This window comes from Colletotrichum acutatum (genome assembly GCF_030867785.1).
Source record: "Colletotrichum acutatum strain CBS 112980 chromosome Unknown BDZ83scaffold_44, whole genome shotgun sequence".
Taxonomy (NCBI): Eukaryota; Fungi; Ascomycota; class Sordariomycetes; order Glomerellales; family Glomerellaceae; genus Colletotrichum; species Colletotrichum acutatum.
The window spans coordinates 1-258,022 of NW_026849038.1; the positions used below are offsets into that span (position 1 = coordinate 1).

The 258,022-nt window shown below is 51.7% G+C and overlaps 94 protein-coding genes and 3 non-coding genes across 97 annotated transcripts in view; 45 read left to right on the forward strand and 52 right to left on the reverse strand.

The window, feature by feature from the left end:
- The first annotated feature begins 2,779 nt into the window (after positions 1–2,779).
- On the forward strand, positions 2,780–4,948 carry BDZ83DRAFT_670751 (FAD binding domain-containing protein). The gene is made up of 7 exons (XM_060511121.1): positions 2,780–3,273; positions 3,345–3,631; positions 3,679–3,743; positions 3,811–3,889; positions 3,943–4,052; positions 4,126–4,350; positions 4,411–4,948. The coding sequence occupies exons 1-7, from the start codon at positions 2,869–2,871 to the stop codon at positions 4,623–4,625; spliced, it is 1,386 nt and encodes a 461-aa protein (XP_060365171.1). The 5' UTR covers positions 2,780–2,868; the 3' UTR covers positions 4,626–4,948.
- A 29-nt stretch (positions 4,949–4,977) lies between these two features.
- Positions 4,978–7,077, reverse strand: BDZ83DRAFT_777561 (uncharacterized protein; the record flags this gene model as incomplete). The annotated part of the gene is made up of 1 exon (XM_060515483.1): positions 4,978–7,077. One exon carries the CDS (start codon positions 7,075–7,077, stop codon positions 4,978–4,980), a length of 2,100 nt encoding a protein of 699 aa, XP_060365172.1.
- A 908-nt stretch (positions 7,078–7,985) lies between these two features.
- Positions 7,986–9,548, forward strand: BDZ83DRAFT_577168 (cytochrome P450; the record flags this gene model as incomplete). Its single annotated transcript, XM_060504991.1, has 1 exon — positions 7,986–9,548. One exon carries the CDS (start codon positions 7,986–7,988, stop codon positions 9,546–9,548), a length of 1,563 nt encoding a protein of 520 aa, XP_060365173.1.
- Positions 9,549–12,304: 2,756 nt separating this feature from the next.
- BDZ83DRAFT_730556 (general substrate transporter) lies at positions 12,305–14,226 on the forward strand (the record flags this gene model as incomplete). Its single annotated transcript, XM_060512847.1, has 5 exons — positions 12,305–12,497; positions 12,560–13,347; positions 13,393–13,687; positions 13,742–13,769; positions 13,828–14,226. The coding sequence occupies 5 exons, from the start codon at positions 12,305–12,307 to the stop codon at positions 14,183–14,185; spliced, it is 1,662 nt and encodes a 553-aa protein (XP_060365174.1). The 3' UTR covers positions 14,186–14,226.
- Positions 14,227–14,809: 583 nt separating this feature from the next.
- Positions 14,810–17,480, forward strand: BDZ83DRAFT_620522 (uncharacterized protein). Its single transcript, XM_060508194.1, has 6 exons — positions 14,810–14,961; positions 15,160–15,174; positions 15,280–15,432; positions 15,503–16,128; positions 16,206–16,518; positions 16,578–17,480. The coding sequence occupies exons 1-6, from the start codon at positions 14,910–14,912 to the stop codon at positions 17,453–17,455; spliced, it is 2,037 nt and encodes a 678-aa protein (XP_060365175.1). The 5' UTR covers positions 14,810–14,909; the 3' UTR covers positions 17,456–17,480.
- A 1-nt stretch (position 17,481) lies between these two features.
- BDZ83DRAFT_620525 (general substrate transporter) lies at positions 17,482–19,168 on the reverse strand. Its single transcript, XM_060508195.1, has one exon. It carries the CDS (start codon positions 19,059–19,061, stop codon positions 17,532–17,534), a length of 1,530 nt encoding a protein of 509 aa, XP_060365176.1. The 5' UTR covers positions 19,062–19,168; the 3' UTR covers positions 17,482–17,531.
- A 1,313-nt stretch (positions 19,169–20,481) lies between these two features.
- BDZ83DRAFT_577033 (uncharacterized protein) lies at positions 20,482–22,601 on the forward strand (the record flags this gene model as incomplete). The annotated part of the gene is made up of 4 exons (XM_060504976.1): positions 20,482–20,828; positions 20,876–21,570; positions 21,641–21,864; positions 21,915–22,601. 4 exons carry the CDS (start codon positions 20,482–20,484, stop codon positions 22,599–22,601), a joined length of 1,953 nt encoding a protein of 650 aa, XP_060365177.1.
- Positions 22,602–22,665: 64 nt separating this feature from the next.
- On the reverse strand, positions 22,666–23,670 carry BDZ83DRAFT_577209 (alpha-L-arabinofuranosidase II; the record flags this gene model as incomplete). The annotated part of the gene is made up of 1 exon (XM_060504996.1): positions 22,666–23,670. The coding sequence occupies one exon, from the start codon at positions 23,668–23,670 to the stop codon at positions 22,666–22,668; it is 1,005 nt and encodes a 334-aa protein (XP_060365178.1).
- A 328-nt stretch (positions 23,671–23,998) lies between these two features.
- Positions 23,999–26,585, reverse strand: BDZ83DRAFT_312812 (cytochrome P450). Its single transcript, XM_060502313.1, has 7 exons — positions 25,965–26,585; positions 25,833–25,914; positions 25,687–25,770; positions 24,994–25,605; positions 24,517–24,893; positions 24,312–24,434; positions 23,999–24,258 (listed from the first exon to the last, which is right to left on the reverse strand). Exons 1-6 carry the CDS (start codon positions 26,316–26,318, stop codon positions 24,381–24,383), a joined length of 1,563 nt encoding a protein of 520 aa, XP_060365179.1. The 5' UTR covers positions 26,319–26,585; the 3' UTR covers positions 23,999–24,258; positions 24,312–24,380.
- Positions 26,586–28,522: 1,937 nt separating this feature from the next.
- BDZ83DRAFT_577221 (transmembrane amino acid transporter) lies at positions 28,523–30,392 on the reverse strand (the record flags this gene model as incomplete). The annotated part of the gene is made up of 6 exons (XM_060504997.1): positions 28,523–28,797; positions 28,847–29,199; positions 29,254–29,684; positions 29,741–29,873; positions 29,931–30,022; positions 30,081–30,392. The coding sequence occupies 6 exons, from the start codon at positions 30,390–30,392 to the stop codon at positions 28,523–28,525; spliced, it is 1,596 nt and encodes a 531-aa protein (XP_060365180.1).
- A 2,753-nt stretch (positions 30,393–33,145) lies between these two features.
- On the reverse strand, positions 33,146–34,982 carry BDZ83DRAFT_312882 (meiotically up-regulated gene 113-domain-containing protein). The gene has a single exon (XM_060502314.1). The coding sequence runs from the start codon at positions 34,578–34,580 to the stop codon at positions 33,297–33,299; it is 1,284 nt and encodes a 427-aa protein (XP_060365181.1). The 5' UTR covers positions 34,581–34,982; the 3' UTR covers positions 33,146–33,296.
- A 927-nt stretch (positions 34,983–35,909) lies between these two features.
- On the forward strand, positions 35,910–37,075 carry BDZ83DRAFT_312947 (uncharacterized protein). The gene has a single exon (XM_060502316.1). It carries the CDS (start codon positions 36,132–36,134, stop codon positions 36,843–36,845), a length of 714 nt encoding a protein of 237 aa, XP_060365182.1. The 5' UTR covers positions 35,910–36,131; the 3' UTR covers positions 36,846–37,075.
- Positions 37,076–37,094: 19 nt separating this feature from the next.
- Positions 37,095–38,177, forward strand: BDZ83DRAFT_719374 (fatty acid hydroxylase superfamily protein; the record flags this gene model as incomplete). Its single annotated transcript, XM_060512166.1, has 3 exons — positions 37,095–37,105; positions 37,178–37,433; positions 37,530–38,177. 3 exons carry the CDS (start codon positions 37,095–37,097, stop codon positions 38,175–38,177), a joined length of 915 nt encoding a protein of 304 aa, XP_060365183.1.
- Positions 38,178–39,102: 925 nt separating this feature from the next.
- Positions 39,103–40,376, forward strand: BDZ83DRAFT_312896 (uncharacterized protein). Its single transcript, XM_060502315.1, has one exon. The coding sequence runs from the start codon at positions 39,384–39,386 to the stop codon at positions 40,143–40,145; it is 762 nt and encodes a 253-aa protein (XP_060365184.1). The 5' UTR covers positions 39,103–39,383; the 3' UTR covers positions 40,146–40,376.
- A 1,970-nt stretch (positions 40,377–42,346) lies between these two features.
- BDZ83DRAFT_620545 (uncharacterized protein) lies at positions 42,347–43,181 on the forward strand. The gene is made up of 3 exons (XM_060508196.1): positions 42,347–42,628; positions 42,683–42,999; positions 43,059–43,181. Exons 1-3 carry the CDS (start codon positions 42,445–42,447, stop codon positions 43,158–43,160), a joined length of 603 nt encoding a protein of 200 aa, XP_060365185.1. The 5' UTR covers positions 42,347–42,444; the 3' UTR covers positions 43,161–43,181.
- Positions 43,182–45,168: 1,987 nt separating this feature from the next.
- On the reverse strand, positions 45,169–47,292 carry BDZ83DRAFT_620550 (TfdA family taurine catabolism dioxygenase TauD). The gene is made up of 4 exons (XM_060508197.1): positions 46,784–47,292; positions 46,233–46,719; positions 45,851–46,156; positions 45,169–45,776 (listed from the first exon to the last, which is right to left on the reverse strand). The coding sequence occupies exons 1-4, from the start codon at positions 47,037–47,039 to the stop codon at positions 45,605–45,607; spliced, it is 1,221 nt and encodes a 406-aa protein (XP_060365186.1). The 5' UTR covers positions 47,040–47,292; the 3' UTR covers positions 45,169–45,604.
- A 270-nt stretch (positions 47,293–47,562) lies between these two features.
- Positions 47,563–49,435, reverse strand: BDZ83DRAFT_719377 (flavin-binding monooxygenase-like-domain-containing protein; the record flags this gene model as incomplete). Its single annotated transcript, XM_060512167.1, has 5 exons — positions 47,563–48,573; positions 48,638–48,883; positions 48,933–49,069; positions 49,132–49,162; positions 49,220–49,435. The coding sequence occupies 5 exons, from the start codon at positions 49,433–49,435 to the stop codon at positions 47,563–47,565; spliced, it is 1,641 nt and encodes a 546-aa protein (XP_060365187.1).
- Positions 49,436–50,484: 1,049 nt separating this feature from the next.
- Positions 50,485–51,993, forward strand: BDZ83DRAFT_620554 (uncharacterized protein). The gene is made up of 2 exons (XM_060508198.1): positions 50,485–51,208; positions 51,278–51,993. The coding sequence occupies exons 1-2, from the start codon at positions 50,613–50,615 to the stop codon at positions 51,777–51,779; spliced, it is 1,098 nt and encodes a 365-aa protein (XP_060365188.1). The 5' UTR covers positions 50,485–50,612; the 3' UTR covers positions 51,780–51,993.
- Positions 51,994–52,199: 206 nt separating this feature from the next.
- BDZ83DRAFT_751938 (uncharacterized protein) lies at positions 52,200–52,466 on the forward strand (the record flags this gene model as incomplete). Its single annotated transcript, XM_060514123.1, has 2 exons — positions 52,200–52,375; positions 52,439–52,466. The coding sequence occupies 2 exons, from the start codon at positions 52,200–52,202 to the stop codon at positions 52,464–52,466; spliced, it is 204 nt and encodes a 67-aa protein (XP_060365189.1).
- Positions 52,467–52,869: 403 nt separating this feature from the next.
- BDZ83DRAFT_620556 (major royal jelly protein-domain-containing protein) lies at positions 52,870–54,572 on the forward strand. The gene is made up of 3 exons (XM_060508199.1): positions 52,870–53,071; positions 53,125–54,089; positions 54,148–54,572. Exons 1-3 carry the CDS (start codon positions 52,933–52,935, stop codon positions 54,316–54,318), a joined length of 1,275 nt encoding a protein of 424 aa, XP_060365190.1. The 5' UTR covers positions 52,870–52,932; the 3' UTR covers positions 54,319–54,572.
- Positions 54,573–55,633: 1,061 nt separating this feature from the next.
- BDZ83DRAFT_620559 (uncharacterized protein) lies at positions 55,634–57,002 on the reverse strand. The gene has a single exon (XM_060508200.1). It carries the CDS (start codon positions 56,723–56,725, stop codon positions 55,856–55,858), a length of 870 nt encoding a protein of 289 aa, XP_060365191.1. The 5' UTR covers positions 56,726–57,002; the 3' UTR covers positions 55,634–55,855.
- A 2,335-nt stretch (positions 57,003–59,337) lies between these two features.
- On the reverse strand, positions 59,338–59,881 carry BDZ83DRAFT_577118 (uncharacterized protein; the record flags this gene model as incomplete). The annotated part of the gene is made up of 2 exons (XM_060504987.1): positions 59,338–59,578; positions 59,658–59,881. The coding sequence occupies 2 exons, from the start codon at positions 59,879–59,881 to the stop codon at positions 59,338–59,340; spliced, it is 465 nt and encodes a 154-aa protein (XP_060365192.1).
- An 824-nt stretch (positions 59,882–60,705) lies between these two features.
- BDZ83DRAFT_577129 (iron/manganese superoxide dismutase) lies at positions 60,706–61,518 on the forward strand (the record flags this gene model as incomplete). Its single annotated transcript, XM_060504989.1, has 4 exons — positions 60,706–60,753; positions 60,808–60,860; positions 60,929–61,331; positions 61,396–61,518. 4 exons carry the CDS (start codon positions 60,706–60,708, stop codon positions 61,516–61,518), a joined length of 627 nt encoding a protein of 208 aa, XP_060365193.1.
- On the forward strand, positions 61,181–62,365 carry BDZ83DRAFT_313263 (uncharacterized protein). Its single transcript, XM_060502317.1, has one exon. It carries the CDS (start codon positions 61,567–61,569, stop codon positions 62,230–62,232), a length of 666 nt encoding a protein of 221 aa, XP_060365194.1. The 5' UTR covers positions 61,181–61,566; the 3' UTR covers positions 62,233–62,365.
- Positions 62,366–64,688: 2,323 nt separating this feature from the next.
- Positions 64,689–65,759, forward strand: BDZ83DRAFT_620571 (uncharacterized protein). The gene has a single exon (XM_060508201.1). It carries the CDS (start codon positions 64,989–64,991, stop codon positions 65,541–65,543), a length of 555 nt encoding a protein of 184 aa, XP_060365195.1. The 5' UTR covers positions 64,689–64,988; the 3' UTR covers positions 65,544–65,759.
- A 2,498-nt stretch (positions 65,760–68,257) lies between these two features.
- Positions 68,258–69,760, forward strand: BDZ83DRAFT_620574 (uncharacterized protein). Its single transcript, XM_060508202.1, has 4 exons — positions 68,258–68,666; positions 68,726–68,953; positions 69,022–69,294; positions 69,366–69,760. Exons 1-4 carry the CDS (start codon positions 68,421–68,423, stop codon positions 69,675–69,677), a joined length of 1,059 nt encoding a protein of 352 aa, XP_060365196.1. The 5' UTR covers positions 68,258–68,420; the 3' UTR covers positions 69,678–69,760.
- A 26-nt stretch (positions 69,761–69,786) lies between these two features.
- On the reverse strand, positions 69,787–70,993 carry BDZ83DRAFT_313513 (uncharacterized protein). The gene is made up of 2 exons (XM_060502318.1): positions 70,426–70,993; positions 69,787–70,355 (listed from the first exon to the last, which is right to left on the reverse strand). The coding sequence occupies exons 1-2, from the start codon at positions 70,652–70,654 to the stop codon at positions 69,997–69,999; spliced, it is 588 nt and encodes a 195-aa protein (XP_060365197.1). The 5' UTR covers positions 70,655–70,993; the 3' UTR covers positions 69,787–69,996.
- Positions 70,994–72,497: 1,504 nt separating this feature from the next.
- Positions 72,498–73,074, reverse strand: BDZ83DRAFT_313530 (uncharacterized protein). The gene has a single exon (XM_060502319.1). It carries the CDS (start codon positions 72,952–72,954, stop codon positions 72,592–72,594), a length of 363 nt encoding a protein of 120 aa, XP_060365198.1. The 5' UTR covers positions 72,955–73,074; the 3' UTR covers positions 72,498–72,591.
- Positions 73,075–75,073: 1,999 nt separating this feature from the next.
- BDZ83DRAFT_740923 (permease for cytosine/purines, uracil, thiamine, allantoin-domain-containing protein) lies at positions 75,074–77,541 on the reverse strand (the record flags this gene model as incomplete). Its single annotated transcript, XM_060513075.1, has 5 exons — positions 75,074–75,956; positions 76,016–76,417; positions 76,475–76,642; positions 76,727–76,844; positions 77,475–77,541. The coding sequence occupies 5 exons, from the start codon at positions 77,539–77,541 to the stop codon at positions 75,251–75,253; spliced, it is 1,461 nt and encodes a 486-aa protein (XP_060365199.1). The 3' UTR covers positions 75,074–75,250.
- A 1,338-nt stretch (positions 77,542–78,879) lies between these two features.
- Positions 78,880–78,967, reverse strand: BDZ83DRAFT_t142. The gene has a single exon. It is a non-coding gene; the product is annotated as a tRNA-Glu (tRNA).
- Positions 78,968–79,375: 408 nt separating this feature from the next.
- Positions 79,376–81,291, reverse strand: BDZ83DRAFT_620580 (C6 zinc finger protein). The gene is made up of 2 exons (XM_060508203.1): positions 81,052–81,291; positions 79,376–80,949 (listed from the first exon to the last, which is right to left on the reverse strand). The coding sequence occupies exons 1-2, from the start codon at positions 81,192–81,194 to the stop codon at positions 79,467–79,469; spliced, it is 1,626 nt and encodes a 541-aa protein (XP_060365200.1). The 5' UTR covers positions 81,195–81,291; the 3' UTR covers positions 79,376–79,466.
- A 741-nt stretch (positions 81,292–82,032) lies between these two features.
- BDZ83DRAFT_792234 (major facilitator superfamily transporter) lies at positions 82,033–83,934 on the reverse strand (the record flags this gene model as incomplete). The annotated part of the gene is made up of 8 exons (XM_060515751.1): positions 82,033–82,311; positions 82,375–82,632; positions 82,700–83,242; positions 83,305–83,359; positions 83,416–83,458; positions 83,520–83,592; positions 83,649–83,678; positions 83,740–83,934. The coding sequence occupies 8 exons, from the start codon at positions 83,932–83,934 to the stop codon at positions 82,033–82,035; spliced, it is 1,476 nt and encodes a 491-aa protein (XP_060365201.1).
- Positions 83,935–88,417: 4,483 nt separating this feature from the next.
- Positions 88,418–91,138, reverse strand: BDZ83DRAFT_751948 (heterokaryon incompatibility protein-domain-containing protein; the record flags this gene model as incomplete). The annotated part of the gene is made up of 3 exons (XM_060514124.1): positions 88,418–88,466; positions 88,809–90,477; positions 90,538–91,138. 3 exons carry the CDS (start codon positions 91,136–91,138, stop codon positions 88,418–88,420), a joined length of 2,319 nt encoding a protein of 772 aa, XP_060365202.1.
- A 2,672-nt stretch (positions 91,139–93,810) lies between these two features.
- BDZ83DRAFT_740926 (uncharacterized protein) lies at positions 93,811–94,896 on the forward strand (the record flags this gene model as incomplete). Its single annotated transcript, XM_060513076.1, has 2 exons — positions 93,811–94,160; positions 94,254–94,896. The coding sequence occupies 2 exons, from the start codon at positions 93,811–93,813 to the stop codon at positions 94,894–94,896; spliced, it is 993 nt and encodes a 330-aa protein (XP_060365203.1).
- A 156-nt stretch (positions 94,897–95,052) lies between these two features.
- BDZ83DRAFT_730579 (uncharacterized protein) lies at positions 95,053–96,631 on the reverse strand (the record flags this gene model as incomplete). The annotated part of the gene is made up of 2 exons (XM_060512848.1): positions 95,053–96,061; positions 96,368–96,631. 2 exons carry the CDS (start codon positions 96,629–96,631, stop codon positions 95,498–95,500), a joined length of 828 nt encoding a protein of 275 aa, XP_060365204.1. The 3' UTR covers positions 95,053–95,497.
- Positions 96,632–97,870: 1,239 nt separating this feature from the next.
- BDZ83DRAFT_751951 (uncharacterized protein) lies at positions 97,871–98,131 on the reverse strand (the record flags this gene model as incomplete). The annotated part of the gene is made up of 2 exons (XM_060514125.1): positions 97,871–97,956; positions 98,011–98,131. 2 exons carry the CDS (start codon positions 98,129–98,131, stop codon positions 97,871–97,873), a joined length of 207 nt encoding a protein of 68 aa, XP_060365205.1.
- An 889-nt stretch (positions 98,132–99,020) lies between these two features.
- Positions 99,021–99,551, reverse strand: BDZ83DRAFT_577068 (uncharacterized protein; the record flags this gene model as incomplete). Its single annotated transcript, XM_060504981.1, has 1 exon — positions 99,021–99,551. One exon carries the CDS (start codon positions 99,549–99,551, stop codon positions 99,021–99,023), a length of 531 nt encoding a protein of 176 aa, XP_060365206.1.
- A 2,208-nt stretch (positions 99,552–101,759) lies between these two features.
- Positions 101,760–102,538, forward strand: BDZ83DRAFT_313789 (uncharacterized protein). The gene has a single exon (XM_060502320.1). It carries the CDS (start codon positions 101,881–101,883, stop codon positions 102,448–102,450), a length of 570 nt encoding a protein of 189 aa, XP_060365207.1. The 5' UTR covers positions 101,760–101,880; the 3' UTR covers positions 102,451–102,538.
- A 422-nt stretch (positions 102,539–102,960) lies between these two features.
- Positions 102,961–103,953, forward strand: BDZ83DRAFT_313791 (uncharacterized protein). The gene is made up of 2 exons (XM_060502321.1): positions 102,961–103,340; positions 103,393–103,953. The coding sequence occupies exons 1-2, from the start codon at positions 103,055–103,057 to the stop codon at positions 103,902–103,904; spliced, it is 798 nt and encodes a 265-aa protein (XP_060365208.1). The 5' UTR covers positions 102,961–103,054; the 3' UTR covers positions 103,905–103,953.
- Positions 103,954–104,068: 115 nt separating this feature from the next.
- BDZ83DRAFT_751955 (uncharacterized protein) lies at positions 104,069–105,765 on the reverse strand (the record flags this gene model as incomplete). Its single annotated transcript, XM_060514126.1, has 6 exons — positions 104,069–104,299; positions 104,353–105,202; positions 105,253–105,369; positions 105,425–105,555; positions 105,612–105,682; positions 105,759–105,765. 6 exons carry the CDS (start codon positions 105,763–105,765, stop codon positions 104,069–104,071), a joined length of 1,407 nt encoding a protein of 468 aa, XP_060365209.1.
- Positions 105,766–109,250: 3,485 nt separating this feature from the next.
- BDZ83DRAFT_620592 (uncharacterized protein) lies at positions 109,251–109,691 on the reverse strand (the record flags this gene model as incomplete). The annotated part of the gene is made up of 1 exon (XM_060508204.1): positions 109,251–109,691. A coding segment is annotated over one exon (230 nt), but the record flags the coding sequence as incomplete, so codon positions are not given.
- A 507-nt stretch (positions 109,692–110,198) lies between these two features.
- Positions 110,199–112,178, forward strand: BDZ83DRAFT_651543 (quinate permease; the record flags this gene model as incomplete). The annotated part of the gene is made up of 6 exons (XM_060510456.1): positions 110,199–110,343; positions 110,408–110,705; positions 110,765–111,280; positions 111,339–111,637; positions 111,706–111,815; positions 111,876–112,178. 6 exons carry the CDS (start codon positions 110,199–110,201, stop codon positions 112,176–112,178), a joined length of 1,671 nt encoding a protein of 556 aa, XP_060365211.1.
- A 375-nt stretch (positions 112,179–112,553) lies between these two features.
- Positions 112,554–114,859, reverse strand: BDZ83DRAFT_719390 (GMC oxidoreductase; the record flags this gene model as incomplete). Its single annotated transcript, XM_060512168.1, has 4 exons — positions 112,554–113,166; positions 113,228–114,133; positions 114,478–114,736; positions 114,799–114,859. 4 exons carry the CDS (start codon positions 114,857–114,859, stop codon positions 112,554–112,556), a joined length of 1,839 nt encoding a protein of 612 aa, XP_060365212.1.
- Positions 114,860–116,028: 1,169 nt separating this feature from the next.
- BDZ83DRAFT_792243 (fungal-specific transcription factor) lies at positions 116,029–118,675 on the reverse strand. The gene is made up of 3 exons (XM_060515752.1): positions 118,161–118,675; positions 118,078–118,105; positions 116,029–118,023 (listed from the first exon to the last, which is right to left on the reverse strand). Exons 1-3 carry the CDS (start codon positions 118,547–118,549, stop codon positions 116,464–116,466), a joined length of 1,977 nt encoding a protein of 658 aa, XP_060365213.1. The 5' UTR covers positions 118,550–118,675; the 3' UTR covers positions 116,029–116,463.
- An 818-nt stretch (positions 118,676–119,493) lies between these two features.
- Positions 119,494–121,109, forward strand: BDZ83DRAFT_719392 (major facilitator superfamily; the record flags this gene model as incomplete). The annotated part of the gene is made up of 4 exons (XM_060512169.1): positions 119,494–119,769; positions 119,828–120,163; positions 120,218–120,398; positions 120,454–121,109. The coding sequence occupies 4 exons, from the start codon at positions 119,494–119,496 to the stop codon at positions 121,107–121,109; spliced, it is 1,449 nt and encodes a 482-aa protein (XP_060365214.1).
- A 689-nt stretch (positions 121,110–121,798) lies between these two features.
- Positions 121,799–124,313, forward strand: BDZ83DRAFT_651547 (beta-glucosidase; the record flags this gene model as incomplete). Its single annotated transcript, XM_060510457.1, has 4 exons — positions 121,799–121,976; positions 122,030–122,122; positions 122,177–122,486; positions 122,537–124,313. 4 exons carry the CDS (start codon positions 121,799–121,801, stop codon positions 124,311–124,313), a joined length of 2,358 nt encoding a protein of 785 aa, XP_060365215.1.
- A 486-nt stretch (positions 124,314–124,799) lies between these two features.
- Positions 124,800–125,061, reverse strand: BDZ83DRAFT_751961 (uncharacterized protein; the record flags this gene model as incomplete). The annotated part of the gene is made up of 2 exons (XM_060514127.1): positions 124,800–124,815; positions 124,874–125,061. The coding sequence occupies 2 exons, from the start codon at positions 125,059–125,061 to the stop codon at positions 124,800–124,802; spliced, it is 204 nt and encodes a 67-aa protein (XP_060365216.1).
- Positions 125,062–125,748: 687 nt separating this feature from the next.
- BDZ83DRAFT_313901 (uncharacterized protein) lies at positions 125,749–127,948 on the reverse strand. Its single transcript, XM_060502322.1, has 2 exons — positions 127,770–127,948; positions 125,749–127,714 (listed from the first exon to the last, which is right to left on the reverse strand). The coding sequence occupies exons 1-2, from the start codon at positions 127,848–127,850 to the stop codon at positions 125,960–125,962; spliced, it is 1,836 nt and encodes a 611-aa protein (XP_060365217.1). The 5' UTR covers positions 127,851–127,948; the 3' UTR covers positions 125,749–125,959.
- A 419-nt stretch (positions 127,949–128,367) lies between these two features.
- On the reverse strand, positions 128,368–130,111 carry BDZ83DRAFT_740934 (extracellular sulfatase Sulf-2; the record flags this gene model as incomplete). The annotated part of the gene is made up of 2 exons (XM_060513077.1): positions 128,368–128,463; positions 128,585–130,111. The coding sequence occupies 2 exons, from the start codon at positions 130,109–130,111 to the stop codon at positions 128,368–128,370; spliced, it is 1,623 nt and encodes a 540-aa protein (XP_060365218.1).
- An 848-nt stretch (positions 130,112–130,959) lies between these two features.
- On the forward strand, positions 130,960–132,651 carry BDZ83DRAFT_777640 (general substrate transporter; the record flags this gene model as incomplete). Its single annotated transcript, XM_060515484.1, has 6 exons — positions 130,960–131,152; positions 131,217–131,715; positions 131,765–131,886; positions 131,940–131,975; positions 132,036–132,346; positions 132,400–132,651. The coding sequence occupies 6 exons, from the start codon at positions 130,960–130,962 to the stop codon at positions 132,649–132,651; spliced, it is 1,413 nt and encodes a 470-aa protein (XP_060365219.1).
- A 429-nt stretch (positions 132,652–133,080) lies between these two features.
- On the reverse strand, positions 133,081–134,262 carry BDZ83DRAFT_777643 (uncharacterized protein; the record flags this gene model as incomplete). The annotated part of the gene is made up of 1 exon (XM_060515485.1): positions 133,081–134,262. A coding segment is annotated over one exon (1,182 nt), but the record flags the coding sequence as incomplete, so codon positions are not given.
- A 1,060-nt stretch (positions 134,263–135,322) lies between these two features.
- On the forward strand, positions 135,323–137,488 carry BDZ83DRAFT_620605 (uncharacterized protein). Its single transcript, XM_060508205.1, has 2 exons — positions 135,323–136,423; positions 136,478–137,488. The coding sequence occupies exons 1-2, from the start codon at positions 135,626–135,628 to the stop codon at positions 137,153–137,155; spliced, it is 1,476 nt and encodes a 491-aa protein (XP_060365221.1). The 5' UTR covers positions 135,323–135,625; the 3' UTR covers positions 137,156–137,488.
- A 911-nt stretch (positions 137,489–138,399) lies between these two features.
- BDZ83DRAFT_751966 (carbon-nitrogen hydrolase) lies at positions 138,400–139,629 on the forward strand (the record flags this gene model as incomplete). The annotated part of the gene is made up of 3 exons (XM_060514128.1): positions 138,400–138,447; positions 138,500–138,593; positions 138,647–139,629. 3 exons carry the CDS (start codon positions 138,400–138,402, stop codon positions 139,627–139,629), a joined length of 1,125 nt encoding a protein of 374 aa, XP_060365222.1.
- Positions 139,630–140,192: 563 nt separating this feature from the next.
- BDZ83DRAFT_751967 (S-adenosyl-L-methionine-dependent methyltransferase) lies at positions 140,193–141,090 on the forward strand (the record flags this gene model as incomplete). The annotated part of the gene is made up of 2 exons (XM_060514129.1): positions 140,193–140,865; positions 140,921–141,090. 2 exons carry the CDS (start codon positions 140,193–140,195, stop codon positions 141,088–141,090), a joined length of 843 nt encoding a protein of 280 aa, XP_060365223.1.
- Positions 141,091–141,313: 223 nt separating this feature from the next.
- On the reverse strand, positions 141,314–142,312 carry BDZ83DRAFT_577047 (uncharacterized protein; the record flags this gene model as incomplete). The annotated part of the gene is made up of 1 exon (XM_060504979.1): positions 141,314–142,312. The coding sequence occupies one exon, from the start codon at positions 142,310–142,312 to the stop codon at positions 141,314–141,316; it is 999 nt and encodes a 332-aa protein (XP_060365224.1).
- Positions 142,313–143,321: 1,009 nt separating this feature from the next.
- BDZ83DRAFT_313947 (putative NADPH-dependent methylglyoxal reductase GRP2) lies at positions 143,322–144,766 on the reverse strand. Its single transcript, XM_060502323.1, has 5 exons — positions 144,594–144,766; positions 144,100–144,527; positions 143,819–144,021; positions 143,558–143,747; positions 143,322–143,501 (listed from the first exon to the last, which is right to left on the reverse strand). The coding sequence occupies exons 1-5, from the start codon at positions 144,665–144,667 to the stop codon at positions 143,377–143,379; spliced, it is 1,020 nt and encodes a 339-aa protein (XP_060365225.1). The 5' UTR covers positions 144,668–144,766; the 3' UTR covers positions 143,322–143,376.
- Positions 144,767–145,515: 749 nt separating this feature from the next.
- BDZ83DRAFT_777650 (Alpha/Beta hydrolase protein) lies at positions 145,516–147,645 on the forward strand. The gene is made up of 4 exons (XM_060515486.1): positions 145,516–145,828; positions 145,911–146,240; positions 146,318–146,635; positions 146,701–147,645. The coding sequence occupies exons 1-4, from the start codon at positions 145,685–145,687 to the stop codon at positions 147,571–147,573; spliced, it is 1,665 nt and encodes a 554-aa protein (XP_060365226.1). The 5' UTR covers positions 145,516–145,684; the 3' UTR covers positions 147,574–147,645.
- A 133-nt stretch (positions 147,646–147,778) lies between these two features.
- On the reverse strand, positions 147,779–149,108 carry BDZ83DRAFT_577042 (uncharacterized protein; the record flags this gene model as incomplete). Its single annotated transcript, XM_060504977.1, has 4 exons — positions 147,779–148,209; positions 148,266–148,707; positions 148,784–148,888; positions 148,944–149,108. The coding sequence occupies 4 exons, from the start codon at positions 149,106–149,108 to the stop codon at positions 147,779–147,781; spliced, it is 1,143 nt and encodes a 380-aa protein (XP_060365227.1).
- A 4,135-nt stretch (positions 149,109–153,243) lies between these two features.
- BDZ83DRAFT_313973 (Alpha/Beta hydrolase protein) lies at positions 153,244–154,519 on the forward strand. The gene has a single exon (XM_060502324.1). The coding sequence runs from the start codon at positions 153,408–153,410 to the stop codon at positions 154,428–154,430; it is 1,023 nt and encodes a 340-aa protein (XP_060365228.1). The 5' UTR covers positions 153,244–153,407; the 3' UTR covers positions 154,431–154,519.
- A 1,002-nt stretch (positions 154,520–155,521) lies between these two features.
- BDZ83DRAFT_314221 (uncharacterized protein) lies at positions 155,522–158,959 on the forward strand. Its single transcript, XM_060502327.1, has 2 exons — positions 155,522–155,787; positions 155,878–158,959. Exons 1-2 carry the CDS (start codon positions 155,604–155,606, stop codon positions 158,862–158,864), a joined length of 3,171 nt encoding a protein of 1,056 aa, XP_060365229.1. The 5' UTR covers positions 155,522–155,603; the 3' UTR covers positions 158,865–158,959.
- Positions 158,960–159,025: 66 nt separating this feature from the next.
- On the reverse strand, positions 159,026–159,705 carry BDZ83DRAFT_314011 (Swi5-domain-containing protein). The gene is made up of 2 exons (XM_060502325.1): positions 159,462–159,705; positions 159,026–159,359 (listed from the first exon to the last, which is right to left on the reverse strand). Exons 1-2 carry the CDS (start codon positions 159,608–159,610, stop codon positions 159,188–159,190), a joined length of 321 nt encoding a protein of 106 aa, XP_060365230.1. The 5' UTR covers positions 159,611–159,705; the 3' UTR covers positions 159,026–159,187.
- Positions 159,706–159,915: 210 nt separating this feature from the next.
- On the reverse strand, positions 159,916–159,987 carry BDZ83DRAFT_t141. The gene has a single exon. It is a non-coding gene; the product is annotated as a tRNA-Ala (tRNA).
- Positions 159,988–161,405: 1,418 nt separating this feature from the next.
- Positions 161,406–163,145, reverse strand: BDZ83DRAFT_314226 (ribosomal protein L13). The gene is made up of 6 exons (XM_060502328.1): positions 163,067–163,145; positions 162,688–162,901; positions 162,268–162,403; positions 162,069–162,122; positions 161,707–161,965; positions 161,406–161,651 (listed from the first exon to the last, which is right to left on the reverse strand). Exons 2-6 carry the CDS (start codon positions 162,706–162,708, stop codon positions 161,513–161,515), a joined length of 609 nt encoding a protein of 202 aa, XP_060365231.1. The 5' UTR covers positions 162,709–162,901; positions 163,067–163,145; the 3' UTR covers positions 161,406–161,512.
- A 765-nt stretch (positions 163,146–163,910) lies between these two features.
- Positions 163,911–166,800, reverse strand: BDZ83DRAFT_751975 (BAG domain-containing protein; the record flags this gene model as incomplete). The annotated part of the gene is made up of 2 exons (XM_060514130.1): positions 163,911–165,005; positions 166,726–166,800. 2 exons carry the CDS (start codon positions 166,798–166,800, stop codon positions 163,911–163,913), a joined length of 1,170 nt encoding a protein of 389 aa, XP_060365232.1.
- A 672-nt stretch (positions 166,801–167,472) lies between these two features.
- Positions 167,473–167,848, forward strand: BDZ83DRAFT_577174 (glutaredoxin; the record flags this gene model as incomplete). Its single annotated transcript, XM_060504993.1, has 2 exons — positions 167,473–167,623; positions 167,679–167,848. 2 exons carry the CDS (start codon positions 167,473–167,475, stop codon positions 167,846–167,848), a joined length of 321 nt encoding a protein of 106 aa, XP_060365233.1.
- Positions 167,849–168,215: 367 nt separating this feature from the next.
- On the reverse strand, positions 168,216–169,433 carry BDZ83DRAFT_577078 (chalcone-flavanone isomerase; the record flags this gene model as incomplete). The annotated part of the gene is made up of 1 exon (XM_060504984.1): positions 168,216–169,433. The coding sequence occupies one exon, from the start codon at positions 169,431–169,433 to the stop codon at positions 168,216–168,218; it is 1,218 nt and encodes a 405-aa protein (XP_060365234.1).
- A 1,281-nt stretch (positions 169,434–170,714) lies between these two features.
- On the forward strand, positions 170,715–171,170 carry BDZ83DRAFT_651563 (uncharacterized protein; the record flags this gene model as incomplete). Its single annotated transcript, XM_060510458.1, has 1 exon — positions 170,715–171,170. The coding sequence occupies one exon, from the start codon at positions 170,715–170,717 to the stop codon at positions 171,168–171,170; it is 456 nt and encodes a 151-aa protein (XP_060365235.1).
- Positions 171,171–175,409: 4,239 nt separating this feature from the next.
- On the forward strand, positions 175,410–178,008 carry BDZ83DRAFT_719410 (F-box domain-containing protein; the record flags this gene model as incomplete). Its single annotated transcript, XM_060512170.1, has 4 exons — positions 175,410–176,153; positions 176,292–177,008; positions 177,064–177,175; positions 177,233–178,008. 4 exons carry the CDS (start codon positions 175,410–175,412, stop codon positions 178,006–178,008), a joined length of 2,349 nt encoding a protein of 782 aa, XP_060365236.1.
- An 821-nt stretch (positions 178,009–178,829) lies between these two features.
- Positions 178,830–180,306, reverse strand: BDZ83DRAFT_719411 (uncharacterized protein; the record flags this gene model as incomplete). The annotated part of the gene is made up of 3 exons (XM_060512171.1): positions 178,830–179,762; positions 179,829–180,081; positions 180,113–180,306. The coding sequence occupies 3 exons, from the start codon at positions 180,304–180,306 to the stop codon at positions 178,830–178,832; spliced, it is 1,380 nt and encodes a 459-aa protein (XP_060365237.1).
- Positions 180,307–183,780: 3,474 nt separating this feature from the next.
- Positions 183,781–185,065, reverse strand: BDZ83DRAFT_620669 (uncharacterized protein). Its single transcript, XM_060508206.1, has one exon. The coding sequence runs from the start codon at positions 184,737–184,739 to the stop codon at positions 183,954–183,956; it is 786 nt and encodes a 261-aa protein (XP_060365238.1). The 5' UTR covers positions 184,740–185,065; the 3' UTR covers positions 183,781–183,953.
- Positions 185,066–185,281: 216 nt separating this feature from the next.
- On the reverse strand, positions 185,282–186,753 carry BDZ83DRAFT_620671 (geranylgeranyl pyrophosphate synthetase). The gene is made up of 2 exons (XM_060508207.1): positions 186,482–186,753; positions 185,282–186,431 (listed from the first exon to the last, which is right to left on the reverse strand). Exons 1-2 carry the CDS (start codon positions 186,711–186,713, stop codon positions 185,311–185,313), a joined length of 1,353 nt encoding a protein of 450 aa, XP_060365239.1. The 5' UTR covers positions 186,714–186,753; the 3' UTR covers positions 185,282–185,310.
- A 514-nt stretch (positions 186,754–187,267) lies between these two features.
- BDZ83DRAFT_577077 (ATPase) lies at positions 187,268–194,400 on the forward strand (the record flags this gene model as incomplete). The annotated part of the gene is made up of 6 exons (XM_060504983.1): positions 187,268–188,738; positions 188,816–190,273; positions 190,340–190,676; positions 190,748–191,444; positions 191,488–192,391; positions 192,446–194,400. The coding sequence occupies 6 exons, from the start codon at positions 187,268–187,270 to the stop codon at positions 194,398–194,400; spliced, it is 6,822 nt and encodes a 2,273-aa protein (XP_060365240.1).
- Positions 194,401–196,539: 2,139 nt separating this feature from the next.
- BDZ83DRAFT_577137 (hydrophobic surface binding protein A-domain-containing protein) lies at positions 196,540–197,216 on the reverse strand (the record flags this gene model as incomplete). The annotated part of the gene is made up of 2 exons (XM_060504990.1): positions 196,540–196,953; positions 197,076–197,216. 2 exons carry the CDS (start codon positions 197,214–197,216, stop codon positions 196,540–196,542), a joined length of 555 nt encoding a protein of 184 aa, XP_060365241.1.
- A 2,227-nt stretch (positions 197,217–199,443) lies between these two features.
- On the forward strand, positions 199,444–201,286 carry BDZ83DRAFT_620686 (O-methyltransferase). Its single transcript, XM_060508208.1, has 5 exons — positions 199,444–199,631; positions 199,689–200,111; positions 200,174–200,300; positions 200,355–200,818; positions 200,879–201,286. Exons 2-5 carry the CDS (start codon positions 199,820–199,822, stop codon positions 201,178–201,180), a joined length of 1,185 nt encoding a protein of 394 aa, XP_060365242.1. The 5' UTR covers positions 199,444–199,631; positions 199,689–199,819; the 3' UTR covers positions 201,181–201,286.
- Positions 201,287–201,403: 117 nt separating this feature from the next.
- Positions 201,404–203,869, reverse strand: BDZ83DRAFT_777708 (uncharacterized protein; the record flags this gene model as incomplete). Its single annotated transcript, XM_060515487.1, has 10 exons — positions 201,404–201,659; positions 201,725–201,957; positions 202,044–202,240; positions 202,300–202,418; positions 202,473–202,606; positions 202,700–202,945; positions 203,005–203,073; positions 203,140–203,215; positions 203,282–203,394; positions 203,476–203,869. The coding sequence occupies 10 exons, from the start codon at positions 203,867–203,869 to the stop codon at positions 201,636–201,638; spliced, it is 1,605 nt and encodes a 534-aa protein (XP_060365243.1). The 3' UTR covers positions 201,404–201,635.
- Positions 203,870–206,377: 2,508 nt separating this feature from the next.
- On the forward strand, positions 206,378–206,959 carry BDZ83DRAFT_577177 (uncharacterized protein; the record flags this gene model as incomplete). Its single annotated transcript, XM_060504994.1, has 2 exons — positions 206,378–206,733; positions 206,794–206,959. 2 exons carry the CDS (start codon positions 206,378–206,380, stop codon positions 206,957–206,959), a joined length of 522 nt encoding a protein of 173 aa, XP_060365244.1.
- A 259-nt stretch (positions 206,960–207,218) lies between these two features.
- On the reverse strand, positions 207,219–207,290 carry BDZ83DRAFT_t140. Its single transcript has one exon. It is a non-coding gene; the product is annotated as a tRNA-Arg (tRNA).
- Positions 207,291–208,105: 815 nt separating this feature from the next.
- BDZ83DRAFT_651573 (uncharacterized protein) lies at positions 208,106–208,738 on the reverse strand (the record flags this gene model as incomplete). Its single annotated transcript, XM_060510459.1, has 2 exons — positions 208,106–208,270; positions 208,556–208,738. 2 exons carry the CDS (start codon positions 208,736–208,738, stop codon positions 208,106–208,108), a joined length of 348 nt encoding a protein of 115 aa, XP_060365245.1.
- A 3,833-nt stretch (positions 208,739–212,571) lies between these two features.
- BDZ83DRAFT_620704 (uncharacterized protein) lies at positions 212,572–214,196 on the forward strand. Its single transcript, XM_060508209.1, has 4 exons — positions 212,572–212,689; positions 212,745–212,812; positions 212,865–213,238; positions 213,296–214,196. The coding sequence occupies exons 2-4, from the start codon at positions 212,807–212,809 to the stop codon at positions 213,951–213,953; spliced, it is 1,038 nt and encodes a 345-aa protein (XP_060365246.1). The 5' UTR covers positions 212,572–212,689; positions 212,745–212,806; the 3' UTR covers positions 213,954–214,196.
- Positions 214,197–214,204: 8 nt separating this feature from the next.
- Positions 214,205–216,631, reverse strand: BDZ83DRAFT_620707 (cytochrome P450). The gene is made up of 8 exons (XM_060508210.1): positions 216,529–216,631; positions 216,290–216,465; positions 216,078–216,228; positions 215,603–216,024; positions 215,455–215,541; positions 214,987–215,406; positions 214,756–214,922; positions 214,205–214,704 (listed from the first exon to the last, which is right to left on the reverse strand). The coding sequence occupies exons 2-8, from the start codon at positions 216,368–216,370 to the stop codon at positions 214,542–214,544; spliced, it is 1,491 nt and encodes a 496-aa protein (XP_060365247.1). The 5' UTR covers positions 216,371–216,465; positions 216,529–216,631; the 3' UTR covers positions 214,205–214,541.
- A 593-nt stretch (positions 216,632–217,224) lies between these two features.
- On the forward strand, positions 217,225–218,310 carry BDZ83DRAFT_314849 (uncharacterized protein). Its single transcript, XM_060502329.1, has 3 exons — positions 217,225–217,582; positions 217,641–218,059; positions 218,141–218,310. Exons 1-3 carry the CDS (start codon positions 217,327–217,329, stop codon positions 218,228–218,230), a joined length of 765 nt encoding a protein of 254 aa, XP_060365248.1. The 5' UTR covers positions 217,225–217,326; the 3' UTR covers positions 218,231–218,310.
- Positions 218,311–219,192: 882 nt separating this feature from the next.
- Positions 219,193–220,268, reverse strand: BDZ83DRAFT_651577 (Alpha/Beta hydrolase protein; the record flags this gene model as incomplete). The annotated part of the gene is given in 3 exon segments (XM_060510460.1): positions 219,193–219,816; positions 219,832–220,115; positions 220,166–220,268. The coding sequence occupies 3 exon segments, from the start codon at positions 220,266–220,268 to the stop codon at positions 219,193–219,195; spliced, it is 1,011 nt and encodes a 336-aa protein (XP_060365249.1).
- A 639-nt stretch (positions 220,269–220,907) lies between these two features.
- On the forward strand, positions 220,908–222,691 carry BDZ83DRAFT_577067 (carotenoid oxygenase; the record flags this gene model as incomplete). The annotated part of the gene is made up of 5 exons (XM_060504980.1): positions 220,908–221,403; positions 221,472–221,941; positions 221,995–222,361; positions 222,423–222,577; positions 222,641–222,691. The coding sequence occupies 5 exons, from the start codon at positions 220,908–220,910 to the stop codon at positions 222,689–222,691; spliced, it is 1,539 nt and encodes a 512-aa protein (XP_060365250.1).
- A 263-nt stretch (positions 222,692–222,954) lies between these two features.
- BDZ83DRAFT_577074 (Alpha/Beta hydrolase protein) lies at positions 222,955–224,071 on the reverse strand (the record flags this gene model as incomplete). The annotated part of the gene is made up of 2 exons (XM_060504982.1): positions 222,955–223,129; positions 223,179–224,071. 2 exons carry the CDS (start codon positions 224,069–224,071, stop codon positions 222,955–222,957), a joined length of 1,068 nt encoding a protein of 355 aa, XP_060365251.1.
- A 3,760-nt stretch (positions 224,072–227,831) lies between these two features.
- BDZ83DRAFT_777731 (pectate lyase) lies at positions 227,832–229,204 on the forward strand (the record flags this gene model as incomplete). Its single annotated transcript, XM_060515488.1, has 3 exons — positions 227,832–228,138; positions 228,208–228,452; positions 228,526–229,204. The coding sequence occupies 3 exons, from the start codon at positions 227,832–227,834 to the stop codon at positions 228,949–228,951; spliced, it is 978 nt and encodes a 325-aa protein (XP_060365252.1). The 3' UTR covers positions 228,952–229,204.
- Positions 229,205–229,330: 126 nt separating this feature from the next.
- On the reverse strand, positions 229,331–230,990 carry BDZ83DRAFT_577208 (major facilitator superfamily transporter; the record flags this gene model as incomplete). The annotated part of the gene is made up of 5 exons (XM_060504995.1): positions 229,331–229,851; positions 229,904–230,090; positions 230,149–230,550; positions 230,623–230,637; positions 230,700–230,990. The coding sequence occupies 5 exons, from the start codon at positions 230,988–230,990 to the stop codon at positions 229,331–229,333; spliced, it is 1,416 nt and encodes a 471-aa protein (XP_060365253.1).
- Positions 230,991–233,064: 2,074 nt separating this feature from the next.
- On the forward strand, positions 233,065–235,134 carry BDZ83DRAFT_719427 (major facilitator superfamily transporter; the record flags this gene model as incomplete). The annotated part of the gene is made up of 3 exons (XM_060512172.1): positions 233,065–233,100; positions 233,494–234,860; positions 234,921–235,134. 3 exons carry the CDS (start codon positions 233,065–233,067, stop codon positions 235,132–235,134), a joined length of 1,617 nt encoding a protein of 538 aa, XP_060365254.1.
- Positions 235,135–235,536: 402 nt separating this feature from the next.
- BDZ83DRAFT_620721 (uncharacterized protein) lies at positions 235,537–236,799 on the forward strand. The gene has a single exon (XM_060508211.1). It carries the CDS (start codon positions 235,718–235,720, stop codon positions 236,696–236,698), a length of 981 nt encoding a protein of 326 aa, XP_060365255.1. The 5' UTR covers positions 235,537–235,717; the 3' UTR covers positions 236,699–236,799.
- Positions 236,800–238,445, reverse strand: BDZ83DRAFT_620723 (uncharacterized protein). Its single transcript, XM_060508212.1, has 2 exons — positions 237,125–238,445; positions 236,800–237,072 (listed from the first exon to the last, which is right to left on the reverse strand). The coding sequence occupies exons 1-2, from the start codon at positions 237,950–237,952 to the stop codon at positions 237,025–237,027; spliced, it is 876 nt and encodes a 291-aa protein (XP_060365256.1). The 5' UTR covers positions 237,953–238,445; the 3' UTR covers positions 236,800–237,024.
- Positions 238,446–239,160: 715 nt separating this feature from the next.
- On the forward strand, positions 239,161–241,349 carry BDZ83DRAFT_577116 (major facilitator superfamily transporter; the record flags this gene model as incomplete). The annotated part of the gene is made up of 5 exons (XM_060504986.1): positions 239,161–239,700; positions 239,772–240,012; positions 240,075–240,143; positions 240,197–240,643; positions 240,745–241,349. The coding sequence occupies 5 exons, from the start codon at positions 239,161–239,163 to the stop codon at positions 241,347–241,349; spliced, it is 1,902 nt and encodes a 633-aa protein (XP_060365257.1).
- A 1,707-nt stretch (positions 241,350–243,056) lies between these two features.
- BDZ83DRAFT_719430 (uncharacterized protein) lies at positions 243,057–244,466 on the reverse strand (the record flags this gene model as incomplete). Its single annotated transcript, XM_060512173.1, has 6 exons — positions 243,057–243,269; positions 243,342–243,635; positions 243,688–243,876; positions 243,929–244,059; positions 244,159–244,360; positions 244,416–244,466. The coding sequence occupies 6 exons, from the start codon at positions 244,464–244,466 to the stop codon at positions 243,057–243,059; spliced, it is 1,080 nt and encodes a 359-aa protein (XP_060365258.1).
- Positions 244,467–245,040: 574 nt separating this feature from the next.
- Positions 245,041–245,508, forward strand: BDZ83DRAFT_577229 (uncharacterized protein; the record flags this gene model as incomplete). The annotated part of the gene is made up of 1 exon (XM_060504998.1): positions 245,041–245,508. The coding sequence occupies one exon, from the start codon at positions 245,041–245,043 to the stop codon at positions 245,506–245,508; it is 468 nt and encodes a 155-aa protein (XP_060365259.1).
- Positions 245,509–246,022: 514 nt separating this feature from the next.
- On the reverse strand, positions 246,023–247,142 carry BDZ83DRAFT_752000 (uncharacterized protein; the record flags this gene model as incomplete). Its single annotated transcript, XM_060514131.1, has 2 exons — positions 246,023–246,840; positions 246,911–247,142. 2 exons carry the CDS (start codon positions 247,140–247,142, stop codon positions 246,023–246,025), a joined length of 1,050 nt encoding a protein of 349 aa, XP_060365260.1.
- A 1,455-nt stretch (positions 247,143–248,597) lies between these two features.
- On the reverse strand, positions 248,598–248,988 carry BDZ83DRAFT_620725 (uncharacterized protein). The gene has a single exon (XM_060508213.1). The coding sequence runs from the start codon at positions 248,979–248,981 to the stop codon at positions 248,748–248,750; it is 234 nt and encodes a 77-aa protein (XP_060365261.1). The 5' UTR covers positions 248,982–248,988; the 3' UTR covers positions 248,598–248,747.
- A 494-nt stretch (positions 248,989–249,482) lies between these two features.
- Positions 249,483–250,462, reverse strand: BDZ83DRAFT_651591 (uncharacterized protein; the record flags this gene model as incomplete). The annotated part of the gene is made up of 2 exons (XM_060510461.1): positions 249,483–250,341; positions 250,365–250,462. The coding sequence occupies 2 exons, from the start codon at positions 250,460–250,462 to the stop codon at positions 249,483–249,485; spliced, it is 957 nt and encodes a 318-aa protein (XP_060365262.1).
- A 3,444-nt stretch (positions 250,463–253,906) lies between these two features.
- On the forward strand, positions 253,907–255,714 carry BDZ83DRAFT_719433 (amidase; the record flags this gene model as incomplete). Its single annotated transcript, XM_060512174.1, has 4 exons — positions 253,907–253,985; positions 254,039–254,592; positions 254,646–255,514; positions 255,567–255,714. 4 exons carry the CDS (start codon positions 253,907–253,909, stop codon positions 255,712–255,714), a joined length of 1,650 nt encoding a protein of 549 aa, XP_060365263.1.
- Positions 255,715–257,079: 1,365 nt separating this feature from the next.
- The window catches only part of BDZ83DRAFT_577046 (NupC family nucleoside transporter), a gene marked incomplete at both ends in the record, with an annotated part of 2,005 nt that continues 1,062 nt past the window's right edge, over positions 257,080–258,022 (forward strand). Inside the window, 2 exons of the mRNA XM_060504978.1 lie at positions 257,080–257,429; positions 257,521–258,022. The exon at positions 257,521–258,022 is cut by the window's right edge and continues 834 nt beyond it. Of these exons, the coding sequence (XP_060365264.1) occupies positions 257,080–257,429; positions 257,521–258,022 (852 nt within the window). The remainder of the gene's footprint in view (positions 257,430–257,520) is intronic.

Below are 258,022 nucleotides of genomic sequence, written 5' to 3' on the forward strand. Positions count from 1 at the left end.
TGACTTGCCAAGAGTGAGTCAACCGTTGAGGTAAGCCGGACATCTGCTGGTGGGCGATCCCCGCACCTCCTCCGTCGGCGTTCTCTTCCGAAGCCCTACTCCGCTTTCGGCGTTCCGGTGAGCCAAAAGGGCACTACATGTTATGGCTAAGGGCAGGCAATTTGGTCATTTGATGCGAACTCACCCTGGAAAAAATAAGTTTCTGGGTTGAGAAGAGCTTCTCAGACGGTTCCAAAGATTTTAAGGCTCGAGGACTTTGCATGAGGCATCCGTAATTGTGAGTTGACCCGGGAAGAGCTTCGTTCACCATGCTTGAATTCAACAACACTGCAATCTCTTGTAGGAATGAGAACGACTTGAGGAGCAACGGATGTTATTCGTCGATTGATAGGAGGCAGCAATATGCATCAACGACAGGCCTACATGTGGTGAGCCCTAACCCATAACCAGGTTACTCGTTCGCAGACACTGGATTCATTTCTTTTCAAAAGGAGCATCAACATGATTGTTGAAATCTTTCTTAGAATCGAAAAGAAAGGCAGAGGCTTGTAATCATAAGTCAGTAGGTAATTCCCCATGCCCTGATCTCGAGCTTGAAGTACATTCACCGACGGATGTAACAGCAACGAAACAAGTCGCCGAGATCTAGACATTTCTGAAGGCACAAGCGTACGTATCGAGAGGGGCATCAGCCGCCCGAGAGGAAACCTCATGACTAGCACTTTGAACCTTGGCGGTTGCGCTCTGATTGTGAGAATTGAGAGCCATGAAAATAGACAGAAGATAATCAGCTTCAAAACCTGATAGTTAGACTGCTTGGGCAATATTTGCGAACCTGTGGCTCATGCCCTTGTTGAAGAGAACAACGTAGGTGGAGATTCCACAAGTCCCACCAAGCGATTACGTGCTGGTTGTGAGACCGCTGGCGACTGATACCAGTTCAGGCTGAATGCTGAGCTGAGCTCCCGCGACAAGAGTCGTCAGAATCACGCCCAGAATCCCCAGACTGGATTGCTGATGCCACGGTTCATGATCGCGATGCATACGAAGAAAACCACGAACATCAGGAATGCCACAATGGTGATCTATCGTACTTGCTTCGTGGTCGTACGATACAACGAATCAGCAATTTTCTTGTTTTTTCACAATCACATCTATGCGGCTCTTTTTGGGGGGAGAACTACCTCAAGTAAGTAGTTGGGTAAAACCCTCAACAGTGCCAGGCAACATGGGTGGTTACAGATCACTAAACGTTAGAAGAGTGGTTAGTTGGTCTCAGAGCCTTGCTTGGTGCTCGTTTTTTACACCTCTTCTCCCGTTGATCTCTACTCATCAGACAGCACAGACTTCCTGAAATTTTCACCCAACTCGCGTTTGCAAGGATCGGCCCGCCATCCCTTGGCTGCCCGGAAGTCCCCGGCCGAGACGGCAAGGGTGCACGGCCACAACGTTATAAGGCGGATCTTGATCCATGTTGTGTCTCGGGCTCGGCCTCTGGATGAATGGGAGCCGAGGGGATGGTCTTCGTAATAATACCCAGCCACTCAGTAGTGTACTGCGTATGAGTTGTGCTACCACAAAAAGATTCACTTTGTGCTTGCAGGTGGCTGAACTAGGGTGCGGGCCGCCGACCGGCACGCAACATTCCTTCCAACGCTTCTCGGATGCTGCACTCCATTTCGTGTTTCCTGTAATCTCGGCCTCACTATCTTATCAAGTGTCTGGTTGCCATTTGAGTTTCCTAGTTTTGTCAATCAACCAAGGAACCTCAAATTGGATACGTCTTGGCGCTGGCGAGAATGCCGCTGTCAGATAATACCCGAACTGCCTATTGCTTTGCCGAAAAGATCAAACTGAAAACCGCTCACTCATTGGATATGAAACTGCCTCCCACATGGCCCTCTCAGTGAATCAAATTTTCTCCGACATGGGTTCGGCACAACGGTTTTCGACAAGGGCACTTGCAGGTGGACTCCATTCGCGATAGTCTGGTCCAATAGCGGACCAAGGGACGGACTCCGACGCGTTGCCACGGTGGGACTCATTTGACGGGCCCTGTCCTTCTCCGCGACGTTGGAGCTCACCTGTGGTAGCGCTCCGTTTGGCTCTATCTGTATAAAAATTCGGACAAGCGAGAACGAGTTGCCACAGCTTGTGAGTTTCTCAATATCATAGAATTACGGATAGAAAATTCGGTCTCGTTTTGGGTCACTGTGCCGAACTGTATCGGAATGTCGCCCCTTCGGAACAAATACATACTTAGTGAAGGGGGTAAGACTTGGAATACTCCGATACTAGTAGGTAGGTAAAGTTCAACCTAGGAGGTCAACGAAATTGGAGTTGCGTTCAGGCATGTCCTCAACTATTGTCCACCTTCTCCAAATTGCCAAGTGCGTTTCGAAAACCCCAAATGTACAAGATTACATATCAAGATATGCGAATCGAGACAACTGTTGTTTTCTCAATCGTCTCGCTCCCCCTTGGCACGGACCCCGGCAGTATCCTCAGGTTGATGGCGAAGACTCCTCTCTTTCGGTCACCGTCCAATAGCTTCGCATAGTGCCGCCGTTGAGTCCCGATCACAGGGTTATGTCTCCATCAAAGAGCGGGTTGCGCCGCAGATCGCGGTCCTCTTGGCGGAGTGAGGGCGGTCGTAACCCTACATGGTCCCTGTCAGATACAGGCGAACGCAACGGCTTCCTGGCCCCGTGTTGGTTCTCCTACTGAGGCCGAAGCCGACGGATTTCTTTCTTGGCTTCTTCCTCCGTCAACGTGACATCTTTCAGACGATATCAACGATTCTACAGCGAGACGTGATACCGAACACAAAAACGTGCCTTTCCTGTTCGTCTGAAAGCAACTAGTACCATGCTGGACGTAGTCATTGTCGGAGCAGGCGTCGCTGGCCTCTCGGCCGGCATCTCCCTGCGCCGTGCGGGCCACGTTGTGCGCATCTACGAGGGATCTGACACGGACAACGAGGTCGGCGCCGCCATCAATGTCCCTCCCAATGCGACGCGGTTTCTCACACGATGGGGTCTCGACCCCAAGGCTTCCGGCTTCGTCAAGGCTGGGCCTGTTCATTTCCAGGATCCCGTCACGATGGGGATCACGTCGACGCTATCACACGCCGACAACGAGGAGTTCTACGACGCCGATCTCTGGTACGCCCACCGCGTGGATCTGCACGATAGCCTCAAGAGGATAGCGACCGATCCTGCCGGCCCGGGCGTTCCCGTCACCATCCATCCCAACTCGTGGGTTGTGGGATACGTGAGTGCGGGGAAGATCCCTGTCACCATTTCCACCGCGATAGTTGCCTTTTTTTACTGATTAATCTACAGAATCCTGAGTTGCCAGCTGTGCACCTCCAAGATGGTGACGAGATTGAGTGCGACCTGGTCGTTGGTGCAGATGGAATTCATTCTATTGCGGCTGAGACTGTCCTCGGCCGCAAGAATCCTGCCGTGGCGCCTCTTCTCCACAACTGCTGCTACCGGTTCTTGATTCCCGCTGAAGTTCTTGAGGCAGACTCTGAAACCAAGTTTTGGAACGAGGACGCCGATGGACTCATTCGTCTTTTCCCCGACAACAAGACCAACAGGAGGCTAGTATCGTACCCATGCCGCAAGTAGGTGCATTGTGCCCTCGAGAGATGGACTCTATCTGACCTATTAGCAACACCATCCACAACTTTGTGGGTATCTTTTACGATGAAGACATGAAGGATGCTTCCAGTGAAGGTTTGTGCAAATAACACTCAAGGAACAGTGTCGGAATTGATGAAGCTTACTCGTACCATGACGTTAGATTACCAAGCCGATGTCGACAAAGCGCAAGTAATTGAAAAGTTCACTGGGTTCCATCCAAGCCTACTGGCTATTATCAAGTAGGTCGCGTCGAAGATAGGCGCCGATTACCCGTGGTTAACGTTACAATCAGCAAAGCAACTGAGATCAAGCGATGGCCACTGTTGTACCGTGCTCCGCTCCCGACCTGGCGGAAAGGGAAGATGGTCATAACCGGCGATGCGGCGCATCCAATGCTACCTCGTGAGTGCTACACCGTATGGACGGGTTTACCCTCGTTGACGTAGTCGCTGATAAATCGTCTGTGCGTACCTAGATCAAGGGCAAGGCGGTGCCATGGGTCTCGAAGATGGCTTGGCTCTGGGTGTCGTGTTTGCAGGTGTGTCTGATAACTCTGATCTCGAGAAGAGGTTAGAGCTATTTGAGAAGATCCGTCGAAACCGTGCCAGTGCCATTCAAATTCTCAGCAATGTCGGAACCGACCAGTCAAGTCTCGTCGAGAAGGACCTTTTGGAATTCGTCCCAGTAGATGAGATCCCGAGTATGTTACTGCTGTTACCTGTTAAGATGAAATAAGGACTTCGCCGCTAACATCTCGCAGAAAATCCCCAAGAAAACTTGGCTTTCAACTTTGGGTATGACGTCGTCAATGAGGCTATAAAGATCATGGAAGAATATGATCCGTCATCTCATCTTCCTCACGACTTCTTTGAGGATGATTCGTTCGACATGACTCATGTTAACGGAGAGTTGTCGAAAATGAGTGGGCTTGGTTTCATCAAGGTCGAAACATGCATCAACATCGACACTGAGTGAATCAGCATCTACTCGGGTTGATCATGAGAAAGGCCCTGATTAGCATCCACCATGGACTACAAGCTGTGTTTCTCAGCATACCACAAGGCGTGAGGGCTAGGGACAAGAAGTCAGGAAATTAAGCAGGACGACACAGAGTAACAGAGGACGAGCTTGCAAGCCGTCATTATTGTGCAACAGACCAGAATGCTACAGCACCAGTGTAAAAATTTCATTGCGAGACGGGAGAGCATAAGAAGACAAGTCACTATTCTTGAAGATCCCTCAGGCTGAAGTTCGACATCCTAATATTGACCAAGGGATAGCCAACACCCTTGAGCGAAGGGAACTATCTGCGAACCACTTCTCGGTCTTAACTCCAAACATCCTCAAACCATCTCTTTGACTTCTTCCTGTCCTGTCTCCAGCTTTCGACCTGATAGTCTTCCCAGCTATTCGTCTGTTTCACAACGCCCTGCACCGCCATGCCAACAGCTTTCGCCATGTTCGCCGCGCCGCAGATATAAAAAGCGGCATCGTCTTCCAATAGCATTCTCCCAACATCATCACCTCTGATTTCCACTTTGTCCTGGACGTAGCACTTGTCACTGCCTGCCCTTGAAAATGCTGTCACTACCTCCAATTTCTTGGCGAGGGACCCGGCCATCCACTCCGCAAACTCGCCACGGTAGAGGTAGTCGCTCTCATTCTGACATCCAAAGAACAGCATCATTCGGCCAACATCTTTGCCTACAGAAGCAAGTCTAGCACGCTCTTGGATGAATGCGCGGAAGGGGGCAACTCCAGTACCGGCTGCTACCATGACCAGAGGCACTGAGGAAAGGAACGGTAGCTTGAATGTTGAGCCACGAATCTGAGCATGAACATGGCATGAGTTCATCAATGCTGGTTCTGACGAAGATTGGTTCCTAGGTAGGAGTCCAGATAAATATGTGCTCGTGAGTCCAGGAATTGTGACATCTTGATTTCCGAGTAATTGCGACGGCTTGACTGACACAGTCAGACCCACACTCCGCGGCGACGTGATACGTGAAGTGGAGATAGAATAGAGACGTGGCTGCATGGCAGGCAGGAAGTCGATAATGAATGAGAGTGGTAAACCAGTCCATGTGACCGCAGGGTCGACGGCAACGGTGTGCTCGAGAAGTCGGGCCATGGTCAAATGGTTTGCTTCGAGAAACTTGGAGTAAACCTCCCTGTCCTTGCCGATTGTCATCAGCTCCGTCTTGACCTTTTGACTCGGTGCGAATTGAGCTAATGATAAAACTGTCTCGCGAGGAACTGCGGAACAGATGTCCAGATAGTGCCGGAACAAAGCCTGCACTGTTGTCGGGCTAGGAACCTTTGGCTCCTCGTCTGCCGACTGGAGGACAACGTAGATAGCTTTCAGTTGCTGGGATTGGAGTCCGAGACTGCGAATAAGAAGGCCGATTTCCTCATCTGGATTCACGGGCCAGATAGCGATGTGATCTCCAGTCTTGTACTTGATTTCGGGGTGAGCAGTGAGATCCACTTCGAGATCGATGCAACTACGGCCTTTCTCGTCGTATCTCACGACTTCTCGCTTAGCCTTAACGGGAAGGAAAGCAATAGGAGAGTGGAGTGTAGTTGCTTTTCTCGAGTGAGGTTTGTAGAACGGCTCGCCCTCGTGCAAGTCATTACTGTCGCAGTGAACAATGCCTACGCTGGGCTCGTATGCTACTTCATGCTCCTTGTAGTCGAAATTGGAGACCAGTGACTCAAAAAGACTCTCTTTCCAGTCCTTGAAGTCTTCTTCTGTCATCCGGGTAGCTTCATTGCCCTTGCCAGTGGGCAGAACCGCAGTGGCGCTGAACTTGGACAAGGCGACGACGACATCATCTATGACTTTGTTGTAGAAGCGGTAGTTGCTGTTGCCGCAGCCGAAAGCGGCATAGTTGAGGTGGGCGAGGGAGACACCGGTGGCTGCGTCAGCCCAGCTGACAAAATCTTGAGCATTGTCGCTTGGGTCGCCCTCACCATAGGTCGACATGATAAACACAGCCAACTTCGACCCCGGAATAAGAGAAATGGTCTCTGGGTCATAGTCGGACAGGTCCGCTACTAGAGCGTTGAGCTTGAATCTTTGGTGGAAATCTCGAGCAAGTCGGTGAGCAAAGGCCTCTGCGGTGCCGGACTGGGAGCCCCAAAAGATGACAATATCAGATTCGAGCTCTTCAATCTTTTTCGAGATGTTGCGTGTCTTCTTCTCAACAAGAAGATTTTGCGTTTGTTGCAGTTGTGGTTTCTCAAACCATTTGTAGCGATATGGGTCTCTTCTCGGCAGAAGGCTTCCTTTGTTGAAGACGTACAGGGAGCCCAAGACAACCAAAGGTAAGAGAAAGATGTCGTCATAGCTACTCCTCTTGGAGACAAGGTTGATAGCATCAGTTAAAAGGCGATTCTGGGTATTCAGTCTAGAGTAGGCCTCCATACTTGGCAATGAAACTGGATGAATTGGGGTGAAAAGAAGGGGGAAATGTCTGGTGTTGTGGATTGGCGCCCAAAAACCGAGTTTCTTATTGCATTTTAGATGATGATGATTTCCAACAAACAGTAGCCCAATGTCGAAAACGGAGTATAAGCATGTGTTTCCGAATACCGAAGACTGACGCTAAGGTGACCATCGCAAGAAACTCTGCTTGACTGGCTTCGAACATGTACTTCCTGATACAATGGGATAATTTCGCCGATTCTTTGGTTTACACACGTACCCCTTGTCATCCCTGAGCCCCCGACACCCGTCCAGCCCTGGAGATATTGAGATGATGTGTGCTCCCCCCCGGGGTGAAAGTGCAACCCCGCATGCGGGGAGGTTAGTGGCAAGGTGATACACTGACTAGGCCCTGCCAGTATTCAAATATGATCGTTGCACACCTAGATTAGGAAATGTTTCGCCGAAAGATATCTCGAGATGGTTTGATAATCCGCAACACCGAGTTTACGGCGATATCTTTCTCCTTCGAGAGATGGCACAACCCCTCATTCCAGAATATCTCTAACCTCCGCGCGTTCCACGCCTCGTATTCTGACATATGTCATTGCGGACTGAGTTGCCTTTGCATCATCCTCAGTAGTGTCTTGCTACTGCCGTTAATCTAGAGCCATGCATATCCCGCGGAAATAAATACTCCACTTGGCCGTCTTGTGACAACCGCGAGCCTGTGTAGCAACTGCAGACGATTTGGGTCAATTCTTGACCTCAAAGTCATCAAAGGTGGAATATAAAACGCTTCCTTAATATCCCACGAGGATTATTCGAGGTGATCAGAAACCACCAAACATCTCATCAGCGATTTCAGAGTAACAGCCTATACGTACACGCCTGGTCTGATTTTCACCATGCTCGGCCTTCTTGCGCTGGCAGGTGTTGCCTTTGCAGCCATTTCCTATCTCGTCATTCGACCTATCATCTTGTACTTTTACGACCCCAAGGGCCTTCGCAAATACTCCAACTACTCGCCCTTGTCACCATTGACGGACCTCAGGCACTGCTATCTCAGCGCCCAAGGGTTCAGATCTAAGGAACTGTACGAAACACACAAGAACACCGGCTTTCCTATCTTGAGAACAGGCCCCAACGCGCTGTCTTTTGGAGATACTAGAGCCATCAAAGATATATACGGTCATAGCACCAAGTGCGTCAAAGATAACAATTACGTTGTCTTGAGTGGGACGCATCGTAACCTCTTTGATGTAGTGGATAAGCCCGAACATGCCGGCAAACGCAAGCTGCTTTCTGCAGCATTTGCTATCAAAAACCTGGAGAAGTGGGAGTACAAGGTTGCTTACACGGCTGAAAGACTCTTCAAAGCTTTTGACGGAAAATGCACAGACCCTCTCAAGGGCACCATCCCGAGTCCTGAGGACCTCACTATCGACTTCAACCACTGGATCAACCTCTGGACCATCGAAGCAATCAACTACATCACTCTTTCGACTCATATGGACCTCTTAGATACCGGAACAGATGTTGTCACAGCTGAGAAGCGCGATGGCACTACATACAAAGCTCGATATCGTCACTCCATGAACCAAGGGGCCATCGCACAGGCGGTTTTTGTGTGGGACTACGATCTTTGGCCTTGGGTCGAGTGGTTTTCAAAGACAATCCCCAGCCGATGGCAGAAGATGTGGAAAGACTTCGAGCCATGGAACGATTGTTACTACCATGCCGCCGCTGAAAGACTGAGCAGATACCAAACCGGGGAACAGCTCGACGACTTCTTCACCTGCATGATGGAAGACAAGACGGGAAGCCCGAACAACCTCGATTGGGGTGAGATCGTGGCGGAAGTCGGCGGTATCATCAACGCTGGATCAGACACCACAGCTATCGCCTTGACGCACATCCTAGAGCTTTTGATCAAGCACCCAAACCAAATGAAGAAGCTTCGCAACGAAGTCGACAGCGTATTGGACTCTGACGAAGTCATAGCTCCTTATGATAAAGTCAAAGATCTTCCATTCCTGCGTGCTTGTATCGACGAAGCTCTTCGTATTATCCCGCCGACTTCCGCACCTCTTCCCCGCCGCACCCCACCGGAGGGTGCTCGGATTCTGGACGAGTGGATTCCTGGCGACATAAGTGTATCGATGACGATATACGGCGCTCATAGGGACCCCAAGATATTCCCAGACCCCGAGGTGTTCAAGCCCGAGAGATGGCTTGACCCCGAAGAGAGGAAGCGAATGGAGCCCTATTTCATCCCATTCTCAACTGGAGCCAGGGGTTGTTTAGGCAGGAATATCTCGTACCTAGAACAGATCATGGTTCTGGCTTCGCTTGTTCACAGGTATGAATTCGCTCTGCCCTCTCCTGAGTTTGTATTGCAGAGGCATGAGGCCTTCAACATCATCTGCGGGGCTTTACCGGTCAAGATCTGGCGGAGGAAGTTGGAGTGATTTCAGCTTGTTGTTTGGTTGGATGCAGCAGGTATATCAATATGACACTCTCTACCTTACATAGAAGACGGTTGAATACAAGTTACTCTACCACTTCTACAATCTTTTGGAATCTTTAGAGTCTGGAATGAATCCTCAATGCAGCCTTCTAACTGCACACCACGACAGATTTCCCGATTCTTCGCCGAGTCTCCACCGCCAGCTCACGCCCACGGCGAAACAAAGCCACTCATGTATCAAGCTTCCCTGAAGATCCCCCAAGAATCCCAACGAGTTGAGACATGTAGCGAATAATGGGTACAGTCTTCCCGCTGACTGCCCGGTGGCTGTCTGTTGAAAGTGGCGAAAAGAGGATGGTGATTATACCGCTATCAAGCGCCTCCCTAATGTCAGACCCTACAGAATCATTAACCATATAGGTCTCGCTTAGATAGTAGCCTAAAGCATCCATAGCAAGTTAGAAAATAACCTTATCTAGCTTATAGTAACCTGCTTCTTCTAAGGTGATTATATAGTCTACAAGGTTATGTACCCTAATAGCTTTTGCCTTCTCTATTTAGTCCTTTGCCTAGCTATTCGTAATTATAGCTAGACTAAAGCCTTTACTTCGTAGCCGTACAAGTATCTTAATACTTCTTACCGTTGCCCTTTGGCTATTGCGATAAGCTGGTCTATAGATGCCCCGGAATCCGGTAATACCTGCGTTATCTGGTACATCGAGACCTGACCCCTGAAAGAACAACCGAACCTTCCTATAATCGGCTTTATAATTTATTATGATTCCCCGGAGATACTCATAGTAGGCTAATTGAAGCGATGTGTTGTACTGATTGATGAGATCCGTCAGGTTGAAGCTCGCGAGGGCGGAATACCTTTAACGAATTGCTGAAATGCCGCAGCTTAGTGAGTGGTAGTGAGCGAACAAGGTGCTGTCAAGGTCGAAGAGAACCGTGATCTTGAATGGAGCTGAAGGCATATTGGGTTTCGGCATATTAGGTCTTACTCCTCGACATTTGCATTGGAAGAGGGGTCGGTGATGACAGTCAACAGGAGCAAAAAGTGTGACAGATGCAGCCGCAAATGGGGATGGGATGCGTTTGAAATCAAAGGAATGGATTTGACTGGAAAAATCGTTTAAAGGCCCCAGTCGAGCCTACAAAATGATGAAGCTTGGAGTCTTGGACATCGATGGGTCGCGGGTGGCGTCCAAGGTTTACGGACAGTGGCAACGGAATCAACTTGGATAACAGCTTCTTTTCATCATCCACCCGACTTTGTACATTTGCCTACAAATGACAGTATGACACCTATGGTATCAAAAATTACCGTAGAGTAGATGATTTTCGCAATTTTTTCGAAATGCCAAACTCCAAAATCTTTCCTGAACTTTGTTAGGCGACTTCCCTCAGCAACGATACATCTAAGGCCTTACTTTATCAACCGCCAACTCTCAACATTATTCATACAAGCTATCTCAGATGTGTCAAGGAGATATTTTTGGCAGTTCTTATTCAGCTCAAGAACGAAAACTTTGCCTAAAACGTTGCTCTCACAATCGTTTAAAGAGATTGCGAGGCGGATTCATGCTGGACTGCCCCGCCGCCTTCTGTTCATCTTCCATAATCGAATGGAGAATCCATGGAATCCCAATCATCGTGATGTAGACCTGATTCCATGCTTTCTTTTCATCAGGTAATTTTCGGCGCCCTTGTCGTTGGCTTCTACATGCAGTCATTCGCGGCGACGTGGCCGGTCAGACATCCCGATGGCCCGACCTGACCGATTATTATCGGAGACTGTAATACGTCTAAACTCAGCTAGAGAGTGTTATTATCTAGGCTTTCTTCCTTGTGATTTACTATAGTAGGCGACTTGATCCAACTGGGCCGTCATGAGCCTTGCTAGGTTAGATTCCATGGGATACCATTGGTGCCGCAGCTGCATGACAGGCCCCCGCATGCTGTACATCCGGATAATAAACAAACGTCAAGCCAGCTTACCTCCCTGCCGGATACGTTGTTGGATCCAACGTCTCAAGAAAGGTCAGAGCTGACGCCAGTGTCTTTAGTCTGGTGTTTAATGGCCTAGCACGGAGTGACAAGGTGGAGTTTGAATCTCAGTTGCGGAGCGGAGCAGTGGGGGCCCGGCCTTCAAATGTCCCAAAAAGGCAAGGTTTCGCCGGACTTCCGGCGAAAACCTACTTTATTCGGATGGCATCGTTGGTAGTCTCGACAGAGTCAGCCCGACTCAGGCCCATGCCGTTTCGGCGGGTCAACACATATCCTTTGCACGATGATGTACGGATATGCTCGTTGTCGCAAACCCAGCCAACCACGAGCTACATCATTCTTGGCATGCTAATCAACGAACTCCCGGGAATGGCTATGCCAAATCCAAAGAGTGACAGGGCTTCTTCCCCATGGGGGACATCGTTAGCTCTCGGGCATCTTTCCCCAGAACCTCGTGAGATGCTGCTCCCCGCACTCTGATTACATGCAAAATGATTGGGTAGGCCCGTGCCAAGGTTCGCGACGGTCTGGTATCTAGAAATCTTGGACGTGTTGAAAGTATAAAGAGTTCATCGGAGAATGTTTAGATGAGTTTATGCTTGAACAAGCCTCTTGCCAGCCTTCGAGTCGCGTCACCAATTTGGAAGCTGCTACTTCGGTCAAGATAGCTGTGACTTGGCTAATACTCTTGACTGTCTTTGTTTAACGTACTGAGCCCTTTTCCTCTCTCTCCACCACGCAACAGCCATGTCCGACCTGGAAAAGCGAACCTCTCGCAGCGGCTCTCAAAGCCAAGTTGAAGATGTGAACAACAACATCCTGGCCCAGGCCGATGCGCCTATCAACTACGACAGTGATGGCATCAAGGGTATCGTGCGATCTCCGTACGTTCTGGGTGCCGCGTTGCTCGCCTCTTTCGGTGGTTTCTCGTTTGGCTACGGTAAGACCCGGACTTTGACTCGAAACTGCGAGATCTCTGAGCGCGTTGCTGACGCCCACAAGACCAGGGTGTCATCTCCATCATCCTCGTAATGCCGCAGTTCCACGACTGGTTTCCCGAGACCGCTCCCGGTGGCCCCAGATATGGCTTCTACACCGGGTTCATGACCGGCATGCTCGAGTTCGGAGCCTTCATCGGCTGCCTTTTCCTCCCGTATCTCGCCGATAAGATCTCTCGCAAGTGGGCTCTGACTATCGCAACTTTCTTCTTCTGCGTCGGTGCCATTATCCAGACCGCTGCTCACAACTACGGAACGCTTGTGGCGGGCCGCACCATCGGTGGCGTGGGAGTGGGAACTCTGGCAATGGGTGCGCCGCTCTACATCTCAGAAATTGCGCCCCCAAACCTTCGCGGTTCCCTTCTCGTACTCGAGTCTATCAGCATCGTAATCGGTGCCATTATTGCTTATTGGATCACATTTGCAACAAGACACATGGATGGAGAATGGGCTTTCAGATTGCCTTTTGCTCTGCAAATGGCACCGGCCCTGATGGTCGGCCTTGGAATCCACTTCTTCCCCTTCTCGCCTCGATGGCTTGCCATGGTGGGTCGTGATGAAGACAGTCTGAGGTCTCTTACGAAGTTGCGCCGTGTTCCAACAACAGACGAGCGAGTCCAGGCCGAATGGAAGGGAATCCTGTCTGAAGTTCGCTTCCAGCAGGCCACGCTCGCTCGGGAACACCCGAGCTCCAATGCTTTCACGGCAGAGTTGAACCAGTGGGCAGACCTCTTCAAGCCCAGATACCTGAAGCGCACGACTATTGCCCTTGGCATTCCATTTTTCCAACAGGTAATGATCCATGATGGGCGCTGACTGATGTCATAATACTGACAGCCATTTCAGTTCAGTGGAATCAACGCGTTCGTGTACTACGCGCCAACGTTCTTTGCCGCCCTAGGACAAAAGGGTGACATGCCCCTTATTCTCTCCGGCATGGTCAACATCTGCCAGCTTGTTGCCGGTATCCCCACGTTCCTTTTCCTAGATCAAGTTGGTCGCAGAAAGCTCGCCATTGGTGGTGGTTTTGCGATGGCTGTTCCCCACCTGATCATGGCTGGGGTTGTCGGCAAGTTCAGCTCCTCGTGGGATGAGCACCCCGCAATGGGCTGGTTCGGTGTCGCCCTCATCTGTAAGTTGATCCGGGTTCTTGATTGCAAACGACAATTGCTGACACGTTCTGCAGATATCTACGTTCTCTGCTACGCGACTTCGTAAGTCGATAACAGCGTTTCGACATCATACCCACGTGCTGACTTGGTGCTCTCTTAGTTACGGCCCTCTTGCCTGGACGTTGCCTGCCGAGGTCTTTCCTAACTCCAAACGCGCCAAGGGTGTTGGTGCTGCGACTGCCATGATCTGGCTGGCTAATTTCATCATCGGCGTTTGCGTACCGGAGATGGTCATTAAGCTTGGATGGGGCACCTATCTGTTCTTCGGATTGTTCTGTGTTGCCGCAGGTGTCTTTTCCTTCTTCTTGGTGCCCGAGACTGCCCACAAGTCTCTCGAACAGATTTCTGAGCTGTTTGGTGATAACAGCGTGGTCGAGGAGCAGGATATCCGCCGCCGCATCATCGAAGAAGTCTGGACTGACCCCAAGTACAACTCGATTACTGTGTCCCGAGCTTGACTTGAGTTCAATCGAAAGAATTGTGATGTAGCGATTTGATGAGAAATATCTATTGAAATATAAGAAGACGCAGAGCATCCAGTGCACCTATCACAATCTGAAGTAATTGTCGTGTAATGTCGAGTGATCTTGCATCCGCACGCTCCCCCGGCTCCATCTTGTCCAAGGCATGGTTTCCGTAGCCACTGTCTCAAGGGCGTCGTTGTTCCACCTTTCCCCTCCACGAAACGAGAATTCGGGTGGCAGACAAAACATGGGCGCGCTGCGCATTACGGACATCCACGTATTCACCTCACTTTACGGATTTACGTATAGCCAGATGAATGTACTCTATCCAATCAGGCCTATTCAGCAGACTTTTACTGAAATGTAGAAGAGCGAAATCGACACTCATCCGTGGCGCCATGCACGGATACGGGCTGAGGGGAAACCCTAACAATTAACTTAGCACGCTTAGGTAGCAGAACATGAGAACAGCGTGAAGTAGGGCGAGTCAGAGCATGGATAGGCCGCTAGCTAAGCCACGGCTAGGCCACATGCCGCTACTTTCGCCGAGTAATGTCCCTCTTTATATGCCCTCTACCGCCCCATCTCACTGAGCAGTCCATCGGCGAAATGCTACCAACCTGGGCGCCATCCTCTGCATCCCATCTCCTCCTTCCCATCACTCTTCCCTCCTCCATCTTAGCCATGGTCTGATTGTCCTACTTCGGGACGGGAAGGGATGGCTCCACCACAGCGACGCGAGCGGATTGTGCCCTGCGTGAAATGCAGAGGTAAGTAGGATTGCGGGATTGCGAGTTCGATCATTGGTGATTTTTCCTTCTCTATTATCGGATATAATGCCGTCTTATACGCACCCCGAGTAAGCCGCGGGAAGCGCGGGCTGAAATCCTCAACATCACCCCTTGTTTTGATTTTGGTGATGTCAGTGGAACGTCGAGAACTGATTTCATCGATTTGCTGCAACACAGCAAAACATCTGAAATGTAAGACAATATCCATTCTCCCTGTCCTTCGGACCTTGTCCTGGGATGGGATTTCACGGTTGAAGTATCTATTGTCCGGTTGTTTTAACCTCTCCTGGACTCTAGGCGACGGCGACATCCCATGTTCTCACTGCAAGAAGTCGGAGTCCCGGTGTACGCGAGTGAACAACAAATTCAGGTTCAAAAGAGTAGTTACGACCGAGAAACGATTTTCCTTCGACGTCGATCAGCCTTGGTTACAGACGACCCCGGACACTTGTAAGACCGACCCTCTCCCTCTCCACTCGTTGACACATCTCAGCCCTAACACAAACATGGCAACGTTTAGTCCAGGCTCGACCTCTCGCTATTGTCGATGAATCCAGGAAACCATCAGGAGATACGCCCTCGAAACCAAAGCATGCATCAGCAGCACCGATTTCCGATATAATTTCTCAAAATGGAGAAGCAAATAACCAACACGATGACCAGATTCACGACCAAATAACTGTTGCGGCGGGACTGCTACAGTCTATCTCACAAATAGAACGCAGTAATCCATCCGAGTCCATCGGCACGTCGAGAGTCCCATCCCATCAATCTCGACTTCGAACGAATCAGTCGCCGCCAAGAGGAGAAACAACCCCTGACGATATTCCTCAAATAGCGTTTGAAGATGCCATTGATCCCAACCTCGCTGATACTCCAGCAGCCTCTTCCACAATAGACACTCCGTACTCTGGATTCTCAGCTCCCAGCCCGTCGGTCCCACAGTCGATACCAGATGGATGGGGTCGAAGGACTCCCGACACTGGAGGCAGCAGATTGAGCGTACTCTCCCAGCAATGGCAACTACCACTAGGAGATAACCGCGGACGATCATCTTCGTTATCGAGGAGCCTGGGTGGGGAGCTGCACGTTGGTCTCCAAGAGGGTTGTCTGATCCGTTGCTTCATAGAACATCTGGCTGCAGCTGTAAGTTGGACACTCGATGCTGGACGAAATTGGTCGGACACCTCCATCCTTCTCGACTTTGCTAACAGCTTCAATAGTTTGACACGTCCGATAGGGACCGACACTACATTACTGTAGTTCCGCAACGAGCCATGCATAATCCGTTGCTGATGAACGCAATCTGTACTGCATCGGCCAGGTTTCTCACACAGATCTGGTCAAAGAAGCCGTCAAATCAGGTTATAGAGTTTAATGGGATTCCTCTCCCGGATTTAGACAAAGAGTCGGCGATACATTATCACAGCAAGTCCATCTCCTATCTGATGGATACTTCGACTGATCCTGCGAACCCGTGTACGGACGATGCATTGACTGCTATTACGATTCTACGATATCATGAACAAGTAGACAGTACGAGATTTGATGTCCCTCTTAAGGCGAAACACTACTCACTGGTCTCAATATTACAGCGCACCTTACCGGAACCGATCACGAAACCTACATCAATGCTGTCCAAGCTGTCTTTCATGCTCAACAGGAGGAGACAATCGGACTCTTTAGCATTGTTTACCACCCTCCCCGCGGTCCCGACATCTATGCGCCGACCATGCCATCTCTTCGACATTCTGCAACACTAATTGCCCTCCGCCAAGAGATATGGTCTGTTCTTCTCTATCGAAGACCGTTTCGATTACCCCTCTACGGAACCGAGGACTGCTCCTTGTTCGACCACGATTCCGTTGCCGACGACTTTGACTGGGCCAATCGTATTCTGGTCTGGTGCGCATACGTCGTCAAGTTCTGCTTCGGCACGAGTTCCGAGGGCACTGTTGAAACTGAGGATCCAAAAATACGAGCCGATCAATTGAAAGCCATCGAGGCCTTTCAGCATAACTGGGACACGCACCAGCCACCTCACTTCAAGCCCCTTGCCTACCTAAGGCGAAACCCGGAGAAGGGGGAGTACTTTCCCACAGTATGGCATGCCAATGATTGTCAGGTGCTGGCGCTCCAGCACATCGAACTCATGCGAATTGTCTTGGCTGTGCACGGGGCCAAGAACCAACGGCTCGGCATTGGCGCGCAAGCTGCAAATCAGGTGTTGGAGGAAACCCTGAGGGATTCGACCAGGAAGATTTGCGGTTTAGCTATATCCAATCGCAAGGATCAACCATCAATGGTCACAGCTGGAGTTGGTGTGTCATTGTGTGGGGAGTACTTCCGTGACGAGGGGGAACAGAAGGCTGTCGTCGGCTTCATGGATATGCTTGAGACGATGCATGCCTGGCCTACGAGCTCAGTTGTAGATGCTTTGAGAACGGCCTGGAGCACGCACACCAAGGCTTAAGGCAGGAGAAGTAGACGATTGATACACCTGAATGTTACGGGCAAGTTCACATTAGCGTTCTACTTCTACACTCTTCCTACTTTGACTCGACATCACCTCTCCACTTCTTGAACTGCCGCGCGGGCAGCTTGATGTTGAACATGTGGTCAATCTCCATCACGCTTCGTCCCTTCATCTCTGGCAAGAAGAGCCAAGAAAGTAGGACTCCTAAAGCACACAACCCAACGTAGATAAAGCCCGTCTTCCCTCCCCAGTTTCCTGCGTCCGGATTGTAGGCCAGAGGGAGGAGGAAGTTGATCAACACAGAAGATCCTTGCTGAGCAACGCCACCAATACCCTGAGTCTTTGCTCGCAACCTCAACGAACTTGTTTCGCCCATGATCGCATAGCCAGCAGGCCACGCGCCCATACCGCAGACGATGATGATGGCGATGCACCCTCCGGCGGTGAAATACGCCACCGCTGGTCCTCTCCATATGCCAGAGATACCTACAGCAATCCAGAGGATAGTGGAGATTGACATCGAGATCAGCGTGACCTTTCTGCGTCCAACTCTCGACAGAACCCAGAGACCGACGCCGTTTGCGAATGTGCCAGCAACAATGCCGCCGATGAGAATCATGAGACTGGTGCTCGACTTCATACCAATGGTCTGCAAGAAGTAGCTTGACTTGGCAATAAGGTCAAGACCAAACATCGCTGGGAGCAGATTGGCCATGATGACAATCATTGTTCGTCGAGTGTTGACACCCTGGAAGCAGGTCAAGTACGTCGCTCCCGATGTAGCCTCCTTTTCCTGGGCAATGCTAGCCCGGACCTTCTCCAGGACCTTCGCGGCATCCACTTTAGGTGCGTAGAGCTTACGGGAAGACTCAAGAGCTCTATCGGACTGTCCGCGTTCCTCGAGATAAGCTGGACTTTCGGGGATGATGACCGAGAGAATGAAAGGAACGACTGCGAGAAGCCATTGAGAGCCAAACGCGACGAGGTATCCGGTCCTGTTAGGTGCTTTGTTGACGAGGAAGACGACAATCGATCCCAGCAGTTGACCCAACAAATTTCCCGTCGGCACCAAGCCCATGACCGAGGCACGCAGAGATGTCGGCGCTGTCTCAGAAATGAACGTCATTGCGGTGACTTTGAGTATCCCAATGGCAATCCCTTGCACGGTTTTGCCGGCAAAGAAGAGGGCTCGCATGGTCTCGATATTCGCGGGGAGGTAAGAGAAGAAGATGCCCGCGACACCAATAGCGCAAATTATCGCACCTGTCCGCAAGCTCCAAATACGCCCGACGCGATCCTGATACCATCCTGCAAAGACGGAGCCGATGGCCATGCCGAGGGGAATGGCAGCCGACCATAGCGACACCCAGAGTGATGGAATGATCCATTTGTCCTTGTACAATTCTCCATAATCGTGCTGGAAGGGCTCGACGGCGACGATGGAGCCGACAATGACCAACGCGTAACCCCATCCGATGACGACGATTGTCAGCGACAGGCAGTACGCTACGACCTTGGGGTACTGGCGAATGGCCTGGCCCAGAGGCAGGTCCTTTTCCTCCTCTGGCACATTGGTGACAGACGTGGTGCTGATTGACTTCATGAGAGGGTTCGTTGACTCGTCTCGGACGCGACTGGTTTCGTCTGGCGCAAGATCTCGTTCTCGTCCGCCCCTCGTCTCTGTTATGTAGGACGGAGAGGGCGACTCCGTCAACTCGATGTTGTTGGTCGTGATCGACCCCATGTCGCCAGGGCTGATCTTATCGGGAAAGGGGTTCATCGCTTAGCAAATATTTGCCAAAACTTTAAACGGGCGAATGGGGTGGACAGAATTAGGTATAGCTCCGCGCAGAGTAAGATGAGATTTGACAATAATTTGCTGTGTTTCCCCCCCGGCAGTTATTTGCGCAACCTTCTAGAGTGTGATTGTGCGTTGGTCGGCGAGAACAATGGTAAGAGATGGTGTGATGCTTTTCCATTCGGGATTCCAGTCTGGTGATTTGAACAGACCCGATGCTTTTAAAGAACCTCAACTTCTCTCTTGGCGTCAACTTGTCCATCTCCAACGAGTGCATTCTGATAAACCACTCCCAACAAACATTGCGGTGGCATTGCTGTGAAGGATTGAAGACTAGGAGATGCCAAGGCGCAGCAGCACGGGTCAGCGACAACGAAGTCCCCAACGGAATCACCTACGATCGCCAAGCTGGAGTTGACGACGCTCTTGACTCTACCAGCTAGCACGTAGAGACTCAGATCCTTCGACTGATAGTGATCCAGATATCCAAGTACGCCCATTCAGTCGTCGTCCCCATAAGAAAATAAGCATTGTGGCATTCTAAGACGATGCGGGGGCGTGCGACAGCGCGGCGCAGCAACTGGCGCGTTCCGCTGCCGCTGCCATGCTAGGCCGTTGCGCAATGTGCACTTCTTCCGACGGGTACGGGAACGGGAACGGACTAGAATCTTAGATCCAACTTCCAAGGTCCACATGTTTGCTAGCTGCCGTTATTCTTCGATCCTTCTAGGCTCGAGCCAACGGTATTACCTTGATTGGAAGCTCAGTATGCGCCAATCTGCACCACCAGCCCCTACGGACACGGATACGGGGGGCTCGTCTAAGCCACATACATATTGACTACGGTCCCAAACGTACGCGAACACACTTGATCAGAATGATGCATCAAGACGAATGCGTCGTAATCCTATCTTTTACTTACATGCCCGTAGGACACTGGATACGTCCCGCTGGCATTGACGGAGAATACCCATATTCCCGGATCACCGAAGGGTTAGAGGATTAGAACAGGATTCAACGCCTTGGTCGACGAGATTTCATGACTTTATTCGATCTAGATCTGATTTAAGAGCTGGTCTTAAGAATCATCAAGAATCGTTCTATTGTCTAAAAGAGAATATCCCGTATCAAAAACACGCATACATCTCAATACTTCAATTTTGTTGACGCACCGAGCAAACACCACACCCTCAGTATGAGTTCTGCTCTTCAAGAGTCTGCAAGCATGGGTCCACACCCTCTCTGCCACATCGTTACACCAGTTGGGTGCATGGGTTATGGCTTTGACGAGGATGCTTGTGGCAAGGAACTCGCACAGCTCGTTCCCAGCGGCATTCCAACGGCCATTATCTTAGACGCCGGGTCAACTGATAGTGGTCCCGAGAAGCTAGCCCTTGGCACCATGACTTGCCCTCGTTCAGCATACGTCAGAGACTTGACCAAGTTGCTGAAGCTCGTACACAACTTCCGGGTTCCATTAGTCTTCGGCTCCGCTGGGGGAGACGGCTCCGATGAACACGTGGAGTTGATGGAAGAGATCATTGAAGAGATTTGTGCAGAAGAGAGCAATTCGTAAGTCCTGTCCATCCTAAGCTACATTCCTTGGCTAATTGAACAAGGCAATACTCGTTCAAAACTGTCTCAATCTTTTCTGGCATCGACAAATCCGTTATTCTCGAGCGACTCAATCTTGGCGGGATCTCCGGTTGTGGTGTTTGCGTGCCTCCATTAACGCCTAAAGATGTTACAGATTCGACTCGCGTGGTTGCACAAATAGGCCCCGAGGCGTTTGTCGATGCTATGGAAGCCACACCTGACTTCGATATCATCATCGGCGGAAGGGCATACGATCCCGCTCCTTACGTTGCATACTCCATGTATCAGCTCAAACGGCAGCACCCGGGCATTACTCACGACCAAATCGAGTCAATACACGGCGGTTTCTTGCACATGGGCAAGATCATGGAGTGTGGCGGGCAATGCTCGACGCCCAAGTCCCACGGCGCTGTTGCCACCGTCTACGAAAGTGGCATGTTCGATGTCAGGCCAATCGCCCCCAGGTCACGCTGCACGCCGCTGTCAGTAGCCGCGCATTCACTGTATGAAAATACGAGGCCTGATATCCTGCGAGGGCCCGGAGGTGCCCTTCATCTCGATCAGGCACACTATGAGCAGCTCAGCGATCAGCGTACTGTCCGGGCGCGCGGGGCACATTTTGTCTCGTCCATCGCCGGTGGGAAGTCATATCAATTTAAGCTAGAAGCTGCGCGCGTTCTTGGATATCGGTCCATTGTTCTCGGGAGTATCAAAGATCGTAAGTTGTCGTTGGATCCAGAGGATTTATTACCCAAATTCAACAGACTTGCGAGACTGACAATGCGCAGATATACTTATTGAGCAGTTGGACGACTTGCTCCTTCTTGTCAAAGCCTACGTCAAGCAGCAGCATAAAAATGTGTCCGGTGACTGGGATATAGACTTCCACACTTATGGCAAAGGGCAGAGTACGCCCACCGGTCCTGGGGAGATATTCATCGTCGCGGAAGCAATTGCCCCTACACAAGAACTTGCGACAGGTCTTGTATCGACCGCAAGAATTGCATTGATTGTAAGGATGACTCTATCACACACTCCTGATACTTTCTAACTGCAACTTAGCATGGGCCATACGCGGGCCAAAAGGCTACATCTGGCAACTTCGCTTTCGGGATTGCCGGGAAACTAGAGATCGAGACCGGTCCATGTGCCCAATTCTCGATGTACCATCTCATCGATCTCAAGCCGGGTGAAGAAAGACTCTCAGTCACATCAGAGAGCCAGGGAAACAGAAGCCTGCTCCGCTCTTCAGTTGCCATATTTGGAAAGGGCGAGGAAATAAGAAGTAGCCAGCCTCTCCCAACGGACACTGAGTCTCAGTCGACAAATGGGCCGATGACAAATGGCAAGAAAGCCCACGCGAGCCCGCGGGATTCTCCTTCGAGCCCAAAGAGCATCGCAAGTCACCCAAGGACTCTTTCGGACATCTCCCGAGTCCTTCGTTCGAAGAATGCGGGGCCTTACGAGATCACAATGGACGTCATCTTCGAGACTGAGTGCATCTTCAGAGCGATTCGAGATTCAGAATTACTATCTCCTATCAATGTCGCCGAGGCTCTTGGTATTTCCGAGAGCGATATTGTTTGGATTGGATTCTTTGAGCCGGCTCTGGCATTCAAGGTAACAATACCTCGGTTCAGAGGGGGAAAGCAAGCTTCAGCCGGCAGCTTCATGGAGAATGATATTCATGGATCGCAACAACATTTGGGACTATCAGTCCTGAAGCTGCCGTCAGACTTCGCAGTCTAGGAGAACTGAATGGATGAACTAAAGGACGTGGAACAGATATTTTCTTGCATATAGACATAGAATACTAGGACATGATACATGAAGACTTATGCGGCCTATCGTGACCATGCTTCGGAATGTGACGTTCCAGCGAGCAGCATATTGAGTGAGCATGAGGCCCAAAGCACTCTGGCCCAAGGTCAATTACCCTCGCCTTCCGATTGGCCCATCCCTCACCATAATTCGCTGTCGCGTGGTAGATGCAGTAAACACGGTTTCGGTCATGTGGATTTGGCAAGAAACTTGCGTGCCCCGGCCCGTACGGACCTCCGCAGCGCTTGTGACTGACCATAAGCGGTGTCGATCGCTTAGCCCATGCGCCAGGATCCAGAGGGTTCTGTCCTACGAGCGGCAGGAGGCCGAGCTTGTAGTCGCTAGTCCAGCTTCCGTCGGCCGAATACACGATGCCTCTGAAGACGCCGGGGATATCGACCCATGTCGGGCCCTCATTAACGCCCCGACGGCCCTCATCGGGACGCTCCCACGTTAGCTCAGCCCTCGAGATACAAAGTAGTGTGTCTATGATGGCTTCTTCCGGGACACGAAGCTTAATCAAGAACAGGTCCTGCTGCGTGTCGGAATTATCCCCCAGAGGCCACCCCGACCAGCAGCAGTACAAATCATGCCCGTTGGGGCTGAAGACTGTGGCGTCGATAGACCAGTGATCCGGCATGCCCTTCAGCGGACCTAGAAACTCCCATGCGGAGGCGTCCATCGGATCCTGGGACGACGATCGGAGGACCGTTGTCCGATGGCCCGGGTTCCCGACTCCGGGCGGCGCGCCGCAGGTGTAGATATACCACCGGCTCTTGAGGTAGTGCAGCTCCGGTGCCCAAATGTTGACCGACCACGGAGTCCCCGGCGCCGGTTGCCAAACGACACTCTTGTGACAGTGGTGAAAATTCTCGAGGGTATTGGAGCACCATATTTCGATACGGTTGTCGAGGGTGAAAGTGAAGTAAAATTTGCCATTGCCGGCCACAACCCAGGGGTCCGGCGTGTCGACATCGCAAATGGTACGGTTGGACATGTTTTCGAGACTTTAGAATGGATTGCCAAGTTGATCAGGAAATTGTCTCAGGTGATGAGGTTCTTTGAGGTGTTTTCAAGCTTATTTGTGGCGTTTTCAAAGAAGTCAAACCCAACGGTTCAAGAGGCTGGAGTGTTGAAGACGCCTGGCGACGGTGCTTGGGCTGCGGGAACGTCACTTGCGTTTCAGCCAAAGTCATCTGATGTTGCGGCCTTGGAGTTGGAGATCTGCAGGGACAAGGCGAGTAATCCTAGTACTTGCGTCATTTCTCCGCATTATCTGCCCCGGGTTGATCAGCAAACTCAAGCAACCAGATGTTTGGAAAGCTCGGATGGGTTGAGCTCTAGTAGAGTTTGGATACTGTTCTATTTTGACATGTGCAAGTCACATAACGTTGAGAGCCTAGTTGTGTGCTGAAAGGAGCAAACTGCTCTGGTTTAGCAGAATCAGATCAGTGAGGGCATCTCATGGCAGGTCTTGGCACTTCCATGCACGAGTCATGACGGGAACGCTGCTTCCGGGCAAGTCGGATATGTCTGATTGCGGACTCAAAGGACATGTGTACTGGATTTTCTGTCTTTCTTTGTCCTGTGGGAGCTGTCACGATGCGTTCATAATTGCAGCAGAGAGTCAGTAGTTACCATTTCCTCAACCTCATAGACCATAGGCCCGTTGGTTTCCTCGGTGAGAAAGAGGGTTAGGTGCATCTTTCATTGCCGCATTCTCGGCTCGAGAATAATATGCTTGGTCGGGTTCGGTGAAATCTGAAACGTTGTCAGCGGTTTGAGAGAGAAGCCCAGAACTACCCAATTCCGGCATGGAAACGAATGGATGATAGGTACATACACATTGGCCAGAGTGGAAGTCCGGATATCTCTCGGTCTCCCCTTCCTCGGGACTGATCTGGTAATAAGCCAAGAGCTTGATGAGAAACATCTTGGCAATAGAGCACCCAGCCCAACGACCAGGACATGTATGTGTGGCATAACCAAAGTTTAGGTCGTCCTTTGTCGCTGAACCCCAATCATATCTATTGGCGCCGATTGACGTCGTCATTTTCTGCCGCAGGTCGTGGTACCGGCGTCCGTTCCAGCGTGAGGGATCTTCGAGTTTGGGGTTGGATAGGTGAGCAGCCGTCATTACCACCTCAAATATCGTGCCAGCTGGTAGGAACACCCCATTGGGAAGTGTCTGAGTCTTGTGGATCTTCTTCATCAGATTGGCTAGAATTATAGGATGAGAGTCAGTAAGCTGGTCGTCACCGCCCTGCTCTGAGCAAATCATTTGAGAAAAGCAGTGATGAATGGAAAGGGCCAGGCTCACAGGCTGCTGTTGGATGGTGTTTATGAGTCTCCTTGCAGAAGCTATCGAGCAAGGATAGGCTGTGAAGATTGTCTCGCGAGAAGCCCCAATGCTCAGGACGTTTTCCAAGTACATCGTATGCCTCCTTCAGCACGAGGTCAATATAGTCGGGGCGGAATGCGAACTCGTACACAACTTGCGTAGTCGATGGTCCAGGAGAGAAGACAAACGTAAAGGCGAAGCCAATCAAGATGTTGCTGAGGTACTTGTAGTCACGTCTCCTCTCAGCCGGCGCCATGCGGATCAGCTCCTCAAGCCACTCATTGTCTAAGGAGCTCTTTGCATGGCCCTGCTCTAGTGCCTGTGCACACTGTTCAAGAAGAGGTGCGAAGATTGCTAAGGCTCGCTCAAGTTGTGCCTTGACTTGGCGGACCTCCTTCGAGAAGGCGGCGGAAATTCGGGCCATCACGGGTCGTTGGGCCTTCAGTGCTTTCATCACGGGTATCAGTGTTGCGGAGTACGTTTCAAAGATATCGACCACCTCGGGCTTGAAACTATCACCTAAAATGACCCTCCATATGACGTGCGAGTAAATATGCAGGATTTGCGGCTGCATGATGACACGCTTAGGTGCTTTGGAAAACCAGCGTCAGCAAGGCTCTTGAGACGAGAGTCAAGAAGGGTGTGAACAGGACTTTCGATTGAGAAGCTTACCTCCTTTGGAAGTGTGAGGTGGCTGATCGAAAACACTGCATATACCCTCGTCCAACGCCGTGGATATCACATCGAGATAACGATCTTCAGTTGCAAGCCTTTGTTAGTTACAGCGACCGCAATCACGAGAGTAGCATGAGACGCACCAAAACCTGGCATGCGCGAGGCAAGATAGCGATAGAAGAAGGGTTCCTCGAATGGTGCGCCGTGCAAGTCGCACAAGAAGAACTGGCAAATTCAGCTACAAGCACTCGACGGTCGCGCCCTCATGAACATACCTCCTTACGAGCCGGCGCGACCTCCTCGTCCTTCTTGTTGCAGATCGCGAGCCAATGTTCTGGCGCAATCAGAACCAAATCGGAGCCATCGAGAGCCGTCACTCGAAATACACCGCTCTTCACCTGCTTGAAGCCTTTCTCGATGATTTCGACGCCATTGACGGCAAAGTCCTGCCTGCTGGCGAACCAGGACCTTGAGCTGCTGATTTTAGGTATCGGTATCCCCGTGGTGGCCCGGTCCATGACCATCGGGAGGATTGTGACGAGAACCACCACAACAGCCAATACCGAGTAAGGGGTCAGCAGGCTGGCTAGCTGCGGGAACCAGTGCAGTGGGAGAGCGGTGGAGTCCATGTCAACAAAGGCCTCCTCAATACGACGACTTGAAGAGTATTCGGAAAAGGGCTCAAGTGCTGACTGGTGTGATAGAAGAAGAAGAAATGTTGGAGCGAGGGGACAATTGCCGAGAGATGTTTTGGTCTGATTCTCACATGCCCGCGGAACACAAACAAAGATGTACACGGAAGTTAAATACACAAAAGCCCGGGCAATTAGCTTTGCCAATGCCTCCAGCTTGTTTACATTTCTCCACGGAGCTGCGAGTAGCCGAACGTGAGAGTGTGGGACGGGAAGTATGAGCATTTCAGGCAAAGTATGGCGGATCGTCCAATGTAAAATTCTATCCACCCTTGTGTGGCGGCTTATGCTCCCCGGATTCGTCGTAAACCTTGGTGCCCGTATCCGGGGCGGACCGTCCGACCGACCACGTTGATCTAATTCAGCCGAAGATTTTGGAGCTGGGGCTTGCAACAATTCCTGTTTGCTTCAAAAGACGACAGGAGCAGCTCGCGATAGTGGTGTATCACCGCAAACTGATCCATCTTAGTAACTTCCTGACTCCCTTGAGGCAAAACCCCGATCTTCAACCGTTGTTCTGAGCCATGCGGTGGGATTTCAGTCCTCCTGAACCGGTCTCCGCGGTCCCACAACATCCCAAAGATGCTTAGCGACTATGTCAAAAAGATGAACCAAAGATTTCTTCAGAATCATCGTATTGTTTCATGAGACCGGTACTTCGTAATGTGTTGTTGAGTCCCCCTTGCTTCGGTCCTGAATCGTGTGAACGATGAACAGCTTGAATCTTGCTATTCGTGAAACTGGGTCTGCAGATATAAAAGTTGTTTTCACCATGAGATCGTGTATGCTAATATGTCTTATTTGGAGCAAGGATTCGTGGCTACGTTCAAGTCATCCAGATTTCCATTCCCTAAACAACGACCATTGCCAAAATAGTTGCCTCAACGCTGAGCCCTACCTCGATCCAAAACCAAGAAGATGCAGAGTTCTCGTGGAATGGAATATCACACTCTCTTAGCACTCCCCTGGATGCAAAGTGCTGAATACTCCATCGAAGCTCAAGAGCAGCGTTCATAATTCATCAAGCAATTCGTCGTCTCGTCAGTGGGGTCATGTCCAATCAGTACCAAACTGGGCGTCCGCCTCCTTCACTTTGACAGCCTCTGAACCAATGATCTCTTGACAGCTCTGCTGAGTTGGAATCCCAGACTAAATGGGCTCAAGATCAGAGTGGGATCGGAGCCCATCGGGCTATTTGCGGGAACCTCAAAAGACCCTTTCAACCAAGATGATTCTTAGGTGGTCGTGTAGAGACTCATACGGCAATGACGAGGTCGCATCGACGGCGAGTTATGGGAGTTCTTCAAGAAGCACCTTCATGTCGAGGCAAAGTACGCCAACGCCGTTGTGTCCAAGATGGCCCCCAAGGACACCGTCGTCTTCCGGGTGTGAGCTCGCGCGGATTATAAGGTGCCTGGGTTCTCCGTTGACGAGGCGCTGCGGACGCCGGGAGCACGTGGTGGCCAAGAGAGGAGACGTCTCTGGGCACGGGTGTGATGTATCGGGTACCAATACGGCGATATACGCGCCTGAGAGGTGACTCGTCAGGTCTGAGGATGGCACAAAGAACAGTTTTAACTCGACGCGGGGTCGAATTATGGTTTTCAGCACGGGGCCTCGGGGATCTTACGGGAGAAAACTGCCGTATGTGCACTTTCGAACGCTCGTGGTGCTCGTGCTGTAGAATTTCCAGCTCGAAGACCTTCCGCAGGAACTCAACACGGCGGGGGCTTACGATCAGTTGACGAGGAAGCCGCATGATTGTTTCGTTCGTTTGACGGCTTTACCTTTATGAGTAATGACGGCATCACCGCTCGCATAGCAGTGAGGTACTTCCATGGCCTCGCAATAAGCAAGCAAGCATCTCGTATGGCATCTGTTGTTTGAAATGGATTATCTCATACTACATTTAGTGTTGAGGCGCCATGATTATCAACATCATTAGTGAGGGTTCGAAAGATGGATTATGGAATTGCGTCTTGGCCTATTCATAGCCAAAAGTACGTGTAAATAAACACTATGGTATCGTTGCTTTAGTTCTCCTCTACCTCCGATAATACTGATTACGAGCATGCAGCGACGCTCCAAGTCATGTGTCAATCTTTTACAACGGCACAAAAGCAACTGATGTTGGGCCCGGTTCAAAGTCCGTTGCTAGCGCAGCCAAAGGGCTTGCCGACGGTGCCCGCTCTAAACTCTTCAATGATGCCTTCAACACTGGCGTATGTGCCGGCAGTGAGGAACAAAAGACCGGTGAGAATAATGATGATGTTGAGACCCATCGTCGCAAGATCGGCAAGCTTTCCAGGCTTGGGGACGCCGGCGCGATTATCGGCGCCTCGCATGCGGAAGTAAGCAACGCCCCAGAAGATGAAGCCGAAGAATGAGTCGAACAGAGAGGACATGAGTGAAAGCACTGAGTCTAGTTAGCGAAGCACCTGTGTCGTTGATTCGATGAAACTCACGGGAAGAGAAGAAGGGGATAAGTTCGGCAATCAAGAATGCCAAAAGCCACAAGGCAAGGAGAATGGTGGCCCAAGAACCCCAGCCGACGATAGTGTGTTCGTGCAAGTGCTTGGTGCCCTTGAAGAGACGGAAGAAGAGAAATCTAGCCGAAACGCTGGCGTACAAGACGCCGAGGAAGACAAGAGTCGGGATCATGAAGGAGAAGGACACCTTCTTGTAGACCTCCTCGAGGGAGCCAAAGGCGGGTGCAGTCATGTATTGGTTTCCGACAAAGGCGTAGACAACAGCTCCGACAATGCTGAAGACGATGATCTCGCCAATAGTGACAGCCCAGAGGGCCTTGGGGAAGTCCCTAGACCTTGCTTAGCATACCTATATATTAACGACAGTACGGTACTAGACTTACCTCGGATCCTTCATCTCCGCAATGAAACTGGGCAACGTGATTTGGCCGATGAAAGTGTAGCTGATGTTCAGGAAGGCATTCATTCCGGAGACAAAGGTAGTGGCGGCAATGGGAATGGCCGTGACAATCGGGGCGCCTCCAGTCTTTGTTGTGCCAGTAGTCTCGTCGACATATGTTGATCGGGGGTCGTAGCCGGCGGGATGCGCCTGGATGCCAGCGAAGATGGTAGCCAGAAGCACCGAGATGAAGGTGAAGGCTGCGGATGCGGTTCCGGCTTTCGAAAGGGCGTCAAAGGTGCGAGGCAGCGAGCAGAGCCAGCAGATGATGGTGACGACAATGGAGAAGACGACAGTTCTACAGACGACGGGATCGGATTCGGTCATTGTGTTGAGGTACTTGGCGCCAACGAGGACGTGTAGAGCCTGAATGAACTGCGCACGGAGTGTTAGCAATGCGCCCATGTTGGCGACGAGAATAAGAGGCATACAGTGTTGTTCAGAATGAACATGACAGCCGTAGCGTACCATGCCCATGTCTTTCCCCAGAAGAGCATCTGGCCGATATCGCAGACGTCGCGAACTTCGGGGTGTCTCATGCAGAATTGCCAAAGGACCAAAGATCTACACGGGCAGTCAGTATTATGTCGAGGCGAGCTGGACGAGGGAGTCGGAACATACGTGTAGAGAACAACAAGCGCGATGACGGCAGTGAGGATCAATCCGGGCACCAGTCCAAGAATACTATACGACCATGGGAAACTCATGATGGCCTTTTGTCGGTCAGCACGATGCGCCACGCGATAAATAGCCACGAAAACCGAAACTCACTAGACAAATGTACTCGGAAAATAGCAGACCGGCCGTCTTTTGCCAGCTGCACGTCCTGTACTTGATCGCATGGCTATTCTCCTCCGCAAGCTGCTTGGTCAATATGGCATCGGCGCTGTCCTCGCTGTCGGAGCCCTCTCCGACGCCCTCCTTGCGAGGCGCAATCCGCGGGCCGACCTTTGTGTTGCGGCCGCCGAACCAGGCGCTGAAGCCAGAGGAGCCGCCCGTCTCGGCATCGGCGCGGGCGAAGGCGAGCTCGGAGGAGCCCTTGTCGTTGGACGTGGGCTCGGGTTGGCGAAGATCTTTATCCATGGCGCGCCAATTGAGTCGCGGCGATGCGCCGGGTGACACTGGGAAATGGAGGGGTAGAGGCGACGGAGTTCCGCGATGCGGGCGGGTGATGATATCGATGGCAATGGCGTAATGGGATACTGGTGTGACGATACGGTGGGACGGATCACGGACGCTCAAGTGGCAGGGCGGCGGATGGAGAAGAAGAGAAGAGACGGAGGTGTAGAAGAGGAGGAGGGACGAGGCGCAGGGACGAGGACAAGAGGGAGGTAGAGATCGGAACAGACTCCAGGCTCAGGATGACGGAGGGAATGCGCGAGCACGTGGGACGTGCGAGTTTAAGGGTACGAGGAGAGGCAAAGGAGGCAAAGAGCTACAGGCTATTTGTGAAGAGGAAAAAGATCAGCTTGGCCAGGCGTCAGCAGTATGATCCCGGCAGTTGGGAAGAGACATGCGACATGGCAAGGTGACATGGGAAGTTGGAAACGGCTGAAGAAGGGCTGGAGCCATGGACGCGGGCTCCTTGCGAACCAGGAGTGTAAACTGGGCCGGAGGGAGCGATGGGAACTCGTTGCATGCCACTTGCAGGAGACTGCAGTAGACCGAGAACATATCCGCAAAAAGCAGTAACTGAGAAGGGAGTGCGGAGGGTGTTATCTCTAGAGAGCGTGAGACTATGAGAGAGCAGAAGGATTCGCCTTGTCAAGGGATGATGGCGATACCTGAAGAGACACCACAAAGCAGGTGTATTGCCATGTCGCTTTTGCCCGTCTCTCGACTTGTTTCGAACATGGCAAAGTTGCTCGAAAACGTTCGCCAGAGATTGCGATACCCGCCGGCGGACATCTTCCAGTCAAAAACCAGCCAATGCAGACAGGAAACATGAAAGCATGCAGAGGGGAACAAGGGGAGGAGAAGGGTCTCCCCGGTGCGTGGGTGGAACTCGAGTTCCGCCCCGGTCAGAGATTTCAGAGCCTCTCAAAGCTCTTGAGAAGCAGAGGCATCGAGAGGGATCACAATCCGGCCCAGGCTCGCGGAGCACGTCATTGCAAGATATGGGGAAGACGCCCAACTATAGACGGCGCCTCTCTCCAAGGGGAACTGGATCGCGGATGGCTTCGCGGCTCGGGAAGACTGTTGGAGCCTTGGAGGTACCTAGCCGTGCTAGCTTTTTGCCTACCTTGCCAGTATCTGCAGTAGCGTATCCTTGAGGAGGCGAACTTGTTGCTGCTACCCCCATCAAAATGTCGTTCAAGAGATAGCATTGGATACTGCGAGACCACTCTAAACCCTCTAGCGGGCCGAGTAGAACGAACGTTTCTTACGACCGCGGCGCCCCCGGGCACCGGTTCAGTCCTTGCGAGGCTCGATGTCGTTGAAGAGCCAATTGAGTTCCCAGGGGCGACACCAGCGATCGACAAGAGACAAGCAAAGATTGCCAAAAGAGACAAGCAAAGACAAGCATCGGAAGATGCGCCACCAGAAAAGCTTGCTCAAGCTAGTGACGTCGTCCCCGGTCAGCCCCCGGTCAGCCACCCCCCAGTCCTGATGAAGTGACGCTGCCCCCGTCGACGGACTAACAGACTAGTAGGGCTCGTTGGTGGGTGCGTGTTTGCTCGGAGGATTTGTGCCAGCGCCAAGCAGCAGCGAGCATCTCTCTGAGTGGGAAAATAAAAAAGTCCAAGAGATGGTCAAGAGATGGCCAAGAGATGAGGCACTTTGCTCGGCACGCGAGAACACGAAGCTTGGCAGGGCGAGCAATGACGAGTGAAGACGGTTGTCTGGCTACTATCTGAGGTGTGAGACTCTCATCAATAGTTATCCTCCTGCTCGTTTTCTGTGAGACCCAAAACATTGAGCTCTGATCGAACGAACCTTCAACATCAACACTGAGCAACCAGTTGATGTTTACTCATTCGGTCCGAGTCAGAGCTTCGGGGCGTGGAGAGCACTGAGAGTTTGGCCTCGAAACTGGGGGACGCCCAGACGCTCACGCCTCAAGAGCAGAGTCCAAGGCTCCAACGGTGGTGTCCCCCGCCGTCCCTCTGGTTCTGCATTAGGCCGTCAGCATTCCCAGGATGCTGCATGCAACGAGCAGGGTGGGCGGGGAGGTGGTGGCACCTTCGGACCACATCCGTGCCGACCTTGACTTTTGCTGGACACCTGGAGCAACCTGTACATACTGTATCAGTCCATCTTCAGTGTGTGCTGCCTGTACTCTTGGCTATGAGACTCAAAGACCGTTACGCTGTATATATCCGTAAGTACAGTAATAATCAAAAGTCTACAAGAGTCAAACACTATCGGCAACTTGATAAAGAGCCAAAGAGCCCGCGTCTTCAAGCAAGGAGAGATACACAATGACACATGGAAACTGCAGCAGCGTGGGATGCTTGCAGTTTCTGTTCCTTTTCATCTTCCAGTCATCGTACAGTCCCCGTAATTGAACCTTGTCTTCAGCTGAGGTCGGGGTACGGCTGCCACCCGCCCAGGAACCGTGGAGGCTATGGGTCGAGATCCCAAATTGCGCCATCGGCTTTTGAAATTGCATCAACCTGCAGAGGAAACGTACAAGTAAAAACGTGAAACTCAAACGTCCAAGGAGTACTCCGTCTGTATTCATGAGTCTTTTCTTGGTGACCCGAACCAGCGGAATCCCGATCGGGCGAGGCCCGCGGACAGCTGCCGAAATGCAGGGTTCTGTTATTGCCCCGAAGTTTGGATGCCGTCTGCTATCTGCTATACTATCATGATGCTGATTGAAATGCTATACGAGGTCCGAATGCGATGAAAGATTCCCTTACGCCGTCCGCCATGCAATGAGTGCAAGTAAAAACACACAGGCCTAGCAGTTAATGGTCACTTGATCACCACTTAACAGGCACTCCAAACACAGTCCGAGCAAGCCTCATCAACTCGCCAGACTCAGACAGTCGTCTCGTCCCAGTCAACCCATCTCCGAATCACATCGTCCACCGCGCCAATGCCCTTCTTGGACGTCTGCACCTCAAACCACTCGCGGTGCACCGAAGTGCACCCGGCACACGTTATGGGCCCGGCATGCAATCCCATGCCCGACAGCTCAATGTGAATGAGCCGCTCGACGCGGTGCACATGCGGCGTCATGCGCGGTTGCTGTCCCGATGCCGCGCTCGCTCCCGGTATGTACGGGTAGTACCGCAGTACCTCGATCTCGTAGGAACACTGCTTTGTCCACTGTTGCATCCTGCGCTGGACGTTCTGTGCCCGTCCAATCTTGATGAGCATCTTGTTGTCGCCCGATGCGCCGCCGTTGGCATTCGCAAAGGCCGACACGACGTCGCTAGATCGTCGGTTGCGTCCCACGCCCCGGGCCGGTGAAGGCGGTGCGAGCAGCGATCTCGCCTCCTGCACAGGCGCCGCCTCCTTTTTAGAAGTCGGAGTGATCCAGAACATGTAGATGTAGCCCGCTTCTTCAGAGTTGCCGTACGGCCTCGCCAACTCCGCCATGAGCGCCGAGGCTGTCTGGGGGTCGGTCGATGGCGGGATAAGTGACAGGTACTGCGCTGTCTGGGACGTCGAGAGCGGTTGGGGAGACGCTTGCTGGGAGCTCTTCCGGGAGTGGCTCGACGTGCTCGGTCGCGGGCGCGAATTCGAAGGAGCCAGGAGCTGGCTCGAGGGCCGGGGCATGGCTGCGGAGCCGCCGTTCTGTACCGGTCGCGGCTGGGGCCGAGGGGCGGGCTGGGATTCCTGGACTTCGTCGATGGGGATGCTGAAGCAGCAGCAGAGGTGTAGTTCCTTGCGTTCCTTTTGCGGCGGTCGTGTATATGCCGACGGCGGCTTCGAGGCGTTCGTGGTTTGCATGCCACTACCGCCGCTGAGCCGCCCCCCCTGTGGTCGTTTCTGTTTCTTGGTTGGGTTGGATCCTACGTCCACCAGGCCTAGACGGTCTGCGAGGGTGTCGATGCTCGTCCGCTCTTCCAAGATGGGTCTGCCGGACAACCTAGGGCCGGGACTCGACTGTGCAGAGCGACTTGCGGCCTGGTCTTTGTGGTGGTGGCAGTAGAGCGACTCCTCCTTGACCGTTGGCGAAAGCATCTTGCCCCTCGCGGGCGTGACTGAGTTGCGGCATAGGTTTCCTGCGCCCGTGAGGCCCTTGCAGGTTGTCTTTGGATTCTTCGAGTCCGATCGCTCGAGGCGTTCCTCGGGTGTGTTTGCAATGTATCCCATTGTTTCCTCCCTCCCAAGTTGAACAGTGAAGTTGTTCGTCGTCGTTGTTTTCTTCTTAGTTCAAAGTTCGCGAGTGCCTTCGTCCTAGTAGCCGGAGGGCCAAGGAAGATGCAAAGGATGGAAAGTTCGAATACGATAGCGACAGCGGGCAAAGGTCGCGTCAAAAAGAAGGTAAAGATTTGCCAAGTGTCGCTCGGGAGAAAGGCAAGAAAAAGAAGAGCGTGACGACACTTTGGAGGGGATTCACGACGCTTGCTGTTATGCGTGTGCGTGAATCAGGGCCACATCCAAGATGGCCTCGCGAGTGACGACCTGCAGCCAGACCACAATCAAGAACAAGAACGAGAACTTGGATAAACAACGAAGACACCCTGGCCCGGCCGACGATGGGTCATCTTGACTGAGAGCCTCTGAGGTCACGAGGTGGGCGCGGACTTGAAGTGACTGGGGAGATGACTGGAGGAGGTTGGGTCTCGACGGGGTCTGGACGGGGTCAGAGACCAGGGCAGAGAACCTGCTGAGCCTCTTTTTTCCCTTGCCGCCGAGACGGACTGAGAGAGAGAGAGAGAGCTGCCTTGCGATGCGGTGTGTGGTGTGCGGGCGTGCTTCGCGTTGGTGCGTGTGGTGCGTGGGTGCGTGGTGCCAGTGGAGAGAGCTGCGGGAGCTTTGGGCGCGAATGTCGTCGCGTGGCTGGCGCTGAGTGGCTGATGTGCACCGCCTCAGTTGAGCCACAGTCGGAGCATTGGAACCGCCGAGGTCCTCAGCCACACTTGAACCTCTGAATTTCCACTCAACACCAAAAAATGCATCACCACAACACTTCTTCTGCCTCACCTTCGCTACGATTTCGGGGACCTCGATTCGGCTCCACAAAGACTGAAGGAGGCTTTTTTATTCTATATGTTCTTCACAATCCTCAAATTCCAATCTGTGGTCCAGGTCTAGCCTTCTCCCTCTACCCTGCGAGATGTCAAGAATGCCTTCCAAGTAGGACGGCTACCGACACATCAGCCGGTACAGCTTCCAGCCAAGCATTCTTTCAACATGAATCAATAACAACTTCCCGAGCTCTTCTCTCATTTGCTCAGAACTCCCAGGTCCGGTGACGTGACATCTCCAGACCTTCTGGCGTCACTAGCAGGGAGGATGGGCATGGCAAACGTGGAATCTTCGACGACGTTGATGACGAACCGGCGACAGCAAGACTTGAACCCGGACAGCAATTTGCGCACCCATGTTTATCCAAGTTCCAACACGCACTATCGCTAGCCAGGGTCAACATTGGCATCCGTATTCGGACATCTCCAAGGCCGGGATGAGCTATCATCTCCACACCGAAAGTTCCGTTCCTCACTTTTCTAGTTGCTCCGAGCAAGATACCATCAGACCCGAAGAGTGCCCACCTTCGGCCGTTGCAAGCAAGTTCGGGGCTGCTCCATCGCGAATCGAGTGACTGCCGCGTGTCTGTGGCCACATGGGGCAGAACGGCGAGCTGAAAACCGAACAATCGACGGCGGGCAGACCCATTAGTGCGCCGAAGACGTGCATGGTATGCCGGGCATCTCGCGTCCGACCCGGATGCACAATCATACCGAGCGGACGGCGACAAAGTTCACTGCCAGGCCTACCTTATCCGCACTCAAAAGACGCCTTGAACTTCATCAGCCCTACGGAGTATATGGATTGAGGTGCAATACTCGCCTTGCCCATCTGCTCAGTAGTGGTCGGTCATCACGCATATCACCCATCTGTCATGTTGCTCGGCCCCAACAACTGTCAGGAATGACCATGAACGAGAAATCACCCAATGCCCATCGCAACGTCAAATATCCTCATTGCCTTGTCTCGGTGCTTCAGAAGTCCATCCGCAAGCCCAGGACGGAGCAGAGCCAGGCGTCGATGCCCCTGAGGCCGGCAATCTCGGGGACTCAAGCGCGGTGGACAAAATCACACCACAAACAGACCATCGGGAAGTGGGTCGCCCGGGGATGGAGAATGGATCCTCTGTGCCTCTCTTCAGCTGGAAACACACGGCTCCGGGCCATTCATCAAGAGCAGGCGATGAGAAGCTGTCACCAGATTCGCCAATCTCATCAGCTTCACAATGAGCCAATGGCAATGGTCATGAGGCGTAACTCATCCAATTCGTATTCGGATCGGTGGATTCATGTTCAATGCCTCCATTTGTCTCCAAGAAGAACAGACCAAGAACAGGCACAGCAAAACATGCCAGTCATCGTACCACACCTGAGCGGATGCCGGTGAATTTTTATCGTCCCATCGGCGTCTGGACCCCTGCGCCCGCCCTTCGAGAAGAACCATCCATTTCCAAAGCCCGTTCAACGCCAACACGCGCAGTCTCCACCGAGTGCACAGGTTTATTAATTCAACTTGACCCCTTTCGCAACTCTGCCAGATTCCCCTCTCTGTTCTGGTTGCTGCCGTTGCATCTCGAGAGTTGCACATCGCCTTCTTTGAGTTTGCCTCTCCTGCATTTGGGGTGAGTCTGATACTATGGCGTCCTGGTAAGTTAACCGCAGCGTCTCGCCTAGATACCTTACAAGTTGACTATCCGCTTACACACAATGCTGTCATAGGAATTCGACCGTCGTGTTTCCCAACCAGACATCTACCACAACCTACCTCGGTGTACTCGACGATGTGAACAAGTACAATGTCCAACTCAACGCCATTGAGCGCTTATGGGCGGCGTGGTACCTGTGGATGCAGAACGACATCCTCGCCACTGGCATCATGACCTTTGTCATGCACGAAGTCGTCTACTTTGGTCGCAGTCTGCCATGGATCATTATTGACGCCATTCCCTACTTCCGCAGGTGGAAGATTCAACAGGCACGTCACTCCGCCCACATTTGCCATGTCCCATGCATTCAGCAGAATCCTACACGTGAAAGACGACCACCTGTATCAGTTGCTAACTTTGAACAGCAAAAAATCCCAACTTGGAGGGAGCAATTTGAATGCGGCGCTCTAGTTCTCTTCAGTCACTTCACCGTCGAGCTCCCGCAAATTTGGCTCTTCCATCCCATCGCCACCTGGTGCGGCCTTGACTACGGCGTGCCCTTCCCCGCCTGGTGGAAGATGGCCTACCAGATTGCAATCTTCTTCGTCCTCGAGGACACTTGGCACTACTGGATGCACCGCGGCGCCCACTGGCCTCCCCTGTACAAGGCCGTCCACAAGATGCACCACTACTACTCGGCCCCCTTTGGCATGACGGCCGAGTACGCCTCTCCGATTGAGGTCATGTTCCTTGGTCTCGGCACAGTTGGTTCCCCTGTTCTATGGGTCCTCATCACAAAGGACCTGCACCTCTTCACCATGTACATGTGGATCGTCCTCCGCCTGTTCCAAGCCATCGACTCGCATTCCGGTTACGACTTCCCCTGGTCTCTGAGGCACTTCCTCCCCTTCTGGGCCGGCGCCGAGCACCACGACGTGCACCACGAGAAATTCATCGGCAACTACGCGTCTAGCTTCCGGTGGTGGGACTACCTCATGGATACCGAGGCCGGCGCGGAAGCCCACCAGCGCAGACGGGAGAAGAAGTTGGACAAGGCTAAGAAGGCGCAGTAGAGGGATGAATCCAATCCTCTCGCAAAAGTGTTGCTTCCGACTTCCGTCTCTCCCTTGGAGGGGATCAACATTGGCTGGACTCCTGAAGTGACGGAGCCGTCGCGAAAGACTTCCCGGCTATGCATTCCTTTTCTCTTAACGGCCGACACGATGACTTCAGTATGATAAATTGTAATAACCTAGACTTACCAACTAATGCGACAATCGCTACTTGTTAATACACCAATCCTGTACATACAGAACACTATGCTCTTGATTTCTCTGAGTCTGTCATGTTAACTTGAAATTGCCGCCAGACAAGCCTGTGGGCTGTTCGATTGAGAGATGACTCAGATGAGTACGCAACAGCAACGGCCCCTCTGCCAATGATAAAGACAGAGCTACTTTAGATGACTCGATTGCTAAGTCGAGGTCGTGTCGTACAGGAGGGAGAACAATGCGGCAGTGTTTGATGGAAACAACGGCAAACTGCAGTGCTTTTGGTCTTGCAAGCAGGGGGCCGCATACGAGGATGGTCGCATGGCCGTCCTTGAGCAATCGCCTGAAAGACTTTGAGCTGTGCACAGATCTAGCCAGTGTTTCTTTGTTCGATCTTCCGGACAAGCTTGACCAATTCTATGACAGTGAACACGAAGATAGATAGCAGAACTAACATCTTCTCCTCCGCCACTTTCCGGGGTTCAATGAAATGACCCAACTGGCTGTGAGTATCAGCTCCAATTCTCTCGATGATGTTACGCCGCTGTTGGTTTTTCAGGCCGATACTAAACCATTGGCAAGAAAGTCTTTCTCAATCTTCCGGTGCCTGACAGACAACTTGGATTACTGCTCCTTGTATCTCCGTTATTGAATGCCAAGGACGTGAGCGCAGCAAGGGACTCGCTATTCCTTGTTTTCGAGTGCATAATCCCGAAAATAAATCAACTTTGTTCTCATATGCCTGACATGAACCATGGGATTGTTCAGAACCGCTGTTTTCACTCTCGGTCCTGTCCTCGTGTCACACGGCAAAAGAATGCCGGCAATGCAAGAAGTCGGCGTGCCTATGCAGCAAGCTGCAACCTCTTGAGGTCGTACCCAGGGGCTAGACGAGTCTGAGGTGATGAGGTTCCAGAAAGCTTGCCTGCTCGTCAAACATCCAAGACGCATGGGAACAATACGACTTCCCGAACCTCCTACACCATCAGAAATTCAAAAAGACCCGTTATGCCACCCAAATCTGACTCGGCGATCCATACCTCTCTCATCCTCGAGATCTTAGGTGTCTATCAGCAGTTATTGGCCATCACACTCGTTCACCAAAATCGATTTTCAAATTGCTGTTCAACTCCAATAGCAATAATGTCTCGCTACCTCCTCCCGATCCTGGCAGCTACAGCCGTCCTCGCCAAGACAGATCTCGCAGGCTGCGCCTCTCTCACATACACCTACCCAGGCCCCTCTGGCGTCTCCATCAAGACAGTCATCCACTACGTCCCCGAAACCCATGAAATCTGTACCCCGCTCGACTGTGGAGGTACCGACCCGGCGTCCGGCAAGAAAATCCCCGGATGCCCGGGCTACTCCGGCACCGAGACCATCACCATGAGCTTCCTCTCCAGTTGCGCAACCGTCAAACCACCCACCGTCACCATCACCCAAACCCTAGCAACCCCCGGGTCGAATAGCGGAGTCGGCAGCACAACGGTGACGGTTACGCCCCCTACCACGACGAGCACCATCATTAAAACCGTTACTACGTCGGTGACGTCGCCTTTGTCTTCGCTGACGCCGTCGGGAGTCACAACTAGGACGGGCGGCACGGGTAGCACCTTGATCACGTCGACGGAGGGTGAGGACGTGCCGACTGGGACTGGAAGCGGAGCGGAGCCTTCGTCAAGTACGGTTCCGGCGGGGGCGGGGTCGACGGCTCGGGCGGGGATGGCGGCAGTTCTCGGCGTCGCTGCGGCTGTCGTCGTGTTCGCTTGAGGGAGTTATTGATCGCCTCGCATACACTCAATCGCCTAGAGGGAAATCCGAGCTTGGCTTATTGGTTTGGCGGTCCTGAGGATTTCGACAATGATGGGATGGAAATGCAGTTTCCCTATGCTCAACGGAAACAGTTGAGGCTTCCTCAGCTGTCATGACATGTTGATTCACGTTTAGACCACCAGGTATTTAGACGATTCTTGTCAGCTGCCCTTGGTCAGTCTAGCCACAGATGACAAAATAGATTGGGTATTTGACTGCTTCGGAATGCCAAGCTCCCAACTTGAGATGTGTCCTCTTTTTTGACTGTCTGCAAAGTTTGTGCGATCTAGGATGAAAGGTCAGAATCAAATATTCCATGGGTAAGTACTTATTGCTGTGTACGATATCTCACGCTCTCTGGATATGAGAGTCAAGAAATGTGTTAGTTTCATACCTGATACGTAGCTTCTGATCCAACGATGAAAGAGTTGTGTATTTATAACAATCTATCTCTCTCTCTCTATCTCTTTCACACAAACTCGAGCGAAGTTCGGGATGAACGAAAGATGCATTCATTCCTTTGGCTAGTATATGATGATATGAGAATTGAACCCTTGGCCAGAGCTTGCTTCTGCACCAGATGGTAACAATAAATCCTCTCTTCGGGCTCGGCTTCTATACTTGAAACACGATAGAAGAAATGAATAACGCATCGGTCAGTCTTTGTGATGGCCAGGAGCGAGTCATTGAGCGATCTCACACCGCCACTTCAACTCGACCGGTAAAGCCATGTATTCGAAGCAGTGCATATGCATTGCTCCCAAGATCTAAATGTTGTTTGTAGGAATTCTTCAGTATCAAAGGGGAGCAAGGCTGCTTCACACGTTTACTTCTTAATTCGGTAACCTTCTTTTGCCCGAAACTCCGAACAACCTAGTCCATACCGTAAGCCAGGCCTCGGTCATTGCCCATCACGTAGATTTAGTGCCGAAGGAGAAGCACATGCATTAGAGGGACAAGAATAATACAAACTCGCTACCAAAATCATGCCATTAGCCTTGTATTTAGCCCGTGGACCATGTCCAAGTCCTTGCTGATCTTTGATGCAAAAGCTCGAAGTCATGACTTCACCCATCTAATTGTACCCGCATCTACGTTTTCACGCCAGCCTGAGACATTCAAACTTCCTCAGCAACATTGTAAGTATTGTAGAGTCTGAATATGAGCACGGGCTGCTTTGCTAATTCCCCGAATTATTGATATATCCCCGAAGGTTTGTACTTGTTCTGGAACGTTTCCCCATGTGTCAGACTCAGTCACAGCTCCCTGCTTCAATGTGCTTGTCCCTGCATTCTGCCAAGGTGTTTCCAGCTTCGTAGTACATGTCAATACGAGATGAACCCTCGGATTGAATACAGTCAAGCACTCGACTAGGAGTTTTCGCTCCTTGAAAGACCTTCCGCGTTCTGGCACTGCCTCGCGCAGCAAACGTATTTCGCCTGCGGTGATTTGACAGCTGTTACTTGCATGAGGTCCCCTTTTTGTTAGACCTGGCCTAGTCAAACTCATGTCCGCCGGGCTGCCGGCTTGAATTCATGCAGGCCTCCAAGCACGTTGCCGAGTGAATTAGACTTTCGGCTTGGTGGAGGGGGCATAAATCACGGATCAGACGAAAAACCGAGACCGTCTCGTCAAAGCCCGCCGGCCCGTCCTCCGCCGCCGTGGCAGCGACAGTACCCCACACTGGCCAGACCCCCGGTTCCCGGCTCCGCCTGAGTTTCACTTTCTGGGTTGAAGCATTCACGATACGGCATACACGCGGTTTATTCACCATGTAACTTACCTAGTGGGCACCGCCAATGAGCTGTTGGACCCTGAGAGCCGTCCCTAGTTGCCGGTGGTATCATCCGCGACGGGAGGGGGTTAGGCATCAGATGATCTGGGGTCGGTCGGCGACGTACTGGTGGCTCTCAGCTTTTGCCGGGGGCCTTCTAAGACGCAACTCGTCTGACGGCGCCTGGCTTCTGTCATGCCGCACCACCGGGATTTCCGGGTGCAAGTTGCGGTCCGTGTCGGGGTCAATGGTTGACTGACCACTGTCTTAATTCAGCAGGGTCTTTGAATCATGAATGAACCCCTTTCGAAAGCCATATAAACCTCGTGTTGCCCGCATCCATCACCGGACCTCTAGCCAACGCAGAATCGACATTTCATCGAAGCCAAAGCCAAGCACATCACTGTAGACCGCTTAGCGCCACAACATTTAACAAAAACAGTTCCATCGTCTCTACTAGCCCTGAACCTAAGAACAGCCAACATGCCTTTCCTCGTTGTCGTTACCCCCAACATTCCTGCCGACAAGAAGGATGAGTTCCTCGGGGCATGGCCGCAGGTCAAGGAAGACATCGCCAAGCAGCCAGGTGTCATTGGAGTAGCTGGTGGACATGTCATCAACGAGAACGGAACACCCGTGACGGACTTCAAGTTCCTTCAAACGATAAGTGAGGCTCTCATTTGAAGTCGAATCTCTCAGCAGCAGCTAAATTTTGTCGCAGCTTTCGAGTCCGCGGCAGATGACAAGGCTTTCGCCGAGTCGGCGTGGATCAAAGAGCGTGGAGATCAGTTCAAGGCCAGTCCTGGTGGCGAGCCACGAGTCAAGAAGTTCGAGACTGGTCCGCTTCCTGGTGAAAAGCCCAAGACATTCACTCAGTTCTGCTTCATTGATGTTGCAGACGAGAGTAAGCATGAGGAGGCGAAGCAGGCCTGGATGGACCTAGTCGCTGCCCTCGGCCAGACCGTCCACTTCGGGGGAAAGAGTGTTGATGGTGGTCAGTCAACTGGCCTGGGTATCTTGGGATGGGACAGCGATGAGGTAGGCATCCCATCCGACTACAACGGTTGCAGATTATTCGTTGCTAACATCTGGGGCAGGAAGCAAAGGCTGCTTGGACCAAGCCGGAGGCACAGGCGGCGCTGCAAAAGTACCAAGGTTTTGGAAAGAGCGTTGGCGTCATGGTCAAGCTCGATGTATAGACCAGGGATTTCTGATGTGTAGAATGAGTCATTAGATGTGCCTCAATCTCGTTCAAGACTCCATTGAATATGATACTTAAGTACATTTCTTATCCTTATCTCAATATACCAATTAGTGAAATAGTTGGCTCAAGGTCAGGTGAAATACCAAGTAAGTACTTGGTGGTGAGAGCTGTACATAAATTCACAGTCCTTGTAATCACAATTACTTAAAGCCCTTTTGCTACATAAAGTATTACGTAGTTATAATGAGGAATGAATTATCAGCCAGTCTCTTTCCCAGCAGACTCCAATAACTCAGCTCTCCAGTCTGGAAATGCTTCGTGGTAACCACTACATATGCGGTCCTCAACTTGCTCCGTAATTATTTGTCTCCAGTTCTCACCCATCTCCTACGCTTTGTTGCAAAACCCGGGCCGAAGGGGCCGACGGTCATGATTTGTGTCCCAGATCACCGTATCCAGGTAGGGGAATTTCCCATTTGCCACAGCCTTGGCCAATGACCTGAGATTCTCTTCTCCATAGTTCTCCCAGCCATCAATATGAAGCTGCTGTATGCATTGAGGCAAAAACTTTGGCAGAAGCTGCAAGTACGACTCCACTTTATCTATCGAGCTTCCATCTACCCGATATAGCTAGATCATGTAGCCATGAAGGTTGATGGATTTGAGAGCCTTGAAATTCGTAAGGGAGATTATTGAGTATGACCGGTTTGGGTCCGTTCGCGTATGGTCATTTGTAACACTCTTCCAAAACTGACTCATCACAGTGAGATGCTGGAGAATCTCCTAGTGATTGTGGAGGGGTCTTGGATCTCTCTGGGCGTGGGAGAGTGCGAGTTCCTGGTAAAGTAGCTGAAATGTGTGAGATAGGGTAGGCGATCCATCAACTTAGGCAACACTCCTTCCCAAGACCCTTTCATGTGGAGGTGCAGCCACCTGAGCAATGATAGCTTTGGAAGACTCTCTATCCCTCCAGCGGTATATGATAACACCTCAAGATTTGGTGCATTGTCTATGAGCAGACGTTCAACAGGACTAGGAGTGGTGTGATGAATACACCAATCTTCGTCATGGCCGTAAAAACACATGTCGTCGTCGTGGTTCTCAATCTCTAGCCCCATATGTCGGACCTGGCTCAGCAGTATCGTTGACTGATTCAGTTTAGGTATGCATCCATGTATCCATGTATCCATGTTTCTAACGGCTGAAAGGTCCACCGACGCGGAACGCACAGGCTTAGTTTCTGGAGATTTGGCGTCATAGTCAACAAGAATTGAACGAGAGTCTCAGGAAGAGTATCGCGACTTAAGTCGATGGGATTAATACAAAGACCTGTCCTTTCAGACAAGCGCGTATATGTAATCTGACTGCGCTCTTCCTGGGTTGCGCAATCTGCCAAAGGTGAACAGTGAACACATTCCTCTCCAAATGCTTTGATGTCGATGGACTTGATGCAGGAAGAAAGATGGGAGTCTTCGTCGATAGTTCTGAGTAACCGGAACAACCTAGATGTCAAGTTTGTTTCTTCGTTCGTGCAGTTCATGTTGCAGTGGTGTAAGAAAACGTGAGAAAAAATCGGTTCAGAAATTTTGCGTAGTGACCGTAATGCAAGGCATAGACGGCGTGGCCCAAGCCGCTCTCCGTAATCCTCGATCGACATCTTGGGGGCGCTCGGCTTGTCGAGCTTCATTTTGTGCTGTCGACAATGACAGCAAAGTGAGGTGCAGATCACGTCGAGAATCTCGACTGGTAGGTCTGTGAGGGCAATCATTGGAATGATTTTGATCTTCGCCGCGATGAAGTTGGTAATTAAGAAAATTGGAACAAGCGCACTGATGCTCGGGCTCGGCTTGATCTAGACCTTGATCTTGGAGCGGTGTCTTGGTTAATATACCTCCCACCACCGTCCAGACAGATTGGTGTGACTGATGTAATTACGAGAGTGCCATGACAATCTCCACCTACCTTAGGCAGATTTCGTTGTGGTTGGAAGTTTGGAAACTCTTGGCATGTTGGTGACTCATATATGATTGTTCAAATCAGGTATCCAACCCTTCTCGAAAAAGGCATTTTGGTTGAGCCAAGGTCCGCTTGAATTCCCTAGGTACTAACCCAATCTCTTTCAATGGTTATATCGATGTTTGTACTAATTATCAACGGCAGCTCCATCCCGTCTACCTTGCTCTTCCTGTCAACTTAACTGCAGAAAGTCGGTACGTGTATCAGCCCCTCGGCACTCCCTGAGCCCAAACCCAAACGAGTACTCGACTGGCCATGGTCATCCCAGCCTCATGGCTTAGGACGCACCTATAGAGATAGACTGTTCATTGGCTAGGCCGGTTTGTAAGAACGAATTTCATGAGCACATTGCCCAGACATGACCCCCAGAAGCCAAAACGTCATACATCTATGACATGCTAGACCGAGTTACAGATGACCAACTCATGACCTTCCTTTACTCTTGTTTCCTTCGCTACGGATGAATGGATCAAGAGGGAATATCTGAGCATCTGGAGTAACGCCTTCGTACAATTGAGCCCATCTTTCTTTCAATGGCTCTGGCGTCTCCCAGCCATACTCTGGGTCGCGCAACCACTGTCGTAGCAGATGGCGTCTATGGCGATTGAGAAACAGCTTGTTAATACGATGATGCTCTCGAAACCTATAGTATTTAAGGCATGAACTTACTGCTGCTCTTGAGTATCGGTGAACCCATCCCGAGCATGGAAGATACCCATGTTGTTGGCATACTGAATGTCACCTTTCTGGAAATCCAGGTTGACGGCAAACTTTTCACCGAGATAATGAAGAGTATCGAGTGCTTCCGCTTGTGCCTCGGAAATCGGTGGAATCTCTTCACTTCGTGGGAGCGCACCGTAACCGACAAAGTAGCGACGAGCGTATTGCACAGCTAAACGCTCAGGCGTCGTTGAAGTAGCAGGTTGGTAGTGCACCAAAGGTCGGGAAGTGAAGGACTTCTCGGGCTTGCCAAAACTAGCAATCAAACAAATCATTAGCCGATGCTCGTCTCGTTGCATCGATCCATTCGCGTTGGCATGCAGCTACTTACACCTCGAATTGCCAGTCTTGCGTGAGAGTATGGATGAGATCAGGACGCGTACTAGCAATCTCATTGTAAACCCTCGCAATGCTTGCCAATTTGCTCGTGCCGCCCTCCACAGCAGTGGAGAGAGCAAATAGGGAGACAATGTCTCCAGCATCCGTATGGAATACTTGCTTATCCGCGGTGTAAGCAGGACTGCCAATTTGGCCCTTGTCCTTCGTCAAAGTCAAATCTTTGATATGAGTAAGAACTACATCAGCTGGTTTCCCATCATATTGCCTGTCCTGGCGACCGCGTTGAGGTGCGATGTGCGAGGACAAGCCTGCGTAAATGATGATGTTGTCTTCTCTTGTGTGTTCATCCACACGGAGACCACGGATGACGAAGAATCCGTGCCCATTGTGCAACTCGTATGAGAGCTTTCGAAGCTCAGGATGAAGTTTGGGTAGGGGAAAGCTTTCCTGGTTGATGTGGCCGAGGGGCAGATTCAGCGCTTTGTGGGATAATCAGCTACCGGTTACCATCTTGCGGGTCACATGCAGGGCAATTCATCCTACCTCTAAAGTGAGCGAGCGCTGCGTCAAGTTCGTCAAGCTGTTCCGTTGTAAGGGCATACGTCCAATTGTACTCGTTGGCTAGTGTTGCTCCCTCCCAGACCATATCGCTCGTGAATTTCTGCGGAAGGCTCTTAGGCAGGCTTGTGGGAAGACCAGGCTCCTGAACTCGGCGCGCAGTCCGAGCCTGGAATTTTTGGTAGTTCGGGGCATACTGGATGTCCGGCTGTACTGGCCGGGTCAAAGTAGCGGTGGCCATAGTGATACACAAGGTGTGCTAGGTGTCTCCTGTGACAGTTAAAGCCCAAGAAGCCTATACTATCCGAAGATGCTGCTGATTTCCGACTAGTCGATGCCAAGTTAGCTCGTTGGCTCTGGTGAAGTTGAGTCTCTTATGTTTAGACAGCAGATATCAAGAGCGTTGTCTGTTCCGGTTTCGCTGTGGTGATGGCGACATTGCTCTCTTCGATGTCGTGCCGCGGAGAAAGTGGAGTATTGCTTGTTGAAATGGCTCACGAATAGCCGATCGTCTGATGACCACCACTATCACCCCTCACGTGAAAGTATAGGAACATTCGGGGTAATGGCTTTCTATTACCTTACTATCAAAGACGTGCAACACTCGTCATTAACCTAACACGTACAGTTGAAACCGGTCGTGAAGACCTAAAAATAGTATGCCTTGCCTTGGACTGATTACTGCTACCTATAATTGACAGTGCCTACTCCAACGTCATGAGAGGATTCGTTGTCAAATACGTAATACACAAAGGGCAGCAAGTTTACTTTGATTTTGCGCTGTTCTTCTTCCTCCACTCCTCGCCCATTTCCTTCACCTCCCTATTAGCCTTCAAAATTTGATCGCGGGCCCCCGGCCAAGCCTTCCGGCCCCGCCACGTCTCAAAAAGCCGGTAGACCGCCGGTGAATCGGCACCGTCCATGAGCAAGCTGTAGAATTTTCGGTCGCTCCACCAAAGCTTCCAGGCCTCCCTATTGAAACAGCCAACCCTCTCCGTCACTCCGGTTCCTGCAACCTTGTTCAACCACCTGTAAGTGTCGCTGCCGAACATCCTAAATCCTAGGTGGGGTAGCGGCCCGCGTCCGAGGGTATCCACAACGGTGTCGTAGTGTCTGTTTATGTCTTGTGTCATCACGTCGGCGGAGGGAAGAGAGACTTTTCCGCTCCAGAGACTAGCGAGCGCCATCGTGACGAGGTCATTGAACACAAATGGCGCCTTCAAGATGAAGAAGTGGCCGATGAACGCAAGTGATTCAGGATACTCCTCTGACAGAAACCCTCGATACAAGCGAGCGAATTGGACATGAGGGTCCTTGAATCGAGTTGCGTTGATGCGCTCAAAATGATCGGGCGCTTTCGCAGGGTCGGTAGGGTCACCTGGGCCTTTAATGACCGAGAAATCGTATTCGTATCCCGTGCAGATGATGATGGCATCAATATCGTCTAGAACTGTACCGTCTGTGAAAGTGACCGACTTGGGGCCAGTAACTTCCTTCACCCCAGGGACAGTACGAGTGATACCGTCCCTCAAGTTCTCAGCGAGGTCATTTGATAGAACCGGAATCCGATGCTCTGCGCTTGCGAGAACCCGGGGGGCCACGAACGACGGATGTTTGCTGAGCCAGGGATATGCTTTCCTTCGGGCGCTATCCAAAGCGTTTGTGAAGACCATGGCGCAAGCCCTGGGCCACCAGTCACCTAGACTTCGGAAGATTGTGAGGGCACGGCGCGTCATGCTGTGGTCAAAAGCGTTACCCTGGACCATTTTTGGGACCTGTGATCGCGTTAGAACCATATCCTTACAAGCTCGAACCACATTTGGAGGTCCGGCAACTTACCAGATAGAACTGCTGACGATGACTGATTGTGATCGAGCGAGCGTTTGCCTTCTTGAGAAAGGACTGCGTGTCAGCGCTTGTAGCCCCAATCCCAATAAGCAGGACATTTTTGCCCGTGTATTTGTATGGGTCCTTGAATTCAATTGAGTGCTTGGCCTCCCCCTCGAACTTTTCAATGCCTTTGATATCTGGCATCATTGGAGTGTTGACGATCCCAGTGGCCAGCACAACTCGATCGAACACATGCTTTTGAAGGCTAGTCTCCATGCCTGGGAGAGTATCGTGCGTATTTAACCCATTTCCCGTTGACGCTATCTCGTTCAACTTTGTTGACTTTAGTGGAGAACTTGATGTGAGGCAGAAGATCAAATTCCTTTGCGTAAGCTTCGAGATATCGTTCAATACTTTTCGCAGTGGGGTGTGTTGCATCATCTAATACCACATGGCAACGTTAGCAATGATCATACCCGTGCGGCGTAGGTGAAGTATTTTACCATCCGCGAAGGGGAAATCTGTGATGTGCGCCTGATATATGCATTAGTACCACATGTTGCTGATGAAAAGAACTCAAGTCTTGCTCACCATCTGTTTTGAGGTGTTGAAAGAAGTCATTGGAAGTGCGGTGACTTGATCTGGTCTGGGCGAGAAGTGCCATAGCCCACCAAGGTGATCATTTTGCTCAAACGCGGTTACTTTTAGGTCTTGCTCCTTGAGGTTCTTTATTGCAAGAAGTCCCAATGCGCCGGTGCCGACAACGCCGACATGGCAACCCACGGGCTTCGAGTCGTCGTCCGCCATGTAGAGGAGAGAAATGTCTTTGGTGATGCTGCTGTGGAAACGCGGAAATGTCTCCAATTGTGTTTCCCAAGTGCTCCCGACTTACAGAGTGCAGGTAGGAAGGGCACATCCTCTTATTAGGTTGAAATATCTCCTACCTTTGCAAGTTATCAGAGATACTTAATGCCACGCTAACCCGGCGGAGACATTTAGTCTGACATCAGCAGAGCTCGGTGAGATTTACTCATCGTTGATTGGGGATCTTCACCAAGGGCAGGATTGAGAAGGAATCCACCCACCTTGGGAGATCCCAATGCGGAAATCAGCTCTACTCCCTGGCCTGAGCTGCCCAACCGGAGCTACAAGGTGTAGGAAAGTGGTGGGACACCAGTGCGCCACGAGTTATTAGTGCAAGTAGGATTTCCATCCATTATCGTGTGGGTAGGGTGTGCCATGATCACAGGCGTTATGCCTAGAGCATCGGCAGAGCTTTGTTCAGATGGCGTCCAAAAAATGACCAAGTTCTAAAGTGGATCCGAGCCAGCTTGACGTTTGCTATGTTCCGCATACTTGCTGTTTCTCAGTATGTTTCAACAGTTGAACGGGACAGATTCTGCCAAACTGCATGTAGACACTTCACTGACGACTGATAAAGCCAGGCCCTTCACGACAGTGGTCAAATACTCGTCGACTTCAGTTCGGGCAGCGGACAAAATCAGAAGCATTTGGAAGATGCTTTCCTCTATCGACGTTATGACGAGAACTCTTTAGGGAGGCTTGTAGTCAGCCAATTGCAGCTTTGGCTGGCTGAGGTCGTGAAACTTTTTTTAGATGCACGTAATTACTTTATCACCACCAAAGTATCACCCAACATTTGTCAAAAGTCTTTGGCATTGATTTTCTAACCCTGGTTGACTTAAGTGCCTACAGCATTGGTATTAGGCACCAAGAAACCAACGCGGAGCTTATCCCGGGCAGTCGGATGTTGGGCCGAACTGACCAAAGCCCAGCAAAGGCTCAATTCCGCCGGTAGATCCACATTTGGTCGTTGGTTGGTGGTGACTCATAATTTACAGTATTAATGCACGGTTGGGGAAGTCTCTCTTAACTAATCAACTAGTGTGAACTCCGTACCTGTGTTGACGCAGAGGGGTCCGTCCCAGCCACATTCATCGCAGCATTTGCTACTCTGATTTTCATGCCTAAAAGTATTTCTCAAACACGGAATCCTAGCCAATTGAAAGCTATGGCATCTGCTATCATGGAACACCCCGTGGTGGGCTTGTTGAAGTCGCTCATGTCAATCGTGAGCACCAGCGAACTTGAAGAAAGCATTGGTGTCTTCCTAGAACATCATCTTCATTCCCTAGGATTCACCGTCGAGCGCATACCCATTTCACCAGACTCGTCTCGCCATAATGTCTACGCATACCTTGGCTCTTCACGCAAGACACGCGTACTTCTGACAGCCCATATGGACACTGTACCACCGCATATTCCGCTAACGATCGACGGGGATATCATCCGGGGAAGAGGCTCGTCCGATGACCTTGGCCCGTTGGCAGCCCAGATTTTAGCTGCCGAAGAACTGGGAAAGGAAGGCAAGGTACAGGAAGGAGACATTGCCCTGTTGTTTGTTGTCGGTGAAGAAAACGGCGGTAACGGCATGATCGCTGCGAATGACATGGGCTTAAAGTGGGAATCCGGCATCTTTGCTGAACCGACTGAGAGCAAACTTGCAAAGGGTCACAAGGGGCAGGTGGCATTTGAAGTGATCGCCAACGGCGTCGCATGGCAAGTCAACCCTTCTTGATCGCGAAGTGATTATAGTCATTCAAAAGCTCTACTAAAGCCAAGATGTAGTCACTCGGGATACCCCCATCTCGGCAAAAGCGCAACTTCTGCGTTGCTGGCGGTGTTGAACGACCTCTCCGCAGCAACTTGGCCCGAATCCGACCTCCTCGGCCCTTCCACATTCAACATCGGAACTATCGAGGGAGGCGAGAAACATAATATCGTCGCCCCGTCCGCCAAGGCACTATGCGAGGTTCGCATGGTTTCCGACCTGCCCGGCATCAAGACCAAGGTTGCCGAGATCGTTTCACGACATCCGGACGTGGAGTTGAAGTTTGTTTTTGAGTATCCCGAAGCGTTACTGCAATGGGAGATTGACGGCTTTGATGCGGCTCCCGTGGCTTTCGGGACAGACGTACCTCGACTCAAGGCGGAGTACTGCGACAACAGGGTGCTGTACGGACCAGGGTCGATCCTGGTAGCTCACGGGCCCGACGAGTTCATCCGTGTGCCGGAGTTGATTGAAAGCATAGAGGGATACAAAAAGTTGGTGCTTCATTTTCTCATGTAGGAAATCTCATGTAGGAAAATCCAAGGGCGAAACATTACTCCTGAGGCGTGTGGGGTAACGTGAGACAATGTTGTTGGTTAACTGTGGAACACAAGGGGGAAGGTTTGATACTCGCGATGTGCTCGTATTGACAGCCGAGTGGGATGTGACCGGGGTGTTCGTCTCAACTGTACCCTGGTATCGTCTCATCTCGACCAAAAGAATTGATCGCCCCTTTTAAGCTTGAATTGCCCAAAGTCATATTAAATCCGCGATGAACTCTCCATTTTTGAATCCCTATCTCGTCACTACCTGCAAGCAGGCTTTCCATTTCAAGAATAAAAACATTGAATCACTCCTGGCTGGCCAGATCTAAGCATACTACATCGCAACACACTCATTCAACTCGGTAATTCTTGAAGCTCTGCAACCACATTCAAGATGAAGTTCTCCATCATCATCGTCGCTCTCAGCAGCTTCGTGGCATCTGCCATTGCTGCACCGGCCAAAAGCGTTCCGGCCAAGGATAATAGCGGAGGCAGAGTCGTACTCGATGGTGCTCAGTGCAGTCCCGTTCAGGGACGTTTAGTGTGCGATGATGGTCTCGGCAATACATTGTAAGAACATCGACCCACTGGACCAATAGTGCCTTTGAACTTTCCTCTAACTATTTCCATCAGTTTCGCGGACGACCCTTTCTCGTCATAGTTCACATTAAGCAGGCAGCAAATATAATTGCCAACGGGCATTCATTACCTGCAATCCCAAAGGCACGCTCTTCACCCGCCGATTTAGGATACTAAATTCCTTGCTTCCCCGCAGGATGAGCTCATGGAGTGGTAGCGCCAACAATTAGTGCCACGGCAGTGGTGGTTAGCGACTAAATACAGGCATTTAAGCGAGTGTCCGCATGCGAACTCTGGAGAATTGCGAGTTGAGGAATGAGAAAATTGGCCACTCACGCTGAGTTTGGGCGCTTTGCAATCCTCAAAGTGATGTGAACAGACGTAGATGCATGCGTCATGGACCCAATGGAGCACGAACTCTCCGAGGTGATGGAGGGCATATAAGCAATAGTCCAAATGTCACTTTAATATACTGCCCCAAAAGACGTAGCGCTCCGTGAGCTCTCAATTAAGAACAGCAGCAAGTCTAGTTTAACCTTTCAGCAGTTATGATTTCTCTCAAGTTGACTTTGGTCGCAGCTCTGGCTGGTCTCCATCCAGCGAGGGCACAGAACCTCATCTTTGACTCTGGACGAAGTGGTCCGTCCCTCGAAGTCGTCCATCTATACAATGACCAGTGGCCCACGGGTAATGTTACCAAGTCAATGAAAATCGCGCATGACGCTCATCTGCTTGAATAGGCGTTGCCGTATCGTCAACTGGACGGAAATTCTCAAATTACCCTGGTGGTCTGGACCCAAATAACACAAATGATGGAACCAACGGCAAGTACACGGTTGCCGAGCTCTTTGATAACAATATCGAGAAGCCGTACCCGAGTGCCGAGTTCAATAATCCACCTGGCGGCGCGATCAACTTCACCACTACTCCTCCGGCGGGCGCGAACTACAAGAACTACTTGATTGGTGTTCAGAGCGTGGTCATTGACAGTGCGGATCGTCTTTGGATCTTGGATACTGGCAGAGTCTTGACACCTCAAGGCGTTCTCGTCCCTGCCAGTGTCGGTGGCGCAAAGCTAGTCGGCGTCAATCTGACCACAAATTCGGTCATCAAGACCATTGTCTTTCCCAATACTGTCGCATACCCGGATACATACCTGAACGACGTGCGATTTGACCTGGACCCTAGTCTAACCAGCAGCGGGGAAGGTGTTGCCTACATCACGGACTCTTCGAGCGAAGGCCGGACAGGCTTGATCGTCGTTGATCTCGGATCTGGTGAATCGTGGAGGCACCTTGACGGAAGTCCTTACGTGCAAGGCGACCGACAGTTTCTCGCATTTATCTGGGGCCGTGAGCTCTACGCGAATCAGGCAGGCAACCGAGCCGGTCATTTGACTTTTGGAGCTGATGGTATCGCTCTCGGCAAAGATGGCAAGACGTTGTACTTTGGTGGCGTTGGCAACCGATACCTGTACAGCATTCCCACGGAACGTCTACGAGACAATAGTCCAACATCAGAGATACAAGCTCAAGCAGCTGTTGTGACGGAGAGTCAGAGGGGCCTTTCTGACGGCTTTGAGACAGACACGAATGGATTCATTTACCACGGAAATTTCGAGCAAAACGCAATCAACTTCTTCAACCCCGAGAATGGGACTGATCAGGTATTCTTGCGAGATCCAAGAATTAACTGGGCTGACACAGTAAGTCTCGCCTGTTTTTACACATCATCATGGACGCCTTACTAAGGTGGGATTCAAGTTCTCTGTTGCCACGGATGGATTTATCTACTTCACAAACAATCAGCTGGCATTCGGTCCGGCAGTCTATCCCGGGACAGACTCAAGACAGCGTCCTTTTTCATTGCTGAGGGCTAGACTTCCAAACAACGGCACGAAGGTTGGATCTAAGATGAACATGACAATGGACTAGCTGTGTAAAGTGCGACTCAGAGCGAAGAACTTAATGTTAGTGTATTGAACCTGGTCTCGGGCATTCATCAAACTTCAACCTATTTAGTTGAGGCAAGGTGTCATGACCAAGTAGCAACATCGTCCACTTTTATGCGTCTTTCCCAATTTCAAGAAACTTCGACCTAGCCGTCGCTGTCGTGTCGTCGATGTACACATGACATGGCCGGCACCATTTGTGCAACGATATTACGTTGACTCATGATTCGGACATCTGAAGAGGAATCAAGAGTGTGCAATTAGCAGTGATTCACACGGACGTTATGCCGAGATCGCCGATGATTGTTTGGCATTCGCATAACCCCAGGAAAGTTGTCACTCACTATTCCGTGCTTCGTGACGTATCCAGATCAGGCCTTAGCTCAGATCAATGACTTTTATCCCAATACCTCTATGTCTCAGGCCGTCATTGCATTCAACATATCCCCCTGCAACCTCAGTGCCACGCCCAGATTATTGACAGTTCGCTCCTCCAGCGACGTTGTGACACTTCTGCCTGCCGCAGTCCATGTGCTAGAGAAAGAGTTAACCTCTGGTATTGACAATTTTTCGATAAGACTGCTCACATCGAAGACGTTGTTTCTTGCAAGGTTACAGAACTTGATCCTGTTGCCTTCACAAACTTGGAGCTCGTCGCCGACGCAGGACTCGGCGGATGCGATCGCAGCAAAGAGGAAGGAGATTGCCGTAAATAACTTCATGGTTGCGAAAGAGGCCGAATGCTGGTTTTCGATTGAGAGTCTGGGTATAATTCCGATAACGTCGTTTGTTGCAGATGTCTTGGGGCACTAGGGCGTTTGCGAAGTCGTTGCAACAGTTGGGTGCAATCAAGACAGATTGAATTTTCGGCGCCTCACTGGGCTTTTATCACGCTTCAATCTCCCCCTTTTCTACTCCTTAAACATATAATCCCTTGCGAAAGCTTCTTGACTCAGTATAATGAGTCTGCAGTCTCTGGTTCGATAAGCTGAAGGGGTTATGTACAAACGTCAAGTGGGTTACACACTCTATTAAGGTTTTCAAGCAAATCCAAAACATCCGCCGGCTATTTTTCACCACGGCGAGTCCGCGATCTCAATTGACACGTTTAAATGAGAAGAGGCAGATTCGCCATGTGCACGAAATTGTACCACAGAACGAGTCTAGACTATGAAAGCCAGTGTGGATCAAATCCAGTGATGGCATGCTTATGCTCGTGGGATACGAGGGGTAGAGCTGGGAATTTTATACAAATATCAGTCGAGGGCGATTATCAAGTCAATGAGGTCCAAAATAGGAGGGACATCAAGCGATAGAGTCTTTTGCAGGAGCAAATAATTAAGGATTGTGTATTTGTACATATATGATGTACAGGGAGTATTTAACATTATCATAATGAGTGTCTAGTTTGGGGTACCTTCTCCATGCTTCGTATCATATGCCTCGATGTTTCGTATCGTCAAATCAATGGTCGCTAAAATCAATGTATGCAATTTTGGAGTCGAATTCTGCAAAGCCGCTCAGTAGGTGTAAACCTGCTCAGGACCGAGGTTGCCGAACTGTCCAGAGCCAAAGGGGCTGGAAGGAGCAGTAGTGACAGGCTTGCCGTTGATGTCAGAGACACCAAACCAGGCAAGCTCCTTGCCGTTGACGACGGTGACGACGGCGAAAGCAGGGGCGGGGTTGGCAACGTAGCCCCACGAGACCTTGAAGTTGGAGCCGGAGGTGCAGGGCTGGTCGGACCAGCTCTCGGTGGCCGCGTTGGAGCCGGGCATGCGGATGACGGTGCAGCGCTCAGTCTTGCCATCAGCCTCGATGGCGAAGTTGTAGTCGCAGCCGTCGTTCTTCTCGCCGCAGTAACGGGTCATGTCCTTGATCGTCCAAGTCTTGCCCTCGACTGCCTTGGGGTTGGGGTAGGCGGGGGCGCTTCCGCCGGATCCGGAGGTGGGTGCGGGAGTAGGCACCGCGGTGGCAGTGAGGGTCGGGTAGGTGAAGTAGGACGAAGGGCAGGATCCGGGGTGAGCAGGGTTGCAGCCACCCGGGATTCCGGAGATGGAAGTGAAGGTTGGCGCGGGAGCGGCGGTGGCAGTGGCAGTGGTGTAGGTGAAGTATGAGGAGGGGCAAGATCCGGGATGAGCCGGGTTGCAGCCGCCGGGGATGCCGGTAGAGGTAGGCTTGGGAAGGTTGGCCGTCGCGGAGGCACAGTACTCGCGGTTGCGAGCGTTATCCTCACCGACGCAGGCGGTCAGAGTGCAGGAGCAAGCAACCTCTGGGGTACCGGCGGCAATGCAGGCCTTGTAGGCGTCCTGGCAGGCGTCCTGGCGGGCGTTGAGAGGAGCAGCAACGGCGGCGGAGGCCATGGCCAGAGCGAAGACGATCTTGTTCATCATGTTGTTTGGTGGTAAGATATATGTAATTGTTAAATGCCGGAGATGTTAAGTATGAAAAAGGATGACTGTCGATGAAATGTTTCTAAGGTTGCTGTTGTTGTTGTTGATGAAGCTGAGTGTGATGAAGAAGATTACAACATTTCAGCAGCGATGTTGCAATGATTATATACAGGTTATTCGAGACATCGTAAAACTCTCAAAGTCGATCTCTCCGCCTCTCTTTTGGCGAGAAACTTCATCATCTCGTGTTCGCCTGTGTGCGAGAGGCTCGTCTGTGGAGCCGAAAGGGCGGGAAAAATGTTCTAAGTTGTTCGTATTGACTAGCAACCCACCTCGCCTTAGCCGTTCGCCCCGGCAACTAACCCGTTAAGGTTGACAGCTCAATACCTCCACGGGCCTCATGATCTCATGGCTCAGCTAGCGTCTGGATGACCCCATATTTGTGGCAGGGGCTTAACAGACCATCGGGCTGTCTTTCACTTCCCAACCAGGCCGAACCTCTCCAGAACGGGAAGAGGCTCTTTGAAGACAGAGTTTGCTTGACGTCAGAAACATGCTGAAAATAGACCCTGACTTCCAGCTTGGGAGACAGCGAGGAAGCGTGCCAATCAGCCCGCCAGAGACCCTCTTGTCTTTGACCAAGACCGGGTTAGTCGGTTGCTGCCGAACGGCCGATCAATCCGGCTCCGCTGTCCGCCAACCTCTTGGCCCGGGTCATTGAACCGAGGGGAAGAAAATGCAAACCGTGGAGCTCTGCCCAACCATTGATTTTGCCTCCCCCACGAGTCAAGCCATGCTACGTTGCTCCCCGAGAACCAAGAATAGCAGAAACTAAACTTAGGGTTGGGACTACTCCGTAGCCACTTGCTGTTAAAGGCTGAATACCTTCGGCTTTGACTACACCCAACCAGAGACTCCGGGTCTCACATTAGCTCAGCAGTGCCGGATTGGCTTGGCAGAATCATCGAGGAAAATGTTTTTCGCCCATCACTACCTGGATTTCCATTCACATTCTTCGGCTTGAAGTGGAGACGCCAGAGGCCGGTGACAGGCAGACGCTATCATCGACTCTGGAGAAGCGTGCTCAACAATTCCATACACCTTTGATAACGAGATCGTTTGTGGCGAAGGCGAACTTTTTGTTCCGGTGGTTTGCCGAAAATTTTGCTAGGTGATGTATGAGGGGATTTTGCATCCCGTTTTCGTACCTCGTATTGATCGTCACCTCGCATCGTATTCGTTTCGACAGCTAAGTGTTAGCACGCGGATGTCGCAAGACCCTTTCGATGTCTCTTGCAATCTATCACTATTAGTTATTCCAAAATGATAAGTATGTCGCTTGGTAATTGGAGCATGTGGAATATGATTTGGCTTTGTCGCATGATGTCACATATCTCGCCAATACGTGCAGGTATCCATGGCCAGGGCTTTCCTCCAATAATCTTTTCTTAGTGATCCATGTTCACCACAGATGATGCATTCTGTCAGTAATATCACTTCAACTGGATATTGAATGCGTCGTCGGAGCCATTACCAATGCCGTCAGCAACACAGCGTAGGTCGTCCTGACTGCCGATAGTGAATGCAATTCCAAACTCTGGAGTATTCCTACTGGAGGATCTGGGGTATTTATATCCTTCCTAATTGTTTCAACATGTGAATTCCTGGTACGTACTCACTCATGTACCCATGGCCCTGAAAGGGCTTGAGTGCTTAGGAAGCTATCACCGAACGTCATAGTTTCTCGGGATTTCCTTCCACCGAAAATGGGAGAAGATTTGACATAATGCCTTTCCATCCAGTTCTTTGACACAGCTATTGGTTGCGAGGTCATGTTCTTCCACATACTATTGCATCTTGAAAACACGACGTCGGGGTTCTCTGGTCCCATGTGGATAAAGCATTAATGAGACTATGAATCATCATCATGAAGAGAGAGATCAAGCTGAATAGCACCTGAGTATGGCAAAAATTAGCTTGAAAAGGCCCCATGAAGATGTCGTGTGAACAAAGTTTAGGTAGAGCCTCAGAAGCAGTCTGGCCATTTCGTTATGACCGGTCTCATGGGATGGATTGCTCAAGTTATTTTGCCACATACGTCTCACGCTACAAGAATGCCGCTATCTTAATGTAGGAATAAATCAGTCGGCACTATTTTCAAAACTCGTTGGCAATGTCTAAAAGCTAAGACGGCCTCGGAGACTCGCGGGAGAGCTTTTCTGGTTGCACAATGCGTTGATCCTCATGATTCCTAGCTACAGTCACGTATGCACGCGCGAAGATGTTCCGTTGAAGGTGGGTTAGGTAGGCCCATGAAATTGAGAGAATTGAGGTGACCATGCGAGTAATTTTAAAACGCAGATAGGTCTGTCGTATGTCTCGTGAATCGATGTTTCTAGTCCAAGTGTCCTGAGAAAATAAGTGCATGGAGCTCAGCGATCAAATATGTCGATGCGCTCATTTTGCAAACGGACTCAGATTATCTTGCTCTAGATTCCAAGTCGAAGGTAGTCCGCGAACCAAAATATGAATAGATATCGAATGCCAATCTCGCTCAAACGCCCAATGCCATGCTAAAACACATTCCTCAAGTCAGATGCGATCTACTGCTTTCACAATGCGGTCACAAAGTTGAACCCAACGATGCCCTCGGCACATGCGTGATCCATCTCTGTCCCTGGAAAGACAGAAACTCTGCGGCCAATGATGCCATCATCGCCGACTTCCAGCGAGACTGGTCTTTTCAACGCCAACTCCAGTATAGAACCGTTCTCGAGGATCGAGGCACCGGAGAAGGCGAAGCGTTCGAACAAGCCGCAATCTTCAAGTTTACGAGTGAGATCGCCGGACTGACTGTTTAACAGAGCTTTGTCAATACCTGATGCTACCTTACTCAACCCCACCTAGCGGCGTTCAGGTCAGCATTACTTACTGTATCACGACAATCATTTCGGACAACGACTGCAAATCGCAACCTTCGCCGCCTGTGATTCTCGCATGGGTCGCGAAAGGGCATCCCGGTTGACCAGGCGTATGAAAAGCGAGATCTCCGCGAAGTCGCTGTTTCGGTGTTGTCGAGCTGTGCTGGCTGCAAGGTTGGTCGAGAACGGCCAAAGCGCCGCCCCGGGGCTTGGTGCAGTTATCTGGGCCGCACATGGTGAAATATGATCGATTTGTGAGTATGGCTAGCGGGTTAGTGTATGCTGTTGGAAGGCTGACTTGTGAGAACCCGAACAATCGTGAGGACTGATCGTTCCAAAGACGGAGCCTTCGCGATGCTTTAAACGTCTCGACCGACTGTAAGAACTCCCTCAAGGTGCTCAATCTGTCTCTCGATCCCTGTCATCCCAAAACGAGGGCGAACGGGTCGCGGACCGGGGCGTCACTAACAACGAGTTAGCCAATCATACCACATCGCTGACCCCAACTTCGGAGATGGAGGGCCCTGCACGGGTTTCCTGGTGAGCAAGTTAGAGCAATATTGATCATGTTTAAGCCGGTCTGCGCTACATACACATATCGCCGCGGCTTACAGACTGTTGGATTCTCTACAAAACATATCAAAGTTGACCGCAGTCCTCTCGAAGATGCATCTTGAAGAAGACTGAAACTCAAGGCATACGGGCGGGTGGAGATACCTGAATCGTCTGTGGGCGTTAGCACCATGACCCATGCAATGTCAGAATGGAGCCGGGCAATGAGACGGAGGCAGGGCAGCCATCAAGGTGTTTGTCACATCCTCGGCCTCAACGGACATGGAGAAGGCGAGTCTTGTTGCCGAGTTGATGAAATGTGCTCACTTCTACCCCTCATTTACCATTCATATGTCCTTGCCGGCGGGAGTGTCTCTGGATCCTAAGTCTTTACCCCTCGATACCTATTCCCATTCTCTCAACTTCATCTATACACAACTCCAAGACCTCAACACATTCACTACACAAACTAGCTCATTAGAATACACCCGGCATCAATATTCAACAATGGCCAGCGCGCAGTACACGCTACCTAAGCTCCCCTACGCTTACGATGTTCGTTCTCCATCACTGCTTGATAAAGCCACTATCTGCTAATCTCATCCCCAGGCTCTCGAGCCTCACATCTCGGCTCAAATCATGGAGCTACACCACAGCAAACAGTAAGCCGTATCGTGCCGGAGAGAAAGGGAACATGCGTCACCTATGTACTAATTGTTGAGCTAAACAGTCACCAAACATACGTCACGAACCTGAACAAAGCCATCGAGACCTACAACGCAAACCCTCTTCAAAGTCGATTCGCGGTCCTCGCAGCCCTCAACTTTCACGGTGGTGGCCACATCAACCACTCTCTCTTCTGGGAGAACCTCTCCCCAGCTTCAAGCCCGGATGCTTCGCCCGATGCGGCACCGAAGCTGATCGCCGAGATTACTCGTATCTGGGATGGCCTCGATCAATTCAAAGTGGCCTTTAATACCGCTCTTCTGGGTATCACCGGCAGCGGCTGGGGTTGGCTGGTCAAGGACGACGTCACCGGCCTCAGCATTGTTACCACCAAGGACCAGGACCCTGTCACCAAGGGTGTGCCCATCTTTGGTGTCGACATGTGGGAGCACGCGTACTACCTACAGGTTCGTCCTCACCAATGAGAACATGTGCTCGAAACTCTAGTAGACTAATCGAGGATGGCAATAGTACCTCAACGGCAAGGCGGCATATGTGGAGAATATTTGGAACGTCATCAACTGGAAGACCTCAGAGCTCAGGTTCTCGGGCAGTCGAGATGATGCCTTTAAGGCATTGAAGGCAGTACTCTGAGAAGAGCATGTTAGGATGGTAATCACATAGGGTTTAAGGTACGTGACTATGAATAGATTGCATATCTTTATCCCAAAGTTGTTTGCTCGGAGACGAAAAGGCGCAGGTACTCCCGTAGGGTGCAGTGCAAGACAGCCGCATCATGCGCTTGATCTTTCATTTATGCCAGCGGGACCTGCCACAATCAAATCAAGTGGCTGGGGAGGAATTAGACGTACACACAGGTGCCGCAATTGTGGCCACCTTACAACTCCTTACCCGGTCGTGTTACCTGCAACCGTGGACGAGCTTGGCAGTGATTCCTCTTCATATTGTGCAGAGCTTAAGACAGTTTCAGATACGTGTTTTTGCTCTGTATGTGAACATTACTCTGCTGTACGCAGAGTGCCAACTTGGTCGCATTGTGCGAGGATCAATGATTTAGGCCCCCCGTCCTCGATGATGTGGCGCACAACTATGACTTCGAACGCCTCTGACCACGCGTGCCACGCATCGAGACGGTACCGTCGTCCGGACAGGTCGGGGCAAGGTTTGGTCAAACAAAACATCTCGTGCAGAACAAGGTGTGTTGTAGAGGGACTCTACCCGAGTTCAGCCGCTCACCCAAATCTCCGAGTATCAACAAGGACAAACATCGACGGGTGTGAGACGGCCCACACAACCCGAGGCGAAGTGCACACAAGACGCGAAGCTCTGCTGGTCATTCCAAAGTGACAGAGATGACTCCCGCCTTCGGCCGATCAAGAAACTTCCGACTTTACTGCCGTAACGGAATCTTCTAGACAAAAGTGCCTCCTACCATTTCGCCGTGCCATTCGCACAGCCCTACTGTGTCTACTCCCGCAATCAACATGCGACAAACCTGTCAAGTCTACGTGATCTGACCGTACGTGTTGCTCATCTGCAGGATGCACCTCCCCGATAGAACTACCTCACAAGTAGCATGAGCTGTTTCTGTGAATGCCTACATGGAGCTTCTGCCTAGATGCATCCTCTAGTTCTGCAACCAAGGACACAGGCTGTAAACTGCATATTGTTATGAAGGGGACAGGTGTTGTCTGTTTGCCCCCCCTCCCCCCTGAAGGGTCGGAAACCGGCAGCTACGTCAATGCAGGCAGGCATGCATACACGTAACGCGTGCACTGGCGCCGGCGATGCACCATCTTGTCGGAAGCCAATGTGAAAGCAAAAACAAAGTCCCTCCCTGCGGTAGTATCTCATGTGTGATGGTAAGTACGGCATCTGTCGTGCTGGAGCATCCTTAGAGAATAGTAATTTCAGGCCTTTGAGATAGCTCGGAGCTTAAAACATTCCGCAATTCGGGGCGAAGAGGACGTCAGGTTCTCGTACATGTGCTCTCCAAAACACGCAGATCACAAAAACTTGTATTCCGATGCTCCAAACCTAAGCCCGGGGTAACGCAAATTTGTACTTCTTGCCTATTTTTCGCATATGATATTCTTCGACTATGCGGGTTGTCTGCCGGAGATTGTGTGGGACGGACACCCGCAGCCGCAACGAGGGCATCTGCAGCCGTGCTCATTAACACGACTCTGTTTTCTCGCCGCTCTTGTTTGCCTACAAAGATTTTCCGTCGACTCTAGAAGTCATGAGCATTGATTTTGTCTTCTGAACTCTACCAGCAAACGAATATTGCGTCCTGAAGAGCTAGCTCTGAGCGCCTGCGAGCTATGTAGCCGCAAACGTCGTAATTGTTATGTAGGAATGCTAAACTAGATGGCTTTTCTTACCCGCAGTCTCATCCATTTTCGGCTCAAGTCACCACTCGTGAAGCTCAAATGGTTGTGTCAAATCATCCTGAAAACCTAGCTCAGATGAGATCAGGTGTCCATCTCCTCGACCCGTGTGGCAACGACGCAATTCGAACGTTACGGTTTGTGCGATCTCGCTTCAAACAACCACGAAGGCAAGCCTCCGACTTCTATTTAGCTCGGGTATTCAATACAGAGACAATTAAATCGATTGCTGCGTTGTTGGCTCTCAGCGGCGCCCTGCATGAAAGGCCTCGCCGAAGGACGTTCTAGGCCGGGGTAACGGTTTCTGTGACGAGGATGTCTGCCGACCTTCCCGTCGGCGTTGCAATCGAGAATGCTCTGAGATAAATGCTGTGTCATCTGGCATTGGTGCACATCAGATGGTTTACTTGATATAAAGCTGTCCGGACGGACGTAAAGGTGTACTGGAGTTTTGCTTCTCATCTCGAACCAGCAAGCATCAGCTGTTGCGACACCACACTCGTTTAACATTCCGAAGTCTCTGCCCGTCATGGTCCCTGTCGCACTTTACTTGGTCCTGTTAGGTCTTGAGTAAGGCCTCAACCATGCCTTTCTCGACCATTGCTGACACGACTTTGCAGTGCCTCTCTGGTGAACGCCATCCCTCCCAACGCCAACAACTACCTCATCCCGCATCCTCCGGCGACGGTCACTGTCACTGCTTGTGGCTCTCAGTGTGCTAGTACCGTGACTCTAACGGAGACCTTGACTGTGACGCCTCCGTACATTCATACCTGCGAGCCTTCTAGTACGACCATTCCAGGAACCTTGAGTTCCAAGTCCTTGTCATCTAGCATTCTCCCTCCTCCGTCTACGTCCCTCGGTTACACCAGGTCATCCACCTCCGTTGGCTCTAGCACTACTTCTGAAGTCACTGGAGCAGTATCATCATGGACTCCAACTACGGGAGTCACAGTCTCCTCCCAACTGCCTAGTGCTGGCACCCCAAGCTCCTCTCTCTCCTGGGCCGTCAATACTACTTCGTAAGTTGACATTCTTTTCGCAGTTGCAATTGTTCTTAATTGACATCCCAGAACTCTCAGACTTTCCAGCTCTTACAGTCATGGTACTGGCAATGCCGGCACGAGTGTTACCACTGGCTCCTCCTCGAGCCTCTGGACAAACTCTACCCGCACTCATATCACTCGCACTGTCACCAAGACCATCCGCACCACCGACACAGACTCGTCCACTTCTTCGAAAATTACGACCCAAAGCATCCCAAGCATCCCCACGATCAGCATCCCTCCTCTGCCTTCTTTCTCCACACGATCCGAGTCGGGTACTGCCCCCCCAGCTTCCTATTCGTTGACCATTCTCACCACAACGTCAGTCTTCAACACTACTGTCTCGTCTCAGCATCCCGGAGCATCAACACCCTCTCTCTCCACTTCTCATACTACGAAGAGGACTACGGTTGTCGTCACCATCACGAACACCGTACCTCTCAGCACCGGGACTGCCTACTCGTCAACTAGTCGCGGTACAGGAGTCTCCAGTGGCGTTCCATCTGTTTCATCACCGACCTCTATTCGCCTTTCCACCACGCTCGGCTACCCTACTACCACTGCCCCCAGCTTGTCCAGCACTACTCCTACCTCCCTCGGAAGCAGCGCTGCCTCTACTGCATCCAAGAAACCTTGCAAAACTGAAGAGGAATCCACTTCCACGTCTATGTCGTTGTATCTTTCACTTCCTTCCACTTTTTCACCGGGATTTACAGTCTCCAGCGCTCTGCCCACTCTCGTCACGCCCACAGATACAGCGACTCTGAGCAGCGTTTCTGGCGGATACGACTACCCTCCCTCCACCCAGGAGTCTACCGCATCGCTGGGAACTACTGTAGGCAGCGCCAAGCCTACACTCGTCTCTAGCAGTACTTCGGATATCCCAGGAGGCTATGACACCGAATACCCAGCTCCAACCTCATCTCCGGGTACCATTGTCTCCAGTGCTCTTCCTACTCTGATTAGCTCAACTGCCAGCAGCATCCCTGGTGGTTACGACTATCCTCCCTCTTCATCTTCACAATCATCCCAGGAGTCGAGGTCGACCGAGTATCTCGACACCACCGTGGCCAGTGCTCGACCGTCCCTAGTGAGCCCCTCCATTTCAGAGATATCGCCTACCCCGACTACCTTTGAGACTCGCAAGTCTGATGGGTTCACTTCGGCGTCTACCATCTACGGTGGATATGAGTTCGGCCGTCGCCGGGCTTTGAGAATGTAGTTTCCGTCGTGTACAAATTTCCGACACTCCTGGTGTTAACGTCCAGTTTCATCTGGCCTGATAGACTGATATGAGGGGGCTTAGGGGGTTGGACTACAAAGTTGGTGTTTCTCTTCTTGACTTTCGTTTAGACTTCTTTCATGTAAGGGCATCTCAAGAAATTATGGCACAAGATGGAGAGCAAAAGAGGGATGGGGTCACTTACGTAATCACTTGGCTGATACTCAATATTAACTGTTTGGTGTACAACGAGCTGTGCTGAATGTGAGAATTGGGGTGAAACCAGTTTTGATTCTTGGAATAACGCGGCTGGCTTTGTGCTACAACTACGTCTGATCCGTCAACGATTCGCTTTTTAACACCACTTTCACGTTACTTTAGTGTACGTGAAGAGGATGAAGTAAGGTAGTTGGATAGGTGACGCAGACGTTATGGGACGTCGTAGGCACTATTCGAATGTTTCGCGTCACTTGACGTCTGTACATATGATTCAAGTGAACATTATTCACACGCGAACGGGCATGTGTACAAGTAGGTGCATGAGCTCCAGCGTTTCGGTCGGTCCTACCAGCTACCGCATATCTGTCTCGTCACCTTTGGGGACGCATGCTTACCCACAATTCCTTTCTTTAGTCGCCATCGCGGATTCTCATTGGTGTCTTTCATTTCTCAGCTCACTAAGATGTTTTCTACTCTCTCCTCCGGGCGCGGATCGTGGTGGAAATAAACCAATTTCTCGGTCTGAAATTCAGTCTATCCCAAAGCTCCAGTGTCTCATTCCTAGGGCTGAGCCGTGGCGGCAGTTATTGAGGCTAAGAAAATTAAACTCAAAGCTAAAGATGCGTTAAGAATGTGACTTGCCTGTCTGAAAGCGCAGCTGGTGTTATGCCTGGCAAAATCGTCACGGGGACCAAGAGAGGCCTCAGTGGTCTGCCTTGGCGCAAGTCTAGATTCTGGGATGGCTCTATAATTCGGTAGTAAGTATTGGAGTAGCATACGACTGCCGCAAACATCCAATACAGTCCTGAAGATTCGTGTGGGTGGATGCTGTGGCGCAACAGCGTCGATATGTGAATGAGAAAGGTGCATTCCACGCCTGACAGGATGGCTTCAAGTGTTTCTCGCCTGTAATGAAGCATTCAGCCAAAGTTTGCGGGATACACCTTGTTGAGACCGTCTCTGGCTACGTGGAATGAGGCAACACATTTGATAGCATTGAAACATTGATTACAACATATCCGCCCTCAACCACCATTTGCCGCTTCTGCTGAAATAGCCAGCAGCTTCGTGAAGTGAATTCAACACCATTGAAGCATTTACCCCAGGTGCTTCACGAAATAATAGCTGCGGGGAGCCTTTCACTAGATATCTCAAGACATTGGGCTCCATATGAGGAACTTGTTGAGTGAGCTTATCACAGCAGACGGCTTCGGAGATGGATCGAAGCACTGCGGCTGAACGACCGCCAACGTTTGTGGCTCAAAGAGACAAGCTTGGCAGAAGCTGTTCAGCTCGTTCAGCTGCCCAAGCTGCCAACTTTCCCCGCATGTGTGAATCAGAATACCGAATGCATCTAGCCTTACTCTGCTAGCAGCGAGCGTGGCGTATTCCAGCCATTTGGTTGAAGAAGCCCTCTTCAAACGGTTTTGGATAGCTCAAGCGAGTTCTGGCGATGATGGTCCACATGAAGCGTATAATAATTATCGGCGCGGTCTTCCCAATCTTGAGATGCCTCTGCCCGAATTTAATACTGACAACAACCATTGCAGTAAATTGGAGTTGACTTCAATATGAGATTACTTGCCTTCATCTGTCTCCTGTCTGGGCTATTATCCTGGGCGTCTGCCCAAAACTTCAGCAACCTGTCAACTTCTGATACCCCGGCATCTTCTATCGCCAGGCCACCAGTGCCAGTCAGCTCTCCAGGTCAGTACCTACGAATAGTGAAAAGCCCTTAAGGCGGACTCGCTGCTTTATATCTTGTTGTGCGAGACTTTGCTGACATGAGAGCATATAGAACCAGCCGCTCCTCAATCCGTAAGCACCAGACCCAACACACCGCCAGAGGCTTCTTCCGTAGTAAGACCACCCTCATCAGAAGCTGGTCCAAGTTCAGCGCCCCCTTCTATTCAAATCATCAAGCCCTCCTCCGCGAATGTAGAGGTTACATCTAAGGCTGCTTCTGCGTCATCTGCTGTGCCTCCCTCTCCAAATTCTCCGAAAGAAGCGGCGTCTTCGGTCCAAGTCAGCGTGTCTGGCCAAGCGGTTCCTTCGAGAGGGATCACAAACTCCAGGGAAGCTGCTTCATCTAGAGTAGTCGTACAAACCGGCGAAGCATCAGCAAGTATCCCAAACTCCAATCCAGCACAGCGCAGTTCTCAGGCGCTATCCGGAGGTCCCAAAGGTCCCGGTAGCTCTACGTTGATCCAGGTCCAGGGATCAGGAACCACTGCACCTGGTGCCCCTCAAGCGTCAGGCACACGGACAGTTGATGACCCGGGCAATGTTGTATCGACTCTAGTGTAAGTGCTTCTTAATACCTTGGTAATTCTTGCTAAATTGAAAAGGTCTCGAAGCGGCTCTCTTGGCGCCGGCCAGGCTACTTATACAGTCTCATCGCCAGAACTCGCTACTACGGCCTCCTTTGCCGCTCAACCATCTGACAGCTTCCAAGGTGTCAACGAGACAGCAATTCTGGCGGTCCCAGAGTCTCAAGTTGCCACACCTCCCGATAAATCAACGATTGAGCAGTTTCAAGCCGAGCTCAATGTCAACGTTCCGGCGAAGTCGATAAATAATAATAATGCTAGGGCGCTTGCGATCCTTGAGACGGCGTATTTCGAGTATTTTGCCAAAAGGGACCCTGCCCCTGTCGACATGGGTAAAATCTCTATCCCAGCCAATATTTCCGAGTGCCAAAATCTGTACTCTCAGAGATTGGCAAGGAGAAAGGCCTTTGTTGACGACGTATTCGACTGGATACCATTAGTATCACGGGACCTCCGAGGTTTTAGCAACTGCAAAGCAGTTGACTCTATGGAAGTTGGAGTGTATTTTCATTATATGAGAGCCTCTTCGACTGCCGATAGACCAAATGAGCTGGAGTCAAGGGTCAAAGAACAGGTAAGTTCTCACTGATCTATCATAGAGGTTACCATAGTATTGGGGCTAAAGGTGCGTAGATTGATGTCCTGAACGAGGCTTTGGGGGCAGTGAGGATCAACTTCCGCTTTATGGTACTCAATTGGTGGGAGCCAAAGGCAAACGAGGACTGGTCAAGAGTTACCAGACGCGAGGCTAAATTACTAGACTGGCAACGCCGGACACGCGCGCCTGGAAAGCTTACATTGACCGTTTGGATTGTCAATGGGTTGCGAAGCAGTGAAAAGGACGACCAAGAACTCAACAGCGTAAGAACATTTCAACCACCTGATCATGGAGGGAAAAGACCACTGACTCTGATTATCATAATGCATAGTATGTCACGTTTCCAAACCAGCCGCTTGATGAAGCAGACGGTATTGTAATTGAAGAGGCGCATGTTCAGGGAGGCGACGCCACAACACTTATTCACGATGTCGGTCATTGGTTCGGTCTCGGCCATACGTTTAATGAGATCGGACAGGAATGTGTCATTCAAGATGGATTGACAAACGCGACCCAGACCTCTGGTAATCGTGACGTAGTTTATCAATGCTCGCAGGTAACATGCGTCGGTGGTTCAGCGGTTGAGATAAATAACTACATGAGTGTAAGTGTCCTGCCACCGTCATCTTGGACTCAAAGAAGAGCACTAATGGATTGCTGTCGGTTGGAAAACAGTACTCCTCGTGCCGTGGCAAAATACCCCAGAACGGCTTCACCACTGATCAGAAGGCGCGGATGTTTGCCAATGCGCTCGAATTCAGGCGCGGGTACGAGGCGGGAGAGTGCATGCCGGACGGGAAGGCGGCCGTGGGGAAGAGGTCTAGCATGCAGGATCTTCTCGATGGGAAGTGCCCGGATGTCAGCAAACAGGCAAACATTCTCATGAACACCCCGCATAGCTCGGGGCCACCTATCGCTGGACCTCTAGCTGAGAAGATCTTGATGCCGATAACCTTAACATGGACAGTTGTGTTTTGGTTCCTCTAATGCGGCTCCAGGCCTGCTTAGGCAATTTAAAGGGAGCAGCATTGGACTTTTCTTTGGAGACAATAAAGTAAGACAGAGTAATGATATTAAAAAACTTGTATTGCTTTTAACTTGAACTACATGCCCGATGCCAAACACATGACTCCGGGCAATAAACCTCCATATGGTGGTGCAGGAATCTTTAATCATCCACCATCAACCATGAATCGTTTCATTCCGACTTTTCTCATGCATGTACAAAGAGTCCATCCGTCTGTCTTTACAGACAACTCCGGGCGAGCTCTACTTCCAAGAGCCATGTCTCCATTGGTCTGGTAGCTTAGATAGCAAGAGCACCGAGAACCAGCATGGCAAGACCGCCGATGGGGGCAAGGCCAGCAGCGCCAGCCTGGACGGCGGAGGTGGTAGCGGCAGCGGTACCGGAAGCGGTGCCAGAGGCAGAGGCGGTGCCGTTGCTGGCGCGGGTAGAGGTGACGACGACGCTGCTGGCGGAGGGAGAGGCAGTGACGGTCACGGCCGTGGTGGTGGCAACGGAGGGCATGCTGGCGGGGGGGACCGAGGAGGCAGCAGAGGCAGCCGAGGAGGCAGCGGCCGAGGAGGAGGCGGAAGCTGAGGCGGACATGCCAGAGCCGGCCGAAGCGGCGGCGCAAAGCTTGTCGGAGGCGGGAAGAACCTGGTCTGTAGAGAAGTGAGGTTAGCCTTCTGATGATATTACATTGATAGTACATAGGGATGGATGTAGACATACTCAGAGCAACGTCGGCACCGCAGGCTCCGACGACGCAGCCAGTGGCGGCGGCCTGGATAGCAGACTTGTTGGCGGGCTCGCAGGAACAGACGTAGTCGCCATCCTTGCAGCTGGTGGCCGAGGCAGTGGCGTCCAGCAAGCACTTGCGAGCGCACTCGGGGATGATGGTAGGGTCAACCTGGGCGGCGACGACAGCAGCCAGGGCAGCGAGAGCATACGCGTACTTCATTTTGGGTAACGGTGATGGTTGGTGGGTTTTAAGTGTACGGTGGTAGTGGATATCAGGTGTCGGTATGATAGACAAGCGAATGTGGATGAAGCAGAGAGAAGAGGAGAGAGCCTGAGAAAAGCTGAGGGAAGGAAGGATTTATGTAGATAGAAGTCGGAGCAAAGGGTACGTGTGGTTACACCCTGATGCCTTTCGGCTGTATGGGTATAGGCGGGATGTTCGGACTGGGATGACTTGGAGGTTCATAACGGAGAAAGAATTGCATGGACCTAGTTGGCGAACTTAATAACCAAGGTTCTCAGGGCTGGGACGGGGCAAACGACTAGAAGTGGGCTTCCATCCTGGAGAGCATGTAGGTACAAGCAGTTGTGTTGAGTCCAGTGACTACTGGCAAGCAACCGAGATAGTCACAGCAAACCCGGATGGAAGAGTACCTCCGTCAGTAGAGCTACCTACTGCGCAAGCAAAGCAAGAATCTGGGGGAAAGTGGATAGCTGAGAGATCCTGGTCGTGAGAAGTGGTTGCTAGGTCCAAATGGGGTCGGCATGTGCATGCGCGTTGCAACGATATGATGAAAAAAGAAGAGAGCGACAACAGGGCCTACCTCGTAGTCGAAAGTTCCCCGCGCATACCCGACCTTTGAGTGGTCTGCGGGCCTCAGGGCTGCGCCGGTGATCGTATGAAGCAGAGGCGAGGGTTGCAGAGGAGCAGGGGGTGTGGACGGGTGGGAATTCCGGATTGGATAGTGTCCTCCGTTAGGACGGGGATCTGCTTGGGTCAAGGCGAGGCCGGAGAAGTGGGCTTTTTGATCTCTATTGCCTCTTAGCTGAGTTCCGAATCCTGGCCATTGTGGCGCGTGGGCGCGTATTGGAGAAAAGTGGTGTCTGTGTGTGTGTGTGAAGGCCACAGGTTGTGCTCGGTACTCATCTCGCTGAACATGTGAAGAAGGAGATCGATTCCCCATAAGGGGAGTGGCATGATGCAGATGGACATGGGCGTTGCAGTGTTGGGAAGCTGGACTTTTGTATGCTGGGTCGGGCGTAATTTCGGAGCCAATTCGCTCATCTTAGTCGTTAGCTGACATGGCGCTGCGCTTCAATAAGCGTTGAATCTCAAGGACTGGTGAAATTGTGGATGGGATCTGGCGGACGTGCAACACTTGTGGTTACATGTGTTATTGATTCAATGATTCAATTGCGCTCGGAAATGGAGAGTTCTCCGTAGCTGGGATCCAATTCCCCTCCTCAATTTCACCTTCCAGGCCGAATCCGGGGTGACTGGGGACGACGGCGGGAGCATCTCTTGGCTGCTTGTCACGCTATTGATGGGGGAATCGAAAAATCGCCATTGGCCAAGCGTCTGAAGAGTATCAGAAGTAAGACGAGCCGAAGGCCGGAGCTGTCAGATGAACCTCTGGCCATGGTTCCTGGCGAAGTAAGTTTTGGGGGCTTTTGGAGTCTGCAAAGTTAATTGAGAAGATGACGATGGTTCCTGGCCTTGCTTGACCAAGGCCACAGTGAAACATGCGGGATGATATTGGGCTGTTTGTTGGGTAGCACAAGCGCCCCAGGAACCATAGTTCCCGTCTTTGCCCGTATTGAACTGTCTAGAACACCTTGATACCACTTTGTAAAGGCCATTGGTGACACCGTCCCAGTCGTGTCGCCTCTGCTTACGTAGAGGGATCTGGGCGACTTGGTGACTATGCGAACTTTGGTAATTTAGACTGCTAATGGCTTGCCAATCCATCCGGGTCTAGCGCCTTAAGGTTAAGAGAGAGATGGTGGCACCAGACATACAATCATATCTAGAACGACAGACAAGAAGGCAGACACAGACAGGCAGGACAAGGTGGGCAGATGCAGGAACGCACGGCAGCCACAAGCAACCACCATGATCCCTCTCTCCATGTATCCCATCTAGGTAATACCCGTGTGTCATGTCTGCCTTGATTGGGCCAATCTCACCGCACCCAAGCCAGGCTCTGCACTCTTCGCGTCCGTTTGACGACACGGACAAGGACAAATAGCTCGGAGGAGGCCCAGGAGGGGGAGGGCTACATCGCTGCTTGTCTGGGGAGATGCCAATTTCCCCCGCACGAAGCCATTCCCTTGTCGGAATGGTGCTGCCTGGGTGCCCCTGTCCCTGACTGCTGTAGCGCTGCTTAGATGCAAGCCTGCCGAGGTGAAGCTGCTTCCTTTTTCCATCTTTTTGCAGGAAGATATCGAAAATTGCAGCAAGCAGACGAACAAGAAAAAAAAAAGCATCTGATTAAGGCACATTTGTACCTTACGCTCCATAGATATAGCTGACGTTGGCGACGGATCAGGCCAGGCTCCATGCCATATTTGCTTCTGTCACATGTAGATACCTACATCATGACACTGACACTTGACATTGACACTGACGTTGACACTGACAAGACTGATAGAAAAACCAATCCATCATTTCCTTTCTTTCCGTGGATGGATCTGATCGCGGCTTGACCTGTGATGAAAGATCCTCGTCTCATCAACGACTGACCGCTTTGGATTTAACTCTAAACCAGAGCGAGCGGGAATAGACGACCATAACGAGGACCCCGATGCTGCCTTTGCCGGTTCTTTGGCTGGTTGGAGTTGGATAGGGCCCAGTCTGGTCCTTTTGCTGGGGCGGTACAGGGGTGCACCGGCGGATATGGCTCGAGGCGCGCCAGAGATCGGCCGAACAAGCCGGCTGCCCCCTTCCCCTCCCCTCCCGCCTCCAGACCTCCTCCCCTTCTATCCTCCTCTGACCGAGACCTGAGCCAAGTTGCTAGCGCGAGTTGGCCTCTTCCTCTCGTGAAGAGATGTTGATTGCCACCGACACGTATCTTGTAGTACAGTAGCTCATCGTGGTGTGGCGTCAAGTAGGTAGCTTGGGAAGAGCTTGAGGTTGTGTCACACTTCATCTTGCATCACACATGGCGCTCTGCCTCCAAGACGTTTATCCAGTATTCATCTAGCTAGCCACGAAGCTCCGCGCGCAACAGTGGATGCTTGAGGCCGTAGCTCTCTGAACGGCGCGTGTCGTACCTGAGCGTGCGTGCGTGCGTGCGTGCGTGCGAAGCCATCCGAGAAAGATCTACCTCATCTCGCCTCGCGGCACTGACGGCAGAACGGTCTGTGAACAGACGGTCGCTTCCTGGCCTGCCTAGTTCTGTGGGGATGAGACTTCGAACCACTGATATTCCCTCGCTGATATTGAAACGTCCCTACTCAATTCTCGCTGAGATTTCCCACGAGTCGACTTTATGGAAATTGGAAGGCGATGTGGTTCACAGCCAGTCACGAAGGTCTTGTGACGATGCAAATTTCAGCAAACAATGGCCTAGAGTATGGTATGGCGAATGGTGAACTTTCCCCTCGCGTTTGGCTTCTCCGCGCCGTTGTTGGTTGCCGAGTCTTTACCCCCCCCCCCCCAGCTAGCAAGCGTCGCACCAGGCGAGTTGGTGTGTTTCTGATGACCCGTCTAACAACGAGACTTGAGAGGGGATCGTCGACGTCCAAGAATTTCCGAGCTGAAGCCCCCGAGGCTGCTTGTGACCAGCGAGGCGACTCGACGTCCGCGCTTAGTGCCTTGTTTTTCGTATGGGAGGAGAGAGAGTGACTTCGGCTGCGACCCGAATGGTATCTCAGTCTCGCGACAGCCGTTCGGACGGCTTGATGCCGGCTCGCATTGATTATTGAGGTATTTTGGCCCTCTGTTCGTCCCTTTTCTTTTTTCCCTGAAAGCATCTCAGATTGATAGTGCCCCGATCTTGTGCATCCCATTGCTTTTCCATTTCAACGGCGGCCATCGGCCGGGGCCCAGGACATGGTCGGCACAATTCTCCGCAGAGTCGCAGCGGATTCCTGGGCCCGGATGCACTCTTTGCTTTCCCAAGAGGCCGGGCATTTTCCGACGCTTGACGTGGCACTTCTTATCCAATGCTCAGGACTTTATGTTCGGGCCGTTTGCTATCCGCATGATTCGAGAGCGCCTGATAGAATATTGCTTATTCTTGAAGTCATGCGTAGATATGCTCGCAGTCTTGTCGGCAACTGCAAAAGTCGCGAAATCGGCCAAAGTCGCACGCCGGAAATTAGTTAGGAACATCAACGCACCGCTTTGCGTCTGGGCTAGCTGTCATAAGAGGGCTAGGGGAGCCCAACCGACTTTCAATGCAAATATTGACAAGTTTATAAAGTTGTCTAATTGCAAAAGGAAAACTGGGTGGGCATGGCTCTTAAATGCAATTGAGGAGCCTTGAGCGCCTGATGTGAGCACGACATTCACTGGGTTGATGAGGTCAGCCATCCAAGCGACACGATACCTTGATGGTGTGCCACCCACTACGCAGAGGCTACTTCATTCAAATTACTACGTCAAAGTAATGTGGCAGACATCATGGAAGTTCATCGAGGGGATCCTGAGACCGCCTTTGGTGATGATGACGATACCACTCACTACCTCTGAACGGCGGCCTCCAATTTTGCGCTAGGGGCAGTGAAGCTGCATCTTTTTGAATTAGGAACCCAAACTGCTTCGAAAGCCCGCGATTAAGATAAGGGAGATGGCAAGTACCCGGGGCTCCTACTAAGATGATCTACCTCGACCTTTCCATTGTGATTCGACACCTCTCAGCACTATATATATCAGTGAAGTAAGAGCAATTCCCAATTGTATACCCATATCGCCGATCCGTACTGCAATGGGTCCAGTATACCACGCAGTGTCCATAGAAGGGACGATCAGTCCGAAAGAACAGCAGAGTGATGCCAAGGCCGCAAATCCAAGCGGGAGTGCCTTTGGATTATCCCAGTCAGAGACGTTGTCCGCAGAATACTGGCCCCGACGGAAATAGAAGTGCTCAGTAAGCGCGATGCTAGTGTACGAGGCCGTCCAGTAGCCAACGACGCTCAGGAAGTTCGATAGAGAGTTGTAAAAGTTGGAGCTAGCAACAGTTGAGATGGGCACAATGATTGCCACAATAACAAGCGAGTATAGGTATCGGGGAAGGCGACTGAGAAGCGGATGAAGAGACTGGAAGCTGATGGAGAGCGAATATAGAGTGCACGCTGTGAGACCAAGTACGGAGAACGCCAACAGGACCGAGACAAACTTTCCAAATCCTCCCAGAGGAGAGTTCATGGCATTGATGATACCACCGACGGAGTAGAGTCCGTAAGCCTCAGCCCAAGTCTCATTTGCCGGCACAGCGGCACCTACAGCGGCACCTAGAATGAGTAGCAGAATTGAAGGGACGCTATACCCTGCATATACGTATAAGAAGATCTTGATTCTATGGTAGATATGGCGTAAGCCTAGTCCAGTCTCAGTGATGCGCAAGTCACGACCTACCTTGGCGTGGATGGGTCGATATAGACGGCGAAGTCCGATACCAACGGAGCCCAACTAGTACACAGGCTTGCACATGCAGCAGCAAACGTCAAGACACTCCTTGGTGAAATTGCAACAGTCTCGGCACCAGTATTAGCAAGCGTCTTTCCACTGACGCCGGCAATAATGACGAGAGCAACAAAAGATGGAGCCCACAAGTATTGATCAATGTAATGCAGATACTTGTAGCCCAGGAAGGATATGGGCAGTGCGCCGACGACACTGATTGTGATACCCACAACCAAGCTGAGGTCGCCTCCAGAAACAGCCGTGAGAGTCTGCCCACTGACAATAGATGTCATAATGGTGTAACCGATCAACGTGGCGATTTGTAGCAGCGCAATGCCGATGGAAAGGTAGTAGCTAGTTTCCGAGTTAGCTACAATGGAAGACACATTCATCAAGCGTGAGATTGAGTACCCGAAGTAGTATCTTGTCTGAACCATTTGACGCATGCCAGTCTTTGGCCCCATCATGCCCATCCAGGCAACGGGAAGCATGAATAGGAGGGTGCTTAGAACAATGACTATTGAAGCAACAGCAAGATCTAGTCCAAAGACCAGGGTTCCGGATATGCCAGTGGTCATGCTTATGGTTCTCATCAGCTCGGAGAACTAGAGCAAGTCTTCGGCACGGAGGTGCAATAATTCAGGAAGAAATTATGAAACATACGGGAGGGTAGTGCAGTTTGCTGTGAGCCACAACGTGAATAGTTGTAAAGTATTCTTCTCGGTTTTCTCTTCAATCGGAACAGGCGCCACTCCTCGAGTCTCGGCAGAGCTCAACAAGGCTTTCCGCAACTTAGCAAGCCAGTTCCTTGATGGGGGGCTCTGAGAGCCTGTTCTCAAGGTCGACTGAATCGGGCTTTTCGTGTTTTGTGGTCATCGTCTTTACGCGTGCGAGGCAGGTGGGAATCTCAATTGAATGGGTCTGGTGGCAAAGCTGCTAGGAGCATATTGCTGGTTCTTCCCGCGAATAAGTCTCAGAGGTAAGGTGCGAACGCTTCTTTTAATGTCTACTATAGTTAAATGTCTCTCTATACTTTGTACATTATTGGGCGCGACATTTCAAGTTCCATTCTACACAGCAATGGGCACGTAAATCCAGTCGTTTTCGGACGATAACAGGAATTAGTACATCAACTTGCGCCAATCTATTGATCCTCCACCCCTACAGGATGTTCCACTCTCAAAGCGAAATACTGCTATTATCTTATCATTGCAATCATTTGGTTGCAGGTCGAACTTAGGTATTCTGTCAAGTAAAGACACGACGCACCATTGCGTAGACACTGAGTCGTGTATGGGTTTGGGATGAGAAGATGACCCCCACACCTTACCACGCGGAAGATGAATTCCGCAAGGTCAATCTCTTTCAAACCTGTCAGTCTCCAGCTCGAATCATCAACAGAGCTGATAACCTTCAAATAAGCCAGATAAGAAGGCCGGGTCGCAGATATTGGGTAGAGATAGGATAATCTCCAGCATTCTGCCGACTTGATGATTCTTAGATACCGATGCCGTTCTTTTAGATTACGATGTCACCACATCGCGCGATATGTTCAGGGAGTGTGAATGCGACTCGAGATCATTCCGACAGCGATGTGTCGTTTTATTTGATAAAGAGGCATGGCAGGCTTAGATAGTTCAGTGCCGTCGATCCGTGTGAGCAGAGATCTGACCGCGCAGAACGAGACCATAAGGCTCATCAAGACTAATATCCACCTGTCCGATGTTTAAAGTTCTCAAGCTTCCTGACCCACACATCAGGCTTCACAGCTGCCCCTTGTCTTTACCCAGGAGTTGACCGGCACTACATATCCTCAAGAACGTTCCTCATAATCGTCAGCCATATACTACTTCCAAGATTACGCGTAAGTGAACCGCAATACTAGGTAGAGGGGAACATCGCTTCTAGCCAGATAGTCCGCACTGGTGACCGACCGCCTTAGATGTGCCAGCCAAGGTATGAAGGAAACACAACCCACCCCACACTCCCTGCTCTGGGGAGCGATGCTTTTCGTCCATTAGCAGGCAGCTGAGACCCAGCATCCGGTGATGTCTCCAAAGAAATCACTGACAAGATTGATCGAGCTTTCAACGAACCGTGAAACTAAATCCGCAAGACGCTGGCATGGAGGGCTGGTCCCAGGTGTTTCCGATTGACTCGTACCACGTACCCATCAACAACGAGACATTAGCAGTTATTATTGGAAACTTCAGACAGCATATGCCAGATCACCAGCCTTTATCAACATGTGTTGAGCTTCATGCGTAGGCGAGGATGATCGAAGTCGGAGCTCACAATCCAGCATTCTTGGCATTGCAGTGGAGTGTTGCGAAAAAAGCCGAGGGGTCGTGAGATGTGAAGAGCCACACTCAGGTGGTACTCTAGCTCACCAAAATAAAAGACCTTATCATTGTTGTGGTTTGCATGTGGCCTGCGAGAGAATCGCGGATCGAGTGCCTTGGACGTAGACAAGTTCACTTTGCTTGCATATTGCACTGCGAGTGTAATCATGTATCGATTAAATGGCACTTCTACCATATATCGAAGAAATCGTGATATTCAGGTTGATTTCCACGGTTCAGTGCTGGGAGTCTCCTGCGAGTCAATCAGTCGTCGTGGGTGTAGCCTATTAATGCCCCTGAGGCATCTCATCAGCATCTCTGCTCAAGAGGCTTCGAAGTACCTCTTTTGTGCTGCATGGTTTGTCGAGGTTATCGTAGAGGTTAAGTGAGGTATACCAATGGTTTGTTTGTAGTTGGCTGGTAGACCACGGCCTCAAGAGTGCAAAAATGCTCCTCGATATTATCAAAGGCGTATTCCCACACCGAGGTTCGAACTCGGGTCTCTCCGGAGCGCTTTAAGGAGACTGAAAGCGGAGTATCCTGACCACTGGACTATATGGGATATTGTTGAGGTATCTTGATCAACTGAGATGATGGCGTGATTCAGTCATCGGATATTAGAAGCAGGGAGTGGGCGCGAGCTTTGTCCCTCTAGGGATTCAACGCTTGCGCGAGAATCGATTTCGATAAGAGGAAATGGATTTGTCGTTACGACTTCTAAAAGTGGTCCTCTTAACGTTCAAAGACGCTGGGTGTGCGTGACCTTAGCTGGTAGAGTTGGCAACTTCAAAGCTTGGCCTTTTTAACAGCTACGGTACATACCATGAAACCAACTCCAGAGAACGAAGACATCGCAGCCATGAAGCCTCTCTCAAGTTCCTCATTACCAGTGTCCATAAATACCTTTGACATGTCCTGTCAAAATACACAGTAGGCTCACTCTCTTCTGGTTAGCAACGTAGAGCTGTCAGGTAATTCAGTCACGACTTCTTTGAAGAATATCGACTGCCTTCATTTGTATTTAGAGTTGAGTGCCTAGCAATAACCGACAGTACATACAATCACTCCAAACCCACTGGTATCCTTTGCTCCTCCACGATCCGCCACTGGCCGTGTGCTAGCTCATACTTCCTCCTAAATACCTCATCCTTGTATAGAACAACCTCTTTATTGACCAGAACCGCACCAAAATGATCGTCGACGCTCCAGTCGTTTTCTGCGCGGAGGTCCTGACTCGTCTTTGAAATCGCGGCGAACAATCTTGTATCCCAAATGCCATCCCGGCGGGGAAAGTCTCTGAGCAAACGATGCGCCTCTTTTCTAACGTCTGCATCGACACAATATATGCTCGCAGAAAGAATGGCCCAGCTCGGGCTGGTATCCATAGTAAAAACCTCCCTGGACTGGTCCATACTTGATTGCCCCTCGAGAACAGTCTTACTCATAGCGAGTATTTCACGAAATTCCTTCGTGGACTCGACGAGTACTTCTGTGTTTGTGTATTGAGAACTCTTTACAGAAATGACGAGTGACTTGTATAAAAGCTGAAGGCTCAACGTTTGTAGGCGTGCTCGCTCATTGTGCGCTGTGTCTGATGGAGATTTTGTCGTTGATAGCGCCTCGAACCGGACGTGCCACCGATCGAGGATGCCCATGTATCTCTTCACCTGATGTTTAGGGATCTGGGTCAAGTTTGTAGGAGTCCTCAAGTCTTCAAAGTGCAATGCTGAATGCATCTGTGTTTGATATATGATGAAGTGTTGGATAACCTCCCACCACCGATGAGCCTCTGAAAGCGTTGCAAAGCTCTTTGGCAGCTCGTCGACTGCATAGCGACTTCTTCTTCCGCGGCAGCACCAAGGCACCCAGGTCCCAGTCTCGGTCGGGTGATATCCATTCATGGTCCATGATGACAAGGTGAAGCGCTGAAATCCCGAGATAACCTCATCAATCAGCTTTGGAGGGCATTCTCCACTCACACCCTGTTTCATCACTTGATCAAGCATACTACATCCATGATTTATATGGGTGAGCGCAGCTAGATGATTGCCCTGTATGGCTTCGAACGTGACGAAGAGAATGCAGGAGAGGAGAGCACGGGGGATGCTTCTCTTTGATGCTGCGCTGGATCGAATGATGCGGATGGCTCTTCCATAATGTTGCAAAGCATCCTTCATGAATGGACCCGCGCCACCGGTGCGTTGTAGGCGACTATCGCTGCCCAAAGTGGCTGCGCCAATGGCAAACGCTGCGTGTTTGATGGCCGGCTCTTCACGGGCAATTTGTGGAATGAGCTGCGTGATGAGATCCGACGGAAACAGAGTAAACTGCTTGCTGAATGTCGTCCAATACTCGAATTGATCTTTCTCGAGTTGTGCAGTGAACATGTACGTCTCGTAGTTGGGTCGAATGAGCAGTGGGCGATATTCCTGCAGTCTACATTCGTTTCCCGTGGACTTTGGCGCGTATCCTTCGCAAGTTCGCTTTGATTTGCCGCAATTCAGACAGGATGGCTTCCCCTCGTCGCACCGGATGCGTCGTTTTCTAATAACTACGTTAGCTCGCTGCATCAGAAGGATCGGTGAACATTGATCGGAACGCATATCTCAAAGGGGCTTGTTGTTTTTCATGTTGCTCGTAACTCACTTGCATGTGATACAGCCTGTCCGAGACTTCGGAGCTTGTCTCCGGTTTACCTTTGGCCGGTTACTGAGGGCAAAGCTGAGGATCTGGGGCGCCGAGACCGGAGCCACCGACGTGGTTGGCTTTTGAAGGGCTCTATCTGCCATGGAAAGTCGAGCTTCTGCTTTTCTGGTACAATTGTGCAGTCGATACTGGCGTTGCCGATGGCTTCACACTCTACGGCCCTGGAAGATTCAATGCAGAATTCAAAGCGGCGTTAAAGAGGAGCGCGGTAGGGCTGACATTTAAAGGTTGCCGCCACAATAGAGATACCTCCTGTCAAAATAAGCTAAGCAATTAATGGCGACCCCAACCGCCTCGCTTGTCCACCCACGTCCGTCGATCCCAGCGTAGGCAGCATAATTCGGCCTTATCCGATGTTCCTTCAACGGCATCAAAATTTGACCCTTGACATTGGCTGCCCTATTAGAGACGCGAACGCGAACTGATTGGAGCCATGTCGCGTCAGCTTACCACATCATCTCAGTATCATCTCCCAACGAGGAGCGAGGATTGGCAGCTAAACGCATTTTGCACTGAAAGAAATTCGAGCTATGGCAGCTTTATTGAGATAGCGCGTAGAAACATGCGGAACATCTTACCCATACTTGAACCGGTGCCAATCATATCTGCCCATGGCATTGAAGGGCTCAAGTGAACTCACCCATGCAAACACAATCAACGACCACACCAATCCTCATCAAATGAACTGCAATGGCACGAATTCGATATCAGAGGGAAGGCACGATGAGAAGATCAAGCTGAAGTTCGATTGATGTCGAGGTCAGAGATAAAACACGAATGTCATTACTCGAGTACGGTACTGCAGCATGTGTATGTCATCAGCTCCAAACACAGACGTAGCCGTAGTGATACTTCTAAATGAGTGTGTATGAGTGTGAATAAAAGCAGTCGCCTGCAAGAAAATCGCCTCAAAGTTTCCATTCAGTAGACATAAAAGACGGCGGTCTCATCAGGGGAAGCCCTGAGCTTCTCGTTGCGCTTCTTCAAGATGATCTTCCCAAGCCAAGCCAGCAAAGCAGTCGCAATGCTGAACGCGGCGCTGCTTGACATGGCGATGACATAGCGAGGCTCATCGCTGCTGGGCCAGAGGTATGGGGTCCAAATAAAGCTGACGTTCATGATCATGGTCACCATAGAGATGGCTACTGCTTTTTTCTCTTTTGTCTGACCGCAGACACTGCCGCACCAACCTAGGATCAACTGTTTCCGGAGTTAGCTGCGATGGAAAGTTTTGTAAGGAAGTTGAAGAGAGAATAATCGTACCGAGTTGACTCCGTACGTACCGATGGTGAAGATCACCATGGAGACGTATCGACCGGCCAAATTCATGGTGGCAGCGGCTGAAATGAAACCGACAACCGCGACGGCCTTGGAGGCGGTAATATGCCATGTGCGCTCATTGAACTTGCCAGACGACCAGGATACGGCAATGGTCACCGCGCCAGCAATGAGGTAGGGAGGACAGGTGAGTACGAGCGTGACAGTTGTATTGAAGCCGAGTGTCTTAACAACGCTTGGGAACTGTGAAAGGATGTGTTGTTAGTCGTCTCCCCCCTCACATGTCGATTCGAGGTCACAAAAGCCTTACAAAGTTCTTGAAACCATTGGCAGCCAGATGCATATGGGCCATCGCGCAGAAGATCCACACCATGGGGTCCTTGGCAGCTTGACGCAGGCCGTTCCAGGTGCTGGTCTCGCCCTTGTTGGCGACAGTGTCGAGTTCCATACGGTTGTAGGCGAGGTCGCGCTCTTCCTGTGTCAACCACTTGGTGGTCTGTGGGAAGTCGGGAAGCAGAAAGAAGCCGATGACTGCAATGACGAACGTAACGGCACCTTGGAGAATGAACAACCACTTCCAGCCTGCAATGCCCGCAAGGTCATCCATGCCGTGGAAGATCCCGGCTGCAATCAGACCAGCGAAAGCAGTGGCGAGAATATTTCCGGTATAGAGGATAGCAATGCGAGTGGCAACCTCTTTTCGGGTGTAGAAGATACTCAGCAAGTAGACAGCACCGGGATAGTATGGAGCTTCGGTGACTCCAAGAAAGAATCGAGTGAGGAGAAGTCCGGTAAAGTCCTTAGAAACCGCAGTGAGAGCGCTAACAACAGCCCAGAGCATCATCATAATTCCCTGGAGTCAAGCAACAGAGTCAGTATCTCCCTCCGTTCAGAGTCGAGGCTGTGAAGAGGTACCATGTAGCGGCTAGGCCGGGTTCGAGTAAGAAACATGTTCGAGGGGATCTGTCCACTAGTCGGATGGTGTCAGTTAAGTAAAACACAAGTTAACATCAACGAACATCTTACAGAATGTAACCGACGAAGAGAATCGAAACACAGGTCTGGTACTCTGTCGGATAGAGGCGTTAGTGACATCCTTAGGGACCACTAACAAATATTGTCAGACGTACGAGAACCAGTCAAATTTAGGTCTTCCTCGAGATCGTTGAGACGAGCCAAAGCAATGGCGTTGCGATCAAGGTACTGTTGTAAAAGTTGTTAGTGTCCGTTGGCGTAGGGGTACTAAAATGTGGACTTGCATTCAGCCAGTACATGGACCATAACATCGGCTTAAGGAAGGCATCAGTCAGTCTATGGTTACTCTGAGGAGGTTTCGGGAGTTTCAGGTACCATGATCCATCTGTCTAACTTCCTCACAAGGGCGATTTCCTTGGGGTCAGTCTTCTCCTGAGCACCAGAGTAGTCGATCCTGCCCGTGTTCCTTGGAATGGGCTTCTCTGGGTTCTCGTCCTCAAAGATCTGGGGCTCCATATCCTTGACTCTGTCGGCTTCATTATTAGCCGCGGTGTTGGTTTTGGAGGCCATGGTTCTGGCTTTTCCTTTGGCAGAGACTTCACGGAAGTCCAGACGAGCAACAAGGGAGGTGAGAAGGAAGATTAAGAGACTGATGTGAGCAATACTAAGCTAGTTGCACCCTGTCGAGCGAGGGTCATTTTCCATTTCCCCACGGGGTATGGAGCTCTTATGTATTCGCACAAGGCGGGGATGCCCAGACCTAACCCTCGTGAAATGACCTCCAGCCTCCGTCCACGTTGTGCTCCATGTCGTGCCCGCGATCGACTAGGGACATGGGCTCGGCGAGTCTTGGGTTGCTTACACCCACACATTTTCATCACGAAATCTCACTTATTTTGTTTCTGCCAAGTCACGTCCGACATGTTCCGAACACCAACGACCGCCCCCTAGTCATTTCCAAGAATGAGAAGACTTTGCCCAGGCGGGCGGCCAGCGATCCTGGAAGCGCGCAGAACTTGAGCAGTTGGTGTACCTCGCCTAGCTGGCTGCTATTATAAGCGTTAACAGGAGTCACGACGAATCACTTTGTGCTACAGAAGAAGGTTACCAGGAAATACCAAGCTTGGGGAATGTGACATTGCCTTCCTTCTACCCTTGGCTGCCCATGTGTCTTGGCAAGTAGTAGCGTGCCTCTTCTCAGTTGCCTCGTGTTGTTTTGTTTGCAAAGTGGTGACATAGACTGCCGGGCGAGGGATGAAAATCCCCGGAGGCATGGCTTTGAGGATGAATGTGGTGGGCCTGATTCTTGGCTCTGCGGCTTGATGACTCGTCCCGAGTTGATGACATTATGTTGCTCATATAGTGATACGGGCTAGAAGGGCGTCATAGGTAAGACGCCCATACCAGTGCCTCACCTCGACCGCCACATCCACTTAAGAGCGCCCGCACCCATTCGAGTCGGGGTGGGCTGTGCATGTGTCTCCGTCCGGGGAAGTGGGAGGTCGGTTTGTGACCTGGGGAAAAGCGGACACAATCAGTATCGCGCTAATCCAGCTTTCCCCGCGTTCCTCTTTACTGGACTGCTTCACTGCGGGTTGAGCATGGTGGCGTGAGTTCTTTGGGGGAGAGAAAAGGTTCCTGGGTCGAACGACGCAGCTCAAGGTTGGTTGTGGAAGGAGGTGGGCCACCCTGACGATGGTTCCCTGCGTTCTAGAATCCATACCTCCACCAACAAGCGCTGCCGAGAGCGAAATGCGCTCAGGGCCAGGGAGATGGCGCAGCGCCAAGTAAGGCCAACAAGTGCCAACCTTGTTTCAAGCCTAGTTGACGGAGCAGACGAGGTGTAATTCACTAATCATTGACTAGCCCAGGGCAGTTTCCGGGTGTTTATCTACGGTGGTGTGCTCGTGCACGCACGCGTTCTTGTATCTATGTTTGCGTTGATTTCCTCACAATGATAGGTCGTGTCAGACGTAGTTCAAGCCCTCATTCTTGGCGAAAGCAGGTATGTAGGTCGGCTGGTCATGATTTGGCTCGGCACTTGCGCGAGTGGAAAGCTTCGTCCTGGCGCAGCGCACTAGAACACCTTGATTCAGGCTAGAAGGTTGATTTAGTCGGTTCTTTGGTGGCCAGGGCGAACCATTTTGAACGAAGCCTTCCCTGCAGCGCTTCTGCGGCGTCTAGTGCGTTACGCTACGCTGGATACACAACAACTATCAGAATCAGAGCGGGCGTAGAAGCTTGCTAAGAAGCTCAAATCACGTAGTACATGAAAAATCCAAGGCCATATGCGTCTGGAATCAGAGTGACGGGGTAACACATCTATCCAGTGACGTTCGGGTGGAGGATGTTCAGCTTATGTGTGCAACACGTTGGAGTGACTGTTCCGCTGTACCAGTCGAGCAATGCCAAGAATTCTTGTCCGCCGTCTTCAGTGATACACCAATGAACCAACTCTCGGTCGCATCCATGCAGGATCGAGTTGCAAGCATAGCAACGTCCAATGCGGATGCAGAAGCGCGGGATCGCAGGTGACCATCCACGAAAAGTAGTCTGACCTGTCAACCCTTGCAGTGCGTCGAGCAACGAAGGAGGCCCTCGTCGCATTTGTGCGGTCTCAGCTCCATCGGGGTGGGGGCTTCGTAGTGAAATGCTGGAGACAAGATGAACGCTGTGGGGAAGATAGTCTCATTTGGACCTTCAAAGGGACAGTACCGGTGGCGCGTCCCCGGGATTGCCCAACACGAGATTGACACTTGACAAGCGACGCGGTGATGATTCCCCAGATCTCGAGCCCCATAAAGACCCTTACCAGACCCTCTGCTACTTACACAGTTGAAGTCGAGATAGACTGGAATAGTTGTTCGGCTTGTTCTGGCCGTCCGTCCATTCGGGATATCCAGGCGCATTTTCCCAGGGCTGCCAGCCCAGGCCTGATTTGGTGCTTGACCGGCGCGGCGTAGGAATGATTTGTCGGTGACTGCGTATGAGGCATATTCTCCCCCGGTGCCGTGCTGGTGCACCCAAGCCCAACCCAAGAACGATGAAATGGATCATCTATCGACAAGATTGTCTTGGCTGAAAAGTGAAAAGGCCATAAAATATGTGTAGCCAAGAGTACCCAGCGTCAGAAGGCGTAGCTGGGCATGCAGACGCTTGCTCTCGGTGTCTTGGCAAGAGGGGTGCAATCGACATCCTGCTATTCGTAATTACATGTAGTTGCACACCACAAAACCAAAGTCTCACGAGGGCAGATCAGAGTCAGTCAAGAATAGAGGGCCAAAGTAATCTACCAAATGAAGGTAGAAGCAGAGGGAAAAGGTTGAGGTTAATTATATCTCCAGATCTCCCACCCGCGGGCCAACCGAATGGAGAGACACGGTCAAAGCCTGCATGGCCATAAACATGACTTCATGCAGGATGGACCGGATCATTGCCGTCCTCCCAAGCGAGATACCCTTGGCTCTAGGAAAAGAAGAGGTCACGACTTCTCCGTTCAATCCCAGACGACATATACATCTTTGATATGCAGAACGTCAGGCTTGCCTGCAATTTGTGAAGGTAACCGCTTGCTAAGCTCTATCCATAGGTTGAGATCAGGGAATGAGTTGTCATGATTCCGCCCCCTCGCCTCCCCCGACTTTACCCCATTCCCACTCTTCCCCCTCTTTGTCCCCCTATAGTTGGCGCCAAATGGGGCCGCCAAGGAGATCCTATCCACAAGCGTCGGAAGAAATTAAGAATTGTTGACGCCGGAGTGAACGCCGTTGGTTGCTGCGGCTGGAATACCGGTCCAAGAAACGGCTTGGCTGCAGCGCGCCACCATAGTCCGCCGAATTTCTGTTGTATGTCAGCTAATACCATGAATCTGAATTGTTGAAGCTCCTCTCTGATATCCCCACGGGGGAAGTCGCACGGATTCTGGATCCTGGGGTGAACTGGAGAGAAACCGCTCGGGGGGGCATCGTTCAAGCGGGGGCGGGCGCGTTCGATGCGATATTTTGTGCCGACATCTAAACTGAACAGTTCGGACATCAAAAGTGCGAAGATTCGTTTGATCACTTTTCGGCCGTTCTGTTCTCGTTTGCTTTGTCCCAGGTGCACTCACTCTCAACCACGTGCTCCGTTGGATAACAACCCAGTGAGTCGGAATACCCTCTTGTCAGAGTCATCCTAGGACATCGCTGCTGGTCCTCCACGGTATATGCGCAATGTGTATGGTTAATGCACTGGATGTGGTGTATGGGCAGGCTATGAAATTCCACGAGGCGAGACAAGTTCAGACTTATTATGCTGCAGCCTTACATGCCCTCGAACAATGATGATTCGTACTGTTCAGAATCAGCAATGGGTGCTTGACCGACGTGCGAAGAGGGCATCTTGACCGAACATTCATCCAAGACCCCTAATGCAAAAATGAATACCGAAGCTTTGGGATTGGGCCGGTAAAGGTAAGATACCTGTATTCAGAGTATGAAGAGGGATTGTGTCGTTTCCTTTCCCTTCCCGAAATTTGACAGAAGCGTCCCCACGTTCGGACAGGCAGTTTGCGACCTCCTCAGGACACTCGACCGGGCTGGTGGCACTTTCTTGTTCAATGGTTCAAGAGAACTGTCCTGTTGGTAACAACGTCTCCGCGTCTGATAGCCTAAATACTTGATCAAATTCACGCGATTGCCAATGTATTGTAGTTCACTTGTGGGCTACCTTAGGCTGAGAGGTTACGATAGCAAAGGTATCTGTTTGGTTTCGCAAGCCCGCCAAGTCAATTAGCATCGGCCAAGAGTCTGCTAGCAAGGGCCTCGAACCTTGTGAGCGCCTCCAGTTTGGTCTGTTCCGAGTTCTTCCGTTTCAGAAGCTTATCATGAGATCCCTTGCCCCTGAGCTTGCGTATTGATGATCCAAGAGTCTTTAACCGCGCTCTAAGCGAACTCGAAGAAGAAGGCAGATCTACTATCTCAAATAGCAGAAACGGCTCCCGGCCTGCCTATGACTTCAGATTGAGAGCATTGTCCCGCAAGGAAGGAACGCCTTTGTCACTGAGAAGCCGGTATCAGTATGACAGGCGCAAGTCCATGCGACCATCACTTTGAGCAACCGTGCTGTTGAGTATCAATCTTGGTATTCGGGTGTTCTGGTCCAACTTTCAGGGCATTTCATCATGTTCACGATGCGGCGGAACCTAACCCATCCGATACAAGGCCGGTGAACGAGTGAGTGTATCATCACATGTTCAAGCAAAAGTTCATGAAAAGCTCTTCGTACAACATATGAAAGCCTAAGCTAATGACCAGCTATCAATACTCTGATCTGATTTCTTTTGACGAAAGAGAAAAGTGTCCGGTCAGACCAACTTCACCACGCAGTCTCTGCCATTTTGGACTACGTAATCCTCTGTCCCATCGTCATCGCAGGCCAATATCAATATCCCAATTCTTTCATACGTTCCGTCGCCTGAGCTCAATGGCGAATGGTCGTCCTTGATCTTGCCTTTTTTGCTTGAATCGCTGACGGCGAAAGTGTCTTCGTCTTTATCCACCTTTCGAAGAACGAGAGAAAATACTTTGGTCGGCATTTTCTTATAGCCTGTGCCGTTCTTGTTCCGAAGTTCGGGCTCTCTGCACAGGTGTAAGAGATAAATGGTGCTGCCAAGCGGCACACGATCTTTGCCCGGCGCCCAAAAGTTGTAGTCAGGAGCTATTTCAAACAACGTGCTGCCGTGTAGAGCGAAATAGGTCTGTACAGGAGCGTCCGCTTTGCTCTCCCCATCACACTCTAGGCGTGCTGTGATCATTGGGCCGAATAACACTATGTGGCCTGAGATGACCTCCATCGTTGGATCTGCTCCCGCAGACTCCGTTGAAGCTTCAATGACCACGGTCCTTTGCATTTTCGGGTCGGCTTCTTCCATAAACTTGTGTGCCAAGATCGTACGTAGGTTGGAATAGTTTATCCTTGATGTCACAGATGCCCATGACCACGTCGGAGCCGTCCAAGCGTCCGGTCGAGGAAGAACGCTTTGGGTAGCCTGCCAGGCGAGATCGTCGAGCAAGCTGTCTTCCCAGATCCCGGCTAGGTACTTGTCTTTCCTGTACCTCGACATATTCTTTACCACGCCTGCAATGGCCGGAAGGATGTCACTCTGATAAGTGAGCCTCGTCCTTTTGTAGTTCTCCACTGTACTGCGCCAATCCGGATACAGCTCTTTGGCCTCGATCGCAGATGACAAGTTTCGTACGTGAGCACCCTTGGTATGCGCCCATCTTGGTTCGGTGTCGTATATTGTGGTCTCTCCCATACACTCGCAGGCGCAGACCTCATTACACTCCCAAGCCATCTCTACATCACCAAGGTGTAGGATTCGGGGAGACAGGAGACGCTCCTGGAACACCCAACCACGGTTCAGCAAAGGGAAGTCGCCGAGGCTGTAGTTTGGTTCACCAGATGCGTCGGATGAGAAGAAGTGCGGAACGGTCCGCCGCACGTTTGCGTGCCATGTCTTCCCCTTGCCATCACGATGCTCTACCCTTTTTGCTTTGTATTTACTTTCGCTGTGGGTGAAGTAGCTCTGGTGAGGGTTCGAAGATTTTGTTCCTGAAATGGTGACATAAGCGCCTTGAAAGACCGATGCCATATGAGCTGCCTCTGCTCTCCAATCGTCCTTGTCGTCCTGAATGATACAGAGCGAGTCAATCCAGATGTAGCGGATTCCCAGCTTGCGAGTCAGTCTGATAGCATCGCGATACCCTTCAGGCAAAGATGACCAAGTGATCCGGTGCATGTAGGAACGATATCGATCCTTGGTCAAGCGGATATCTATGGTGCCTCCCCAGCAGTAGCTCAAGCAGACATATCTGTCGCAAGTACCTTGGGTCTCGTGAAGTCGAATGTCACTATCAGTTGTCTCTTGTGAACCCCCGGGGTGACCATCGAAAGCTCCTAGGTCCAGAACGCGGGTCGGCATTCGACTGCCGTTATCTGCTGCCCTACATAACGAGTGCTCTGAAATGCAGTGCCTGAGACGAGCTTGGAACCATTGAAAAGCTGCCTCGGAAGATGTGTCTCCGGATATGTGGTAAGCGACGCCGACGGAGTCCCACGATGCGGGGTCCTCTATTGCGTCGGCATCAGAAAGGCTCTGTAGATACATCCTACTCTGGAAACTTGACTTACCTTTAGTACCAAAGAAGTTAAGTTCGGCAACAACTTCGTCTTGTATATCCGTCGAGGGGACAAAGATATTGCTCAGGTCTAGATGGCCACTCCTGACAACGATGACACCGTACGCCCCTGCCATCGTCGCTGATCTCTTATTCGTTCGGATAAACTGGCGTCCAGCACATCCTGAGTTCCAGTTCTCCATCACAGAGACTTTTGAGCTGGTGGCAATGTGCCTTGGTAGACATGCTCGCACGCCAGCGTTGATGATGTTGCAAGACGGGCACCCAGCTATGGCCCCCTTCTCGATATCCGTGATTGGAGAGAAGAACCCTTTGTCCATACCTCCACAGGTCATGCAATTCCCGGTCTGGGGGTGACGGTGTATTTCAGCCTTTCGCATCCCTACCTTGGCGAGGAACGTGTCACATTTCTTCGTCAAGTTTAAGGCGACAGAGCTAGCTCGGATGAATGGGTTATTTGATTTGCTGTCGAAGAAATCATCGTCTGAATCCGAGTCACTGTCCGAGTCGGCCTGTTCCTGATATTGTAGCCAGTCGTTCTCCTCGCGGCTGACGTACTTATCGTCAGTGTCGACTTGTAGTGTTAATCCCATATTCAATCGATTTTGTTTTCAGGTGAGTGAAGAGATCGTACGGGTCTGACGTGCTGAAGATAGTATGAGAAATAGTGGGATCAATGTATATGACCGACGCGAAGCATCAGATAAGGGCAACCGAGAGCGAGAAGCTTTCTATTCAAGTCCCCCGAGTTTGCACTTCGTGGGACGTAACTTTGTGGGACACAGCGCCAAGACATCAGGCGCGCGCTTCACCCCTAGAACGGTGGTGGCTAAGCGCAAAATGTAAAAGCTGAGATGGCGATCGCTGATAATGTCGGTCGCTTCATGGGCCTCAAGTTCAGCTGGAAGGGCTTCGGCGAATCAGCAAAAGCCACCTTTCGCAGACGACTAGCGAGTCACGACACTAGCACGCAGTCAAGGGTTAATTTGACCTGGTTCTTACGTACCACATCCTTTCTGATGCAGAATCTCAAGGAATCCAATGCCGGCAGGACGATCTGATTTGACAGTACAATTGATGAAGACCAGCCAGCGAAGGATCAAGCGCTTCGTCCGAGGCGCGTTCAGTGCGAAGCAATCAGCATTGTGATTTCCCTACATCTAACTAAGGTAGGATCATGTTTGCCATCAAGTTTTCGAGCAACAGAAACATAAGACTGAGCTGTCATGGGTGGATTTTGCCTGTAGTCAAGAAGGGCATCAAGATGCTCTAACTGTATTTGCATATCAACAATGATTCTTTGTCGTTGTTGCTGCAAATGTGGTCTATAGCTTCAACCTCGACAGTGCGAAAGGCAAACAAGGGTCAGCCACATTGGGCGCATGCTCCGCTCATGAGCAAAATAAGATAACCCGGGATGACAAAGTAGGCATATAGATAAACGGCAAATCCTACTGAGTCTGGTCAAACGCTTGAGGCTAGACGCACTCCGCCATGTCACTCTCATGGACTGGCGAGCAACCACGTGCGGGCGATGGAATTCGAGTGAGCAAGTCGGGGCTTTACTGACATGGACTCCGGGCCTCTTGCCCGTCGCCGACCGTTGGACAAAGGTCCCAGACCGATCATCCGCGTTTCTTTTCGGGGCCAATCCCCACTCTGCGCTCCACACGCATCCATGTGCGGGCTGGTTGGGCCTTGGGGCCTGCGACGGCCTTGATCTGACTGCTGGGGTGCTTGAGAAGGGCTTGATGTGTGTTGCAACTTGCGACTCCAGTTGTGAAAGTGCGATAGTCTCGGAATTGCCCGCGGCAGAAAGGAAACCAGAATCGCAATGTCGCGTCTGATCGTCTCGTCGCCCATTGGATATGGTCCCGAGAGTTCGATCCGGTAGTCTCAAGTTGCGACTTGGAATGCAGCGACATGGTCCTTCAACCAGGTTCAGACATGCCAGTGATACCCGGACAACACGTGCTGTCCATTATATCATGCTCACTCGGCACTATAACAGGCACTATTTTAATATGCAAAATTCTCAGGTATGGTTACAGCATTGGTCGATGGACGAGTCAGGGTCACCACCTCGGTTTACCTATCCGGCTAGCAGCGCGACCTTGTGCTTCCTCTGTCGGTCCACGCGATAGGCTTGGACCAGGGGTTCGTTTCGAGGAGATGGAGAATTCGTCCCAAAGGAGACCCCTCGTCGGGAGCGAGTCATCTTCCCACGCAATGAGACAGCATATCTGTAGAGATATCCGCGTCGGATGGCGAGCTGGAGAAGAAACCATCAACAGAGCCTCCCCACACGGGGCTGATATTCCCTGCGTCTGCACTACATCTGCAGCTTCCGGTGGCGGGGGGATGCACGGAATTGCGAGACGGGGAGACGGCTGGGTACGCATCAAAAACGTGGTGTCCCCTCGTCTGAGCTTAAGGAAATCTCAAGAGACCGAAGAAGCTCGGCCCCTTACGCTTTGGTTTCTTGTGAAATCGCCATGTACGGATGACGTCGCGGCGCAAGTGACTGTCGTGATGGTATTCCAACTCCCGGCCGCTGTCGATGCCGAAGCTGTCGCGGTGATATGCTACTCCTTCATCTGCTTCTTCTCTAATGTTCTGCTGGGATGGCTTCTGTGGACGCACAATGACCGGACAAGTTGTAGGTTGCCGACCCTCTTCTCTCTCCAGTGAACTCGTTTCCTCGATTGTCGGGCGGTCAGGGGCAAATCATCTTACACGTTCTTTTAGATATTGCCTGCATCTCCTACGCTACTCTTATCATCACGACGACGAGTATTTGTCAACAGTTTTACGACTACGCCTACTGGCAAGACATTCTGACGGAACAATTCTACTATGCGAGACAAAACGCCGATAATGCGGAGGTGCAATACCACAAGGGATCCCAGGGCATCAAGCTCATCCTCAGCTACGTTCGTATGTGCATCCTCTTTTTGTCGGGGCACTTCTTAAGACAGCTCAAGAGCGACCTGTCGGCCTTGGTGACTGGAGCCGCTCACTGGACTGACCGGAACAACAGGCATCTTTGGATTCACCATTGCATCAACATTTGTCTTTTTCTTGTAGGCCCGATATCAAAGAAACCCCTCAACAAGAATTATTCCGTTTCTAACATTAAGAAAGTGCCTTATCCCTGGCCGCTAGTGTCTACGGATGGTTCGCGACAACGCCGAGGACAACACACACCATTTCCATTGTCGGAAGAGTCTTGCCCATCATCCTCACCAGTATCACCGTCGGCCTGATGCACTCTCCGCCGGCCCAGCAGTCGTTCTTGGTGTACATGTTTGTTGCCAATACACAATTCGTCCTAAGCCTTTTTGGAAGCGCTGTACTGCTGCTCATGATCCTGTTGAAATACGTCCACTCGCGACGGAACCTCACGAGTTGGAACGTGCTCTACGGGAACCCGGATATGAACTCTTCGCTACCAAGCAGCAATAACGGCGGTAGCAGCGTCAAGGCACGGTCCGTCTGGCTGGGCAGTGGCTCAAGCCGCGGTGGGCGAAGTCGAGCGTACAGCGGTGCTGGCACCAATAATACATATGACAGATGGTTGGTGATCCGACTGTCGATCGCCTTCGCGGTGCTCTGGTCAGTCACACCACATCCGGCCGGACGGCTGCGCACACGAATGTTCTAAGCTCACGCTAGGACAAATGCTAACCGTTGGACATGTATATGCAGTGTGTTTGAGTACACAAACGTGATACCGCGCATCGCCGCGGCAAGCCACACCATCGACACCGCCGACAACTTGGAGCCCGACCTCAGCGTGAGACGAGCACGTTCCAGTATCAGGGGATACGTTGCCGGCGTGACACCAAGCCTAGTCGCCTTTCTCGTCTTCGGGACGACCAAGACTTTTCAATGCAAAATTCACGACACCTTTATGCCAAAGGGATTCTCGAGGCGGAATAGGCAGAAACGGAACCTGTCCCTCTCTTTGAGAGACTCGGCCGCCGCGTCCCCGCCCCATCCACCAGCTCGGCGCCCGCAGCAAGTAGACGAGTTCTCCCTCACCGACATGAGCCCGAAGTTTCTTCAGAGCGACACCTACAACCCCCGGTTTCCGTCTGATGGCAGCGTTAGTCCGAGGCTACCGTACGGAAACCATGCAAGCCCTGGATCGAGTCTCGGCACGTCGAGGGGTGTGCTCCCGCCTAGGGCTCACATCAACCATGCTGGACAGTTTCTGAGCCAGGGAGTCGGTGCGCCCTATCCGCGGGCACCCAGCGCTAGTTCCAGTCCGAGTCTACAGTCAAAGTTTTCAGTGTACGGGCGCCCCGAAGCACGGGTCATGGCTCCTCCTCGGACACCATACGAGTAGGGGCTGGTTGCAGAGTTGGAGGGGCGGAGGGCGGTCAATCATCTTGAAGCTTTGTGGGCAGTGCGACGGAGTCACAGGCGTTGGGATAGGGACAACATCACACAGATACCAGGCAAAGCTTTGGCGGCTGAACTTCAGTAGCAAAGCAATTCATTTCTTCCGCTTTGTGACCGCATGTCCCTTATTGTAGATTTCTCCCAATCACGGAGCGCGCAAGGTACCTCATGAACCATACAACGTCTAACGTACATGTAGTCTGGTGAACCATCGGACTGGTTCGAGCCAAAGAGTCACCCAGCTAGTGGTGATACGAGGAGAATTATGGGAGGCTGTAGCCAGGTTCCTTAGTCTCTCGGAATAAAAAGCCTTTTGGGTCCCATACGGACCTGTCCATCCCGGCGGTAGTGACTTGAAGGCTGTGAGGCGAAGGTGTTTCCCTGTCAGATATAGGTCCCTGCATCATGCCGTGTGATATGTTAGGAATCACCTGGAAGTGCGCCAACTTCCCATTTTCGTGGACGTAATATGGGACACTAGATGGAATGTTTCTCACTATGGGCTAAGCGCAACTAGAATTACTTCTCATCTACTCCGTACCGGTCTAACTGCATCGGACTCTCAAGCAGCCGCGGGGCATACCCGCGTACGCTAACTCCACCGCTTCCGCGATCCAGACAGCGGCACGGTAGGATATTTGGTGTGCAGGCAGAGGATCGTCATCCTTTGGGGGCATGACGGGGTCTTTGAACTCAAATATGGTAGTTGTCTGGAAGACTGTCCGCCAAATATCAACGCGACGGTCCACGAAAAGCAGTGGGTTTTCCAGACAGTATGGGATTAAGCCCACGCCATGGCACTCTGCGTAGCCAACAGCCTTCCAATCTTCGTTCAACACTATCCGCCGAATTTCCATTCTGGCACCATGCGACAACGACTCGAGGAAACGAATGGCGACAGCGGCAGCCGAGTAGCGATGTTTGATTTTACTGATTTGGTACCCTGGACGATCAAAGCTCCAGCGACTATTGATACCTGACTTGAACCAGCGGTCCGAATTAGATATGGCAGCTTCCAACCACTCTCGGCTTGAAACTGCCCATGGGTTAGGTCGAGATTGACCAAACCCTCGAGGCCGATAGAGAACTTGAAGTCCGCTTAGTAGTTCCTAAGATCGCGCGACTGCTTTGTGTCGAGCTGTTGTCTGTGGGACAGGATTATCTGCAAAGGAGAGTGGAGGAAACTGCGAAAGACAGAGGGGGTTTCGCCGCAGCAACCATCCGGGCCTACATTGATATCAGCCCCGTCTCCTGGATAGCGGACTGCTGGTCTGTTTCTGAGAAGGGTCATGTATGGGGCGAATTTCGGATGGGCTTCCAGTAGCTCCGCCGAAACCTCATCTGAACCGATCTCGTTGTTGAGGCAGATGGCATCCAAATTACGGCCTCGCTGCCTTTTTAAGCTGTTCCTCAACCATCAGATTGAAACGACCGGCGGTGCTGCGATGCTCTTCCAAGTAGACGGTTGAAAAGGTGAGCGCATTCAGAGCCAGAGGCAGGCCGTCGAGATCACTCGCCGCCTTTTTACAAGTATGAATAAAGGCCAGATCAAGGGGCTCGTTTCCGGCGCCTCGGTTTGTGTCACTGGCAAAGTCGAGAATATAGCCGCCCTTGATGGTAACGTAATGATCGTATACGAAGTTGCGGACCTCCCGCGGAAAGTCGAAAAAGTGAACCATTGCAAGCAGAAATGGGGATGTGGCGAATGACAAGGCAGACGTCAACTGTGTGGTTGCAATGGAAGACGGGAGAGACGGATAGTGGTGAGCCTGTTGCACTGAGATAGGTTGTGATGGCCCAGTGATGGCGCAAGGCTTTTGGTCAGGTGGGTTGCTCACGACTTGCGATGAGATGTAGGGAAGGAGATTCGGAGTGAAGGCTGCCTTGGGGTATCACTACCTATATATCCATGTCCAGTGTGTAGCACCGTTGCTCGCACCTGTCATCGACAGCACAGAGTTCGCCGTCGCGAAGACACAAAACTTTGTAACAAGCCACTTTGTGCCGCTTTGTGGGAACTGGTGCCGTCAGGCCGTCAGGGTACATGACATGTAGTTGGTGGGTGTTTGTTGACTCGGGAGATGCAGTAGTTGTGCCGTCACAATGCGGGCATCGAATGTGAAATGGCAAATGTAGGCATGGCGGAATGAACCATCCACTTTGGGCATCAGTCCCACGAGAACAAATTGGGGTCCACCAATATTGTTGAGGGCCGAGGCGTTGACTCACCGCCGAAGAGCACACATATAACTTGGGCATACCTAAGATTTCGCAGCACAGGACGGGAGTTTGTTACAATACGGTCAGCACCAAGCAGACATGGACTGGTTGACTTCCTACATCACAGTTGAACAGCACTGGAAAGAGCCTGTTTTTTTGTTTTTGTTTTTTTGAGCTCTGCTAGAAGCTCCTTTGTGTAGTTTTTACTTAATTTTGTGCACTACGTGCGTAAATAAGCTCACCCTGTATAAGTTCATCTCTGTATATAACTTCCCTTTGATCGTGTATACTAGCAAGGTTTGGACTACAAGTGGCAGCTTTTCTCGGAATCTTGAGTTTGTATAGCTGAATATGTCTTCCAAGTCCCGAAAGTCTGGCTCAAGGGTTGACGTAGCCTCACCTCTTGCAAGTTAACATGGCACCACTAGGTATTTACACCATATCAAGGGAATCAACACAGCATAGAGATACATCATGTCGTCTGGGAAGATATACTAGATGCAGATGCAGCTTGACTGTATAACTACCCACTTGAACTAGGTTCCCTATCCTGACCTCTGCGATGAATCTAGCACCACATCAAGGGCACATCCTATTCTGTTGCTTCTGGCACCGTCTATGAAAGTCGACTTTGATACAGCTTTTCGCTCATGATAGCCATAAGATTCCTAGAGGCTTCCAGACATCGCCACCCGTACTTAGTCGCAGTCGTCGCAGAACGCGAGGCACGCAAATTGGCAGCTGGCCCGCTGAAGAGACTCCTGTCTGCCGGGTCCGTTGTATGCTAAACTTCGTCAGAAACATGCACATCTCAAGTCTTTCCCTGAGATGGACTCACTATCGTGGCACTCGACAACACAGTTGTTGCAGGTTCCCTGGAACGGTGCGCCGGTGCAGGCAGCGAGAACCGTGGGGGCCACCATGGCCGTAACGAAGAGGAGAGACTTGGTGAAGAGCATTTTTGGTGGTGACTTGATACTTTGAGATTTCTCGGTTGTGAAAAGGGAGATGAATCTGTTGAGTCTGGTGTTGATATAATGACAGAGTTTAGTGGAATTGAACCTCATATTTATACTCGCTCTATCCATCGACCCTTCACATTGATTATCCGAAGCCTGGCAAAAGAGCAGTCACATCACAATCAGTCCACGAGAGCAAGGTCTAGGGAATATCCCTCACTTCCAAGTTAAAGGATTACGTATATCTCTTGGCCCGCTCAATATTGCTCCTGAATTGGACGCCTCTTGGCGTAAGAGACACAGTCATCCCATAGTACTGCAAATCTCTGCTGTATTCGATCTCATAATATTCCCGACCCACCCCTTCAGCCTCGCGATAGCCACGCATCACAACTGATCATCAGATAAGATCACCACCCCGGTACTTTCAACTCGGAGCCCGGTATTCCATGTCCAGGACATCCAATCAGCAGAGTCTTTCAGGGGTCACGATTTTGCAGCCTAACTATGCGGCATATAGGCGTTCTTGGCGGCCGACCTTTAATATCTAGTTGCTATCCACTCTACCACTGCGAGCTAGACAAAAGATCAATCCTCCGACTTCAGCTGCACAAAAGGTCCAACTCAAACCTCCCGCCAAGAAGGACTACGGCCAAAGTTCCTTGGGGGTCCAATTAACCTGTTCTTAGAACATGAATGGGTCTCCAAGTACGTTGACAACATGGATTTCGAAGTCTCAAGCTATTGCAGTTCTACGAGCGCCGGACAACTTAGTCCCCTTTGATACTCTAGGAGTGATGGTCAAGTAACCCTGTGCAGCGTCCACACGTAATGTCCACCCTTAATGAACCCTTTCCCACATCATCAGCAAGTAGAGCGAATTTAAATGTCATGAATTATGAGACCACGAGTCGCTATTTCTCTCCCCTCCAGTCTGCCGATCCTCCCTCTTCGCCGCCAGACCACTCTCATAAGTCACCAACCAATCCCCAGCAAGCTCAAGCTCAGGCAGCTGAATCTTCGGATTCCGCCTATTAATCCCCCTCGCAAAAAGCACCCTCGCATACGCCGAATCAAACACAAACACCGTCTCCCCCGTCACGCTGTTTCTCACTTCCGCCGTCGCTTCAATCTCGTCGATAGCGATGACCTCCTCCGGCCCCACCACCACAGTCGCCCTCTCGATCTGCGTTTTTATGTGCTCTGCGACGTCGGAATCGAACCGGCTGTCGATGAAGTACAAGCTGTTTTTGCCCGCCGCTGCGACGTAGGGGGTATCCGGTGCCACGATCTGCGGGCCGTGCCAGGCTTCGATGAAGTTCGGGGCGTAGGTGCCGCGGTATTCTTCTTGAAAGGTTGGGATGCCCTCGCATGGTCGGAAGGGACTGAGGAGCATGCTTATGAGGTGTGCGCAGAGCATGCTTGGTTTGTATAGGGTGACTCGTGAGGTTTTGGGTGTCGGGACGTGGACGATATCAGAGAATGCGTGATATTCTTGACTATAGTCAGGCCCCATGCTGACAACCTTACATAAGGAACGGCGCGTCGTTATACGGCAGAGTCGGAAGATGGGCCGAATACGAAAAGTCGGTCGTTTCCCATCAGCCAACAACCAACAACCAACACACGTCTTCGGATCAAGCGGCAAAGCTAGCACCTTTCCATAACCTCCTTCCATCTTGGGCCGCCAACTGTGATCCAACTCTAGAGTACGTGTTAAGAGCAGATGACTTTAGACGGTGGTGAGTGATAACCCACATCATCAGAGGTCTCTCGCCGTACGCCGAGGCATGCATGACGCCGCCCTGCGGATATGGATCGGGCCTTTCTACCCTTCGTCACAGTGAGAGCATCGCGATTGCACTCTACGGTACCCCGAATCAGTGATGAATCCAAAGGGCGGAGGTATTCGCAGCCCGGTAATAGAGGTCCGGGAGGTGACTGCATCTCCGTCTCGGAGCTCACGTCGGGGACTGCGTAGGATCCTGCTAAGGTGTTGCTTACCCTAGGGCAGAGAACGTACGAATAGGTGCGTCCGTTTCATGCGATTCGGCCGTCGCGGAAGTGAGTCGCGGGGGTGGGGGCCGACCCGAGTCCTCCGTGTCGTAGGACTTTATGTTCCCATCTACATGATTGGAAAGCAGAAAGAAAAGGGTAGACATTGCCAGTTGTCCAAAATAATGCAACATCGAAATCATTTCTTTGAGGATAGCAGTTGGGCTTTGTCGTGGGATGTTTCTCTGTCGGGTACGCAGGGGCTCAGACGGGTCCGGCACGGCGTCGCGGTAGCCTCCGTCGCCAGACCTTGTCCTCAATTGCCTAGGTGATTATGACAGTGGCTGAAAAGCAGGAGAAACAAAATCGCCGCCTATGGACCAAAATCTAGGAATATTCGAGTAAGTATCCCCGAGATATCGCAGAGTCTCAAGCCTGGGCGGCGTGAACCTCCCGGCCCGAGTCAGCAGGAGACCGGACACATCCCACCGGCGAGACGGGGACATGGTAGCCGACGTCGTCAGGGTTCAAGTCCTCTCCTCATATGGGTCGTTTTAACAGTTGTAGAAAAGCAAAAAGGCCAAGGGTCTCCTATTTTCCCCAAATACATCTAGTTCAGTATCAATCTTCACAAATGAGCCGTGTTCTCTTCTCAGGGCGGCATTCCTGTCGGCGCGGATCGGCAGGAGATGGGCGGACCCGACACGGGAAAGCGGGGCCGGTCGGTGGATGGAGGCAGGCCGACCATCGGCTGGAATTCACGAATTAAAGATGACACGAGCCAAGCTCAACTAGTCCCAGCCTTTCAAATATTGGTTTATCCTAATCCTTCGAATTTCAGGCCGTGAGAGACTCATCACATCTTACACAGCACACGCACAGCTAGCCGTTCGACTCGCCAAGGACATTCACGACCCCTCCGAAGACGCCGCCGCCTCCCCGCCAGCCACCACTACGATGCTATCCGACGATGCACAGATCGACAAACTTTCGCAACGAACTGTACTGAGGCTTTGATACATTCGTCCAGCTGAATAATTCTTGGTAGCGCGATTCCTCTCGTAAAGAGTGAGCCTCCATTGAAAGCAACCCCCGTCACCATTGCAAGAGGAGCGATCTTCGCAAGAAACCTCGTCGCACGGCATCCTACATCTATCACAGTTCGATACGTGCGAAAGACAACCAACTAACGCGGAATTTATATCCGGCGTCACTCTCCTAACCCATATCTGTCCCAGTCAATGTTGTGATGCCACCCAAACTGGAAGTGTCATGCTAATCCTCCCTTCGGGGCACTGGCGCAACCGAGACACGAGGCTAACTCGCACCAGTCCAGCCAGTCCCCAAAGGCTCAGCCCATCCTTGCGGAGGAATGTTCGTGGAGACAACTCTACCCCGTATTCCCACTTGCTGGTGTCCCCGTACCCCAAAAGTGGCAGGTTGTCGTGGCGGTGGTGGTTGTCCCACCGCGGACTGGAATTCGGGATAGATGAGGCACCAAGACAACCCATCTGACCGCATTCCAGACGACAGCCATGTCAATTTCATACATCAACAACCAACGGTCCGCCGCTCTGCGAATTTAGAGGTCCCTTTCTTTCTGGCTGCTCACCCTTGGTTCTCCTAAGTTCTCAGCCCATCACCGTACACGCGTAGACTGTAGACAGCAGACGCCCATACTCGCAACTCTCGTCCACGATATCACGAGGAATACCACTCAAACCCTCATCAAGAGCCTCCTAAAAAGCCTCACGATGCGCATCAACACCCTCCTCGCCATCCTCGGCACAACAGTCCTCGCCGCCGCAGACGCACCAGCCGTAACACCCTTCCTCACACAACCAGGATCCCAACCAACAACTCTCGTCCCACAACCATCCTCCTCCTCCGCCGCCCCAGCAGTCCCCTTACCACCAGCATCCTCCGCAGGATCTCTCCTGTCTTCCTCGCCGCCATCTCCGCCGTCATCAAACTCCTCCTCCTCCTCCGCCGCTGGCGCAGCAACCCTCTCAACGACAACAACATCCCGCCCCGGCGGAACCCGCACAATCTCCCTCGCCCCCGTAAAGACAAACATCTACCAACAGTGCGGCGGCCTCCAACCCACGCCCAACCCGTGCCCCGCGAGCTTCGAGTGCATCGACGACCCCTTCCGCAAGGGTTGCGGCTTGGCGTGCGATCAGCCGGGTATCTGCGTCGTGCCCATCATGTGCGGCGGCATCGCGGCCATCAAGTGCCCCGCAGGCAAGTGGTGCGTGGATGATCCAAGGGATGACTGCCACCCGCTTCAGGGGGGTGCCGACTGTGCTGGCCTCTGTGTTTGATTTCATGGGGTCATGGAGGGACGAAGGGCGTAGACCGGGAAGTGAGAGACGAATACCTAATACTTGGAGAGATTGTTGAATTATTACCTGGACAGGCGTTGTTGGGAGGACTGCCCTTCCGGATGAAACGTTTCCTTTGTCATTGTTTGCTTATTATGAGGTAGTGGGTTATAATTCATACATACCTTTCACTACTGTCAGTATCCAGAGGTTCTCCTGAGGCAAGGTTGTTGCGGAAGGCTCGGTGAGCTCGACGAGGCCCGTGATGCTTTCCCACAGACCGTCGGTGAAGGCGAGAGGAAGTTGAGACCCAACAGGTTGTTCGAGACAAGCAGGAAACACCAAGGTCGATTGCCATCCCTCCAGGTCGTGTCACGGAAGCCACCATGTCTTCCAAGATTTCCTGCCGTTCCATGTCGACAGAGGTTCTCGCAGACCGTCCGTGGACCAAACTTTCCCCCTCGTCAAGAGCATCGAGTCATCTCCGTTACCCAACTCGCTGCCATATCTTTTCGCTCTTCATGTTCATTGCTCCCAACTGAGTTAACCATTAGCAACAACGCATCAACAGCATCCCACTTATACCACACTACCTATCGCCAACATGTGCATCAAGACAACATGTCACTACGCGTGCGGTCACACGAGCGACTTCACGCCAGTCTGCGAACGCGCCTTTGACGGCTGCCCGTTCGGAATCACCCCAACAAAGTGCGCAAACCCTACCCTTGTCGAAAAGACAGCCCAGAATGTCTGTTCTGCCATCGCGTGCAAGTACGAGCAATGGGACAGGCGATGGATCTGCCATGTGTGCGATATGGACAACGAGAACTCCATGACGTGCGAGGGTCAAGGCTGTGAACATGATTTCTGCGATGGATGTGTTCCTTGTGAGTATTTCTTGGAGGGAATATGGAGACGAGGGCTAACTTTGTTTGATAGGGGAGTCGTCCTTGGTGAATATTCCGCACAGAAATCCCGAGGAGATGAAACTGGCGGAGCTTCGAGCTATGGGACGAGAGCCAGACCAACAAACTCAGTCAACTCTTCAGTCCCCGTTGTCTGCTCCGTCTCAGTCAACTGTCGAGACTCTGTCAACCGTCCAGACTCAGTCAACTCAACTGACTACGCCGACTCAACTGACTGAGCCAACCCAACAGGCTGAGCCCGCTAAAGACCCCGAGAACATAAAACCGCCAAAGTTCCACTGCAAGGGTTGCTCCGTCTGTATAGTCCCGGACGCGCCATTGAGACCGCGACAACCCAAATCGACAGCGCCACAGCCCAAACCTCCCAAGGTTCCGGTCTACGACTCCGGAGCGGGAGGTTGGATCCGGCGGCCTGACAGAAGAGGTAGAGTAAGCCTTAAAAGGGAAGACACAAGTACCATGGGAGTCGGTGGGAGGCAGTCAAAGCTGTTGGAAATGGTCGAAGAATTGAATGGTCAAGACTGAATGGTCAAAGAAGGTAGATTAGACTAGGCTAGGCAAAAAGGCCAGCCTTTCTATTCGCGTCTGGGGGGTTTCTCTCAAAAGTCTATCGGTCATGGCTCTATAGCGGTAGTGAGGTAAATACGCAAAAGAAGAAAGAGAACACAAGTAATAACCAAGCAAACGGTTTATTTACCACCTGAGAAAGACACCACGGCCCACTTGCCGCTCCAAGCCCACTTCCTCGAGCCAGAGTCGCCGCCGCCGCCCTCGGTGGCGAGCAGCTTCTCGTCCTCGCCAGGCTGGAGGCCGACGACGACGTCGGCCTTGCAGGTGCGGAGAGCCAGAATGTTGAGGCCGGATCCGGGGCCGAGGTTCTTGAGGGCTTCCGTGAAGGGTGTGGCAGCATCCCAGTCGGCCTAGTTGTCATTAGCATCGTAGCCACTTTTGTTAAGTGGAACGTGGTACTCACATCACCAGTCAACTTGCGGTAGTTGAGATCGCCCTTGAAAATTACAACCTCGCTGGCCTTGAGGTCCTCGTACAGCTCCTTGGCCTCCTCGGGCAATTGCCAAAAGGGGCCGGGGTGCGTCCAGTAGCGGTTGGGACGGAGGATGAGCTGTCCCTCGGCGTGGAACTGGCTCCACTCCTGGAAGAGGAATGCGAGGCTCTCCGAGTCCGCAGCCGAAAGGGGCTCGGGTGTCTTGCCTTGAAGCTCCTCCTCTTCGGAGGGCGTCTCGTAGAAGCGCTTGGGGCTCGCAATGGCGCTGAGGAGCTGGGCAAAGTCGCCGGGGAGCACGTCGGACACGAACCACGGGATGGACTTGGGGTGCAGGACGACGTTGGTGGCCAGGCCGGCGGACAAAAGGTATCCGGCGAGGATGAGGTCGACATAGAGCTCGAACCCGGCGTTGTCGAGCACAATGTCGACGCGGCGCTCAGCCTTGCCCTCGGCCTTGGCCTTCTTCAGGAGCTCGTAGACGGCGGGGAGATCGTTGACGACAATGTTCTTTTCGGACGCCTTGCGTGCCTCGGAGCCCTGCAGCTTCTGGATGTCTTCGTAGGTCAAGCTCGTTAGGAGGGACAGGTCGGTGGCGTTACCCCAGAGGCAGATTTCGCACATTTCGGTGAAGAGCAGCTTCTCGGCGGCCTCGTCCTGGGCGGCGCCCTTGTTCTTGTGGAGCTGCTCGACAAGCTCCTTGTACTTTGATGCCAGCTCGACCACAGCGGGGCGGGAGGATCTGAATGTGCTCATCTTTTGGCGGGCAAAGACGTCGTAGTTCTTCCAGTGGGTGGACCGGGCAAAGTGCGTGCTGATGCGTCTGTTGCTGTCAGCCTGCATTCATTCCAGGGTGTGTGATCTTGCACTTACCTGAAGAGGTAGCACTCGGTGTAGAGCCACGGCACGTTCAGCCATGTGGGAGAGCCGAGCTTCTTGAGCTCCTCGTTGTAGATGCTGACGTCGGGGTATCCATCGTCCTCGATCGGTCTGGTATAGTATGGTCAGCAACAATGGCATTGGAGGTGTCCATGAAGAGCCATACGTCAATGCCCGGTCGTGCTGAACCTCGTATTTGACCTTGGCAATCTCCTCGATAATCTTCTTGCCCTCGGCTTCCTTCTCGGCGTCCTTGGTCTGGGTGACGGATCGGTAGAGGTCGTCGATGGCTTGGGTCTATAGGGTAGCTGTCAGCAAGACGCGAATTGTCAAGAAGGATGCCACAGGCGTACAATGATGACGGGCCAACGCTCGCGAGCAGTGACCCAGCCAAAGGAGGTCTTGTCGCCGGTCGAGTAGGGAGCTGTCAATTGCGTGGTGATTAGCTTGGTGCGAGGTTTGTGGTGAGGGCTGGAGACGCCAATGGCGGGGAACCATACCAGGCATCTTGGATCTGAATGAAGGATGGGTATCTAAAGAGTCGAGCAGAGGTTGACCGAAAACAAGATGCAATTCAGAAGGCCAAAGAGAGGAAAGCAGCGAGATTATCAGAGTATCTCGAGAAATTTGTTTGCGACGACGTGTCTCATCTTTTTTGGGTGCCAAAACGTCGCCCGCCCGAGTTTCTGTGACAAAACGGCAGCAGCTCCCCGCCATGGTGGGGCAGGGGCTGCGTGCACGGTTCTTTCCTTCCAGGTTAGCGCGGGGCACATCCCCGATACAGAAATATCGAGCGAAATGACGTAAGCCCCTGGTTTCTGATAAATGCATTCACCTATCCTTATCAGTCCTATCAGCCCGGGCAGTATGCTTATCTCATCACATCCAGCTTCTGTTCACTCATTCTCTTCCATTCTCATACCTCATCTCTCATCTCACAAATCTCACCGATATCACCGTTTGTTCATCACATTTGGCCAAGCAGTGCTATTTTTCTCACAGGATTGAGATTGAATAAAGCAAATTTCCTGTCCAAACTCAATCATCCGACAAACTCTCCCGAAAATAGACATGGCAGGTGCCACGGCACGTGCCGCCCCTCGGTTCGCCCCCGTCGAGAATTGTCGCGGCCGTTTCAGTCCTTGATTCCAGACTCTTCAAAATGGATCTTGTACGCGCCATCATCAAAGTTCAAGCATTTCTCAAAGTCGATTGATGATTCAGGTACAAGAAAACTCACTGTAGTCTGCATAGACGATCGATATGTCATGGCCCAAGATGTCGGCCTACTGTGAGTTGGTCTGATACCAACAAAATGCGGTAAGAGGCACCATCTGCATGATTTTGACTACCTGGACTAGGTAGAGATTCTTTGATATTCCCGATACTCAGATTGTATCGAATCACAAATCTTGACTTTGTAGTTGATTGCACTGAAGTAGCCAGGCCTAAGAGCCGAGCCTAGAGATAGGATTTCCAGTCAGTAACATCTCGGTGATGACAACTTTGCCATCGTCAAGAATATCATTTCGCCTATTATGAATTCTTCCTCTCACTGCGTTTACTTTCGCGCTGCCTGAATTCGCTTGTCACGGAAGAACATTAACCAAGCGTCATGAAACTCAAGTAATACAGCTAGTTGCGACTGCCTTTCGACATCTCAAGTTGTGAAAATAGCAGACCAAGTTTGCGGGGTGAACCACGGCGTCTAAAATCACTGGCTATGGCACCCAAAACCCGACCAGAAATAAAGCTACCAGAAAGACTCTTTCGTGGAATACTCATGTTCGCCAAACGCCATCATCGGTCGGCCGTAATGCTATGATATTGTCAACTAATCAATTAAACCAAACCCCACAGAACCCCAGAACCCCAGAATGTACCCCGGCCTCTCCGGACGTCTCTCCAGCCTCAGGAGGGAATATTGCCGGGGGTACACGCCTCGCACTCCCTTCCGCATGGGCTCTCTATTCATGCATGTCTATGCTGCATGTTGTGTCTAGAGCCAAGTCTTGTGTGGCCGTCCCCGCGGGACTACCCGCCTTTGGAGGTTACCTTGCATGAGCAATGTCCCGAACCATTTTCATCTCAACTGCCGTCGATGGGTCCTAGGAGTCACAAATACTCATCCTTAGGCTAGTGACCCAGCAGCGCGGTCCATCCACGTGCCAAACGCACTTCGGATGGCTTCCAATCTACACGTCCGCTTTGTCGTAACCGCGGGATCAAACATCGCCGATGATCGCTTCCCAGAGTGACGTTGAGATTAAGGAAAGGATAGTCCCCTACTGCATGTCTCGATTCTGGTCCCGTCAGTTCTGAACGATATTTGCATGAACATTAGGTCTAGTGCTCTTGAGTGAGAATACACAGACACTACACAATGTCGAGATCTTGTTTCCCCAGGTCGTTCGGATGTCACGATGTTGAACGACTTTCACACTTATTGATGGTCATTACGATGAACGTACCAAAGCCGCAGCCGCAGCCGCAGCCTCTTAGATCAACATTGGACCCCCGGTGCATGAAGATTCTGATCGAGTCTGCAACTCTCTATGCAGATCACCTTGTCCTCTAGTAGAGCTCTCCCCAACTTGTGCTGGCCTTACAGGGTGAACAGTACACAAGGCGCGAAGTCCTCCATCACCTGAGGTTGTGTTATGATGATCTATAAACGAACAACTAGCCGGAGTGTGATTTTGCAAAGTGAAACAGTCTCAAGTCCCCCCGATGGCGCGAATGCTGAGGGAATACACCTGGCAGGTTGCAACGCTTGGCGGCGCCATCGGTTCCATCTACACTTTCCGCAAGAGATTGCCGAGAACAAGATGCCTCGAGTCAGGGAACAAGCCATCAACTCCGCTATTGCTCTCGAGCATGTCCCAAAAGACTCGGAAACCGATATCGTGGGGCGCTCATTTTTGCTCTTCCGACTTCGCCCGCAGGTGAGAAATGGGTCCAATCGTGCTCCCCACCCGTAATACCGGGATCTCATGCGCGAACCGCGATGCATCGATGCCGATGTGAAGCGGTGACGAGTTGTTGGCAAGGGCAAATTTTGATGCCATCGTGGGATCATGAACAGACATTTGCCCAGTATCACAACTATGGATCTCACATAATTAGCGCCGGCAACAAAAGCCGACCACCCAAGCATCGACGGAGAGAACACCGAGCTTTCACTTTTCGCGATTCAATGACGCAAACCTCATCGGTCAAAGACATCAAAATCTCGAGCCTCTCGGCCGGGCCCTGCCGACACGAAAACCCAACTGGACGAGCGCATTGCAGAAGCGAATTGACCTGCAAAGGGTCGCCTGCAGAAAATTCTGCTTTTTGATTACAGGGACCAGTCAGAAACCAACCCCGCGGGCAACGAGGTCGAGCACACGCGAACTAGCCTGCTAGGTAACGTTGCTGTGGGACTTCTTAGTCAAGCAGCAGCATGGCGCCGGGGATGGCATGACTCCTGACGTACAAGAGCCCGGGCTCAATAACCATAAAGGCAAAGTCTGGAAGCGTCGAGGAGTGGGCGAGTTGAGTAATAGCGCGGTCCCGGCATCGCTGCCAAGGGTGCGGCTCAATTTGACTTTACTTTGGGGCTTCGACGAATATCCCGGTATGAGTTCCGGTATGAGGGATGTTTTCTCTTCCGGGAACCATCAAATTAACGTGGCGGCCATGTGGGCGGTCCATTTGAAACTTCAAAGACAATCAAAGTTCTGTCATTGTGGCCGGTATATCTGCAAGTCGATCGGTTGTTGTCGTCGCCTCAACGGCCTCTTCTCGGTGCTATTGCTGACAAGATGGGGGATTTTCCCCTCACAATCCTCAGTCGAGTCTGGGCCAGCGGGATCCCCAGAGAAGTCAAAACGTTCCCCACGGGAAAAACACCTTAGTCACGAACACTTCTGCCCTCTGAGCACTCTGCTGCCGGCGGTGGGGAAGTGGTAAAGATTTCTGCTTTGAATCCACCCAGAATCCCAGGCCAACTCGGCCAACTTCCGCTTCTGGCGTTAGCCCCGGGACTTTTCCCCGACGTTACACGCCTTGGCCTTTTCTTTTGCCGTAATTCTTTTTTACTGTGTATTTTTTTTTACGACTGTGAACCCGCTGCGGGGGTGGACCAAATCGTGTGATGTGCCAGACTTCTCTGTGTGCGGGTGGGCGGGGTATGAACTCCATGGTTCTGAACCAGGGGGTTCAAAGTGGAAACAAGACGGAGGACTCCGCTGCTTGGCCCGCCAGCTGCTTGAGCAGCCAGAGGATTTCTGAAGGTGTTGGAGCGTTGGAGATGCTTCGATTCCGGAAACCTTTGGGCGAATGCCGACGGATGCCAAACCCGGGGGAGGTGATCATCGGGCAAAGAGCAAGCGGTAGCAAAACGCGTATTTGGAGCCGATGTCCGGATCTGGGAACCATAAGCACCATGTCGATCAGTACTCAGATCCCACCACGCTGATGTATCTGACATACCCCGGATTTCCAGCAACTGAGAATCTCACATGTACACGCAGTCGAAGAAGCAACACATCTGGAACATGCCAGACGAGGCCTCACTGGGTTTAAACATGTCAGCGATGGACCCAAGGAGCTAGCAATAACATTGACACGACGGACGACCCAAGAACCTAGCCCATGGGACCCATCTCGTTCGACTCTGCGGGACGGTCTACACAGAGTCGCATCAAAAACTTGACACATCCTGTCCCCATCTGGCAAAAGTTGCCCCATTGCCAAAGGACGTCTCCCTGGTCGACCGCCCCCCAGGAAGGCAGTCCTTAGCGTCGGTGCTCCCAAGAATAAGTACAGACGATGGCCCGGCCTGTTGGGTGAGGTGATCGTCTTATTATTTCCCGGCTCCTGCTTCCCGTGATTGTCACTCGGTTGTCTTGCGTTACGGGATCAATTCTTTTGCTCGTCAATCGCCATTTGCAGTCATGGCCGTCCAAGCAGCCACTGCCGCCGAGGCGCGCACGCAGCTTGCCTACCAGAACAGATGGAAGTCACTGGCAAACAACCCCAAGATCCTCGTCATTGCCCTCTTTGCATCCTTTGGAGGTTTCGAGTATGGATACCAGCAGGGTATGTCTTGTACCTTTCGACCTCGGTGATGGCCGTTCCGTCGCTAACCTTACCGTCCTCCTAGGTGTCCTCGGACAATCCCTCGTCATGACGCGCTTCAAGGATAACTTCCCCTCCGTCGTCAACTCGTCCAGCGCGACGGGATGGCTGACATCCATCCTCCAACTCGGCGGTATCCTGGGTTCCGTCAGCGCCGGTGTCTTTGGCGAGGTCTTCTCCCGCAAGTACACCATGTTCTCCGCCTGTCTCTGGGTCGTCCTGGGAAGTTATCTCTACACCGGTGCAAGCTACCACAAGCCCGAGCTTCTCTACGCCGGCCGTTTCTTCACCGGTCTTGGTGTCGGAACCTTTAGTGGTGTCGGGTAAGCCTGCCATCTGTCTAAGAACTCGCACCGAGGACACAATGCTGATCAACTCTTAGTCCCCTGTACAACGCCGAGCTCGCCGCCCCCGAAATGAGAGGCTTCATCGTCTCCTTCTACCAATTTGCCACCATTCTCGGAATCATGCTTTCCTTCTGGATCGGATACGGCAGCAATTATATCGGCGGCATCGGCGAAGGCCAATCCGACCTTGCCTGGAGACTCCCCTCCTACATCCAGGGTGTCCCCGCCGCCCTCCTCGCTCTCGGCATCTGGTGGCTGCCCTTCTCTCCCCGCTGGCTCGTGAAGCAGGGCCGCGACGAGGAGGCCGTCAAGACCATCGCGTATCTCCGCAAGCTTCCCGAGGACAGCGAGCTCGTCCAGGTTGAGTTCAAGGAGATCAAGGCCGAGGCTCTCTTCGAGCAGCGCTCATTCCAGAAGGCGTTCCCTCAATTGGCCGAGAAGGAGAAGACGAGCGTTTGGATGCGTGAGGTTGCGCAGTACTGGCGTATCCTCCGCTCCTGGGACCACTTTAAGCGTGTTGCGTATGCTTGGTTGGTCATGTTCTGGCAACAGTGAGTCTACCATGAACTTCTTCGGTCTCCGCAACGGAACTAATTATTGTGTCTTTAGGTGGTCCGGTATCGACGCCATTATTTACTACGCCAGCAACGTCTTCCAGAGCCTCGGTCTCACCGGCGGCACGACTGCTCTCTTGGCCACTGGTGTTACCGGTGTCGTCTTCTTCATCAGCACTCTCCCCGCCATGGCAATCATCGACAAGGTCGGCAGAAAGCCCATCCTGATTGTTGGCTCCATCGTCATGTTGATCTCCATGGTCATCCCCGGTATCATTGTCGCCAAGTTCAGCCACGACTGGCCTGGCCACCCCGTTGAGGGATGGGTTGCCGTCGCCTTCATCTGGATTTACAGTACGTCGAGACTTTCCGTCTCTAGTCGAGATCTCTTCAGAACTCGGTTTGCTAACTTTACACCTTAGTCGCTGGTTTCGGAGCTTCATGGGGTCCCGTCTCATGGACCCTTGTTTCCGAGATCTTCCCCCTCTCTATTCGCGCCAAGGGTGCTTCCATCGGCGCGTCAAGCAACTGGGTATGTACCCTAACCCTCCTCTTTTTAGACATTGACATCAGGCTAACACGAAGCTACTAGCTCAACAACTTTGCCGTCGCCTTCTACGTCCCATCCATGCTCGAGAGCTGGAAGTGGGGAACCTACATCTTCTTCGCCGTTTTCCTCGGCGCCAGCATCATCTGGGTGCACTTCGCCCTGCCCGAGACCAAGGGCGCCACCCTCGAGGAGATGGACCGCGTCTTTGGCAGCAATGCGGGTGCCGAGGACAGCGTTCTCCTCGAGCAGGCCAGACGGGATGTCGGCCTGACTGAGGACTTGGAGGACAGCGCTATCCACGCTGAGAAGAAGGGGCTTCACGAGTCCCACCACGAGTCTGCTTGAAGACCTGCCATCTCATCCCAGAACTGTGCTCGCTGAAGAGCTTGATACCCACACTCCTCTAAGACTGCATGTTGTGCGGTCACGATATTAGTAATGAAATAAACGTTCCGGAAAGATTTGGATATACGCAAATTACATCACCTAGAACGAGACGTACTTCTCCAGTTCCTTGGATCTGCCGTGCTGTGTGGCAACTCTCCTAGTCAAGATTCCAGAGTGAAATCTGCCGTTACCCATTGCAATAGACATCAGGAACAACAATAGGGCCGAGAAGGGATTGTCCTTAGAACGGGCTAGTCTTCAATTGCTTCGCGCTCATTACATCTCGCTGATATGCAGTCTGCTAGATAGTCCATCTCTCATCCTGTCATCATCCTACAACTTTGGCGCGATGATAATGCCCAAATCCTTTGCAATAATATCCGCCGCCTTCTCACCAACGACGAATGCCGTATTATTCGTATTGGCACCAACATTCTCAGGCACGATACTCAAATCAACCACCTTCAGGCCCTCAACACCGTATACACTCAATGAAGAATCAACAACACCCCCATCATCCCGCGGCGCCATCTTGGTTGTTCCAAGCGAATGCCACGTCGTGTTAATGTTCTCCCTCAAGAACTGCTCAATCGCCTTGTCGTCCTCCTTGGAGTACTCAATCGGCTTGACATTCTTATACGCGTCCGCCGAGACCGACTCGACAAGCGCGGCCTTGGAGTCCGCGGCAAAGGCAGGGTGTCCGCCGGCGACTTCGCCGCGGTAGAGTGCTGTGCGGCGGGCGACCTCGCGAGAGTGCTTGTAGGCCCAGATCTGCTTCTTGAGGTCCAGGTCATCGGGGTCGCTGAAGAAGCCAGTTTCGAAGTCGAGAGGGTCTGTTAGGGCGGGGCCGGTGATGTGGATGCTGCCGCGGGAGTAGGGGTACGCCGTGTAGTTTGCGACTGTTGTGTATTGGCCTTGCGGGATGGCGGCGTGGTCACCCAGGAACCTGTACATGTCAGTTTCGTTATACTAGGAATAACAGAGAATGTGTGGCATGTTGTACATACCCGTGAAGGAAACCAGTAAGCATGACAGGTCTGTTGGGGTCGTTCTTGAAGTCCTTCTCCCATGCCTTTTCGAATTCGGGGCCGAGCTTTTTCACCTCTTCCTCGGTGGGCCGGATCTTGCTGACAACGTCTACTCCGTTCCATCCAAGCATCTTGTCCTTCTTGGCAATCGCATCCTCATGGCTTATGCGCCCGCTAAAGATGTTATCCAACGTCTCCTCCGGCTTCAACGCGGTCTTGTACGGCATCAGAACCAGGTTGTGGTCTTGATAGTTGCTTCCCACGCCGGGCAGGTCCGCTACAACGGGGACACCGACCTTGTCCAGGATCTTCTTACTACCGAGGCCAGAGCGCTCGAGAACGCCGGGGGTTCCGCAGGCGCCGCATGACACGACGACCATCTTCTTTGCCTTGACGCTCCGGACAGGCTGTTGTGTGGTGTTCAAAACGGCCTGGTAGTCTGAGTTGGGAGTGTACTCGACGCCGACGGCGCGCTTGTGGTCGTCAAAGAGGACGCGGATCACCTTTGACTCCACCAAGACGTGAAGGTTCGGGTGTTTTCCATCCTCGAGAAGTGGGTGTAGGAAAGTGTGTGCGGCATCCTGTCGTCTGCCATCGGGGGAGACGTATCTCATCCACCTTTCATAGCCGTTGTTGGCCTCTAGGTTCTGCAAGTCGCGGATCTCAGGGTAGCCAGTCTGCTTTGCGGCGGCCAGGATATCATCCTCTGCACTCTCAACACGGAAGCCTCCAGACGACACATGCACCGGGCCAGAAGAGCCGTGGTGCGCCGGGTCTCCGTTGCCGTGGTACGTCTCGAAGCGCTTCAGGTAAGGCCAAAGATCCGCCGAAGACCAGCCGGGCGTCGCCCATGAATCAAAGTCAGACTTTTGGGCACGGGTGTAGCTGGAAATAGCATGACTCGTTAGCTTGACTGGTGGAGGGGAGATCGATCGTCGTGAGAGAGTCAGAAGGGCTCATGTGTTCCGAGCTAGAATGGAGCTACCCCAACTTTTTCATTCCATCCCGGTGCTAACTGCCGCCCCCGCATCCGGGGTACGGGATGAAACGGTCCAGGCAGAATGGATCGTGCGGGAGCGGATATGGGGGGATGAAGCAGGCGAAGCTGGGGAAGTCTCATCGGATGCAGGGTTGAGGCTACGAACTTGAGGGGGCTAGAGATCCGAGAGAGATGAAGACGGAGGAGGGGGCATGGAGGGGAGGGGAGAGACAGAGATTCGGTAACATACAGCATAAAGTTAATCGAGGAACCGCCACCGAGGATTCCTCCAGCCGGGACAATGGGACCGCGGCCTGCCAGCTTGTCGGATACGTTGCCCTGGTAGAAGATTGCGGTCTTGCTCGTCGGGGCAAGGTGGTCGAGGAAGAAGGCCGGGTGGACGACATTGGGGACATCGCGATTGTTGGTGCCGCCTTCAATGACGAGAATGGATAACTGAGGATCGGCGGCCGCGAGACGACCAGCGAGGACGCAAGCTGCTGTCCCACCTGGAAACGAAGAGTCAACCCATGATTGAGGTTCATCGGGGAGTAGGAGTCGTGATGCGTACCTCCAGCAATGATCACGTCCACCTCTGTAACATCATCCGCCAGCTTGCTGTAGAGACCCATGGCTACGGTTTCGCGCAAAGTCAATGCGAACTCAATTGAGGGACGAAAGATTTCAGAAACACACGCGCGTGGGGGTGATTGAGTGTGTTGAACAGAAAGTCGAGATGAAGCAACCAGCACATGCGAATGGCTCGCGGACCGCGATGGTTACTCTACTTTATATATCCTTCTCCGCACGCCACGTCGCAGCGTTTGGAGACAAGTCCACAGGGCTGTTACGCACGCTCGGGCGGAATGCAAGCAGGGTGTATTCCGCCGAGATTCCGCGTTGCGCTGATCTATTTGACAAGAAAGAGACAAAGGCCTAGTGGAGGGGGCCCTTGAAGGCTTGGGGCTGCATTTCGAGAAGCTCGAGGGGCCACATGGCCGCACAGATGGCGGCGAACACGTCGCAGGTTGCGGACAGGCGGAGGGGCTACTGAAGGCTACGATGTGACCAGAACCCTGAAGGAGGAGCTAGTTATCGGGTGCGGGGATGGGATGGCAATGATACATAGACACATAGAGACGCACATGCAGTGATTGTGCAGACAAACCAGACACAACAGACTGAACAGAGTACGGATGTTGATGTTATGTTGCACTAGGCAGGACAACTATGGGGCGAAGTTGATACGGGGAAGCATGTCTGAGGTGTGGGCGCTTAGCCGAGCCAGCCAATTGAGGTTATTTGATTGACCAACTTGGCTAGATACAGCTCCAGGGTTCCCCAACACTATGAGAGACTAAGTGGGCTGCTCCAGTTCGCTCCATGTTTTCCGGATGGCGCAGCTGGCAGCTTTGAGTTCAGGGCTCGTGGGCTGGTCTCTTCTAGTGCCTTTTGGCAAGACAACTTCGGACTCGGGCGCGAATTCTCGAGTTGTATAGCGAGCCTAGGTCCTAGAGGCATTCATACGCCGCCATATGGAAGTCTTCTGACTCGTCGGGGAGTTAAGCGTTGAGGAGGGATGCATCTAGTGTGTCGGGATGGGGCTGTTGACGGACGATCATGGGGGAAAAGAGGGGACCAAAGATGATGCGGGGGAAGATCACTAAGAATAGTCTGGCGAGGGGACGCAAAACTCATAATGTCGATTGCCTGTGCCAGGGAGGAATACCTTAGGTTCGTAGAGCATCACAGAAGACAAGACATTGAGTGGTTCCCTCAGTGCCGCTGAAGAATCAAAGATGATCGTAGACTAGCAATGACAACGTCGTACTCGTGGACCGCGCAGAGATGTTGCTGACTAGATGCGTGCCGCGGCCCAACCTCTGGATGGGGAATATTCGGATGATGTGTTAGCAACTTTGTCTCTTCGTTCCCATCCTCCTAGGTCCACCGCAACTGTTGGCTCTCAGTCATGGAGCGCAAGGTTTGAAACGGGACTTTGGTGTTCCCATGCTACGATGTGCTTACTCACTACTACCTGAGCAGGGCGAAGGGGTCGTTAGCTTTGAGTACAAGGATGCGTTGACCCGCATTGGCGATGGAACGTGAACTCGAGCTAGAGTCACCGCAACTTCAACCACCAGACACCTCCAAGAGTTTTAATCTCCCGAGCAAACAATTGCATTTCAACACTCGAAATTTAGCCGATATTGGGATTGCCGTTGCGAGAACATAACTATAATCGCAAGAAATCATTCCAATAATCCCAATCCAGGTTTGCCGGATCAGTAAGTCCCAGCGGGTCAAGAGTCTGAAAGTCTGCCGCTGGCACGTGTGGAACTGGCGCAGGTTTCTGTTGCCTCTGTTCCCGAAGCAACTGAATATAGCGAGGCGCATTATCGGCTTCATGACTCCCCTGGACGTTGACCAACTCTCTCCTCCTGGCTTCCCAAGCTTCCAATGTCAGGTCCCCGAGAGCCACATAAAAGGAACTTTGCGTGTTCTCAATCAGTTCCGGATGATATCCGTAAAGACTCTCTATGAGCTTCCAAGCCAAGGTGACCCGCTCACCAGAGACTCTCTTGCGGAGATCACTGAGGATATAGATGTAGACATCCACGGTGAATTTTGTCGTCATATGCGCGATAAAGTGCGAAGAGAACTTGCTGCTCATAGCAATCTCCATCATTTCCAGCCAGGTCACACTCCAGTCAAAGACTAGGTCACCCTCCTCGCGCGTCATGAACACCTCTCCGTTGCTATTAGCCCGGCCACGCGGGCTGTGCACCTTGCACCGGAAGCGAGCCAGCGTGAGCCTCGTCATGGTATAAACTAGAGCGTGGAGAGGAATATTCCTATCCAGGTGTCGAATGAACTTTTCATGGTAAGTGGCCTCAATCTCGTTGATCGCGTCGTCTTCCAGCTTTGATGGGGGCTTGTCTTTCCCAGGACCGTGGATAATGACATCAAAGACCTTGACAGCTCTACTGGAAGATCTGATAATATTGAAGGTCTCAAACTTCATCAACACGCAGAGCATTTCCGTTGCGCCCGGGTGCTCCGGTGGTAGCTCCGTCATTTCCGGATGCAAGTCCGCGTCGTTGACGTTGAGTGGGAGGCGGATGTCGCCGAACTCACTCTCGGATGGTGGGAGTCGCATGCCCGCAATTTTGACGATTCTCACTCTAGAATCCAATCCGTTCAACTGCCACCATAGACGTATACGCATTTCAGTCTCGAACACCGATACTTTTGGATCCGGCTTTGGTCTGTTCAGACCCATCTTCTGGCTGATCCTAATGGCGGCACCAGTGAGGGTAGACGTCAACTCCGAGTCGGGGTCAGAGAAGAGAAAGAGAACAAAAGCTTGCAAGACCTCAAAGTCTCGCGTGGTGAGGAAGTCGGCTGCAATGAGAGCACGCAGAGCCGCTGTCCGATAGCGCAGTATCAGCGTGTTTCTGGCCTCGCCAAAGGTAGCCTGGCAGCCTTCAATGGACGTGGAGGTGACAGCCAGGGTGTAGATGGAGAACAGAATGGCTGTGAGCGGTTTTGAGGCGGCAGCCGGATTCCAACTTGCGTCAAGGATCTGCTGCTGTAGTGTCGGCACATGGATGATCTTCAGCAACGGGTTGACGGCCTCGACGAAGATCTGCCAAAATCGGTAAATGTGCCTTGGGTCCGGGTGCAACTGGGAAAGTTCGGGTTGAACTGTCGTCATAAGAACATGAAGCGATGGCGTTGGGATATGCAAAGGATCTTCCCTTCTGGTCAAACACTGGACGGGTGGGTAAATGAGCTGGTGATAGAAGTCAGATCCAAGCCGGTTTTTTCAGAGAATGGAGGCTCTTACCTCTGTCGGGAGAGTCGACCAAAGACAACTGAAAATTACTAATCAGCAAATAAGGCCATGTTCTACTCTGTCCTAACACTGACCGTTCTGTCGCCAAGGGAACATCCTTCGACACCTGAGTCGCTGAGCTCTGGTAATCAAGCGGAGATATTGCAGAAGGCATCGCCTCAGTTTTATCTTGCTTAATACGCCCTTGAGGCCCAGACGTAATCCAACCATGAGAACACGGCGCAAAGTCGACATTGTGCTTCCGCATCAAGTCCTCGTATGCGGCCAAGCGCGCCAGAAGCTCCTCATCAGCCGCTCTCTTGCGAGGTCGCGGTAGAGCTGGTACTTCGTAGAGACAGTGTGCCTGTGCCTTTGTGCAATTTGAACATGGCTCAGCTTTGTCGCATTTGATTTTTCTCTTTGCGCAGAGCGAGCATGCGTGCTTAGGCTGCCCTTGAAGAGCTGTCGGTTGCGGGGTCGCCATGGGCAGAAGTCTGAGAAATGAGAGACGAGTTGCTTGGAGCGAAACAAATATCCATGCACATTCGATTGATTGATTTTCATGAGATATTCGGACTCTTCCCGGACTTTTGGAAGATGTCCGGTACGGTTGTGAGGTTACTTGTGGTGAAGGATGCGCGTCGGGATGGCGCGAAGGAAGATGTCGGGGCTCTCGGGTCTCAAAGAAGTTTAGCGTTTTCTCTCGGCCTCCGTCTGATGAGTTGCTCCATTCTTACTATGAGACTCTGAGAATAGTCTAACTTCTTTTGGATCTTTCGGGCCCGAATAGTCTGGGAGGATCGACGGTCTAAACCAAAGATGCATCAACAATGGGCCTGCGATGGGTTGTTTTTGCCGTTTTCCGTCAACGGACTTTTCAAAAGTCAGTCCCTTGAAACAAATCACTTCTCCTGCACATGTATAAAGAAATGGCATCCCGAGGTCTTGGCTTCTCGTCTCTTCACCTCAATAGCCTCAACCTTACTTCAAGTCTCAATCACTTGGTCCACACAATATCTAATACTTTAATCTGATTAAAGTACTCTGCGTCTAGTACCAAGTCCGCCAAAACTCCGACCCCAGTATCCTAACACGTTTTAACGTCAACAAAACTTTCAAGATGGCAACTCCATCAAGCACACATCCCGAGCCAACACCATCCCAAGGCAACGAGTCAAGAGCTTCGACTATTGCGGAGCCATCGCTAAATAACGACGATACCAAGACCGAGAAGAACATCTCGGAGAAGCTCGAGGACGGAGGAAAGTCCGCAGATGACACAGAGTATCCGACAGGACTCAAGTTCGCTTGCATCATGTCGTCTGCCTTCATGTGCATGTTTTTAACTTCCTTGGTAAGTTAACTTTACACAACCACACTACGTATAACCAAGGACAAGAACCTGACGAGACCGTTTCACAGGATCGCATGATTATCACCACAGCCATCCCACAAATCACCGACGAGTTTCATTCTGTTACCGACATAGGCTGGTACGGATCGGCATATCTCCTTACCCAGTGCGCTTCACAGCTTCTTTTCGGCAAACTCTACACCTTCTTCAGCGTCAAGGGCACGTTCCTTACTTCCCTTTTCCTCTTCGAGGTTGGATCCGCAATCTGTGGCGCGGCACCAAACTCGGTGTCATTCATCATTGGAAGAGCCATTGCTGGACTTGGTGCAGCTGGTATTCTCAGCGGCGTGGTAAGTCTTGGATCTGATATCCCGCAGTCAAATCAGGGTCTAACCCGCATTTCTCCAGGTCGTCATCATCGTGCACGCCGTCCCGCTTCGCAAACGTCCCACATATCAAGGATTCTTCGGTGCCATCTTTGGCGTCTCTTCTGTTGTCGGGCCTTTACTTGGAGGCGTCTTCACCTCAAAGGTCACCTGGAGATGGTGCTTCTACATCAACCTCCCCTTGGGAGGCTTGGCAGGCATCATCATCTTCCTGATCCTTGCCATTCCTGACAGAGATACGACAAAGCTTGAATTGAAGTCTAAGCTAGCGCAGCTTGACTTCTTTGGTACCGCTCTACTTATCCCTGGATCAGTGTCGCTGATTCTGGCCATGGAATGGGGTGGCTCCACGTATGCTGTAAGTTTACATCTCCGGAAAACATGTGATTCCAATTCTGACCACGGGTCTTAGTGGAACAACTGGAGAATAATCCTTCTGCTGGTGCTCGCAGTCGTACTTCTCGCCGGGTTCGCCTTAGTCCAGGTCTTCATGCCCAAGACAGCCACACTCCCTGGCCGAATTTTCGAGCAGCGCAGCATTTTAGCAGGTGTCTATGCTACCATCTGCAACGGATCGCAACTGATGATATTCTGTAAGTTACACGAATAGCAAAGACCCTGCACGTTACTGAAACTAATGAAACTCAGCCTACTATCTCCCAATCTGGTTCCAGGCTATCAAAGGCGTCTCCGCTGTCGAGTCCGGAATCCGTCTCCTACCTCTCATGCTGTCAATGGTAGTAGCCACGCTTATGACGGGCGCCCTTGTTCGTCGCATCGGCTACTACACGCCATTCATGATCGGAGGTATCTGCCTTATGGCTGTCGGCGCTGGGTTGATTTATACCTTCGAAGTCAACACTGACAGCGGCAAATGGATTGGCTACCAAATCATCTACGGATTCGGCTTGGGCTTGTCAACACAAGCACCAAACCTCGCAGCTCAGACAGTCTTGCCAAAGAAGGATGTACCGGTGGGAATATCACTTATGTTCTTTGGTCAGCTCATTGGAGGAGCCATCTTCCTCGCCGTCGCTCAAAACATCCTCAACACTCAGCTGCTTGAGCGACTCTCTTCGGTTCCCGGGCTTGATGCACAGAAGGTTTTGGACAATGGTGTCACCTCTCTAACGAATCTTCCCGCCGCCGTCAAGACGACGGCTCTGATTGCGTATAACGAGGCAATTAGACATGTATTCCTGGTCGGCCTGGTCCTCGTGTGTCTTGCCATATTTGGTGCTTTGGCTTTGGAGTGGAGGAGCGTCAGGCAGCCTGAGAACATCAAAAGCGACAGCAAGGCATAGGGATGGTATCGATAGCTTTTGGATAGAAGCATAAATGATCAGAGCAATACACAACTCATTAAGACACTCTCAGCGTTTCCTGTACGCACACGAAGCTCCAATGACATCACGCGCATCGTTGGGAGGTCCATGCCAGCTTAGTTGCAATACGACACTCTCGTGATGTCAACAAAGATTCAAACATGAACCTCATAGTTCGAGGGGACTACTCTAACCACACCCTCAGGACGCCTGTTGAATGACCGCATCTACAGATGGGGCAACTGGTAGCATGGGACGGTAAGTAGCTGTCGCTGACCAATTCACATAGCCTCCCGCGCACGATGACTCTTCATGGATAGGATGATGCAATCCCTCACCGCGCGGCATCGATCGTGAATGATTGGATAGACTCCGGCCTAGTCTTTCCCCTTCGGGATTACCGACCGACATCCGAGCTGACACTCCGGAGCCCCGGCGAACCAAGTGGGGCACCGGACCCGGCCTCGCTTGCCGGAATCATGGGGTCATCTTCTTGAGTGGATTCTTGGCCCGAACTCTTGGTTGATGGTGGACCATTTAGCAATGGCGTGCTTTTTCAATGAAGATATAAGGTTTTCAAAGGGAAAGCGAAGAAACTGGGGACTGTGGTTGTTTACTTTCTAACTCCGCTCAGTCCTTCGCTCATCATTTTGGGCACTGTCGTCAAGATGGTCAAATCGGCAACTTTATTATTTCCCCTGGCCCTTTGCCAGCTTGTTTATATCAGTTGTGCTACAGCTGCATTGAAAGGATCGGTTTATCTCGACCCGACACGCTCTCCCGCAGAGCGAGCTGACGACCTCTTGCGTCTCATGACATGGGAGGAAAAGATTGGCCAGCTCGGAGGTAAGTCGGAAAGCTTGCGAGAGCCGGGCTGTGTTAGTAACCTGGACTCGTAGGAATAAGGCGACTTGCTGAGACCGTGAACGGCAAGGTGTCATACAACGAAACGCTGTTCGAGGAGATCCGCAAAACCCAGAATGGGCAAATTGGTGAGTAGAATTTGGTAGCACTACATCTCGGCGTCAATATTGAATATACTGCAGGATTCGGAGCGCCTCAGAATTACGCGCCTGATCTGTTGCCCATCGCCAACAAGGTCAGAGCCGAGCAGATCAATAACACTAGACTGGGCATTCCGTACATCACAATCGCAGACTCCGTCAGTGGTCTCATGATTTCCGGTGGCACGCTATTCCCCGGTGCCCTTTCCATGGGCTCAACCTGGAACATTCCCCTCTATGAGCAAGCCGTTGCTACTATTCGCGATGAAAACATAGCAATGGGTACTCGTTGGGTCTTATCACCAGAGGTTGACCTCGCTAAAGATCCCAGAAATGGCAGAAACGGCGAGATGTAAGTGCTTTAGAACTGCTGAATTACCTCTTTCTGATGCATATTGCTAGGTTCGGTGAGGATAGCTACCTCGTGGGAGAGTTTGCCACGCACTACATCAACACGATGCAGGAGAAAGATGAGAACGGCTTCGTCAAAGTCGCAACGACAATCAAGCACTGGGTTTACGGCTCCAGCAGCGGAGGTGTCAACACTGCAAGCATTCAGAGTGGCCTGAACTACATCCTCAATGACCTCGGAGCTCCCTACGTCAAGGCCTTCAGAGAGGCGAACCCCCTTTCACTGATGGTATCATATGCCAGCGTCGATCAGACCCCCATGTCCATGAACAAGTACCTGAACCGGAAGGTTCTTCGAGAAATGCTCGGATTCAAAGGTCTCATTATGTCTGACGCCGGTTCGATCCGCAACATGTACACTCAATCCAAAGTCGCCAAGTCGTTCGCAGACGCAGGATTGAAGGCTCTTCGGAGTGGATTGGAGCACGAGCTATCACCGAGACCCCCTTCGGTGTTCCCTACGCTCATCGAGTATTCGAACAATACCGAGGTCGTGAACCTTGTGGATAGTTCTGTCCGAGCGATTCTCGAGATCAAATTCGCCACCGGAACTTTTGATCTGCCTCTTCCCTCGGTCAAGACTTTGAACGCAACTCTTCGCAGCAAGAGGCATCTTGAGATCAACCGAAACATCTCGCGCGAGGCAATCGTGCTTCTTCAAAACGATGGCACTCTGCCGTTGCAACGAAGTCAAGTTTCTCAGATTGCCCTGCTGGGCCCTTATGCCGACATTCTCAATACCGGCCAATATGCCGCCAACAACGCCTCGGATTCCTCTTATGGCGACACCTTTCGTCGAAGTCTAGAGCGAAAAATTGGTGCGGAAAACGTCAAGTATGTTGCAGGAGTTGATATTTTGCGTACGGATGACAGCTCAGGCATCGAAGCTGCTGTCAACGCAGCTCAGGAAGCGGGTCTTGCCGTTGTGGTTCTGGGATCAGGCTGGGGATCTTTTGACAACTCTTACGAGTCCCTTCACCGAACCGACGGTGAGGGCTTCAGTCATCCGCACTTGGGCTTTCCCGGATTGCAACAGCAACTTCTCGATGCGGTGGTTGATGCCGGCGTGCCGACTGTGTTGGTACTCAGCGGGGGGCAGACGTTCCTACTGAATGAGTCGGCCAAGAAATCCAAGGCAATCGTTCACACTTGGCTTGCCGGAGAATTCACCGCTGAAGCCTTGATCGAAATCCTATTCGGAAGTGTCAACCCGAGTGGCAAGCTTTCAATCACGTTTCCTGAAGCCGACGGCGCGTTCCCCGTGGCCTACGACTACTTTCCGTCGGATGATCAGGGCGGATTCGGGACGGCGACCCAGTATGATTGGCACTTGCCAGAGCTCACACGTTATGCTCCTCTGAGATTTGGCTTCGGTTTGAGCTACACGACTTTTAACATTTCTTCCATCTCTCTCCAATGCCATTCACTCGGCAACAGCAGTACTGTCGGTCAGTGTGATAGGAACAGCCAAGTCACTGTGTCTGCCACAGTCACAAACACGGGGTCGTGTGATGGCCAGGAGGTAGTCCAGCTTTACTATCGTCCAGAGTACAGCCAGATCGAATTCCCGGTCATGAAGCTTATACGCTTCGAAAAGGTTGAAGTTGCAGCAGGCAGTTCCAGAAATGTCAGCTTGAATGTACCTTACGCGGAGCTGGGTTACTTCATTGACGGGGAGTGGCAAGTCGAAACAGGGTTGTACAATTTCTGGATCGGGAACAGTTCGAGGACCCAGGATTTGCAGAGTGTGAATGCAACTTTGGTGTAGAATAATCGTCAGATATCTTGTCGACAGTTTGAGATTATAGTCAAACAATCGAAAGCAGAAACGATCGATACAACTTATTCAAGTCGACCACCACGCCCGGAGGCATATGGTTTACTATACGATATGCATATCTCCAGGCCGTTGGATCATGTTGGAGGATTTTGAGTGTCAACCAATCAAAGACTAACTTTGTTGCCAGGATTGCAACGCCAGAAGCAACTCAACACTTAGGACTCGCATGTGGCACAGCACTTTAGACACATCCTTACAAAGCGGCACAGCTCACTCTATCATCCGAGAAGAGTTGGCAAAAAGAAATTGGCCAAATAATTGTATTGGGTAAGGTAGTTGAGACCAGGTTTCTATAGCTTTTGACCATTTGAACGGTGATTCTACCAAGTTCCCACCTGTCAGAGATATAGCAACCATGATGGGTATCCGAAGCACGCCGTCTACGTGATTGTTAGCTTGTGCATCATACCTCAATTAAAAATAATAATAGCTATGACATACACGTTGATATTTCAGTATTCAGTTGGAAGCCCGAGGAAGTCGTTTACTTCTTGCAGCAGCCGTCAAGCTCGCACTCGACATTGTTGTTGGGCTTGCCAGGGCAAAAGTTCAGTCTGTCGCAAGCCCCACAGTCAACACCACGGCGACCAGGCTGGCTGAGTGCAGGAGGGACATCGGTATCGAGAGCAACGGCGGCGACGGAAGCAACGAAGAGGATGACGGCGGAGAACTTCATTTTGCTGGACTTTAACCGGAAAGTCTGATTTATGTATTATGTGTGATAAACTTAAGTTGATGAAATCGTTGAGTGGATAGTAAGATGGTGTGCTGGAGATGATCTCTATTCCAATCATCTTGGCGGGCTTCTAAAGATATTTATCTCTTTCTGCTTGCCCGCCACCTTGAAATTCATGTTGTTCTTGACTTGTTTCTCTGAGCCATCAACGCGGTTGTCTTGTTGTTGAGTCATGTCAACAGGGGAAATGAGCCGGCGCCTGACATGTACGTTCTTGTCAACCCAGAGAACGGGAATGCCGTGAGGCCGGACTGAAACGCTGAGAGGTTACAGAGGAGAGGGGCCTTGACAGAACAACACATAATACTAGAGAATTGCTTAAGTGATCTGCGGAAGAAGATAAACTCTATTTCAGCTCCACGAACCGCCGTCTTGGTGGCTTGAATGTCGCTTTCCACTCTACTGGGTTCGATCATATTGCCCGCCTGGTATGAGCAAATATTGCGCGGGGCGTGTCACACCGTCCTCTTCGCTCTATGCGCAAGCGCAGGCTCCAACTTCCACAACTTCCTATTGGTTTCTTTTTCCCTGTGCCAAAGTTAAACACACCAAGCTCGACCTTGAAGAGAAACAGAGAGTTTTCATTTTCAGGAATGGTAACAGGAGCCACAAGTTCATACTCGGTTAACAATTTTGTCGCCAACACCAGCATACGAGTCCAAATGCATAGGTATACAGCTAGTCAGGCGTCTCGACCAGTTTCATCAGAACGGTGACTCGTCAGAAAGGCCGGCCGCAGCTATTCAAACTGCGGACGTAGAAACTCTGCTTCTTTGTGGGGGTACAAATCCTGAACCTGCTGCCGACACTGTCCGAGTCTAGAAGCTGCCTCCAGAGCCTATGGCGTTCGCCTCGTCATGATTGGGGACAACCCGGACACAGACATGGAAGAGGAGTAATCATCTCCCTCGTCCTCATCGGTAAAGTCGGCTTGTCTCAGCAGACTATGGATCGCCAGTCTCTGTCTCGCTTTTGCTACCTCTGAAAGTCGCTGTTCTAGATTCCGTCTTCCTTCTTGAAACTCTGGCGACGATAGCCCGCCTATTCCAGCTTCTTGTGGTGCATGACCCCGGGAAAGTCGCTCCATGTCGTCGATGATGGGCTTGACCAGTGCGGAAGAAGGGAAGAAGCGCTGAAGGGCAGCCAGACACAGAGCCGCACGGCTCAAGGCAAACTCTGGTGAGGGGCAGCCCGGCGTCCTTTGTGCTCGGGCTATGAAGAGCAAGAGTCTTGTCGCGTGGTAGGCGCAAATAGCCATGTCGAATTCGAGAAGTAAATGCTCTGTGCTGTGTTGGTTGAGACTGGTCAAGATCTGGATGATGGCGATGGCATGTTTGAGGCAGTTCTGTTCTGCCGCGGTGATGGAATCCATGTCGACCGCCTCGAGAACCACGCGAGGTGCTGCTTCGGGATATCCTGAAAGCAAGATCCGGTACAAGTCGCAATGGGCTTGGTGGAAGGAAATGTGCATAGATAGCCGCCTCCTCAGCCATCGGTTGCCGTTGAGGGCTTCGATGTTGATAGATGAGAATTCCCTTCCGTCTGGCATCAACGACCCAATTTCGCTCAAGTCGCTTTCGAAGTCGCCAATGAGTTTCGTCAAAGGCAAAAAAGGCTGATCGCAAAGAGTGACTCCTCTTGTCAACTTCATGATGTCCCTCCGAATTATCTCTAGTCTTACGTAGAGTCTATAGGAGCTCCCATCACCAGAGTCTCCATCGTTGGTGAAGTCATTCTCAGCCGAGGGGTATTGCAAGTATATCGTCTCGATTGGACACGCTTCAAACTCGGGCAAGCCAACCGAGAAGTACCTCTCAGTAATCTTCAGCGACCACATGATCCGACGGCGAATTTCCTGGGCGACAAAGTCGAGATCAGGTCTCTCGTGGTTCAGTCGCATAGCAGCGGCGAACCTAGCCGCGGTAGCCGTAAGCATGAACGCTCTCTGGAACTTTCCAGTCTCCATCTGATAATGGATGACGAGCAGCAGGGCCTGCAGACGCGGTATGGTAGGGCTCTCCAGGTGCTGCCATATCTTTTGCTCCGCCGTCTGAACCCACGACGTGGCTCTGTCGCGAGTCTGAAGATCCGAACCACAGTGAAGGGTCGCCAAAGCACAGATGGCGTGTGCCAGGGCCGAGTCAATCCTCCCCTCTCGACAACGCTCCCTGGTCGTCTCGGGGTGCAGAAACGCATGAGATGGAAGAGGGTAAACCTTCTCGAAGAAGCTTTCCACGGCACCGGAGAGGAATTGGCCGACTTCAACCCCGCAGGCTTCGTCTCCCTCGGTAGAGGTGCTCTGCGGGGAAGATGCCCTCGCACTTCGTACCGACGTCGGGTATGTGCACTCTCTAGCATGGCGCGCACAGTTTGCGCATCGCGGTGTTGTGCCAGAGCAGCGGACTTTCTTCTCTCGACAGGCTTTGCACGCCCGGGCGCCTCTGAGGCGTCGCGGCTTGGCGGATGTCAATCGTTGCTGACTCAAGTGAGAATCCGTTTGTCTTCCAAATTCGTCAATGGCGGCAAGAGAACAGTCGAGCCCGAGACGAGCACAGGTTCCGCAGCACAGTTCACTGCCACCTTCGCATTTGACCTGATCCAGGTCAGTTCACGGCCACAGACCAACGGTGAGATTCCAGCGTACTGACCTTGCGCCACCGGCATTGAGAACAAGTCTGACGCGTCGTGCTTGGGCCAGCTTGAAAGCAGCCAACGAAAGAGTCCATCATGTTGTTGTTGAAACTTTGGCATCCTGGCACTTCATTGTCGTCCTCGTCTCATGTTGCAGCGCCCTGCCGCAACTCAGCGTCGTTCGGTTCCGTGAGTTTACAATAGAAGTTGATAATAATTCTATGCCATGGAAGCTGGAGTTGGAGCAAGCATGATCTGTCTGAGGAGTCGTTTGAGCAAGCCGGCGGGATGGATTTTAGGGAGTGGATGCAGGATGGGACAAGTTTGGATTCCGCCTTCTCACTCGACGTCTGTTCCTTCGTCCTCGGGACCGGGTTTGCTGAATGATTCTCCGGATCTCTGTGCAGGAAAGTGCAAACATGAATACGGAGGGAGTCTACACTTTACCTACTCGAGCTAGACTACCATGACGCGAGGAGTGGATAGGGTAACGACATCCAGGAATGGATCTCGTTGAGCCAATTACGGGAGTTGACGAACTGTTCATCCTTGTTCACGCCAACGAACCCTTGCTCCAAGATCGAGTCTACCTATCCACCATGATTCTCCAAGATGTCACTGCGAGTCTGTGAGGTTCTTGATGATCGCTCCAAGGTAATTGACTATGAGTTCGACATAGAATTGAATTCTATCCGTGAATCTCCAGATACCCTACTATCATCAGCATGTTACCCCCGCTCTATCATCAAAGTCGACAACTCCCGCTCATTCGAAGTAGTATGTCCGTGTTCTGCTTCATAATTTACTGGCTAAACCCACCGACCCCACTAACATCACCACCTCTGGGATGAACTGGCTCGTCACCAATCTGTTCCATTTTCAACTCTAGCAATCTCCTCATATGCTTCACTGTCTCGGCATAAGCTGGGTCGTGGTAAACATTGAACAGCTCCAATGGATCTTTCTCGCAGTCGAACAACTCCCACTCCTTATCCTTTTCCCCACCCGGCCTGGCGCCACTAACCTCCAACGGCTCGTTGTACCAGTAGATGAGTTTGTATCGCTGATCTCTCACACCATAATGCGCGTAGGCGTGATGGATAATGTCATTGTGCATCCAGTACCGGTGGTATGCGATCTGTTGCCAATTTGCCGGTGTATTCCCCTGCAGCAACTGGCGGAAAGATTCGCCTTGCATGTAGCTCGGGATATGGAGGTTTGCGAAATCGAGAAAGGTGGGCGCAAAGTCGACATTGCAGATGATGTCGTCGCATACGGAGCCTTTGGCGATTCCCGCCGGGTATCGAATGAGGAAGGGCATCTGGAAAGATTCCTCGTACATGAATCGCTTGTCGAACCAGCCGTGTTCGCCGAGGAAGAAGCCCTGGTCTGAGGTGTAAATGACAATAGTGTTCTCCGCAAGCCCGTTGTCCTCGAGGTAGTCAAGCATTCGCCCAACGTTATCGTCAATAGACTGGATGGTACGCAAGTATCGCTGCATGTACCTCTGGAACTTGAAATGAGCCAGGTCGTCCTGGCTCTTGAAGGTGAATACCGTCCCGTCCTCCTTATCAATCAGTCTCTTGGCATCAACGGGAATCTTGCGCTGCGCAGAGCCCGCTTCCTGAACGACACGCTCGCCGATCTTGTTGCCACCGTCTGGCTGCACGAGACCCAGGTCCTGGTATGTCATGTCTTCAGCCACGCGCATCTTTGCAACCTTTGCAGCCTTTGCGCGGTTCTTGTAATCGTCATCGTATGTCTCGGGAACGCGTATCGGGTCTTTGTATAGGTCCTTGTGCTTCTCGTCGCACTCCCACGAGCGGTGCGGCGCCTTGTGGTGGCACATGAGAAAGAATGGCTTGTCGGTGTCTTTTGTCTTGGAGATCCAGTCGAGACACTTGTCAGTGATGATGTCTGTAACGTAGCCGTCTTCGACCTTTTCGCCCGCTGGCTCGATGAACTCGGGGTCCCAGTAATCCCCTTGCCCGGGGAGGACAGACCAGTAGTCGAAACCGGTGGGCTCATGTGGTCTGCCTTCACCCAAGTGCCACTTGCCGACCATTGCTGTTCTGTATCCTCCGGTGCGCATGTGCTTCGCAACGTTGGGCAAGTGCTTGTTGATGTTGTCGTTCAGCGTCATGACGCCGTTGACATGGTTGTGGGTGCCCGTGAGAATGGCCGCGCGGGACGGAGTGCAGATGGAGTTGGTGACATAGCAGTGGTTGAACTTCATTCCCTCCGCTGCGAGGCGGTCAATGTTTGGAGTGTGGTTGATGCCAGCTCCGTAAGCGCTGATGGCTTTGGAGGCATGGTCGTCAGCCATGATGAAGAGGATGTTGGGCCTTGCGTTCGTCATTTTCAATGTTTGCGGCAGCTGAATGAGCAACAAGAGAGGTTTGGAAAGTGGAAGATGCAGGTGAGACTTCAGTTGCTTGCAGGGTTTTAATGACAATGAGTGACTGAAAGGAGGGACATCCGATAAAGCTTGGGATGGCAACGACCCTGCAGCAAAGCCCCTCCAAAGCTGTGCCCCATAATCTTACCCATCGGCAATGAACCTCTTGAGCTGCTCAAGCGATGTGGAACACGTGTTGACGCGAATCGAACATGGCGTGTTACCCTGCCGAAGCATCTTCAGAAGGCATCTCTCGCAAAATCAACCGGGACGGAGGACCGGCACCCCTGCTCCTTGCCGGAGCTTACCCCACACGCTCTCCCGGAGGCTTCGGTAGTCGGTCCGGCATCCCAAACGGGTAGGTGGGGACACATCCGGCCTCAAGGCCATCCCAGATTGAGCGTCCCGGCCGACTACCGACATCCACATTCCCAGGGAAGAGAGGAAACACTGGGCCTCTTTCTGTTCGTCCATGGCTGACCCCTGCTTCTGGGAACAGGGGCCGTATGGCGTGCTGGAAGCACTCTGGAAATGGCCCGAGGAGTTTGTCTGTTTGATGCTGCGATAGTCAGCTATTGGGTGCTCTAGAATTGCGTGCTGAGCCGGCGACGACGAATTGGTTAGAGCTGTTTTCCCCTATGGTATTTTTTTCAGTCCTATCTCATTCGGGAGATGCAGAGTCTTGGGTTTGCTGTCTAGCATCTAGGATACGCCTCCGTACATAAGACAGCCTATGGCCATTCATGATCCCTCGACGACAGGCTGGTAAAACAAATCGAGTCTTGACCTTTGACAAATCGCCGTTGACAATGTCGAAACTCGGAACATTTCGAGCATTCTACCTCGTAGCTTTGTGCTGCGTAGGGTCTTTCTTGTTTGCATACGACACTGGTATCATTGGTGGTATCCTCACCTTTCAAGGTTTCCAAGAAGACTTTCGTTATGGACCGTCCCAGAAAGCCAACGTCGGGTCAAACTCGACAAGTCTGTTACAGGCGGGAGGTCTGTCACTTCTCAACTTGTCGTCAGTCAGAGGGCCTCTTCTAATGAAAGTCTAACCAACCAGCCTTCTTCTCCTGCTTCTTCATCTGGCCCTTCACCGCGAAATACGGTCGAAGGTGGTCAATCATTCTCGCCTCAGTAATATTTTGCGCCGGCGCAATCGTCCAAACAATCAACACCCACTCTCTCGCCGCCTTCTACGTCGCCCGAGTCGTCAGTGGCGTTGGTGTCGGCATGGCAACTGTCGTGATCCCCATGTACTCAGCAGAGATGGCCCCTAAGAACATCCGCGGAATGCTCGGCAGCATGTTCCAGTTCTTCTTCACGATGGGTGTCATGACGTCCTACTTTGTTGACTATGGTGTCAGCAAGCATGTCAAGTCTTCAACGAGGCAGTGGCAGATCCCTGTTGGCTTGCAACTCGTTCCTGGGGCGATTCTCGGACTGGGCATGTTGCTTTGCAAAGAGAGTACACGATGGCTGGCCAAGACTGGACGGAGGGAGGAAGCACTGCAGTCTCTGATCTGGGTCCGCGGAGGTGATGCGCCCGAAGTCCAAGAAGAGTGAGTTCTTCAGTTCCATGAAGTAACTTAATTGTTGACAAGACCACAGGTTTGCCGAGATCATTACTAGTATCGAAGAAGAGAGAAACCAAAAAGAGGGGCTCACATGGAGAGAGTTGATCCAGCCTGTCAACCGATACCGCATCTTCCTCATCATTGCTCTGCAAATCGGTACCACTCAAACCAACATACACTCCTTTGACCTGGGCTGACATATTCTCTAGGTGTTCAACTCACTGGCAATACATCTTTAGCTTACTGTGAGTCCCAAGTTACCATCCTCATCTTTCCTAACTTCTAGACCCTAACAATTTCCGTAGACGCCCCTCAAGTCTTTGCAGCCGTTGGTGCAGGCCAGAATAACCTCCTCATCACAGGCTTCTTCGGTCTGGTCAAGGTCGTGTCATGTCTCTTCTATCTTCTTTTCCTTGTCGAACGCATCGGACGCCGCGGCTCGCTGCTGGGTGGAGCATTACTGATGGGGACTTACATGCTCATCATCGCCTGCCTCACCGCAACCCACCCGCCCAAATCCGCAGACCAGGGCTTAACCTCGACAGCCATCGCCTCAATGACAATGATCTACCTCGAAGCTATGTCGTACAACATTTCGTGGGGTCCAGCACCATGGGTAAGTTTGAAAAGTTCCTGCACATCCAAAGTACGCCACTGACCGAGATTCAGGTCTACATGGGTGAGATCTTCCCATCTCGGATCCGCGAAGCTGGCATCGCTATCGGCACTTCAACGCAATGGCTCTTCAATTTTGTCTTCTCCCAAGCTACACCACACGCCGTTCAGAACCTCGGGTGGAAGACATTCTTGATGTTTTGCATCTTCAATTGGGCACTCGTCGTATTTGTCTGGTTCTTCATCAAGGAGACTAAGGGGAAGTCTCTTGAAGAGATGGACGCACGTCAGTTTCTCGCAACTTAACGTCTAGCAAAAGGCTAATATGGTTTCCCAGTATTTTCTAAAACTTCTATCAGGAACGGCTCAGAGACTTTCGTCGAAGAACACGGCGAAGAAAGGGAGCCCAATCCGGTTCTGGGGAACATCAGTGAGAAAATTGAGTGAGAGCAAGTGTCACATTCGGCATCATTCAAGGGCTACAATACTATGGAAGCGAAGAATGTTGGCTAAGACAGAGAGTTCAGTCAAAGATGCCAATATGAATTCCCAAAGCTGCGCGCTACCTACCAGTGTGTGTCTAACAAAATCATAAAACCGCAATGTTCGCTGTTGCACCCAGTCCCTCTACACCTTACAGACAGCACCGCTGATGCCAATATCCAACGATACCAAAAAGGCTCCCCAAAGCGTCGAGCATTCCATACTCCAAGATGCCATTCAGTCTCCATGTCACTACCACTTCATATTTCCTGCCGCGTATGCAGATTGTTTGTCTTCCTCCATCCCCTCCGTCATCACAGTGACTCCTAGCGGGCTTCTCGACCTGCCATACCGGGGGTATGGCATTGGCGAGCGCTGTCGATGGCGGGCTCGACTATTATCCAAGGGTTGTCGGAGCATTTTGCGAAGGTTCTCTCGATTCCACTCGTGCGCCTCTTCCCACTCGCAAAACTCTTGCAGCTCGTGATAATGGTGCCAGATGCCCTCCAAGAACTCAACCGAGATGGCGGAAGGTCTTTTCTCCATGCTGGAGTACTCTACTTGCTGTTGATCGTCTTTGTGTGTCATGGCAGATTCGGAAGAACCCTCGAGTTGTGCCGCTTCAAGCGATCCGTCGTCTTCTTTCCGCTCCAAGCCTCCCTCACTCTCAACATTCTCCACGTGTTCGATATAAACCCCTGGGGGAAACTTCTTTCCAGGATCTCCTTGACCCGTTGCCGATAGTGCGTCATTCATTGGTATGTCGGCTTCCGCCTCGAGTGGGTTCCCTGAGGCCGATGTTTCTGTAACTGATGTACCCTCTCGCTTGCAACTTTGAGCCCCTAGCTCGGCTGGCATGTCTGCCATCTCTGTATCGCGCTGCTCAAGGTCTTCGGCATCACCCATGGATACGTCTGAGCTGCTGCTGGGTTCCGTTTTTGGTGTGTTGCGGTTGACCTGATTGGATCCGATGTCTGTGGCTGCAAGTAACCATAGCAGAGTGTTCATATCTGAACGCTGGTCCGCCGGGTCATTCTCGTCGGGAGGTTGATAGACGAATGGTATACGTTCCTCGGGTTCCTTTCCTTTTCCGCTTTTCGAACCGTTTTCGGAATCTTGTACTGGTGATTCATCCCAAAACTCCATGTTCTCTTCTACACCCTCTTCCAGATCCCAGTCGAAATCATATGACACCTCCAGATTGGAGGCAGCAAACTCGGTTATCACTTCAGGGCTGGCCAGTTCCACCGCCCGTTCAAATGCATTTTCGAACATTTCGGCCTGTTTCCGGGCATCTCTGACTCGCATCGCACGCAGTGTCGACGAGAACATGGCAGAGTAGGCAGAAGGTCGTATTCGGCCTGTGCATATAGATGCTTGGGGCGTCCGTCGGATGTTGGGGGGAACTTGGGTGGAAGTCTGAAGACTGGTGCGTGTGTGGATGGTACCTATGATGTTGAAGAATGGATGTTGTTGTTGTTGGGCGACCACCAGGGAGCGTGGAAATGGAAGTTCGTCTGTTTCACTAGTGGTTTCCAAACATGGGAAAGAAACTCTCGAGGAAATTGCGTGATTCAGTCTTTCCTGCAGAGTGTTTGGTGTTGATACTTCTTGCCTGGTGTTTGACGGCTTGTGGGATCCGGATGACTCCTTCCATCCAAGCAAACCAAGATGCTCTGCAAAGTTCAAGAGCACTGGTGACTGCCTTTTCCCCTTCTTCCTGCATAGATTTGAGGTGTTTAGTCAATATGGGTCTCATCCCAGCAGGATGAGCTGCCTCATATACTCACTACATGCCGCACTTGGCTCATTGTAGTGAATCACATTTGAGCTTTCGTCCGAAGCTTAGGAGTGAATGTGTACTAATTTACCTGAACAGAATGGACAGCTGTTTGCCAACACCCTTTACGCGTTTTCAACTTCGTCACATCTTCACTTTCATCGCATCTATGATGTGATACGCTGATTAAATGTACCCCCTTAATTGGCTTTACATCTGCCCATTTGAGATGATGAAGCAAACATTTATGTAAAACTAAGAAAGTAAGGCTTAAAATATTCTCTATCTACTCTATTATCCATTGAAAGCTATGAGGCTTTTGTAATACAATTGAAAGTGATCGAGTCCTCGATTGAAGTCTTTCTTCTGATTCACCCCTCAACTATCAGGAATATGTTGCACTTTGATACAACGAGCTTGAGTTCAAATTGAGACCAATACTTAGTAGCCTTAAGTCATGCCTTCTATACTGGTATGCCGAGTGAGTTTCAAACAGTGACGTTTGCCAGGCCTGTGGACACTGTCACAAAGAACCTCCCTGCTTTCTTCCTTTTGGTGTAAGAGCCATGAGATGGTTCCCGTCTTACCTCTTTAGGCCACCAAAGAAAGACAATGAAGGCACAGTCATCCCCTGCACTCGCCATCTCAGTCATGCTCACGCACAACATGTGGCAGGGCAAGAAGTATTATGCCTTCTCACGAGTGGGCCACGGATGCCCTTAGGATGCCCAGGGTACATGGCACGAAACTGGTCTTCCAAGAAGTTCTTCATCCTTCCGGCCTCCTCCGTCTCGATACCCTCACCGCGCCGTGATTGATTAATTCAGAGAACTTTTCACTGTTGCTTTTACCTCCTTCCAACTTTCTATTTCCCAGTCGAAGTGCTTTCCTTGAAACTTCTCACCTTACCAATCGCCAATTCCCACCACATTTTTATTTCACCGTCGGAAGCTTCAAGTAATTCGTCGGACATCTCATCATCATTCTTCAATCACTCCGCGTCTAGTCGATGGCAGAATGGCCGGACCCATCGAGACGGAGTATCGCTTGATCAAGCATCGCCGGCGCGTCAGCATCATCGCTGCCAAAGCCAGACGATTCGCTCGTGACGGGGTCAAGTATCGCATTTATCACAAAACCACCAACAGCACTCGGCCCAGCACTCGACAGGCGGATGAGATCATCGACATCAGTGGGTTGGATCATGTCATCACTGTCGACCATCGCGGGCGCCGCGCTGCGGTCGAGCCAAACGTCTCAATGGCGACTCTCGTTACGGCCACGCTCAAGCACGGCCTGATTCCCGCTGTTGTTCCTGAGTTCCCTGGCATCACCGTGGGCGGCGCCTTCTCCGGCACTGCGCTCGAGAGTTCGTCATTCCGCTACGGGCACTTCGAAAAGTCTGTCGCTTCTCTCGAGGTCATCCTTGGAAACGGCAACATCGTCACCGCCTCGACCGTCGAGAACTCGGACCTCTTTAGTGGTCTCGCTGGCTCTTGTGGTACGCTCGGCATCTGCACAATCATCGAAGTCAAGCTTGTTCCAGCTCGCCGATTTGTCGAGCTCAACTATCTCCCAGTTCACTCCGCTGCCGAAGCTTTGAACACCATCCAGTCCTACACCGCCGACACTTCGCCCGTCGATTTCGTCGATGGCATAATGTTCGGCCTAAACGATGGCGCCATCATTACTGGCACCATGACGGATGAGAAGAAGCAGGGCATGCCTGTTGTTCGCTTCAGCCGAGCTCATGATCAGTGGTTCGCTCTACATGTGCACGGGTCTGTCCCTCACGTCAGAGACACCAACTGCATGCTGTGCACGCTTTCAGAATCTCGCTCAGTTGATAAGAGAGGCATCGTCACTGACGTTGTACCGATCAAGGATTATCTCTTCCGATACGACAGAGCCTCTTTCTGGATGGGAGTCTACGGTCAGAATCCCGATACCTTCAACGGTCTTACACGCTTTCTGCTCAATCCCACTGTGAAGGCTGAGTGCTTGTTCGCCGGTATACATCACAGCAGACAGAACCGTACAGTGTTCTTTCAAGATATTACGCTGCCGGGAAACACGGTTGCGGCCTTCCTCGACTGGGTCAACAACAACCTGGGGATTTATCCTCTCTGGATCTGCCCTGTAAGAGTCATTTCCGACAGCCGCAACCGTCGACGCTACCACCATATGAATGTCAACGTACGATTGTGGGGTCCCAAGACCATCCACGGGCCTGATGACAATCCACGTCGCGACGACCCCGAGGCCTTTGAGCGATTCATCCGGGATAACAAGATGATTGAGCAGGCGACTCGCGATCTCGGCGGTACCAAGGTGGTCTACGGCGACAACTACTACACGGAAGAGGAATTCTGGCGAATCTACAACAAGGAGTTTTACGATGAGCTCCGCGACAAGTGGGGTGCTGCCGGCCTTCCCAGCCTCTGGGACAAGCTCGGCAACCCGAACCCAACCTACAAGGAACAGCCTTCTCGCTCCAAGGCGGTCATGAGCGTTCTCCTGAAGCGCGACTATCTCCTCGAAAAGTGACGTAGAAGCGGCTCGCAGAAGCGAGCAGAACGTAGAGCAAGAAACGAAGCACTAGAGTTGGAGACGGGGGGTGAGGCAGCATAGGGTGAAGACTGTGTTTGAGTATAGGATGAGGCGTTAGGGCCTACAAGGAAGTGCTTTGGTTCGAGAACAGTTGGGAGACGCATTGATGACATGGGTCGATACGCGAACGGGAGGAAGAGGGTGTGTTTTGCGAACATTCGATTCGTTGCTTAGCAGAAAGTCGCCCAAACGTACAGCAGAGACGGCATTATCAGATCGGTAGTGGATAGAAACAACTCCACGTAGTATTCAGCAAATTTCTTCTCTCCCGTGACTGGCATCCACGGTTCCCCACAGAAATATCGGGATCGAGGCGTCCCCGAACATCAGACGATGTAGGTGTTTGGATCTGGCGGGGTTTGAACGCACGCAGATCTCCAGATCCCGGAGATCCACAAACGGCGATGGCCCCCCGGCCAGCTGCACGTTGGGAACCGCGCCGCTGCCGGGAAGACGGGAACTAAATTAAGAGCACCCACAAGATCTCGTCTGATCGACCCGGAGGAAAACGGCAGTCGGGGTGTTGTTTACGTCAGAGGGAACATGCCATTCTGCAGCGCGGCTTTTGTCCAGCTTTCCCGTGGCACCCGGACGAAGTTCGCATGGCTCGGAATTACGTCCAAGGAGACTGCTTACTGCGCGTCTTCCCAGCCTTTGCTACCTACCATCTGTGAGTAGTGTTGTAGGTATCCGCATTACTTGAGTCGTGTCACAGCCTGTCCGTATGTTTACCGTTCGTCAGCTCGGGACTTCTCGAACATCAATCACGCCACAAAGGTGTGGGCGGCCTATGGAAATGAAATGCTGACTAGAAACTTGCGCAACTTGGACCCGAATCCCCGGATCGCATCAATAAGCACTACCACAGACGGCGTTTGTAGATCAAGCGAGCAACTTACAGCAACCCTATGTTGATGAACTCAGAACTGCAAGTTGTCAGATGCAGTCTGCAAGATGGTTTACAAAGCCCGACGGCGACAAAGTGGTCAATCCATTCTAAAAAGGACAGTTTTGAGAGGAAGAAGAAACCATAAAAAGGCTTCAGCATCTCGACTTGGTTCATCTCTTTTCCCCTCCAGATCATCATACTCACACAAGATCATCAATCATCAAGACTTCTAGTCTCATACAACCATCAACTCAACTCCTTTCGAATCTTTTCGATACCAACACCCGCCAACATGCCTATCACCAAGTACAAGGCCGCCGCCGTCACCTCCGAGCCCGGTGTAAGCCTCGATATCATCTTCCTCCCTTTCCACATATGACTGACTTTCTTAGTGGTTCGACCTTGAGGGTGGTGTTCAGAAGACTATCAACTTCATCAACGAGGCCGGCCAGGCCGGCTGCAAGCTCGTTGCCTTCCCCGAAGTTTGTAAGTGACCCCTCCTCGTCCAAACAATCTTCAGCAAGCTAATACCCCTACAGGGATCCCCGGTTACCCCTACTGGATGTGGAAGGTCACCTACCTTCAGTCCCTTCCCATGCTCAAGAAGTACCGCGAGAACTCCCTCCGCGTCGACTCTGAGGAGATGCGCCGCATCCGCCGCGCCGCCCGCGATAACCAGATCTTTGTCTCCATGGGCTTCGCCGAGCTCGACCATGCCACCCTCTACCTCGCCCAGGTCTTCATCGACCCCACCGGTGCCATCATCAACCACCGCCGCAAGATCAAGCCCACCCACGTTGAGAAGCTCGTCTACGGTGATGGCTCCGGCGACACCTTCATGTCCGTCTCCGAGACCGAGATCGGCCGCGTCGGCCAGCTCAACTGCTGGGAGAACATGAACCCCTTCCTCAAGTCCCTCAACGTCTCTCAGGGCGAGCAGGTCCACGTCGCCGGATGGCCTATTTACCCCGGCGTCCAGCGTCAAGTCTCCCCCGACCCGGCCACCAACTACGCCGACACTGCCTCCGAGCTCGTCACTCCGGCCTACGCCATCGAGACCGGCACCTGGGTCCTGGCCCCCTTCCAGCGCCTCTCCGTCGAGGGTCTCAAGAAGAACACCCCCGAGGGCGTCGAGCCCGAGACCGACCCCTCCGACTACAATGGCCACGCCCGCATCTATAAGCCCGACGGCAGCCTGGCTGTCCCCAAGCCCGACAAGGACTTTGACGGTCTCATGTTCGTCGACATTGACCTCAATGAGACCCACCTTACCAAGGTTCTCGCCGATTTCGCCGGCCACTACATGCGCCCCGACCTCATCCGCCTCCTGGTCGACACCCGCCGCAAGGAGCTCGTCACCGAGGCCGACCCCCAGGGCGGCATCGCTTCCTACAGCACTTACCACCGCCTCGGCCTGGACCGCCCCCTGGACTCCAAGCCTGAGCTGCACGAGCGCGACGAGCAGGAGACTGCCAAGCGGATCTCCAAGGAGCCTGCCGCTAAGCCTGTCAAGAAGCTCTAAATGCTTCAGCTGGCTTTGAGCAGCAATCCGGGTCTCTGAACATTAGTACCCGCCTGTAAAAATCCCATTTGTAATATGAACGATGATTAGACTGTACATAGAAAATCCCATCTCGGGTCTTTTGGCCTTTTGACACAAAGTCTGCCACTAGTGACTGCTTTATCTAGTTGCGCGTCCCAAAACCTGTCTTAAACTCTACATCATATGTGATGAAGATGTATTCTTAGTTCGCTCAACCCTGTTTTTGCTTTCACTCTAGAACTCACACACTCTCTCAATTTAAGCGAGCAAGTTTCCCGGCCCCACGTTACGTCTTGGAGATGATCGATCCACCTTAGACGGCGCGGGGTTTGAAACTGAGGGGCAAACTTTTTTGTCTCCGTTGCATTCTGCTGCCATCCTATGGCGCCAAAATATCCGTGCTCCAGCGCTTTTGACTAAGACAACGGAAACATCTCGTAAAGTTTCCGAATTGTGTTGTATTAAAGCATCAAAAGCATCATAGTGATCCATTGCGAGTATTCACCTCTCTGCTACCAATCAAACCACCTTACATGATCACAATGTTGGCAAAGATCGTTCTACCATGGTTTTTCATGACCATCTCCTTGGTCTACCTATGGTTCACCATCTTCAAACTCGCCATCACCGGTGACGTCGAGACCCTATCGTCTTGGTCTGCACTCAAGGAGGCCTGGTTCGGCGAGTTCTGGAAATTCATGGGGCCCAAAGCCAAAGCCAGCGCAGAGGACAAAGTCTTGCCGCTCCTCGAGGGCCGAATTCGTAACGGGCGGATATCCGAAAGGGGCGCCAGCAAGTCTATCGAAGGTGTTGTCCTCGAAATCGGAGCCGGCAGTGGGATGTGGACCGAGTCGCTCGCCACCGTCGTCCGGTCCGCCAAGGCCGAGTCCCGTGCAGCTCCGACCAAGATCTACGGCGTCGAGCCGAATCCGGTGTCCGCTGCATCGCTGAAACGACGGGTCGAGGAGGTCGGCCTGAAAGGGACTTACCAGGTTGTGCCGGTGGGTATTGAGGATCTGCAGAATGAGTCGGCTTGGGGCGGACGGATCGAACCCGGTAGCGTTGACTGCATCATGACTGTCCAGTGTCTCTGCAGCATTCCGGAGCCGGAGAAGAACATACGGCTGCTTTATAACTACTTAAAGAAGGGCGGCCGGTGGTACGTCTTTGAGCATGTCAAGGCGGAGCAAGGGCTACTCATCCCACTTTTTCAACGTAAGAACCCCTCTCTATACCTTCGGGCATGCATCACACTGACATTTCCTTTCAGAATTCACAAATGTCTTTTGGGAGCATATGATGGGTTCCTGCCAGTTGTGCCGCGCCACTGGGCAGACCTTGCGGCAAGTTGGCTCATGGAGCGAGGTGGACTTGGCCCAACCGCCGGATGAGTCAAGCAGCGACGTGATCCCTCATGTTGTGGGAGTCCTCACCAAATAGTTGGTCACTCAAAGTTTCAAAGGCATGGCTTGAAATGGGAACTTTGGAAAAGATGAAACACAGCCTTGTCAATCACAACACTACGTGATGCTTTCGCATTCTTAGCCTGCCTACTTGATCCTGCATGCAATGATATAGTTATTGAAGTCTTGTTTGGGATCTCATGTTTCTATCAGAAAGCCCGTATTATTTATAGTATCTCCAGGCAGTCCGAAGGACGGCCTTATTCGGCATCTGGTAGCCCAGTAAGCTTGAGGCCCAATGACCACAGCTTCTCAGCTTTCTGCTGGTCGTACGCCCACGCAGCGTATCCTGAGCCAACATCACCAGTCGCGGGGTCCCATGCACCAATAATTTGGCAGTCCTCCAGATACCTTCCACCCCGGTCCTCCAAGTCCTTGCTGACCGCCGCCCACACAGTAGTCGCTGCTCCTTGCTCAGCACTCTTCCAATGCTTGGCAAAGGCCTCATTCTTCCCCCATGCCGCCTTCACTTCGTCCGGGACATGCTGCTGAAGACCGCTCAAGATGCCCCCCGGGTGGAGACTGAAGGCATGGAGGGCTTGAGATTCATATCGGCGCTCAATATCGTTGGCCATCCAAACAAGAGCAGTCTTGCTCTGGCCATAAGCCTTCCAGGGGTCGTAGTTTCCAGTCCAATTGAAATTGTCAAATTGGACCTCGCAAGCTCTATGCAAGCTGGACGAGACGTTGACTAGCCGCGAAGGAAGGTCTGGGGCCGAGGAAGCGAGAAGAATAGGTTTAAGAAGTTGGAAGAAGAGGAAGTGGGCGACATAATTGGTGCCAAACTGGGTCTCGAACCCATCGGCAGTCTTGCCCTCGGGTGTCGCCATAACACCCGCGTTGTTGATGAGGATGTTCAAGGTCTTGCTCTTTGTCGCGAAGTCTGAGGCGCAGGCTCTAACGCTCGTAAGATCGTTCAAGTCAAGCGTCAAGAGATGAACTCGGTCGTTCTGGAACGTGTCGCCCAAGACAGCTTTCGCCTTGGCGGGATTGCGAACCGCCAGGTACAAGGTTGCACCTGTCACCAGCAGCGCACGCGCCGTCTCAACTCCCAAGCCGGATGAACATCCAGTGATGAGGACGACCTTATCAGAGAGCTTGCCTTCAAGGCCCTCGTCTTTGATGATTTGAAGGGCTGTAGGACGAGCATCCCCAGGACCTTGAGGGGAAACGTGGGAAGAGGCATATCTGGAAGACATCTTGAAAGAATCAGACACTGAAGAGCCGCTTGTTGAAAATTCAGAGCGTATGGAGATGGAGCTGTATTGAGGCGTGATGTGCTTTGGAGTCCCACGAGGTCATCTCGAATCGAACAACCAGACCCTTTATACTTGACTCTCACACATACACAAAACCATAAGCACGCAGGCAACATGTCCTCTGTCGGAATTAATGTTCGTAAGTCCAGAAATACTCTATCCATCCGCCGTCGATTTGGCTTCGCATGCATCTCATTACCTCATCCCCGCGTCGCCGCATTGCGCCTCCCTCCTCCCGTTAGTTAACGTGCGGCATGCGGCCGCATTTCCCGTGTTGGGATACCCGGCTGGGAACTTGGGGACATCAACCCATTCAGTTTGAATAACGTCTCTCTACTGATGTTTCAGGTATAACTGCTTCCTAATTAGAATCGAAATTTTCCAGATGAAATATTGGTGAGAACCTTCCTTGCGGCATACCAGAGGTCGCGAACTGAGTTATCGCAAGCGGCCGCGTCGGCCGCATTATCGGTCTCCAGCCAGCGTCGGATATCATGACGAGAAAGATACGTTGCTTAGGTTATTAGTACGCATATAATTACTCTGTATGCTACTACCAATCAAATACGATGGTTTGCCCTGATACGTTTTTGGCCCATTCTTCTGTCGATTCTTGGCTGTTCCCAATCTACAAGCATGGGAGGCTGGATTGCGTCCGTCCAACGGAAAGCCTTGGCTTCCGTAACCCGCTTCCTGTCCGGACAGCTTACAGCGGAGCTTGACTTGATAAGGAGGCCAAGAATGAAATGTGTAGGATGGCATAGGACTTCTTGCGCTACAACATCACTGTGCAGATACCTGTAGATAGACCTCTCCATAGCAATATCATCTTTTCAGATGTTTCCCCGTATCACTTAACATTCAAATTCTGGACTATTGCGGATCACCCACCCACGTAGTAGATATGCGCGTTTCGAACATTGAAAGTAACCTCAACCATTCCTAATCTACCTAGGTACGCTACAGTATTGATGCAATCTCTGCAGCTACAGGGCACTAGAAAGCTACTGTTTGACAGAGGCAAAAGATCTAATGGTGTCAACAACACAAGTTTCGAACCCTGCGTATTTCATGCCCAGAATCTCGACGCTTCGTGTGTTATTCGATTGGTATACTTCCTTGGGCAGTTCTAGGCAGCAGTCAGTATTATTTATTGAGTAACTTGTCATCAAAGTGTCTACGTACCGCCGCCTTTGGTGTATTTGGAAGGCAGAGCTGACTTGTATTCCGGGAAATGCTTTCGGATGATCTCGATGGTCTCACGGTTTGAGCAGTAGCCGTTCGTGATAAAGAAGCGTTTGTTGCCGGCTTCTTCCTTCTCCATGGCCGCTACATGAGCAAATGCCACATCTCGGACATCGGCGAAGATGGGGTTCTGTCTTAGACACTTGAATCAGCCGAAGCGCATCAAACTGATGGGATTCGTAGCAGGAGAGATTGACTGACCTGGGTGGGGGGGATCTCCTTCTTCGCTGCGCCAAGAATGAAGCTGCGCATGAATTGGTTTGAGGTGTTGAGTTCATCGAGAGAAGCCAGGCTCTGCACAGCAGGACCAAAGACGAGGGGTGGGAGGATTGTGGAAATAGAGAACGCAGGAGACTCAGACTCGAGGAAGTCCCAAGCTGCTTTCTCGGCAAATTTCTTGCTCGCTGTCCGACAGTCAGATACAGGGCAAGTTGCCAGTCGCCCCATTTAGAGCGCATGAGAGACAATAGAGGTCAACCTACCAGAGTAACCAGCGCCAGGGTTCTGCAGCGCTTGTTCCATTGTGATGGGATTCCAGTCACTCTCGTCATAAGTGTGACCGGGCCATAGCCCCTTGGACACGTCCATCATAGAACCAAAGGATGATGTGATGACCACGCGCTTGACCGACGGAGCATTTTGTTTGATAGCTCGGAGGATACCGGTGGTTCCATTGATAGCGGGGTCGAGGAGGTCCGCTTTGATGTCAGTCACGTTGAAGTGAAAGGGACTCGCAGTGTGAATGACTGCCTCGAATGGTGGGTCAGATTTGACTACATCGGTGAATGCATCGCTCTTAGCCACATCAGGGACAATGGCGAAAGACAGCTTGTCGGCTCCAATATCAGGATATGACTGCTTGATCGCATCTGCTTTGGCCTGGCTGCGGACACTTGTGACTACAGAGTGTCTACGTGGACGATTTTAGCTGAGAACCATCACATAATTTTCATCTGGGAAATGGAATTTCTCTTACCCGCGTTCAAGAAGAAGCTTGAGGATGTGTGTAGCAATGAAGCCACTGCCCCCGGTAAGAAGAACTCTGGTCATTATCGGGAAGGTTGGTGATGTGAAATTGTCAAGGAGATGGTTCAGTGTTAATGATAAGAAAAATTAGAAATGCAAACACGTGAGTGGTAACAATGTGTCTTGTCCAGCGATACAGTCAATCTTTACTATGGAATAATTGATCTCAAATATGGGAGATTAAATGGCACGTGTAAGCCAACTCTATTTGCATGTATTCCTATCATTAACGGACTTAACATCAGTACGTCAGTGTTTCAGACGGACTGTACGGACATAGGATAAGTATGCCATGCTGTGTTGCTGACACGGCTGTGCTTCGTTGCCCGCTAAGAAAGTAACTGCTAGCCTAATGGGTCCGAGAAGGGTAAAGAAATAGCTCTCACTCCACAATGACTCTCCGTCTCCTTGGCTGGCTGTAGCTCCTGAATGGCCTTACCCGGCAGTTAAACCGGCATAGCCTTCGCCAAACCGAGCTGACGGATCCCCCGAACTCGGATATGAGTCGTACAGGCTACTACAGACAGCCACGTACGCGTATCTGCCCAATCACATTCCCAGCCATACACATCATCGGCTATCCGATTACCTATATGGACCTGTTTTAGAAGACGTAGACATTCCAGAAGGAAAGAGAAGAGGCACGAGAGAAAATGGAAGAGCGGCGTCTTTCCGCACTGCTGTCTGCTCAATCAAGCAATCGGCCCGCGACTTGACTCAAGCACCCTTGCCCTTGACTTATAGTCTCGTTCGTTACTATTTATCTAACGTACAGGCTTACAGCAATTACAAACGTCAGCCGGTTGCATGACGGCTTGAAATTCGTCCGTACTCCGTAGAGACCGGGTAGTCAGTGGAGTGGCCTGCGAGACGCAGTGGAAGCAATTCAGGCTATCTTCTCTAGCAGAGCGAAAGGAGGCAGGCAACAAGGCAGTAGAAATATAACGATGAAACCGCATTCGTCTCTCGAACTGAATCCGTAGCACGCACTCCTCATTCACTCGTTATCATTCAAAAATCGACAAAGCTTAACTTTCTCAAATGATGCAATCTCTCGTCGCAGGTGCTATCACGCTCGCCTGCACCTCAGTTGTTTCAGCGGAATGCATTGAAACAGGCAATACTTCGACTAGCCTACCCATTGTAGACCTAGGCTATGAGCTTCATCAAGCTCTCAACTTCGATGTAAGTGGCAGCTGGTGTCTGGGGGTTGATTATTCCAAAGAGGACACTCAACTTCACGATGCTTAAAACTCACCAATCACAGACCTCGAGTGAAGCATACAACTTCTCCAACATTCGATATGGAGCCCCACCTATTGGAGATCTTCGCTTCGCTGCTCCGGTATCTCCTGCAACGGACAGATCCGTTGTGCAGAGGGGTGTTGAGGCCCGAATCTGCCCACAGGCCCTGCCCGCATGGACACCAAGCCTGATCGAACAAGCGTACCAATACCTTTTCGGTCCGAACATCTCGATATCTGCTAGTCAGCTCCTCGACTCTAGAGCTAGCGAAGACTGTCTATTTCTTGACGTGGTGACCCCGAAGAAGATCTTCGATGCTGCCAAGTCCAATGAGACTGCTACTAAGGCACCCGTAAGCAGATCATCTTCAGATTCATACATTACCCAAGTCGTCAAAAGATACCGAGCTAACACGGACGACTCGAACAGGTTTTCGTATGGATATACGGCGGGGGCTATGACACTGGCTCAAAGGCTGGACTAAACAGCGGCTCGCCTGCCGGTCTCTTGAGACAAGGCAACCACGATTTCGTCTACGTGGCTCTCAACTACCGCCTTGGTGCTTTTGGATTCCTCAGTGGTCCGGAATTCACGACCCAGGGAGGCGTTACTAATGCTGGACTCCTCGATCAGAGACTTGCGCTGGAGTGGATTCAACAAAACATTCACCTTTTTGGCGGAGACCCAGGCCGCGTGACTCTTGCAGGAGAGTCCGCTGGAGGAGGTTCGCTCGTATATCAGACAACTGTGAGTCAAGAAATGGTATCTTGTTCAAGTGAAAGCTTCTAGGTTCTAACAAAGGGGTCTTCCAGGCTTTTGGCGGCTCCCAGGGCTCTGTTCCCTTTCAACAGATCATCCCGCAGTCCCCAGCGATCCTCCCATCTCCGCCAGCCCAGAACCAGGACGACATCTTTGCCGAATTCCTATCGCGTCTAAACGTCAGCACCCTTGCCGAAGCTAGGCAACTGCCTTCCGCCTCTGTAATTGCAGCCAACAGCGATCAGGTCTTTGCCGGCCGCCTGGGAAGCTTCACCTTCAGCCCGGTAGTTGACGGCATCTTCGTCCCGGCCGAGCCTGCGGTCTTGATCTCGGAGGGGAAGTTCGATACCAAAGTCAAAGTGATGGCTGGCTCAAACACCAATGATGGTCTCTTCTTCGGGTCCTTCAACATCACAGACGACGCTGGCTATCGCGAATGGATGTCCGTCACTCTTCCCGGTGCCAGCGCCGACTCGATCGATTACATGGCAACGGAGTTATACCCGCCCATTCTCAACGGCTCCTATGGATACACGGACCACATCACTCGTACTGCTCTCACCATGCAGGACTTACTTTTCCGGTGCAATGGTCTTGCTCTCGCGAGGGCATTGAACGGCACGACTCATCAGTACGAATTTAGCGTCTACCCCGCCATGCACGCCGCGGATGTTGAATACACCTTCTCCGATAACGGGATTGGTATGCCTAATCCAGAGATTGCGATCGCCTTGCAGGAATACATGACCGGCTTCACACTTAGCGGAAGTCCCCATGGACAGGGGGTCACGGGCTTCCCAATGTACGGTCAGAACGAGAACGTCTTGCTTTTGAACGCCACTGGCCAATATTTCAGCCAGTATGACAGTTTTACGACCAACCGTTGCATTGGGCGCGACAGAATCATTGCCTCTCTTGCAGCGTAAACATACCATAGCTCTCACACATATCGCTTCTTAAGTTGCGGTTGGAGGTAAGGACATCTCAAAGCGCGTCATGTAAGGTCAGTTGTAGTTACTTCCGATTTAAGGTGTCTCTACACCTTGTAAAACGAGGATTAGGTAGTGATATTTCCTGTAAATCATACTTTTTGCTCGTAGCTGTTCTCTCTGCCACACTATATCCCTAGGATCATACTCTCGGCCGTTCTTCGTCATAAGTCATGTGAAACGCCGTCGTCTTCCTGATAGCCCGTCGATCCTCCACCTCCTCGCTCGGAGTTCTCACACGCCTTTCGTCGGCGGCTGTAGGTAGGATGTACTCCTCGCTCGTATCGTCCCCAACCTTTGGTCTAGCATGCACACTCGTCAGATGAATTCCGTTCTTCTCTTCGCGGCCCTGGTATGGGTGCCAGTCGTTGCGGCTCGTACCGGCGTGGATGAAGTTGCTGTTGTTCGTTCGCGGCGCGGAGCCTGTGTTGTAGCTGGCGGCAGACGAGCCTTTCTTGGTTGCGAAGTATGTCGGGAAGAGGTAGGTCAAGGGAAGACGGCACATTGGTAGGCAGGCACAGATGATGGCGACGTTATCTTCAACGACTGTCCAGAGGGTTGAGGCGATATCGACTACATCAAGATGTAAGCATATTTTGGAACTCATATGGAGTCATTGTATCACTTACAAGTGGTATCCGGGCTTGTGGTAGAAAAGTTCAGCGTGGTCATTCGTAAGATACTCGTGATGGTGACGAAGAGGCCCAGGGCAAAAACAATCATGAGAAGCCTCTTCTGGTTGAGGGGCAGTTTCGACTGCCACAGGACGTGCTGCGGTAGTGCCATGATGAGGATATCAGTAGCGATAGAGAATCCCGCATTCGCATACCAGTTCATGGTGAGCGAGATACAAGTGCCCGGAATAGTCTTGTCCCAAGCCCTCGGGATAGGGGTACACTGCCATATCGAAGAAGCCGAGGTCGCAACCATGTAGGCCAGGATGATGCTGAGAAGCGTGTAGCAAAGGATCCGAAAGTACCGCTGGACGAATATGCGAAGATATAAGAGTAAGATCGATGCCTTTGTGAGATTGATGGTGATCTTGTAGAAGATCTGGGCAACGTAGAACAACTATCAACAGTTAGACTGATGTTGCATGACACCTCAATTCAACCACACGGTATTGGATATGTTACCGGCTACGTACCTGCAAAGTCATGGCCTTGTTAGGTTTTGACAGGTTCCTGATGTGCTGCCCAAACCCATATTCGCAAGAGATCATCATCAATATCGATACAGTCAGGCAGCAGACCTTGGGAGCGTCAGCAAGGTAACATGATACCGAGTGTCTTATAGAGTAGGCTCACAAAAGAGAACAGGATAGTCCAGTCGTCCCAGCCAAGGCCAGATCTCATCTTGATCCTCGACCAAAACCGGATGCCCACGAAGATTGGCGTAAGTATGAAGAAGACGATGGCCGGCACCTGCACCATGAGCGCATTGCTCTCGCCGGGAATATTACCCTCGACCATGGCGAATATGCAGTGCTTGAGGTTGAAGCTCTAGGAGATCAAGCTGGTCTGATGAGGTTGTGGGCCCCGAGAGGCCAACGGTCTGTAGGCAAGACACCAGGATATCGGAAAATGGTAGACGCAGATCAAGGGAGAATCCAGTGAGCCGCGACAACTGGGTCCTCACGAACCGTTATATGTTCATGCCCGGACCTCTCTTGTGCAGAGTTTGTGGCTTTAGACTAGGGAGAACCCGTCCGCCCAAGTCCGAAGGGTTCGGTAGTAGAAAAGGGGAAGGCGGAGATTTCATTGGGCGGCATGAAAGTATGTGAACAGGAAGAGACAACGGTGCCCCGCGTATGTCTGCCGCCAGGCACAAGTCTGCAACTCTCTTTCTTGCCCGCCCTTGTATCGAGACTGAGAAGAAGGGTGGTGTGGAACGGGCGTGACAGTCTGCAGACTACTGCAGTAGTCGGAGAAGTACTCAACCGTCTGCCAGTATGCGTTTCCATTCCCAAGAAAGGAGGGTGGATAGCCAACCATGAGGTTCGCCGAGTGATGGACGCGGGTTTGGGGGCCAGGTGGAGGAAGACCAGGGCTGCGGGTACATGTAGACAGAAAACGGCCGGTAGAGTAGATTACCGATCGCGAGACGACCAAGAGAAAGCGAACTCTATTTCCTTGCAGTTGTCCGCAGGTCAAGGGACAAGGAGAGTGATCTCCAAAGGGTGGATGAATGCGTCGCTGCATCCGCCATCTTTGTGGTCGTCGCCAGGATCGAATTCTGGACCGTCCCCAACGCCTTCCACACAAAACGTTTGATTCTGGAGCAGTCTTGGTTTCGGTAGAATGTATAGGTAATTGCTGAGGAATGCGTTTGTGGTTCTCAGATCAATGTCGAGTAAAAGTTTGCTGATGTTTTGATCTGGCTCTATGCCCTGGACTTACGTATGCCATACCGACCAGGCGGAAGCTTGAAGAGATTGACCATTGATGGCCCTCGACAAAAAGGCCTGCATGAAAGAGAACAGCCTGAGAATCCAAAAGAGAGATGTCCGACGAACATGTACCTAGCCGGGATCATCCAGGCACTCTCATCTTTGTCACTCTTTTACCTTTCCATCTTTGCACATTGAGGAAGAGGTCTAGACATGGGCATCGGACAGCGATACCAGTTGGGTTAGGCTCTACCGTACTTCAAGGACGGACAGTATGCCTACAGCTCGGGTGTTGTTGATGATTGCTGGGAAATGAGGCGCAGATGGTTCTGTACCATCGATCCTGAATGGACAGGGTTTCACATGTCGAAGGAATCGATTCCGTTGCTTTCTTTTTCTCGTCAAACTCTTCAACATCCACCAGATCCATGGTCGGGTGTTCTGTCAAATGAGATGGAGCGGGGAGGGTTTATGGGGTTCTGTAGCGGATTCCGGTGGTCCTCTTCCCATAAGATAAGCTGAATGGCTTTCCGCCTCGTTGGTCTGACAAAATCAGCTCACTCATCAGAGGCTTTTTGTGCTAATAATCTTTGTTGGAACTCGTCATGAGGCTACGCCACTATTGAGTTGTACAACGCATAAGTAACGCCGCAGTCCGGCTTTTGGCGTTGACTAAATCCTTCGATGGGCACTTCGGAATGTTACTTGCCATTGAGTTCTCGTTGTGGCTTGCAGTTCATCTTGGGTAAACTGAAGTCGCATGCGACCATATCACAGGTTCGTTTAAAGTTCCCTGCCCATCCGTAGCATCCGGAGGCCCGTCTGTGCGCCCTGGGGCCCGTCGTTCTCTGGGCCCTAATGTCACCACACCACCACATTATCGTCCGCCTTGTGGTCCCTTTGCGAGAATGTGAGGGGGGCTTTGCGGGCTTGGGGGCTGTTGGCACCAACGTCCCGTTCTGGTTCCCGCTCCCGTCAACTCAGTTTGGTGGGATGTCCGTCTGTTCTCGTTGCAACCACCCAGCCACGATTGAGATCTGACATCCGATACTACTCGAGGTCAGTGATGGTGACGAGGTGTCCGACACTCAGTGTAAGGTGAGGTGGTATCCTGGCTGAACTTGGCGAACAGATAACTCGCCCAAACGGATGAGGCAGCCGTTGGTTTGACCACCGAGATACCCTTATGATGCAGTTACTCGATAGAGCTCTCGGTCAACGGCGCTGAGCTTCCTTTCTGGGCAGCGATGTTCGTTGTGGTTTGCGCGGATTTCCTCCAGTGACCGCACTTGGCATTACCCAAGTTCCGTGGTTCTCCAAGTCCTTTTCGATGAAGATATGCAGGCCTCAGGGCAAAGAATCCTCCTTCGCTAGGCCTTCCCGATTTGGGCATCCTGGTGAGTTAGACAAGTATTGTAAGTGATCGAAGGAGCGTGATCCCACGCGCCCAAGTCTGCTTGTCAAATTAGGTATCCAATGGATAACCATGGGTGTCATGGTATCCCGGCAGCAGAATGGTACTGTTCCTGAAAGCTGGCGAGCTACGCTCCCGTGTACCATCGGCCGAGACACCCTTCTCAGTTCTGAGGGATTTTCCCCTCCCCTCTCCTCCCGTGTTCTTCGGTCGGACGCTGGCGCTGGCCGCGGATAGCCGGGATGAAGCACTAAAAATGCAATCATCCCTGTCATCAGCAACAGCTTAAGATGAAGTTGCTGCGGTCTAAGTCAGAAGAGGCTGGTGTTCTTTCACCTGAACATGGCGGAGATCTCGAAGAGAAATTTGCAAATACGTAACGACGGACGGTTGATAGAATACGAGCAACGAGCCACAATCCGACGGTTTTAGCATAGCTTCTGCCTTATTGACGTTCGACCGACACTTCATGGCACCAACCAACCAGGATCTCGGCCGGTCTGCGACGAAGGATAGGGATGTGTGACCGGACGAATGAAATCAACCCCATCAACATTACGGGAAAATTCATCTGTGGAATTCATTCAGGCGCAGCAATTGTGACGAAGGCTGGCATTGATGGCAACCAAAGATTTGTGCAACGCCGATCATGTCGGTCACCGAATCTTCTGTCGCCTCAGCTGCGCATCGCGGGTCGATAAGAACAGACACCGCGCCTCCTCAGAAAGATCAAGGCCATAAGGAGTGTGGACGCCTTTGAGACCCAGAGCATGGGTCAGCAGAACCGCGCACCACCGCACCACACAAGGATGCTTCTGTATGAGATACCCTCCCCTTCCATACTCGTGTTGGTGACGACCAGGGCCCTGCAAAAGTCCTTCGATCTCGTTATTCCCGGCTGAAATCCTGCTGGTTCTATCCGTCATGATCTCAGCATGCTTCCCCAGGCCAGTCATCGCTGGAACTGCGCGAACGACGTCAGATCCTACCTTACCTGAGCCAACCGTCGATGTTACCAGTCCATCCGCCATGTTTACTATCGTAACTCATAGATCGGTGACCAAGCCTACGGTGACCACACACCAATGGAGACAGAGATCATTGACGTATCGAATCTCTTCCAGGCCAACCAAGACACAAGGTCAAAACAAACCCGCCTGAGCCACCGATCCGGGCCGTATCCTCAGCGGCCGGCTTGGACGGCGCAGCACCCGACATGAAGAAATGGCGCCAGCCCACCTCACCGTCCGGGGCATACTCACCAGCGGAGCCGAAGCTGCCAGGCCCACTGGACAGCGGAGATTAGGGTGTCGAAGCCATCGAATATGGATCTCACCCTACGCAGTTGTGCGGCCCAAAGAGGCACGGCGTCATGACCGGCTTCAGTCTTCCTCCATCCCTACCTACCTCTTGCCCTCCCTCCCTTACTTCTCCATCTTTTCTGTGCATATTGCAGCTATTCCATGCCTTGCATGCCCGCCATGTGCTCCAACACACGTGTTGGTTCCCGGCAACTTGTCCGAGCTACCATCCCAATATAAACAGACAGCGCCCATCCTGGGCTACAAGTCGCGAAATGATCTTCTGCTCGCACGCACCAGCTGTTGGCACTTTGCTCAGGTCAACGGGTATCTCTGGTAGAGTCGAATTCGAGTTGTCATCGCTGCTAAGTAAGTAAGCTTCACTTCGCGTCAATCCCTCAATTGAAGCCAGTCCGAGTCTATGCGGTCTTGTAGAGTCTTGTTGCGATCGCATTTCATAATGAAGTTGTTTGAAACTTCATGATAACAGGAGTCTGTTCGCTTGTTCATCTATTTGTTCGTTCATTTTGATTGTCTGGTTGTCGCAGTGGTGACCTGGTTGTTACACACCTCCGTCGGCTATTCACATCGTCAATCGCATGATGAGAGTTCTCATGCGGCACTTCACCCAGTATCCGCGTAGCTAATCCTACCAAGTTTCGTCAGAATGAAGGTCTTCTCCATCATCACAGCCCTTGCCGCGGCGGGCGTCGCCCTCGTATCTGCCCAGGGCACAATCGACGACAACTCCGACTCCTTCCCCGAAGACCTCAACGGCTCCAACTTCACCTACCCATGGCCCGTCAAGTTGTACAAGTTCACCTCCCAGCTGCAGGAGCTAGAGATGGCCTTCATGGACATCAAGCCAAAGTGCGCTCCCAATGGAAAAACTGCCGTCCTCTTCCATGGCAAGAACTTTTGCGGCCCGACGTGGGAGACCACTATCCGTGTCCTCGCTCAGTCCGGCTACCGCGTCATTGCCCCGGATCAGATTGGCTTCTGCAAGTCATCCAAGCCTGAGCGCTACCAGTTCTCTCTGCAACAGTTCGCGACCAACACCAACGGTCTCTTGAAGACACTTGGCATCGAGAGCGCTACCGTCATGGGCCACTCCCTCGGTGGTATGCTCACTACCCGTTACGGCCTGATGTTCCCCGACGAAGTCGACGAGATGGTCCTCGTCAACCCCGTCGGCCTCGAGGACTACAAGGCGCTCGGCGTTCCCTACCTCCCCATCGACGACAACTACGTGACGGAGCGCGCCAGCTCCTACGCCTCTATCAAGGGATACGAGCAGGCGACCTACTACGTCGGAGAGTGGAAGGACGAATATGACACCTGGGTCAATATGCTGGTCAATATCTACAAGGGCTCCAAGGCCGACACCTACGCGCTCAACCAGGCCCAAATCGTCGACCTCGTCCTCACGCAGCCCGTCAGCTATGAGTTCTCTCTAGTCAAGCCCCGCACTCTGCTCATGATCGGCGAGAAGGACAACACCGCCATCGGAAAGCAGTGGTCTCCTCCCGATGTCGCCGCGAAGTTGGGCAACTTTGCTGCTCTCGGCCCTGCTGTTGCTGCCCAGATCCCCAACGCGACTCTTCACACCTTCCCCACGCTTGGTCACGCGCCTCAGATCTCCCAACCAGAGGAGTTCCATGACGCGCTTGTCGCCTGGTTGTCCAAATAGGTGGTCAGTGAAAGGCGTGTCCTAGATGGGGCTCGACGAGGAGTGCGCTTAAGAAATACCACGTAATACTGTAATACCTATACACAGCCTCTATTACCTTGTCTACCTGATCGTTGAGACTACAAGAGACGTTCCAGCCGCCCCGTCTAAGAATCACAACAGACAAGGGTGGTCCCTGATGCCTGAATCTGCGATGAGCAACACAAGTGACAGAGGTTCAGTCAGAAATCGGCAACGCCCAATGAGAGACGTCTACACCATGAATCTAGGTATTCAGTATCATGACTTGTTTCGGCAGGCTCTAGGAAGTGCGCCAACCAGCATCAAAGTGCATTCATCCTGCATCTTCTACTCGCTGTGGCCAGGTTGGGGTTGGGCTGACGCCGAACCAGATTTCGGAAGTGCCCAATCACATCTAAGCTATCCAGAAACCAACGCCTGCTTGACGCCGCGCGGGGTGAAGTGAAGCTGGATCAGATTTTGGCACAGTCCAATCAGCAGTCGCGCGTGGGCTCTGCATGCCGCCTTGTATGCCTCTATATTTGAACCTCGAGTAGCCCGCCTTGAAAGCGAAGAGTGTTGTTTTTCATATTTCGTTATGGGATCTGTCTCTATGCCGTAGCCAAGACTCAGGGAAGATCATTGCCTCCATCTTCCTTTTACCAAAGAGACCTTGTATACTGTGCGCTCTGCTTCTGTCGCCATGTCTCATCGGCAACGACAGCCTGTGATCAACGAGACAGAATGGGAGCGCGTGAGATCTGTCATTCGACGACTATACCTGCAGGAGAATATGGCATTAAGCTTCGTCTTGACAGCGCTCAAGACCATACACAATTTTCACGCATCGTAGGTTCTACCACTGAGGAACCTATGCATAGTGCAACCACAAATTGAGGCGCTAATCATCCTACAGCAAAGCTCAGCTGGAATGGAAACTCAAGGAATGGCACATGTTCAAGAACATGACCGCCCAACAATGGAAGTGTGTCGATGTTCGAATTCGTGATCGATTGAGCCGCGGGAAAAAGACCAGCCTGTATCTCTCTGGGATCCCATTAAGACCTGCGGCGGTAGAGAAGGCAAGAGCGCGGCACTGCCATACATCAGTTGTCGAGAAATTCAAACCACGTAAGCACTTTCGACTTCTTATGTCTCGGAGATGGATCAAACATGGCCAGGATGGTTCTCCCATGCTCTGTCCTCTCAGGTACTGAATGTTTCCCAGCCATGCCCAGGCCATCGTTACCTAGGGACTTTCCACTCATCATCCGAACTCCACCGCCTGTGCAAGAAACTCGATACTCTTGTCCCATACAGAATCTCCCTTGGTTGCAGTGCCAGCAACTCTTAAGAGGTACGTTTGCTTTGCGTCACAACTTGAGGCAATACAACTTGAGGCAATGCCCCCCCTGACATCTGGCCTAGCTTGCTCACATGGACGCAGCTTTGACAATGAACATCTCTATGCAGACCAGCTGCTCTCTATCCGCCCCAAGTCTTGTGGGCAGAGAACTGGATCGCGTTGCCTTACAAAGAACACGACTACTGGATTACACACCAATCCTTCAGCAGACATTTCAGACCCTTTATCTTCTGATGCCTGAGAGAGCGACAGACAACCATGCTTGCAGAGCCACTAGTCTCATTCAACGCTCGTCTTCCGGGTGTACCAACTCTGATGCCTTGGAAATCATGGTCTTTCTTCTATCCAATGGTTTCTGCAACTACTTAGATGAGGGACCTGACGAGCGAGACATGATCAACGAAGCAATTTTGACCATGTTTCGGAATATCACTGCATGGAAATTACTGGTATCACGCCAATTGAACACTCTTCCAATCAGTCTCCAGGCTTTATTATGTCAGATCTTCGAAAAGGCGGTTCTAGCTTCAGACCTTGCTACCATCGAGTCCCTGGCTTTAGCCGGGATAGATGTCGACCTTCCTCTGAATGGCCTACCTATACCTCCATCCGAAAGTTTCAGCCATCATTGCCTAAGAGCACTTCATTGGGCTGTCTATACGCTCGACATCACCATGGTCGAGCTCCTGATAAACTTTGGAGCGGACAGTCATTTAGTCGACCTCGAAATGCTTCAGATTCTTTGTATAGCAAAGCCTCGCTCAGCCCGAGTCGTTCGCGAGCCTGAACTCGGGACCATGACGATATGGGTACTTTCTGTGTACCGTTACCATGAAAATGACGATATCGAATCCCGCGTCTTGCTAAACGAACTTGGGTCGAGAACTCGTTCTTCCGCTACTGAGCTTATCCTGGAATTTTTTGAAACGAAATTAAAGAGTGCTACCTCACTTGCTCAACTTCTCATCACTTCTATCAAAACCAGCAGTAACTCCATCTTTGAGTGGGTTCTCAAGCACCGAGGCTGCCTCAACTACATGAATTATGTTGGAGAGTCGGTCCTAGGTGTTGCAGCTTCCAGGAACAACTATTCATTGTGCAAACGCCTTTTGGAGCTTGGAGCAATATCAAACCCTGTTGTCAATTTCGGTTCTTCCGTTTTCACCACGCCACTTCAATGCGCCGCGGTCAGTGCCGATCCAAGACTCATCAAACTCTTGCTGGATCACGGTGCCGATATCAACTTCTGTCAACCCTTTGCAGGAGATTATGCCGAAGGCCCTCGCTGTCTCCGAAGGCGCGGAGTGAGAATCTCGGATGCCTATCACCATTTCCTGTATGTTGGCCAACTGGGTAGGACTGCACTTCAAGCAGCATTGTCTTGCGGTAGTGAAGAAAATGCCTTGTTCCTGCTCTCCAGCGGAGCAAAGTTACTCGGAGAGGAGCTAGCAATTTCGATCCGAGCTCGCCTAGTCTCCTCAACAAGGCAAATACTTGCCCGTGGACTTTCGCTTAATGCACCAAGCCTTCCTGATGAGCTGTCTCCTCTTGAAGCTGCGATAGTGGTTCGGAACTCTCATTTGGCTTTACAAATAATAGCTTCACTAGACGCAACCAAGTTTTCAACAAGGGCAGTCTATGCAGCTGTGTATATGGCGGAACACACATTTGACAGGACCCTTTTTCACAAGCTCCTGGAGCTGAGCAAAATTACCCAAATTCCGACTAGCGAAGAACATTGGCTGGGCACAGCGATGTGTTTCGCAATGACGCTTGGCATCGATGATGTGGCTGGTCAAATTCTGGAGACAGGATTGTGCCCTCAACATCTTACTTACGGTCTTCCAAGATGTATGTGCAAGTTGTTCGAACCCCACTACACACCCTCTGAAGTCTCAAACACTTTGAAACTCTATGAGAAGCGATACCTTGAAGTAATTAACGACAAAGAAGAACCATTTCTGGTGCAGCCGGCAGCTTTCTATGCCCTCTTATCATCACCTAATTGCGTCACAAGATTATTGCATCATGGTCATCGTTTTGATATAGATTGCTCTATGGTCTATAGTAACTCCCGAGCCTTGTCGCTTCTCCCCCTCTTATCAAGAAGTGAGGCCATGCTAGACAGGGTTCTTCTGACAAGAGCAATCCGGGGAAAGTCTGCCGCGATTGTAGACTGGTACTTCGCATCTGGAATCGGAATTAACACCGTACACTGGTCTCGGAGCGACAGAGGTTGTGGAACACCCCTTGGAGCTGCTGTCATTACAGGCGACATCAACCTCTTGGAGACTCTTGTGAGCATGGGCGCCGATGTCAATGAGGACCATCGGGACTTTGATTTCAATCCACCGTTGACAGAGGCAGCTATTAGGGGTTTCTTTGGCGCTGTGAAAAGATTGCTGGAATGGGGTGCAGATCCAAACATCCCAGGTGGAAAATCATTCACACGAACGGCACTAGAAGGAGCGTCAGAGTTTGGTAGGCTGGACATCGTCCAGCTTCTCCTTGACTCCGGTGTCTCAACTGAAGAAAACGGTCGTCTCCAGTACATCAAAGCTGTCGTGTTAGCGCGGGCACGAGGGCGTTCCGCCGTTGAAAGGTTGTTGCGTAACTTTCGACGATGGAATAGAGCGGATCAGGAGCTGTTTGACGAGGCGTGCAACCACCCTGGTCATTTTTTTAAAGGACTCATCCCCATTACTCCCGGCTTGTCAATTACTTATAAGTATAAAGACAGCCCTCAGTTTTATGACGTGGGAGCCGATATGATCATGACGCCAGCAAGCGGAACTGGGTGGGAACTAGCGAAGCCCGATGACCTGACCTTGCCGTCAGAGATTGAAACGTCGATCCAAGACAGCAAGGCTGATAATCCAGAAATGTCCTTCGGCGGAGGAACGCTGGACTTGCAAGGCATTACAGGCACTGCCTGCTCAGAGGCTAATGGCGCATTGTGCATGGCTGATATGTGCAGTCTGCACGATGATCAAGATCGGGAGGGTAACGGCGACGACTGGATGGAGAAGTATGTTCGTTTCCCATCGGAGACACCTTCGATCTATTGAAACTCTGTTTTGCCTTTGCTCTTATGCCTCTTATTCCCCAATTTGCTTCTGACCTATTGTTACACGTCTCTTCTCTGAGTTCAGAAACTCTCCGGAAATAGTGATGGTACTAGGCTTATGTAGCACTGAATGTTGGACGCTCACGTCACGGTAGACTCTAACGGTGTTAGGTCAGACGTAGACGTCATCCTTACTGTCTCGAGAGCACTCTGGTTCTCATCAACCGTGTCTGATTGATCAAGCACGCAGCATCAGCCATAGTCGGCCGCACACTTCCTTCACCCGCTATCGCGACACACCTCTCAACCCACCGCATCCCCATCTCAATCCTTCGGTTCAACTCCAAATTCCCGAGTCTCATACAGACTTCCCACAGTGACGCCCCTCTTCTCGGCAACCATACCCATCAGCTGCTGCCCCACATCCTTGATCTGGTTGTACTCCCGCAGGAGCTTGACGTGTTTCGCAACCACCGCCGAAGCCTCCTCGAACTCTCTGCATGCGATAAAGATTAACAAAGTCTTTCAGTGTATTTTAAACGTATCAAGAAACAATTTTTCGGAGAGAACAAACATTAAACTTGACGTGGTGACTCACTCATCTTTTTGTACATCTTTATTTATCGGGTTTGAATGAGAATTCGTGGAATCTTCAATATTCTGTGTCATTTCGGTTTCTATGTCTCTGGGCATAATTTTCTGTGCCTCTCTGAGATCACCTGACTCTGAAAACTCAGATTCATTCATCTCATGGCTGAATTTCTGATGTATGTTGAAGAAACAGCACTTATTGAAATGAGGCCGCGTCTTGATGTTGACGTGAAGTCGAAGCACGGGCCACACACAAACACCCAGCCCACTCAGCCTCGCAATGGCAAGCACAAACGACATCTACTTCCTTCAGAGCAGCTGAGTAAAAAGCGGACAAATACACGCAAAAAGATACGGCAAGCTTTAATTCTCACTTAAGAGCATTCCAGATTACCATTGCATCACAGGTCATCCTCCCCAATTGGCAAAAGATGCGGGAAACGCTGGGAAAGGCAAAAGATTGGACGATCTGGGAATCGAACCCAGGACCTACCGCATGCTAAGCGGTCATTATACCACTAAACCAATCGCCCGTTGTTGAGGTACGAGGTTTAGTAAACAAATATGTAGCGTGCGCGCGTAACCGCGCTGCGCAAGGGGAGACGCCCTCGAAAGAGGGCCCTCTTCCTTTCCCAGCCTGCGGGTTGACCTCGGCGGCCGCTCGATGACCTCAGCTGAAGGATTCATGGTAAGTCATTCAGTAGGGAGTCCATCAACTGCAGCTGCAGCAGGAACCCACGTCTACGAGCAGAGCCTGTCACTCAGGCGAACAGGTCCTGCACCTCGATTTCCACAGGAGTCTGAACTCTTCATGTGAGTTTTGGGGCACACCGAGCTGGACCCTTGGGCGATAAGATGGTTCCGTGTTGTGGCGGCGGGTCCCTTGGGATAAGATAGGGCACACTAACGCGTCTTGTCGCGAACATGTCACGTTGAGTAAGTGCCGTCGCGGATGTGGAAATATTCAAGATGAGCGTCTAAGATGAGAGTGCTCAAGGTTCGCGCGTGGGACCGTCCTTCGAGTGTAACGGAAGTTTGCTTTCGTCAATGTTCTGTCATCGATCATTTCACCTTTTCGCGACCTTTGAGCAAGAGAGATCGCAACATTTACTTTATCAGGATACTGAGATCGTCACTTGATATCATCGTTTCACATGAACTCTTCATGATTGTAATGCAATTACTTCTCTAAGCACAAGACGCCTCGCCAAGGTTCCCCTCCCAAATGCCGTGGTATACTTTTCTTCTTCATAGTTCTTTTTCGTTCGTCTGATTTCCGTCTGCTCTTCTTCGAATATCGCCTCATCTGGGACTACTGGTTGTTCGTCTGAGGGGGAAACCCTCAGGGAGGGGGGAAAAGGTTGAAAACAAAGAGGATGAGACAGGGAAGGCCATTGATCGATCAGATGGTTGTTGTTGAAGTGTGATATCAATTCCCATATAATTCAGAAAGCCAAAACCCCCAATCTTTTTACGGTAACCACCATTAAAAAGACAAAGTACACCATAAAAAAGCCCATGGACATGAATCATCTTGATTGAGTGTTTGTGTTGTGACTTATTGCGAGAAAAGGGGGTTTTTGGTTGGTGCGTATTTGTGTGTTTTGGTGGTTGAACCGTATTTACCGAAAACACCGAGAACGGCGGCGCGGGGGGGTATTGAACAGGATGATGATGATTTTGCAAAGCGAAGCCTTTTCGGACTCACTCCATAAAAACTCTCTTCTCTCTCGTTTGGGCCTCCCAGAATCATCTCTTATTTTTGAATTCCCCCCCTTCCAATGACCAGCCCATTTGTGCCATCAGCAAAATGAAGAATTTCCCTTGTGAACCGCCCACGCCAATCTAATGAGGAAACGCGAGGAAGAGGACAGAAATGCGCGAGAAATCACCCTCCGAGTCTTTTCATCTTTGGTCGAACTATCGGGTGGGTGTTGGTGGTGGGTATGGTGGCGGCTCAACGGGGATAAAGCCCTTCCTCCTCTCCTCCTCCATTTCCCGCAAGACAGGGCCGGGTCCAAGAACAATCAACGTCGGAAAGGGATTTGTCGACTACGTTTAGTAGCCGAAGGCCTCGAGGGCCTGCGCCGTCTTCTGGTCGACCTTGGCGTTCTTCTTCGCGTCGGTGAGCTGGCGCTGAGCGACCTTCTTGCGCTCGTAGTAGGCAGCACCCTTGGCCTTGCGGCGCTCCTCGAGTCTGTGGAGTTGTCAGTACTGAGATACCCAGGGCTTGGTCCGTGGTGTGAACATACCTGGCAACGACGTCCTGGTACTTCCAGCCGACCTCGTGGGAGAGACGGCCAACGGTGCAGAACTTGCGGCCGGGCTGCAGTCTCAGGACACGGAGGGCCTGGGGGACGACCATCTTCTTCTGCTTGTCGTAGGGAGGGGGAACACCCTCGAAGACCTTGAGGCGCTCAAGAGCGGCGGCACCGCGAGCAGTCTTGTGGGGGATCATGCCACGGACGGTCTTGTAGAAGATACGCGACGGGGCGCGGAAGTGGAAGGGACCTATTGCGGTCAAGTCAGACATTTGAATGTCCTCGAGTTGAGTATCTCAGCTAGGAGACAGAGCAGAGCCCGGATGTGTATGTATGTATGTGTGTTGGCTTACCACCGCGAGTCGGGTTGTAACGGGTCATCTTGCGCAGGTAGGCGTGGTACTTGACTAAAGCCATTCATCAGTATCTGTTCGATCGGTTGGGGTTGTCGGCACCGCAAGTCTTCGTGTGTTTCCAACATCTTTTCCTCCTCTTTTGACAGACTGGGTGTTGCGACCGGTGGAGGGTAGGGTTGAGAGAGAGTCGACGTACGCTTGGCACGGAAGAACTCGCCAGAGATGTTGAGGGCCTCGGTGCGGACAACGACGATCTTCTGGCCGTTGAGAAGCTGCTTGGCGACGATGGAGGCAAGACGACCAAGGAGATGGCCCTTGCCGTCGATGACGACCTGTAGAGAAGACTGGAGTCAGCGATCTGCATCTCCAAAGAAGTGTTCGCGGTCGACCGATGAGGAAATTCGGGAATGATTGTTGAAGCATTGACGGCAACAGCGGCGGCGAGCTGAAATAGCGAAAGCAGCGTTGACGTGAAGGCCGGGCTGCAGTCAAGTGCCATTGTCCTATCGCTTGGTGTTCCTCGCTCCAACAAACATCCCGAAAACCCTCATCGTCGATATTCCGCTGATCCCACATCTCGAAATGGAACCGTAACGATAATTCGGTAAAGACTCACCACCGGCTCGAAAGAAGACATCGTTCCTGTTCCTTGAAAAACACCGGTTCGCGGTGTTCTGCTGAAAAAAAAGAAGGAAAAGGGGGATTCAAATCTCTGGGCGGAATGGGTGCCTCTGTAGAGATTTGGTCTGCTGCCGTTGGGTTAGTATTGTCGGAGGGTGAGTTTTGGAAGAAGCCGTCGCGACAATCTTGAAATCGGGGCGGGCACACAACTGGGAAGGGGACAGGTCAGTGAGAAATTTACACACGCACACACAAAACCCCCCAATGGCACGCCTGGAAAATGAAAGACACTAGCCCTTTACGGCAAGGCAGTCTCCATCACAAGCGAGGGTTGGAAGTGGGGCACAAGGTAGCTTAGGGCTGGGAAGACCTACCAGAAGGCTCGCATCCTCTCAGCGCTCTCAGTGCCCACAGCGTTGGGCTTCTGCTGACTCACCTTGATTCACAATGAGGGTCCACCTCGGTGTGCTTCCATTGGCGGGGCGTCTGCTGGTGGCCAGACCCCAATCCACGACTCACCTTGCCCACGTCTGTCACTGCCCACTTCCATTCACCAGGCCTCTCTCCGGGTCCCCAAGCCGCCCGGGCAGGAAGTGATTCCCGATACCGGATTAATCGATAACGACCTCTCTGTCACATGAGATAAGGACACCCGTTGACTAAGCCAACGACGTCAAGCATGGCACAATTGTTCAATGGGAGACCGGGATATCCCCATAACCGGACCTCGTCGACAACGTCACGCTGCAGCCCTGCTTCAATGACAGAATGCTGCTATTCCAAGATCCTGTTCCAGGTCCAGGACTGGTAGGCTGTGCTCGTATGCATCATGTGCGCAATAGATGGAGTGAAGATCCCAGTAAACTTGGGTTGTTTTGCAATTCCTGTCTACGGCGTGCTATGCGCCTCTCTGTCTCCTCTGTCTCTGCCTCTGCCCGTCGTCTCTGCTCCCCAATGCCTAGCGTCATCTTCTGTTCAAGTGATGGCTATCGTAGTACAGCATCCCATCTCGAGCTGTCCCTAACACCGTCGCATCCGCCGTTCTACGCGGCATGCCTCTAGATGCAAATCTCGCTTTGATAAAACATGTAGCTCGACTGAATAGAAACCCCCCACAAATGCTCATCTAGAAGAACTCAACGGAAGTAGGCCGTTATTAGTAAACAAACGTATTGCAGAAACAGCAGGCACCCTCAATGACGCCCTAATTCGCTTCTTTTATGCCTTGAGCCTCGCGTCAAGGCGCTTCAGGACATCCTGTACGGTCTGAACCAAGGCCTTCCTCTTCATTCTGGCCTCCTGGTCGCCCTCCGTCTCAACCTCGTCAAGCTTCAGAAGCACATGCTGCATCGTCGTCTCAGATAGCTTGCGGTGCTCCTCCTCTCTCTTCTTGGGATCTGTCGGGGGCGAGGCGATGTAGTCCTCGCAAGGCTGGCGCAGATCCGCCTCGAATTTCGCGGCAATGGCATCGAGCTTGGCATGGGGCCCGCTAGCCTTGCTGGGAGACGGCGAGCTTTGTCTCTCCTGACCCGGGACACCGAGATTTGACGCGCTGTCCCGCGGGCTGGTGTTGCTGCTTCGCTTCTTGGACTTGCGGCCCTTCTTCTTGCCGCGACGCTTCTTTCCGTCATCGGTGCCGCCGTTGCTGCCCACAGCACTGCCGCCATCGCCGCCTACAACCACCATTTCCTCGTCCGAGTCGTCACTGCTCTCGGCGTCGACCTCGCCCTCGGGCAGCACCACCATGACTTCGCTGTTGTTCTTGACACCATAATCCCGGACGGGCGCAGCCGGCTCCTTGAGCTGGCGGCCCTTGTAAAGAAGCTTGACACGGCGCCCACGTCTCTCGGACAGCTCCAACAAGACGCTGACACGGTCCCGGACATCGCGAACGCGCAGCTTGCCGTCGCCAATGGCATACGCGGGGAAGTGGGCGGGGTAGGTGATGCCCTTGTTCTTGATGAGGAGAATGTCGTCGTCGGGGACGCTGCCACGGGAGCGGGGGTTGTGGGCGTAGGATCTCGTCGGGACGGAGCTACCAAGAGAGGTTGACTGCAAGTCCTCCGTAGTGATGTAGCTAAAGTCTTCGTCCGTAACGTCGGGGACACCGCTGAGGGTGGAGCCGTAAGGGGATATTTGTTCCCGATTTGTCGACCAGCCGTATCGAGACATGGTGAAGGGGACTGCGAGCAGGATGCAGCCAATGGTGGAGTATAGGATGAGGTTCGGATCGATGCCGGTGGTGTCGGAGATGTAGCCGGAGTAGTTGGCGATAGCTTTGGCTAGGCTGGCGATGGACTTGTCGAGATAGACCTGGAGGGTGGTGGGTAACAAGGCGGTGATGTTTTGGAGTGCACCAGAAGATGCCAAAAGAGGCTGACTGGAAGCCACCTTGGCGGGAGTAGGCGGTCCTTAAAGCTAAGGACGCTGAACCGGGAGAGAGAAAAAAGTGGATGAGAGGGAGGGGGAGGGGGTGGAGGAGAGAAGAGGTGAAGTGAGGCAAGGTCGAAGGCGACAGCAGTGATTGGTATCGTGGCGGATGGTGTGAATTGTTGATCGTTGGCGTCGGGTGCCGTGGGGATGCCCTCGTCTGGAATTTTCCGACTCGCGGGGTTCGAAGATCAGGCCGTTCTGCAGCAAGGCAGGTCGTACACTACGGCGCAGGCTCTAGTAAGGTCCTTGGAAGGGAAAGGAGTCGACACAATGCAGCAGCACCAAGAGAGTAGAAGGCTGCAAAAGCAGTGGGGTAAATGGAAATAAAATAAAGATAAAGAACGAGCTGTTCTCTTCTGTTCGATTCGGATGCTTGGCTGCTTGGGGTCGTCGAGAGTTTCGATCCGGCTCCAACTGGTGTGGATGATCACCAGCCTGGGTCAAGGATCCAGGTGGTGGCTCGTTGGCTTTGGTGAGGCTGTAGAAGCAGGACTGGAAAGAAGGCAATGCGCTGTCAGATTTTGGGGTCGTGGTGGTGGATGGGCGAAGAAGCGATGATGAGGGCGGCGGGCAGGGATGCGACGAGTGTCCGGTTCTGGGTGAGTGTGGTCTGCGTGAGGTGTGTCAAAGGTGGCCCTACGGGACTCGGAGAGGATGACGGCAGAAAGTTGGAGACGACGGCGAGAGGTGAGTGGTCGGGAGAGATGGTGTTGCGTAAGGTTGCGTGTTGGTGAAGCGTGGAAGTGGATGTGGAGGGGAGGTTCTAGAAAAAACCGGGCAAGTCGCAAAGGCAGCGAATGACGGGGGTGCGCGCCGAGGGAGGACCCGGTGTCATTGGCCGGGCCGAAAGACGGTGCCACGGGTCCTTTCTGCGCTTCGAGCTAGGTATCAAGGTAAGGTAGATACACGTACCTTTGTAAATAATGCAATCAAGGGCTTCTCTAACTGGCAACGGGTTGGATAGCAGGTCGAGATGGACCGGTTCTTGAAGCTTTCAAATAGTTTCTTGTCCAGGCAAAACTGCGGCAAAGAGGACACGAAGCCTGCTTGAGAATGGCTTGGTGTTTGCAAATACTTAGGTAACTGTCACCAGTCCTTGAGGCTTCTCTGCACGACGAGAAATGGGGCAGGCGGAAACAGCAATTGGCTGCGATTCGGCGAGCAGCCGATATTTGCAGGGGGCCCGGGAATCCAGTCTGACTTTCAAACCCAACCCAGCAGCCATACGCCGTCCACAACCTTGACCCATTTACCTGCCATGTACCAGTCATCATGAACCTCAAGACGTGTGCTGCGCTGGAAGGGTGCCCGAGGATGCGGTCAGGCGCTAGACGCGGGTAATAATTGTGGGTGATGCGGATAGATCGATCCCCCGACTTGTGATAGCCTCAGCCTCCCATGTGGAATCTTGGGTGCATTCATGTTCCAATTATCCACGAAAAGATGGTGGTGTTCATGAAGGTACCTTACGGACAAAAACGTGAGGTGCACCAAAATCCAGGGTCCTCTTGTCTTTATCTTATCCTTATCCCAATGCGGTTATCTGATTGCTTACCTCATCTCACGACAAGCGGACCCAACTTCGCAAGCTTAGCAGTACCCGCAGACTTGAGGCACAAGCCTGTCTCTGATCCCTCCATTTGCTATTCGGTGCTGAGGTGAGCTCATTGCCCATTTTGAATTAGCCTCTTCGCATCTCTCTTTTTGGCCGAGGTCATCAAATCATCTCCGGTGTGGAATCTCACTGTCGACAGGTGTCTCTCAAGAACCCGAACGAAGCTGACAAACCTCAGTACACCTACGGGTACCTAGAAGGTGTAACACGCCGAGGCAGGTGAACCTCGGGAGAGCCGGTGTCTCATAAATCGGGTCTTTGCTCCCGAAGGTATAGAAATCTGGAAGCCACACCACGGTTGTACGGATACACTAAACTTCGATACCTCCACCTTCTAGAAAACTCGGCTTTTGCTGTCCACCAGAATTCCAGCGAGTCCAGAACCTCACAGTCTTACTTAGGTAATCAGAGCCCCGATTGCATCATCCATTCCCGCCGCCTTCGGCCCCGAATTGCCTTTCCCTCACTGCAAGTCCCGTCCCGTCGCAACTCCCTAAGCTGATGTGAACCGCATCCAGCTCCAGCACAGCACCAGCACCCAGCACCCCGCCCCTACCTGCTGCATTGCGACACTTTTGCCTGACAAATAACCCCCCACCTTCTGTCCCTCCCCGTCGCCTGCTGCATTTATTATATCATCGCCCCTGCCCCTCCTCCCACCACTCTCCTCCCTCCGAAATGGCATCACTATTCAGACGTCTCTTCTCCTCATCCTCGACATCACCAGCAAACATGGCCGCCACCAAGCAAAAGGTTCAGTCCCTCATCGACGACAACAAGGTCGTCGTCTTTTCAAAGTCCTACTGCCCCTACTGCCGCGCAACAAAGTCGGTCCTCGACGAGATCAACGCCGACTACACCGTCCTCGAGCTCGACCAGATTGGTACGTTTTCTACCCTATACGCATACCTCACGACAGCGTACTAACACCAATACAGACGACGGCAGCGCCATCCAGGACGCCCTCCACGAGATCACCGGCCAGCGCACCGTCCCCAACAGCTTCATCGCCCAGAAGCACATTGGCGGCAACTCGGACCTGCAGGGCCTGCTCAAGGGCGGCAAGCTCGAGAACCTTCTCAAGGAGGCCGGCGCTCTCAAGGCGTAAGGCACCCAGTTTCGTCCTCGGTTCAGAGAGAAAGACAGAAAGAAGGGGGCAAACATTGTGTGTTTGATTAGACATTGGTCGGAGAATGCCTACAGCACAGAGCACGCTGACGGTCGCGATACTCTCTTCAAGGCCGTCCAAGCTGTAGCTGTTGCTGCACGATTGTTCAACCCGATGGGAGTGAGAATGGTGGATGATATACCATGGGCTTAAAGGCATAAAGATGGGTGCTTAGAGTCTCGAAATACAAGCTTTCAAGAGATGGCGGTGGCCTATCTCTTGGCGAGGACCTCGTTCTAGTGTGTTGTACATTTTGAGCCGTGACTATTTTCGACTAGTTCTACAAATTTCTCTCCACTCCCATTTTTTACACAACCTGCGCGGCAACGGTACCTACTGGCCTCTCGACAAACTCCATGACGCCGTCGATAATGCTCTCCCTCGCCGGCGGCGAAGCGACCTTGCTGCCCGCAAGCCAGTTGAGCCACAACAGCCTCGACACGCGCTCATCCTGCACCCTGCCGACGCTCTGCCTGCCCATGCTCCGGCCATCGTCAAAAACGACCTCAAGCTGGCCCTTCTCATCACGGCAGAGCAACAGCTCCTTGTTCTTCTGCACCTTGCCGCGGTTAAACAGCCTCTTGAACTCCTTCATCGCCTCGCCGAACCCTTCATCTCCATACGCCTCTTTATCAGCAGACGACCGCGCCGTGATGGCCCGCACGAATCCGTCGCGGAGGTGAGGGAAATCGGTATCGCGCACAGGAACAATGCGGAACGCGCTGCGGGTGCCGACCTCCTGCAACAGCGCTGTCCAAGTCTCCTCGCCCTCGACGGGGTCAAACAGCTTCTGCTTGAGGCTGTCGCGCTCCGAGGGGACCAGCGTCGTCGCGATGGGGTTGATCTTCTTGGTAAGATAGTGCTGCAACTTCGCGACGTCCTGGGTGGCGACATAATAGCCCACCATGTATACCTGGATGCTGAGGAAGCTGACGGTTCGGATGCCGAGGCCGACGAGGGTGTATTCTACGCCATCCGTGTCCTGCACCGTCGCGGCGATGGGCGCTTCCGGGTCGCGGTGGGTCTTGCTTAGGGAGAGGTCGATGGTCCGCGGGAAGCTGGGCACCGTCTTGTTGCCTGTCGGTACGAGCTCTCTTCCCTCTTCGTCGTGAATGACGACCTTGCGCTTGGTGCCGGCCTCGGTTGTGAAGGTCTCTGCCGGCACGGAAGAATCGAGCTGGAAGCCAGCGCGCTCGCTGGTGTTGCTGCTGCTGCTGCCATTGTGGCTGCTCTCGCCGTCCTCCGCGGCGTTACGCTTCTTCTCTGCGGCGAGGGCCTTGCGGAGCTTGTTGGCCGTGTATGCAAAGGAGACGATGCCGGCGAGAGCACCGGCGGCGAGGAAGTATGTGCGGTCACGGTCGTAGCTTGAGCGGGCTTCGCTGAGCTGGCCGAGGTTGAAGCGCTCGACGGGGTGAGACGGCGAGCTGCGCTGGCGAGAGAAGAGGGTGCGGCGACTAGTTCGGACGGGCGGCTGCGGGTGCGGCAGACCCCTGGGCAGTGCCCGGAGAGTGCGTGGGCGGAACATTGGGGCAGAGGGCGTGAATCTGAGTATTAGGTGTGCGAATATGTGTGTGAGTCGTGTCGGCGACGAGCGAGAGTGCGCCTGTGGTTGAAGTGGTAGAGGTCACTCGGTACTATGGACCGTGTGGAGGAACGATAGTCGATAATGGGAAGTGGCCTGATGGAGATTCGAGATTCTTCAGATGGCGCGGGATGTTCGGGCGGGGACAGCCGTCAATGGTGCAGTACCTTGGACTGTAGACCCGGGCTTGCTAATTCGAGCTCGGTGCCGGTCGGACAGGACGATTCATGGCCTGGTCATGCGGACAGGTGTAATTTGGCCAATTCGTTTGCACAGACTGGCGAGCTGCAAAGGCAATGGGTGAGAGTCTGATCGTGACGTGAGGCTCGTAATCGGGAATCGTCAGTGTCAATGGAACTGCATGGCAATTGGAGCTCTCCCCATTGGATCCAATGCCCCCAATGCCCTGAGAAATTGCAGCACGTCAGCGAGCGAGGCACCTGAGTGGCCCGGCGCATAATCGGCCCCTCCGAATGACGTCCTGCCGGAAGTCGTCACGTGCCGGCATTCCCCGTCTCGCTTAGGTAAGGAAGAGATACGTACTGCGGCAACCCTCAGTTTTGGCTGTGGTCTGTGCGGATGTCTTCCGACTCCGCCTCCACCTCCGCCCCTCCGCCTCAGATCGCAGTCTCTGGACACAAACGAGGAGACAGCAGCAGTTGCATCTACTCATAGTATCTGCGACATCTGCAAGGTAAAGGTTGATTTGCTGCGGCTCGAAGGCTGGACTGAGCCATGTTGCTATCCTGATTGTTCCATTCTATCCGCCCATAGGACCATGGAAATGTCCATGTCCCGAACGGAGTTGGGAATGGCTGGAACTAAGATGTTGAATGCAATCTGACATGGCACATGCATCTGCTCATCTGTAACATTAAAAGGGTCTGGATGCGGTAACGGTGGTTATAGACGCAGCAACGAAGCATAAGGATCTAGTCTGTCGATAGAAATGACAGCCGATTCTGCGATGCCTTGGTGCTAAGACTTCCAGGGTTCTGCGCTCAGAGACCACCATTACATCACAACAGGGTTGCACGTCTGTGATCCAGAAATGTTAAATGGGCGAAGCTGAGTGGTCGCTCGTCTGTGGCCGTCTAAGCGCCCACGCGTGATGGCGTCCAGGATCGTGACGGTATCACGCTGGGCCGCGAAGCCGCCGCTCACTCACACACGCTGTAGGTTGTCACTTGAAGTGTGCGTCTGTCTTGCATGCAGGCCTCGCAGATGGCTAGACCATGGAAGTGCCTCGACTGCGCCGTTGTGATGGTGAAGACCACGCAATCTGACATTCCTGTCAAGTACCTAAGCTCATCCAACACCGCCAACCAGGTGAAGCCAATTCAACCTCACCCAATGCAGGGCTTTGCTGATGCCCGTCTCAATGACGAATGGAGTGAGACCGAGCCAGGCTGGTCGTCCTCGACGTCTTATCCTCTCCCGCAGACCCTGCACACGTTGTCTTTGGGTCTTTGGTACGGGAGGGGGTTGCTATTCTTGTCCACTGCGGGAGCATTCATTATTCCCAACTCAATCGGCCTACCCCACCATGCCTCGTGTCTCTTGGTCTGTGAACTCGGGTACCCGGGAGCCTTGTTGACCGAGTACCCATCTGCCCTTCAGTATGGTATGACGATGGGAGAAAGGCAGCGTCTGGTGTCGACAATTGCAAACTCTCACTAGGTACTCTTCGTATGTGAGCGCAGAAGCTGAATCCCAAAAGCCAAAAGCCGTGGAAGCTCGTCTAAGCCGGCTTGGCACCCACTAACTCTTCCCGTATCCAAGGCTCAACACCACGGACGAAGAAACTCAACGACGCGGCCTACACACCGAAGACGCGAACTCGGCGATCGTAGTCACCGATCCCCGACGTCCGACGTCTTCCTTTACAATGCTTGCAGGTGACATGCGGGACATGCCGCCAGACCAATGTGATTGAACGAGTGATCTTGCGGCCGTCATGCTTTGAAGCAGTTGCTGCAAGATTCTGTTTGCCCTCCGGATTGTAAGTATCAAGACAGGGATGATCCAGGTGGCAAGATGCTCCTGGAGGCCGGGGTGGTCGGGAGTGAAACGGTATCAGGTACTGTGTAGACCAACGACATTGGTCCCGACGTGTTCAACATCCTTGTGCTGAAGTGTAAAGAGCATCGAGGAAGAAGCCAAGATGGAAACCCAAAAAGGGTATCTCGCGAAACAGCAACAACAAGCTAGGCCAGGGAAAGCTGTCTAGCCTGTCTAGCCTGTCTTGGGAGCGGACCGCATTACAGTCGAGCATCCGAGGCCCTGACATCCCGTCTCATAAGGCAGGGAGGGTGGATGGCAAATTTCCAGAGACCGTCATTGAGAGCACATTGGGAAAGGGGGACAACGATGTCAGGTCAAGACAATGGCACATTGGCACAATGTATGGGGGGCCGCGTCTGTGCCCCGGGATGCAGGAATGGAGATTGGGTGCCCTGAAGACGAAGCTCGAGCTCAAGTCTGAGCGTGGATGAAGATGGCGCCACGGGTATCTGCTGAAGATTTGGTCTCCGAGAGGCGAAGGGCGAGAGCGGCAGCATTGCGACTCGAGATACAGGTAGCTTTTGAGGGTTGCTGTCAGTTGCTAGATAGTCCCCGACGTCAGGGCAACGAGATTAGGTTGGATGTATTCATGCAGGTTGGCCCACAAGCTCAAGTCGCCATGTTTCTTGCTATGCTCCAGAGTGCCGACGTTACATTGATGGCAATACCGTATTTCGAATATTTGCCAACATTTTTGGAGGCATTTCCTTCTCGGGGATGATCATCTTTGTCATCATAGGGTTGGCGAAATTTGGTTACGGCTTGGCATCTCATTCTGAACTCACAACTCGGCCCAGAGAGAGCTGAAGACAAAGGAAAGAGTAATTAGTCGAATTTCGAGAAAGAATGCCGCGATTCCAGGTAGCACTGCAAAGTACACGCAGCCAAAACTCTGTTAATGAGAGGGACTGACAAGACGTGCCAGAGGCTGAAGACCATTCCGTTCTTGACGTAGCGTCCGGTACAAGCGACAGCTTCAGTGTCCCTTGCCCGGACCATTTGTGCAATTGTAAATGCCATGGGCTTATTTTGGTGGAGTTGGCGCGAAGTGCGATAATGCAATTCATCGAGTGATTTCCGTGGCAAGTGGAACGTACCTTTTTTTTTTTTTTTTTAGAGTATACTTTGCCAGATTGAGTTATGTTGCAGGTTGGGTCAAGTTTAAGCGAGACTCAAGTACCGCTTTGCCTGCCATCAAGTAGGTGGTTTATGTATCCGTACTACGTACATGAACGCGCGCTGTACGACATTCGGTTCGCAGACGGATGTTCTTTTCACGTTCCCCATCTTTCTCTATCTACTACATAAGGTAGTAAAAATGACTGGTTGATACGTTGTGAATATGTGACTCAGTGCCCTCCAGTACTTCTGTGGGCAACAAGTAAGTATCTGTAAGGTAAGGTAGGTACCTTTGCCCTCGCATTAACGCATGGCTCCTTGGGAAAGCGGGATGTTCCATTGATAGCGCCCCACGCTCCCACGTCGGGGATATCGTCTCGTCTCCCGTGGTCTGGTTTCGAGTTTGTTCTTATGTTGAGGAGCCAGAAGTTCAGCAAATACGGGAGCAGGAGTCCAAAGTCTACAAAGAAACCATGTGTATTTCTTATTGAGGTATCTGTAAAATAAAGTACCTCGAGAATCATCATCACCTCGCAACCTCAGGCCCTGGTGTGCTGTCGGCCAATGAGAGATGGTGTCAACCTCGATGAGAAGGGAAGACGTACTGAAGTAGCGAGGCACTGTAATCATGTGGACAAGTACTTTGACGACCCCTCTGTTGTTCCTTCCCGGGCCCCTTGTCCTGGTCCCGTCTCGTCCTTCCCAAGGTGCACAGCTTCCTCCATTTGGCGGTACGAAGTACATTGATACATGAGAACATCGGTACATCCCCCAGTTGACTGCGACTCTTCGCATTGCTGCTGTTTCTTCCTGCTTCAACAAAGTCAAGCATCCTTTTCTGCTCGGACTCTGCAATCAAATCAACATCAGCAGAAAAAGAACAAAGGGCGAAAAGCGGGAAAGATCAGAAATACCCAACACTGAAGAGAACGGCAACCGCAAAGCACAAGAGCAGGTCACGCGTCGACGTTGGCTTTCCCGCCAGCCTTACCTCATGACGCCTACGCCTACGCCTACGCCCACGCTCACGCTCACGCCCCGGAGAACTTGACCGGCTCGATCCGACACCCTTTGGATTCTATTCTACGGATACCTACTCCAGTCTCCAAAGAGTCTAAAGTTGGCCCTTGCAAGTGCTACAAAACGAAGCCCAACAAGTACCGCCTGCCCCGGAGCCTATACAATAGTATTCGCAGCAGCAGCAGCAGCAGCACATCACATCGTCAACTTCGTTGCTCGACCAGTTGCCGCGCATCGCACCGCATCGCATTGCATCGCAGGTTCCCGGCCTACCACCAGCCGTCAGCCTCCTCCTTCCGCCTCGCCATCAATAGCTCCGCGCAGCAGGCGACACACATTGAGCACCAGAGACCTGCCTCCCGCACCACCCAAAAGCAAGGTACCTACACGCATCCCAGGCCCCAGCCCTCTGTCCCATAGTTTCCACTTCCAGCCCAGCCGCCGCCCAGCCAACCCTCCGAGAGCCCAAGGCCTAAGGCCCCAGGGGTGTCACCTCCTCCCTCCGCTCCCTTTCTCCACAGCTCCAAAGTCACTGCTAACATTTCGCTGGGATAATACAGCACACACAGAGTCCACCTCACGCGCGAACGCCCGCCCACAAGCTGCGAGCCTGCGACCACGGCCGCTCAAGGTGCTCTAGCCTCACTCGCCCCGTCGTCATTGTCACCCGCCCTGTCGGTCACTGTCGCTGCCACCACGAGCTGCCCACTGCTCAGCACAGCACAGCATAGCACGGCATCATCTCAGGCGCTCCTGCTTGCTTTGCTTTGCTTTGCTTCACTGCGGCAGAAACAGGGAGAAAGACGGTGCCGCAAGACCTGAATCACGATTCACCGCAAACGCAACCGCACCCGCAGCCCACGCACCATCTACTGCCACCCAACGACCCTGTGCCCCGTGGTTACCTTTCAGTTTCTCTTGTCTCGCGACGCGAACTCTCAACCTGATCTTTCTCTCCCTCACGAGTCTGCTCCCATCGACGACACGACTTCAGATCAACTTATCCCAATTGAGAGATACAATTCTATTCCTCTACCCGCCGTCTCCGACAATAACCCTCGTCTCTCCCTAGCAATCTCGTCTGCTACGAACACTCTCTTCTCTTTCTCTCCGTTGCCTTGGCACTCCGTTCCGTCGCACAAAATAGCTTCCGCGCCCTGCCCTGCACCACAAAACGCCATAGCACGGGTACTTACTCCTGTACAGCCCATACTCCGTACTGCCATCCCCCGTTTATATGCTGAGGCAGTATTCGACACATACGGATACACAACACTACAAAGTACACGCACCAGAGGTACCGGGCTCACAACAGACGTAGCGTCAGCCTGTCTCCTTGTCCCGGCTCCCCCCCTCCACTGTCGGAGCCTCTCCATTTCCACCTCCCGTGGGTCAGGCGTCAGTGTCAGTATTCCAGTGTTCCATCGGCCTCGTGGGAACTAGTTCGCCTTTCCAACCCTCGCTCTGGTGACAAATCCCCGCCATTCTTTCTGTCAACCTGACGAAACCCGACAACCCTACAAATTACATCACGACGACAAAACCACCAACGGCGCCTACGACTTACGACTCACGACTCGAGATCGCCTGCCGTCGCCAACGAACTTTATCCGACCGGGGATCCGAACCCCCTTTCCCTCTCCTCTGACCGAATTCACGCGAATCCACGATCCGCCGACCGTTTGCTCCCTTGCTCGCACATCGTAGCCGCCCATCATGAGGCCCGCTGCCCCCTCAATAGAGATCATGGCTACCCAGTCAGCCACGCCGGACTCACGATCCTCGTCGTCCACAAACTCGCCACTCCCTGCCGACAACGAGGAGTCAGACTTCTTCATCGCCGGCAACGATTCGCAATCATCGCTCGGCGTCCCCAACATCGAGGACATGCAGGTTAGCGACGATCCGTGCCAACCCGCCGTCAACCGGCTCCCTAGCGAGATCCTCATCTCCATCTTCGCCAAGCTCAACAACTCAAACGACCTCTTCAACTGCATGTTGACATGCAAGCGATGGGCTAAGAACTCCGTCGACTTGCTGTGGCATCGCCCCGCCTGCACAAACTGGAAGAATCACTCGTCCATTTGCCTTACTCTGCAACTTGAGACGCCCTTCTTCGCATACCGCGACTTCATCAAGCGTCTCAACCTTGCTGCCGGTGGTCTCGCAGATAAGATCAGCGATGGCAGTGTCATGCCTCTGTCCGTGTGCACTCGTGTCGAGCGACTCACCCTGACCAACTGCCGCAACCTCACCGACCAGGGCTTGACCAAGTTGGTGGAAAACAGCTCCTCGTTGCTTGCCCTTGATATCTCGGGTGACGAGCACATCACAGACGTCTCTATCCAAACCATCGCCGAGCACTGCAAGAGGTTACAGGGTCTCAACATTTCTGGCTGCCGCTTGATCACCAACGACAGCATGATACAGCTTGCTGAGAACTGCCGGTTCATTAAGAGGGTATGTTTGCCCTTTGCTTCCCCTGCTCCTTTGCCTATTTTTCACCCTGCTGGCCTGGCCCGTATGCGCTTCGCGCTTGGCTTTCGGGCCCCGCCTTGTGTTTTGGAAAATCGCTGACATGACTCTCTTCTCTCACAGCTCAAACTCAACGATTGTGCACAGCTGCAAGACAATGCCATCCTTGCATTTGCCGAGAACTGCCCGAATATCCTCGAAATCGACTTGCACCAGTGTGCACAGATCGGCAATGAGCCCATCACTGCCCTCATTTCCAAGGGCCAGTCCCTCCGCGAGCTTCGGTTGGCAGGCTGTGAGCTCATCGACGACAGCGCCTTCTTGACTTTGCCCCCGGCCAAGACCTACGATCACCTGCGCATTCTCGACTTGACATCTTGCGCCAGGTTGACGGATCAGTCGGTGCAGAAGATTATTGATGCTGCTCCACGCCTCCGCAATCTGGTGCTAGCCAAGTGCCGTAACATCACCGACGTTGCCGTTAATGCCATCTCAAAACTCGGCAAGAACTTGCATTATTTGCACCTTGGTCACTGTGGCCACATCACCGACGAGGCCGTCAAACGCCTTGTGCAGCAATGCAATCGTATACGGTACATTGATCTGGGATGCTGCATTAACCTCACAGACGACTCTGTCACCAAACTGGCACAGCTTCCCAAGCTCAAGAGAATCGGTCTCGTTAAGTGCAGTAGTATTACCGACGAGTCTGTGTTCGCGCTTGCTCGCGCCAACCATCGCCCCCGGGCACGCCGCGATGCGCATGGCAACATTGATGAATACTATTCGTCCAGCCTCGAAAGAGTACATCTCAGCTACTGCACCAACCTTACACTCAAGGCATGTTGTCTTCCCCATGCAAGATTGCCGATTTCACACACTAACACTGTCATAGAGTATCATCAAGTTGCTCAACTACTGCCCACGCTTGACCCATCTCAGTTTGACAGGGGTCACTGCTTTCCTCAGAGAAGAATTCGCCGAATTTTGCCGGCCTCCTCCGCCTGGTATGCCATATTTTGTCTCTCATTACAGGTATACAGACAAACTGACAAGACGTGCAGAATTCACGGACCATCAGCGAGGCGTCTTTTGCGTTTTCTCTGGCGTCGGCGTCACGAAGCTCCGCGACTACCTCAACACCTCTCCCGAATACGAAGGTCTTCGCGACTCTCCTGGCCCTCGCTTCCCGGGACTCTCGAGCTTCCCTGCACGTCGGGCCGCCGATCCCCGCGCAACGGCCGGACACGCTGGACAGACCAATGGGGATGTCGAAGTTGACGAAGCGGAGGTGCCAGAGGACGACGAGTTTGAAGGTCTTGACGGCAGTGAAATGGCAGTGGATGGCCAGCCCCTGTTGGCACAAAACCTTGTGAACGGCAATGCCCAAAACGGTGTGCCTCCGCCCCCGCCGAACCATGTGCCTCCGGCCGGCGCTGTGCCCATGTTCGCCCAACCACTAGGACAGGCTCCCTTGTTGTTCAGCCCTACCAGCCCCAGCTTTCCGCAGTCAACTCGTTCACCAACGGCCGGGGGACCGGCAAATCACCCGCCGCCTTTGGTCATCTCTAGCCACTACTCCCCGACGAGTGCCGGACCCAGCACATCGACGGCGAACGCACTCTCACCGCAAGGCACTAACCTTGGCTTCCCCGCCTACACAAATCGGAGACCTGCGCCCCTCGGTGCCAGCACGGCATCAATGGAAGCATCAATGTTGAGCCCGGTCTCGCATCGCAGTCGGCCGGCGAGTGTAATCTCCATGGAGGCATCTATGCTAGGACCCCTGGACCCGGATATGGTTGAGCCTACCACACCAAACGGACCACAGCAGCATTGATAAGCGAGAGGGCAATTGAAGCAGGCTCGTATATCCTTTGGGGGAAGCGGTTGGAGACTATGATACGCTGGCATGAGATACGCAACGACAATATACCCAGGAGCGCGCGGGGAAAATACCGGTACACAGAGGGTTTGGAACAGGCAAGGTGTCGGTTACCCTTTTTATAGCTTGGTTGGACTTTTTTGGTCCATGTAGCCTTTTGGCATTGTTTGGCAACGGTTAAAAGGATGCGTGCAACAAGCCCAAGAGCATTCTTTCTCGTGGATGATTGTGCTTGGTTGTGGCACTTTTGGCAGTCCTAGGCTTGAGACCAACACACGTTGGCCGCTTGGAGGCCAACTCTCATTGACCTGTTATTAGTCGGTGATAGACTATGGATGTTTCATTTCACTCTGTCCTCTCTGAGATTGGGAGCAACACGGCATACTGTAGGGGGGTGGGGCGGTTTAGGTTAGTTCGGCCTCGAGGCCGCGGTATCGAATTAGCAAAGCACTGACGTGGAATTAAAGTATTTGCTCGCCCTGTACGAATTTTCTGTCTCTTCAGAGGGACTTGGCGATTCAGTCCAAAGCGAAGCGCAGGCGTGAATGGCATTAGTGAAGTTGTCAATCTCTGGAAGAGTCCCAGAATATCTGGTTTGATAGAACCGCTGTCTCCTCGCTGTGCTATGCTAGCTATCCGCTATGAAGATGTGAACCATTTGACTCCTGACGCCCCGTGCCATGATCATTGCATCGCTCTCCTCTCCAGCCCTAGAAAGTGGAAAGACAATGCACTTAGAATAGGCGTGAAGCATGTCTGCCCCGTTTCCCTTGCCATCACCAGAAGCCAGGAGTGATCGGTCCGCCATCCTGGACCGACTCTGCAAGCTTCTTGACCACGAAGCAGTGCACCAGATCCCTCGACGCAAGGGCATCTTCCAGACTGTCGTGACCGACCCTACCCTTTTGGATTTCACGACCAAGCATTTCGGATGTCAGTGCCTTGAGGGAGAGCCCGCCGGCCTTGCGCTTCTGGGGCTTCTTCTCGGCGAGACCTCCTCTCTCCTCGGTCTTTCCCAAGGATTCGGGCTTATCGAATGAGATGAGGTCTTCTTCCTCCAACTTGACGCCGCCTTCGGCGACGGCTTCGGCAGCAGCCTCAGCGGCAACTCTCTCGGCCTCCATATTGGCTCTCTCCTCCTCCTCCGCTTCCAGTCTGTCACACTCGGCCCGCACGTTAGTAGCGAGGATCAAGGAGTCCACCACTTTTGGATGAATCCAACGCAGTGATGCGAGGTCGTTGTGGACGGCGTGTCTGATGACAATGGTCTCGGCGCTCACCCACTCCCACACGGCGGCCCTGACGTTAGCCAGCCCGCCAGTGATACACTTGCCCTTTGATCGGGCAGCCTGCATGTCTTGGCGGGAGACACCGGAGAAGCGCGTGTTGTAGTGCGCCATGCGGACCTGCGGGTAGACGAGGCTGTCGAGGAGGATCTCTGATGTGAAGTAGTCGACGAGGGTGACGCGGATGAGCTCGGATTCACCGTCGTAGGCAACGCCCATTTCGCAGTCCATGGCGACGGCGCGACGCGGCGCCCTCTGAGCGGACGGCACGGTGTCAATTCCTAGGTCCAGGAGGGCGTGGGTCGGGGTCTTGTGGAATTGGTGACGGTCGTGAATTTCGCCCGATGGATAGTTCCGGACGATGTGCTCTGGAGCGTAGGTGCAGCCCGGCTCGGAAACGTGGACTCGGCAGCAGTTCCAGCGCTGTATGCGTCAGCTAGTTTTGACGAAGGGAGTAAAGATGAGGTATGAGGAAAGGTGGAAAGCTACCATGTTTATGACGCGGCCGGTGTGGTACTGACACTTGAGGACCGGCTTTGCGGGCTTCTCGTCCCCCTTTGCGCCCTCGGGCTCCTCGTCGGCCATGGACGAAGATCTGGTGAAAGTCTTGGTCTTGGGCTGGACGGATGAGGACTTTGCATCGGCTTGGGACCCCTTCCCATTCGATTTGAATTTGTTCCTGTTATTGGAGCCTGCCTTGGAGTCAGTATCGCGATGACGACGGTGAGGAGCGGCATGGGGTCTGGGCAGAAGGGAGGCCGATGGACAAATACTCACAGCGGAGGTTGCATCTGCGGCATCGTTTCTTATCGTCAATATCTCTCTCAGATAGTGGTTTGAGGATGAAGCCGCTCTTGATGAGGATGTCTTTCCGATGGGCCATTGATCGGAGGTGGTAGAGGTAGCTCTGGGTCGGCTCGATGACGACGGACCCATAAGGGTTCTGGGGTTGCTGGTAGAAAGCCATCTTGATTGATGGCACTGTCACCGACGATACCGTGCTGGCTTTTTGTTCACGGTGTTGAGGTCTGTAGAGGTATAGGGGATAATTATCGTTTGTGGCGGTTCATCGGGCTACGTCGATGAGTCGATGACGCCAAAGAATGATGATGAAAAAGATGCAGCGGTTGAGGCGGTGATGCATGAGCGTAGCCCAGACGCGACTCCCAGACTTTGAAAAATCAAGAAGAACCAGTTGCCTCCTGCAGCTTGAGGAGGAACAAAGTATTCAGAAGGCAGAAGGTGAGATCTCGATGCGGCAGCCGCGAAGGTGAGAGGTGAAGTGAAGTGAGATAAAGCGAAGTAAGTGAAGACAGGTTGGATCCAGCGCGCAGCGGCAGGCAGCGGAAAGAAGGATCCTGCAGCCGATTGTCTCTCATTTCATGCCGCGCGCCCCGTTTGGCTGTTTGCTTTCTCTCTCTCTCTCTCTCTCTCTCTCGCCAGCGACGAGTACGCCCGTATGTCTGTCTCTTTGTGTCTCTTTACTTCTTTTCCCCCTTATTGTATTGGTGCACCTTGTTTCCTGGACGAGTGTTTCCACTTCCAGGTGAGGTACACTGACAATGAATTTGGGGAAATCACCGGCCCCACTTCGGCTACCCGATGACCGGAATGTCTGTATACGAAACTGGTATTATCAATGATGTGTTTGTTTGGTGCCTATAGTCTCTTTACTTCTCTTATCATCGCAGTCATGCTTATTCAGAAGCCGAATACAAGTCCCAATCGGCAGGGATCATGGTTGGCGTGTTGAAAGACACTGGCTCCTAACGGGTGGTGATGTGAAGCTGATTTGCTTTGCTACACGCCACACGTGAAGGGCCAAAAGCTTATGACTACCACAGCTCGTCCGCCACGTTGACCCGTGGCCATTTTCTATTGAAATACTTAGTACTACGATCGTTGGAGTAATGAACCAAATCGAATTCTACTCTCAGGTGGGTCTTGTTTTGAAACGCGGCGTGGACTGAACTCCTATCAAGTTGAACCATTATTCAAGAAAATTGCGCTTGGGATTGAAAATGGAAAATTCAAGGAGAAATCATTCAGAAATGCCTCTTCACAAGCCGGAATAAGGGAAAATCACACAGAAAGTGAGTTGAAACTGCCCGAATATCGTTTTCAGGACCTTTGAGGTAAGCCCGGAGCCTCCCACCGGTATTAGATGAGGGTGTCGAGATGGGAGGTTAAAGTTGCCATCATGGCGAGAACAATCCCCAGAACCCCAGGGCACGTGCAATATCCCAACCTTGATATGCCAAGGCATGGTTTCGGGGAGATGAGGCAGCATGAACAAAGCCTGGTATACTCGTTTGGTTTATTAGACTCGATGTTTTGGCCATTCATGAGAGCTTTGGTTGGAGCGTTGAGACCAGTCAATTTCACAATGGTTGAGTCGGCCCACATGCGGGAGGCCACCAGAGAGCGGTATACTGATAGGCCAATGAGACTCAGCGACAAGATAATCCTGCTGAATTCAATAAAAAGAATAGTTAGATCAAAATGTAGAAGCTGATTTACCTTAGGTAGGCAGGCCCAACTGGCCCGGCGCCAGCTGGGCTCTCTTAAGATAAAGGATCTAAGCCCCTAACAGCTCGTAAGGCGAGTCCACGAATGAGGGAAGTGGCATAATGTAAGCGAAATAGAGCCGGGAAATCGCGAGATAGAGTGCTGAATGCTTCTTTGGCAGCAGCCGTTGACTCTGTCATCAGCTTACCCCGCCATTCTCCTCACCCACATGGCGGGGTAAAGTGGTGATCATCTCGGTGAGATTGCCTTTTACCGAAGCTCACCGCTCTCACCTTGACCCATTTGCTCACTCAAACTGCCGGCCCCACTCGATGGCGTTGACTCGACCCACTTAAACGCGCTCTCACGTCCCGCGCGTCGAGACTCCCCTCAAAACAACGCAATATAAATATTTGCGTTATCTCGACAATTCTGAACCCATAGGCCCAGATATCTTTCAGAAAGGACTAAAGCCAGAAGTGGCTGAAGACCCCTCTCCTCAAATATTGCCGAGCAGCCAAAGACTTTACACCAGTGACGCCGGACCCGGTGGCTTGCGGATATGACTGAGAGACGATCGGATATCCCTACGTTTTCGATCCACTGGGTTAATATACCAGCTGCTGGATACGTCAATGGCTTATAACTTCTGATGAAGCGGCAAGGGGGTTATTGGGATTACCTGCCTCTCTTCTGTTGACTGACATACCACTGTTTGGATTGTTAAATGGCAACGACACGCGTATCTACCTGCTCGCCCATCCCGAGACATTGCCGGACCTGGATGGGTCCCTAGAAACACTCGCAGCGATCTAGACGATCGACAGTAGTAACCACTTCCTATTTCACCAATAACACAGTGGCTGATGACATTTACTCATAGCAAGTGCATTATTGGGCATCTGCGAGACACCGAAAGTCAACACAAATGGTGTCAGCGGCGATGTCCTAAGGCATCGGATGTGGTGCTTGACCTGCGGACATCCTGATGACACAATTTGAATCATCAGTCTTCAGCCCATTTGGGATGCTGGTGACGGCATGCACTGTTAGGACTCGTCAATCACCTGCCGCACCGCACTATATAGTTTAGTCCGCAGTTGAACATCGCACTTGGCGACGACAAAGTAATGCCAGTGGTACATGCGTGATTGGTCGCAGGGGGCTTCAGGAAAGGCTGTCAGGTCCCAAAACGGAGCTGATGAGTCGGCTGTTGAAGACCTGATTGGCAAAGACCGTCACCCTTATCGTTCCCGGGCATTTTCAAAGGTGTTCATATCCAGAAAACCAGCAAGGAGAGGAGCAATGGCGATAGTGAAAATGATAGTTACAGTAACACTGAAAGTGGTATTGTTGGAAGTGGTAGAAGTCGGACCTGATAAATGCCTCAAGCTGTAGATCACTTTGCCAGCTGATCATGCCACTACATAAGAATTCATCCTAATTACATGCCTGAAAGAGGCATGTCAGCGGCCACCTCAAAGCTGTGGGGCTTGACGAAGCTTATGGGGATGGCGACGCTATAAATTGCACGTCGCTGGAAGAATTCAAGTTTAGTCAAACTCGACACAGGTTTCATTGTCGACATTTCAAGGAAGTGCCTGGGAATGAACTGTTGCTTCAGGCAAATAAAGCACTGAGTCACAGATCCGGGCAATCGGCCTTGGATTCGAACACAGAATGAAAAGTTCAAACACCGAATCTGGGGAATGTCAAACGGTATCGGGTGATTGCGGGCGGCATAGTAATACGTGGGGCAGAACAACGGTCACCAGATTACAGAGTAACCAGGACCACGAGAAGCCAGACTACTGAAGAACGGTCGAAATCTGTGCTCATAGTGACTGGTCTGAGGTTTCAGCAAGGCGAAGTCGGAATATTCAGACACAGGCAGATGGCGGTTGTCTCAATAGCGTCACAGATCAAAATGATCTACGCATCACCTACACAGGAGAGTAGTTATTTCGCTCCCCAAGATGAAAAATGACCGCTGCTATTTGGAGAGATCCACTGGGTGGAGAGGCGAACTTATCGTGGTCTAGGTACTTTTTTCATCTTACATTACAGGTGAGCCGGATCTCCAGACTCCATCTGCAAGAGCTGAATTTAGATCCCATCCCATTCAAGATGTAGAATGGAATCGGGGACTTCATCGGCGGCGAGCTTGTCGATAGCCTCCGCGGGGGTACTTGCTTCCTCCACAATCCCCGCATTTGCCGGGCGAATGAACCTTTCCTCGGCGGCTCGACGAATCCAGCCCAGTATTCCATCCCAGAAGCCATTGATGTTTATCAGGCAAACACCGCGCTGATGAATTCCAAGCTGAACCCACGCCGCAACCTCCAAGACCTCCTCAACGGTGCCGTAACCACCAACTAGAGCTACGAAGCCGGACCCCGGCCCTCCAGCAATCACCTCTTCCGCCATCATGCGCTTGCGCGTGTGCATGTCCTTGACAATTGTTGTACGACCGTAAGTTGCCTCCTCTGGAAGAGGCATGTTCCCCGAAGCCACGCTGCTGTAGGTATTGTCCCTCTCAAACTTGACGAGTGCTTCGGGAATGATGCCGTGTACTGAGCCGGGCCCTGATAGTGAGACCAGGGTTTGGGCAACTTGCCCCATGAGCCCAACGGTTCCTCCGCCATAGACCATCGTGATGGTTAAGAGATTGTTGATGAAATCCGGCTTCGGCTCAAGATTTGTGAACTTACCTAAGTTGGCTCCTCTGGCAGCCATGAGCCTCGCCAAATCTCGCGCAGTTTGCAAGTGGGCAGGGTCATTGCCGGTCGACGAACCACAATACACGCATATCGTGATACCTCGTGGAGATTTTATTACTTTAGCCATCTTGCTGCTGGCAGTGGTGGCGTCACACATGTTATCTGTGACCATTCGGAAGAATGTGGTTGAAGCTGATCTTCTGTTGAAAGTAGAACGATGAGACGGATTGTAGCTGGCTATAACATGCTCTATGAGAGCTCAGACTGACCATACCGAATATTTCAAGCACAAAATTAGCAGAATGCCTGGAAAACTACCGGACTAGAGTTTAGTCCATGAAAGGTACAGCAGTCACGACTACTGACAAAGGGCAATCCTTGATTAATGAAATCGGATATCGGAGCCTGCCGCCCGTTACTGGGTTGATGTGACTCACACAAGAGGCATCTAACTGACTCCTACCTTGTTGTTCAGGCGCTCATATTTTTGGTTCATTAAATGCCAAAAAAACAAGCTGATCACCATCGCCCACTGGAACGCTGCCCCTGAGCAAGTGGACACCATTCGTGGAAACTTGCAAAGATGGAGGGCGAGCATGCTTGAAGTAAGGATCAGACCCTTCGGGTAGACGGAGACACCATTAAATTCCACAGATTTTGGAATCATCGCGATGCATTCGACAGGAACCATGGGGGTGTTCATATGCACATCAAGTCTGCAAGTCTGGAAGGAAATGACATTATCAATATGTACACTTTCCGCAATATGAACAGCTCTCGGAACAGGCTGTATAATCACCGTCGCCGTCGCTCCAATGGAGTTCATCCTCGTCATCCGCACTCGTGCCATCCTGTGTAATACCACCAAGCAGCCATATTGCCCATTCTTCATTGACCTTACTAGAGAATGCTGGAGATAGTCCAGGGCACTGAACCCGAATGTCGAGCTTGTCAAGCTGTTGGCGGCTGATCTCAAGCCTGTCATTCCTCCGTGCACGAGCAAGGCGAACTATGTGAGAGAGGAGTGCCGCTAGTCGAGAGAGCTCCCAATTCTTCGAAGTTTCCCAGGCTTTGACCTCCTGAGTTACATCCATGACCTCAATATCTTTGAATGTGCCTCTATCATGGTAGGCCAGGATGAAGTTGGGAATCTGGGCAACCCATAGTCGCGGAAGCTCCTCGCCGAGGAAATCAGTGCCTTTGCGCTTGACTGACCGAGTCTTGAGATCAAAAATTGCAGATTGGGGCACCTCAAAGCCGCCACTCTTCAATTGTACTTGCTGATGCGAGGTCTGCGGGCTCTTTGGTACCATCTCCTTGACTTTGAGATCTTCGATTAGGTCATCGACCGAAGCTATTTCAACAAAGTTGAGACCAGAGGCGTTTGTAGACGGCCCTTGCTTGTGTTTGAGGTAGCCGTCACCCTCATGACGAACAATGCAATGTAGACCCCCAAAGTCGTATTGAATGACGCGCTGATGAGATGTTGAACCGCGGACTTCAGCATCCCAAGTAGTGTAAGCCTCTGGAAACTTATGTCCGTAGCCCCTGACATCGGACATTATCTCTTTCGGGGAGTTTTCCCTACGAATTAAATGAACAGCGTCGCCAACCACCTCGAGGAGCATCCGGAAGGGTCTTTCGTCACCTCTGATGAAGCGAAGCAGGTTGCCGATTGTACTGCCGCAGGCAACAATGTCAATGGGTCTTGGAGAGGGCTTTGGATGCGCCATCAGGACAGCTTGGATGGCGGGCTCCATCGGATGAGCTGGGTATCGAGCAGCGTTCCTGTCACGGTAGTAGACGCCGTCGTCTTCTGACAGTTGTCGGGGTTCCGCGAGAGGCGTCCATCTGGGTGGCGCACCTGACTTTATTACTACTAAGCCCATAGACGAATAAACCAGCATCACGTACCTGGGACGATGATTGACGGTGATGTCCTGTCCCGCCAGTTATACGACGCGATAAGCTGGCAGCCCATCACCCGGGCAGATGACTCAAACTCCATGGCGGGTTTTGACAGCTCTGATACACTGACAGTCTCCACGAGTGTTCCAAATGGTGGCGCCGGCCATGTAGTCGCAGGTTCTGGTCGCCGCCATCGCGGGTTTCTTTGAAACTGGTCATACTTCTGTCGTCGGTACATGATGTAGGAACTGAAGAATTTGAAGAGTCAGAGAACTAGATGGAGACGAGGAAAAAATCGAAAACCACAATCAATTGCAATCATCTTGATTTTTGAACTTTTTTCGATGGCGGCTCGCTCTGTGGATGGCGAACCAGTCATCGAGCTGCGTGGTGGCCTCTCGCAGCCTTCATGCCGGAGGCCTACGACCCCTCACCTCGCGACCCAATCTTCGAGACGAACGCCTACTTTTGGTGGTATTTCCAGTTTCTTATTATTCCACGTCCCCAAAGTGTTGGCTCCCAACAGAAAACGTCGAAGCCTAACCTTACTTACTTAAGTACATATACTTGGGCCGACCGTGGCATGTGACGACTTCTTGGTTGATCGGCTGGAAAACCGCACTGAGAACGAGACCAAGCCATCCCTTTCCGCACTTATTCACTGCAAAACATCACTTGCTTCCAAGATTTGAGCTTGACTGTTCTACGAGTCATTAAAATATCTTTCATCAATTCCTTACGAACGAAATCGTGGTCCTGTTCAAGTCAGAGAGTGTCGTTGCTCCTCCAAAGATGGATTCCGCTCGCGCTTCCCGCCTCTTGAAGGTATTCAGAGATGTCACCAGAGGCAACAAAGCAATTTACACAGCAGGCGAGGCACGCCTGTTCCTCGAGGCCGTTCGAACGAACGCCTCTCCCGCCGCCTGCCTGGAGATCATCACAGCCAACGAGGTTGCACGCAATGCCATCAGCAACAGCATCCGGATCGATTCGTCAATCTCTTTCATGAGGGCACACGTGATTCCATTCATTGCCTATTTGAGCGACCCCGGATTGAAGATGATGTACGGTGGACAGCTTCTTTGCCACGTCCTACTCATCATCGCCCACCCCCCAGCCCTCTGGGGAAACCTCCTGAGTGCTTTCCGAGAGTCTCAACTCACCGAAGACGAGCTTCAAGTCTTTGCGTGGCTCTGCTTAGAGCTTTCTGGTCTTTCTGACAATATAATCGACAGCATTGTAGGGGACATCACGAACGCCTTGGACGAGAAGCCGTTTCGCGAGGCTCGGAACCATGGGACTCGCGACTTAGTCTACAGGATCAAGAAAGTACTTGCTCTCAGATCGTCTTCTGGCGACAAGAACCTCGAGGCAGCTGGGGGCCGCCATGACAACGACTTTTCGAACTTTCGAGATGTTTCAATCTTTCCAACGAGTGACGAGTTCTACTCCAATGCGAGGCCTTTCTATCGAATGGCAGCCGAGGTTGCTGCCGCAGATCAAGTTCAGCGACCGCGTGTTCATCTAGATAACCAGTTCCGACTTCTTCGCGAAGACATGCTGGGCGAACTGCGCGACGATTTGAAAGTAGCTACGGGAAGAAAGAAGAGCAAGAAGAGGGCCCAGATACTTTCAGGAATGTTGCCTGTTAGGATTGACACTGGCAACGACAGGCGAAGCCGTGCTTGTGCGGTCGCGCTTGCATGCCTTGGGGGACTGGAGTTCATGAAGAAGCTATCGCCGGCAAAATGCAAGGCCTTCTTTGATGACCACAAAAATTTCCTTCGACACCAGTCTTTTGGCGCTCTATGTGGCGAAGATCACATTGTCGCGTTCGCATTCCTGCTACGAGACGTGGACCAATTGCTGAAGAAGCCCCCCATTGTTACCCTGCAATTCACTAGCAGCGAAGCTACTACAAGAGCTTTGCAGGCACTTACACCGTCGAATAATCTTAGGTTCGTTCTTGTAGATACTCCGGTGTTTGCCTACCAGCCCGTTCTGGAGTGTCTTCGGGAAATAACAGAGTTGCCTCTCGGAGAGAGGCTTCTGAGACTTCCTCACGATGAGAAAAGTCAACCACAAGACTCCCTTCAGCAATCCTCTTACGTCCAAGAGTATGTGAGGCGACTGGAAGAGATTCTGGAAGTTGGATCACGTTGCCTTTCAATTGGCGTGCAGACTTTTGATCTCGATGATTCTCAACTTCGATCGTTGCTACATGCGTTACAGAACCCTTTGGCACTCATCCAGGGCCCACCTGGTACGCGATTCTCAGTCTATTTAAGGAAAGACACACAGATTACACTTTGAATATGTAAAAGGTTAACTGGACTCTAGGAACTGGCAAGTCATTCGTTGGCGCTTTGGCAGCAAAGATACTGCTTGGAGATCCGGAAAAGCGAATTCTAGTGCTCAGCTACACCAACCACGCACTGGATCAGTTCCTCGAGGATCTGATGAAAATTGGCATCTCATCTGATGACATGGTGCGCTTAGGATCGAAGTCGACGGAATCAACGTCAGCACTGTCACTGGAGAAGCAGTTGCGAAGCTATGCCTACCGTCGAAATAATGCAGCGTGGGAACACATCAACGGCACGAAAGCAGATATGGACGAGATTCGGGCAGAGATCGAGGCGGCATGTGACCTTCTCGTCCGGGATAAGGTTGGCTCTTTGGAGCTCTTGAGTTTTCTGGAATTTTCCGACGACGACCAGCCATTTTATGAAGCTTTTCTCTTGCCTGAGCAAGAAAGTGGTTTCCAAATCGCAGGCAAGAGTAATAAGGCCATGGGTCCCGACTATCTGCTGGGCCGGTGGATTACGGGACAAGATGCCGGTGAACTCCGACACTTTGTCTCGTCTGGAAGCCAGAATATCTGGCGCTTACCACTGGATCAGAAATCTGCACATGTTCAACGATGGGTCGGGTGCATTCGAGAGGAACGAATCGAAGCAGTCCAGAACCTCATTAAGAGGTTCAATGATGCCCAGGGGCAAGTGGACAGAATGTTCAGCGAGTCCAAATGCTCCTTCATGCAAACGAAGAGGATCATCGGATGTACAACAACCGCGGCTGCCATGTACAAGCCGCTAATTAAGGCTGCCAAGCCCGATGTCGTTTTGGTTGAAGAGGCTGGTGAAATCCTCGAGGCTCACGTATTGACTGCTTTGCACAGCGATACAAAGCAGCTCCTACTAATCGGGGATCATAAACAGCTGCGACCCAAGATCAACAATTATGCATTAAGTGTCGAAAAAGGAGACGGCTTCGATCTCAATCGCTCGCTCTTTGAACGACTGATTCTTCAGGGACACGACCACGTCACACTCCAAAAGCAGCACCGCATGCACCCGGATATCTCGGATCTTGTTCGGAAGATGACATACCCGGATCTATTGGACGGTGACAAGGCCAAGGATCGGAAGCCTCCAAAGGGATTTCAGGGGAGGGTCAGCTTTGTTAATCACAGTCACCCAGAAGACCTGGCCAGCGACATTACCGATCGCCGCGACGTTGGTGTCGTTTCTAGCAAGAGTAATCTTTATGAAGCGCGCATGGTTCTGAAGCTAGTCAAATACCTTGGGCAGCAAGGATATCGCACGGAAAACCTCGTCATTCTCACGCCATATCTGGGACAGTTGCGCCTACTCAGAGAAACCTTGAGTTCCGAGAATGACCCTTGGCTCAATGATTTAGATTCGTTTGAGCTGATTCGCGCGGGACTCATGACTGCCGCTGCGGGAAAAGTGCCTGACGGATCAGGATCAGGAAGAATCAAACTTTCGACTATCGGTGAGTTCAAGAGACTTTAGGTCAATGAAGTCTGAAGACTGAATTCTTACCTACTTCTGCATACAGATAACTACCAGGGCGAAGAGAGCGACATCGTCATTGTTTCTCTGACCCGGAGCAACAACAATGGCGACATCGGATTCATGAAGGCGCCCGAGCGGCTCAACGTTCTATGTTCTCGTGCGAGAGAGTGCCTCATTCTCATAGGCAATATGGAGACCTTCATGGCATCTGGGCACGGAAAAGCAGTCTGGGTGCCTTTCTTCACCTTACTGAAGGAGAAGAATTATCTCCATGATGGGTTTGCAATCCGCTGTCAGCAGCACCCTGACAGGATCGCATTGCTCAAAGAACCGGAAGACTTTGATGCAAAGTGTCCTGACGGTGGTTGTGACGAAGCTTGGTAAGTCTCACCAAGACGCTCAACTTGAAGTAAAAGCAGGAGCCATGCTGATATACAGAACTTGCATGTAGTAACGCCATAATGTCCTGCAACATACATAAGTGCCTTCGACGTTGCCATAGACTCAGTGACCACAGCAAGATCCGTTGTCACATAAGGATCGCAAAGCACTGCGATAGAGGACATAGGTACAGCGTCAACTGCAACAACCAGACTCAAAAATGCGTCGCATGTTTCAAGGAGGATGAGGATACTCGGAGGCGCTTGAAGCGCGACTTGCAGATGGAAGTAGAACGCGATATAGCGCAAAAGAAATACGCCCAAGACCTGCAAAAGGTAGATGACGACTTGGATCGTGAGAGAAGACTGATCAAGAATGAACAAGAGGACCTGAAGCAGAGCAAGACTCTAAAAGAACGCAAAGAAGAACTGAGAGCTCTACAGCAGACGAGAGTCCGTGCTGAGACGATGAAGGCTGCCAGAGAAGCTCCCAAAAGAGTTCCGGGTGCTTTACCAGATGAACAAAAGCCTGCAGCGAACTCAGACCCAAAGACTGGAAGCGCAGAGGAAGAGTGGCTGAATCTGAAGTCGGAGTTCGGGGCTAGCAGCATTGCCATGGATCAACTCATGAGGATGATCGGGCTTGAGAGCATCAAAGAGGAGTTCCTCTCTATCAAGTCCAAAGTCGACATGGCGGTGAGACAGAGGATATCATTGTCGACAGAGAGGTTTAGCTGCTCTCTCTTGGGAAATCCCGGAACAGGCAAGGTTCAATCACATTAGCAATAAGTATTGTTCGGCGGCTGACAAGTTGATCGCAGGCAAAACCACCGTAGCACGGATCTATGCCAAATTCCTGGTGTCGGTGGGCGTCATAGCCGGAAGTCGCTTCGAAGAGACGTCTGGATCAAAGTTGGCATCTTTGGGTGTGTCTGGCTGTCAAAAGCTGTTAGATGACGTCTTGAATGACGGTGGTGGAGTGATCTTCATTGACGAAGCATATCAACTCTCCTCAGGCAACAGTCCTGGTGGCCGCGCAGTCCTTGATCTCCTGCTCGCAGAAGTTGAGAACCATACCGGCAAGATCGTTTTCATTCTCGCTGGGTACAACAAACAGATGGAGTCTTTCTTCGCGCACAACCCTGGCTTTCCAAGTCGGTTTCCGATCTCGATGAAGTTTGATGACTACAACGATGAAGAGCTTCTGAAGATCCTTCAGTTCCAGATTAACAAGAAGTACGGATGCCGCATGAAGTGGGAAGATGACCTTCACCTCCGCGTCGCATGTCGTAGACTTGGACGCGGGCGGGGAAAGGAAGGATTTGGGAATGCGCGAGCAATTGAAAATCTCCTTTCCATCGTCTCCAGTCGGCAGGCAAATCGAATTCGAAAGGCTCGTCGAGGGGGCGCAAACCCGGACGATCTCCTGTTCACAATGGAGGATTTGGTTGGACCTGAACCTTCAGCTGCCCTCGGGCACAGCAAAGCTTGGGAGAAATTGCAGACCTTGATCGGCCTTGGTTCAGTCAAAGAATCAGTCCGAGCCCTGGTCGATAGCATCCAGACAAACTATGTTCGCGAGCTGGCAGAAGAGCCCATCATCGAGTATACGCTCAATAAAGTCTTCCTCGGCTCGCCGGGAACGGGGAAGACCACCGTCGCCAAGCTATACGCCCAGATCCTTGTTGACTTAGGTCTCTTATCGAATGGCGAGGGTAAGCTGTTGTACCTGCCTACGGTATTCTCATGCTGACATGGATGCTTCACAGTGATCGTCAAAAATCCGGCGGACTTCACGGGTGCCGTATTAGGAGCCTCCGAGGCCCAGACCAAAGGCATACTGACGTCGGCCGTCGGTAAGGTTCTCGTCATTGATGAGGCTTATGGACTATACGGGGTCAGTGACTCAGCTGGGGGAGTTTCTGACCCCTACAAGACTGCCGTGGTAGATACCATTGTTGCCGAGGTCCAAAGCGTTCCAGGAGAAGATCGATGTGTGCTTCTTCTGGGTTACAAGGACCAGATGGAGGAGATGATGCAGAACGTTAACCCGGGCCTGAGTCGACGATTTCCATTGTCGTCAGCCTTTGTTTTTGAAAACTTCGAAAAAGCAGATATGCGGAAGATCTTGGACCTCAAACTCAAATCACAAGGGTTTTCTGCTACTGACCAGGCCAAGCATGTCGCTTCAGAGATGCTCGAAAGGGCCCGCAACCGACCAAACTTTGGCAACGCAGGAGAAGTGGACATTCTCCTGAACGAGGCAAAGGCACGTCATCAGCGACGACTAACCGCTGAAGAAAGCCACCACGTCTCTACCCTTGAAGCTCTGGACTTTGACCACGACTTTGACCGCGCAGACCGGGCTGAGACCAACGTTGTTAAACTCTTTGAGGGGACTGTTGGCTGCGAGAAGATTGTCGCCACCCTCGAAGGATATCAGGAAACTGTTCGTTCTATGAAGGCACTGAACATGGACCCAAAGGAGAGTATTCCTTTCAACTTCCTCTTCCGCGGCCCTCCAGGCACGGGTAAGACCTCAACGGCGAGAAAGATGGGCAAAGTCTTCTACGATATGGGGTTCTTGGCCAAGGCGGAAGTTATTGACTGCTCTGCATCCGATCTCATCGGCCAATTCGTCGGTCAGACCGGTCCTAAAGTGCAGCAACTCCTGGACAAGGCTCTTGGAAAGGTGCTTTTCGTCGATGAAGCTTATCGTCTTGCCGAAGGACACTTTGCCAAAGAGGCAATTGACGAGGTAGTTGACTCGGTGACGAAGGACAAGTATAAAAACCGCCTTGTCATAATCCTGGCTGGCTACGACGAGGACATCAATCGACTACTTTCAGTCAACCCGGGAATGTCAAGTCGATTCCCAGAAGTCATTGACTTCCAAAGCCTTAGCCCCGAGAGTTGCTACGAGCTTCTTCTGCAGCTTCTACTCAAGCAGAAGCGAATTCTTCACAACAAGAATGCATCTAATAATCTTGTGATGGATTGTCTATCAAGTCCATCGCCCGATTTCAAGAGGGAAGTCGCCGCCATGTTTCACAAACTCACTACAACCGCCGGATGGGCTAGCGCCCGAGATGTTGAAAGCCTAGCCAAGTCGATTTTTAGCATCGCGATCAAGTCTTGCCGGGGCGGACAGGTGACAATCGACGAAGGTCTTGTGGAGAAAGAATTTTCCAAGATGCTTGATGAGCGCGAAAGCCGGGAAAAGCAAGCAGGGAACATTCGTGGCATGCCCAAACTCGAGCAATCTTTCCAGCAGATGCCATCGCCCCCTCAAGCACAACGCATGCAACCAACAGCTTATGCACAAACCGCCGCTGAAGCCACTGGACAGGAAGCAGACCCAACGCCTTTCGAGAGTCCGGTGATGGAAGTCAGTGACGAGGGTCGGAAAGCAACGCGCGACGCTAGTGTCAGCGATGAAGTCTGGGAACAACTGGAGAAGGACAAAAAGGCTCGAGAGGAGAAAGACGCCAAGTACCGAGAAATGCTCGAGAAAAAGCGCAAAGCAGTTGGGGCTGCCAGGGAGGCGATTCTTAAAGAGCTTATTGAGGAAGAAGAGCGGCGAATGAAAGAGGAAGAGCAGTGTAAGAAAGCCGCGATGATGGGTCGATGTCCCATGAACTTTGAATGGATCAAGCAGAGTATGGGGTTTCGGTGTGCGGGAGGTTCACATTTCATCTCTGATGAGGATATTGCGCGCTCTTGAGGCAATTACGCTTATGTCGCAGGGTTAGAAGTCGCTAGACCGTGAAGTGATTCAAAGATTTGGGCTCTCATTCCAACCACAGTAAACTTTAATTGTTCACAATCTGTAGCCCATACCGGATTCTGAACCTGAGCTGGACGGAGACACGCGAGTCACCATGCCATTAGTCTTGAGAACCGAGGCATTATTCCAAGAGAATCTTGTAATATCGAAACCAACAGATTTTAAATATCATGAGATTCTGCTCCTCATACCCAGTATTCGTGTAAGAAAACGTAGGAGGTATATTGTTTCATTCCAAATATGCCTACCTACAGCATGCCGATACTTCACACTATACATGTGCGTCGTCAGATTCGATCGCCGAAACGGCTGAGCCCCAAGAGACTAGCCAACTCCATGATGTTGATCGTGAGGATCAAACACAGATTTCTGGGGTTGTCGTAAGAGGACTTGCACACTAAGTAGGATGCTGACAAGATGAAAACGTGAGAGGAAACAAGGACACGACTGACAGAATCCAGGATCGAGATGCGATTGGGTCAACAGAGCAGCGGCTCCGAGTGCCAGAGACACGTCCCGGTTGACTGGGGACCCTGGCCCTCCCGCCCTGTCATTATTCGGTTCAAGGTCTACCATGTAACACCGAGCTGCCAGGGATCACGGGGGCGTCGCCAATCCTCCGAAGCGCAGACCAGATCTGGGCGACACGCCGTCTCTAATGCTAGCGCGCGGTCGATCGGCTGCCACATATTCCTGGGGAACGTCATTTCAGTTGCAGGCAGTGACGTTGTGGTTATCAGAGACAGGAGTAATTAACAAAAGGGTTTGATTCCACGCGGGGAAAGTTCTGTCACGAGAATGCTATGCGGGGAAGACGAACGGCATAAGTTCTTCTTGATCATAACATACCGACTGGAATTGTCTTGATGTCGAAAGGCCAACAATTGTCATCTGCTGTCAGGGGTGGGTGGTCAAACCACCATCGGGCGCCGCGGCATCACAAGATAAAAATTCAGAAAGGTGACTCGCCTGCCGCGCATGACAGCCCTATAGGCTGTTGACATACGTGAGTAAGGTTTCGTCAAGTCAGCCAATACGCGGGGCCCCAAAGCCCGGTAGGCTTGCGGAGTATGATTTTCTCTCGTCAAAGAAAGTAAACGAGTATCCAGTGGAGAGATCTACGAAACCTGACTATGCCGCTGCGACGTGAGGTCTTGCGGCTGGGTCTGTCGTAAGATCGACGCTAGATATGTTTCACTAAGTGCTCAAATCCGGGGAATTTGGCAATGCTCTGCCCACGTCATGTAACATTAAGACAGACTTTGACGCCATTCTTGCTCCAGTACGAAGAAGGTCGTCGAGGTTTGCTATGTTCGTGTGAGCCACAAGGCAACGCGCCTTCTGACCACCTTACCTGCAAGGCGTGAAATGTAAAGGCCGTAGATGTTGACATAGCAAACATGGCTGTCGCAGTAGAATTGCATCGTGAATCTCACGGCTGGTGTAAAGATAGTGAATGATCGTTATCCAAATGAATAACATCACATGCAGAGCACAATTTGATGGGCAGTTATGATGATGAAAGAAAGCCTCAATGATGATTTGCTACAGGCTAAACAAGCTGTAAGGAGTATCCCGGTCTGTACTTTATTCCTCGTCCTCCTCTGCTGCGTCTTCTGCCAAATCGACCACGTTCGCCTTCGTCGCCCCAGTCGCACCTCCGGCCGCACCACCAGTAAGACCACCGAGAAGGGCACCGATTCCTCCAGCGCCACCAGCGCCCGCCGCACCGCCAGCTGCACCTCCCGTGAGACCTCCGAGGAGGGCACCCAAGCCTCCGGCGCCGGCGGCGCCACCAGCACCGCCCGCGCCACCACCAAGGAGACCACCGAGCAAACCCTCAAGACCCCCAGCGGGGGCCTTGGGAGCAGCAGCGGGTGTCTTCGGGGCAGCAGGGGCAGCAGCAGGAGTCTTGGGTTTAGCGGGAGCAGCAGCAGGGGGAGCAGTGGTGTTAGTTGCAGGTTTGGCTGGAAAGCAAGAGTACCATGGTTAGTATTCGATTATGTTTAGATTCTCGGACGGACGGACGGAAACGGGGGAGGCGCGGGGGGCGGCGCGCGACGGAGGGGGGGTGCTCTACGCACCACCAGCGGGAGCGGCACCACCAGCGGAGTAGGCCTGGATGCCCTTGTCGAGGGCAGCAGTGATCTGGTCGATGCTCTGTTGTGCGATACCCTGGCCAATGGCGGGAACCTTGGAGACAATGGCGGTTCCCAGGCTGGCGGAGGCGGTCTTCTGTTGCTGGAGGTTCTGGAGGACAACGCTGGAGACACCAATCTGGTCGAAGTTGGGCTTCTTAGAGACGAGAGTGTCAATCAGGGTGGTTGCGGACGAGGTCAGATCGGTAGCGGTCTGCTGGAGTCCGAGAGCCTCCTGGAGCTGAAGAGGCTGAGCACCCTGAATGTCGGTGGCGGCCTTTGACAGGGTGTTCTGGACCTCAGTAGAGGCAGCCAGAATGGGTTGTGCGGACGCAACATCGTTACCAACACCCTGAAGCATGTATGTTAGTCAAAATGTCCGGTATGCTGCGTTCCTGCATATCCCATCTCTGCACCAGATCGAAGCCGAAGCTTTCCAACGGTACCGTATGCCCGATGTTCGGACCAACGTACCTGGACAGCGGTGTTGAGCTTGGTAAGAGCTCCCTGGACGGAGGTGACGGCGCCCTGAATGACGGAGAGTTGACGCTTCTCGATGGGGGAGGCGAAGGCGGTGCCGACGAGGGCGAAGAGGAGAGTCTTGGTCAGCTGCATTTTGGTAATAAGTCACTAGCCAGAGTGATCTGTTATGGTATCAAGTGATTAGAGAATAGAGTAAGATGCAGAAGATAGTCTCCAACCCGGGAGTATATAAGTAAGAAGCGTTGGGAAAGTCTGTGCTGACAAGGTTTGATGGATGAGGATGCTTTTTCATCCCCGATTGTGAGCCGGGAACCATCAAGCTGATATATGAGTGACCGGATGGCTGCGCGCTGACTTCATGTGCCACGGGCAAAGCAGTGAAGCGCATCTTTGTGAGTTCACCTCGGCAGCAACTCTAAGTCCCCTGCACCAAGATAGACCCAATATACGCACAGCCCCCGAAGCCTGAGACGATGGAAACCATAGAGGTGTGGATATTATTATCGCACCAGACCAACGGCACCACGGCTTGCGGGCAGTTTCTTCGGACGTCTCAAGGTGTTCGAGAGCCCTCCCTTGTTTCTGTGGTGGAGGAGGGGCACGGATTACGTGCCACGTTGGGCCCAGCCTTCACGTCCAAGTCAGCTGCATCTTCTTGGCTGTCGTTGTTGAGTTGAGGGGAGCAGCACTAGCTTCCATGGCGTATTAGCCATTGTGTCGCCCCCTACCGGTGCGTATTGACGGATCCAGGATTGCGCCATGTCAAAGTGTGTGTGAATTTGTGTTATGTCTGCCGTTGGTGTGGGGAGGAAAATAGTCAGTTGTGCGCGCTTGCGAGCGTTGAAGTTCAGATGAAACGAAACTCGGCCGTGTAAGTCGTCTCACAAGGTCGACTGCAGCTACCCTTTGGGAAAAGTACAGGGAGCCCCATGTCTGAGCGGCAACGTTTGTTCACGAAATCGTGAGACGTTTGGAGACGTTGAGATTTCCATGCCAAGGACCTCCCTCCGGACATTGTGTGGCAATGGGGGAAGAAAGCAGGGTTGAGGCTCTGTCTTCTTCTCACCATCTTACCATTTTGGGGTTGGTCTGCACCACCACACCCCTTCATCAACGATTCGAGTCAGAGAGTCAAAGAACTTCAGGCGCGACGACATCTGTCATTCGCCGATGGCTTACAGGGACTTGCCGACGATCTGGGCACTCAAATGCAGCAAACAACTCATCACCCCAGAGTCCATCACCCAGCCGTCCACGCACAAGCCAGGGAAAGGTCTCTAGGACCAATGTATGGGTTGCCTATTCGGGTAATGTAGAGGAGAAACTCTCTCCAGGTTGGTGGGCTTCGCGTAACCGGGATGGCCTCCAAACAGGTTCAAACGGGGTCAGGCTCTAGATCGCCGCAAGGGCTAGGCACGAGGGCGGAGGCCAAGCACTACCTAGCTGACGGCTCACGGCTGACGGCTCAGCGCCAAACTTGCGCTAGATTTAACCTTAGCACTAAGGGAAACAGGGTAAGATGTATGAGGAAACTACCGATCCCCACGAAAACGAAGGTCAGTATGGCATCTCTGGCTCCACCAAGGTACCTATTGCCTCTCGTGGCTTACAGATTCTTCATCTGGGGAATGCGCGGCATCGTCTTGGCCCTTCATACCTTGTGCAGCTGGGGAGGCGATGATGTCGCCGCCGGTTTTGGCGTGTCCTGGTCGCATACGGCCTAATCGGCTGACAAGGCGTGACGGATGATCGGCTGCCACCCATACCCAGCGACGCAAGGCCCCTCTGTTCATTGACAAACATCGAACCGGAACACGACAGGAAAGCCGGAAGACCAGAGCAGAGACTGCCAAGACAGAGACAGATTGGCCCCGTCGGTCTCTGTTGCCCAATGACCCTGCATGATGGACTATGCGTCGCCTCCTTCGACCACCCATTTCCCTCTTCTGGCAATTCATGAGTCGCCTGGAAGCGGAACAAGAGGCAAAGGGGGGGTTTTGAAAATAGGCAAACGCGGCTTTGGGGTTTGGTGTTGAGTTGCGGACTGCGCGGGAACATGGCCTATCCGTTCCCTTCAGGATCGCCGCCGAGAGAGAATGGAACGCGGGAATTGTTCGAGAAGACTGTCAGACAGAGCCGTGGTAGTGCCGTCCTCAGGTCATGTCTCTACCTACATCGAGTCGAGAGCTTGATGCCGATGCGAGTGCGATTATTCGCCGCGCCGGAATGGCGGCAAAGGCGGCCAACGAATGGGACGAATACCACTGAGTAAGCTGATGTGACAGCCATCCGCGGAATGCGATTCGCACTTCAGGTGACTGGAGCTGGGAAGGCTGAGGGTCTCGACTAACAAACACAGCTGGAAATCCCCGGGAATGCCCTACGGTCTTTTCGGGGGTTGCCCAGGCGTGTTCCACGACTTAGAAGACAGCGAGCCCCCTGCCAAAAGCCCGAAGGATTCGGCCCCGCTCTCGGCGCGGGGATAACGGCAGAGCGGGGCCATTATCGGCCTCTCGAGACCTACCCGGGACTCGGTGATTTTCCTCGGTGAATTCATCCCCGCTCCATGTAAGCCGGACCTTAGGCTGAGATCTTGCATTGTAGCGCGTTGATATATATTGACGGAGAGATTTGATAGACTCAGACAGTTTCCGTCATCAAGTTCTAATTCGAAGAAACCTCTCACACGCGCATCGCAGTGATCCAAATTCATCACCTCAACCGCAGATTCAATCATGAGTGACCTCTCCGAGACTTTCACCACGCTAGCATCTCAGCTTTCGCAGCTGGCGACTTCGACCTCAAGCGATGATGAAAAAAACAACGCCGCCGTTGACATTGCAACAAAGATCCTCACGGCAACTCGAGGACCGATACCAGACTGGATGGACCGGATGATTAACGTCATGGAACTGACTGGACTGAAGGTGCTACTTGACTGGAACGCCCTGGATATGATACCGTCGGAAGGCTCTATCACATATGCTGACTTGGCCCAAAGGCTGTCCGCGGATGAGCCTTTACTTCGTAAGTCGGCTCACTCAATTGCCCAAACTGTCGATGAATTTCGACATTGACATCTGAAAAAGGACGGCTAGCATGGGTTCTTGTTTCTAGTGGTATGCTACGTCAAGTTGGTAAAGACAAAATTGCGCATACAGAAAAATCTCGCCAATATCTTCCCGGGACGCCTGATGAGCTCTTGCTGCACATGATGTGAGGCTTCAGAAGACTCTCCCGTTGAATGAACAATCATCTGACATCCTCCAGGTTTGAGGAGCATGTTATGACGGCTCTGAAGCTACCCGAGTACTTTGAACAGTACGGCCGCCGGGAGCCGGCCACTCGCCGGCACACTCCCTATGCCTTTTCACGCGGTCAGCCAGAAAAAGAGATTTGGGAGATTCACCAAGAGAACCCTGCGCAGGTAAAGAGGTTTATGGGAGTAATGGAGACAGTGCAGTCATTCATCCCTCTAGTTGGAATCTACGACTTTGGCTGGGTGGAGACGAAGCTGTCTGAGCAGCACGACAGGCCGCTCCTTGTGGATGTGGGTGGCAGCAAGGGCCATGCTATCAAGGCCATTATGAAGGAGAACCCTTTCATTCCAGCCGATCGCATCACTCTACAGGACAGAGATGAGGTGATTCAACAGGTTGTCGAACTCAAAGATTCAGGGCTCGATGGCGTACACCTTCAGGTACACGATTTCCACAAAGCGCAACCTGTCAAAAGTACGTTTACATGCTTTCGAAATCTTTCACGTGTCCATGAAGATCAGCTGACACATACAGACGCACTGATTTATTGGATCCGGCGATGTCTGCACGACTATGGAGACGACGACTGTGCCACGATGCTCACGCAGCTATCGGATGCCATGAGTTCGGACAGCAAGGTACTCATCGTCGAGTACGTCCTTCCGAGCCCTCCCCCGCCCATTGGCGCCATGACAGACTTCAGCATGCTCGGAATTGGAGGAAAAGAACGGACAGCCAATGACTGGGAGATGCTTGTTGCTAGGTCTGGGCTTAAGATTGAGAAGATTCATGGCCTAGACATGAAGATGCAGGTCATTGAATGTGTCAAGGCCTGATTTGGATAGGAATGAGCGCCATGGCCTTTGTTGATAAACTACCGTAGATTAGTTCTTGATGTCGTGATTTGATAAATGATCACTACTTGGGTACTGAATTTCGAGGCTTTCTTCAATTGAACCAATATTGTGCCTTGGCCCGAAAGGGTTCACACTGGGGTGTTTCGATGGCTATTTTGGTTTCCGATAAACAACAACTCGTCTCCCTGAGCGGCATAATGAATCCCGTGGAGTTCAAGAACGTCCGTGTATGAACGGAGCCGCAGACAAAACTTTCCTGCCCTAGGTAATTAACACATATTCGTGTTTCCCCGGAAGTTTCTCTGTCTCCATGTTTGTCCTGGAACCTGTCATGAAACAACCTTAAGTCCATCGGCAAACTCTACTCTATTTGACACATGCCTAGATGCGGGCATATGCGGGTGAGTCCCCGCATAGTGTGCCTACCCAAATCTTCAATCATTGAACATTGGATGATCCTACCATCGTCATAGTTAGTAAAGGAACGGGGTGGTAAATGTGTCAAAACCTGTTGTGAACAAACCTTGTGCATCGCCCAAATTTCGTCCAAATAGAACACACGATCAAGATCTGGTCGGACATCTCCGTTACCAAGCCATGCCATTCGATGATCATAGTCTTCGGCCCTCTCGTATTCAAAATCTTCCCATCGAGGGTGACGCAGCGCGGTGTACCCGTGTAGACAAGACCCAGGCCACAGGGTTCGGATCTTGGCCTTTCCAGAAGCTCCGTTCTTGTACCACGATTTGCAGTTGCCTGAATTGTGAGAACCATAGTAGATGGTGTTAGTCTCCTTTCCGGCAGCCGAGTCGTGAAAGAAAGCTCGGTAGCAAACGGCTCACCTGAATACACAGTTCTGTCAAAGTAGTTGTCTGTGTACTGAAGAAATGATTCGACAGCATCTTCCTTTACTACAATGCTCTTGTAGCCTTCTCGGATGCACTTTTGGATGCACTTGGTGGCGTAGGCAATTTGTTGCTCCATCAGAATGAGCAAGGACCCTGATCCAACGCCAGACTGAGCGCTTAGAATTGGAAAGCTGCCAAACAGATAAGCGTATGTAACATTAAGGAAATCGAACGCTCGATAATTGCGTACAAGTTAGGCATCTGAGGAACGCAGACAGCCAAGTACTGTTTGACATCTTTGGCCCACATATCTTGCAAATTGATGTTGTTTGAGCCATAGATCGGGAAGCTGGGTACAGCAGAGACGTCCTGTTTACGTGTGTTAATCCTGAGATGAGGCATTGAATAGCGAATGTAACTCACAAAGCCAGTAGCGCAAATAATTGCGTCAAATTCAAGTTCGCGGCCATCTGCTGTCACCAGACCTTTCTCAGTGAACGATGCTAGCTCTTGAGAACAGAACTCAACATTGTCTGCTGTCAGACTCTCGAGGTAACCTGGAAAAAGTCGTCTCATGTTAGCCAACTTCTATGCTTGTTCACTCTAAGGTGATTGAAGGGATTGTGTCAATGAGATCTTGGGGAGCGTACCCGGCCCCGGCGTGAGGCGTTTGCAGGCAACTGGGAAGTCGGGTATAAGCTTCTCAGCAATCTCAGGTTTGGATGCAAGCTTCTCCAGCATCTTTTCCTCTATAATTTGTCGAGCTTCCAGCTGCAATGGTTGACCCTGTTCGGTGATCTTGTGTACGGCGTTGAGGCCTCGCTCCAACTCTCGACGAAACTGAGAGTAGAACTCTTCGTTTGTAAAGCTTTTCCTTTCTTCGGGAGAGAACGCATCTGGGTGACTTCAGCATCAAAGGGCTCGAGTTTCTGGATCTCAGAAGGGACCAACTTACGGTTACTAGCTCCTGCACCTTCATTGAGGCGTTCAAGAAAGGCCGAGGCAAATGTAGACGAGATCCAAGCTGGTAATGATTGTTTGGTAAGTAAATTGTCAACATTACCTTGCGGAAGAATATCGGTTTACTTACTGCGACTCCTTATAAAGTTTGTAACATGTTTTGCTTTCCTCTGCATTTGTGGCATGATCTGAATCGCACTAGACCCCTACACAGACGCAATACGGTTAGAAAGAATGAAGAGCTGTCTATCAGGACTGCTTTTGCGACTTACTACACCAATCACAGCAACTCTCTTGTCTTTCCATGAGAATCCTTCTTGAGCTTCCTCCTTGGCAGCATCCCAATTTGCAGAATGATGCAAAATGCCCCTGTATCGTTCTCGGCCTGTACACTATTTGTTAGGACAGTCGTGCCTGCCCTGATGGGCATTGTCTAAAGAATCTTAGTTGTGAGATGTGAGCTTACCCGCAATCGTCGGCCACTTGGGTTTTGACAAAAGACCAGTGGCGTACAAGAAGTAGTCTGCCTCATCTACTTTCTCCTCATTCTTGTCGAGATCTAACACTCTGACAGACCATTTTCCGCGATCCTGGGACCACTCGGCTCCAACGACTCTGTGACGCAGCTTGATAAGGCTTTGCAACTTGTAGTGGTCGACAACTCTCTTCAAGTATCTGTGGATCTCTGGACCAGGCGCATAGAATTCCGACCACTGGGTGTTCTGGCAAAAGGAGTACTGATAGCTGTGAGCTGGGATATCGCAGGCGGCACCTGCGTATCGATTGTGATGCCACACTCCGCCGACATCGTCTGCAGCTTCGTAAATCTGGAAGTCAACGTCTCGTATATGCTCCCGCATGTGGATTGATGCCCCAATGCCACTGAACCCCGCGCCAACGCAGATGACCCGGACTTTGCGATCAGCGTCAATGGTCCGCTCAAGAAGAGGAGCCGCCCATGAGTAATCTACTTCTTCCCTGTCACGAGTTTTTATAAGCATGTTTCTTGCGATAGTTTAGTGAGAGGACACAGAGCTAGACTCACTGCAGTTCTCCCAGGGAGTTGCCGTTGGTTGTGCAATGCGACACACCATCGTTCTGGATCATGATGAATGATCGAAGGGGTTCAAGTCTCTATCAAATACCTTCTTTGAATTATCTACTAGTATCGTGCTTCCGACGAAAGTCACACGTTGTGTGAGCTTGCCGTTGCCTACTCATGAAATTTAGGTCTGTCGTGGTTGAAGGGAGAAATGCCAACTGCAGCAACATTGGGGTTCGTCGACACACTACCCACGGCTCACGGCAATCCGACATGACCGCCATGCCGGATTTAAAGCCGAAATAATAGTGTAACCCGCGCATCTCCATGTTTGGTAGGTTTGGCAAGGCTGGTGTTTGGGTGAACGATTTCAGATGAGGGGTAAGTTCGGCAGATGTTAGCCAACCCCCCACGAGACTAAACATGGCTGCCGTAGGGTACGTGGGACCATCACCTTCTTTAGCACTCGTCATAGACACATCCGGCTATTCTCCGCGGGATAGTCCAATCTTGGATAACCATACGTTGTTTGTGGCTGTCGGAAGCCCGCTATCTCCTCACCATAGTCTTCACTTGCCTCTTTACATCCATGGCCCGATGCGCGTGTGCGGCGCAATCTGGTGGTTATAATCAAGTAACAAATGGGGAAAAGAAGCATCGATGCAAGACATCTCTTGTAATTTTCTAGGCATATAGTGAGATCTCCCATGTTTTGATGGTTTCACAGACCCTAAGAGTTTCTATGAATAAGTCGTCACATTTCCGACATGTACAGATTGGTATTTAGATGTACGGAGCTGAACTTGATTGTGGAATGGTCCACGTCTTAGACTTAATGTACTTCGAATCTTACCTTTCTAAAGTCTTCCCATGCTAGATAGAGTTCACAGAAAGTCATTCGGTTTCTGGGTCCAATCGAATTAATTCGCGAGAGAATATCACTTGGACCGGGAAGAAAGAGCCAGAACGTACTTCTAGTCTGCTGTCTCTAACGCACACATCTTTCGGGGTTGATCTTCAAGCCACAACTGAAATGTCGTCTTTATATGTAATCCTTCTTCTCAACAAACTCAGAATAGCTGAATCGTAGCACTTATTAAGAGCTCGTGGATTTGAGCATGAGCTTTTGAGTCTGATAGTACCAATTCGCCGACTCCAGGTAATGTGCCATAGGGTAGGTACACGGTAGAGTTTAGAAGCTAGAGGATGCGAAAGAATGATAACCACACTGCGAGTTGAGTGCACTTCAGAACTTGTACTTTTATTCAGTGTTGCCTACGTGAATATTACTGTAAAAGAGGGGTCGGATGGTGACTAGGTGCCAGTATTAACGAGATAATACCCATATCGAAGTGAAAACTTTCACTTCTCCTGAGTTTGATGATTGTGCATTGCAATGAGTGTTCGAGGTCTGTGACGTCAAAGTCTTCAAACTTTGAAGGTACAAATGATTCGGAATAATAGTGCTATTACGACCTAGGGGAAGCCAAGCACATAGAACAATATTGATTGCGGCCATTTCTTCAAGGAGGATCTTGTCACAGCGAACCACACAATATGTATGAGCCAGTGATTTGCTCTCGAGACTAGATAAGAAGTAAGCTGCAGTTGAATGCAGCCGCATCTATCCCATTTCATGAGCTTTTGCAAGGCCCGGTGTTCCTGTTATCCAATGGTATTCGCCATCGCTGGTTTCGTGGCATTGGGGATTCAATCCGACTTCGGACCAGGAGTCTCAGCATCTATACTTCCTCTGCCCGGAACGATTCGACGTGATTGGGGAAAGCTATTGTCAATCAGTTTAGAATCATGCTATTGTTCATATTGATCCATCCAACGCTGCCCGCGTAGCGATATCGTGGGGTTGGGAGAAGAGGCTGATGACGCCATCTGAGAACCGATAACGTGACGTTCCACCAGGATGGTGAAAACCGCAGAACAAATGCCCGTAACAGGCAAAGCCCAGGGAAGGCCCCTCATCCCCGGACCATCGCGACATCAGGAACCCAACCAAAAGGCATGGGATCTGCGTTAGATCAGATGTGTTCCTGGCGGTGACCGCTTGTTGGGAGATTGGCTTGCAGGTGCACTGATGAGAGGGCTTACCAAGCACGCAATCCTACTGTACAACTTACCAATCAGTAATGTACCGTTTTGTTGATCTACATAATTATATAAGACGGCCTTAGAATTCGTTTCATGGTGAATGTTTCGAAGCCGGCCACACAGACAATTAAACTCTATCAACTCTTATGAAAATCTGCCGCTCTACTCCCCGAAACTTCCGGTCTTCTCCTCAATTTCCCCTCATCTCAACACCGCAACAATGGCATCAGTCACCGTCTACGACGCAGTCATTCCCACTTTCACCAAGGGCCTCAAGACCTTTGATCACATCCTGACAAAGGCTGAGGAGCACGCCAAGGCCAACAACGTGGATGTCAACACTTACCCAGAGGCTCGTCTTGTTGAGGACCAACTCCCCCTCACATTCCAGGTCCAGAATGCGACAAAGACTGTCAAGACAAATATCAGCCGTCTGACTGGTGTTGAGTTGGAGCCGTACGAGAACACGGAGAAGACTATCGCGGATCTCCACAAACGCATCAAGGATGCTCTGGACCTCCTGAGTAAGGTCGATGCGGCGACTGTCAACGCCAAGGCTGACTCGCAAGTTGACTTGTAAGTGCTTGTCACATGAATTGAGACAGAATATAGAAGAGATATCTAACATCATCTAAGGCCTATCTTTGGTGGCAAGACGTTGAAGGTTACCGCGAAGGAGGCAGCTTTGAGCCATGGAGTTCCAAACTTCTTCTTCCACTTGAATGCAGGATACGCAATTTTGAGATCCAAGGGTGTTCCGGTTGGAAAGGCCGACTACCTCGGCAGTTTTGTTGCTCAGTAATGTCTGGGCTGTGGTTCTACAAAAGAAATTAATAAACTTGATGATACTGCGGGAGTCGGGCAAAAAGTAAAAGCCTTGGCCACGTAAAGATCCGGAGAAAATGTATTTTCAACAAGAACCTCAGCACACAGATGGCCACAGCTTACACCCATCAAGTCACAGAAGGAAAGAAGAAGCACACGGACAAAACAAGATGGCGGTCTACCATAAGATGAGCTTGTGCAGCAAAAAAATCATGCTGCTGGGAGTACATCATGAACGACCAACCTGGGACTCGAACCCAGAATCTTCGGATTAGGAGTCCGACGCCTTACCATTTGGCCAGCCAGCCAGAACTACAAGATCTGCCTTGCGAATGGTTGATTCCATCAGCAAACGTTGTGGAAATCATGGTCCAAGATTCAAGAGTCGGGTACGATTTGCTGCATTAGAATGGGTCGCAACGGAGCTGGGCGGGTCTGTAGTAATGTGAATACGTAATCCCTCATAGCATGCTTCACTCACTTTTCAATAGGGCAAGAGGAGTTGGAGTCTTACTCTCCGTATATGAACGAGAAGATGCAAAACTATAAGAGATAGTCGGTTCCGTTTTGATATTCGTACTCCTCCCTGAATGTGCGATGATTTCTGCGATTGATTGCATAGTTCAACCCTAGTCTCCCAAAGATTTGGAGAGGGTGATCACCTGACGAAGACTAAAGTTTACCAGTTGCGTGGGACAGCTCATCATGGGGGTAAATTAACAGGCATGCTGATCCTCCACGATGATAGCAGATTAAATTCTTGATGCGATTGGATTCTGGCTAACAAAGACATGAGGATCAGGAACAACAGTCTGACCGTCTTGACAAGCCGAATCGATCTTTATGGCTTCGCCGTGCCCTGTTCCCCTCACGCTCCAGGAACCGGACCCTTCTACTCCACTACACAGGGCCTGTCACCGGCGCAGCGCCCGTTGGATCGACCCGCAATGGATGACGAGTGACACACCAGGCGGACGTGCCAGGGGTTTCGGCGGGCTATTCTGGCTCGCGCGGTGGAATTCAGCGAGGAATAAGCGAATATTCCTTGTTCATCCCCAGGGAGTCTGCTGTATCCTCAAAAAAAGATGGTGTTTCCGCGCTTCCCCTCTCTGGAGACGTTTACCTAGTCTCGGGACATCAACGAGTCATTGATTGTTGTGACACCTTCGTATTTCTTTGAATTCTCATAAGCGCGAGAACATGTAACAATACAGCTGCCGTACTGCCCGGAGCCTGCCCACGGAGCAGGTTGCCTGTAAACGTTATCACGGACAGGCAGCAACAGAGACTGGCCGTACAGTCCGTGAGCCTCCCCTTCACGCCGTTGAGCGTCACATCGGCCAAGAAGATACATACCCGCGGGATTCCGGATCGGAGAGATGAACTCTATGCGCGGGCCTCAGTGAAGCTTGCCAACGATCGTTACAATCGGCTCAGATGCCAGCGGGATTTGCGCGGTGACGATCAACACGATGAAAGGGAACATTGATGAATTGATAAATAATGCATTGGCACCCAGAGAGACGATTGCCGAGGATGACTACAGGTGGCCGATGCTCTACCGAAGCCTTACGCACTGCCGTCTTGGGCTCATTTCGAGGCTCTTTGGGGTATCCCAGCATCTGAGAGCAGAAGAATGGCAGGCAGCACCACAGAAGCATTGGAGAAGATCAGGCTTATTCACTTTGAGTCTTGGATTCTTTGGCGCGATTGCGCAACTCATCGGAGACTCGGAATCTTCATTGTCTCCGCTCATTTCAATACGAGGGTGTGCACAATATGGCGAGAATGATGACTGATAGGACCAGCACGATGCTGCTTCATCCCCTCATCTACCGTAGGCGTTGCACCGCGATAGCCACTATTCGCTTGGAATCATGTTGAAGGGGCAAAGTGGAGGTGTCGAGGAGGAACGAAAACAAGGCACAAACGCATCTCGCGCGAAGGAAGCACGTTTCGCAACTGCATGAATCCACAGGATAAGCATTCTGTTCCTGGATCCCTCTCATGTAAGCTTACTCTACCTTACTCGGTGGAACTTTTCCATGCATCCTCCACGCACCACAGCAGCAGCACGTGGATTAACTGAGCAGATGAACGATTCAGTCCCTCCCCTGCCAAGTTAGCCAAGTTGGATGTGCAGGTGATGATGCAGAAACACCTTCGACAGCTGCTACAGCTCTTGCATCGCACATGGACCATGGGTTCCTGGAGATGCCCCCCTAACGGACAAAGGTGTCACAGGGAACAAACACACCCACAATTTTGGGATGCGATTCATTCACCCAAAACATCGCCTGAACTTGCGGAGCTCGACCCAAATTGCTTCCGGGCGTGTGTCGGACGACTGTTGCAACCTATTCGAACGTCTCACATCATTAAGAAACGTCCATCGAGCCGCAAAGGCCGGCTCGGATCCGGACCGCGTTTGACGGTTTGTCATTATTCTTCAGCGCTGACGGAGCCGTCAGAATGCAGGCATCCTCATGCGGCGATCTTCAACACCCTGTACTGCCCCGCGTGTCTCCAAAAAACACGTTCTAAGCAGACCCTTGGCGCTAAAGTCTGGTAAACGAAGTCCGGATGGAGTTTGGCTTTGACCCCTTCCAACTTTCATGAGCCAGTAGATCTCGCGAGACGAACCTTTTCTGGTGGACATTGCGCACCGACAAAGCCCAATTGCAAAGTTGCAAGATCGAAGTCGATGTCGTGTTGCATGCTTCGATAGAATATCTTACTCGTTCTTGTGAAATAGGCGTGTAGGATCGCAGTGATGATGAGCTCTCGGACCTCCCTACTGGCATGTCACTTTATGTTATGACTGGCGGCGGCGAAGGGAAAGGGGGCTGTCCTTGAGGAGCCTATAGTGGGACAAATGCTTCAATGGGCTTTACAATGAACTTATTAACCATGTCACGGGCTGACGTGACGCCCTTTTCTATAGTCCCTGCGATGAGCGGGGCTAGTTCCGGTCTCCGGGTGTCTCTCGAAATCTCTCCCATCTATAATTCGTCCGGATAGCCATGCTGATGCTCCCGGTAGGCTTCTTCTTTGAGCATACCCATCGTCTATCTGTATTGGACTTCGGGTGGCATGCTTGACACCAGGACCGTGCTCTGCAGTGCAGAAGGATGCACCTGTCAAACTTCTCAGCAGATTCTCCATATCCCACCTTGTCCGCCAATAAAGCCGCTGATCCTTCACTTCGCGGGGAACGCCACTGGCTCATCCAATGGCAATGGGCTGAAGTTTAATTCTCGTTGCCGCAGCTGTGGCTTGAATATGGTACGAAGAGAACAAACGATGCGTGGCAAGACACGCCATCGTCGGGCCAAACGTCGGAGCCAAACGGGCCTTTGTATTGACGGTCGTCCAAATCAAGTCGAGAGGCGTTGCAGAGTATTCGTTGCCCGTTTCCCCCCGGCTCGTCCCTCCGACGGCGTGGTTACGCTCAGACCCTCGTCTGCCAGGTTCTGACCAATGCGATTCATGGAGTGGCATGATTTACCAGATCCACGCTTCGAAGAGGCTGCCAGACTTGCCAGGCGTGCCAGGGTCCTTCAACGCCAAGCTGGAAAGGCTGGATTCGACGACGAGAGCGAAGAACAAGGAACTTGGGTGGACCCCCCCCCCTCTCTCACCGGCTCGGCCGCCGTCGCCGAATTTGCTTGGTTGAGTTGCAATAACGAATCTGCCCTCCCATACTCCGTAGTGAGTAATCGATACCGGTGAGAGCGCGGCTGAGACGTCCAAGGTCCTAAAATACTACCTCTTTCGTGCGAGAGCGAGAAAGTTGAAAAGAGATCCGGCCATAATTTTCATCTTTTCAGGTGATTTCCGTAGGCGAGTCGCTCACGGCATACTGTTACGCAAGAGGGTTGAGTATCCATCCATGATCAGCCTGGTCTTACGAAAAGGGACCTTTGAACTGTCTCTGTTTCACCCGATTCTGGAAGCCAAAGTCAGTCTGCCGATCAGATGAACAGATGATTCAGTCAAGGTCATTCGTCCATGGCTTTATTCAATATCTGTCTTCGTCCCGGCAGAAGGCTTCGCAGTCTATTTGATGCCCAATTTCGTTTTCCTGCCCGTCAGCAGCGATCGCCGATGCCTGGCAATTGCGCCAACAACCGCCAATACCTCTCAAATGCGAGTCAGCCGCGACCCTGGCGACATAAATCCCCGCGATAGTCTCCTCTTTCACCGAGAAGCGGACAGGAGTTACCCCGGTCCCTCTTCCGGGCTAGCAGGGACGGTATACGACTTTGGATACCCGGGGTTCGAGCCTACCACCCTGTCCAGCCGATCACCATTGGGCTATCTCTTTGACACATAGACATCGACTCCAACTCGGGGCCGACTCCCAAGTCCCCAGCTCCATATTTGCACATGCCAGGGGGTGGTCTGAGACACTGCAAGTCTCTCTATCAATGGCAGCTGAATCGCGGCGTCTCCAAAATGGCAGAAATCCCAGAATGCCTGCCGCCTTGGCCCGCGACAAGAGGAATGTAGTGCCGCCAAATCCATGCGCCGTCAGCGTGCCAGCGTACCAGCAAAGCCGGGAGATTGCCGTCATCTGCGCGTCGAGAATAACGTTGCGTCGCTAGGCTGGCAGACCTCCAACACCGCAGACTGTCCACTGCCTGCCACCCTCCTCTCCTATTTCCCACCTTCCGGGTGCAGTCTAACATGACGAATCGAAGGGCCGTTAGTTCGTCTAAACCTTCATAACGACACGCGGAGCCGTCCCGGCATAGCTTACGCGCTACGGCTTTTCCGCTAGTAAACAAGGTGTCACTCCCCATTTGCCAACTCGTTAGGTCGTCATGCAGGTGTACGAAACTGCACAAAGGGTGTCATCAGAGAAGAAGCCGCGACCGTTGTGCTAGTTCTGCCCAGCTGTCTTCCTGTCTTCCGAGCAGTCTACCGCGCGCACGGCTCCTGCATTGCGTTCTTTCTGCCCAAAGGCAATCGACAATATCCTTGGAAATAGATTCGTCGATCCCACAGTGGTCTCCACGTCTAAGCCATATGAGACACGGAATATCAAAATCCTGAGGGTCCCTCGAGCGTGCGAGGCGTGCTAGTGTAGCAGTCTTTGCGGGCGGCTCCTGCTCCTCGATGTCTCACACCCTCTCTATGTTCTACCCCTTTCTCGAGCCACACCCGCGCAAAGGTGCCCCCTCGATCTAAGACCAGTCGAGGCTGGCATAGCCAAGCTTTCGTCAATATACAAAGACAGCATCCCTCGGCGTTTAGATTCCCATGCTTTTCATCGTCCGACGTCCCACAACTATCCCCATCATCAGCCGCCGTCGAAAGGAACGAAAAAGCGCATTGCCACGTGCCAGTACTCGTGGACTACGACTACCAATGCTTCTTGATCCCACTATCAGCCAAGCATAGCTGTCAGCGTCGTTCAAGGGGAATTTGCAGGCAGCATGGAGGTCCCTCCAGGAATGAGCCCGGACGATTCGCGGGTGCCCATCGTCGTCGGCGTCACGAGCTTTGTGCTTTCAGTTGCCTTCCTGGCTGTATCAATACGAGTGTACACCAGAATATTCGTGATACGGCAATTTGGTATGGATGATTGGGCATCTGTCTTTGCTTTTGTAAGTTTTGGAAAGCCTTATCCATCCATTTACCCTGATTCTGATCATACTTCCATAGCTGTTGGTTCTTGGATGTGGCTTGGCTGTCGCACTGAGTAAGTCATACATATATATCTACGACTACATTCGATGGTGTCTAACAGCTTGAAGACACCAGAAATGGTCTCGGTCACCATGTTTACTTTCTTACTTCGGAACAAATTCAAGACTACATGAGGGTCAGTTAATATCTTGTACGATTCACTCCGCACATCTGTTAACACTTCGAAGACATTCTACGTCACCATTGTATTCTACAATGCAGCTCTGGCTGGTATCAAGATGACATTTCTCTTCCAATACTACCGAGTCCTGGCTGTCCAAAAGATGAAGAAGGTCTTTATTGCGGCGATGGTAATTGTCGGCGCATGGAGCATTTCGCAGATCCTTGTCGAGATCTTCATCTGTACCCCTATCCCGGCATTCTGGGACAAGACCATCGATGGCAAATGCATCCCGAACTACCCACAGTGGTACATCAACGCGGCAGGCAACATCATCACCGACATCATTGTATTCGTGCTGCCGCTTCCGGTCATTCACCGACTAAATTTAGCACGAGGCCAGAAATATGTCCTGCTTGGAATCTTCTGCCTGGGCTTTTTGTATGTCTCGCCCCATGATTACATGGCCATCTCGGGCTCTGACTGATAACTCGACAGCACATGTACCATATCATTCATTCGAATCCGATTCCTCAAGCTCGAAGAAGACTTCACTTGGCAAAATGTCGAGACCGCCGGCTGGTCCATCGGCGAACTCTGCTGTGGCCTCGTTTGCGCTTGCCTCCCGACGTTCCGACCTTTGGTATCTCGGTTTATTCCCGCCCTCTCGAGCCGTATTGCGAAATCCTCGAAATACCACAAGAACGGAGACTATTCTGAAAACACCGAAAGTACCTCACGCCACCGCGATCCCGAGCTTGGCGGGACACTTGGCAACCCGAACCACTACTCTGCCCGCTACTCGAAACGTCGAACTGGCTCAGCGGATAGCAAGGCTGATCTCTATGGCATCGCCAGCTACGATTTGAGCCATTCTGATGCGAGCCGCGAGGCAGGGCTGCCCATCCGAGCTTCCAGAGACAGCCCGGATTTCACCAGTCAGACCGATAAGATGCCGTCTCCATTACGGCAACAGGAGTCTATCGAATTGGGCGGGTATAGACCAAATCACCACGCCATAGTCGAAACAAGAATCGAAGCGGGAAGGAGAGTCTCTGATGACGAGATCGAGCTGCAGCCAGGAGCGCCGATCGAGGTCAAGTGTGATATTGTGCAGGTCTCTTCACAGAAAGTTGAGGCAAGGGGATTCTCATAAGCCAGCTGCTCTACAAATAGTGATGCATTGATAAGGAGAAACTTTGAACCATTCAGAGACGGCCTGTTAAGCCCAGAGATTACGTTGGCGTTGGAGATATCACTCTTTACTTACTAGATACCATTTTCTTTATTATTCAACATGGGCGGCTGATGTCGGATATTGGCTCGGGCTTTTGGCAAGATATTCTTATAATTACTATCACAAGGCCATTCTATTCTACAATCCCAGATTTTTCTCTCCATTGCTATACTCGGTGACTATTGAAGTCTCTTGTGCGTGGGATCTTAGTCCATCAGCAATGTCGATCATCCCTTTTTGAGGGCATCCTGGACCTTGCCGGATGCCCGTGATCAAAGTAGCAGGGGTGAATGATTAACACCTTTAGCCTAAATAACTCCCGTCTTTGCAACCACAAATTGGGACCCGATCGGTCTCTACTCCATGTCCTTGTGACCATGATTAATGGCCCGAGGTTTCTTCTAGTAGCAGCTTCTTCAGCCTCTGCCGCTCTGCTAAGATAGCAACAGAGCGACTGCTTGCCACCAGAGGAGAGACCCATATACCTCTTAGATCGACTGCGTCCTCTCAACGGCGAGGTGTTATGATGATGTTAGCTTTTGGTCTCACGAGAACAAAAGAATCTGTCGCTGTGTAACCCTGCCTTGCCTCAAGATCGGAATCCTCAAATTCCATGTCCATCTCCAAGAATATTGCTGCCAAAGCTAGAGACATCTCCATGTAGGCCATTCTGGTTCAAAGTCAACCATGGTCTGTTAAAAGGCGAATTGGGATCCCTTACGTTCTTCCAAGACATGCTCTCGGGCCTCTGGAGAAGGGAGAGAAAGCAGATTTGTCCTTTACCGCGGACTGCCCGTCGCCGATCCAGCGTTCTGGCATGAAGTCGTTAGGTCGTTCAAAATAGATTGGGTTTCTATGCATCGCCATGTTTGCAACGCCAATTTCCGTCTGAGAAGGGATGACGTCAATGTCCGCACTCTTGAGGTTGGGGTGGACGATAATATCAACTTACTCCCACTGGCAGAGGTATGCCGTGGAGAACGAAAGCACCATCGGATTGGAGGACCTGCCTCGGAATGAAACCCGCATTTGGTGGGAAGATTCTCAATCCTTCCTCTATCACAGCTCTTAGATATGGCAGGTGCTGAATCTTGTGGTAGCTCAACTCATCGTGCGTCGTGACTATAGATCTGACCTCCAAGGCCAGCTTGTCGTATGCATCTCTATGGGCCAACAAATGCCACAATATTGTCAAAAGCGCTGTAGATGTGGTATCAGACCCTGCCACAAACATGACGATCGCTTCGCCGAACAGCTCGCGATCGGGAAAGGGCGTGTCGGTGGTAGGACTTTTGGCCGTAAGGAGGTAATTAAAGATGTCTTGCCTGCCGGAGGGATTCTGTCTCTGTTTGATCATGGCGCCAATGGCCATCTGGCCATTTCAGTCTCAGATGCTGCTTGAGACAGAAGTTAAACTCACCTTTGCTGGATAGCCTCGAGTCGTAGAGCTGTATGAGAGCTTTCGAATCATGCGCTGCAACAAAGGCCATCTCCAAAGAGTACCCTCCTGAAAATCTCTCAGTCAAAATGCTTAAAGCATCGAAATAGTTGAAGGCGATTACTCGTACCAATGAGACAAACTTTGCCGCTTGCACTAAACCATCGCTGACCTTCGCCTTCTCTGTAGGGTTGCGAAGCAAGTCAAACGTTTCGCCAAAACAAACGTCCGATAAGATGTCAATCGTCAACGCTGATAAACAATCATCCAAGTTCACCTTGCCTTGACTTTTCATCACCTCGCAAAGCTTCCAAATATGCCCCATAAATGCTGGTTCCATAGCGTCTAGCTTCTTCTGAGAAAATGCTTGAGAGAGGATGGACTTCTTCTCTTTGTACGCAGCACCTATCGAAGAGAAACTACTTTGAAAGCCTGGGGTGAAGCTCTGGTAGAATGGCGATTTGTCGATTGGTGATGTCGCCGAGTAAACCTTCTGATAACCTTCCGTAGTGTTCACGGAGATCGTGCTCGGGCCCAGACGCACCAAAGGACCTAGCCATCTAAGTTAGCCAAAATCACTGAGAGCAATAGATTATAGTGATTACCGTATTGATCATGGAGTTTACAGAGCGTTTCATGTCTCATGTCTGTGTATAGCTGGTATGCGTGCCAAAAGTCGTTCAATTTGGCCAAGAAAGGCCCCGGGACTCGAGCCAGAGGATGGAAGAGCACATTGTAAGTGAGAGGGATGGTAAGCTACTAGAGTGAGCCTTGAATGCATTGTTTTGTAGATGTCCTCATGCGTGGTTTAACATACGAAACATATGATTGTAAGGATGACGGCAGCGACTTGGAGGCTGGGATCGTGCCAGCTAGCCGTTGCTTTCTGAGTCTCCATGGTTCATTCGGACTTGTGTTTGTTGGTCCGTTGAGTCCTGGGCGACGGCTCGAAGAGTGGCAATAAAGAGACAACATGTTCTCTTCCCCGTGATACTGTGATTTATAATTTCTCCTTATTAGTCTCTCTTTTCCTCGTAGACCAGACGGAGTACTTACCACATCGCCAATGGCACCTGAGTACAAGGATCGAGGATCCGCGGTCTAGCGCGGGGACCGCTCTCGACTGCCGAACTCAAAGAACGCGGCATGGCACGGAGAGCGGTGACCGCTGTGGGGTCTACCTCTGCCCAATGCTGTTTGCGCCCTATTATCCTTCTCCCGTCACCATGCAGCTTCCCAATCACTTATGGTGTTTTAAAATCATCACGTTGGGGAACATGAGGCATAGAGGACGTGAAGCTTTTTCTCAAACGATGAACTTTATAATCACCTAGTTTGAAGGAATTCTGACCTAGCCGGCATATTCCAATGTTCCGTGCCTAACAGCATCCCCAATGGTCCTTGCTATCACAGTTACAACGCCAGGACCACAGGCTAGCACGGATCCCACGGCGTTCAAGTGTTGCCTGTGAATGTGACTGTGTTCTTGACTCTAGAGTTCTTTCCTGACTTCGCGTCGATGTGGCCTGGAGACGATGACTTGCTCGCCGGGCAATTGGAGCCATCTCAATCGTAAACTTGCCTCCTTCAACATGATTCCGTCGTTGCCAGCATGAGTACAACAACGCGCCGAGCCGGTCGGCTGCCATCTAGCTGCGTCAATTGCAGACGGCGCAAGATCAGAGTGAGAATTGGAGCTACGTCAATGACTGAGTCGCGTACTGACTACAAGAGTGCGACAAACCGACATCCCGATCCTGTCACCGGTGTGAGCGGCTCGGATTAAATTGCGTTGTCACTGATGAAGCCAGCATCCGGCCCTACTATCACACTTCGAAGGAGCAATTCGAACTGATGGCCGCCATTGTCCGGCACTATGCCCCTGGTATCCCATTAGGCATTGACGGCCTGCGCACTTTCGTCAGCACGCTTCAGGTGGCACCACAAGAGCCTGAACTTCCCACAGAACTTGCACAGCAAGGGCCACCTGCGAATACTTCGTCATGCTTACCGGGTGGTGGCGGTCACTTACTACCAAGTGTCACTGCCAAGGACTCGGTATCGCCTTTGTCAGAGGGCTCGTTCATTTCAGATGCAACACGCCAGCGAAGTGAGTAAGCGGGCGATTGGGTCTGATGAGAAGCTCTAGTTGACTTGTCGTCCACCAGGATTCAACGGTGTCTCGAGCTACGCGGTCCTTCAGTCCAAAGTCAGCCTGTGCATCACACGAAGCTTTCCTCGGCTCGCGGCGCTGCAACCCAGTGGCACCTTTGACTTGCGTGAAGGCGAGCCGCTGTCGAATAAACCGGATGCAGCACTTCCCGACAGGAAGACATGCGAAAGATGCAGCGTGGTCTTTCTTCGCTTCATCAACTGCGTGTTTTACGTCCTCGGCCCAGAAAGGCTTTTTGATACAATACTTAGAGCCCACGGAAACGTAGACGTAAGTGTGTCAACTCAAGCTATGATTCAGCTCATCGTTGCTCTCATTGACGACGATCCACACCATTTTGAGCTTGCGTCAAAGAAGATGGAGAGTGTCATCGAGGAGGGGAGTATTGAGAGTATCCAGGCTATCATTGTCATGGTCGGTAACAAAACTGCTCTTCCCTGTTTCACTGATCAAGAGCTCGGCTAATGCAGCTCACTGAACTTAGGCTTTGTACAGGCTAAAGAAAAACCAGCGGAACACTTCTTGGGTCGTTCTCGGCAGCGCCATCAGAATTGCCCAGTCACTAGGGTTGCACGTAACGACTGATGACGAAAGTCCCCTTTGGGCGGAACAGAAAACCAAGCTTTGGTGGTCTTTATGCGACTTGGACCAGTGGTTCACCAGTGTTCTAGGGAGATCGTTAGGAATCACTGTGGATCTGAGCGATATCGATTCGCCATCAGATGTAATCCAGCACATGCCGATGAAGTGCGATCTTCAACTAACATCGCATTACAGAACCTCATCGGAGCCCCAAATATGCCGCCCATGTATGCCTTCGCCTCAGCACGCCTTACACGGCTTCTTTCTCGTACTCTTCAGTGCAACTCCGAGAAGCGTCACGATAATGGCAATGATATCGACCAATTAATTCAAGATCTCTACGGTTGGTGGGAGAGCCTGCCTCAGCATCTGACCATACATGCAGCAGCAATCCCACCATCATTGTTGCGCGCCACATTGTACTTACGGTTGAGATACCAGTGCATCGTCGTCTTATTGACTCAATCGTACCTGTTTAATGCTACTTTTTCAGGGTTCGAAGCCGACCATCGAATGAACATCTGCGAAGAGAGCAACGATAAGACTATTGCAACACTTGTCGAGATGCACGAAAGGGATGTCCTTACCAACCACCTCTGGTTTGATTCGTACCATACAGTAACCTGTGGACTGGTGCTTCTAATCAGAATCATCAAGAATCCAGCGTCTGTTGATCTGCGAGATAAGGTGGTAAAGATGAGGAACTTACTTCGAATGTTTCCGGACAGATTACACGCTTTTGCCGTTCAGTGTTTTGATAAAGTGCTCGAAGACATTGAGAATCACCAGTGAGTTCTATAGCTTGGATTCCTAATTACTTTCTAACTTCTCCAAGGCCGGAAACGACAACATCTGACAGCAGTATCATCCCTTTCGAAACAGGATTACCCGATTTGGACTTGTGGGAACAGCTAGGGTTCTCTGAGTCTAATTTCGATTTCAATCTCTAGTAAGATGCGTGCACCTCAGATGACTTTGTTTCCATAGAAGATAAGAAAGTCCAACGCATCGCGCACCTGCGGCCATCCGGGGTCATCCACACCTAGGCCAGCATCAAAACCGTGAGATTGGCCTGGAATCAAAGAAATACGCGCCTTCACTCCCATGTCGCTCAGCTCCCTGCAGGCCCTTTCGCTGAAGGCACTGGGAATCAAACCATCCGTGTCTCCATGCACAAAGAAAGTTGGGGGGAATTTTGGGTGAAACCCCCTGACAGGGTCGACGCAGTCGAGGTCGTCATCCTTGACGATGGTCTTCATCTGTGTTCCGTCTCTCAATGCTGTGAATAGCCAGGCGTTTCTGGGAACTGATAGATCGGGTGCTGGCATGCCCCTCTTTATGACCACATCTTGAGACGCAGCTGCCTTTTCTAAGGATATGGCAGTGGTCGTCATGACTGGCTCATCAAAAATCTTGTCGGTTAACGCCTGAGGCAATGTCGGAATTGCAGCTAAAGCAGGCAATGGCATGTGCCAGAATTCATCACTGACGTACTTGACGCCGTAAAAATCAAGAATTGCCCGGGGGGGTTCCTCCAGAGCGCCCTGTTCACAAGATGTTGAGTTTTGGTCATCAGACGGGGATAGAAACTATCAGTTACTCACTAAGTGTAAAGCTAACAGTGCCCCGGCAGACTGGCCGAAAACCACAGTCTTTCGTGCGTTGATCCTCAAGCCAGTGTCCGCTTCGAACTTCGCCGGAAACTCTGTCTTGCACCAAGAGAAAACGTCGATAGCATCTTCGATCACTTCGCGTAAGGCAACCTGTGGGCAAAGTCGATAGTCGGCTGATACGACAATGAAGTTTGCATCGGCAAGATAGCCAACTTCAACCTCTGGCAACGAGTGCCTGGATCCTATCACAAAACCTCCTCCATGAAAAGCCAGAGCTGGGAACATTCAGTCATACAGCAGTCGACACGATCGACTCGGAACTCACCAAGCCCCTTTGGCTCCTCGCTATTTGTGGTCTTCCAGTAAGCCGTTGTCTGAATCAGCGTTTCGCCAACCTCCTTGAAAACGTAGTCTTTGCTGGAAGTCATGACCACTGTCGGTCGGCTTTTAGGATTGGTTTGGACTTCGTCGTGTGTTTTGCATATAGTTCAAGGATAGTAACCCTGCGAATTCGCGACTGGAATTTGCTGTAGTTGTTGAATGTTTACTATCGTCAAAGACCATCTTGTATCAAGTTCAATACCCCTGATATATACAGTTCCCCTTTCTACCCGGTCATCATATCGACCGAACGCACTGCCAAAACCGAAACCTTGAAGGCAGTCTCCGTCCTAGACCACCAATCAGAGAACCTCTGTACTTAACCTGGCATCCCTGGTCGACCGGCAGTTCAATCCCGCCTCGGTCTCCGCCCCCGCCATCTCCGCACAGCGGTCGCCGTTGGAAAGTGTGACAGCGTCGGTGTTCGGCAGATAATACAGAGTTCAGAGCGTCAAGGAGGAAAGGCCTGGGGATCGATTACTGCACTTTTTGATGCCGATCATGGTGTTTCATTTACAACTACCCGTAGTCGGTTTTGGTTACCAGAAGTAGAGTAGTACACCCGAAGACGTTTGTTGTAATGATGCCGGGCCACCCGAATAAGTCGTCCGGTAGTATAAGTATCCACCGAAAGACGGACGAATTTCTCGGGCAACCCCAACGGTGGAGCAAATCCAGATCGCAAAATGCCTGACCTTTCTGAGTGTTTGAAGTCCCTTAAAGCACAGCAGGAGACGAACTTCCCTTCAACACCATTCTTTGATGGGCCAGAAGCACCTTGCCGTTTCGAAGCAGAAGTCTACAATTGCATCGTCCGCGGCTCAATCCCGCAAGAGATCGACGGAACATACTACCGTTGCATGCCCGACTGGTCCTGGGCCCCTCTTTACGAAGACGATGTTTTCATTAACGGGGATGGCGCCATAGATGCAGTTCGGATCAGGAACGGCCACGCCGACTTCAAGCAGAAGTATGTGCGCACTGCCAAGTTCAACATAGAGAGGGCAGCGAGGCAGTCAGTCTTTGGCAAATATCGAAACCGCTACTCAGATGACCCGAGAGTGAAGCATGAGGTTCACTCGACTGCGAATACGCATATTGTGTATTTCGAAAATCAGCTGCTGGCGTTGAAAGAAGACTCAAGGCCATATGCCATGGATCCTGACTCACTGGAGACCAGAGGTAGGTTTTAACGACCCAACTGGTCGCTGCATACCTGTTCACTACGTGCAACTAATTCAAATTTGAAGGGCTGTATGACTTTCATGGGCAGTATTCAGCTCCAACCTTCACTGCGCATCCAAAAGTTGATCCCGACAACGGAGAGTTAATCACTATGGGATATGAAGCTAAAGGTGATGCGACAAACGATGTGGCATACTATCTCTTCGATGAGAATGGGAAGAAGCTTGAAGAATGTTGGATCAAGACGCCTTATGTGGGAATGATGCACGATATGGCAGCGACCAAAAATTGGATCGTCTTCGTGCTTATTCCACTCGAGACACAGCCAGTTGAGATACTGCAGCAGGGATCGAAGCATTTCGCATGGGCTGAGGACAAGCCCCTGACCTTCGGTCTTCTGCCACGGCGAAATCCTAAATCTGAAGATGTTCGGTGGTTCAACTTCGAGAACACTTTTTACGGGCACACCGGAAACGCTTTCGAAGGCGAAGACGGATGTGTTTATCTCGACGCGCCACTTACCCACCACAACAAGGTGTGTGTTCCGTATGGCCGTCTCTCAAAAACGTCCTTTAACTCGTGCAATAGTTTTGGTTCTTTGGCCCACAAGGCGAGGACCCATTTTCTCACCCGAGCGGCAAAGCAGCGGTAGGACAACCTGCTAGTAGCTATGTGCGCTGGAAGCTCGATCCCAACGCAACAAGCTTCCAAGTTGAGCCGACCGAGCTAGTCGCCCTCGATGGTGAAATGCCCAAGGTTGATGAAAGATTCGCAACCAAAGCCTACAGCAAACTGTTCCTATGCGTTCACGATCCAAAGGCCAAGTACAGCCCTGTAGGTGGGACCTACAACACCATTGCAGCTGCAGATATCAACACCGGGAAGTACACTCACTGGTCTGCCGGAGAACATACTTCTCTGCATGAGGTAGCATTCTTACCAAGGTCCCCAGAGGGTGAGTCTTTCATTCAGCAATACGAATCACGCGGGCGAGGGGTTTACTAATGTGTCCATAGCTGCGGAAGGAGACGGCTTCCTTGTAACCATCGCGAACAGACGAGATGTCAGACTGTCCTGCATTTTGATTCTCGACGCCAAAGACCTTGCATCAGGTCCCGTAGCAATCATTGAACTCCCTTTTCGGCTACGTAATGGTATACATGGAAGCTGGGTACCGTGTTCGGATTTGTTGCATGATAAAGATCTCTGTGATATGTCTGGCGTAACCACAGAGATTCGGCAGAAGTTTGAGGGTATAACCGTTCAGCCAGCCTTACGAAAGTAAGGTGAAGATGACAGGAAAGTCTACTGTGTAGAGATCTTGGAAAGCGACTATCTGAAAGTCATCCCAGTGCTGAAAGTAACATATGTCTGTCTCTTGCGTCTCATTGATCACTAGTTGAATTAGCACGCTGCCACAGGACTTAGGATGAGTCGGTGTCTTCTTTCCTGCCAAAGCGCACAAAGAAACTATTGCTATTAGCGAAAAGAAACAATTTCGTTATAAAGCCATGCCTTCAATGTTTCGCACTCGACTCCTAGACCTCTCTACCCCCTCTTTGGCGCTGTAGCGAAGATGTTCTTCAACTTGTCGTCTAGCCACTTGACATCTTCATAGTTCCCCGGGGGTCCTCCAGCCCAATGGCCCCAAATGGAAGGGTAGACAGCCAGTTCACCGACACCTTCACTCATACACTCGACCTCATATTCAGAGTCCTCGGGTCTGTGACTGTTAATATTAATTTTGGCGGTATTTAGGGCAAGATTCTTACGGGAAGTAGAGGTCAGTCTTGGAGGGCAGCACCAAAGTCTTGGCCTTGATGCTCGCCATGGCCTTCTTGAAGTCGCCATGATATGGCTCTTGATTGCTGACATCGGCACTTTGCCACGTGTGAATCATGACAAGCAAATTCTCCGGGTCCTTGCTAAGAGCCCACTTCTCCCAAAACGATTGCATGAAGTCCTCGAGATCCTTGGCTCCGTAAAACTTCTTGTGCAGCTCATGTCGGTAAAATGCTTGGGAAAAGCCCCATCCGGCGTACCCACGGCCAAAAGCTTTCAGACCAACGTTCTTCTCCTCGCCTGACCAGACCCGGGCAGACTTGTTCTCGGTTGATGCAATGCGTCCTAGAGTGCTGCCGGCTGAGCTAGTCTTCTTTGCCGCGAGAAGCGCCGACTTGACGCCTTCCAAGAAAACTTGATTATGTAGGGCGCACTTCGCGGCGCCACAAAATGGGACTGCAATATCCAAGAAGTCGGGATATTGCGTCGCCCATTGGAAAGATTGAGCCGCGCCCATAGACCATCCCAGGACGGCTCTGAGATGGGTGATCCTGAGTTCCTTGGTAACCAATTCGTATTGAGCCTTCACATTATCGAAGAAAGATACATCGGGAAATGGATTGATGTCTGAGTTAGAAGGGCTGATGGACTGTCCGTTGCCGAACAGGGCCGGAATGACGATAAAATAGTCAGTCGGATTCAAGGTTTTGTCGCCTCCCACTAGCCATTCGTTGTCCGCAATAGCGCCGGAGTACCAGGTAGGATAGACAACCGCTGGAAGGAATGGGTCGCCAAATGTCTTGTATGCGATCCATGCTCCTGGCAACGAACCACCACTTTGAAGAGTGAAGTCTCCAAGCTGGTACTTCTTGATGTCAGACATGTTTGGTTGGGAGGAAGGAGGTTCAAAGTGGAATGGGTCAATAGCCGTACCCCTCAATTCAAAGAAAGAGAAACTTGGGAGGTGTATTGAGGTTCAAGAGCGCCGTGAAAGCAATAAGGATCACATACCAAAAGCAGTCTTATCTTTCTTTCGTCATGATATGCCGCCGGCGATGTGAGGGGAAGCAGGGGTCAGCCGATTCAAGCCGTGAGACCCGTGACCGGTGCCGGACCGACCCCGCATTTTATGTCGTCCGCTCCCTACGTTATCTGCAGCCATCACCAACGCCAGAAGCCCCGATAACCTTACATTACGATAGACTTCTGTACCGACGAAAGAGAAGAGTACCCTGAGAGTCAAGATTGAGCGCACTCATGTGCTGACGGCAACATCACGTAACCTTGGCATCAAAAGGTTGAGTATGGGTTCTCCGTGAAGGAAGCCTTTCCCCACAGCCGTGTCTAGCAAGGCAAACAAACACCTCCAAGCAGCGCTGAAGCTTGAACTTTCTACTCTGCGATACGCCAGGTCGCTATCAACGTCCAATTCGGGGTACCAAGGTATCTAGGATAAGGCTGAGCTCGGCCGCCTAGACCGTTTTATCGCCCGCTTGGTGGTGTACTGAGTGATGCACTTGTGGGATATTTGCCGTAATCAACGGAGATTAAGAGAGAGGTAGATCCAAAGAACAGAGGACGTATATGCAGGTCTTGGACTCTTGCTCTAGTCCTTTGTTTCTTGGTCTCTCATGACCAGGCAACCAGATGGTAGACATTTCTCTGCCACTTCTTTCTCCGAGCGGGGTTTGTGTAGTGATAGAATCCGAATCTAACAGGCAGGGGTAACTAGACCGAAAGCAAATATGTCATTGCCAACCACCTCAGGGCATGCAAGTTGACGGGAGAAGAAGACGGAATGATTAGTAGAGGCTTTTATGTCCAGCAGTACCGGACGATCGAGCAGACTACTGGTCGGCATAGGATGACTTCATTTTATGTCCTTTTAGGCCACTCATAGGTGTGCTGCCAGTATGGATGATGGACAAGAACTTGGGCCATGCCACCGAACCATTCTCAAATCAGGCTGCCCGACTATTGGAGAGATGGAAGAGTCGTATCGATAGTCAACGGGAGACCTGTAGATGCTCGGATCAACACCTCTAGGAGTATCTAAAGCCACGAGTTGTTAGCAAAGCCCGTACCACAAAGATATGTAGCAAGACGCATGCGCCAAGTAACAAGGACCACCCACATTGAAGATGGAATGACAAGATTCCGAGAACTAGTGTGCTTCGAGGTTGTAAGCCCTCAAAGGTGTGGCAAGCACCCTGAATGCTGGTCAGTCCGCGCATCGACAATTGCTCAAACTATTGGCTGACTGAGAACTGATTCGAAGCTCGTAGCAATCGGTGATTGAGCCAAGCCCCGACTTGGTTTCTGAAGATCATCTGATATCTCTCGAGATGCAGATCAAGACCACGAGGATAGCTGGTGCGGTCGTCATTGATGGTCTTGACTCTTCGTCCGAGGTCATCCTCCCTCCCTCGATCAACACGGACACTGTTCCTGAATCGAATCAATGTATCAAATTAAAACTAGCCGGGAATCGCTTCCAAAAGAGTGGAATTCCTAGATGGATGTAATGTTGGCTTTGATTAACCCACCTTCTTCTTCAAGACATGTCGGTGGCTTTTCCGTATGGTCGTTCGGAGACGGCGGAAACAGTTTCATTCGTGCAAAATAAGTCAGCCGCGAAGATCGCCACATGACCCGGGCGATCTGAAGAGTTCGACAAAATGCCGGTCGATATCAGGGAAAATTCCGATAGCCGTCGGACGAAACGGTATCAATGCAGATGCTGACCTTTTCGGTATTGGATAGTGCAGAAGCCATGAACGCCGCTATTGAGTTGGTGAAAGCATGGAGCGAGTGCTGATCCGCTGATTCTGGTCAGAGATCGCAAACGACTTTGAGTTGTAACCCGTTGGCAAGATTGTTCCGCCGGAATACAGCTGTCTAGACGTACGTAGCTACCTGCTGAATCCTCGTTCTGGAGGATCTTGCTCTCTCCTTCGTCTTGCGAGCCAGGCGTATCCCCCTTGATTGTGGATTTCTGCTGATTGAATACGAGCCGTTTGATGTTCAGGTCCCAATCTCCCGCGTTGTAGAATGCCAAGGTTGATTCGATATAAACGTCTTGGCGCTATCGGCTCAGTTGGATTGAGGACGGTGGTTACTTGTAAGAGGCGAGGAGGAGGCCACGCCCTGAACGGGCAAATCAAGCCCGTCATTGTCTTTTGTTCTCGTGCTTGGTAAGAAGTAAGAACATGGTGGAGTGGGCAGTTCAACCGCGCGATGATTGGAAAGCAGAGTTTAGCAGTGCAGAATGCCAATATTCGCAGTCTTGGCAGCTAATCCCCCTTTTCAATAGTGCAACATGCCAAGGTTGCGGGTAGATGCACAGGACAATGGCCGCCCCTCTCACTTCTCTCATTATGACGGGCATGCTGTCTTAAAGTTATAGAGTTCGCTGCTAAGTGATCGCAATGTGCCGGTAAGTTACAAGGAAGTAAGCTGTAGGAGTTTTGTTTCGCATCTGTGTTGCTTTATAGTTGAGAACTCACCGTAAGATGGGCTTTTAACGTGACGTAAAAGGTGTAAAGAGGTGGGAGTCGGTCACCAACTCGTTGGCAACTCGCTATGAGCAACCAGGCCAAGGGTCATCCCCACACACTCATCATGACAATGCGCCCCCATCAGATCAGCAGCGCATCTGCTCAGATAGGCGACGCCATCCGTTGTGCGCACGGCGATGCTTTACTTTGAGTTATTCCTCCAACGACCAGTCCTCGTTCATTTAGACAGCATCTTGGCGTTCATCTATCTCTGGGGTGCCGCGCGCAAAAGCCACTCACCCTGCTGATCCGAAACATAGCAGCTGTACAACTCTGGTGCAGGGTCACACCTTCAGCGTTACTGCGGATGGCTGCCCAGCTGGGGCGGCACTGGTTCAGTCTTCTGCCCTCGGTGGGTTCAGCTAGGCCCTGCCAGCAACAGCCGAATGAGCCTATTCGCAACCCCTGTACTCCCCAACCCCACCTGGCCATGCCAGAAGACGGGCAATGCCAGAGAGAAATCATTCTCTCGCGTTCTTTTAGGAAGTGAAGTTGCGCCCAGTCGTCTGGTTCTGGGACCCTGGTCGCTATGGGACGAGCCAAGACATCAGTCTCCCTTACTCGCGCCGTTCATCTCAATGTAACGGCCGCGCTAGAGGCCAATCACCTCTTGCTGTATCCGTCGACCAAGGCGACTTTATCGACAGAATTCCTGTTCAGTCTCTCCGACACCCTGCCATTTTTGCAAGATTATCCTGATATACACAGATGGCGAAATAAACAAGGGTCTCGATGAGCTCAAGGGATGCCCTTAGTTGGAAACGCCCAGCAATGCAGTTGTCAACGTGGAGCCGTGAACCGGCCTCCTTCCAAGTTCCCACAACCACCAATGGCACCATCTTCCCTCAATGTAAACAAGAAACAGAATTCGGCGCTTGTATCTTATATATAAGACTCTGCCGTCGACAGGTCGGACCACCAGTTCTTCCCTCTCTCTATCGCGCCTTTTAAGTCTTTCATTCTCTTTCCTGTTCATCTCATTCCATTAACTTCGGTAGTGCCAGTCACCCGCTTCACGACCTCAACCTCTTATTTCATCCGAACCGACTCCTTAACCAGTCTTTTTACCTATCCAACACTACCAAGATGAAGTTCTCAGCTGTCACCTTCATGGCTGCTCTGGCCGCGGCTTCGCCTGCCAACATCGTCACCGCCCGCAACGAGCTTGCTCTCCGCCAGGCCGCCGAGGCTTGCAACATCGGCTACTGCACCCAAGGCGGAGGTACCACTGGTGGTGCCGGCGGCTCCAGTGTTACTGTCAAGACTGTTGATGAGCTCGTTGCTGCCGCTAAGAAAGAGGGTCCCCTTACCATCGTCATCTCCGGTGCCATTTCCGGCAGCGCCAAGGTCCGCGTGTCTTCTGACAAGACCATCATCGGAGAGAAGGGCAGCTGTAAGTATCCTTAAGGTTACAGTCATCGCCTCTTACGCGCTGTTATACTAATGTCAAATATCGTTGCAGCCCTCACCAACGTTGGTCTGTACGTCCGCCAGGTCAAGAACGTGATTATCCGCAACCTGAAGATCGGCGGTGTCAAGGCCAGCAATGGTGATGCAATTGGTATCGATGAGTCCACCAACGTCTGGGTTGACCACTGCGACCTTTCTGGTGACTTGAGCGGAGGCAAGGATGACCTAGATGGTCTCCTCGACATCTCCCACGGTGCTGACTGGATCACGGTCTCCAACGTTTACTTCCACGACCACGTAAGTCCCGTTATGACATCGGCTTCTGTCTCTTGGTTCTCAACAAGTTCGAAACTAACAACAAAACCAACAGTGGAAGGGATCTCTGGTCGGTCACTCTGACAGCAACGGCAGCGAGGACAAGGGCAAACTTCACGTCACCTACGCCAACAACCACTGGACCAACATCAACTCCCGTACTCCCCTTGTCCGCTTCGGTACCGTCCACGTCGTCAACTCTTACTACGACAAGCTCCTGCTCACCGGCATCAACTCCCGCATGGGCGCTCAGGTCCTCGTCCAGAGCACCGCCTTCAACAGCTGCCCTGCCGAGGCCATCTTCTTCGCCGACTCTAAGGAGACCGGCTACGCCGTCGCTGAAGACGTCGACCTCGGTGGCTCCAAGAACTCTGTTCCCAAGGGAACTCTCACCTCTGCCTCGCTGCCTTACAAGATTGCCGCTCTCGGCTCCGGCAAGGTTGCCGGTTCCGTTCCCGGCGCTGCTGGCCAAAAGTTGTAATTGGATCGTCAGCCGGTTTGGATGTCGTAATTATGGTGGGATGAACTGAAATTTCTTTGTACATACTTGACTCAGTATATGTGAGTGACGCCGCTGGTCTGTCGATATACGCCCCTAATTTGCACATATGGGGTCAAACTGTTTGCCAGAGCTGGATTATTTGGAGGCATTGTATATAAGTCTGCCGTTTACTTTGTAAACTGAACAGGATTCTTCTCCCAACTTAATCCCTATTGCAGTCTGTATAGGCGGTCTGTACAGTGAAATGATCGCTGAGCTCTATCTTCCGTCTATCCAGATGAGATGTTCATCTATAATTCGACAACAAATTGCGCGGGGAATTGTACAATGAAGGGCAGCGCTCTGTCACACCCCTCTTTCAAAAATCAGTTACAACGTTCTCATCCCGCTTCTTGATTTGAGGGAAGCAAAGCCAAACGATAGCCACAACTGCGATGAGCGACAAAACGATAGGCTGGAGTACAGCAACACCCTTGCTCGTCGCAATCGCGCCGATGATGAACGGGAAGACCGTCCCGCCAGTACCACCAATGGCCATGGCAAAGCCAATAGCGCTGACGTGGATGTGCTTGGGGAGTAGCTTAGCTGTCATCATGACTGCTCCAGGGAACATGGGCCCCAGGAAGAAACCGAGGAAAGCCACAGCAATGGCTGAAACGATGAACTGGGGGACAAGCCAGAAGAGAAGTTGGAGAGCGAGACATATGGCGATGTAAATGCTGATGCAAAGTCTTTCTCCATAACGCTCTGTCACGAAGCCCAAGGTAGCACGTCCCAGAGCCTGGCCTGCCCAGAATCCGGTCGCAGAAATACCAGACGCATAGGCGGATGCCTTTCGAACGCGTAACATGAATGTGACGATCCAGCCTCCGAGACCAACTGAGAAGTCGAGTTAGCACCTTTCAAACACCATGTCAATGTGGCGTCCTACCTTCGACACCCATGTACGCAAAGAAGAAGATGGAGCAAAGCCAGGTGACTTTGGATTTGAGTGCGATTCTGGTACCCGCACCCCCGTTACCCTCGTTTTCGTGCGCGTGCTCCGCGCGATATATGGCGCCGGTCTTTTGCCAGAAGGTGACAGTAAGACCCACCAGTTCGAGGACTGATGCACCGACCTACGAGATGTTAGTACATGTAATATTAAAGGCACCGGCCAATTGGCACTCGACCCACCATCACATAGTAGTAGTTATACCAAGGCAGCTTGGCAGTGACTACCATCGAAGTAGCGATCAGTGGAGACACGAGAGCTCCAACGGAATAGAAGGAGTGCAGGAACCCCTGGATTGTGTTGGCCTTGTCCATTGCGCCGACCCAGGCGCAAAAGCACGCATCAGTCAAACCATTGCCAAATCCGCTGATCATGTTGGCCACGATGAGTGCTGGATAAGGAGGATGCAGAGCCAGGACGACGTATGTGATGATGTGGCAGAGAGGGGCCATGATGGCCACGCCTCTCTGACCAAACTTCTGATGGATCCTAGCATTGGTAAAGGCCGCCACCGAGTAACCGGCGAAAGGAGTCAGGAAGATCAACGAGACGATGGTGTAGCTGAGTTCGTAGTAGGTTTCAAGCTGGAGAAAAATTAGAATGACGAGTCCACTGCAAATCCTCAAACAATGGAAGCTCATGGGGAGCGAGCGTACGTAGGGAATCAAAGCCTGAAGGGTGGTGTTATGTTAGTGGCTGTCTACAACTTGTCGGCATCTCAACGACCACTTACACCGACTGCTGCGTCGTTCATGCCGGCAATGGCAAACGAGAAGAAAGCAAAGCCCAGTCTTCCCATGTTACCCCTTGGCGAATTCCACCGTTCGATAGGTCCATGAGCATTTGTTGGAGGGGTGTCGTCGGGTACATCTGACGATTGATGTTCCTCAGGTCCGTCTCTCTTCGGTGAGGCACTCCCAAGTGCGCGACCGCTGGAGCTCAGTCTGCCAAGCTCGTAAGGTTCCGAAGTGAAGGTTTTCTGATGCTGTGCCTCGGATCGCGCCTCGGTGGCGGTTTGCGACATCTTGAAGGGGTGTTGGTCAGCCAGCAGCGCAACCTAATTTTCTAGACTCTGTGTTCAAACGAAGTAGCTTTTACAGAACGCAAGACGAGAATCATCAATCAAACTCGTTGAAAAGAAGAGCGACTGCCATGATGATAAAAAGGTTGTCGAAAGCGGTCTGGTGACTTCGCTTGACCGAGGACTGGGCGGGGGGGAGCTTTCACCGATGATTATCCGGGGCATCTGGGGTTCCAAGGTTCCTTTCTCGGAGTCAGACGCGCAGCGCTAGCGGAGTATCCGTCGGGAACATTCCTGACCAACACACGCCTACGAGGCGAGGAGGCGGTTTTCCTCGCTGATGATTCGCTGACGGTGTCAAACACACCCATTTCAAAGTTAACTCGGCCCAGTCTTAGCTAATGTAAAAAAGGCGATCGGACTTGCTCCACTGGGCCGAGTCACTGGGGAAGTAACAAGTTGCGGCGTCGTTTTGCGAAACCGAAGCCTCTACACCCATTCCAACCAATCACGCCCCGAAAGTTTGAGCGAGAACACAGAGCCAATGACGACTGTAAGAAAAGTAGTAAGTAACTTGGAACATCTTTATGTAATAGCCGTACAGTGATTCCTGCGAGATTGAAGATGATGGTGATAAGATAGGAGCTTCGATTCACCGCGTGGAGTTTCAAATCAGCGAAACCACTCTCAATTCTGAAAGCTTTGAACCTCGCAACAACTTCATCCCGTAAGCTCTTTGCCGAGTAAAAGAAGAGTACATGAAAAGCCATGGTTTAACAGAGAAATGTCGAAGATTAAGGATTATAGGAAAGTGATTCTGTCGGAACGAGAGAATTTGTTAAGATTTGGGGTTGAAAGTAGTGTCCATCTTGAATACCGACAATCAAGAAAGATCTAGCTAATAGTTTGAGGATATCGGTATTTCGGAGCTACTGCCTGCTTACCTGGCGGGGCAACGGCAATTTACAAGCCTTGTTGCATTCAAATTTGCCGATGCAGAGCGCTTCGCATTGCGGCACAGGCATAAGCATACGTTTTCACGATCTGGGGTCTCAGGCAATCGTTCTCACAATCGTTCGAGAATAAAAATGATCTCGAATTTTGAGACAGCTCCCATGATCGCGGGACCAGTAGCTCGTCGTGTAACGTTCCCTACCTTAATTTCTAGGCGAAAATTGGTGTCGCCTCCGATGAAGCCAGCACGGGTGTCCGGCGCCCATCAAGGAATGTCAAAAAGCCTAGAGGATTACATGAAGCAGAGACAGTCTTGGGTGCGGTTTTCGAAATATCGATTTTCGTGCTGGGATTCTGCGAGAATGACCAACCAGGAACTGTGCCAAGTAGAAAAATCTATTCTTCGTAGCACCAACAAAGTAGAGGTCTCGGACGCGCTGTCGAAACGGCGGTGAATCATTGGAGCATGTTGATAAATAACACAATCACTCCAACAACAAACTTGATAGTAAATGAAGATGTATCGCAAACAAAGAGGTCAATTAAGAAGGATTATTTCGTCCAGCCTGCGTCATACTTTTTCCTTACTCTAGCTGGCATGATTATCAATTAACAAGACGTGTGATGATCAACAAATTTCTCGCAAATCCGATCATCACTTCATTTGCACATCATTTCCAGAGTAACGTGTACCTCACGAAAACCAGGGGTCATCAACCACAAAACAGATAGATGTGTTACACAAGCCAAGGCAGTGACTCGATTGTAGCCCCCCAGATTGTCGCACAAATATAGGCTCTTAATCACTGCAGCGCCTCGGACATGCGTCTATCCGTATGTTGACCATCAAAGGAACGAGATGTGGCGAGAGAAAGTCATCTCTATTGGTGTCATTATCGTGGCGCAGTGCCACAGTGTTTGAGCTACCTAGATGGCAGATATCATACCGTGATTGACAGGGGATGCAGGCAGGGGTGCCTGCGCGTTTGGTATCGTAACAATCAACCTGCTTCGGTTACTCTCTTGTTCAAGCAGATCAAGAAGTGAAGGCGTTCACTTTACCCTTGATGCCTAGATGCGCCAAGTATGTGATACAGACCATGTGGTTGGTCGTATCCAGACAATGAGAGAAGAATCGCGGCGGCGGCCAACCGACCAGGTTGGTCGTGTCGAAATGCCGATACTGTAGGCCCCCTTCTGTGTTGGTGAAAAGGGGCGCCAATGGCACATCCCGATCAATCTTCCCTCTCGGGTGAGTTGTGTCACCAACCTCGGAGCAATTATCCCCATTCATTATCAAGGCCGTGGAATCGCTTCGATTTCGAGTTCGAGGTTACCCCTCAAGCTCAAGTTTCTAGACTTGTCACTAGCAAACAGCCCAGATTATGAGCCACCTCTCAATCAATTTCTCCCTTCACGTAAATAATTCTGTTTCAAAATGGCGAAAGGTCCTGGAATCTCAACCGACAGCAAATATTCACCAACAGACCATGACTTGACCAGAGATGGCAACATTGATAGAGCCGGTCTTGATGCTACCGGTTCTTATGAGGAGAAGTACGGCGATGCTATCGGACAAACAACAAGCGACACCAATACCGATTCCATGGCCCCGAGGAACGCGGCGGAGAATGAAAAGATTCGGTCAAGCCTTGTCCGCAAGTTCGATCACAGGCTGGTACCTGCCATGTTTCTTGCCCATCTTCTCTTCTTCCTCGACAAGAGCAACATTGCCCTCGCTCGCATCAATGGACTCGAACGAGACCTCAAGCTGGTCGGCAACCAATTCAACACAGCTCTGGCAATGTTCTTCATCCTCAACATCTTGTTCAACATCCCAGGAAACCTAGCTGTACGCTGTGTTGGAGGTGCCATATGGCTGCCGGCCTTGATCATCTCATGGGGAATCGTCACAGCTCTTAGCGGCTTCGTCACCAACTTCGTCGGCCTCTGCATCACACGTGCTTTCCTTGGCTTGACCGAAAGCTCATTCCTCGGTGGTGTCTTGATCTACCTCGGCTTCTTTTACACTGCCGATGAACTCATCCTTCGTGTGGGCTTATTCTACTCGAGTACTGCCCTTGCCGGGTTTCTTGGTGGCTTGATGGCCGCTGGACTGGGACAGATCAAGGTCCGCGGCTATGACGGGTGGCCTTGGCTTTTCTTCATTGAAGGGACCATGACCGTCTTTCTGGGTCTCCTGCTGCTTTTCGCCTTGCCGCACACACCTGCTGACGCCAAATTTCTCTCGCCGACTGAAAGGGCTCTCGCTGTTGCGAGAATGCAATGTCAAGATCAATGGCACTATCTCGGCAATCCTCGCCTGTCCGACCAAGAATCAGCAGCAGACGATCAACAGGGTGGTATGTCGAGGCTCCAGAATAAGAAAGATCCTCTTACATGGAAGACTATCTCAGGGGCAATCCTTAATGTCATCACCGTTCTGATGGCTCTCGGAAGCTTCTGCTCTATCCAGGCCATCTACAGCTTTTCTATGTTCTTCCCGACGATTATATCTGCTATGGGATATAGAAAGCTGCAGGCATCGTTGATGACAGCTCCCCCGAACTTTGCAGCATCGATGTTTACTGTTGGCATCTCGTTCTGGAGTCGTCGGTCTGGAAAGACTGCACTGCCTTTGAATGTCTGCAGTATGATCGGCATTTTCGGGTACATCCTGATGATCGTTGGTGCCCACGCCGGTCCGGCACCGTTCTACATGGACATCAAGATTCAGTACGCCGGCTCATTCTTCGTCGCCATGTCGGTCAACGCAACACCACCTTTGGCACTCACTTGGATGAGTATCAACGCATCTCCGCACTATGTGCGTGCCGTTGCTTTGGGCTTTCTGCTGTCAATTGGAAACTCGGCTGCCTTTCTCGCTTCCTTCACCTACATTAAAGATGAAGCACCCAGGTACGTTGTCCTCATGGAAACGCTTGCGCGTGTTCGTTCACTGACTCTGTCATTTCTCAGATATCTTAAAGGGCACTTCATCAACTTTGGCTGTCTAGTTGTGTTATTGGTGATAGGATTTGTTTTGCCCCTGTACATGAAGCGGGAGAATAAGAAACGGTCGCGAGGCGAGCGCGACTTTCGACTAGACGAGGGACAAAGGGACGGCCTATCAGCAGAAGAGCATGAGTTTAGACTTGGGTGGATGCATCCCAGTTTCCGTTTCAAGTTTTGATGCCGCTGATAGAAGGTAGCAAGGTAAGTAGGCATCTTGAGAAACGATACTCGACATGGGGGTCAATAAGTACACATTTATCTGAATGCCCATAGGAGAACCATGCACTGCCTTTGATACTTTATGATTGATTCGATCCCTTAAGATTCGGCGACTACCTTACTTCTCAAACATAGACCATTGTAGACGTAAAATATCGTGATTGAATGATTCTGATTCACAAAGTTCGGTGTGTGCAATCACCACATCACCAATACTCGGCGAAATGAAGCCATCACCAGAATCGAGGTACGTACCGTCGAGTACCTAGGTAGTCAGATAAACGCCGACGGAGCATTATCTCCGACACTAATGCAAAGCGTGGAAACTGCCCGCCAATTTCGCGATTCATTGCCGAGGTGGATCTCCCGTCCTTCAACCTCCTTTCCAAAAGTCCGCCTCTCGTTGCCGGACCTCTCGACTTCAGACGACGTCAACTCTCGGCACAGAGCCGACGGAATCTGTGCGGGCCGTGCTTCGTTGCAAGACGGCTTCACCAAAGCGCAAGAAAAAGGAGAGTCTTGCACACACGCGAACACAGACAATGGCGGCGGGACATGGCCTCTTCTTCTTCATTCCTGGCAACCCAGGACTCGTCGATTACTACACCGACTTCTTCGATGCGCTAAAGGCCCGCATCGGCTGGGCCGACGGCCACATTCACGTCTATGGCCGCGATCTCTTTGGGTTTAGAGATGACAGCCACGAGCCGTTCAGCAAAGACAGTCTGCCGTATGACGTGGAACACCAGATTGAGCTTGTTTTTGACCATTTGGCATCATTGCGGCGGACAGACTCTTCGCGCAGTGCGCCGGGCAAGAAGGGCGAGCCATATGACTTTGTCGTGATCGCGGGCCATTCTGTCGGTAGCTACATCGCCCTGGAGATTTTCCACCGGCACCTAAAGGATCCCTCGCGCGCGCCTCATCTCAAACTTCTCACGGGCATGCTGCTCTTCCCAACGGTCACACATATTTCCAAATCGCCGAGCGGAAAGCAAATGGAACTCATTCGCACGACACCATTCCTCAACAACACCGCACACGTGATCGCCCAAAAGTTCTTGAACCTTTGGCCGGCGGTCGCGCTTCGGTGGTTCGTTGGCAATGTCCTAGGCATGGGCCCCAAAGCAGCAGATGTCACGACCAGTTTCTTGAAGAGTCGGGACGGAGTATGGCAAGCCATTCACATGGGCAAAGATGAGATGAAAGTTATTACCGAGGAGAAGTGGGATAAGGAACTCTGGGAGGTTGAAGAGGACGATCTGGGGAACGGCAAGCGAGCTGCGCCTAGATTCTTCTTCTTTTTCGCGAAAAAGGACCACTGGGTTGGAGATCATTTCCGGGATCACTTCATCAGGGCCCGAGAGAAGCACATCGAGAACGGTTGGGCGAGGGTTGAGATTGACGACACGGGACTTCCTCACGCTTTTTGCACTACGGAAAAGAACAGCGAGATCATCGCCGCCAAGGTCGCTGAATGGTTGAAAGAGGTCTGGGACGGCTTGGCTCAGCCAACAGCATGATTGTGCGGTGTAAGTCCCATCTTTTCATGATACGAGGAACAGGTTTTGAGTGTATAATATTAAACAATAGACAATAATTGTATTCCACAAAATTCCAACGCTTCTGATCTTACATGAAGTAGGTAACTAAGATGGGAGAAGCGGAAATCTGGCAGACAAGTGCCTTTTCTCTCGCTCGAGGTAACCGAAAATATTTGCCCTTTGAGGTGGTGGGATATGTCCGGATTTTGCTATCAACTCTAGACCATGAAGTCGCCTTGATGACACCGCCGATAATCTGGGAAAAGTCTACGTCGCCATGCCTCGCTGGTTCTGTTGAAGAACTCTCAAGAGGGCATTGGCCTTCCAATCTGCATGCTCTGAACGCTTGCAGTCTACCAAATCGTCAGCGTCAAGCTGGAAATCGGGGATCCATCATATACTTACCTCTGCTTCAGACTTGTTCTTTCTTCTTCTCATCAAACCATACACAAATGCTCCCATTGCCAGGAGTGACACACCAGCTAGGCTCTCTGTTAGTGGATACCTCGCCAGTCGAGTCACTAGCAAGATTGACTTACCAACACCGCCAAATACACCCAACAACACCACAGCTGTGGGAGTACCGCCGGCCCCCTTGGGAGTTCCTGTTGAAGACGCTGAAGACATGGGGGCAGACACAGACGCGGCAGGAGGTGGCATCGGGAACGGGCTAGCTCCGACAAGGGGCATGGTGAGCCCGCTGGCTGGTGGAGGTGGTGGAGGTGGCGGGGGCGCAACGACCGGCGGAGGAGGAGGCGGCGGCGTGCTCATCGGCGGTGCTGGCGGCGGTGGTGAGGTCTGAACTGGCGGAGCTGGTGGTGGAGGAGGAGGCTGGTTGACTGGGGGCGGCGCTACTGGTGTCGCAGTCACCGTGACTGTTGTCGGGACCATGATCATCACGGTCTGTGTCGCAGCCGGAGGCGTCACCGTCACAAAGATGGTGACTGTCGGTATATTGGCATTGTTGTTCGGAGGCAGTCCCGTGGCCACGGGCTGTCCAGGTGCCGCCGGCGTAGCTTGAGGTTGGCCGCTGAGGAGACCTAGGACTGAGAGGAGCTGGTTCGGATCGAGAGGTAGCGCGTTGGCGTTGGGCGCACTCGCTTGCTTGGCAGCTCCTGCGGCGACAGCTTGAGCGTTGGCTGCTTCGGCATCTTGCATTTGCCGGCGAACATCTCGAATCTCCTCCTCTTCCTCCTCATCGCGCTTGGCGACGTTGCGGCTTACCATGTCCATCACTTGCTTCACCCTCCACGCCGGTGATGTTATTGATGAAGCGGCTAGTAGAACTTCTCCTTTGTTCGGTACGTCGATTCACTGTCTAAAACATTTCCAATTCGGTAGGTGAGCCGAGAGGTCGTGAGGCACTTGTCAAGCGTATCACAGATGCGCTTGTCTTGCTAGTCCGGTTGTGAATAACCGAGAAAAAGGGTCCTGGGATACTAGATAGGCAGCGGCCGGGGTAGCGAGCGAGGTGGAACCCATGCACTTCTTATTCAGGCCTTGTGCTCGTCCATTCTGTCAGTCTCTGCTAGTTCCATCCATCATTTGACTTCTGGCTCGTGTCAAACTTTCAAGGCCGAGGCGCCACCACTCGGGCCCGGGCCCTTTCGCGCTGGTCTACGGGGTTGAGATGTGTCCCAAAGGGGCAAGTGGGCGTCAAGTTTCCGACTGACGGGTAGACATGATGGGAATTGGGTGCCATTAACACGGTTGCCGGAGACAGGAGGAAAAGAAGGTGATCAATTGGGGCCCGGCTTTGGCCCATTAGGTGAACGTGCGCTCCCCGGCCCTCTCTTTGTCTGTCCTCTGGTTTGTTTCCTCTGCTCTTAGAGTTCCTCTACTGTTTGTGTTGAGAGGAGAAGGGGGGTGGAGGGGGTCGGAGAGCCGTAGACTTCGATGCGTCGACTCGTTGTGGGCGACGACTGCGACGCGGCGTCGAAGCAGCCTCGGTGTTTCACAAAGGAGGCAGAAGTGGTCTAGAAGATGGGATGTCCAATGGCTTCAGTGTTTTGCGAAACCACTTTCTGTAACCTCTAGAGCCTCCTTGCGCTTCCCATGCATTTGGGGATGGGCGGCCGTGCGGCGAGTCGCAGGCATCCCCGGACCATCTCGTACGAGGGTGAACCTGTTTCTCTCATCAACTTGAAGGTTTCTTTCTCGAGCTGATTATCTAAATTCGATTTAGCTCTTTCAGCCGTGTTCGCGATCTCTAATTGACGTCAGGACAATGATGAATACCAGCTGGCTGCGTCACAGCGTGGCGGTAAAAGCTGGATTGGGCTTCCAGACAAGCCGGTGGACTTGGCTAGTATTGTTCTTTATATGCATGAGATAACCGAGCGTAGAGACTGTCCACGGGGCCAAGAACTGGTCTTCCATGCTTTGGTTTCTTTCATTTTGAACCGACAAAATAGAAAAGGGATACAGAGTCAAATTAAGCTATGAATCCCAATCGGCTACAGCCGCAGCCGCCGCCGCGACCGGACGTGAGGAGGGGACTGCTCGGAAGTCTGACTGCTGCATCGGCTGCAGCGTACAACTTTCTTGCCCATGACTACGAGTACATGCCGGACCGATATCATGACGAAAAGGCCTTTCCAACTCGGTTATCTCGGGCCGGTACTAGCATCCGACTAGGAGCCCCGCGCGGCCGTAATATTCTGCCGCTGAGGCCGCCGCCCATCCGGAAGAGGACCTGGCAGAAGGACAGCAGCACTGGAGAGCTCCGCACCAAGTCGTTCGAAGACTCTCAGTACAATCAGTATGATGAGGGCCGTGGAGGCCAAGACCGGAATCCCTTCGATGACTCCAATGAAGTGGAGGGCCAGCAAGACGACGACAATGATGATGGTAATGATGAACCATTTTCAATCTTCACCAAGAGGCAGAAGTGGCTCATTCTCATCATTATTGCTTCTGCGGGTCTTTTCTCGGGCTTGTCGTCCAATATTTACAACCCTTCCTTGGATGCAATATCAAGGGTAAGTGGAAACTTCACATCAATCTTCCAAAACAACCCACGCGCGCGGCAGATGCTAACACACCAGTTCAGGAGCTGAAGGTTAGTGCATCACAAGTGTCACTCACAATCACGTCTTACTTGGTCATGCAAGCCGTTACACCGCTGCTATGGGGTCCCATGTCTGACACGCTCGGCCGCCGACCGACTTACATCGCTTCCATGGGAGTTTACATTGGCGCCAACGTCGCGTTGAGCTTCTCGCCAAATTACACGGTACTGCTTGTCTTCAGGGGCCTTCAAGCTGCAGGAAGTGCCTCGACTGTTAGTATCGGTGGGTATTTCGTCTCGGCCGTCTCTTCAGTTTCCAAACTTGGCAGCTAACGGGTGTGATAGGCAACGGTGTTATCCAGGATATCTCTCCGACGGCCGAAAGGGGTGCATACATTAGCTTCTATCAAGCAAGTGAGTCGGACTTTTCTGCGTCAGGATTTTGAACGGCATCTAATTCTTTGCAGTCCGGAATTTTAGCACAGCGATCGGCCCGGTGTTGGGAGGTGCTCTCGCCAACTCCTTGGGCTTTCGATCCGTGTTTGTCTTCTTGCTCATCGCTACGTCGCTTATTCTCATCACTATCGTTATATGGTTACCAGAGACTTTGAGAACTATTGCTGGCAATGGGTCCCTTCGTCTTAACGGCATCATCTACAAGCCGCTCTACAGATATGTGACCAAGGAGCCGAAGTACATGGAGGATCCAGATGGACCTCTGAACCGAAAGATTACCATTTGGACCTTTTTGAGGCCATTCAGGCTCTTCAAAGAGAAGGACTTGGTTATTAACCTCATCTGGGGTGGTGTAATCTATGCCATCTGGAACATGGTTACGACTAGCACAACTCCACTATTCAAGGAGCGGTTTGGATTGAATGAACTCCTTCTTGGTGTGGCATTCATACCCAATGGTAAGTAGAAACCACTTTTTCCGAACTTTGAACATTGATTGGATGGCTTGAACTCCGATGGAAGCGAGACTTGTCCGGACATGACTGACCTGCGTGGGTAGGAACTGGGACCATTGTCGGCTCCGTGTTTGCGGGCAAACTTCTGACTCGGGACTACAAAGCCGTTGAGACCAAATACAAGGAAACCCACAACATCCCTTACGACGAGGAACTGTCACCCAAAGATATTGCGCCAGATTTCCCTTTGGAGCAGGCCCGTTTGAGACGCCTCCCGTGGATAGTCTTCCTATTCGTTGCCTCTATCGTCGGCTACGGTTTTTCTTTGGCGTATCCCACGGCAACATCCCGACCGGGGTGGATTGCGTTGCCCTTGACAATGCAATTCCTCATTGCCGCATCGGCGAACGCCATATTTGCGCTAAACCAGACCATCATCTCGGATCTTTGCCCCGGTGAAGGCGCGAGTGCCACAGCCATTAACAACGTGGTCCGTTGCGGGCTGGCAGCTCTCGGCGTAGCATTCGCAGAGCAGATGCTCAACGCCGTTGGTCCTGGCACCGCGTTTCTTGTCCTCGGCATGGCGGTCATAGCTGTCTCTCCCATTCAGGTTGTCAATCAATTCTGGGGGCCCAAGTGGCGGGCTCAGAGAGAGAAGAGGAGGTCAAAGGTGGGTGTGCAAGATCATCCAGATCGGCAAAAAGCCTAAAGCCTTTTTTTTCTGTTCTTGAAAGATGATCACGAGGGGCATTGACTTGCATTTTTGAGCGCGGCGTTCTAGACATACACGAAGCATCAACCGCGCAGAGGCGGTTTCCAGTATTGTTAGCATTTGAGAGAGTGGCCTTCACCTGTCATGGTGCACACATGTAGCCCTCAGGAACATAAAGGATAGTTAGGTACTCTAGGTAATGGTCAATACCTAAGCCAGGGCGACTCATCATATTTTGATGAGTTATGGTTGCGAACACCCCAATTTACAAGCCTGCCATTTTCTTTCTATCGATTCGGCTATTGCATTGGGCGAAAGTTTCGCCTCATGACTGGGCACCATCACTTTTTGCCCTGACGAATTGACACCAGCCAATCTCAATGATTATCACTTTGACGAGGATGGCCTGTCACTTATCTCTGGTTGTAGGTCGATCTCTCTGGTCGCCTGTGAAGACAGAGTTCCTCTGAGGCGATCCTTTCTGTAGCAAGTCGTCTGGTGTTTCTGCTGAAACCTGCAAACGTACTGCGTGCATCCCAGTCGGAAGTTAATGTGGTGCTCGAACGCCTGGCTTCGGTGGTCCGTACCTCATGGCTAAAACACCGCATTGCTTTCCCAATGGAGCGAAGGATTGCGCTAATAATCGGCAAGTTGGTACCAGAGCCTGTCTTCACGTGGGCTCTCGGCTCCTTGCCCATGGGTACATGCACAGTTTGATGGGTTAGACAGCTCATGTCAAAGGGCTGGAGAAATGGGCTAGGACTTGCAGGCCATCTGACGTCAAAAATTGGATGGCAATATGTTCTCTCGTCATTTTGGCAGATGCAAGTGAAGATGCAAGTCTGCAGTTACTCTCAGGAGCCAAGCAAAAGCCAAGAAAGCTGTCATAACGATCGCCAGTTCGTCGACCTAATGACCAAGCGTCTATTACCGATTAGAATCTAAACGGCCTATTCACCCTACATCTACCAATTCAAAAGCGTTTGTCGAGAGTTTGTGGTGACTAACTGAAGATCCCGTGTGTGCGGGCCCCCGGCCCGAACCTGTTGATCTGGGGACCCCTGCTTCAGGGTCAGTTCACGGCCTCCAAGATCCAAATCGGCATATATGACTCATCTCTATGGCATACAAGGTAGTGAAATATGATAGATTATCATTCCCTGATGCGTGCAAAAGGACATAGCTTGTCATATACGGACAATAATGGTTCTTGTGCTAGATAGAGTGCCGAGCAATCTGCCCAGCCATGTCGACTTACTATACGGTTCATGGGGATACGAGGAAGAGGACTGAATGCCAGCTACTTATGTATCGACCCAGTTGACTCTTATTATTAAAGGGTCTTCGGAGAAAACAGTTTTCATAGTGCATGGTAGATGCACTATCACATTACACATCAACTCCTGTAGGTGCTTTAGGTAAAGGTTTGATCGTCGGATGCGCAGTTGATATCAGTGCAAGAGTCTATACATGGCACGAACTCAGGGAGTTGACTCAAAACTCGTAATCAAATGAAATAGAAGCAAAAGATCGTTTGCTTAAATAGGCTAGCTTCTATATCCGGCCTATTTGCTCGATCGCGGTAGGCTTAAAGAAAGCAGAGTCGATAGGTGCGATTAACTTACCCTCCCGGCTAACCGTTTCTTTTAATCTACTTCTGCCGCTCATATCATATGAAAGCCAGTCAAACTTAGCTTCAATACTTTAATAACGAGGGAGGAAGTTGGCTTCTATAAGCCAGTCAAACGCTAAGATATACCCCCTCCCAGGCTCCATTGTCTCACTGAACCCAATGTCTCGAGATACCCTCAGGTCATAGTCGATACGCATCGGCGAGGCCAAAGTGGCAGCCAGTATATCCCAATTAACATTCTCAAGGGCTCCCCGTTCAAGGCCGTTGGCGAAAACCCAGTCTGGCTACTCGTCTTTCTGAGCAATGATCCAGTCGATCCCGAATGCCTGGCTAGTGGACTGGTCCTGTGGCCCAACTCCGTCGAGGCCAAAGTATTGGCAGACCAATCGCCACTTCATCTCCCACGAGACAGAATCGCCGTCTCCAACATTGAACGGCCGCTCGTGGGTCTTATCCGGATACAAGGAGGCATAAATGTGGAAACGGGCAACCAGGTCTTGGAAAGAATCGGTGTGTAGTGCCCTCCAGGACTCTTGGGTTCCTGGAAAGGGACAAGCTGCCCCGTAACTATACATGGAGCGATAGAACGACAGATAAGGCCCCAAGCTCTGCGCCACGTTCATGGCACTAAATTGGGGGACGAACCCAGGCTAAAGAGCAGGCCCTGTCAGATGGGGCTGATTGAGGGAGTTGAAGCGCGACTATTGTCGAGATACTCAACAGCAAGGACGGCCTGACGTCAGTCCATTTCCACAAACTGTCCGTAGCGTGTCTAGCCACCACATCGCATTGGGGTAAGTAGAAAATCTTAGACGCGTACGGCTCTGGCAAACGGGCCAGGTCCTCCTTCCACGGTGCAGGTGGCCAGCCGTATCCTACTGTTCCATAGCCCTAGTGAAGGTTTGAGTTGAAGCTAAGTTCACGCAGTCGAGCTTCTGCTTACCTTCCCGCCTGTCTGTAGAGAAACAAACTTGAGGTTCGGGCACAGATCCTTAACAGCTGTCAGGGCATTGTTGACGATCGTAGCGTTAGTTTTGACTTGGTCTTCTGGATCACTTTCATAGCTCGTGTACGCTGAAAAACTGATCTTAGCCAATCCAGCTATATATGCTGTGCTTTTCTGCCCAAGCTAAGGAAGTTAAACTCCCCCCATAAAGTATATATGCATGACACCATCGACGTCTGGGATAGCGTCAAGTCTCTGAAGCGGCAAGTCGGCATCGGTAAGGTCGAGTCCAGTGTGTATTTCAAGTCTTGGGTCGTCCTGTAACCGCGCTCTTTTCCTGCTCATTGGCCTCTTGCTTAAGCTGATGACTCGACTAAAGGTGGCTGTCGATGGATAGCTAAGACACTCGCACATCAAAGCCCAGCCAAACTAGGATTTTCAGCATGAAGAAGAAGAAACTGAAAGTGCGACTTGAGAGACTCACAATACCAGAGGCCCCCAATATCATGGCAACTTTCTTCTTCTCGGAGGCCATCCTTGCGTTCAATTTGTGAATGATGTATCACACCCCTTACTTACAGTCCATTCAGTTGCCTTCATGATAGCAGTTGTTGAACTTTATATAGACGACGACACTGCATACAGTATGTTTAAGAACCTGCCTTTTCTCGACTAACCCCTCTGCCAGGTATGTTTCCTAGTTCCTCCGGTGGAGAGAGGAAACTAGTCGCTCGGCTTAAGTGTAAAAGTGAAGCCATTTGACTTGGGGTTTCGCTCTCGATTTCGGGGTGGGCTGAGGAGACCGAAAGACCAGCAGCCTTCCCACATACAGAGCTTGTAGAGCTTACAAATTTCATCTTTTGTCTGTCCGACGGTCGGATATCACTGCGTCAAGGGAACCAGGAAACAAATATGATCCAGAATTATTTACACAATAACATGTGAATGTATTAGCTGTAGACCCAGATCATTCATTTGTAGAGAAAATCACAACCTCCACCAGATAGGAAGATAACGAGCATACGACTTAGATATGTACACAGCTCCGTCGTTATACAATAATTCTGCAAATGGCTACGGCTACTGATGTCCGAGCGTCAAGACTGAGGATGTCAGTCGAAGGTTTAGATGGAAGAACCGTCCTGGCCTCAGTTACGGAAACAATCAATGCCCCAGCCAACGAAATTTGGCCATTTCTGTCGGCGATCGGAGCCGAGCGGATCCAGATCCCGGGCTGCACCCGATCCGCCGTGCTGGAAGGATACGGCCTGGGCGCCGTCCGTCGCGTCTACTTTGGCGAAGTCTATTTTGATGAGCGCGTTCTCGTGTGCGACCACACTGCCTTCAAATTGCAGTACGAAGTTCTTGAGCCGAGTTCGAGTCCGGCGACGGGAGTCCTTGCGGCCGTACAACTTCACTCTTCGGGTCCGGAGAAGACGATTGTTACCTGGACATCTGGAGCCAGGCGAGTTGAGCAGCAGCATGAGGATAGCGTTAAGTTGCAGGCTGTTGGATTTTGTCAAGGCCAGATCGCATCTCTGAGGAAGCTGACTCAGACTGCAAAGGCTTCTTCGTAGGCGCTTTCAAAATGGTACTACATACTTGAATAGCCTGTTGGATGGACCAGCTTGGGAATAAAATGCGTCTTAAATGTGAGTTAAATGTCATGACTGTGGTAGTGTGGGAAGGTACATCTAGTACTAGAATCAAGACTTTGCTATTGGGCCTCTTGTTAGCATGAATAGAGTTACTAGCAGGTATGTCGTGAGCTTCTTATTGGTGCTAAAGTCTTTGATCCGTCAAACTTCATGATGATAGAAGTCCATTGGATTAGAAGTGAGTTCCTAGTTCTAGTAAAGCAACTTCTAATGCTTGCACTCTCAAACCCCCTCCCAACCATGATCTCACTTTGCAGAAGTCTGTGTCGGAGAAAAGGCCCATATTTTGGGTTCGAGGTTCAATAAATAAGGTAGAGTAGAATTGAAAGATTGTGCAATGACTTTAAGGACTTAGGATCACTTTCGTGGCTTACAAAAATAAGTGAAATTATTCTTTCCAGTGGGCTGCTGTTTCATATCGCTTCTGAGGAATTCAGACAGCGGATATTTCACCACGAGCAAAGATCCCGCCATGGCCTATCAGAGTTTTTCGTTCCACGTCAAAACAGTTCTCCTTGAAATCGTCATCACAAAGTTTGTAGAGTCTCTTAACGGTCATATCGCAGTAAGTCTTCTCGTGAAGGGATACAACATCGTGGCCGTAAGATGTTGTACTGTTGCAAACCAACGACGCTGCATGTTCCTCAGCGCGAGTGACGATGAGATGAGTGATGTCAGGGTTTGTGCCTTGTCTCTTGGCCAACTTCTCTCTCTTGACTCTTCGTTCAGACGCCCTCATAGAACGTCTTGCAATAGGCCGGGGGTCGTGGTCGGCCATCTTGTCCCACTTGGCCTCGTCAACTGCGCGTTGTGGGTCCTTGTCTCGGCCTTCTTGTCCGGTGATTGCGTTCCGCTCGTACTCCAGGGGAGGCTTGAAGAGGGGAAGGTTTGCCCCTGGCCGAAGATGATACCAGAACGAGAAGGGAGGAGTGCTTTTACACAAGTATTCCTGAGGATTTTCCTTGTACATCTTGACTTTATCTGGTGTTCCAAGCATGTCGTTGAGATGAAAGCTCATGGCTCGCGCGTTGAAGCCATCGGTATGGTCCTCATCAAGCCAGACGCACTTTGGATGCATGAGTTTGGCATCGAGCCGACGCCGGCTGAAGAACCAGCTCTGTCCACAGCGAGCCCCAAGATCACCGTAAAAGACGGAGGAGAGTTTTCCGTTTGACACCTGGATCGCCGAGACACAGATGGCATCGGAACTCCACTGGTTGACTACAATGTACTTTGGTGTCGTCATCTTGTCTACGTGCACGTTGTGTTCGATCTTGTAGATGGAATCGTCGAGGTTTTTTTTTCATTCCGATCCGGTCACCGTCATTCGTCATGCGATGTCCAATCCTTGCGCCTAGGTCGTCGTATAGTTCCATCTGAGGCTGATGGCCTCCTGCTCCGCTTTCGTCACCCAGCATAATCGTGACCAGAGTGTGGTCGACATGCTCCGTTGGGATGCCTTTGTCATGGGACCACATGAGATTGTAGATCCTGTCGTTGATGCCAAATAGAAATCCGAGGATTTTGCGGCCTGGACTACCGGTTGGAAGCATCTTGGGCGCTCAAGCCAGGGAACCAGGATGTTGTACGATCCAGAGCTTTTCGAGCAGGAAAATGTAAACCCTCAACAAGAAGCTATGCGGTAGAAAGCTACATAAGACCAAGACCACAATGAGTATCAGAGTAGTCTACGACAGTGTTATGCTATTCTCGACGGATTTCAAGGATTATGATCCTCTAATGCTTTCTATTAGACTTCGAATAGTCACGCTTTCAACAATGGTGCTGAGTTCTTTCGCCGGTTTGAGCCAGATAGTCTCTTTCCAGCGCAATTGACGTATCGTACTTGGCAAAGGGCGCCAGAGGAAACATCTTTCTCTACGAGGTTTCACGACGCAGGGCCAGGCTTTGATCGAACGGAGGGTCAGTGACCTTGAGACCCATCTCACTCCTTCTTTGATTCTAGGGGCAGTGTCATTCTTTCGTATACGTTTATAAAAGCGCTCGTGATCGTTCTCTTGGGATTCCCGATCAGTATCATGAGGTCCAAGTGGGACTTAGGCATGGCAGATCTTGTGAGCTACTTATCAGGAGCTCTCTTGAAGATCTTCACCTAGGGATAAGACCGGTGCAAAGGGCTTCGATAGAAAACATGTTCCAGCTAAAACCTCGTAGCAACTTAAGAACTCACAGTCACCAAGGTGTAGCCCATACGCCGCTCACAATTCGTAATCAGCTTCAGATATCAACATAAAGTAGGTACTAATGTAGTTGCACGGTCATCAAGATAATATTGTTAGTTGATCCACGCAATGCAAACGGTTCGAGTAACGACTTCGCGGCAGGAACTAGGGCCATGAGAGGGAGTACCATCTTGGCTGTGACTACGTTGTTTTCTTGTGGCCAAACTTATGGGATGCGCCCTGCATGACTTGGCAACCCCGTAATCGCCGAAAAGACTTGTCAGATAGACGCATTTGCCCATCATAGCAACACGTATTTATCACACTGCAATCCGTCTGCGCTGCAGTGCTTAGGGGCAGTGTGATCGGCCCTGCGTTTCTACTTGTCATGTGAAATCACAGGGTAACCTAATAAGGTGAGTCATCATTTGACGGAACATTGTGTGTGTGAATTGTTCCGAAACCTGAATTCATGGCGTATAAGTTGAGTTCTGCAACATTCAACTATTGTTTGGTATGCGCATGTTATCTCTTTAATTATTCCTTGCTAGAAAGCCTGGGAATGTAATCGGGAGATTTCACGATATTTCCCGCTGGCTTCACCAGGTATAGGTAACCAGGTGTGGCCTACTTCAACAGTAGCAATGCTTCTCGGGGAGCAACGGTGTTTTTTGGTCAAGCTGAGCTAGGGAAGCTTCCGCCGAAATCGCCCTTCGATAAACATTGAGACTTGCCATCGATGTGGTTATCTAAGGATCAGCTTTTCAGGAGGTAGTAAGATGAATAGCCAATTCGACTCCAAGGGGCTACAGCTTTACCTATGAGCTTCAAGTTCAGTTGATCTTCCGCGGCATCCATGGGAAATAAGCGCGGACACCATCACGCTTGATGAAAATAGCAGAACTCCGAGCATCTCGCATCTCCGAAGGCTGCTTGATCATTCGAACCGCCGATGGAAGTTTCTGCCCAGTGACCTCAGATTCCCCCTGTCTTTCCCGATGAGAGCGCGCCTGTTTGCTCTATGCAGGGCCAACTCTGACAACAAGTTTGGCCACCGAATAGGTACCGAACGGTACCGAACGGTACCGAACGGGTGATACAAAAGGGGTGGTTAATATGAGGGAGAGATGCTGCCCAGGCTCCAGGATCGAGCGTGACCATCTCAAACGGTATCGGAAGACTAAAAAGCACCACTCTTAACGGTCGCATTCGCCACTGCGCAGTTCATTTTGGGCAGACTCGTCGCCATCGACATATCTGCGTCATGAATAAACTTTCTAACCGTGCCTGATTGGCGGGCTGAAACTACTCTAATGGCCGTAACTTTGCATCAGGACAATAAACTTCGGCTAGAAGCAACTCACCAGGCACCGCACAGAACACAAGAGGATCATGCCTATCACATGAGGAGCTTTTTCGGTATTGAACCCGACTTGTTGTCCAGTCATCATTCGTGTCTCTGTCATCCCTATGTACACACACTCGGGTTTTCCAGCCAAGCCAAAGCCTATGTAGTCTCACCGAGTGACATGCCCACGACTTTCTCACCAATATGTTCCACCGAATAGAGTTATTGAATTATGGAGTTTTAGGTTACCCACGAGGCATGAAAATGAGTGTCTTGTCGATTGTACTTTGTCCCGTGTGTTCGCTATCTCCGAACGATTGCTGACTCAAACTGCGCAAAAACCATTTCGTCAACACAAGCTCTCATACAGAGTTCCTACCAGGAACAGCAAGGGGTAAACCACCACTTCCAGCAGGTTTAGGGGGCGGTGCTTGGGGCTTTGGAGGGTTCTGCGGTGTCTGCGGTGCGGGATTCTGAGGCGTCTGCGGCTGTTGGGGAGGAGGAGCTTGCGGCTTGGGAGGTGTCTGGGGGGCAGCACCAGGCTTGTTCCCATTTGTTGCACCTCCGGCGAGAGCACCAGCCATGAGAGCTCCAGCAGGGGCAGGGGCTGGATCCTTCGGGTTGTTTGTGTTTGTGTTACCGCCCGCCTTGGGCGTTCCTCCAGCCGGAGGCTTGGGTTTTGAACCGGCCGCAATTGCGCCGGCAGGAACAGGAGCAGGTGGGACAGGTTTAGCACCTTGATTTGGATTACCTTTGGCAGCACCAGCAGCGTTTCCTCCAGCCGCTGCAGCTCCGGCTCCAGCGGCGGCGCCGGCCTTCTTGGGATTCGCAGCAGGTGGTTTGGGCGCGCCGGCGGGTGGTTTGGACGGGGTAGCAGCAGGAGGGGCGGCGGCGGGAGGCTGGGCGGCAGGCGGAGTCGGCGGCGTGACCTTGGCCGGAGGCGGTGCCGCCTTGGCCGGAGGTGGAGTGTTGACCTTCGCCTTCGCCTTTGCCTTTGCCTTGGCAGCCTTCGCCTTCTTCTTCTTCTTCTTCTTCTTTTTCTTGCCGAGGAGCTTGGCGAGTTTCTTCAGAATCTGACGCTCTTTGATGTGCGGCTCATCTTCCGCGGCTAGCGCGGTCTCGGGCTGTTCAACAGCGGCGACGGCGACGGGGGCATTAATTTGCGGCACGTCCACCTGAGCGCCCAACTCGCTACTTTTTGTTAGTCCCTCAAGATCAGATCTTGAGACAAGACGTGTGCTTACCCTAGGTCCCGTTGGACAACATCGGTCCCCGCCGGAGCACCGTTGATGCCGACGAGGAGGGCCGAGGCGAGCAGGAGGGCAGGCGTGAAGTATCTCATTATAGTGAATGGTAATATTTGCTCAACAAATGATTGGAGGAGATTGTGACCAAGACAAGCTTGGCGCTTGATAGGAGGGGAGTACTCGTATCTGAGGTTGCCGTTTGGGTATCGGCGTGAACTGAGGAGCCTGCCTGGCCCTTTCGAACGAGAAGTTGGCGATGGAGGACTTCTTTAATACTCCGTCTAGTCAACAAGAACGAGTTTACATTCTGGCTCGAGCCCAGGGATGTGCAATGCTCGTCCAAACCTTGGAATGGCTTCCATTCTGCCAGCCGTAAGGGGTGGGCGTCGATCCATTGGCCGCGACTTCAGATTAACATTCACGGAAAGGGCGACTCGCGAGTGCCTGAAACTAGTAATCGCATCTCCAGGTCGACAGCATCTAGAGTTCACGGCTTCAAGTGCCCGACCCCACGAGAGCCACGCACCGCATAGAGCCGGATCGGCGTTGAGTGGAGGATACTACCTTGCATCTGGCTCGCCTTGAGTTCTCTCAGGGTGATAGGCATCTCCCTGCATCGCTAATTCTCCTAACTTTCTTGGATGAAGAGACGTTTCGCTGCGGCGTTTCGTGGGTGGAGGCTCTCCTCGTCTGATGTAAGTCTTGAGCAGAATTCTGCAAGAAGACGCGAGGTAGACCAACTCGTCCGATATCGATCCGTTTCAGTCCCCCTCTTAAGATGGTGTGTCCTGAAAGCTGACCTGGAGTACCCCTCGGGTCTTCTGCTCTCTCGGCAAGCGGAGTCCTGGTCTTAAGCTTACCTTTGGCGCCAAAGGTACGAGGGGGCCAGGTCGTGAAAGCCAGGGGGTGGCTGTCATCTTCTCGCGACCATACTGGCGGTTCGACTTCGCCCGAATGCAGGCTGGAAGCTTCGGGAACCTTGCCCTCTTGCGATTCCCTGGATTCTGACGATAGTTCAGCGAGTTTGTGTTAGCTTCATTTCGAAAGTGTTTTGAAAGCCTGACGGTCTAGTGCGTGGCCCGTGGTTGGTTTACATGCAGGCTGGGAGGTAAAACCATCGCCTGCCGAGAAACTCAACTTCTCAGTCCATGCTTGAGAAAAACGTAATTCTCTCCTTGATCTGGTCCTTCATCCAAGAACCCACGTTATGGAGAGAAGGGGGGAAAAGTGAGAATTAAGGTCAGCATAGTTAGACTAGTCCGCGGCTCTGCAGCAAAGTTTTCAGTAAACGCAATACAAGGCAATCTTGCATCACGAGCCACATAGGCAAAACCGACGTCAGTTTTCATGTCGTCCTTGATATCATATACTGCCATGGTACGCCAAGACTGGCGCTCTCTCACTTGGATGCCAGCGAAACGTCCTGACAGCTGGCGTGGAGAACGACGGAGAATCCTTTCAGACGGCAGTGGTAAAGAGCATCTCGTAGCGAACCGTGGTGCACCACAGCCCACTCAGATGACAAGATCGGGTGCTCTGGGCAACCTCATGCGTAGAAATGTTGACAGTTTGGATGGGCAAAGCGGCAGTCGCTCACGGACGTCCAGCGGCAATCAGCGGCGGCCAGCCGCCAGTGGATATGCATGGCGGACGAATCTGGTGCATGAAATGGCGCGGGTAAGGTGGGCTGCCAAGCTGCCTATTTCCCCAGCGGCGATCTCCCAGAGGGTCGGGAGTTATCCACAAGGATGGACGTCCAGCGGGTATCGTTTCATGCGCCTCTCATTCCACAGGGCCAGCTGATAGTCGTGGAGAGCAAGTTACTTGTTCATGGGGCTGGCACGCTGGCTTTGCTGGATCAACGGGCTGGTTACTCATTCAAAAGTTAGGGCTACCATCGTCTGAAGAGACCAGACTGAATCATGCCTAGGTGGCGTATCAGAAAACAAGACGTTATTGAGGCGGATATGCAGGTACGATGGCTCAGCCAATGGCAGTTCCACGTCGTTTTGACTTGTGATTTCCGTGCCGTCTCCTTGATAGTCCGTTGAGCGAGATTACGCCGCTGTCGCAGGCAAGGTTGCTTGGTTTGCTGGGAATATCATGCACTTTTTGTACGCCTCGGCAGTGTCAACTTGGCAAACGCGGCCTGGTCCTTTGAAGCGCGGGAGATCAAATTGGATGTTTCCTTGGGTTCCCACTGCAACAAGAAGCTTCCTGCGTTGGCGATCTGTGTGCAGATCTTTGAGACTCGCAACGTGCAGGAACCGCTGGTACGAGACTCAAGTCTGTGGCGCAGGTTATGTGACGATGCTGCAGAACCTGAAGAAGAGCTGTTGCAAATGGCTCTTGGCACGGTCCTATTTTTGGTCTCCCAAAGTCTTGGCCAGAACTCTAGAAAGCGTTGATCCTGCAGTCTTGACTCTCGAATCTCTTGACTAAGTGACCGGTATGGATAAACAGGCAGAAGATAAACTTTCCAGACTGGAGCTGCGAGCCAGGAGGTCAGAATCTGGATATACGATGCGTGGGTCACATGCCTTAGTATTACGGAACAGGCTCAATCGGGATATGGCGAGAGGACAGAGAGATGAGGTGACGAATACTTTGCCAAAGTCAGCACCGTCCGAGTCGTGTTGATGGCCTCATGGAGGGGGGGTTCGGTGACCGAGGGCGCGTCCGAGCATCGAAGGGGGGCACCTTGGCTTACATAATGCCCTTACGTAATGTACTTACATAATGCACTCATACAAGTCATTGCGCTGTCCGGTCATTCCGAGCGGGAAAACCTGCGGCCGGCAACAAGTCGGGACTTGCTGATGAGATTGGCCGGAGATCATCCAGAACGCCCCAGCTGACATAAGCCGGAGAAGCGGGCAGCGAATGGAGGCACGTACACATGCCTCTCCACCAGGGCAGCGGGTTTTCCCCCCGCGCCCCCCGGTGGACCGGCACCTGTTCCCCGCGCCTCTCCCCCTTCTCTCTCGTGCTTCCGTGGGATCCTCCGTGCCCCTCACTTCTCACCGGTTTTGTAGCTGCATCACCAGCCGCTTGGTGTGCAGCATCCCGTGCTACCACTGCTTAATCACTTCATCTTGCGGTACATTACCTTAAGCGAATGCCTTGTCAATAACTGAGAATTGAGGGGTATTGATGTCTGCCGATATGACTAACACTGCGTACAAGGGGGAGAAAACGTTCCATACCCCAATTCTACTCTCCGTACACGTCATGACTTTTGGCTCCCGGGTCCTTATCAAAATGAGCTGCCTCTCTTGGCTGGATACGCCATCATTCCGCGTTGACTAAAGCTACGCGATCCCGGCCGTTTCTTATCACTCTCGCCGGGCTCCGGGGCCGTGCCGGCAGACTACTCTACGCGATGCACCTCTGCATACACGCAGAGATATCTTGGCTTGGACAGCTGTGTTTATAATGAAAGCAACCCCGAGTTGGCTGATCCGAGAGACGCTTCGTGATTAAGGCGACAAATTTGAAGTCCAATTTTCGCGAGACTTTATCTCGCTCAGTCTTGCATAATGGCAACCTATTGCCCAGTGATAGTCTTCGCTCTGATCTGGCTGAGGATCTTTGGCATCGCAACCTGCTTGACGACGGGTAAGCTTGCCACCATCAACTGTACTCTAGTCTATCAACTGACTGAGTGGTAGTCAAGGGTGTACCATTTCCCGCCCTAATAGATGTGACTCTCGACGAATTGGCCGAGGGCCTTGAAAACGGCCTCTTCACCAGCGTTGACCTTGTCAATGCCTATCTCGGTCGCATCAACCAAGTAAACAGTACGCTCAATGTCGTGACCGAGGTGAACCCAGATGCTCTGTCAATTGCCGCCGACCTAGACGTTTCGCGCGCCAATGGAACAATTAAGGGTCCGCTGCACGGCATTCCCATCCTCATCAAAAACAACATCGCGACCGCCGACCAAATGAACAACACTGCGGGCTCGTGGGTCTTGCTGGGTGCCAAAGTTCCCCAAGATAGCTTCATGGCGAAGAAGTTACGAGAGGCCGGCGCGATTATCCTCGGCAAGACCAACCTCAGCCAGTGGGCCAACTTTAGGAGCAATAACACGAGCAACGGATGGTCTGCGTACGGAGGTCAAGTATACGCTGCTTACTATCCTCAGCAAGATCCGAGTGGAAGCTCCAGTGGTAGTGGTGTGGCCTCAGGTCTTGGCCTCGCACTTGCGGCTCTGGGCACCGAGGTACGTGAAAGATCTTCATGTGCACTTGAATCATTTTCAATAACACTCATCAGACCGATGGTTCCATTGTCTCGCCCTCTCAGCGTAATAACCTCGTCGGCATCAAGCCAACCGTTGGCCTGACATCCCGACACCTCGTGATACCGATTAGTGAGCATCAAGACACCATCGGACCCATGGCTCGGACCGTCAAGGATGCTGCCTACATCCTCCACGCCATCGCCGGCGCAGACCCCAACGATAATTACACGTCTGCGATACCCAACAATGGCGAGATACCAGACTACCCAGCTGCTTGCGACATGTACGGCTTGCGTGGAGCTCGCATCGGAATTCCTCGCAACGCCATCGAACTCTTTTCCGACAACACCACAGGAACTGAAACAGATGCCTTTGAGGAGACTCTCGAGGTCTTCAAGGCTGCGGGTGCCGTCATTATCGATAATGCTAACTTCACCGCCGCGGAGCAGCTCGCTACGTCAAACTCCGAGACCATTGTCCTGAACGCAGACTTCATCTCGAACTTAGCTTCCTATCTCGCCGAACTCACAGTCAACCCCAACAATGTGAAATCTCTCGCCGACGTCCGTGAATACACGCAATCATTTGACCTGGAGGATTACCCAGATCGTAATACGGGTGTCTGGGATGAGGCTCTCGACGAGCAAGCATTTAACAACACTGACCCGCGATTCTGGGCCGCCTGGCAAGAAAGCGCATTCCTCGGCGGCGAGGGCGGGCTTTTTGGAACACTGGAAAGGCACGATTTGGATGCCGTCATCCTGCCGACGAGCTTCTCCAGTACCTGGGCTGCCATCGTCGGGGCACCCGTGATCACAGTTCCCCTGGGTTTCTATCCCGCGAATGCCACGGTGATCAAAAATAGGAGGGGCAACCTCGTCGACACTGGCCCTCATGTCCCGTACGTGTATCCTACGTCTCATTCCTTCATGATGAAAACTGACTGCTTGTAGATTTGGTATCAGCTTCCTCGGTGCAAAGTTTTCCGAGGCGAAGCTCATCAGCTTGGCCTATGCCTATGAACAGAGGAGCAAAACGAGGGACAAGATCCAGCCCTACATCACGCCCAACGTCGAGATTGGCGACTTTGCTGGATATTAGTGATGGTTTCTGTCGCTTTACAGAGGTGTATATCTTGCAACTGTAATTATTAACATTTAATTCTGCTGGTGCCGGGGATCCGTACTCCGTCGCTCACCAGCGCCTTGACTATCAATAGCGAGGCTTTTGAGAGAGTTACATCAAGATTTGTATATCGCCAATGTTCCTTCGAATGTGGTGATCATCTAGGGCTTCCACGAGAGCTAGCGAGAGCGAAGTTCATCAAGACCGGCCAGGTTATCCGAGACGGCGATATATGTATGCCGTCCAGGAACCCGAAACTATTTTACCATCGTCGTTGGGGATTGCAGTTTACACTCAGTCTTCACAGTAGGCAGAGCAGAGGCGAGCCGCTGACTAGCTTTTGAGGGTCTCGGTATGAAAGTCACATCTCACTTAATCTTCTTGAGTGCCATTAGATGGTCACAGCTTGCATGACGGATGGGTTCACCATTCATACTTTGTTCCCTCGCAGCAATGCTTTGACTCAGTCTACGTTGTGTCAACAGATCAATCAACCTATCGGTTCGTCCCAAGATCTAAGCCGCACCTTATTTTCACATTTGACATCATACGGTTTCACCAAGACATGCGACGTCATCATCTAGCTCTAACTAGCAGCTCGATTCTTTTCTTTCTCTAGCTCCTCATAAGCGATTCCGTGGAGAAATACGCCAGCGCCAGCTTCCCCGGAACAGTAGTATCTGGGAGGTAAGAAGAATCACCGGTTAGACACGGTGCCACGTGTTGTTTGTCGGTAAAGTGCCCGTATGATAGCCGGTGAACATTACTGCACCACGGAGGTCGCCGCGGTTCTCAAGAATGAGTTTGGGTGGCGCTCGAGTAAACCCCAAGAAAGCCAAGGGATCGAAGTGGGAACACGGAGAAAGGGCCGACTCGACAAACCCGAACGCGCAGTCAGGCGATGGGCATATGCAACACGCCGCCATCCCGCCACAGTGCAACATCGTCGATCATTCGCGAAGCTGGGGGATCCGGAGAAGCTCCCATTATCAGGCCGCATTAAGCTTCCTGTCTCATCCCATCCTGCCTACCATCTTGCTCATTGACTTACGGTACAGTCCCAGCATCTTCATCAATCTCAATTGAACATCCGTCCGGTGGGCGCAGCAAAAGCTCGCACTGACCTCCCCCCCTCCCAGCATCATCGTCCCATCCCCTACTGGATCACCACACGGTTAAGACGTCGCCTCCCGGCTCCGCTAATTTCTCTCCACAACTCGCCAAATTTTTTCTTGGACGGGGCTCCAGTCCCTGAAAAGCTCGTCCTGTTCAAACCTCCCCCTACTTCGTCACCATTCCCGTGCGTAGTGGACGGCACGGCACACAAGCCAAAAGCGAACCATGCGTCCTACTACTGCAGCAGCGCCGGGCGAGGACATGTCTGGCACCGACACAAAGTCCGAGAAGCACGGAGGAGGAGGAGGAGGAGGAGGAGGAGGGCCCGAGAACGAGATCGGGCCCGGCGGCGAGGCAGATGTGGATACTCCTATTCGCTCTCTTCCGTCCAAGGGCGACGAGATGGGCAAGTCGTCACGCGACAGAGAAGAAGTCGTCGACACGAGCGACTTGGAGGTCGGCACCAACCAGACCGACTCGATGAGAGATGCCAAGGGCAAGGGAGCGAAAGTGGCCCGGTTCTACAGGAAGTTCAAGCTTCCGATCCACGTGTTTGTATGGATGTTGTTCACAGCGTAAGTTGAGAACCTCTCTCATGCTCTCAGATGCCCCCCCCCCCTTGGTGGCTAGTCTGGTGGCATCGGTTGACCGAAAAATCCTGGACAGATGGTGGATCGTTGGCCTTGTCTTCCAGCGGGATAAGATGGGCTGGTTGAAGTCTTTCCTGGTCTATCTCGCCATCACCATACGCATCGTCACCTTGTGGCTCCCGGCCGCTGCCGTCATGGTACCGCTGCGCTTCGCCTGGAAGCACACCGTTGGCAGAGCGTACGACATGATCCCCAGCAAGCTGCACCAGCCTCTTGCTGCGCTTCTCACCATTGGCGTGTTCCTGGTCGGTTCCATGGTCCCGGAGGAAGTAGGAGAGAACACTCGTGCCAGTCGCGCCATCAGTCTCTTTGGCCTGCTTCTCATGATCGGTCTTCTCACACTCACTTCTCGCGACTGGAGGAAGATCCCCTGGCACACTGTCATTGGGGGGATGCTCACGCAGTTCATCATCGCCGTATTCGTGCTCAAGACGGGCGTCGGCTACGACATCTTTGCCTTCATCTCCGAGATGGCCCGGACGCTCTTAGGTTTCGCAAAGCAGGGCCTCGAGTTCTTG

Bases quoted from the DNA above. Each gene is read 5' to 3' on its own strand.
- BDZ83DRAFT_670751 (XM_060511121.1), top strand. From the start codon at position 2,869: ATGCTGGACGTAGTCATTGTCGGAGCAGGCGTCGCTGGCCTCTCGGCC. The intron at 3,744-3,810 runs GTTTGTGCAAAT...CCATGACGTTAG, and splicing joins GAAGGATGCTTCCAGTGAAG to ATTACCAAGCCGATGTCGAC. The intron at 3,890-3,942 runs GTAGGTCGCGTC...CGTTACAATCAG, and splicing joins AGCCTACTGGCTATTATCAA to CAAAGCAACTGAGATCAAGC.
- BDZ83DRAFT_620522 (XM_060508194.1), top strand. From the start codon at position 14,910: ATGGCTCCACCACAGCGACGCGAGCGGATTGTGCCCTGCGTGAAATGC. The intron at 15,433-15,502 runs GTAAGACCGACC...GGCAACGTTTAG, and splicing joins ACAGACGACCCCGGACACTT to TCCAGGCTCGACCTCTCGCT. The intron at 16,519-16,577 runs GTACGAGATTTG...TCAATATTACAG, and splicing joins ATATCATGAACAAGTAGACA to CGCACCTTACCGGAACCGAT.
- BDZ83DRAFT_620525 (XM_060508195.1), bottom strand. From the start codon at position 19,061: ATGAAGTCAATCAGCACCACGTCTGTCACCAATGTGCCAGAGGAGGAA.
- BDZ83DRAFT_312812 (XM_060502313.1), bottom strand. From the start codon at position 26,318: ATGGACTCCACCGCTCTCCCACTGCACTGGTTCCCGCAGCTAGCCAGC. The intron at 24,894-24,993 runs GTGAGCCTGGCC...CTATAATTCTAG, and splicing joins ACACCATCCAACAGCAGCCT to CCAATCTGATGAAGAAGATC. The intron at 24,435-24,516 runs GTATGTACCTAT...ACAACGTTTCAG, and splicing joins ACTTCCACTCTGGCCAATGT to ATTTCACCGAACCCGACCAA.
- BDZ83DRAFT_312882 (XM_060502314.1), bottom strand. From the start codon at position 34,580: ATGGGATACATTGCAAACACACCCGAGGAACGCCTCGAGCGATCGGAC.
- BDZ83DRAFT_312947 (XM_060502316.1), top strand. From the start codon at position 36,132: ATGCCGGGCATCTCGCGTCCGACCCGGATGCACAATCATACCGAGCGG.
- BDZ83DRAFT_312896 (XM_060502315.1), top strand. From the start codon at position 39,384: ATGCCACCCAAATCTGACTCGGCGATCCATACCTCTCTCATCCTCGAG.
- BDZ83DRAFT_620545 (XM_060508196.1), top strand. From the start codon at position 42,445: ATGCCTTTCCTCGTTGTCGTTACCCCCAACATTCCTGCCGACAAGAAG. The intron at 42,629-42,682 runs GTGAGGCTCTCA...ATTTTGTCGCAG, and splicing joins CAAGTTCCTTCAAACGATAA to CTTTCGAGTCCGCGGCAGAT. The intron at 43,000-43,058 runs GTAGGCATCCCA...CATCTGGGGCAG, and splicing joins TGGGATGGGACAGCGATGAG to GAAGCAAAGGCTGCTTGGAC.
- BDZ83DRAFT_620550 (XM_060508197.1), bottom strand. From the start codon at position 47,039: ATGGCCACCGCTACTTTGACCCGGCCAGTACAGCCGGACATCCAGTAT. The intron at 46,157-46,232 runs GTAAGTAGCTGC...TTTGATTGCTAG, and splicing joins CAAGACTGGCAATTCGAGGT to TTTTGGCAAGCCCGAGAAGT. The intron at 45,777-45,850 runs GTAAGTTCATGC...CAATCGCCATAG, and splicing joins ACCGATACTCAAGAGCAGCA to ACGCCATCTGCTACGACAGT.
- BDZ83DRAFT_620554 (XM_060508198.1), top strand. From the start codon at position 50,613: ATGCCTAAAAGTATTTCTCAAACACGGAATCCTAGCCAATTGAAAGCT. The intron at 51,209-51,277 runs GCAAGTCAACCC...GCCAAGATGTAG, and splicing joins ATCGCCAACGGCGTCGCATG to TCACTCGGGATACCCCCATC.
- BDZ83DRAFT_620556 (XM_060508199.1), top strand. From the start codon at position 52,933: ATGATTTCTCTCAAGTTGACTTTGGTCGCAGCTCTGGCTGGTCTCCAT. The intron at 53,072-53,124 runs GTAATGTTACCA...CTGCTTGAATAG, and splicing joins CAATGACCAGTGGCCCACGG to GCGTTGCCGTATCGTCAACT. The intron at 54,090-54,147 runs GTAAGTCTCGCC...GTGGGATTCAAG, and splicing joins GAATTAACTGGGCTGACACA to TTCTCTGTTGCCACGGATGG.
- BDZ83DRAFT_620559 (XM_060508200.1), bottom strand. From the start codon at position 56,725: ATGATGAACAAGATCGTCTTCGCTCTGGCCATGGCCTCCGCCGCCGTT.
- BDZ83DRAFT_313263 (XM_060502317.1), top strand. From the start codon at position 61,567: ATGAATAGATTGCATATCTTTATCCCAAAGTTGTTTGCTCGGAGACGA.
- BDZ83DRAFT_620571 (XM_060508201.1), top strand. From the start codon at position 64,989: ATGTCGTTGTATCTTTCACTTCCTTCCACTTTTTCACCGGGATTTACA.
- BDZ83DRAFT_620574 (XM_060508202.1), top strand. From the start codon at position 68,421: ATGGGTAAAATCTCTATCCCAGCCAATATTTCCGAGTGCCAAAATCTG. The intron at 68,667-68,725 runs GTAAGTTCTCAC...AAAGGTGCGTAG, and splicing joins AGTCAAGGGTCAAAGAACAG to ATTGATGTCCTGAACGAGGC. The intron at 69,295-69,365 runs GTAAGTGTCCTG...GTTGGAAAACAG, and splicing joins AGATAAATAACTACATGAGT to TACTCCTCGTGCCGTGGCAA.
- BDZ83DRAFT_313513 (XM_060502318.1), bottom strand. From the start codon at position 70,654: ATGAAGTACGCGTATGCTCTCGCTGCCCTGGCTGCTGTCGTCGCCGCC. The intron at 70,356-70,425 runs GTATGTCTACAT...ACTTCTCTACAG, and splicing joins CGGTGCCGACGTTGCTCTGA to ACCAGGTTCTTCCCGCCTCC.
- BDZ83DRAFT_313530 (XM_060502319.1), bottom strand. From the start codon at position 72,954: ATGGAGCGTAAGGTACAAATGTGCCTTAATCAGATGCTTTTTTTTTTC.
- BDZ83DRAFT_620580 (XM_060508203.1), bottom strand. From the start codon at position 81,194: ATGGCAGATAGAGCCCTTCAAAAGCCAACCACGTCGGTGGCTCCGGTC. The intron at 80,950-81,051 runs GTGAGTTACGAG...CGTAGTTATTAG, and splicing joins ACAGGCTGTATCACATGCAA to AAAACGACGCATCCGGTGCG.
- BDZ83DRAFT_313789 (XM_060502320.1), top strand. From the start codon at position 101,881: ATGCGCATCAACACCCTCCTCGCCATCCTCGGCACAACAGTCCTCGCC.
- BDZ83DRAFT_313791 (XM_060502321.1), top strand. From the start codon at position 103,055: ATGTGCATCAAGACAACATGTCACTACGCGTGCGGTCACACGAGCGAC. The intron at 103,341-103,392 runs GTGAGTATTTCT...TTTGTTTGATAG, and splicing joins CTGCGATGGATGTGTTCCTT to GGGAGTCGTCCTTGGTGAAT.
- BDZ83DRAFT_792243 (XM_060515752.1), bottom strand. From the start codon at position 118,549: ATGGCGACCCCGCAACCGACAGCTCTTCAAGGGCAGCCTAAGCACGCA. The intron at 118,106-118,160 runs GTCAGTGTTAGG...AGTAATTTTCAG, and splicing joins GTTCCCTTGGCGACAGAACG to TTGTCTTTGGTCGACTCTCC. The intron at 118,024-118,077 runs GTAAGAGCCTCC...TTCTATCACCAG, and splicing joins GGTCGACTCTCCCGACAGAG to CTCATTTACCCACCCGTCCA.
- BDZ83DRAFT_313901 (XM_060502322.1), bottom strand. From the start codon at position 127,850: ATGATGGACTCTTTCGTTGGCTGCTTTCAAGCTGGCCCAAGCACGACG. The intron at 127,715-127,769 runs GTCAGTACGCTG...GACCTGGATCAG, and splicing joins CTCAATGCCGGTGGCGCAAG to GTCAAATGCGAAGGTGGCAG.
- BDZ83DRAFT_620605 (XM_060508205.1), top strand. From the start codon at position 135,626: ATGGCCGGACCCATCGAGACGGAGTATCGCTTGATCAAGCATCGCCGG. The intron at 136,424-136,477 runs CTGTGCACGCTT...ATCGTCACTGAC, and splicing joins TCAGAGACACCAACTGCATG to GTTGTACCGATCAAGGATTA.
- BDZ83DRAFT_313947 (XM_060502323.1), bottom strand. From the start codon at position 144,667: ATGACCAGAGTTCTTCTTACCGGGGGCAGTGGCTTCATTGCTACACAC. The intron at 144,022-144,099 runs GTAGGTTGACCT...ACTGTCGGACAG, and splicing joins CCCTGGCGCTGGTTACTCTG to CGAGCAAGAAATTTGCCGAG. The intron at 143,748-143,818 runs GTCAGTCAATCT...TGTCTAAGACAG, and splicing joins AGGAGATCCCCCCCACCCAG to AACCCCATCTTCGCCGATGT.
- BDZ83DRAFT_777650 (XM_060515486.1), top strand. From the start codon at position 145,685: ATGATGCAATCTCTCGTCGCAGGTGCTATCACGCTCGCCTGCACCTCA. The intron at 145,829-145,910 runs GTAAGTGGCAGC...CACCAATCACAG, and splicing joins ATCAAGCTCTCAACTTCGAT to ACCTCGAGTGAAGCATACAA. The intron at 146,241-146,317 runs GTAAGCAGATCA...CGACTCGAACAG, and splicing joins AGACTGCTACTAAGGCACCC to GTTTTCGTATGGATATACGG.
- BDZ83DRAFT_313973 (XM_060502324.1), top strand. From the start codon at position 153,408: ATGAAGGTCTTCTCCATCATCACAGCCCTTGCCGCGGCGGGCGTCGCC.
- BDZ83DRAFT_314221 (XM_060502327.1), top strand. From the start codon at position 155,604: ATGGCCAGGATGGTTCTCCCATGCTCTGTCCTCTCAGGTACTGAATGT. The intron at 155,788-155,877 runs GTACGTTTGCTT...ACATGGACGCAG, and splicing joins GTGCCAGCAACTCTTAAGAG to CTTTGACAATGAACATCTCT.
- BDZ83DRAFT_314011 (XM_060502325.1), bottom strand. From the start codon at position 159,610: ATGAATGAATCTGAGTTTTCAGAGTCAGGTGATCTCAGAGAGGCACAG. The intron at 159,360-159,461 runs GTGAGTCACCAC...TATCGCATGCAG, and splicing joins AAAGATGTACAAAAAGATGA to AGAGTTCGAGGAGGCTTCGG.
- BDZ83DRAFT_314226 (XM_060502328.1), bottom strand. From the start codon at position 162,708: ATGTCTTCTTTCGAGCCGGTG. The intron at 162,404-162,687 runs GTGAGTCTTTAC...TCTTCTCTACAG, and splicing joins TGTCTTCTTTCGAGCCGGTG to GTCGTCATCGACGGCAAGGG. The intron at 161,966-162,068 runs GTAAGCCAACAC...TGACCGCAATAG, and splicing joins TTACAACCCGACTCGCGGTG to GTCCCTTCCACTTCCGCGCC.
- BDZ83DRAFT_620669 (XM_060508206.1), bottom strand. From the start codon at position 184,739: ATGGTCACAGATAACATGTGTGACGCCACCACTGCCAGCAGCAAGATG.
- BDZ83DRAFT_620671 (XM_060508207.1), bottom strand. From the start codon at position 186,713: ATGTACCGACGACAGAAGTATGACCAGTTTCAAAGAAACCCGCGATGG. The intron at 186,432-186,481 runs GTACGTGATGCT...TAATAAAGTCAG, and splicing joins ACCGTCAATCATCGTCCCAG to GTGCGCCACCCAGATGGACG.
- BDZ83DRAFT_620686 (XM_060508208.1), top strand. From the start codon at position 199,820: ATGAGTGACCTCTCCGAGACTTTCACCACGCTAGCATCTCAGCTTTCG. The intron at 200,301-200,354 runs GTGAGGCTTCAG...GACATCCTCCAG, and splicing joins GAGCTCTTGCTGCACATGAT to GTTTGAGGAGCATGTTATGA. The intron at 200,819-200,878 runs GTACGTTTACAT...TGACACATACAG, and splicing joins CAAAGCGCAACCTGTCAAAA to ACGCACTGATTTATTGGATC.
- BDZ83DRAFT_620704 (XM_060508209.1), top strand. The intron at 213,239-213,295 runs GTATGTCTCGCC...ATAACTCGACAG, and splicing joins ATCTTCTGCCTGGGCTTTTT to CACATGTACCATATCATTCA.
- BDZ83DRAFT_620707 (XM_060508210.1), bottom strand. From the start codon at position 216,370: ATGGAGACTCAGAAAGCAACGGCTAGCTGGCACGATCCCAGCCTCCAA. The intron at 216,229-216,289 runs GTATGTTAAACC...TCACTCTAGTAG, and splicing joins TCCTTACAATCATATGTTTC to CTTACCATCCCTCTCACTTA. The intron at 216,025-216,077 runs GTAATCACTATA...TTAGATGGCTAG, and splicing joins TAAACTCCATGATCAATACG to GTCCTTTGGTGCGTCTGGGC.
- BDZ83DRAFT_314849 (XM_060502329.1), top strand. From the start codon at position 217,327: ATGGCCGCCATTGTCCGGCACTATGCCCCTGGTATCCCATTAGGCATT. The intron at 217,583-217,640 runs GTGAGTAAGCGG...GTCGTCCACCAG, and splicing joins AGATGCAACACGCCAGCGAA to GATTCAACGGTGTCTCGAGC. The intron at 218,060-218,140 runs GTCGGTAACAAA...GGCTTTGTACAG, and splicing joins TCCAGGCTATCATTGTCATG to GCTAAAGAAAAACCAGCGGA.
- BDZ83DRAFT_620721 (XM_060508211.1), top strand. From the start codon at position 235,718: ATGGCGGCGGGACATGGCCTCTTCTTCTTCATTCCTGGCAACCCAGGA.
- BDZ83DRAFT_620723 (XM_060508212.1), bottom strand. From the start codon at position 237,952: ATGGACATGGTAAGCCGCAACGTCGCCAAGCGCGATGAGGAGGAAGAG. The intron at 237,073-237,124 runs GTAAGTATATGA...ACGATTTGGTAG, and splicing joins AGAACAAGTCTGAAGCAGAG to ACTGCAAGCGTTCAGAGCAT.
- BDZ83DRAFT_620725 (XM_060508213.1), bottom strand. From the start codon at position 248,981: ATGCGACCGTTAAGAGTGGTGCTTTTTAGTCTTCCGATACCGTTTGAG.